Source organism: Rissa tridactyla, chromosome 13 (genome assembly GCF_028500815.1).
Source record: "Rissa tridactyla isolate bRisTri1 chromosome 13, bRisTri1.patW.cur.20221130, whole genome shotgun sequence".
Lineage (NCBI taxonomy): Eukaryota > Metazoa > Chordata > Aves > Charadriiformes > Laridae > Rissa > Rissa tridactyla.
The window spans coordinates 13,035,775-13,315,586 of record NC_071478.1 but is presented as its reverse complement, the minus strand read 5'-3'; the positions used below and the strand labels follow the sequence as shown (position 1 = coordinate 13,315,586).

At 49.6% G+C, this 279,812-nt stretch overlaps 12 protein-coding genes and 2 long non-coding RNA genes across 26 annotated transcripts; 6 read left to right on the top strand and 8 right to left on the bottom strand.

The window, feature by feature from the left end:
* The first annotated feature begins 13,591 nt into the window (after positions 1 to 13,591).
* LHX5 (LIM homeobox 5) lies at positions 13,592 to 22,012 on the top strand. Its single transcript, XM_054219830.1, has 5 exons — positions 13,592 to 13,764; positions 15,517 to 15,740; positions 16,872 to 17,149; positions 18,575 to 18,740; positions 21,645 to 22,012. Exons 1-5 carry the CDS (start codon positions 13,592 to 13,594, stop codon positions 22,010 to 22,012), a joined length of 1,209 nt encoding a protein of 402 aa, XP_054075805.1.
* Positions 22,013 to 26,532: 4,520 nt separating this feature from the next.
* On the bottom strand, positions 26,533 to 29,264 carry SDSL (serine dehydratase like). The gene is made up of 8 exons (XM_054219742.1): positions 29,200 to 29,264; positions 28,614 to 28,800; positions 28,483 to 28,522; positions 28,229 to 28,368; positions 27,849 to 27,937; positions 27,505 to 27,732; positions 27,258 to 27,382; positions 26,533 to 27,139 (listed from the first exon to the last, which is right to left on the bottom strand). Exons 2-8 carry the CDS (start codon positions 28,779 to 28,781, stop codon positions 26,946 to 26,948), a joined length of 984 nt encoding a protein of 327 aa, XP_054075717.1. The 5' UTR covers positions 28,782 to 28,800; positions 29,200 to 29,264; the 3' UTR covers positions 26,533 to 26,945.
* Positions 29,265 to 31,927: 2,663 nt separating this feature from the next.
* PLBD2 (phospholipase B domain containing 2) lies at positions 31,928 to 36,215 on the bottom strand. Its single transcript, XM_054220033.1, has 12 exons — positions 35,985 to 36,215; positions 35,713 to 35,806; positions 35,450 to 35,608; positions 34,890 to 34,990; positions 34,230 to 34,444; positions 34,049 to 34,143; positions 33,811 to 33,971; positions 33,575 to 33,670; positions 33,181 to 33,252; positions 32,912 to 33,064; positions 32,595 to 32,757; positions 31,928 to 32,483 (listed from the first exon to the last, which is right to left on the bottom strand). Exons 1-12 carry the CDS (start codon positions 36,173 to 36,175, stop codon positions 32,316 to 32,318), a joined length of 1,668 nt encoding a protein of 555 aa, XP_054076008.1. The 5' UTR covers positions 36,176 to 36,215; the 3' UTR covers positions 31,928 to 32,315.
* A 2,724-nt stretch (positions 36,216 to 38,939) lies between these two features.
* On the top strand, positions 38,940 to 44,509 carry SLC8B1 (solute carrier family 8 member B1). Its single transcript, XM_054219990.1, has 15 exons — positions 38,940 to 39,111; positions 39,599 to 39,751; positions 39,850 to 39,902; positions 40,008 to 40,066; positions 40,334 to 40,438; positions 40,549 to 40,716; positions 40,803 to 40,910; positions 40,997 to 41,053; positions 41,301 to 41,431; positions 41,628 to 41,769; positions 42,109 to 42,230; positions 42,430 to 42,583; positions 42,673 to 42,753; positions 43,304 to 43,368; positions 43,457 to 44,509. The coding sequence occupies exons 1-15, from the start codon at positions 38,956 to 38,958 to the stop codon at positions 43,652 to 43,654; spliced, it is 1,752 nt and encodes a 583-aa protein (XP_054075965.1). The 5' UTR covers positions 38,940 to 38,955; the 3' UTR covers positions 43,655 to 44,509.
* A 3,320-nt stretch (positions 44,510 to 47,829) lies between these two features.
* TPCN1 (two pore segment channel 1) lies at positions 47,830 to 94,479 on the bottom strand. 6 transcript variants are annotated; one of them, XM_054219636.1, is made up of 28 exons: positions 94,432 to 94,479; positions 93,254 to 94,214; positions 72,970 to 73,094; positions 70,123 to 70,299; positions 68,938 to 69,051; positions 68,555 to 68,685; positions 67,907 to 67,995; positions 67,238 to 67,272; positions 66,581 to 66,639; positions 65,680 to 65,779; positions 64,552 to 64,668; positions 63,477 to 63,601; positions 62,177 to 62,225; positions 61,911 to 61,974; positions 60,803 to 60,847; positions 59,623 to 59,679; positions 59,480 to 59,533; positions 57,937 to 58,009; positions 57,605 to 57,712; positions 56,302 to 56,373; positions 55,367 to 55,456; positions 54,481 to 54,596; positions 53,717 to 53,763; positions 53,088 to 53,156; positions 52,563 to 52,647; positions 50,964 to 51,100; positions 49,611 to 49,691; positions 47,830 to 48,345 (listed from the first exon to the last, which is right to left on the bottom strand). In XM_054219636.1, exons 2-28 carry the CDS (start codon positions 93,363 to 93,365, stop codon positions 48,223 to 48,225), a joined length of 2,454 nt encoding a protein of 817 aa, XP_054075611.1. In that variant the 5' UTR covers positions 93,366 to 94,214; positions 94,432 to 94,479; the 3' UTR covers positions 47,830 to 48,222. The 6 variants fall into 6 exon arrangements, with proteins under 6 accessions (XP_054075611.1, XP_054075612.1, XP_054075614.1 ...); XM_054219637.1 differs by having other exon boundaries at positions 94,371 to 94,443; XM_054219639.1 differs by lacking the exon at positions 94,432 to 94,479 and adding an exon at positions 77,065 to 77,129 and having other exon boundaries at positions 93,254 to 93,294.
* On the top strand, positions 80,077 to 92,687 carry LOC128917075 (uncharacterized). The gene is made up of 3 exons (XR_008469162.1): positions 80,077 to 80,211; positions 84,265 to 84,355; positions 84,460 to 92,687. It is a non-coding gene; the product is annotated as an uncharacterized LOC128917075 (long non-coding RNA).
* Positions 94,480 to 98,744: 4,265 nt separating the features above from the next.
* On the bottom strand, positions 98,745 to 100,930 carry RITA1 (RBPJ interacting and tubulin associated 1). The gene is given in 4 exon segments (XM_054219792.1): positions 98,745 to 99,072; positions 99,536 to 100,431; positions 100,628 to 100,866; positions 100,868 to 100,930. Coding segments are annotated over 3 exon segments (846 nt in total). The 3' UTR covers positions 98,745 to 99,072; positions 99,536 to 99,887.
* DDX54 (DEAD-box helicase 54) lies at positions 100,901 to 106,939 on the top strand. 4 transcript variants are annotated; one of them, XM_054219861.1, is made up of 20 exons: positions 100,901 to 100,970; positions 101,543 to 101,675; positions 101,767 to 101,837; positions 101,917 to 102,102; positions 102,220 to 102,269; positions 102,377 to 102,418; positions 102,670 to 102,765; positions 102,881 to 103,002; positions 103,126 to 103,187; positions 103,282 to 103,413; positions 103,728 to 103,938; positions 104,403 to 104,537; positions 104,873 to 105,094; positions 105,181 to 105,254; positions 105,353 to 105,541; positions 105,681 to 105,835; positions 105,913 to 106,026; positions 106,100 to 106,204; positions 106,431 to 106,534; positions 106,628 to 106,939. In XM_054219861.1, the coding sequence occupies exons 1-20, from the start codon at positions 100,929 to 100,931 to the stop codon at positions 106,849 to 106,851; spliced, it is 2,469 nt and encodes an 822-aa protein (XP_054075836.1). In that variant the 5' UTR covers positions 100,901 to 100,928; the 3' UTR covers positions 106,852 to 106,939. The 4 variants fall into 4 exon arrangements, with proteins under 4 accessions (XP_054075836.1, XP_054075834.1, XP_054075837.1 ...); XM_054219859.1 differs by having other exon boundaries at positions 106,625 to 106,939; XM_054219862.1 differs by having other exon boundaries at positions 105,353 to 105,547; positions 105,690 to 105,835.
* An 80-nt stretch (positions 106,940 to 107,019) lies between these two features.
* On the bottom strand, positions 107,020 to 109,958 carry CFAP73 (cilia and flagella associated protein 73). Its single transcript, XM_054219791.1, has 7 exons — positions 109,903 to 109,958; positions 109,168 to 109,276; positions 108,905 to 109,009; positions 108,625 to 108,819; positions 108,253 to 108,474; positions 107,224 to 107,549; positions 107,020 to 107,074 (listed from the first exon to the last, which is right to left on the bottom strand). The coding sequence occupies exons 1-7, from the start codon at positions 109,956 to 109,958 to the stop codon at positions 107,020 to 107,022; spliced, it is 1,068 nt and encodes a 355-aa protein (XP_054075766.1).
* Positions 109,959 to 110,738: 780 nt separating this feature from the next.
* On the bottom strand, positions 110,739 to 116,222 carry VSIG10 (V-set and immunoglobulin domain containing 10). Its single transcript, XM_054219790.1, is given in 11 exon segments — positions 110,739 to 111,000; positions 111,154 to 111,601; positions 112,957 to 113,067; positions 113,622 to 113,685; positions 113,687 to 113,916; positions 114,522 to 114,604; positions 114,738 to 114,928; positions 114,930 to 115,033; positions 115,214 to 115,322; positions 115,325 to 115,476; positions 116,111 to 116,222. Coding segments are annotated over 11 exon segments (1,686 nt in total). The 5' UTR covers positions 116,220 to 116,222; the 3' UTR covers positions 110,739 to 110,915.
* A 2,080-nt stretch (positions 116,223 to 118,302) lies between these two features.
* PEBP1 (phosphatidylethanolamine binding protein 1) lies at positions 118,303 to 121,081 on the top strand. Its single transcript, XM_054220089.1, has 4 exons — positions 118,303 to 118,485; positions 118,850 to 118,959; positions 119,586 to 119,686; positions 120,188 to 121,081. The coding sequence occupies exons 1-4, from the start codon at positions 118,351 to 118,353 to the stop codon at positions 120,403 to 120,405; spliced, it is 564 nt and encodes a 187-aa protein (XP_054076064.1). The 5' UTR covers positions 118,303 to 118,350; the 3' UTR covers positions 120,406 to 121,081.
* On the bottom strand, positions 120,842 to 122,433 carry LOC128917308 (uncharacterized). Its single transcript, XR_008469248.1, has 2 exons — positions 122,032 to 122,433; positions 120,842 to 121,213 (listed from the first exon to the last, which is right to left on the bottom strand). It is a non-coding gene; the product is annotated as an uncharacterized LOC128917308 (long non-coding RNA).
* Positions 122,434 to 123,688: 1,255 nt separating this feature from the next.
* TAOK3 (TAO kinase 3) lies at positions 123,689 to 218,909 on the bottom strand. 4 transcript variants are annotated; one of them, XM_054220084.1, is made up of 21 exons: positions 218,765 to 218,909; positions 177,467 to 177,565; positions 176,004 to 176,214; positions 171,835 to 171,906; positions 170,722 to 170,823; positions 170,220 to 170,265; positions 169,155 to 169,251; positions 165,471 to 165,584; positions 164,296 to 164,387; positions 162,205 to 162,298; positions 160,677 to 160,758; positions 154,636 to 154,803; positions 151,685 to 151,891; positions 140,081 to 140,215; positions 131,639 to 131,875; positions 130,870 to 130,998; positions 129,713 to 129,916; positions 126,781 to 127,020; positions 125,634 to 125,846; positions 125,006 to 125,188; positions 123,689 to 124,290 (listed from the first exon to the last, which is right to left on the bottom strand). In XM_054220084.1, the coding sequence occupies exons 3-21, from the start codon at positions 176,121 to 176,123 to the stop codon at positions 124,129 to 124,131; spliced, it is 2,697 nt and encodes an 898-aa protein (XP_054076059.1). In that variant the 5' UTR covers positions 176,124 to 176,214; positions 177,467 to 177,565; positions 218,765 to 218,909; the 3' UTR covers positions 123,689 to 124,128. The 4 variants fall into 4 exon arrangements, with proteins under 4 accessions (XP_054076059.1, XP_054076061.1, XP_054076062.1 ...); XM_054220086.1 differs by lacking the exon at positions 218,765 to 218,909 and adding an exon at positions 207,610 to 207,757; XM_054220087.1 differs by lacking the exon at positions 218,765 to 218,909 and adding an exon at positions 192,183 to 192,257.
* Positions 218,910 to 222,324: 3,415 nt separating this feature from the next.
* SUDS3 (SDS3 homolog, SIN3A corepressor complex component) lies at positions 222,325 to 259,076 on the top strand. Of its 2 annotated transcripts, XM_054219355.1 has the most exons (13): positions 222,325 to 222,567; positions 224,402 to 224,471; positions 225,547 to 225,602; positions 225,984 to 226,055; positions 228,337 to 228,356; positions 228,930 to 229,086; positions 232,361 to 232,456; positions 234,421 to 234,482; positions 235,389 to 235,410; positions 235,980 to 236,085; positions 240,189 to 240,273; positions 243,492 to 243,592; positions 259,059 to 259,076. In XM_054219355.1, exons 1-12 carry the CDS (start codon positions 222,402 to 222,404, stop codon positions 243,588 to 243,590), a joined length of 1,011 nt encoding a protein of 336 aa, XP_054075330.1. In that variant the 5' UTR covers positions 222,325 to 222,401; the 3' UTR covers positions 243,591 to 243,592; positions 259,059 to 259,076. The 2 variants fall into 2 exon arrangements, with proteins under 2 accessions (XP_054075330.1, XP_054075329.1); XM_054219354.1 differs by lacking the exon at positions 259,059 to 259,076 and having other exon boundaries at positions 243,492 to 245,006.
* The last annotated feature ends 20,736 nt before the right edge of the window (positions 259,077 to 279,812 follow it).

The following is a 279,812-nucleotide window of genomic DNA, read 5'->3' as shown; positions in this document are numbered from 1 at the left end:
GAGGGAAGCGGGGAGTTTTCTGTAGGACCCAGGTAGCTCTTTTGCCTGTATTTGGATACAGATGTCCCCCCATCGCTCTCACATCCGTGGGGGTTCAGAAGCACAGGGAGCTGGGCCGAGAGCGCCGCAGCCCCGAGGCTGTGTGTAAAGTGACTCCACTTAGAGATGAAATGTCTGAGCATATCTTTTTCTTTCTTCTTTTTTTTTTTTTTCCCTTCTTCTTCCAGCTGCATTGTTAGTTAATTGTAGCTTGACCCCTGGGAAGGTTTTCCACGGCTGGGAAGATGGCCTAGGATACTGAATTCAGAGCCTGGGGTGGGAATGGTTTATTTGGCATTCATAGCATGAATTGTGCCGGCCCGACACACAGAGCCCGCAGGAGCTGAGAGCCCGGCCAGCCAAAAAGGCAAAGGGAAACTGAGGAACGGAGCTGTCAAGAAGTGCCCAAGGTGGCCCCGTGGACATCCAGCTTGGGCCCTTGGCTTCCAACCCACAGCAGATCTGCTGTCCACCACCCCATAGCAACACTGCCATAGCCCCACGGTCTCACCCCCTGGGATCTGTCCCGTGGAATCACACATGGCTTTGCTGTCGGTGGGGAGAGAAGGGGCTGGTTGCCCAGCCAGCTGAGCTATCAAGGACCACCAGGCTGCTCCACACACTCAGCTCTGCAACACCTCCTCAGGAAACCCCAACAGAGGTCCACGCCTCCCTTGGAAGAAAGTTTAGGAGCATTCAAATGACACTCAGCTGAAAATCACCCCTCTTCCAGCTACAGCTGTCTTGGAATGGACTTAAGTTGAAGTTTTCTTGCTAAAGTTGGTTTAGACTGGACAAAGTCCTTGAAAAATCTAACCGTACTCAGGAGCTTTTCTGCATTCACAGGGAAATGGACTGGCTGACCTAAAAGGTCTTTTCCATCTCTAATTTCTGTGGTTGTGTGATTCATCCCTCTTCTTTGAAAGTGTTTCCTACATGAAACGTCTAGTAGAAGGAAAAAAATGATACTAAATAATCTTTTTTCATTTCCTCTCATCATTGTCGGAGATTATGAGAGGTGAGGGATATGTCTGCCGTGACATTAGCCGAGCAGTGGAACAGAAAAGGCAAACCAGGATTCAGCTTAGCAGCCAAGAAAGAAGCTATTCATGCAAGGTGGGATAGGAGGAGGCGTGCTGGAGACATCCTTTCCAGGAACGCAATTGTTCCTTACTTTCTCAGATCTTGAGAAAATACTGAGCTGGAGAAAAACAAACATCTTATAAGAAGAGAGGAGTGGCCATAACCCGACCAAGGAAAGGACCTCGCTCAGAGTGCTGTTCCCAAGAGGGACCAGGACCCATCGTCTGGGGAAGAGCAGCAGAGCGGGGCAAGCACATATAACAGTTCCCTGGGCTGCTCCTGGGGACCGCCAGACCCAGCTGTGGGTTCAACGTTCTTAACATCCTTCAAGGAATTTCTCTCCAGTCCAGTTTCCTCTTAAGCCATTAAGCTGCTGCAGCGAGGAGTTCCACAGACAACTCACAGCAAGAAGTGGAGTTTGTCTTAAATCTCGCTTCTACCACCTCCACCTGAGGTTGTGAAAGGGGTTTTAGTTTCATGTTGTTCTCCTACTAGCTGTGTCATGTAGGAAATGCTACCAAAGGTATCACATAATTTCAGAAAGGGGACAGAAAACTCCTGGGGTGAGCCAAGCCATTCCCCTGGGAATGCAGAAGAGCGTCTCTCCATCTTGCAGCAGCCCTGCGTGGGGAGGGACTGGGAGTTACCCCAAAGGAGGGCACGGGAGAGGTCCCTTGGCTTGGAGCCACCAGGCCACAACTCGGCTCCCCACCCCTGCTCCCTCTCCCTGTCCCTGCGCCGCCCCCCCCAGTCCCGTACACCCACGTGAAAATCGTCCCATCCCTGCAGGCTCCGTGTCCTCCACATCCCTCCACTCTCTGGATCTCTGAAGCCTCAGCGGTGAAGTTGTCTCTTCTCCCATGGCTATCGGGTGACTTTGGCTCATAGCGCTGCTTATGAGGGACAAAAATAATCAAATTATGCCTTTTTCCTGTTGGATAATGCCTTGCAAACCATTCCATTTGCTAATCTTTCCTTTCCGACGTGCTCAGCAGTACGCGCAGGGTGACGTTGCTGGGAAACAGCCCCTTTCCAACTAGTTTCTGCTTTAAAAAGTTGAGCGTGAGGTTGGCCGCACGCTCACGTCGGATAATTCCCAGTCAGGCTGGGGAGCCGGTGTGTTCCAGCGGGGGCTGGTGGCTCGTAGCCACTGGTTTGCCCGTGTCGGGATGGGAGGGCAACGGGAAAAGGAGTTTCTGTCCCCAAAATGAAGGGGAAACGGTGGGGGTGGGGGGGAGCACACCGAAGGGACAAGCCCCTGTGGGAAGCCAAACTCTGCATCTGATCCCGGGTCATTTATCAGTGAGTTTTTGTCAGTGATTTGGGGATCAGAGGTGGTTTGAATGATAATTACGCACCTTCAGCCTTCACCCAGGAGGTGTTTATTTGAAGAATTTCTGCGACCATGATATAGGACTTTCAGCTCTTTTTATTTCATTGATTTAGTGGATTTTAATTCTCTTTTTTTTCTTTCATTTTCTGGGAGCAAGAGAAGTGATACAAACCAAAGCCCTTCTACAGCGTCACTCCTTCCCTGCAAAATGCGTTTATACAGATTTTGTTTTTAAACAAAGACTAAAGGTTTGTTGTACGGTTACAGCCAGGGAATAACCCCAAACCTGCACATTTGCCAGATACCATTTCCAGCCATAGGAAGTGCCAATCCTTTTTCAGGTGACATTCCAGAACACTGAATTTTTTTTTTTCTTTTCTCCTGTGTAATCATCACTTTGACAAAAAAAGGGCAAAAGCGTTTTTCCGGTCCAGGAGAAGTGGGAGAAGGCAGAAGACCCAAGAGGAGCGAGTGGTGGGAAGCTGGATCTACAGAGGCTGAGCCTCAGAAGGCAGAGATGCCCTTTTATGATTAACGAGGAGAGTGATAAAACAAGGGAACAAATTTATGGAGGGAGACGGCAACTTCTCCATCGCTTAGGAGCCGGCTGCCGTGGGCAGGGGAAGCTGCTGCTTAACCACAAGTCGTGGGGCAGGATGCAGAAATTACCGGGCGAGTTCTCTAGGGCTCGCGCTCCGTGGGAGGTCAGGCTACACGATCGTCGGGGTCCCTTCTGGCCCGAAAATCTATGAATCTATTGATGCTCTGAGGCTTAAAAAGCAGCAGCTGCTCCTATGCAGCACCTAGTTCTCATAAGCATTTGGAATAATGGATCCATATTGTGCCAATGCATACTAATGTTAATATACATTTGCGGCACACAATGTGACGGCTTTGGAGACACCCAGGTGTCAGATTGAATCAGTGTCAGTGACACACCGTACCAGGACTTCGCGGCAGGTCCCTGTTGGCTTCTCCAGCGGGAAGCTTTCGCTTCTTTGAAATTATTGTGTTTATCCCTTATGTTTCTGGAGGGGGGCCGGGGGGGAAGAAAAAAAAAAAAAAAAAAAACCAAAAAAGAAAGAAATTGTACGAGGCCCACTGCAGGACTGGTGTCCACAGTTCGCAGCCAGGCAAAGCCTGGTTTCCACAGGGTTAGAGATGTGGATGCGAGGGAAGACAAAGGGAGATGCTGTGTGACGAGTGCCCGAGAGTTCAGAGGTGCAGCCTTCTGCTCTCTCTGTTAATCTCCTCTCATGCACCAGTGCAAAGAAATTAAGAGCCGGGGCCAGGGGCTGCTCTCGGCTCCGTACACGCAGTCCCTGCCGAAGTCCAGAGAAGTTGCACAAAGCGTTTGCGAGCCAAGGACCTGAGCCTGCCTCTGCCGGCTTTAGTCCCCACCCCTGGCTTTCAAGTGCAGAATCAGGTTCAGATTCTGCAAAGAGAAAATGGCCTCTTTACTTACTGCCCTGGGTTGGGATTGTGGGGGGCGGGGGGCACGGGAGGAACGAACAGGCTGACACCTCCAGCCCCCCTTTGCCCCGCACCCGCGCGTGTGAGCGTGCGTGGGTGTGCGAGTGGACAGAAGCACCCTGGGCTGCGTGAGCCGGGTGTGGGGGTGCCAGGGGAGGGTTTGCACCCCTGTGGAGTTTGTGAGGCTGTGGATATATGTGCGTACACGTGCGGCACCTTCACATTTATATATACACATGGAGATACCTCGTCTTTCCATAATAATCAAGGCTGCATGAGCCTCATCTCTGTTCCCTGCCCAAATTCGCTTGTCGAGCTACATGAGCCCACATGGGAAGTTGCCCAAAACATCGTTTGTCTGCAGTAACACAATAAAGCAGCACAGCGCCCAGCAAGTCCTCGCTTGTTCGAACGCTCGTTATTCCCCTAGCTAATCTGACGAGGCAGCCCCAGTGCTGGGGAAAAGGGGGCTTTGTCACCACCCAGGCACTGCAAGGGTTAAGGCTGTCCCTGCGCACAGGGTGCCTCCCCCTGCCTGGGGACTCACCTGCCGAAGGAGGGGTGGATGGAAATCTCCTTGGGAGCACCTCTGCCCCACGCTGGCTAAGGACCCCTTCCAAGGCCGGCCCTTGTCCATCCCCACCTCCAGCTGTGAGCGGTCGCTTCCAATGGAAAAGCTAAACCTATGTTCCCCCTTGCTGGTTTTTGCCCTGCACCAAAAAAAAAAAAAAAAATGGATCAGAAGCGTTTAAAGAAAAATGAAAAGAAGCCAACAGCTTCCCAAGCCCATGGGGACTCTGCTCCCCTTTAAATCCCCCCACCTCACCTCATGGCCCCGCATGGTACCCTGCTGCCAGGTCTTCTCTCCTGGCTCTTGGGCACCTTGGGAAGCTCAAGATACCGATGCGAGACCCCCTTGACCAGAGCGGGTGCAGCTGCTTTCCTGGTCCTTGTCATGGTTAAGAGGCAGGTTGTGTATCCCTGGTGGGGACTTGTCAACAGAAGGAAGTGGAGATGGAGGAGAGGGGAAGGCAGGAGAAAGAAAACAATGTGGCCATGTGCCCAGGTGACAGTGACAGTCCAAGCACACTCACCAGAACTGCACTGATTAGTTAGCTGTTAGGCAGCTGATGAGGTTAGAGAGGTCCCATGTGCAGTCTCCCCCTTCCCTCAGGCGATGGAGGTGTTTTCAGATCCCTGCCCAGTGTGAGGCGCTTCTGCCCCTGGCTTCTCACCCAGGTTGCGAAATGGGGATTGGAGAGTTCTAGGCCAAACACTCAGCTCCGCTCCTGGACCCAAGGCAACGCCAGGAAGGGGTGTCTCCTCTGGCCTACACAGAGAGAAAAACCTCATCTCCTGGTATGAAAAGATGGGGCTGAGGGATCTGTCAGCTCCCACGGAGCCTGGGGGCGTCAGAGAAGGCAGGACCACCGAGATGGGTGTTGCAGGGGGGAACGTGTGCATGTGAGGGCTGATTTTGTGTTAAGTCTGGCTGGTGTGTGCATGTAACATGCTGAAGGGGTGTGTTTCTGAGCCATGGAGGTGTAGGGGAAGAGGGTCTGGGTGTGCGCAGGGAAGCGCGTGTGTGAGCAGAGTATGTGCACATACGTGGACACACGTGAAGGAAGGGGAGGGAATGTGCAGGTTGGATGATGTATGCAGGGAAAGGCGGGGGGGGCTGTGCAGGAGAGGACGAGGCAGACAAAGAGCCGTGCAGGCGGGCAGGGGCAGACCCCGGGCCCTTCACCGGGGTGTCGGGGCTGAGAAAAGCCAGGAGACCCCCTGTCCCATACTCCACACAGGCAGTCCCGGGGAGGAGGTTGGCGGGGAGATGCGATGTGTGTGTGTGTGCAAGGGCAGAACCGTTTGTGCAAGACGGGAGGTGGGACGTGTCCGAGCGTCGCCTCTCCGTGACACTCGGGGGTCGCCGCTTCTTTTTCTCGGCCGCCTGGGTCCCCCCGCGCTGCCAGCTCTCGGGGCGGGCGGGCACCGGCACTTCGGGTCTCGGTTTTTATCGCAGCCGCTGTAAGAATAAAAAAAAAAATCGCTCTGAGATCCCGCCGGTCCCTACCCCGCAGCGGGGACGGTACCTGGAGCTGGCGGTGTCCCGTCGGAATTAAGTAGTTAATGTTTGCCCAGCACTAAGGGGGTGGACTCCGATGAGTGTCTGCTAATTATATCGTCGTGTTTGCAAAATTTCCAGTCTTTCTGGCAAACGCGGCTTTCTGTGGGAAGAGGGAGAGAAGCGGGAAGGGAGAGAGAAAAAGCAGAGAGACGGAGAGATCGGTAATGAATGTGTGTGGAATGAGAGGGGGAAACGAAAAATAGAGCAAGGGGAGAAGAAAAATAAAGGAAATGAAAGGAGGAAAAGAAGGAAAAGAGAGAAAAGAAGGAAAAGAGAGAAAAGGAAAGAAAAGAAGGAAAAAAGAGAAAGGCGGAAAAGAAGGAAAAGAAGAAGAAAGAAATGAAAGAAAAGAAAGAAAAGAAAGAAAAGAAATAGATCTAGAGAGAAAAATAAAAGGAGAAAAAACGGGTGGGAGAGAAAAAGGGAAAAGCAGATAAAAAAAATAACAAGAAAAGGAGAAAAACAGAAGGAAAAAAGGGAGAAAAACGGGAAAGAAAAAAAAAAGGGTGGTAAACAGAGAGGGGAAAGAGTGAGGGAGCGAGAATGAACGAAATAAAGGCGGAGGGGAAGGGCGGGGGGGGGCAGCCGTGCACGGTGCCCCGGTACCCGCCGGGCGAGGCGGGGGAGCGGGCCGGGAGGTTCAGCACCCTGGAGAGCTCCGCGCCGCCGGCGGGGCGCGACACGGCGGGCGGGACACGAGGGACACGGAGGAGGGGACACGGGGGGGGACACGGGGTGGGGGGACACCGCGATGCCAGGGCCGGGCAGGGCTCGGGGGAGTCCGACGGGCCCCGGTGCGGGTCGGGGCCGGCATCCCGGCAGGGTTCCTCCATCCCCGGGTTCAGCCTTGCCCGTGTCGGGCCCGTCCCGTGTCGGGGATCGACGCCCACCCGGGACGTGGGAGGGTCAGAGCAGCGGCCCTGCTCCGCTTCCCGCGACCCCAGTCCCGGCAGACCACCCTCCCCGCCGGAGCTGCCCCCCGCCGCCCTTACTGTCCCCCCTGGCTTCCCGACACGCGTGGCTTTAGGGCGCTCTCAGCCCACCCCCTTGTTCCGCCCCCCCCGCCGCGAGTCGCCCCACGGTGCCCGTTAGGAAGTGGGAGCGCTGTAACCCGGCCCCTCATCCCGCCCGCAGGTGCGGGCTGTGTGCCCCCCCGTCCCTATTTCCCAAGAAAATCCAAGGGAGGGGGAAAGAGCCGGGGGTGGGGGGGAGGACACACAGCCCAGAAGGGACACGTCCAGCTTTGGGGTTCCCATCTGCGGGGGGGTGCCCGGGCGGGGTGGGGGGATTAAAGCCCTGCCAACGCCCCGCTCAGCCCTGAGCCCCGACGGGAGCACCGGGGCGAGCTCCCTTCCCCTCTCTGCCTTTGCAAACAGCACCATAACCCCCACCTTCAGCCCTGCCCCCCCCATCCCCGTGTCCCCCCCGTCCGCCCCCCGCCCCCCCGGGGCTCTTGCCCCGCCAAGGCGGACTCCCCACGCACCGGCTCGCTCCGTCCCGCCGCTGCTATGCGGAGCTCCGCGGTCGCCGCCGGCTTTTCTCATGCAGATTCCCTCTTTCACACCTCCCAAACAAAGGCAAATGGGGGCATCGCCTCGCCGTGTCAACACACACGCTCATTAGCGGGAAGGCGGGGGGGGGAGCGGGTGGGAACGGCCCGAGCAGCCCCACCGGGGGGGGGGGGGTGGGGGGGCGGTCGCATCGACGGGAGGTTGTAACGGGCCGGGGATCACCCGAGGAAATTTTGGAGGGAGTTCTTCGCTGCATGCCCCCCCCTCTCCCACCTCGCCAAGTCAATAAGTTTCCGAAGCTCTGGGTTTGGCTGTCGCCTGTTCGTTTATTTGCCGCACACGCTGCTCGCAAGCCCAAGGCTTTGCCCACCCGCGATTCGGCACGTGGGGACGGGCAGCCACGGGAGGCTCCGGGCCGGCAACCAGCAAAACGGGGGCCCCAGCCCGGGCAGGGAGAACCGGGGGCGGCTCAGCCCCGGGGAACCGTCGGGGCGATGGGAACGGGGCCTCGGGATGGTGCCGGAGTTAGGAGGGGCTGGGCTGGGCGGGGGGGCGCGCAATTAAAGCATCGCCAATTACCGATGGCGTAAAAATTCAAAAAGAAAAAATAAAAATAAAAATAGGAACGGATTAAAACCTCTGTGGGGAGGGTGGGGGGAGCGGGGCTGGGAAATCACGGCCGGGGAAAGGGAGCGGGGAAGATGGGAAAAGCGGCACCTCGGTCGGCGCCGCTTGTTCCCAAAACCGGGAGGGGGGAGCGCCGGGGCTCCGGGCCGCGGTCCGGGGGCCGAGGGGGAGTCGGTGCTCCCGGCAGGGCTGCTCTCCGCTCCCGGGCTCGCAGCGACGGGCCACCGGAGCTCTTGCGGCCACCGATCGGCACCCGCCCCGCTGCTCCTCGCCTGATTTCTTTTTTGTGTTTTCATTTTGGTTTGGGATTTTTTTTCTCTCTTTTTTTTTTTTGTGTTTGTGTGGGGTTTTTTTTATTTGTTTGTTTTTTCCTTTAAAGCGCCTCCACCGAGCCCGGTCCCGCCGCCGTTCCGCCTCTCCCGGGGCTTCATCCTGCCGCCGGCGCCGGCAGCGCCTTTCGTTACGTGCCGTTTCTTCCTCCGAAACCCCGGGCTGGAGCTCGGAGAGAAGGAAACAATGAATTCGTTAAAAATAACAAAAAGGGGATAAACACACAAAAAAATAATAAAAATCCCCCAGTTCTTCGTTTGCATTTGGGTTGGGGGATTTTTGTTTGTTTGTTTTCTTCTTCAACGCCCCCCCGCCGTTTACAGAAACACCCGTGGGGAGGAAAGAGCCGGGTCGGGATGGGGCATTCCCTTTCCCCAGCACCGGAGCGGGAGGGAAAACACCAGGACGCCGGCCCTTCCTCGGAGCCCCCTTTTTGGGGAGGAAAGAGAAGGAGCGGGGGGTCTGGGTGGCACCGTGGGGGCTGCGCGCATTGTTTGCCGGCGGTGTGAACACGCACACTCGCAGACACACTCACACGCACCTCAGCCCCCCCCTCCCCGCCCCGTATAATACGGAAATTTCCATGTCCCAGCTGCCTTCCCCTTTTAACCTTGGTATTAATTTAGGACGGATCTTTTTAAACGGCCCTGTAATGCATTCAGACGCTGCTGGAGGTTTATCTTTTTTTTTTTTCCTTTTTTTTTTTTTTTTTTTGTATGGTGGGTTATATTTACACCCAAAACAAAATAATTACACTTTTGTTGAAGAGAGAAAGCTGGTGATTAGACTGTGGCTCTTTGCAGCAAACCCTTTCTCAGTGGTACACCAGGACAATTTTTCACGGCTGGGTGAAATCAGACGCGGGGGGTAATGAATCCTGTGAGCTATTTAAATTTACAATTTGTAACGCAGTCACTCAGAAACGCCTATGGCCCGGCGAGGAGATGCTTGCTGGGTTTGTTTAATGTTAAAACCCGCACCGTCCCCCTCTTACCAAGGGGAAAGCGCGGGGGGGACGCGGCGAGGAAAAACCTCGCCTGCCCCCAAAAACGCGCTCCCGCCGGCAGCAGCCCCGCGGAGGAACGCGGAGAGGTGCGGAACCGCCGCCTCCCACCGCGCCCGGGCTCGGCATCGCCCGGCCGGGAGAACCGCGGAGCCCGGCCGCGCTCCTCCGCGCTCCTCCGCTCTCCTGCTTCCCGGCGTGACCGCAGCCTACAACTAAAAATAGTTGGAAATATCAACAAAGTCGTCGGCGGAGCATCCTAACAGATAGATAATTAATTACAAAACACAGGGGGAATATGCAAACCGCGTATTACAAATTCTACAGGGCTTAACTGATTGGAAACAGATTATTATCTTGTTTGTCTTTTGTCTGTTTCACTTATCCCTCTGCCGTCTGTTGTGTTGTAAGTTGATACACTTTATTCTTGAAAGGGGATTTTTTTTTGTTGTTATTGTGGTTTTTTTTATATATATATATACACACGCACATATAGTAAATTCCAGCAACACCTTGTATAAGCGACGCTGCTTCTCCGTGCGTTACCCTGTTAAAACACAATAGGTGTATTAGTTACATATAGGCGGATATTATGGAGCCTTGAATTACCATCTGTTACCATAAGGGAATGTGGCTGATGGGGTGGGCTCGGGGGCGGGGGGGGAAGGGGGTAAGTGGGTTTTCTCCCCCCCCCCCCCCCCCCCTTTCCTTCCCCTTGGCTTTCTTTATTCCTTTAATTTCAAACGAAAAAGGGAGCTGAGGCCGGCAGGGGAGAGCGGGAACCCCCCGGCATCTCTTCCCCGCCGCCGGGCCCGCTGGGGACAGCGTGGGGGGGGGTCCCCGGCTGCCGGTATCGGCAGCCGGGGACCCCCCCCCCCACGCTGTCCCCAGCGGGCCCGGCGGCATCGCGGCGGGAGAACGGTCCCGGTATGGGGGGCGCAGGTTGGGGGAGCACCGGGCGCCGTGGGGGGTGTGCATGGCCGTGGGAGAGGAGTGCGTGGGTGCCGCTTGCGGATTATCCATAGGAACCCCGTTATCCATAGGATTATCCAGAGGAGGCCCGTTACTGCCTGGGACCGTGGCACAGGCTGGCCGTCGTCCCACCCGCCCCCCCCCCAGCACAGCCCCACGGGGACACACGGACAGGGGGGTGCGTGTCGCGATGTGCATTACAGATTTCTATCTACGCACACGCGTAGAAAATACGCGCACGTATATATCTCTATACGCGTACCTCCCGAAATACATCGTTATTTACGGATTTACGCCCCGGCGGGGGTCTCCTCGTTACGCGGCGTGGGAGACCCCCGCGGGGCCGGGAGACTGGCCACCGCCGGGACCCTCCAGCCTTGTCCCCTCTGCCGTGATTCCCTCGGACCCTTCCCCGAATTTTCCCGCCCCCCTCTTTTCACCGAGCAGCGGCACCCCGGGGGCCGGCTCCGCACCGCTCCGCGGCTCCGAAATTCCTGGGAAAAGCCCCCGGAGCCCCCGACAAACTTGGGCAGAGCGGCGGCGGGAGCGCGGCCGCGATCGGCCAGCGGTGCGGTCCCTTTTCCTCTTTCTTCCTTCGCCTTTCTTGCCCGTTTCTGCCCTTTTTAATTTATTGCCTTTTTTATTTCTTTCCTTCTCTCTTCCCTTTCTCCTTTCCTTGTCTCTTTGTTTCCTTTTCTTTTCCCTCCTCTTTCTCGCACGCTCTGGCGCTTTTCTTTCAGGCTTTCTTTTTCGTTTTCTTTCTTTTCCGTCCTCGCCGTTGTTTCTTTCTTATTATTTCTTTCCTTCGCTCATTTTTACTCTTCCCTTCTTTTCCTTCCTTTTCCCCCCCCGGCTCCTTTCTTGCCTTCTTTATTTTTATTTATTTTTTCCTTCGTTCATTTATTCCGTCTTTCCTTCCTTCTTTTTCCTTCTCTTATTTTTTATTCGTTTTTCTTTCGGTTTTCCTTCTGTCTCTCCTTTTCTTCGTTTTGTGTTTTTTTTTTTTTATTGTCTCCGTTAATTTATTTTTCCTCACTCTTTTCCTTTTTCTCTCTCTTTTTCTTTTCCCTTCTGTTTCTTTTTTTCTCAGACGCTTTCTCTCTTTCCGTCTCTTGTCTTTCTCGCTTTATTTCCTTTTCTTTCTCTCTCTTCTCCTGTGCTCTCCTCTCTCCGTATTTTCTTATTTCGATTCTCTCTCTTTCCACAAAGCCAAGGGCACACACAAAACCGCCTCCACTTCCCCTCCGATGCCCCTTTGCCGCGGCGGGGTTGGTTTTGGGGTTTTGGTTGGGTTTTTTTTGCTGCTACCGGAGCGTTTCCGAGCCCCGGTGCAGAGCCGGCGGCGGGATGCTCCGCGACTGCCGGGCCGGAGCGGGCTTTGGTCGAGCATTCTACCCCCGAAGAAAAAAAAAAAAAAAGGAAAAATTAAAATAAAATTATAAATGTAGATATTTTGGCTGGAGAAACGGGCGGGGAAAGGGAGGGGAGGGCCGGTCTTCACCTGCCCTGCCGCCTTCCTCTTCCTCCCCGCACGGCCGGACCCCAGGGCCGCCCCCGTCCTCTCCCCGAACCCCGGGGAAGCGGCGGAGCCGCGCCGCACCGACCACGCCGCTCCGGTGGGGGGCTCCGGGCTGGGGCAGCGGCCCCTCGGCCCCAGACAGAATAACGCCCCCACACAATGTGTGTCGCCCCCCCCGCCCCATAACCCCCAAGCGCCGGGTCCAATCCTGCACTCCGTCCCCTCCCGCACGGCAGCCGGCGATTTACAGCTCCGCCGCACCTGGAATTAAAGAGGAAAAAAACAGTGTCCGAGGGGGTAGCGCCCGCTGCCCCCCCCCCTCCTATCCCCCCCCCGGGGGTTGCCAGCGAGTTCTGCGGAACGGGGAAGGGGCGGGCAAGCGACAGGCCCGTGGGACAAAGGCCGGGGAGGGGGGTGGCGGGGGGGCCCACATACCTCCGCGCAGCACGGAACTTTTCATCCCGCCACGCTGCGCGGAGGAGCCGGCCCTCCCCGCGCCCTCCTCCCCCGTCCGCCCCCCCACCCCCCTTCTAAAATCCTCCCCCCCCGCTTTTTCCCGCTTGTTGCTCTTCCAGACAAAAAGCATCTCCCCCCTCCCCCGCCTTGCGCAAAAAAAATAAAAAATATCAACCAACCCCAAAAACAGGTGATGCTCACCCCCGGCCCAACTCGGGACCCCCCTAAAACCCTCCCCGAGCATCCCTTTGGAAAGAAATCAATACAAATAAAAGGAGAATTGGGGGGAAATCAGGGTTTTTTCGCAGCGTGCCCCCCCCGACCCCCCCGACCCCCCAGCCAGGTGCATACTCACTTGGCGGCACAGGTACAAGCCACCCTCAACAATAGAGGCGCGTTGTTTTTTTCCCTCTGTGCCAAGCACAAGGCTGGAGCCAATTTAGATATGCTATAAATTAAGAGGTTGCCATGGTTACCGCCCTCCCATTGGCCGCGGCCGAGGCGACGCGGGCCCCCACGTCACTAAATCTGAATAAGGATGCGCGAATTACTAAGGCGGGGGACAAAGCTGGCGATGGGGACAGCATGAGAGTGGCGGCGCGGCGGCGGCGGAGCACAGCGAGGCACCGGGGCTGCCGGCTGCAGGGGGGGGGTTCATGCACCCCTCCCGCCGCGCCCGCTGCCGCAGAGCCCGCCAGCAGCGCGGCCGCCGCTCCGACGGCTGCCGGGGAGCTCCGGAGGGACCGAGGGGGGATTGGGGTTTTTTTTAATTATTATCATTATTATTGTTATTTCTCGGGGGCGGTTTGGATTTTTTTTTTAATAATTTTTTTTTTTTTTTTTTTTTTTTTTTTTTTTTTTTTTGCCGGAGGAGGGGGAGCATCGGGTTTTTTTCCCCTCCCGCCGCCGAGACTCCGGAGAGAAAAGGGGGAAGAACTTGACAGCCGCTCCGCTCCCTTCCCTTGAATTTTTCGTTATTCCTTCTTCTTTCTTTTTTTTTTTTTATAATAAATTTTAAAATTTATTTTGTTATTATTATTTTTTATTTTTTTTCCCTGCGTTTTTGAGCCGGCGCGGGGCTGACTTCTCGTTTGCGCGTCTCCATCCCCCGGCGGAGGTTATGATGGTGCATTGTGCGGGCTGCGAGAGGCCGATTTTGGACCGGTTCCTGCTCAACGTCTTGGACAGGGCATGGCACATCAAATGCGTCCAGTGCTGCGAGTGCAAGTGCAACCTGACCGAGAAATGCTTCTCCAGGGAAGGAAAACTCTACTGCAAAAATGACTTTTTCAGGTGAGAAACCCCCCGCCCCCAGCACACACACACCCCCCCACACCCAGCCACCCAACGAACGGGGACGAGAGGGTGCGGAGGTTCACACCGCGCCCGCCTCCCGCTCCGGTCTCCCCCGGAGCTTCTGCGGGGGCTCCCCGCTTCCCGCCCCCGTCGCTCTCTGCCCGGGATCCGCACCGAGCCCGCCCCACCGCTCCGGCGGGGAAGCAGCCCCCCCGAATCGGGGGAGCCCCGGGGGTGGGGGGCCGGCGGCTGCTCTACGGCCGCTGTTGCAGCCCGGGGGTGGGGGTGGCGAGGCTGTGCCCCCCCACACACCCGCCGGTCTCCCCGTGACCTTGCATCCACCAGCACCGGGCCCCGCTCCGCCGGTGTCGCCGCCCGCCCCGTCGCGGCAGGCCCGGGTGGGCGTCGCGGCGACAGCCGCTTGTGTCCCCCCCACCTCCGCCCTCCCCCGGGGATTCGGCCTGGCGCTCCTCGACCCTCTCCCGGGACCACAGGCCCTGGTGAAGACGGTGGCCAAAACCTCGCCCCCCACCACCCCACCCCGCGCCGGCGGCCCCCCGAGCTCCTTAAACGCCCCTAATGACTGCGATAAGGTGCCGATGAGGAAATTAGGGGCCGGGATGGGAAAAGGTGGGGGGGGGGAGTCGATGACTTATGACTCCTAATGCCCTCACTACATCAACGTCACGGGGAGGCAGAAGTTGTGCCACGGCCGGAGGGGAAAAAAGGGGGGGACCCTGCGTGGGCACCCCGGGGCCTGGCAGCCCCCCCGGGGCCCGGCAGCGGCAGCCCCCGCTCCCGAGGATGGGGGGTATTTTTTTGTGGGGTGGGGGTTTGTTTGTTTTGTCTCTGGGGTTTTGTCCTTTTCTTTTTCTTCTCACCTTTTTTTTTTTTTAATTTTTCCTTTTTTTAAAAAAAATTTTTGATTTAGGATTTGGTTTTGTTTTGTTTTGTTTTTCTTCGGGAGACCGTTTCCGGCCAGTTCGGATTCCCTGGAAAAAAAATAATTTCAAAAAGGCATCTCCTGAGGTACAAAAAAACCCGCTCTGCCTCCAGCGAAGGGAAGGAAAATCGGAGATTTCCAAACCGCTTCCAACCGGGAAAAATCCCCCTCTTCCCGGGAAAGCGGGACGGTGCCGGCGCCGGGCTGGGGACCCCGGGATGCTTCGGGGAGCGGAGCTCCCTCCTCCGACGCCCGGTTTTGTTCTGGGTGCGCGGTTCCCCCCGCACCCGCCGCTCCCTTTTTTTCCATCTCTCTGGCCGCAATTTGCCCGTTTTCTCCCCCGGATTTTTAGGCCGGCGCCGGATGGATCCGAGCCCCCCCCACCCCTCCCTCCCCCGCCCCCCTCGCCCCATTCCCTGCCCGGGAGGCACCGGTTGAAACGAAATCCCCCCCCGCGGAGCGCGGAGGGGAACCCCCGCCGCCCTCCCCTCCCCTCCGGCCCTTCTGGGGCCAAATCCGGGCGAGGATGCTCATGTGTGTCTGCCCCCCCCGGGTGGGGACCCCCCCCCCATACCTGAGCTGTCCCCGCAGCCCACCCCGCGCCTTGCGAGCGGGGCTGCGCGGGGATGAAGGCTCTCCTCCCCCTCGCCCCGAAGGGTGCGAATCGCTTGTTCCCCCAGCAAAGAGATGCTGGAAGACGGTGGGATTTTGGGGGAGAGGAGGGGGGAATCGCTATAAACGGCTCCCCCCGCCGCAGCCCATCGGTCCCAGCGCTTCCAGCTCTCCCTTTTCTTCCCTTTTTCCAGGAGGTTTGGTACCAAATGCGCCGGCTGCTCCCAAGGCATCTCCCCCAGCGACCTCGTCCGGAAAGCCCGGAATAAAGTCTTTCACCTGAACTGTTTCACCTGCATGGTCTGCAACAAGCAGCTCTCCACGGGCGAGGAACTCTATATCATAGACGAAAACAAATTTGTTTGCAAAGAGGATTATTTGAACTCTCCCACCCTGAAGGAAAGCAGCCTCAACTCAGGTACGAGCGGCTCGGCCCACCGCATCGCCCGGGGGACGCGGCCCCGCAGCCGCCGCCATGCTGCCCGTCCCCTGTCCTCCCCCCCACCGGTCCCCCCCCCCCCAAAGATTTCGCTTTGCGGGGTGAGGGGCTGCACCCCGCAGCCAGCCAGACCCCCACCCCCCCCCCGGTAATCTGCGGGGGGAGGGAGGTGAAAGCCACTGGATGGAAGCTTTTGTGACCCCCCACCACCACCACGCAGGACACGCGTGGGACAAGCGGTGGCCGAGGTGCAGCCCCGCGGCATCGCTCCCACCCCTCCTGCCCCCGGTGGGGAGCCGGGACCCCCCCCAACCCCGGCCCCCCACCTCCTCCCCACGCCCCTGCGTGTGTGCCCCGTCCCCCCCGCGCCGCGGGCCTGATCCTTCGCCTCCTTTCACCCAGAGGCAAAGCTCCCATTTGACTTCCTTGGAAGCTGTCTCTGCGTCAGGACAGCAGGATCAGGCCCACTCCTGCTGTCCCAGCCATGCCGGGCGCCTGTGCTCACCCCCTTCCGTGGGCTCTCTCTCCGTCCAGCACCCGGGGCCGGATCCTGCCACGCCAGTCAGTGGGGCCGCTGCTGTGAGCGAGGCGAGTAGAGCTTGGCCTTGGGCGGGGGGGTGTGGGTGCTGGCATCAGGGTCCCCGGGGGACGGGGGTGGCTGGGGCGGGGCGTGAGCCAGGCTCAAGGCAGTGACTGGAGACACCCCCCAAACACCGACAGGGACTGGTTGCGTTTTTCCCAGCGGCGCATCCCGCTTCCCGGTGTGAAAGTTGTGGAAGGCGGGGGAGAGGGGGAACTCCGGGGGCTGCGGTGGGCCTGGGGGTTTGCCCCCTCCCCAGCTCCCCCCCCACCCCGGCCCAGCACAACATGGTGTGCAAGCAGCATCGGGTGGTGCTTGCCTGGAGCTCTGCGTGATGTTGGGGGGACGATGCTTTAGGGGTAGCGGGGGGGGGGGAGCAGAGGCCATCTGCACCCCCTGCTGCTCTCCAGCACCCCCCAGCCCCTCTTCTGGAAAGCAGCTGGGCCAGGGAGGGCAGAGGAGAGGGGGGTTGATCTCTCCCCTAAGTCATATCCCCCCCCCCCCCTTTCCTCTCTGGGTCTCCTTTACAGTGTCCTCATGTACAGACAGGAGTTTGTCCCCGGATCTCCAGGACCCCATGCAGGACGACACCAAGGAGACGGACAACTCGACCTCCTCGGACAAGGAGACCACCAACAACGAGAACGAGGAGCAGAACTCGGGCACCAAGCGGAGGGGGCCCCGCACCACCATTAAAGCCAAGCAGCTGGAGACCCTCAAAGCTGCCTTCGCCGCCACCCCCAAACCCACCCGCCACATCCGAGAGCAGCTGGCCCAGGAGACCGGCCTCAACATGAGAGTCATACAGGTAGGGTGGCCCCAACCTGCCGCCTCGGCGTGTCCCCCCCCCACACTCCCCTGTGCCCTCCCGACAGCGTGATGTCACCGGGCTGGCCAGTGACGTCATTCCCGCCGCAGACCGAGGTTCCTGTGACATCAGAGCTTCAGGGGGCGGTTTCCTCTGGGAGAGCACAGACAGGGAAAGGCAGGATGGAAAAGGGGTGCTGGTGGGAGCCCGGAGAGCTCAAGGCCGTGACGGTCTCCCCCAGGTGCTGGGAAGGCGTTGGGACACAGAGCTGGGGAAAGGGGGACAGGCAAACGCCACACATCCCCTGCCAGCGTCACCCCAGCCCTGCACCCACCCCACGCTCCCGTGGGCCAGCGGGGGTCCCCCACCCCGCATTTTAATACACTGGCCCCATGGGAAGAGATTAAAAGCAGCCCCGAAACATGGGTTATCCGGGCTCCCCCGCTGCCTCGGCTCCCCCCGGGGCCGAGCGGGATCCCCCGGCGTGCCGGGGAGATGGATGCTCCGGCCTCGTGAAAGCAAGGAGAAGCCATTGCGCTCTGCGGGCAGCCCGGCACTTTCTTACCACACTGCCCCCGTGAAGAAAATCCCTGCGGAAATGTAGGGATTAATGGGCTTTAATAGAGGCATTAATAGGGGAGGACTCTCCGGCTTTGCCAGCAGCGGAGCTGCGAGAATCCCGGCTCCCAGCAGAGGGGAGCAGGAGAAGTCCCCGGAGTGCGATGTGCTCCTTCCCCCGAGCTGCCCCATCCCTGGGGACACGGCGGGGGGCGGGGGGAGGGTGCACGGAAATGGGGCAATAATCCAAACCAGGATTATTTCCACCAGGCGGGGGGAAAGGCGTGCGGGGGCTGAGGCCGTGCTGTTCGGATGCGGCGATGCCCCGTAACAAGGCGGCCGCGTCTTCCCCGTCCCTTTTATCTCCATCCTCACCCGCCGGTTTTTCTTCCGCCTCCCTGCTCGCCGCGGCAGGTGCTCATCTCCCCGCTTTCCGCCTGCTTCTGCCACGATCCGGACTTCCTCCCCCCCTTTTCCTTCCCTTTTTTCCTCTCCCTTTTTTCCCCCGTAGAAGGGAAAAATTCTCCCTCCTGTATTTTCTGGCTGCCCTCCCCCTTGTAGGGACAGACGGGATGAGGATGCGCATGGGGGCATGCAGCGAGGGGGCCAGGATTTTAATAAACCTTATTATTTGGTGTGTGTCCCCCCATCCCCTCATGCCCCTTTTGAGGCAATTGGCAGCAGGATGGGGGATGTCTCATTAAAAATCACCCAGAGATGGGAAACCCATCCCCTCCCAGGCAAGCGCAAGATTCCCATCCCTTTCCCCAGCCACCCCCGGCCATACTTTGTGGGAAAGGGGGGCTGTCCTGACGCAGGGGGGTCCCTGGTGTCCCCCGGCGGGTGGTGACGCCGGCTTGGCCGCAGGTCTGGTTCCAGAACCGTCGGTCCAAGGAGCGGCGGATGAAGCAGCTGAGCGCGCTGGGGGCCCGCCGGCACGCCTTCTTCCGCAGCCCCCGCAGGATGCGGCCCCTCGGCGGCCGCCTCGACGAGTCCGAGATGCTCGGCTCGACGCCCTACACGTACTACGGAGGTGAGGGACCGTCCGCGGGGGGCCCTGCCCCATCCGACTCCCCCCCCCACCTGGCTCCATCCTTCCTTCTGCCCCTTTGTCTTTGTTCCTTCCCTGTCCCGCTTCTCCACGGGTTTTTCCATCCCTTGAGGGGACGGCGAGGGGGATGTGCCCGCGGCCGCCCCATGCACGGCAAGGTGTCTGTGCATGCACACCCATGGCTGCGCACACCCACGGCTGCGCAACGCACGTACCGGCGCAGGGATGCGCATCCCCACGTGTGCTCACCTCCACGTACACGCACACCCCTCCACGCACACCCCTGCATGCACAGGCATACACCTCCACGCATACGCACACCGCTCCACATACACCCAGGCCCTTCCACGCACACACCTCCAGACACCTCCACACGCACCCACCCTGCTCCACGCACACCCAGACCCCTCCACATACACACACAGATCCCTCCATGCACATCCAGACCCCTCCACACGCACACACAGATCCCTCCATGCGCACACACACTCCTCCACGCGCACCCAGACACCCCTCCATGCACACCCATTTCCCCATACACACACACCCCCCCACACACACCCCCCCGCCACGTGCACACGCACCTCCACGCACGCCCCTGCATGCACACGCACACCCCTCCACACACACCCCTCCAGACACCTCCACATACGCACATAACCCTCCATGCACACACACCCTCCCCTCCACGCACACCCAGACCCCTCCACATACACACACAGACCCCTCCGTGCACATCCAGACCCCTCCACACGCACCCCTCCGTGCACACCCCTTTCCCCACACACCCACCCCCCCCATGCACACCCACACACTTCCACGTACACCCCCCTCCACACCCAGACCCCTCCATGCACACCCAGACACCCCACACACACCCCTGCACACCCCTTCATGCACACGCACACCCCTCCACGCACACCCAGACACCTCCCCATACACACACACCCCTCCACACCCAGACACCCCCCCACACACCCCTGCACACCCCTCCATGCACACCCAGACACCTCCACATACACACCCCTGCACACCCCTCCACGCACACCCATACACCCCTCCACACACACCCAGACACCTCCCCATACACACACACCTCCCACGCACACCCAGACACCTCCCCATACACATACACACCCCTCCACACCCAGACACCCCCCCACACCCCTGCACACCCCTCCATGCACACCCAGACACCTCCACATACACACCCCCCCACACCCAGACACCCCCCCACACCCCTGCACACCCCTCCATGCACACCCAGACACCTCCACATATATATACACACCCCTCCACACCCAGACACCCTCCACGCACACCCAGACACCCCTCCACGCACATGCACACCCCTCCACGCACACCCCTCCACGCACACCCAGACACCTCCCCATACACATACACACCCCCCCACACCCAGACACCCCTCCATGCACACCCAGACACCTCCACATACACATACACACCCCTCCACACCCAGACACCCCCACACACACCCCTGCACACCCCTCCACGCACACCCAGACACCTCCACATATATATACACACCCCTCCACACCCAGACACCCCCACACACCCCTGCACACCCCTCCACGCACACCCAGACACCTCCCCATACACACACCTCCCTCCACGCACACCCAGACACCTACGCACACCCAGACGGCCCTCCACGCACACACGTACCCCTCCACGCACCCCCAGACACCCCCACACCCCCCTCCACGCACACCCAGACACCTACACCCACCCACACACCCCTCCATACACACGCACCCCCCTCCACGCACACCCCGACTCCTCCACATACACCTCCCCTCCACGCTCCCCCGACCCCCCCCCCCCCCCCGGCCCCGCACACTTCGCCCCCGCCGGGGCCGTGGCGGGGCGGCGGCGGCCCCTCTTCCCGCGGACAAAGCCCCAGCTGCGGGGCTTTTGTCCCCCTTTCAGGCCGCGTTTGTTCCAATTACCTCCCGGGCCCGCAGCATATGGAAGGTCAGCGCCGCCCGGCTCCCCCACCCCCCCGCGCCGCCCCGACGGGACGGGATGGGCGCAGCGGGGCGGCCCCGGCGCCTCCCCTCTCCCCCCCCCTAAACTGCGTTTTCAAAGCCTCCCCCCTGACGAGGGGCTTTCCAGGCACCCCTTGCTGCCCTGCACTTAGTTTCTAGATCCCTTCCAGGCTGCTAAACATACATATAATTTCCCCATTATATATATTTTTTTCCCATTTTATATATTTTTTTTTTTCTCCCCATTATAGATACATTTTCCCCCATGCCATGTATATGTATTTTTTTCCCCATTCCCTTTGTATATATTTTCCCTTATTCCTTTGATATATATTTTCCCTTTTATATATATATATATATATATCTTTTTCCCCTTTTCCCTTTCCCTTTGTATATATCTTTTCCCCTTTCCCTTTACATGGATTTTTTCCCTATTCCCTTTACGTGTATCTTTTCCCTATTCCCTTTATACACACTTTTCTGCATTCCCTTTATACATCCTTTTCCCCATTCCCTTTACATATATATATATTTAATTTTTTTTCCCCATTAACTAAGTATTAAATTGGGCCACCCTCCCCACCCCAGCCCCAGGCTCCGTACCCTCCTACATCCCCCCCCTCCCTCCAGGCCAGGCAGGGAGGGGGCGACGAGCGCTGCAGCCCTTAGGATGGGCTTATTTCCCTTTCTGGGCTCAAATTTGCATCCGGCGCAAATTTGGAGGCGGCAGAGAATTTTGGAGCGGGTGGCCACACTGGTCCACGTCCTACTTGTGCCCAAGGGGGAGGATGAGGCTGGGTATGGGGAACGGTGGGATTTTTGGAAGATTTTTGGTTCTGGGGGAACCATCTCCATCCTTTTCTCCCTCCTCCCACAGATTACCAAGGTGACTACTACGGACCGGGAGGCAACTATGACTTTTTCCCCCACGGGCCGCCCTCCCAAGCCCAGTCCCCGGCCGACTCCAGCTACCTTCAGAACTCAGGACCCGGCTCCACACCCCTGGGACCCTTGGAGCCCCCTTTAAGCGGACACCACTCCTCAGAAAACCAAAGGTACACGGATATGATCTCGCATCCCGACACCCCCAGCCCCGAGCCGGGGATGACCGGTTCGCTGCACCCCATCCCCGGGGAGGTCTTCAGCGGGGGGCCCAGCCCCCCTTTCTCCATGTCCAGCAATAGCGGCTACAGCGGGGGTCTCTCGCACCCCAACCCGGAGCTCAGCGAGGCGGCGGTGTGGTAGGCCTGGCGCGGGCACGCGTGCGCCTATGGAGGGGGGAAAACACCCCCACGGTCCCCCAGCACACGCGTGTCCCCCTTTCCCCCTCCCCGCCCCATCCCCGCTGCCCCCCGGACCAGGGCATCACCATCGCCGGATAAAAACCCCCTGCTCCGATGCCAAAACGCATCCCTGCATCCCTCCCCATCACTGCAGAACCTCCCCCCCCCTCCCCGCCGCCCGGGACCTTGGGGCCACCCCGCTACCTCCCCCTCCCGGCACCTTTCCCCCCCACCACCCCCCAGCACTGGGGTGGGGGGCATTGGGCAATGAATGGTGCCCAGCCCCGAAGAACCCCCCCCGCCGGCGTCGGGACCACCGCCTCTCGGACCAAAGCTGAACTCGCCTGGACACAGGTCCCACTCCACCACCCCCCCCCCCCCCCCCCCCCGGCGACAGCTGGGGGAGGGCTGGGGCAGGGCTCCCCCCTGCTAATTAGCATCCTTTTTAATTAGCCCCTACCACATCACAGGGGGAATGGGGAATAGCAGGAATAACCCCCCACACCCTTGGTTTTGTTGTTCCCCTTTTATCCCCAAGGAGAAGGTGGGTTCGGAGCCGTTTTTTGGTGATGGGCAGTGTTGGGGGGGGGGGGGGGGGGAACTGGGCCCAGGGCTGCCCCAGTAACCAGCTGAGATTGGGGTCCCACGCGGCGGAAAAGACACCAGAAAGAGGCAGAAACAGGAAAAAAAACTAACAAAAAAACCCCCATAAACAACAAAAAAACCCAATAAACAACAAAACCAACCCAACCACCACAACAGCAGAAATCCAACCCGAGCCTCGACGCCGAGTCCCACCCCAACGTTTCCCGGAGGCTCCGCCAATTTAAGGATGTATTATAGTTTTTGCTTCTAGTTTCTTTATTTTGTATAAAGGAAAAAAAAAAAAAACAAAACAACAAAACAAATAAAGTATGTTTTTGTGTTTACTGATTATTTATTGTACTTTAGTCATCGGAGGCTCTGAATTTTTCTATTTGGAAGGCCGGGGAAGGGGTGGCACTGGGGAGGGAGGGTGAGAGGATAGAAGTTTGGGGGGGTGGGGGTGGGGGGGAAGGAAGGAGAATGGAAAAGGAAAGAAAAAAGTTGTTTTCTGAAAGCGTCGTGGGTTTCCTGTCCCCGCTGCCTCTTGCGGAGGCTGTTAGTGTGAATGGCTCTTGTTGTTCAATGTGAATAAAAAACCTTTTAGTTACCTACTGTTCGGTCACCTGGTCCCTTTCATTTTATTGTTTTGGGGTGGTTTTTTGTTGGTGGGGATTTTTTTTGATTTTTTTTTTTTTTTTTTTTTTTTTTTTTTAAGATAAGACCACGCGAGCTGCCGGCAGGGCTGCCCTGCTCCCCCCCTCAGCCCTGCCTGGGGTGCGGGGGAGCACCCCCCTGGGTGCCCTGGGTGGGATGGGTGCGCCCTGTACAGGGTGATGCTGCTGCATCACCCACCTGGTACCCCAGCACCCCCCCCACCACGCTCCCCCCATCACCCCGGCTCTCTGGGGGGGGACACACATTTCCCAGCTCAGTACCTTCCCCCACAACAGACAGGCCAGTGCACCATTTCTTCCTGCAGGGTGGGGGGGTATTGTGTGGACCCCCCAAAACCCCCCCAAGGGCACGCCAGAGGCGCCCACAGCCCAGCTGGCAGAGCATCCCCGTGGGGGAGCCATGGGAGTGCCGAGGCGGGGGGCAGCAGGGCTTCTGGGGGGGAACACCTTTGGGGGGACATCACAGGGGAGGGTCCGTCAACACCATCAGCATCTTTTGCCCCACCTGCCCCGGCGGGGGCACTGAGGGCAGGCAGGAGGGGGCTTTCCTCCCCCAGTTCCCCCCTCACCCCCCCAATTTCCCTCTCTTGTTTTCAGAGATACAAAAATAAATAAAGTCCAAGGCAGGCTGCAGCTCTGAACTAATATTTAAAATGCAAAATCATGGCAGAGTTCCTCCCCCCCCCACCTTGTCTTGCAGTAAAAAGATATAAACAGAATAAATTACCTTCCCTCGCTGGCTTACGAGAGTCCCTCTCTCCTGACCTGAATTTTAAGTCCTGGCTCGGTTGTAGCACGGAGCACCGATGATTTATGAAAAGCCAACCACTTCTCTGCATATTTTCCCTGTTCAGCCAAGTGGTGGAATTTATCCTTCCTATGCCATTACCGGCATTAATAACGGGGTGGCAAACGAGCCGGGCCGAGCCCCGAGGGATCCCTCAGGTGGGAGCTGAGGCCATCACAAAGACACCAGGCTCCCATCACCCGCCGAGAAAAGCACCTTCTCCCCTTTTCACAGGTGGGGAAACTGAGGCAGAGGCACACCCCTTCCAGGCTGTCGGTGTTATCAGCTAACGGGTGCTTTTCATAAGGGACGGGGCACGTTAAATAACATCCTTTCCAGCTCAGTGTTGAAGATTTTAAAATGGAGCACAAGGTCATTCACTGAGTGAACACTGGCTGCTATTATTATTATTATTATTATTATTATTATTATTATTATTATTATTATTTTAAACCCAAGGCATACATCTGAGGGCCGTTTGCGGGCTGCTGGGACACCCCATCCCTGGGACAGGAGAAACTGCAGGAGGGACTTTGGCTGACGCTGGCTGTCACCTCCCGTGCAGGGGGACAGAGGGGTCTGCGCAGGGGGATGGGGCTCAGCGGGAGCAGCCATCCCAGCAGGGACCCGCCAGCACGGAGCTGGATGCAGGAGCCAAACCTTCCCCCAATTCACCGTCTGGGGGCTTGCCGGTCCCAGCAAACACCCATGTGCCGCTCGGTCCTGGCAGAAGGGACCTGATGGATGCGGGAGGGCACAGGGGCAGGATCCAGGCCGTGGGACACGGAGCTGGTCTTGCTGGGAGCAGCTGGGTTCAGACCCCTGTTATCCTAGCCCTTAACCTCAGCCAGGGCCGGGGTCCCCATTGCGGCCAGGGTCAGGGTACAGCATCACAACCAAGACTGGGGTCCCCATCGCAGCTGGGGATGGCAGCCAGGGTCGGGGTCCCCATTGCAGCCGGGGTCTCCATCACAGCCAGGGTTGGGGTCCCCATTGCAGCTGGGGTCAGGGTACAGCATCACAACCTGTCCCCATGGCAGCCAGGGTTGGGCTCCCCATCACCCCAGCAGTCCCAAGAAGGCACCAGCACCCAGGGTTCACCCCTGCCTCCAGCCGCAGGGTCACCTCCCACCAGCTGAGGCCATGGCCACCCCCAGTGGGGTGTCCCCCAGGTAACCTACACCCCCATGTCCCTGCCAGGGGCACCCAAAGCTCAGTTTCCCCCCCACAGCTGACACCCAAAGCCTGAGCCCTCCCTCGTCAAGGCAAGGAGGGGGCAAAGCTCATTGTCAGGGTGCTTGGGGCGGTCACCCCAAACCCCGCAGTTGTGCCCACATGTACCCCCAGCAACAACCCCCGTGGGACCGTGCTGGGGAAACGCCACCGCGAGCTCTCCCCCCTGGTCCCCGGCAGAGCAACATCAGTCCTGGGAATAAACTTCTTTTCCAAAGCTGTTGGGCAAGCAGCTTTTTTTTTTTTCCCTGACCTTTTTCCTTTTTTTTTTTTTTTTTTTTCCCCCCCAGGAAGGGGAAGGTCTGCAGAAGGTGGAAAGTAATCAGGTTTTGGACCTGGGATAAAAAATGGCTGGAGTAGGTTGGGCTGACTCCTTATAATTAATAGTGTGCCTCGTAATAGGATTCTCCAGCCTTCGGTGCTCCCTGGAAACACCTTTTTCCATACGATATTGCCCACGATGGAGAGGCAGAGTTTTGATTTATGGGGTTTTGGCCTCCAAGAAGCATCTGGGGGGCTGGCCTGGCCGGTGGGATGTACCGGGGGAGAGAGGAGAAGGGCTGAAGGCAGGGGCGGGGGGGATTTGTAGGGTCCTGGGGCAGGCGCCCGGCCAGGGGAAAGGGCTTTGAGGGAGATGCCTGTGATCTTGCGGAGGTGGGGGGGGTGAGTGGGTCCTGGGGCTGAGCCCCCCGTGCACCAAAGGGGAGGAGGTTGAGAAGGTTTTTGGGGCAGGAAAGGGCTTTTCTCCCCGCCCGAGGTCACCAGGTGATGGTGGGGGCATGGGGGAGCCCCAGTGGGAGCAAGACCCCACATCGCCTGGGGATGGAGGGAAGGGAGCCGGGGGGGAGGGGGGGTGTGTGCAAAATGCCATCGGGGGGGGGGGGGATGCGAAAAAAACCCGTGGAGGCGCAAATAGCAAAGGGCTAAAAGCAAACGCAGCACTAGAGAGCGGGAACGGCAGAGAACGGGAAAGCCCGGAGGAAAGGGGGGGAAAGGGAAAAAAGAGCGGGATAGGGGAAAAAAGCGGGGTCATGGGGGCTCTGGGATGGGGTACACACACACTCGCCCCCCCCCACACCGCCCTCAGAGCCCATGGGTGTTAAACACAGCCGGGGAGCTCGGTCAATAAATCACTGTAACAAGCGGGTTCTGCGCGTGTTGTTCTCTCCTGCCTGCAGACAGCGCGGCAGGAACGGGAGAAGATTGTAATAATTAATAATCATTAGAATAATAATGCATAAAGACAGTAGCAAAGTAATTAGTCAGAGAGGGAGCGCTCGCTAATTGAGGCGGGGAGCTACAGCCCAAACAGCCCAGGGAAGAGCAGGGGAGGGTGGACGGAGGGTCGGGGAGGAGGATGCCCGGCACATCCAAAGGGAAGAACGGGATGTGGGTATCCCCGTCCTGCCCTGGGACAGGCACAGGCTCCCTCCCTGCCGGCTCTCGTCCGTCCCCGCGTGCCTCAGTTTCCCCATCCCACCATGGATGCCGAGGCTGCGGGAGGAGACCGGCACGGCGTCCCCCAGGCAGCCGGGCTTTATTTTGGTTATTTTGGAAGGTAAACATGCAGCGGGTGCCGGCCGGGCTCCGTGGCGTCCCCCTCCTCGGGCTGGGTGTCACTCCAGCCCCAGCTGGCTCTTCAGGGCCCGCAGCTGGGCCGCCTGGATGCTGCCGCCCCCGCACACCACCACCACGGCGGAGGCCAGCGGGGTCCGCAGCCGCCCCTCGCGCTGCAGCCGCTGCAGCCGCCCCGTGTAGAGCAGGGCCAGGGCGGCCCCGCACGCCGGCTGCACCAGCATCCGCTCGTCGTCTGCAGGGGGACAAGAGCGGGGGGACACGCTGAGACGCCCACCCACCCCGTCCCTATCGTCCCCCCGACTCCAGCGCATCCCGGCGGTCCCTGTCACCCCCAGCGGGATCCTGCTTACCCAGGAACTGCTCCACGGCTCGCACGGCCTCCGCGTCCTCCACCACCTGGGAGATGACCTGGCACTCCTGGGCGCACTCCAGCGCCCGCGCCGCCACCGTCTTGGCTCCCAGGCACTTGGCCACGCTGGGACGGGAGGGGAGGAGGTGACAGGAGGCGGCCAGGGTGGTCCCGGGACCCTCCGGTGAGCGGGGCTGAGACCTGCCAACTCATCGCACGCACGGCTGCTCCCGCAAAGCCCATCTCACCTGGTGATGTCAGGCAGGGTGACCAGCCGGCCGGCCACCAGCGCCGCGTGGAAGCTGTGAGCCCCCCGGGTCTCGGCGGCGACGATGGGGACGTCCTGCCAGCCCACCTGGTGCAGGCCGGCCACGACGCCCGCCAGCAGCCCCCCGCCGCCCACCGCCAGCAGGATGGCGTCCGGTTTGGTCTCCAGCGAGTCCTTCAGCTCCTGGACCAGGCTGGCATGACCCTGCCTGAGGCGGGGCGAGGGGGGGACACCAAAGGATGCAGCTTGGTGGCACCCAGAGCCAGCCCGGACCCCGAGGATGGGGCAAAGCGGGGGCAGGAGCTGAGGCCTGGCAGCACTCACCACACCAAGGGGTGGTCGAAGGGGTGGATGCTGACCCAGCCCTCGGTCTCCGCCAGCTCCAGGGCTCTCCTGTTGGCTTCATCCCACACCTGGCGGGGGGCGATGGGGGCTCAGCGGGGACACGTCCAGCCCTCATGCCCCGGAGACTGGTCCCTCATCACCGCCGGGGCTGGGGGACACCAGAAACCCACCCAGGGCACTGGGCTGAGGTGGGGGGTCCCCGGGCTGACCCTGCCGCGATGCCGGGGTGCGGGTGATGCAGGAGGGGGACGTTTTGGGATGGGGATTGCCACGCAGAGCCCCGGCATCGCAGGGCAGGCTGAGCTCAGGCTCAGTTTCCCCCCCCAGACCCCAGTTTTAAGGGGCTGCCGTGGGGGTACCTGGCCGGAGACCTCCACCGCCGCCCCCAGCTCCTCCAGCTTCCGTACGGTGGTGGGACCGGTGGTGCTGGGGACCACGACGGTGGCTGGCACCCCCAGCTTCTTGGCCGCATACGCCGCCGCCAGACCCGCGTTCCCCCCTGCGGAAAGCGGGGGTCAGGCAGGGCTCCAGCCCCTCCCCCCAACCCCCCGCACCCCCCCAACATTACTCGTGAGCATTCCGCCCCCCCCGTAGCTCCCACCATCCCAATCACCTGAGGAGCAAACGAAGTGGCGGCAGCCCTTCTTGGCAGCCTGAAAGGCGAGAGGGAAGAAGGGAAGGGGATGGCTGTGTCCCCCCACTGTGCCCCCCCCCCAAGAAGGGCAGCACCCTGCCCACCCTCACCTCCTGGCAGAGGTGGCCGATGCCCCGGATCTTGAAGGAGCCGGTGGGCTGAACGTTTTCCAGCTTCATGTAGACCTTGGTGCCCGCCGCCTTGGAGAGGGGCAGGCTCTCCAGGAGGGGGGAGACGATGTGGAAGGGCTTCTCGCCCCCGCGGGGCTGAGCCGCCATGGCCCTGGCGACGGATGCTCTGCCAGGGAGAGGTGGGGGTGGCACTCGTTGCTTCCCGTGGGGTCCCCCCCACTACCCCACTGCCCACCCTATATGGGGTGCAGGAGCCCTTCTGGAGGGATGGGGGGCTGCGGGGGCAAGGGGACTGAGGGGACAAGGTGCCAGAACTGCTGGCTTGCAGCTCAGGGCAGAGACAAGGTGGCATCACCCTGCTTGTCCCCAGTGTCCCCTCCGGGCCCCGGGATGCAGCAGCACTGAGCCCTGGGGTGCAGCGATAGGCTTTCCCTGCCAGAGCCCCAGGACAAGCCAGGTCACCCCCTCCTCCATCCTCCTGGTCCCCAAGCCCCTGGTGTCCCTAGGTCTTCCCCGCACACGCTGTCCCCTAACGGAGCCGGGGCCACCCCGCGGTGGGTGTTACCTGGTGCCCCGTCCCGCAGGGCCTCGCTGCGTGTCCCCAGCTCCTCACCCGCTGCCGAGTTTGGGGGACGGAGGAGGGAGAGGTGACGTGGGAGGGGCTGTGCCGGTGTCCCCAAATCCCCACTGCGCGGCGGGGCGATGGGGCAGGGGTTAAAGATTGCCCTGGCCCCGGCTGTTTGCTCAGCGCCAGGCAGACAGCCAGCTTCCCTGTGCCCTGGGCGGGATTTTCCGAGCCACCGCGGGGCTGGATCGGTGCCGAAAGCGCCCGGCTGCGGCCCGGGCACGGTGCCGGGTCCCCAAGCGGGGACAGCCACATGGGGCCCCAGCAGCCAAATCCCAGCGGCCTTCGCGTGCCCAGGAGACGGGATGCGGGCACCCAGGAGAGGGGAAAAAGAGGAGAGGCAGCTCCTAAATGGCTTTGGGGGTCCCCAAGGGCTTACCCCCCCGAGCTGGGCACAAGCACCGGTGCTTCCTGGGTCCAGCCAGAACCGCGTCCCAGCGGATTTGAGGACTTTGCCCATTTGACCCAGACACCCAGGGCAGCGAGGGCAGCCTGCCCGTCCCAAATTCCCGGTGGGCAGCCGAGACACCCCTCATCGCCTCCGAACGGAGCCATCCCGATGAGTCCCCCCCCAAACCTGGAGGCGTCTGCGCGGGGGAGGGTCCCCACTCAGCATCCGCAGGGACCCCATGAGCATCCCTGGGAGACGGGGCTGCCCGGAGGGGCCCAGCAGACAGAGCCCCCCCCCTTTCGTCTGGGACCACCCAGGACCGTTTCTTGTCACCCCCGCACTGGTGACACCTCCCCAGGGTAAGGGTCCCCCCAGCACGTGCCCTACCTCTGCAGAGAGGGGCTGGCTCTGTCCCCGGTGGGCGAGGAGGAGGAAGGTGGGACGTGGAGGAAGGTCCGTCCCTGGCTCCTTGTCCCGCAGCCGAGGAGAGGTCTGAAAGCAGAGGCCGCTTTGGCACAAAGTTAGTCCCATCCTCCTCCGCAGCGGCTCCATGGGGGTCCCAAGGGGGGGGGCTGCTGCACACGGGCTGGCACATGCCCAACGCAGCCAAATGGGGTGCACTGGGAACCCCCCCACTCCCCCTGGCTCTGCCCCGCTGCCAGCAGTGAAACAGACCCCAGAACACAGGATTTCACACCCAAACCGTGCTGCAAAGCCCCCGCTGAGAGCGGCGCTGGTGACAGGCACCACGCAGGGCGGGAGCTCCGAGGCAGCCCTGTCCCTGATGGAGCTGGCCTTTGCTGGCAGGGAATTAACTAACCCCTTGTGCTTGTGCCATCCTTAGGCTTCAGAGTGAACAGCACACAGCACGGGGAGGGTCAGCGGGGAGGCGCAGTGCTGCCTGCAGGGAGCAGGCGCCTCTCCACAGAGCCAACCTGCTTTTGGGACATCGGGGACTGGAAATGCCAGGGACGATGAGGATTTCTTGAACAGGGGCATCAAGGCGCGGAGGCAGAGAAGCCCCAGCTTCCCTGGGTGCCCATGGATCGATCCCCTCACCCCGCAGTGGGCAGAGGGGCTGCAAGCGCTTCCCTGGGGATGGGACAGGGATGGGCCCCGGGGACCCTTGGCGGCAGGCGCTGGGGCACAAGGACAGCCCCCCCCGCCTCACAGGGAGGAGGCCGGGGACCCCCTCGGCGAGGGCACCATGTTTCGGCTCAGCCCCGGGGTGCTGGAGGGTCCCTTCCTACCCCACATCCCCCTCGGCTCCGTCCCTGTCCCGGGGAAGGCGATGCCAGGCTGTCACTTGGTCACATCCCCTGGCCAGTGTCCCCGGGTGACACGGCCTCAGCCAAGCGCCGCTGCAGCTGGGGCAGTATTTAACCACTTCTGTTTGTTTTTCCGCTTTTAAGAAAATAAAATAAGCCAGGGAAGCAGCGACACAGCTGCTGCCGCCTTTCCGGCATGCCCCGTCCTTCACATCGATGTCCCTGTCCCTCCTCTCTGCCCCGTCACTCGGTGGCGGTGACCTCCTCCTACCCGGGGAAACTGAGGCACGGAGCCCCCCCCGGCAGCGCTCCCAGCCGTAGGAGCCCACACACCATGGGGACACCAGGGGACATGGGCACAGGCTCCGCCACCCCCCACCTTACCTGCAGCCCCCCCAGCACAGCGGGTTTTGGACACCCCCAGCACCCATCCCAGCTTTTGGGGTGCCAGCACCCCAACAGCCCAGACCTGCTGCAAGCCGGCCCTGTGCAGCCCCCAGGGAGCCGCGGGGCCCCCAGCCCCGGTGGGAACCTGGCGCCTTCAAAGCACTGCCGAGCACCAGCTCATTAATCCCCCAGTAATGACCTCGTTATTCCTAACGAGACGGAGCGGATCAAGGGAGCTGCGGTAAGAGGATTTTGCAAGGGGAGTTTTGGGGTGGGGACACACACACACACACACACAGGTGGCAGAGGAGGGGAAGACAAAAGGGTTGAGGACCGTCACCCCGTCCTGGGGGGCGAGTGGTGGGACCACACCTTGGGCTCCCCCGTTGCAGCAGCTCTGCCCCACAGTGGGTACCCAGCCTGACGCAGCAGCAGGGAAATTTTAGCAGCCTGCACCCCAAAAGAGCCCAGCCTGGCTGGCTGCACCCCCTCCCGCCAGGGATGGGAGGCAGCGGAGAAGCAGGGAGCAGCCCGTGAACGTGGGGGGAGAAGCCCTCTGCGCGAGCCCAACCCTTATACAAGACACCAGAGAATCTCGGCAGAGCGCAAAGCACAGCCACCACCACCGCTGCGCGCAAACCGCTTTATTTGTCACAGCCAAACCAGCTCACTCTCCTTCTCTCTGCCCCGTGGGCGAGCCCCAGCCTCCCAGGACCCCCCCCCTTTTTTCTAGGAAAAGCCCCCCAAAACCAGGCTCCAGCCCCGGGGCCGGAGCCCCCCGGCGGGGAGGGGGCGCAGCCAGCACCGCAGGGATGCGGCAGCGAGAGGCAGAAGCAGAAAGAGCCAGGGGGGCAAGGGACCCCCGCCTCGCACCCAAAGCCAGTCCCCTGCGGACAGGGGAGAGCGCTGCGACCCCCACCGCCACCCAGCTGCCCCCCGAAAAGGGGTCCCCACGCGGGACAGACGCCCACGAGAGGATGGACGGACGGGTTCAGCCCAGCGGCGCCCGCTCAGTCCCAGCGGACCTTGACGGGGGGGAAGGTCCAGAGGTCGGGATGTCCCATGTGCAGCAGGGCACTGCAGGGGGACACGCTCCAGCGGAAGGGGGGCACGTCGTCCCAGGCGGGGCCGCTGGCGGCCACCAGCCCGAAGGTGGGGGCCATGCCCGAGGAGGTGACCTGGTGTCGTGGCGGGGGGGGGGAGAAAAAACCAGGGGTACAAGTCAGTATGGGGAAAGGGCAAGCAGGGACTGCCAGCCCCCCTCCCCGGGACTGCCCTGGCCCCCCCACCTTCATGTCGGTGCCGCCGTGGCAGCGCTGGCGCAGGGCCGGGAAGGGGTAGGTGCCGTTGGGGGGGTTGAGGTCGGAGCGGGCAGAGATGGCGTTCTCCGCGTTCTGGGGGGGGTCGCAGCCCCGGCACCGCGACAGCGGGTCCCGCAGGTAGTTGTTGGACCTGCGAAGCAGCCAAGGGAGAGCGGTGGCGAAGGTGAGGGAAAAAAAATATAATATATATACATTTATAATGATGAAAAAGTCACCCCCGGGGGTTGCAAATCCCTGGGGAAGGGTGGGGAGCACCCAGGTTCAGGGGGGTCCCCGGCACCCACCGCATCAGGCGGACCATGGAGTCCAGGTCGTGGACCAGCGTCTGGTTCCGGCGGAAGATTTGGGCGCGCGGGTTCTTGTCGTAGGTGAACCAGTCGCCGTATTTCTTCACCAGCTCCGGGTTCCCGCTGGCGTTGAAGATCTCCTCGAAGTACCTAGAGGGGGGAGGAGGGGGGTGAACCCAGCGAGTCAGCACCCGCCTGACCCACAGCATCGGCTGTCCCCCTTTACGGGGCATCGGTGGGGTGGGCTGAGGCCGGACGGAGCTCACGGCAGGTTGTAGCTGGCCCAGTAGCCTTGCTGGTAGAGCAGCTCCGTCTGATCGGCCGCCATCACCAGGCCCCTGCGCCGGGAGGAAGAGCATGGGTCAGAGCAGCGGTGAAATCCTGCGGGGACGCAGCGGGGGGACATGCTGGGAAGGGGGGCGGACATGCTGGGGGTCCCCACCGCCGGGTTCCCACCGCAGCCAGGGGTGCTGGGCGCCCATCACCTGCATCCCAGCATCCCCGGGCAGCCCGTACCCACAAGAGGGGCAGCGCAGGCAGCTCCTGCCTCCATCTGCATCCCCATGGGCCAACTCCCAGCCCTTTGGCCGGGGCATACGGGACCCCTAGGGCTTCCCCAAAGCCATGGGGACGGGAGAGGAGAGGCGTCAGGGCACTCACGGGATCTGCTCCAGCACGGTCAGGACACCCTGCGGCGGGCTGGCCCTCCCCGGCGTGAAGGCGTTATAGTCCACCACCATCCACTGGTTGTTGTACCTGGCACGGAGAAGGGGGAAAGCATCCCTCCAGCAGCCGGCCTCTGCCCAGGGGGGAGCTTCCCTCCATCCTATCCCCCCTTCCCGTGACAGCCAGCGGAGGCGGGGGGCATTCCCACACCCCAATCCCACCCCGCTCACGTGCCGCTGTTGAACCGTCGGAAGACGGCGGCCCACTCGGGACCACTGCGGGCCAGGCGGTTGGCCACGATGTTCCTCAGCCACTCCAGGACGCTGCCCCGCGGATCCAGGTACTTCCACCGCGCCGGGTTGTTGTTCCCGATGGTGGTTTCCAGCGCTACCTGCGGGGAGGGGAGTGACGGGGAGGGCAGCGGGGCCGGGGAGGGCGCCCCCAAGACCAGACCCCCCCACCACTCACCAACCCGCTGCTGAGGATGTAGAAGTCATCCCCGGAGAAGATGGTGCCGGGGTAGGAGGAAAACACCTGGATGCTCCCGGGGATCTGAGAATCGCCTGGAGGAGGGGATGCAAAAGCAGGGGAGCATCAGAAAGGGGGGTGTCAGACACAGCCCCCCGCCCCCCCAGCCCAGCCCACGCACTGCCGGCCGAGGTGCGGAAGGGCAGGGTGTACTTCTTGATGATGCGCAGCATGGACTGGTAGGAGGTCCAGGTGTCGTGGGCGACCAGGAGATCCCGATGGCCCGGCAGCAGCTTGAGGAGGGCAGAGCAGGAGCCCGAGCCCAGGACACGCCGTAGGGAGGAGCGGTTCAGGGCAGATTCCAGGTCCTCCAGGTCACCCCCCAACTGCAGCAGGCTGGGGGGGGACACGAAACACGGGGTAACAGGTGGGGGACAGGCTGGCCCAGGAGCCGAGCTGGCTCAGAGCTCTCTGTCCATCTGTCTGGGCTGCGGGGTGTTTCTCCATCCCACCCTGGGGCAGGCGCAAGTGCCCCAGCAGCCTGAGCAGGGAGGGCAGGGTGAGCAGAGCAGTGGGGAAACTGAGGCAGGAGGCTGCAGCAGGCCTGGGGGGGCACCCAGCACCCAGCCCACAGTGCTGGGGAGGAGGAGAACCTGCCCTGTCTCCATCCCGCCCCAGCATCAGAGGCCAAACGCCCAGAGAAGGTGGGTGAAGGGGACCGGGGGCAGAACTGGGCATCCCTGGACGTCCAGGAAATGTCCCCACAGTCCCCCCCGTCCAGCAGCACCCCAAGCCCGCCCTGGGGCGACCACCCCCCCATCACCTCCGAGAAGGAGCTCACAGGAAGCCGAAGGGCGCCAGGGTGAACTTGCCACGGGGGAAGTCCAGGCGCCCGTTGTAGCTGTCCTCCAGCCCCTTCAGCTGCAGCAGCGCCAGGCGCACCTGCGGGGACAGGGGACAGAGCTGGCACTCGGCTCCCGCAGGGAAGAGGGGCGAGGGGTCGTGGCGGGGGCGGGCTCCCCCCCATCCCCCAGGGGACGCAGCACAGCCGGCATGTCCCGGCGCTGCTGCAGAGGCAGGGACCTCCAGTGTCACCGCCAGCGGGGACGTGACTCAGCACTGGTGGCCGGGGGGGAGTGGGGGGGGGGGGGCGGGGAGCCACCCTCTGTGCACCCCAACAGCAGCACGTGAGGCTCCGGCAGGGAGAAGGTCATGAGTCGCCCAGGGGAGGAGGCTCCGCCATGGCCACATCCCCGTCATCCCTCCTGGAGCCCGGCCAAGGACCCTGCGCACCCCTCGCTGCCCTGTTCCCTCCTCTTGATTAAATCCCCAATTAGACCAGGGGGCTGTTGGGGCGGGGGGGGGGGGGGTCCACGCCGGGTGGGGGTACCCCATCCTCACCTGGTGCCAGTACTCGGGGTCTTGCCCCTTCCCCATCTGCTCCTCCATCCAGCCCAGGTTGGCCTCCAGGTAGCTCCGCAGCTTCTCGCAGTACTCGCTCTCGTATTTGAAGGGGCCGCAGTAGCCCACCATGGTGTTCATCCAGTGCATGTACATCAGCTGGGGGACACAGGCCGGCGGCGTCACCGGCGGGGGTCCGCCGGGGGGAGGGACTGTGCCGTGCCCCTCAGGACCCCGATTTGGGAGGGGGTCACTCCGTTTACCTGCTCGGAGACGGCGGCCTCGGCGAGCCCGGCGGCGTAGGCCTGTAGGCTGTCGCTGTACGAGGCGTTGGTGGTCACCTCCAGGAAGGCCCAGCTGGGGGGGACACGGACATGAGGGGGGACATGGACACGGGGGGGGGCCCCCGGACACGGGGAAGGGGGGCGTGGCGCCCCACCCGCGACGGGTCCCCCGAGGCTTCCCCCGCCGCCCCATCCCCGCTGGGCTCCGTGCGAGCCCCGGTCCCCATCCCGACCCCCGCCCCCTTCCCTACCCGACGTCGGGGATGCGGTCGTCGAGGCTGGCCCAGGCGACGGCGGCGGGGTGGCGGCCGGGAAAGACGCGGAGCTGGCCGGAGCCGGGTTCCAGCAGCACGGAAACATTGCGGGGCGGCGGGGGGACGGGGGCTACCCCGGCGGCGGCGGTGACCAGCGACAGGGCCAGCAGCGCCCGCAGCGCCGCCATGGCGGGGACGGCGGCGGCGGGCGTGACCGAGGGGGGCGTGGCCACCTCTACGCCCCGCCCCTAACTCCGCCCACAACCGCGCCATAAGCGCGGTTGTGGGCGGAGTTAGGGGCGGGGCGTAGAGGTGACCACGCCCCCTGCCCCCCAGGCCGCGCCGCCCAGCGCCCGCCTGCCCTTTGGGCATGGGGTGGGGGGGCCCCGCAGCCCACCCCATAAACCCCACATCGTGACCCCCCCATGCACAGACCCACCCCCCCCCAACACGCCCCCATCTCCCAGCCATCCCCCCCAGCCCCTCCGCCCGCAGGAGACACGCGCAGGTTCACGTCCCCACTCTGGGTCGTCGTCCCCCCCCCCCCCCCCCAACCCCGCCGCCCCAAACAGCCGCGGGCCCCCTCGTCGTAGGGCACCCGGTGTGTCCCCCGTGGGGGGACAACCCCCCACACCCCGTGGGGTCCAACCGCAGCCGGTCGTGGCCCGTGGGAAGCGGCTCAGTGAATGCCTGATGGCTCTGTTGGGGGAGGGCGGGGGTGTCTGGGCCCCATGACGGGGGGTTTCAGGGTGGGGGGGTGACACACGAGGTGCTGGTGCCCGACCTCACGGGCCCCGGCGCTGCCACAGCCCCGACCTTGTGCAATCCCAGCCGGCGCCTGTTTACCGCCTGCCCTGCTCCTCCAGCGGGCAAAGTCCCCCCCCGGGAGGCGTAGGGTGTCCCGGCGGCGTGGGGGCAGAGGGCTGGGAGCCCCCAGCCCACTGTGACAAGACCACCGTGGGGCTCAGAGAGTCCCCGCGGCCTGGGCCTATACAGCCCCAAGGCTTGGTGTCACCCCCAGCACCACCGCAGCCGCCTGCCCGAGGCCTGGCGCGCTCGTGCCATGCCACGGCATGGTGCCAGGTAGCATGGAGGAGGGACAGAGCTTCACCCCAAAGCTCCGGAGCCCACACTGGGTGCTGGGGGGGGGCTCGGCCGGGAGCTGCTGGAGTGGGGGTGCTACTGGGGCCCCATCTCCAGTGGGATGGGACCGGTAATGCCCTTTATTGGATCAGCCTCGGAGCCGGAAAAGGTGCCACATGCCTGGGGCTATTCTGGGCAGGGCAGCACCCCGATGGCACCGCTCCTGTGGGCAGGCGGCGTGACCCAGCACGCCCCGCCACCTCCCAGTTGCTGCTGGTTTGATTTTCCAGTGCTACCCAGTGCCCCCACCTCCCGGCTCCCGCGCTCGGCACTGCGTGGGACCCTGCCGGCCACCCGCCCCCAGCCACGCAGCAAGACCTGGCTGCAGAAACCCGGGTGGGAGCACGGCGTACCCACTGCCCGCGTGAGCAGGGACCCGAAACACCAAAATTGGGCCTAAAACCGGGAAAACCAGTTGAGCAGAAGCAGCGCTGTCTACCTGGGCTGACTCCCGGCAGCACTTGGCAGGGCCAAGGCTTGCACCCAGTGGGTGCCACAGGCCTTTGGGTGCCAGACTGGACCCGGGCTGCTGTTAGAGACCCTCTCAGCTGGGTGTTGCCTTTGGGTCTTTATTTTTCTCCCTTTCCCTTCTTTTTTTGCCCTCCGAGGGAAGTACAGCCTGTGACTTCGGTCAGAGACTGGGCAGCGTGGGAAATGGACCCTTTAATCCCACGAGGGTCTTCGGGACACGCTGATAGTCACCTCCTCCCCCCGAAAACCCATCACGGGGGCTTGTGTGGGGCAGGGCCACACGGCCGGGGCTGGGGACAGCAGGGTGTCCTGGAGCAGGGGACGCCGGCCATGCCATAGCTCGGTGTGCAGAGGGACACTGGCAGCAGCAAAGGCCCCTCTGCGTGGTGGCAGGGCCACCAGCACGGGGGGGGGGGGTTGGGGGGGGGTCTGCACAGCTCCGTGCACCACAGCCCAGCTGTTCGACGCCGTGCTCCTCCCCCGGCGACAACATCCTCGGCCATGCCTGTGACGAGCACGCCCGGTCTCAGAGGGTCACCCCAAAGTGGGGGGGGGGGGGAGGATAGGTGGGCACAGCACGCAGCGGGGGTGTCCAGCCCCTGCCGTGCCGCAGCCCGCAGGGACGGGGCACAGAGCGAGGATGGTGCGGGGGGGGGGGGGACGGACACGGGGGAGAGACACCCCCTCCACTCCCCCCCCCCTCCCGCGGCCGACACCTTGCCAGCCACATGTGAAAAAGCGGCGCTGTCCCTTTAAGAGCGGAGGGTGGCGGCCCCTTTAAGACGCGGGGGGGGAATCAGCTGCCCGCGCACAACAGCGGGGCCGCGCCGCCACGGTGGGTCCGCGGGGCGGGTGGGGTCCCCCGGCTCCCCGCAGCACCCCCCACCCCGGCACACCCCCCTCCCCCCCCGGGGGTCCCCCATCCCCACCCGCACCGGGGTCTCCCCGTCCCCTCCCTGCCTCGGGGGGGGGGGTCCCCGCGTGTCCCCGGGTCCTGCGTGGGGTGTCCCCCCCTCCCGCGCTATTCCCCCCGCTCCCTTTGCTCCGCAGGCGCTCGGAAGCGGTCCCGGGGCTGAACCGCCCCCCCCGGCGAGGACGTGGCGTGGCACCGTGTTTGGGTTGTTTTTTTTTTTTTTTTTTTTCAGCGGGTTTTTATCATTATCTCAATTTTTCTTATTTTTCTTTTTTCTTTGTAATTATTTATTTTTAATCCCCCCCTCCTCCGGCCTGCCCGGGGGGCTGCGGGATGGGGGCCCTGGAGCCGCCCCTGCTCTCCCTGCCCGGGGGCCGCCGCCAGCGGTAGGTGCCCACCCCCCCCCCCCACCTCCCTGGGGGGCTCCCCCCCCCCCCAGCTATGGGGCAGGGTGCCGTGGGGGCGGCCGGGGCGTTGAGCCTGGCCGGGGCGCTGAGCCTGGCGGGGGCGCAGGCAGCCGGGACCCCGCTGTCGCTGGACCTGGGGGGCACCATCCCTCCCGGGGGGGATGCTCTGAGCCACGGCCGGGGCCTGGACGTGAGTGCGGGGGTGGGGGGGGGCGGGTGTTGGGGTGGCGGGAGGAATGCGGGTGCTGCCGGGGTGGTGGGGTCCTCGTCCCGTCCCCGCTTCTTCCCCTGTCCCCGCCATCGCAGCCGGGATCTCACCGGGGTTTCCTGCGCTGATGGTTTTCTCCTCTGAAAACCTCGCCGCTTGCCAGGCCGGCGCCTTCCCATGGCCCGGGGTTGGGTGGGGGGGGTGACGCGGGGGCCCTGGGGACAGGGACATAGATGGGGACAAGAGCTCACACCCCCGCTGGCCCTGGCACAGCCCTTGACCCACGCACCCAGATGGGGAAACGGAGGCAGGGATGACTGTGACCTACCGAAAGCAGCCCGGCAGAGGGGCAGGGGGCCCCACGGCTGGCGGGCGGTGGGTGCTCGGGGCGGCGGTGGGTGCTTGGTGCGGGGGGGGGGAGACGGGACTGGGGGTGCCCGGCTGAGCACCCCCCGCTCTGCCCCGCCAGTGCTGGGAGGTGCGGAAACACAACAGCTCCGAGTGGTGCCGCTTCATCCGGAGCAACCCCGACTGCCGGCTGGAGGGCGGCTTCCTCGACTACCTCCAGGGGGTCTTCTGCGTCTTCCCCCCCCGGCTGCTGCCCCTGGCAGTCACCCTCTACGTAAGGACGGGAGCAGGGATGATGCTGCTGGGGGGTGCTCAGCTCTGGGGGCGCAGAGACCCCACCGATCCCTCTCTCTGCCATCCCGCACCCCGCAGGCTCTCTGGCTCCTCTACCTGTTCATCATCCTCGGCGTGACGGCGGAGAAGTTGTGAGTAGCCCCCCCGGAGGAGGGGACGGTCCCCGGGGTGAGTGGGGAGTCCCCGCCGTCCCGGAGCAGCCCCATCACCCCTCTCCGCCTCCTCTGCCCTTCCAGCTTCTGCCCCAATTTATCAGCCATCTCCACCAACCTGAAGCTGTCTCACAACGTGGCAGTATCCTTGGGGGGTCACGGGGGACCTCGGCCGGGGAGGGGGGATGCAGGGACGGGACAGGGGGAGGTGACATGATGGGGGCACTTCTGCAAACCCTCGGCACCGTGCTGGGGTAAAACAATTTGGAGCGTGAGGTGGAGACAGTGGTGGGGTGAGCATCGATGTGCTGGCACCAGGAGAAGTCCTGCGGTGGCTGGAGCGGGCAGGCGCCCCGTGTCCCCGCGGGGAGGAGGCCACTAGGTCTTTTCCTTGACGTCCCCTCTCCATGGTGTCACCTTCCTGGCCTTTGGCAATGGGGCACCAGACGTCTTCAGCGCCGTGGTGGCTTTCTCTGACCCGCGGACGGCGGGGCTGGCCATCGGGGCCATCTTTGGTAAGGAGACCCCCACTGGGGGCTGCTGGCTCAGGGGGCTGTGACGGGTTGGAGGGACGTTGCGGGGCCGTGGGATGTTCCCCCTTGAGAGGGAACCGTTGCGTTGGCAGGTGCCGGCGTGTTCGTGACCACAGTGGTGGCCGGGGGCATCGCCCTGGTCAAGCCCTTCACAGCTGCCTCCAGGCCCTTCCTCAGGGATGTCATCTTCTACATGGTGGCCGTCTTCCTCACCTTCATGATCCTCTACTTCGGTAGGATCACGCTGGGAGAAGCTCTGGGTGAGTGCTATGGGGTACTGGGGGGGGTGGCGGGAGCAGCCTGGGGGTGCCATAACCCCCCCCCCCCATCGCTCCCCCCACCCCAGGTTACCTGGGGCTCTACATCTTCTATGTCTTCACTGTGGTGCTCTGCACCTGGATTCACCGGCGGCAGCGGGGGGAAGGCCTGCCCCCCCCCGGATCCTGGGAGCCAGGTAAGGGCCACCCGGCTGTGCCGATGGGACCCCCGGCCTGCTGGGGTCTCCCCCCACCACCCCCTCCTCTCCTCTCCCCCCCCCAGAGATGCCGACAGACACTGAAGAGCGGGAGTCCTCGGGCACCAACAGCGGGGACTACGGTATGTCCGTCCCCGTGGGCTCGGGGGTGACACCGCTCTGTACCCGGGGGTTGTTGGGGGACTCGGGGACCCCCAGGCTGCTGCTGTGAGTGTGGCCGAGCCCACGGGCTGGCTGTGGCCAGGGGCTACCCTGGGGCAGGGGGATCTCCCCGGGGCTGTGCTGGTGACTGCAGCCCCGTGCTGGAAGGGACGGGGGGACCAGGACTAGGGAGCCCCCACCCTGCTCAGCCGCCACGTCCCCCCGCAGGCGAGGAGTACCGTCCCCTGCTCCCCTCCCAGGAGACCTCCCTGCGCATCCTCACCACTGCCCTCAGCCCCTTGGACTACCGCAAGTGGAGGAGGAAGCCGTGGTACTGGCGCGTCTTCAAGGTCTTCAAGGTGAGGAGTTGGGGGGAGACGAGCCAGGAGGAGCCCCCACACAGGGTCTTCCTCGCCCTGCTGGCCCCTGGGGCTGTGTCACCCCTGGGCTTTGCGATGGGACGAAGGCAGGTGGGTGGGGTACAGGTCTTTGGGCACATCCCAGGGTGTCCCACCTTGGGGGTCCCCCGTCCCCGCTCACGGCTGCTCCCCCCAGGTGCCGGTGGAGCTGGTGCTGCTGCTCACCGTTCCCGTGGTGGACCCTGACAAGGACGACCTGAACTGGAAGAGACCCCTCAACTGCCTGCACGTCCTCACCAGCCCCCTGCTCTGTGTCCTCACGCTGAAGTCGGGCACCTGTAAGAGCCTGGGGCAGCTCCCGACACCCAGGGGATGGGACAGAGACGGCCACCAAAGCCCTGGGGACTGTAGGAGCCCTTTGGAGCTGGCACCCCGTGCTGGGGAGGATGGGCCAGTGAAGAGCCAAGCTGGAGGGCCTGGTTTGCAGCTGGATGGTTCTGTCCTCCCCGCAGGTCCTGGGGGAACTGAGGCACAGAGAGGATCAGCCCCGTGAGGGCTAAGGGTAGAGGTGGCTTTAGGGGACAAGGCTTTAATGCCACAAGCCTGGTCAGATCCTGCCCCAGCCCGTGCAGTGCCTGCGGGGCTGCTCTGATGCGCCCTCTTTCCACCACCTGCAGATGGGCTGTACCAGATCCAGGGTGTCTTCCCAGTCTGGGGACTCATCATGCTGGTTGGCTCTGTCCTGGCCATCATCATCTTCATCACCACAAGCAATGAGCAGCCACCCAAGTACCACTGCGTAAGGTGTCCCCCAGCCCTGAATGTCCACCAGAGACCAGACCAGCCCACTCTGTCCCGGGCTGAGGGTCCTGGGGGCAGAGCAGGAGACAGGACCTCCTTCCCGGTCCCCAGTGTCCCCAGGAGGGACACGGCCGGCTGGAGGGGTGCAGGGTCCTGCGGGATGCACCCAGGGACCAGCTTACCCCTCTGCCCGGCAGGTATTTGCCTTCCTTGGGTTTTTGGCCAGTGCCATGTGGATCAACGCTGCAGCCACGGAGCTGGTGAACATCCTCCGGACCCTGGGCATCATCTTCCAGCTGAGCAACACTGTGCTGGGCTTGACGCTGCTGGCCTGGGGCAACAGCATCGGTGGTGAGGGCTCCCCCGCTGCACCCGCTGCCTGCCCCAGGGGCACCCGTCCTCCTGGCACCCCCCCAAGGTCTCCCCTCCTCCCTCTGCAGACACCTTCTCCGACCTCACCATGGCACGGCAGGGCTATCCCCGCATGGCCTTCTCCGCCTGCTTCGGGGGCATCATCTTCAGTATCCTTTGGGTGCCAGGGGGGTGGTGGTGGTGGTGCATGGGGCAGGGGCTGCCTCAGTTTCCCTGCCTGCAGCCCTGGGAGAGCCCCCGCTCCTGGGGCACCCCTGGGAAGGAGCTGGGCAGGACCCTGGGATGGTGGCAACCTCCCTGGCGCCTGCACAGTGCGAAGGGACTGGTGTGGTGTTTGGGACCTGTGTGGACGGAGCCAGCAGCATCCTCCTGTCCCCGACTGCTGTCCCAGCCCCAGCAGGTGGAGTTTTGGGCTGGAGTCTGGCAGATTTGGGATCTGCCAAAGGGAAGGAGGGAGAGAGGCTGTGCCACCATCCAGGAGGCTTTGGGTGGTCCCCAGACCAGGCTGAAGCTCCTTGAGTGCTCCAGGTTGTGTTCGCCAGAAACAGACGACACTTTGGGCTGGGCAACAGCCCTGGGGCGCAGGCAGGGAGGAGGAGGGGGGGTGGTGTCCCCCTCCTGAGGACGGGAGGGTTGTGGCCGGCTCCGTCGCTCTTCCGAGGTCCCCTGTGCTGCATCTCCATCCTGAACGTGCCCCAGACATCCTGGTCGGCGTGGGACTGGGCTGCCTGCTGCAGATGACCAGCAGCCAGCTGGTGGTGAAGGTAAGGCTGCCCCTGGTCGCAGTGACGCGCGTCAGGCTGGCTGCAGGACCCCGGTGTCACTCCACATCACTCCCCATCTCTCCGGCAGCTGGAGCCCGACAGCCTCCTGGTCTGGATCCTCGCCGGGGCCCTGGGGCTGAGCTTGGTCTTCTCCTTCGTGTCGGTGCCGGCACAGTGCTTCCAGCTGGGCAAGGCCTACGGCGTCTGCCTCATCCTCTACTACCTGGCCTTCCTCTGCGTGGCCCTGCTGACCGAGTTCAGGGTGATCCGTCTCTCCGCCGCCTGACCGGCCCCGCCGCTGGCAGGAGATGCGCATCCATCCCCGGCTCTCCCTCTGCCTCCCCCCCGGATTGGGCCCCCCTGCCAGGGGGACAAGGATACCCCAACCTCAACTGCCACCGCGTGCCGGAGGCATCTCAGGCTTTGCTTTCCGGGACGAGGGTTGGTTGGTTGTGCTTTGGGAAAGGAGCTGTTGGTCGTTAGCTGCATCCTCTCCCTGCTGTTTAACCTGGTTTAACTCAAGGTGGCTCCGAGGAGTAAGGTTAAGACCTTGGCTTCCTCCGGTCCTGGTGGCAGGGGCAGAGGAGATGGTGGCTCCAGCCCAGGGTGAGCCACAGGAGAGGTTTTACCTCTTCGACCGCTTTACTTGCCCCTGCCCGTCTCCATCCTGGCTGCTGTGGGCCAGGGCCGGGCCAGTCGTGCTACGGTGGGATAACTGGGAAGGTCCGAGCACAAGTTTGTCACTGCAAAAGGACGTGACGTGTTCACACCGCGGGTGGGAAACAGCAGCCGGGGTGAAGCGAGGTGGGGTTAAGGTGTGACAGAGCTCCAGGGCAGCGCTTGGTTTTAATGCAAGCAAAGCCGGAGGGGGGGGGAAAAAAAAAAAAGAAGAAAAAAAACCCCAACAACCAAACAAACCAAGGGAGGCTGGTTTCCCCTGCTTTTTTAAGTGATGTTTTTCAACCTGAGTTTCAGATCCTACTTTTCTCCTCCTCCTTGGGCAGACGGAGCTGTAGGAAAGGAGTTGGAGGTTTCCACACGCAGTGTGACCTCTGGCAAGATTAGGTGTTTAGGCACTGTAAAAAAAAAAAAAAAAAAAAAAAGGAAAAAATTCCAATAAAAGAAACAAACACAAACCCAACCTCGACTTGTGTTGTTTGCTGTGAGGCCGTTTTCTCCCGCTCTGCGGAGTGTAGCACAGCCCTTACCCAGCACAGTGACTTTGGAGGGGGAGAGGGGACACCCCCAGACTCTCCGGAGCTGAGCCAGCAGCCGCAGCGGGGCCTGGGGGGGTGACACCCCCGCGGACGTTTCACCCAGCGGCTCGGGGGAAGTGGTTTCCTCCGGGCTCAGCAGCAGTTGATTTCTCAACACCGGTCACATGCGCCTGACTCGGCCATTTAGTCGCAGGGTTGGGAAGCGCAGCGTCACGGCGGTGCGGGCGCAGGGTCAGCACGGGCTGCCAGGGGCATTACTCAGCTCCCCGGGGACGGGGACACCAGCGGGACAGCCCAGGGGACACGGAGCGGGTGGGCTGGAGCTTCTGCTCCCTGGCGGAAGGTCCAGGCTCGAAAGCAAACTGCCGTTACGGACGGACAACCACATTTCTGCTCCGCGGCGAGAGAGGGGCTGTTTTGCAAGAAGCACAACCGCCGCATCGGGGTTCCTGCTCCCTTCTCGGGGTGCCAGCAGCCTCCCGGGCCTGCAGCATTTCTCCTTTTTTTAACCACACACACACACAAAAAAATCCCGCGCCCTTGTGCCTGCAGCTATTGGCTCTGCCCTGAACCTGCTCACCAGTCACCAGCAGCTGCTGGAATTATCCGGGGAGACAAGCCCCCACTTCCTTACCCACAGCGGAGCTAAAGCAATCGAAACCGCAGCCAACGTACCAATAGAGAGGTACAGGGTCAAAAAAACCCAACCCCTCTAACCTTAAGCGTTGCATTGGGGTAGCTTTAAAAAAAAAACAACCCTAAGTTTGAAAGCATTATCTTAAAGTTTAGGAAAAAACCAGGGCAGCAGGGAAGCTGGGCTCTGCAGCGTCCAGGAGCAAGAATTCCGAGCAGCTCGGCAGGGCACGCGTGCGAAATATGCCCACGCAAGCAGTCGCCACCGGAGAGGGAAGGCGGGCACCGCTCCTCTTCAAACACTCTGGCAACACTTCAGCTGCTGCCAAGCCCCGCTTCTGGAATAACACGGGAAGGAGGAAAGGAAGCCGCTGCCTTTACAAAGCCGAGGATGCTTTTTATTAGTGTGCTTGAAAAAAATCTAGAGAACATTTTACAGACGTGTCCATAAAATCATTTTTATAAACAAAACGCCAGCATACAAAATCCCGCAGTGCTTCCTCCCTGGCTCCCTACAAAATGATTGTCTCCGTCGTTAGGCTGTGTGTCAGGCGGGGGAGAGGAGGAAAAATAGAAGGGGATGCCCCGTACTCAAACTCTGTTTCCTTCCAAAGTCGTATTATGGAAGAAGTAAACTTCTGCGACCCTCCTTGGTTTACAAAAATAATGAATACAGTGTGGACGTGGGGGCAGCTCGACACCTCAGCACAGAACCATGGAAGCGGCGCCTGAGCCCCCAACCCCAGTCTCTGCCACACGAGAGCCCTGTTGTCGCGCGTCCAGCAGGTCAGTGCCCTCCTCAACATAGCTTAAAGCTGCAGCTCCTTTCACACAAAGAAAACATCCCCAAAAAAAAGTCACTGACAGCCCTGCAAGGAGAAACAGGCTGTAGGGGAACGTGGAGTTTACACACAGCCACATTTTTTTTCCCCCGGTAACCTTCACAATGCTCGTTCATCCTGCCCACAACATGAAAACAGAATAAACAACATCCCCTCCAGCCCCAGGACTAATCTGGATAAATCTCCCAGGCTGCGACTCCATGCAGAGCAACTGCAAGAGCAACAACTGCACTGCTCATTAATTTGTGGTCGAATTTATGGTTTGGAAAACAGCCCTTTAAGGTCCTTCACGGTTCAGCTCAGAAGTAGTTTCATACCTGCAGTACCCAGAAAGGAAACAAAGAGTTGCCCTGAGGCACCCAGGGAATTTGGCAAGGCTTGAGAGCAGGCGTGCTCTTTCCATCCCATAGCCCAAATACTCCCACCGTGCTACGCAGGGAGAGATTTTCAGAAGCAGCTCTGTCTCGCCTACTTTTGAAAGTCTCATCCACCCAGGAAATGCTCCTGAGCTGCCCAGGTAGGATCAGTCCTCTCCCCCTGTCCTTGTGCCACCTGCTGAAGCTACCAAGGAAAAACCAGGTACGTGGGACAAAGGGAACGGGCACGCAGATCTCCTCCCACTGCCTGATCTACCTGGAGGGAGGAGAAGGCCTCCCCGGCAAGCTCTGCTCTTAATCGGAACCTGAGAAAAGATCAAACAGCAAGAGGTGAGGGGAGGCTCCCAGCTGACAGACACTTCCAGCCCTCCACACCTTCTGTGCTGAACAGGGAAGAAAACAGGGACTCAGAGAGACAGGTTCTCGCCACGGGGCGGGCAACGAAAAACCAGCAATGAGGCAACCTGCCATGATCACAGAATGAACGTGGCAGAGCTGGGAAGGGATCCCCTTTGCCCCTTCCTTCCCATCCTCAGCTACCAGGTCTGGCCACCAGAAAAGCAGACGGGTGAGAAGAACCATAGTCTTCCACGTTCCTTCTGCATCCAAAATTCAGGGGAACAGTAAAGCTCTTCAGCGCATCTTCCTAAGATCCAACTTGGTCAGCATTTGCCAGCCCGAGGAACATTTCTGCAAGGGAGGAGCAACACCACTGCTGCGCTGGGACTCGCTCACCTCTATAAAGAAAGCAATGACCCGGCTGAGGACTAACCAGCAGCACTGTTTGATGCCCCTAAGCTCTCCTTAACCCAGAGCCAGGCAGAAATAAGTCAAGACTTGGAGCTGCAAAACCTTCCATTTCTTCCTCCTAGGCATCTCAGCTAAGGACCAGCCAGAGATTTGCCATTTACAGAGCAGGTGGCCAAGTGGCAGAGGTCAACAGCCACCGTCACCCTGCAGAATGGCCCCCCTCGCTGAACAGAGACAGGAGCTTTGGGGTTTAGAGGGGCGATGCCAGTCCCAGGCAGCGCCATGGGCAGAACTGACCGGCAGGGATGCGGATATCGAATAGCTACAGCAGAGGCAGAGTTCATCTCCCCAAACTCCTGTCCCACCTATGGTCATAACAGGATGAGATGCTGCACCTCAACTCTGTCTCCGTCTGCCACAGAACCGCTCGGGGACGGCTAAATTCAATAATCAGAGCTGCACCTACTACAGGGAGTGCATCTAGGTGTGCCAAAAAGGAGGGGAAAGGCAGACTGCTCTTCCAAAAGTGCTGAAATTCCACACCACCTCCCCTTTCTTTGCATAAGGAAGGTGGAGGAGAAACAAAAACTCACTCCCTGACCTTTTATTCCTAAGTTAATGGTACCCTTTAAGCAGAAGAGATCTTCAAAAAGGGCAAAAGTTTTAATATTAAGCAGGTGGCTTCAGCGCATTTCCTGCCGTTAATGGATTACACATCCCTTTCCCCCAGGTCTGTTAGTGGTAAGACAAACAGCACGCTCGACACTGGCAAGCGGCTCAGAGGGAGAAGGTCTCTGTTCTGTCCGAGATGTTCGCTCTGGGCTGAGCATGGGCATCACGCTCAATCTGTGTGTAGCGGCCTTACACAGAGTCCCCTGGGCCTCTGGTTTTTCAGCAATTCACTGCCTAGGGGAAGAGATTTAGACCCTAAAGCTGAACACTACACTGAACAGATCTATATACATCATCCCAATATATACGCTGTGAAGTAATACTCTAAGTTATTGCATAGAAGGCGGCTTGCGTTAGCTAGGCCTAAATGACAGTCTGGGAGCGCTGTCGGAGGTTCCGGGGCTTCAGAGAGCTGTTGGAAGCAGATGGAGGCTCTTGCAACGGTGTTTGAGATTCCTCTTTTCTGGAGTGCTCCTCATACCATTCCTGCAACAGGAGATGAAACACATGGAGATCAGGCTCTGCCCCAGCGGGACCCCGTAGGGCAGAGCCCTCGGCTGCTCTGCTGTGTCAGGGCACATTTGCTCAGGCACAGAGGGGCTCGTCCCAAAGCCTGGATCCAGCCTAACCTCCTGGAACAACCCGGTTAACCACAGCACAGCTGCGACGGACGCACCGAGACCTTGCCCCCGCCCCAGTCCAAGCAAGAAGTACCAGCTATGGCTCAGGTACAGCTGTCTGAACTTACAAAGCCGGGCAAGGAAACATCTCAGATGTCTCCTCCGACATCCCTCCTGAACATCTAGGACTCTAGGATTGACGTCCCTGTGATGTTTGGGATTTGCAGAGCACCCAGGGTGTTATAACGTGTTACATCCCTGAATCGGAGACCTGGCAGTAGAGGCGGGGAGCTTTTCTGCAGATTTCCACCCAGCTCCGTGGCAAATAACATGTTTATTTCTGTTAGGGGCACTGAAGACTCATCCCCAAGCTAGCTGCCCAAGGGACAAAGGACAGATTCAAATGGTTACAAGATTAATTCTTTCAGTACTAATCATTACATTAGCCCATGACCTTCAACACAGAGGTGAAGGTCTGGCAGGCACTACAGTGACCAAATCCATGGCATAAAGCTCCCGACCACGAAGGACGTTAGCAGGAATGTCCTAAAAAATCTAGAAAAAAGTCAGTTGATTTAAGTGTTTTCCATCTTTGTCACCTTGCTATTCCGAAGGAAAAGCAGGCAGCACTGCTGACGCCAAGCAGCACCCTGCCTGGGAGAGCACTCGATTTCTGCGTCAGCCAGACACGCCCAAGCTCAAACACAATCACATTCCAGTGGCTTAACAAATTAGAGTTCAGCGGCCGAGCCCCAGGAACGCACCACGCATGTGCTCACAGCCTCGGCAAACACGGCCACCTCGGTGAGGGCAGGTAAGCCCAGCCCAGCCCCAGTCCCTACACACCCACAGCGTGCGGTTCCTGCGACTGGGCTGACACACACGCGCACAGCCGGGCGCCTGGACCCACCGAGGAGGCTCTGATGCGCCCTGTGGTTTAAGAAAGTCCCCGAGTGCACGAACACGTCACTCTAGAGCACACTTCATCTACTGGCCTCCCTTCTCACCGAGCACATGGCTGCCTGCGTCTTGGAGGAAGAAAGGCCTCCAGTGTTTAAAGGGATGGTTTGTTATTCTAGGCAGTGTTCTGCTCACCAGGCTTGCTGGTATCTCCAGCTCAGGCCCACATACCTGTATCTCCTCCTCATACATCTTCATACTCAAATCACTCTTGGTCCTTGATCTGCGTCCCAGAAACACTGTTGACATTTGCTAAAGAATTGGGGGAAGGAGGAGGAAAACAATCAGAGAGACATTCATCAGTCACTGAGCAGCTACAGGATCAGTCCCTGGAACTTCAAGCATCCTTCATGCGGACACCCATCATCCACTGACGAGCTGGGACTATCCTGGGCTCCTCCTATTGCCCGTGGAGAGAAGCATTTTAGGATGCAGGTCACCTGAACAAATGTAGGCATCTACTGCAGGCTGAGATGAATCACACTGAGCAGATCCTGACAAGAGGGTCCGAACTGTAGCTCGGACAGATGCACCTGCCAGTGGTGCTTGATTTGCTCAGATGAACACATCAGTGCCTGGAACAAGGTTCAAACCCAAGCTTCCCAACAAGATCTCATCTAAGAACAATTTCAGGTCCCACTCGTCTAGACCACAGCATTTACTTCATGGGCCTGGACTTCTTAAATCGAGTAAGCAGAGACGAACTTTGAATTACTCTCCTGACCACATGAGTTATATGAACAGGACTGAGCAGCAAAAGAAACTCCAGGTCTGGCATTATCATTTTGGACTCCATTGCAAGGCTGGGGACAGCATCCTCCTTTGGTTCATTGTCTTCAAAACTGCTTCTGATCAGTATCATCATCGCTATTCTGAATTTTGTCTGCGTGAACAAGAGCTCAGCCTTTAACTACCAAGCCAACCAAAGCAAATAAAGGTCACCTAAGAGACTGTAGCACCTGCAATTTGTACTGGCGATACAAGAATATAATGGCTATTATTAAAACAACCACTTAAGCTCTTCCCGGATGCATGAGACAACAGTTCTGAGAAAAGAGCAGTCACCCAGGTCAGCTCATTTTTCCAATTGCCTGTCCTGTTTTGGAATGAAAATGTAAGCAGTGCCATAGAGAAAAGAAGCCTGGCGTTTGGAATCGATACCATCGTATTGCTGCGTAATGTTTCAGGACTATCCAAGCCTAAGTGTACGATGGCACAGAGGGAGAGGCAGGAGAATTACAAGACAATGGCTTCCTTAGAGAAAAATACGTTTACTTTTTTCCCAGTCAGTACTGAGCCAGGACAGCTCTAAGCAAAATTTGGAGGCAACAGCCAAGGAGCCTTTGTCAAGGCTGTTCAGAGAGCAGGGGAAATTCAGCTGCTACTTTTCTACAGCAGCAAAACTTTGTGCCAACGCTGCAGAGTCCCTCCAGTAGAGGGGGACAAGGCAGCAAGGGGCATTTGTGGCCCTGCCATGCCTCCCTCCCCTGAAGCCAAGAACTTGCAGTAAGCGTTTCCTCTTACCCCATATTTGTCCATCTGCAAAACGATCTTCTGTAGCTGAGCGATTTCAGTGGCAGCTGAAGTCCGCTTGTACAGCTCAATTATGCCAACCACTTCCTCCTTGGAGATCTCCTTCTCCAGCACGATGCCGTTGTCTTCTGGAGAGGCAAGAAAGAGGGAAAAGAAGTCTCCAAGATGAACATTGCTTCAGCAGACGCTATAACAATCCTGGAAGGCAAAGTTTAACGGCATACGGGACCAAGCCAGATGTCGGGCACAGTCGGTACCTGCTTCTGTGGTTAGAACGTGTACATCCTTGTCTCCCAAGGGAAGACGTTAACTAGTGTGTAGGGCCAGCAAGCATCTCAGCTTTTTGAAAGATCAGGCTCCTCGTATCTTAAAAAAAGCCTTGTAGCTTTTTGCTTGCCTGTAAATTAACTAGCAAAGCAAATAATCACACAGGAATCACACAGCCTAACACAGCTTGGGAGTTCGGTGCTAACAAATGCCTTTCACTGCACCCTTCAAACTGGGTGCAGGAGGGATCATGATGAAAAGTGTTTCTGTAACAACGCCTGCCTCCTACGGGCCTGCGCCAGACAAATTTGGTCTTCTGGCACCTAAAGAAGATGAGGGGCTGATCAAAGCTACTCCTGTGGCTGGGGCCTTCATCACATTTCTGCGGGGAAGATTCTCTGGCATGAATCGTATGAGTGCAGTCGCTGTATCTCCTTCCTGCAGAAAAGTGTAAAGAATTATTAAGATCAGTCTGCACGGAGAATGAATAGAAAAGTCTGGGTGTAGATCACCCGAAGGAATTGCAGGAGAAGGGCCGCAAGAGATTAATGTGTTTATGGCACCTAAATTAGCAGGTCACGAAACTACACGCAGTTTCAGACACTCAGGACGGTGAGTAAAACTGATGACTCACAGGGGTGAGGGGACAGAGAGACTCGTCACCGTCAGTTCCTAAAGGGTACAGAAAGGTATGTCCAAAACCAGCACGTAGTCACCAGTCTAAATACAACTGGGAGACGTGGAAAGAACTGGATAGGCAGCATCCGGCGTCCTCCATGTCACAGCAAAGAATGCTGGCAAACCACTTGGATCCAGCGTTTTGGTGCCTGGATATTAGACAAGCCACTCGGAGACGCGCGCTGGTGAGTATATTAGTGAGGAAGGGAAATTGGTTTCAAAAGAAAACCATCACATTCCCTTCCTGTAAGGTCTTTTGTTGAGCTTTGCTACATCATTGCTGTACTGTTTCCTAGATTTCTTTCACAAAACGCACGTGGACTTTCTATCTTCAAATAATTTGGTTGAAACGGCTCAAGCAGTTGAAGTTTGTACGTGCTTGCACACCCCGCCCCCCACGTATATGTATTAAAAACCACATACATACACACGCACACTTTTGGGGGGAGTGCTGGGGGAGAGATGAGGGGCAGAGCAGAAAGGCCAGTTAGAAATATCACACAAAAGCATAAGAATGAGCTTAGGAAGTCAGGCTAAAAAAAAATAATAATCTGGTCTTTGCTGGCCCATCCCATTCTCTCCTACAGACATAAGACACCAGGGAGAGAAGACAAGGTTGTAGGTCAACCAGTCTTCAGTTCTGACCTTCTGAATCTTGGTTCTTCCGAGTGTAGTTCATGCGGAAGACAAAAGCATCCAGAATAAAAGCCACGATGATTGTCATCACCACCTGGGAGAGGACATGAACAGAAGAAATCAGGAGGCTGCTGCTGGGGGATTCTTCCAGCCCAATTCAACAGGAAGCTGAACATTTGGTCTGTGCTTCCACTTTCTGCTCCCCTGCTCCTCCACAGCAGAGGGGATGCAACATGTCACACATCTACCTGTGAGGAAACCGCTAACAGTCAACCACAATGGGGACAGAACAAAACTCTTGTCCTGCCCTAGTCCTTGCCCCCGGCCCAGATTTGCGTGGCATCAGCTTTGTCAATGCCCATAAACTGAACTTTCTGCAAGTGATGTGGACTCACACCTGGTTTGGGAGGATGTTTATGCAGAAGAGCAAAGTTGTCCTCATTTAGGGATGGAAGCTCCCTCTGGAACACAGTAAAAGCTGTTTCCCCTCCTCATTCCCACTATTTGATGCACAAAGCATGTCCAAGAACCTACCATGGTCACAATATAGAAGATCATGAAGTACAGACGGCTCCAGTGAGTGGTTTGGGATGTCACCCCTTCCTAAAGAGGAGAGCGAAGAAGTCAGTAGCGCACAGAAGAAGGGAGAGTCTACTGCTAACTGCTTGCCAACATAAAGCAGTGTAAACACCATCTATCTCCCATTCATGGCTCCACAGTTAGCCCCAGGGACTGCCTTCGCAATGCTCAATGCCCCAGCTGGTCCTTGCAGCTAATCTGCCTCTCAAGCTAAAAAGGGAGGTTCCTATAGGCAAACACACAGAACATTCAAAGCTTGTGGCTGTAAGAGCCATTGCTGCTATGAGAACATTGGCTTGGACAGCAGGGTGACAAGCCGGAATACACAGTGACTTCATTTGACCAGATTGTGAAACTTGGCCTGAAGGCTGGTCAAGATTCATGAGAAAACATGCCCAGCAGCATGCCAGAGCTCAAATGCCACCACAGATCAGGACCAAAAAGATATCTGGCAACAAGAAATGACAATGTTGGGCCCATTTCCAGTCCCCAGGGGAAGAAAGCAGTGGTGGTGTGGAAGATCTAGCTCAGCTGGCAAAGAGCCTGTGCTGTCTATACACGCAAGGTAGCTGGGGTTTACTTACCATGATGATGTACCAGTCATTGACGACTGTCAGCTCAAACAGCGTGACTGTGTACGAGCGGGAGAAAAAAATACAGACAATTGCTTTATCCATCCTGATGTAATTTACGGTGATTCTTAGACAAAGTATTTGACAGGGAAGATTGAAACGAGACACCAAAGTTTCAGTACAGCCAGCAAATCCAGAGACAGATGCAGACCTTCATCACTGCAATTACTTTAGACAAAGGAGGTCAGACCCACGGAACCAGGAGCGTGGTTTAATCTATATTTCTTGAAAGAATCAGAAAGAGACGTGACCCTTTCCAACAGAGAGCGTGGAGACCTCTGAAACCTCCAGGAGATAAGCATCTCTGCTCACACATTCAGAAAAATCACAGTGAGTAATCAACCCGTTCAAATTATTCTCCATCAGTGTGTTTAAAGAAATGTATTACCTTCACTATTCACTCTTTAGAAGGGTAGTGACTTAAAGCCCTCCTTAAACATCTCTAGAAGTCTGGTCTGACCACCAGTCAGAACAGATCTGCTGGCTTCACACTGGCTTTTAAGAGACATCTGCTTACCTTGCAGAACAGTCATGGCACGATTAGTCAGCTGGAGTTCTCCAGACAGAAAGAGCAGGAGCTGAGTGTTTGAGGTGCATGAGTAGGACTCTATGGGAGAGTCCCAGCCTTACATGAGCATTACAGTCCTGCCATCCAGCTCTGTAGGAACACAGATGCACTAAGGAATAATCTTCACGACAGACAAAACTGCCCTTACCAAAGCTGTTCAAAATGTTGTCGAAGTTGTTGAGATAGTAATAACCTTCTTCCACAACTGTCTTGTTGCCAACTGTATGATTCACCCAGCGGTAGGAATCTGCGACTGTGCTTGTGCTGGTTGGAGAAACCAGGACAAAGAATGAGAAGAGAACCAGAAAAGCAAGGAAAATCTCAAGGGTTATAAATACTAAAACACTTTGAAGGTGGTGAGAGGATGGCAGTTTCTACCTCTTGGCCAACACTTGCCTTTTTCTCGGGAAGAAAGCCTCCCTCCTTCACAGCTCAGCACAAGCCCAGGGAGCACATGGAGTCATTCTAATCATTCAGCAAATATTATACCAGAGAAACTGAGTGTTTAGTGTTAGGCTCCTTGGCTCACACCCTTAAAGCTTGGCATTTCCAATTGGTCTGCCACCATTTAAGATAGAAGGGCACAGGACAGCTTAGCTTCCAAGACCGGGTGAATTTATCTTGGTACAAAGTGAGGCCTAAATATGTAACACGTCTGGCCAAGCAACTCTGGCATCACCAAGATAAAAAACTCATCTTCACTCTAGGGCAGATTTTACAAGGGTTTCCAGCCATGGTACCACAAAGAAGTCTTCCCAGAGCAGCTGAGGCAAGTTACAGAGCTCATTAAAACCAGCCAACCCTACCACAGAAATCTCTCCTTTTCCAAATGCAATGCGAAAGCCATTTCATCCAATCTTACCTAGAGAAGTCAAGCATCTCCTAGATTTTCCCAGCATGTTGCCTGAGCTGCAAAACCCCATTCAGACCCATCCTCTGCCCATTTCTCCACAGGGAGATAGAGCTGCCAGAGCTCACTGCTACTGGCTGTGCACCAAAACCACTGCAGAGGGGGATGGATTTGCAGTACTCACTTGCAGCAGTTCGGGTAGACCACGCCAGCAAAGAACTCCATGCCAACAATGGCAAAGCAATAGTAGAAGATCAGCAGGGTTAAACCCAGGCTGGAGGCAAAAACAGAGAGAGTACTGTGCTACTGAAGAGCTGCTAAGGCAGGGAAACACAAAGTCACAGGCTGGTTGCTGTGGAAGGGATTTCCAAGGGATGGGAAGCAGCACTGAAAACCCCAGACCACCCTTCCTGCCACTGTGGCTCTGCAGTTCTTTGCCCGCTCTCATTCAAGAAGTCTTTGGACAAGGAGCTTGCCACTCACTGAAGAGAGAAACTAAAGAGCAGCCTGGATTCCCTCCCAGCCTGTCTTTTTCTGGTAAACAAACGCCTCTCCACAGTTTCTTTAATAAAGAACACCACACACTGTTTCTGCCCTCCCCATGCCCTTGGACGCAGGGACTGTGCCAAGAACAGGGTTCTCTAGCTAACACGCTGCTCTGCTCAGACCTCCTTCAAGGGAACAGGGCCTGAAGATGCCAACACCAAGCTCCTTCTGTCCCACCGCTTCACAATAACGCTCTCGAGTTGCTGCACTAAGGACAGGCAAACACCTGGGGCTGAGTATATTTGTGCCAATGTTCCTCCCAAATGGGCCTCCCCCGTCACCAAAAGCTGGGATGGGGGACAAAAATTAAACAAACATCAAGTCTTAGTCATCCTCCTAACACAAAAGCAGGAGGAGCCCCAGGGTGCTGGAGTGCTGCTTATTGCATACCACTCCAAGAAATTCAGATTAACACCTCACTGCAGCACACGGAAGAATCAGCAACAATCCATTGACAGATCAGAGCATAAACACCTTTAGCAGGTTTGACAGGTCCCTATCCTGACCCCAGCCCTAGACACTAAACCTTCCCTCCCCTCTCCCCGCCAGCACCCAAGGAAAAGAAGACAGTACCTGGCCATCCGGGGAAACAACTCAAACATAGTGTCCAGGACATTTCTGTAGCGTTTCTTCAATTTAAATAGCCTGAAAGGAGAAGCCAGTTGTTACTTAATGCACTGCACTTCCCTGGTGTCATTGGAAATAGTTAAAGAGAGTATCACAGTCCTCTGTACCTCCCAGGTCAATGAGCAGTAAGGTTTCCTGACACCAAACTCACAGCATCTGCTCTCGCTCAAGTGGTCTCCGCTCACCTAACAGCGTCCCACTGTCCCGTCTGAATGTTTATGACACATTCAACTAAGTGTTTACAGGATTGAGGAATCTCGAGGAAAAGTCTGTGTCTTCTTACACAGCGTGATGCCTAAATAGCTATTTTTTAAAAAAATAAAAATCATAAGAACTTAAACTAGACCTCTGTGCAGGATCAGGATTCATTACTCCTTTCCTCAGTCACAAGCTTCTCTGTTTCCCCCATGACCCAATAAAAACTGATGAAAGAAAACTACATTGTGCCTGCTAATTTAAGATTTGGCAACTCCATCAGCCTTTACAGAGAAACACAGCTGCCAAACCCAGGCTTTGGCAGGGGAGCAACAGAGAAAACATTATTTTTTTCCCCCTTGAGTGTTATAAAGTGTTTTTTAAATCCTCACTGAAGAGCTAAATTACATTAGCTTGTTTTTAACAAAACAACGTTTTGCCTCAAATGCCTATGGCTCTCAAAGTGTTCTGAGAAGGTGAATGTACCTCCGAAACAGGCTCGAAAAGAGAGGGTTAATCAGACCCCTCTTACTGAGCTGCAGAGAGGTTACAGGCCACAGCCTTGCTTAAAGTGTGAGATGCAGTGAGAGCAGGGTTGTACTTCACCCTAGAAAGCAGCATCCTTTGAAAACTGTAATTTCTGGTAATTCAATGGAAATTATTAAACTGGCTCAGACTGTCTCACCCTGACAGAAGAGCTTTTCTCTGAACAGCATCAGACAATTCAGAGGAGGTGTAAGAACCCCACGAAGGCAGACACAGGATAATCTGCCCCCGGTAAATCCCTTGATCTCTATTAGAGATCAGCTTAAGCTCCAAAGCACGGGGTTTCATATCCCATCCCAAGTTTTTGTTATCATTCATTTTGATAACTCTGGCTAATCTCATTACCCCACGCAATTCCTGTTCTCCATGGTCACGTACCCACAGAGCAATCCTTGCCCTCTCCTGGTAAGGAGCTTGGTCCCCAACTGGATTGATGGAAAACAAGCCTGGCTGTTTTCTTCCCCACCTGCTCTCCGTATCCCCCTTCCCACCAGCCTTCCCGTCTCACCTCAGCAGCTGAAGGGGTCGCAAGACCACAATGAAGTAGAACGGCTCCATGTTAAACGCCAGTGCCATGAGCCCCAAAAATGCAAACAGGGTGACTGAGAAGTCAAAGCTGAGAAGAAAAAAATAAAAGAAAATAAGCGCAGTGATTTATCGCTAGTGTTTCAGCAGAGAAGAGGTACTTGGTGCTGCCGCAGCCTAACAAGATGTGCAAGGCCAAGGTCAGAGGAATTATAATAGCCTGCTCTACAGGCTTAAAAAGTCATCTCAGAAGTTGATCTTTCTGACCCAACAATTTCCACCACCTCTCTCTTAAAACCATCAGTGTTTGCTTACAGATTCCAGCCTGAGGACAGGTACTCAACGGGCCCCAGTCCAGTGGTCTTGAGGAGCAGCTCCACGCCATAGACTGTAAAACAAGGTTACAGCCCTGGTCAGAAATCAGCAGCATCACAAGGAGGGCTTACACAAAGGCTTGCCCTCGAAGACATGTGGTGCTTTATGTACAGGACTTCTGAACGTAGGTTTAACAGTCCCCCACCCATCATCCTTATTCCCAGTGAGATGCCAAAGAGACATTTTCCCTCCAAATCAACACATTTTCCTGTATTCATGGTGATTTCTCTCCAGAGCAGTCTGCAAAACACTTAGTTGGCTAACACACTATAAATGTTGAGGCACAAGCTCCTATAGGAAAGGCCAGAAAGCGCTGTAGGGAATTCAGTCCTGCCTGTTTATTTCCTTCTGTCTCAGTGGAACATATCCACATCCCATAGCCTAGCCTGCACCTGCCGGGAGACATCCTTTCAAAGAAGAGCCATCTACTTTCACCCTCTGTCCTGGCAGCACCTTGTGGGCCTGTAGGTTAAACACCACCATGACGATGCCCTGTTTGTCATCCCAACATCTTTCCTTCCAGGTTCCGAGGAGCAGGGGTGGGAGAGACGAGCTGGGTGACAACACCCTTGTGAAGTGTTGCAGAGTCCCCCTGCCTTCAAACTTTCATAAGAAATGTTTTGAAGACTAACGGCCGGGGAAGCACTAGAGCTGCCCAGCAGTCAAATAAGAGGTTAGCAACCTCTTCTTAGATTCTCCAAAGCACCTTCTGCTACAGTTTTACACACTGTTTTGATTCAGTGGAGCTATACTTTGCTTCTCCTCTCGAGCAAGAGGTGCTGGCAGGAGAAGGGAAGGGAATTCACATCACTGAAGAGTTCCATGGCAGTGCAATGAACCAGCAAAGGAAGATGCAATTCTTATACCTGGGCTGAAAAGGCAGACTAAAGTACATGTTTATGGAGGGGATGATGTTCAATTAGAAAACTCAGCTCATCAACTAGTTCATCTAGTCCTTTCAGTCCTCTTCTCAGCACGGCCCTGCACTCCGGTCTCTAACAGGACTGCCTTGCTGTGTGTGGCCGAGAGCCAGCTCACAGCCGCGATCAGATCAGAGCTGATGATGCCTCCTGGAACAGGCAGCGCAGCGCAGAGCAACGTGAGCAACTCCACACAGAGCCATCGCAGGTCTGGAGGAGCTTACCACTTTGCACGCTGTACCTAACAAACAAGGCTATTCTGCTCTCGGGGCTGAAACCAGCTTTAAGAGTAACAGAGCAGCTTTTGCAGAGTGTTGCACCGGAGGTAAGAAGCTCCCCAGCCTGCAGCCATGGAGGGAGCTGTGTAACAGTGCAGCAGTGTTCACACGGGTCTGCGTGGAGGCTGACAATCCCTGCCAGGCACAGCATTCTTCTAGATGGAGTCTGGGCACCTGTGGCTAAGTTTTAACTTCAAAGTGAATAATTTTCTGAGAACAGAGCTTTCTATTCCCCTCCCAACTCCTTATGAAATGACACAGCTCGGTTGGGAAGCATCAGCTTACTCGTGAGGAAGACTATGTAGCTCCACGGGACGTTTCTGGAGAAGAAATTCCCTCCTGCAAGACACAAGAAGAACTTTTTCTAGCCTTCTCTTTTTACAATCCCCCAGCATCATAGCCAAGAAACAAGCTGCGATGTTTCCTACCTTGCAGCATGAAGGTCTCAACAAGAATCCAAATTCCGTTCACAGCCACCACAGTATCTGGAAAACAAAGTAATAACCCATAGCAAACACACTCCTGGACCAGAGGACATCCATTTCCTAGGCTAACAAAAAGAATACAATATAGGACACGCAGGAGGGTGAGTGTTTCCAATTCAACTAACAAATTGAACTCATAACTTGGGAGCATCACAAAACTTCTACCCTGACTTTTCCCAGGCCTTGAACAGATGAAGTACCTTTACGCGCAGAAAGAAACAAAACTAAAACAAAACAATGGTATGAATCATGCTCAATCATTTTTACTCATAATTATCTTATGCTCTGTCATGTTATTACCTGTGTATTTCAGCTTTCTCCTAGTTCTGGAACAAGATCTTGAGAACGACTAGATCCCCAACAGTGCAGGCTAAACTCCTGTTGGCTTGGATCTGTCGCTGCTCCCCAACTTTCAAATGCTGAGAACTGAAGGTGCGGGATTTCTCCTTTTCACCCAGATCTCCTCACTCCACCCCACCCCACTCTCTTTAGTTTAGCATCCTCGTTTACAAAAAAAAAAAATACTCTTCTCCTCCAGTATTCAAAAAAACCACCCCAAATTACTGGGTAGGAATAGATCGTTCAGAACATAGCGAGTAGCTCCACAAGTAAGCACTCTCGCTCCTCTAGAGGAGCACTAAATCGTTCTCGCAGGCAGTACAGTTGCCAAGCAATCCTTCCAGTAACGAGGATGCTTGCACCTTCTCAAGTGCAAGTAGAAGAGGGTGGATGACTGGCAAGGCAGCTCCTTACCCAGCATCCTTCAGCTGCAAGATAAAAAACGCAAAGCTCGTGAAAGCTAACCACCAACCCACCCAAATGCACCAAGCCGACTCCTACAGAATCAGCCCCACAAGCGCACTATGAAGCGGTGAACCAACGAGCCTCTCCAGAAGACCTGACACAGCGAGCGCTGAGAGCCCGCGCTGCAGCAGCAGTCGGTACAGGCATGCGGTTCCCTCTCCCTCTGCCAAAATTCCAGAATATGTACCTGAGCCATGGTTCAGACCAAAGACCAGGCCCCACCACGTTGAGCCCTTGGAGGGGCTGGCGCAGACAGAGCACCCCAGACCCACGCAATCAAGGGAGTCTGGCAGAGACACAGCTCCTTACTTCTACTTACACATGGTGTATTGGAACACGCGGGACTTCACAAGGATGTTGATGCCTGCATGAAGGAAAATATGACAAAATAAATGTTAACGCGATCCTCCATACCTCATGTCCAGCTTCCTCTACCTTCTCCTTAGCGACCATTTTTCATACCAATCCTGAGCACAGAAACTAAGCAGATTAGCAGATCATTAACTTTCATTTCTTGGGACCAAGTTTGAATTTCCTCTAGAATTTTAGCAGCAATGAACTCACTATACTTAACCTCTGAGATGCCTTCCCCCCCGCCACCCCCGCTATATACTAGTTTGGTGGTGTGGACAGAGGTAAATGCAGCTGCTGAAGCACTGCCCGTGTTCGGAACAACACATACGCTGTCAAGAAGGGTTGCGTGCATCAGCAGAGACGTGCAGGATTCCTATGGTAGCTGCCTGTTTGGATCAAGATGGTATTAACTATTACCTACTAGCATACAACACTGAAAAAGAACTGCAGATAAGTTCTTAGATTCTGACTTGCTGCATTCAGTCAGGAAACTTGTGACATGGGAGATAATTCACATTTTCAAGACAGATTACACTGACGGGTATTTCAGACCTCTTTCCCCTTCCCCAGCAGCTGCACTTGACCTGTACGATTGCTGCAACCGCACCTTGGGACTAGGAAGCCTAGCAGCTTTTGTGAAAACACAAATCCCACTCCACGGTTACTGCCGTGAGCTCCCGCCTGGGATATGGGGAAACAAACCTATAAGCTCTGCTAGATTCAGCAATCATAAATCCCCATATAACCCTTGTGCTGAAAAAGGAATACAGACCTCCATGACCTCAGGGTCTGGTTCGCTACAGAGCTTCTGCCAAGAGGTCTCTAATTTTAAGGAAGACAGGGTTGGGGTCAGAGCACAGGGAATATTTACATGACAGAAATCTTCCTTGGAGACTCTGAATACAAGGCTCTGGCCTTGGAGGCTCTGAATACACAGAGAGTTGGTTAGTAGCCCTTCTCTCAGCTGTTTACCAGGGCCATTAGAGAAGGTCCCTTCAGACGACCCTGTCTTTGTAAAGAAATGTTCTTCCTGCTAGTTGAACACTTGCTGTTGTGAAAACACAGCCTGTTACCTTTAAAAATAAGGAATGCTGTCCGTGGAAGGTCATCAAACCAGTGCTCGCGGTTTCGTTTTGCCTGGAAGCAGAAGAGCCACGATCAGAAGTCATCGATGCTACATCCATACAAAAAATGTGCAGTGATGGAGACCCACCTTAACCCCATCACCTGCTTCTTTTAGATTGCCTTTGTTTCTTACCCACCTTCCCTTTCACCGCTGGCCTCCTTTGCTCTCCCTCCCACACACCCTTCCCCTCTTCTCCACCCAATAAATACTCACCTTCCATTTTAAGCCAACAACTTCATAGAAATTGTAAAAATCCTTTAGACTGCAAAACAGAAAAGAAGCATTTGATTAGAGCCTTGGAGTTGATTAGATCCTTAATTGTCCTTGCCAGGCATCATCAGTAGAGAGTCCCTGGAAGTTATTAACTCTTTATTAGGACTGCAACCATAGTTGATATAACTTAACACTGACCTCTTCCCACTCTGACTGGCAATAGCCGGAACAGGGTGCAAAGCCTACCTTCTTTGTGTAATGCTACAGCCCTTAGAGGAAACTCTGACTCTGCTGAACTCCACAATTTTACCACCGAGAGGAAAGACCCGAGGCTCAGATAGCAAACTCCAGGGGACAGAGGTTGTACTAGCCTTCATGAAGAAGTCTTGGACTGCCTTAATTACTCGTACAGTCCTTTTCTAACACTTCTGCACATTTGCTTTTCAAGGCAACAATGAAATTTGAAAAAGGACATGAAAGCAAAGAAACTCATAAAACACGAGTGCCCGTCTAGGTGCTCAGGGTCAGGCCTGTAACAGCTGCGGGTGTCTGAAAGTGGAGGATGCTGAACTTTTCAGATTCTTCCTGGTGTCATTACGTGCCTAAATTTAAAAGCTTCAGCCTTTCTCCCTATGCCATTTTCAACCGTTCTCTGTGGCACTTGAGTTTAAGAAGCAGCATCGGCACCTGTTTCACGAGAGACTCACTGCGAGCCTGTCTGTGGCCAGAACAAAGGAAAAGGAAGAGAAGGTCTCTTGCTCTAATTCCCTCTACTTCCACGCTGGCTGGAGTTAGCTGCACCCACCCACCAGAATGGTAATTCTCTGCCTCATAACACAGAGGATGACAGTCCTGAAAGCACCAGCAGAACCAGATTTTAATTAACAAAACCCTGGGGGGCACAGCCAGCTGCTGGAAAAAAAACCCCAAAACTTGTTAAGCTGCGAGGCTGCACTGTGTGAAGAAATGCTCCTCGCAGGCTCTAATGCTGTTCCTCAATTTCTCGCTCCTCTGTTCTGGGAGGGGAGGTGGGAAACAGGCGCTGCTCGGTGACTGCCAGCAGAGCGCTGTATCCACAAGAGGGCACGCAGGAACTCCATCACCTCCGAAGAAAAACCTCAACTCTCAGGGTACCCACCCCTCCAAGCTCCCTGCTTTCCCAGACAAATCACATAACTCTGTTCCCACATCTCAGACGACGTTCATTGCATAAACCCAGCCATCCTCTCCGAGGTACAGACCAGCTTCAGCGAGTGAAGCAACCTCCCTGCTCTGGGTGTAGCGGTTAAGACCATCCTACCTGACTAAAGGAGTATTGCTTTGATTCAGTGCTTTGAAAGTGAGATATCGCTCTCTGGCACACATCCGAGGCTTGTAAAACCGCAACAGCCCTTCAAAGTGCTTGAAGGAAATTCCAGACGGCCTCTAGAAACAAGGGAATGTTGTCATAAGCAGCGACATCAGGCAGAAGCACATAGAGGCTAGCGCATTTAATTCTCACTCTGGATTTGTTTTAAGCAGGATTTCTACATTATCGTAAGATGCCATTATAACTAAGCCCCAAAAGTACCCTAAGCTATTACTTTAACGAACTGAGCGTACCCCAGAGCACAGAGATCAGAAAGCTCTCCTGGCAATCGGTCCCTCCAGCAACTGCAGAACTGTTCCCTGTTGCCCTCTCATGTGAAAATTGTCCAACCAGACACCCCAAGCGACAGAGTTCAGCCACTCTTCTTGGGAAATTAGTAGACAGCCTAACAGATCCCATTACTGGCACTTTTTTAAGACTATCAGCTCTGTGCCCTAAACATGAACTAATCTGCTAGAAGTGGGTTAGTTATTTTGGGCCTTATTTCTCTTGCTGCTCCACAAGTTAAGAAGTCAACCCTCTCCCCCAAGTGCTCTGTCCCCATAAAAAGTTGTTTGTAGGTGAATTACTTCTGCTTTTGTACCATTTACTTGCGCAGTATCTAGCAACTGTAGTCTGTCTTCGCTTGTGTGACCCACCCCTCCGCTAAGTACTGGTGCTTGAGAAGCAAGTCCTCAAGTGACCCACACCGAATCGGAGAGAAATCCATGATCGCATGCGCTCCAGAACAAATTTCACCCATTTTATCAAGACACTTCCATAATTTCACATGGAGCTGAAATTCAGTCTACTTCGTTTTTTCCTCCAGAATCAGATACAAGTAAGTCACATGAATTAGAAAAACAAAAGAAGCCCTTGCTGAGCATGATTACAGTCAACAGACATAAATCGTCTTTTTCAGAACGTGCTCCTTAAACACTCCAGACCACTGGTGTACTTAAAACATTGCTGCCCTCCCCTCCTGCCCTCCCCAGGCTGTTCTCAGCCTCCCTGCAGAGCCCTGTACCTGTTTGGTGATCAGCAAGCGGTAGGCATGCTGTATGGCCATGCGCTTGTGCAGCAGCAAAGACTTAAACTTCCTCTTCTCGATGTCATTGAAAGTGTCGAACACAACAGCGAGAAGCTGCAGAGAGAAGACAGGAGAGAAAGTCATGTTTTGATCCTCACGCTCTGCAGCTACCTGCGCTAGTGCTTCTCGAACATCCAGTGTAGAGAGGCAACAAGAGGCATTGCCTGCAGGAGGAATTTACTAAGCACTACCCTGACGGAGGCAGGATGGAGTCAGCGATGGCCCATTGGCCATAAGGGATCACCAAACACGCTGCACACACACTGATCCACTTTTTGGAAGAGGTTCAGATGTTTCTGGCCTCCTAACACTCACTAGTAGTTTCAAGCCCACACATGCCAACAGAAAACAGTATCAAAGTGTTTGTTAAAATGCCCCGATCTCTTCCTGGAAAGCAAGTTTTGAGGGCTGCTCTCTGGACTCACCCTTCCACGGGACCTTTGGCAAACACATGTCAAAGCTAACCCTTCATCTAGGACAGCAGCAGTGAAGTCCCAAGCCCACTACAGGCGTCAAATCACTCACCTTGGGTTGCAGAATTCCTCAACTCCTCTAGCAAGCCCTTTTCCACCACTCACATCCTCCCCTGAGCTGGTTTTGTCCCTGCCCTAGATGCTGCAAGAAGCAGAGCCAGCACAGCCGCCACGCTCTCACACTGCAGTTATCAGCACTCTTCAAGTCCTGCCATACTTAGTAATTCCATCCCCTTCAAACTGATTTACAAAGTCTTTCAGGCAAGCCCAGATAATAAAAGGCCATTTTATGATAAATAATTAAGACAGAAAAGGACAATAAATTTCTTGCAACTGAGTATGTCACTCCAAGCATGATATTAATGTGCAAGAAGTTGAAAGATACTCGTATCATTCTGTTTTCTGTGATTTAGTTCAATTCCTTGTGGTTAAACATTAAAAGACTCCTGTAGCAAAGCTGCCATTTCTAGAAGCACTCTGCCAAAGGGCCTGAGATTATCACAGAGCACTCTTGGGAACGGGGAAGACTCTGCTGGGCAACGAGCTCCAAAGTCAGGCAGAGAGAAGTTAAGCGCTTCATGAGGTGACTCACCAAGTTCATGATGAAGTACAGCTCAATGGAGAGATACACTATGAAGAAGACACAGGACCAGGGGTTCCGGGCATAAGATGGCATCATCACATCAGGGAAACTGCACCCGAAAAAGACACGAGTTTAAGTACCAAATAACTCCAGCTACACTTCCCACTGCAAAGGCAAGAGGCACAGGATGCGGGTGTGTCTCTCTAAACTCACATCCAAAGATCTGCACATTTCTGCAAAACATGGCGTTGCTCATGACACAGAAATTTGTGCCTAACAATGAGCAGCACGAATAGGATGAAAAACTTCTACATATGAAAAGCCACTCCTTGCACATCCCAAAACCCAAACGGGCAAAGGGGATTTGTCACGTGGCTAAAGGGTTGTGCTTTGATACATAGCAACGACAGCAATACGGCCTTGGTGTAAGAGCGTTACAACCCACGATGTATTCCATCCTTTGCTAATTTCCTAATCCTCAGAGCTCTCCCTGACAGCAGATCAATACTTACCCACTATTGTTACCCCTGTTTCCTAGCAGATAGGTGAACCGAAGCAGAGGAATAGGCAGTTACTTCACAACCGCAAACTGTCAGCTGACAAAGGAACACAAATAGAAACTTTCCCTTCTTGGACCAAGGCCTAATAAGGCCATTTCCCCCCCTTATTGCCCTCACAGTGATGATGTGGTCTGAGTTGCTTAGAGATAACTCTGTGTCTGAGGTCACAGTGTCCTAAACCAAAATGAAATACCAGTTCTTCCCATCCAGGCTGACCTGGGAAATCTCCCTCTCACGCGGAGGAAAGGGGTCAAATTTGGAGACAGAGCATTTCTGCAAATAAACTCTTGGCTCTGCTAGACTTCTCTGGGGACAAAGGGAAAGACTGAGCTAGAAAAGCACAAACTTACTTTGAAGTGGTCAAAAGCACGAAGAGATTCACAAGGCTGTTCTCTAAGGTATTGAAGTACTGAAAAAAACCCAAACTCCCATGAGAAAATGCAACCAGAATTTCATAGTGACGTTTCATTCAAAAAACCAAACAGCCAGCCCACCCGCAGGCGCTTCTGCAATTCCCTGATGCCTCCCGTAGGGAAAGGGCACTTCACCACTGGTCCTTTTTAAAGGTCCCTGAGAGATGTCACGTGAAGAGTTAAAACAATCAAAAGCTCATCTACACATCTTTGTGGTAGTTACTCCCAGCAAGATACAGACGCGGCAGCAGCAGGAACTAGAGGCTGCTGGACTCTGACAGCTGCGGTCTGAGGTGGCCGAGCTTTCACCTTCTTTCCCTGGGGACAGCAGCAGGTGGCTCGTTTGACTGAATTACGACACCAAGAACGAGGAACAACTCTGTGAATGTTCCCTTTGGGACATCCTGTCTTTGAGGTAGTTCTCTGCACCATCTTCCTTCCCAGCAGGGGGTAAAACAGGGTAACGCTGCCAAGCTCGCTTCTGGCCTCTCAGGCTACCACCCAGGAACAAGCTACGACTGCGCAGTTATGTTTGTTTCTTAACCATGTCAAAACGGCACTCAAGCCTCAGTTGAAAGGATCAGGGATACTCACCGGATCCGAGTGGTTAGGAGAAAACAAGTAAAAACCTAGAGAAGCAGCAGAGAAGGTAGAGGAGGAGAGAGGAAAGGGGGAAAGAACAAACAAAAATAAAGTCTGTTAAACATCAAGCAGCAAAGTGCTGAGTCTCTGGTTCCCAAAGAGAAGGTCACACGAAGAGTAAGCCCTCTCTGACCCCATGAAAAGAAGAATATTTGGAAGGCCTCCTCCATGCAGATTTGCCTGAACATGTCATTGGCATTTCATTGATCCTTTCCGAAAACAAACTTTCTGGGGATGGTTTGGATACAGGACTGGAGCAGGTACACTACAAACACATGCCATTTGTGGGAATGGAAACTAAACCTATAGATTGAGGAACAGTTGATGGAAATAGAACTTGGAAAACACAGACACACACACACACACACACACACCCCCAGTGCACAGACTATCCTCTGGAACAGGTCAAAAGGACCTTTATCTCAAAATCAAATACCCAGCTTCCAGATTTTTTGGATCTTTAATTCTGCCTTCAAGATGACTGCGGATAAAATGTGATAAATGGAAGATCCTGGCAGGACTCGGAACCTGATCAGCTTTATATTAATCCAGGCCGTTTGCGTTGCTTTTGGACAATAGCTGGTTAAGAGTATCGCTTCGCCTTCCATAAATACAACTCACCCAGGATGGCAAAAATCACCATGAAGAAAAGCAGGAGGAGAAGAATGTCAATAAATGGTGGGAGGGACTGGAAGATCTGTCGCAGGTTTCTGAAAAATAAGAAAACATTAACAAACCAAAACTTGCATGTTTTCTCCTCTGGGTTGACAGGGAAAAAACTCCAACACCATACTGTACTCGAGGACTTGCTTCCCACTCCCTCCAAGGATTAAAAGTAGAAAGCTAGGTAAATTAAGACTGTTTCCAAGCTACCTATCTGTCCTTTGCAGTCAGCTCTCAGGTTCTGCAAACAACAGTAATGTCACCCTGTCAACTTTCCTTCTCCAGACTAAAGACTAACTCTGTGATTCATTGTGCAGTTCACAGGCAAACCCAGGAGCCAGAAACAACGCAGCCACGATCACGTGTTGTGCTCTCGGAGGTAGTTTATACAGCTGAGGACAGTACACATAAGCACATCCAAAGCTACTACCTATGAAATTTCCCTACATAGGCGAGACACTTCAGTCACAATTACTATAGATCTCCGAGATCCGAAACGCCCATGAAAAACACTTATCTTCCTGAGATGCCTGCAGGATCAGAGTGCTTTTCCTCCACCCCAGCCCCAGGGATGACAGCAGAGAACCCAGCCAGCTGACTAGTCACCTTCTGACGGCACCACAGTAACGGCAGTCCACCAAGAAGATACAGCGCAGAGCTCGTGTTATCCGGACGTGTGAGGTTTGCCGCACCAACACCACTATGGCCTCTATGAACTGTACAAACAGCACGCAAGTCTGCAAAAAAAGGGGTTTAAATGAGGCACAGTCTCCTTTCAGGAAAGGCAAAGCTCTCACTGACCACCCATTTATTTGGATGCTTTAAGGGTGGGAGGTGTCTCTGAGAGCTTAGAGATCTCACATGAATCATTTGGCAGCTGGGACACATGGCTACGTTATCCCGGCTACAGTACAGGCCAATATTTAATCCGGTTTTTGTTTCCAGAAGACAGTGAAGGAGAAACACCGACAATCAGGCAGATAACTTACCTTCACCATAGTCCTTTTGTGCCTGATAAAGGTTTGGAAGCCCAGCCACCTCATCTTCATTGAGAGTTCAAAGACCACCACAATTAACGCAAACAGCTCCAGGGTTGCATGGACCTGTTACAATACAGCAAAGCTTAAACCAGAGCTTCTAATCACAAACAGCAGCGCACCGGAGGCCACGCTTCTGCCCTTCCTTTTTGAAGAAGCACGTGAGTTTGACAACAGTGTGAGCACAGCTCGGTGACACGCAGGAAAACCCAAGGCCACTCTTAAAGCTAGCACAGCCCTGTTTTTCATGTTTTCTATATTTACTGCTTTGCGCTTTTATTAAAGCCTGAAGAATTTTCCTCTATTCAGTATCAGCCCAGAATTTCCTGGAAATCCACATCCATTTTTGGACTTGAATAACATCAAAAGAAAGTATCAATACATTTGAAACAAAAGGGCAAGACAGCAGCGACTCAAGCAAAAACTTCTTAAAAAAAAGTTTGAGACTGTGCATTTTTTTAGTGAAATGCAGGAAGAAAAGCTGCTGGGCAGACAGAATTTCCACAGAGAAGGGTTTTCTCTTGAAATAGATGTTCTGGACAACCACAGATGGGGTTCTGGAACAGAACACCGCTTTTGGCAGTGCTGAATGACCCCTTTTCCATTGGAAGATGCAAAACGCACCACATAGACAACAACAGTATTTCCTTACAGGCTCAGCTTTAGCCACAGCTCAAAACCCAAATTCAGTTATGCAGCCCTGACTCATTTTGAGCAACACTTTGACCCCAAGGTTGTCACGCCTGCTCGACACCCCTGGCATGGTCTTAGGGTGCCGTTAACAGCTTGAAAAGCAGATGTAGAACCTCCCACCAGCGACAGCAGCTCCTAGCACTGCACGTGACAGTGGTACCTCATGAAATGGCTGTGGACTGACAACAGCACACACCAGTTTGCGTATCGCTTCTCTCAACCTGCATTTTGTGAAGCTTAGACATAAAACGTCACGTCATTCACGCACACGTTAAACAGAAGGGTTTGCTGGCCGGTGTATCTGCTGATAACCAATTTACAGAACAAGCCAAGTGGCTTTTTCCCTACTACTGCTACCTTCTTCCTCTACGTTTAGCCTTCTTTTCCCTCGTACCCACCCCTGCAAAACAGGCCAACTTCTTCATTTTGCCCCAAAGTACTTACAAAGATGCCAAGACGGAGCATAGGAACAGCCGGTGCCTCACAGAGAGACAGCAACAGGAGAAGCAGTGCCGTGCTCAGCTCCATTAGGTAGAAAAGGTGATTGTGTGCAAAGAGGTAGGCAGCAAGTGCTTTGGCATTTTTGGGGTGAGTGAAGAACTTATCGTTATTTTCTCCTTCCTAAGGCAGCAGGAATAAAGAAGAGAATAGCATTAGTGACTCTTGGTACTACAAGAGAGCTTTCCACCTGAAGAAGACTTTTGTAAGGATTAGATACAGTTCCCAACTGACTATCCCCACTTTACAGCCCGACATTAATCTGTTTATGGAGGAATGAACTCTACACACACGGGACATCCCCTTCTGTTCATAAGCATATTTCAGTAATGAAACTCATTAATATCCACAAACTCCTCCTTCAGAAACCCTTGAGCCTTTTCAGAATGAGGAGGAGTGCTGAAAAGAGTTTATAAAGATAGGCAAAGAAACTTTAGTCAACATCCCAACATAAACACAGCGCTTCATTTACTTGCAACCACTTCCACATGTTTACAGACTTTTTTGATTAAACTTCTCCAGGACAGAACACGAAAGCACACAGATAAGCTCCAGGGCACCTGGCTGACAGTTGCTCCTCCTTATCTCGGCCTTGCAAAATGTCTGGGAGAAAACACTGGAGCAAAGAGAGTGTTTTCTGCTTCGGGAATGTGAGAAGACAGGCTCCATGAAAAATTAACAAGTCGCTATGCTGATTTGTCATTCCCTCTTAACTAGAAAGCTTAATTAACATGAAAAGGTCAGATATTCCATCTTAACAGTTTGCCTACAACTGATTTTTAAACAGCCACATCATTACTATTTTTACCTCTAGGAAAAAAACTTAGTTTGGGGAGAATTTTGTGTTTTTTCATGCAGAATCACCCAACAGCTTCTTCTCTTTCTTGAGTCAATGGTTTAGGCAAAGGGGCCTTTGTCACTTACAGGAAACTTGCTGCCTCTTGGAAACTGTCATAAGAGATTATTTTTCCCCAGCTGAGATAGTCAGATACACAAAAGGTTGTGGGTTTTTTTTTTTTAATTAACATCTTTCCAGGTAAGCAATTACTGTAAGGGCAGTAAGCTACCACTATCAAAGCAGAGTAACTGCGACTGCAAATGGATAACAGGGTCAGGAAATAGGATCTCCTTTAAGAAGTGAAGCATCCTCGAGACTAATTCAGAGGAAGGTTTCCAATATTTCTCATTTACTCATCTCACAGGCAAACTCACGTTCTGTTTAAGAACACACACACACACACACACACTGCCGGGTCAGTGAGCCAGATTGCGAACAAGACAAAACCCAGCAGCAAGCTCCATAAAATGCAGCCCCCCCCCTCTCCAAGAGAGCGCTAGCTTAGATCAGCAGGGCATTCTTATTCACGCCTGACAAAACACACTTGCAGAATGAAAAATAGTCTAAATTCTGCCTCTCGGTAGCCAAGTAATTCAAAACGTTGCTGGACAGCAAAGTCCTCTTATTCAGATAAGGCGCTCTTGCCTGCAGCTACTAGTTCAAATAAACAATCTGCATGCGCTTTAAGTTACATCTACTTCATTTCAAGGACACTGGCATCATGACCATTGGTCAAGGCAGCAGCAAGAATAATCTGCATCTGAAGGGCCAAGCCTGCTGCGCCCATTACCATCAAACACTGCAGCAACTCAATGACCCTTTGCAGAGCATCTCCAATAATCATGCGTTTAAACATAAGCCCGGGAGGAGCTGGGGCTACCATTAGATTGTCAGTGCTGCTCTAGCATACGACGAAGCTGAAATATTACCAAGGTCCAAGCACACCCCATTTTAAAACACCAGAGAAGCAATACTTCTCAGTCCTACGATGTAGGAGGAGGGAGGAACAAATGGTTTCAATCACCTTGCAGTGCCTTAAGTGGAAAACCTAACTGGGTCCAGAGCACTTCAAACTGCAAAGCGGAGCCTTCAAAAGGGAACGAAGAGAAGGAGGAAGGAAGGACAGTAAGGGAACCAGCAACAATTTCAGACTCTGGAAGAAGCTCAGTTTTGGTAGCTAATTCATCACACGCAGAGCGTACAGCGATCTTAAAAATATTATAACTTTGTTGATTTAATTATGGTGTTTCCTGTAATTGGAGCATGGGTAGGGTTGGTTTGTTTCTTTTTCTTTTTTAAATAGGATAAATTTTATTCCTGGGCTGACCCTAATCTCAGGACGCTTTCTTCATGTACAACTCAAGACCTCAACCTGCTCTTGTCTCTTACATGACCTGCAGGGCTTGACCGATGCTGAACGAACATCCCAGGGCCACCCATCAAATCTGAGGCCAAGGCAGGATTAGGACGCTTTTGCTTAGCGATACGGTTTAGCGATAGTTTTTGTCAGAGTTGGGTTGGTGGTTGGACTAGATGATCTGAAAGGTCCCTTCCAACCCAGGCAATTCTATGATTCTATTCTAACACGAGATGTGTCCAGGAGAGCATTGACCATTTACCCCAGAGTGACTGAAGACATAAAACAACGATCTGTGACAAGTTACAGAAATCCGCATGGCGAGGTGGCAGAACTGAACGTGTGCTGAATCCCTCTGCTGCAGTCCTTGGCACTGGGAGGGATGGGGGAGGAAGGGTAGCTTGTTCAGGTGCTCCCAAATGACTTGCCAGAGCCCATTTGAAGGCGCTTCCAGCATCTCCCCGCTCTCCAGGCGGATTCCTTCACAAAGCACCAATTTTTTAACCTCAAAACAGCAGCTCTTTGTTTCTTATAATCAAGAACTACCCTAGCTTGAGAAGTTCGTTTCTCACACAGCACAGCAAACAGCGGGGCTCACCTGGAGGTAGATCGCTGCCTCTTGGTAGTTCATTTCCCAGTTGTGTCGGGCAGAGCTTTGCTGCGCACAGCAGTCCCCCGCAGCAGGGCTGGATGCATCATTAATAACGTCATAGCTACCTCCATCTGCATCAGTACAATAAGAGAAAAAATTGATTTACAATTAAGCGAGACGAGATTGATCAGGAGGCATGCAAACAAGCCAGGCACTGGGACCGGTGACAAGCATCAAGAGGTGGCAGAGTACCCAGGAAACTGGCAGCTTGTACACAGACAAATTGACTCTTCCCATGCAGGGGCTTTTAAGAGACTCACTCAAACTCAGCACTCCAACACGGGAACGTTCCCAGAAGATCATCAAAAGAGACAGCATCCTATTTAATACAATAAGCAGGTCTCCTGGCTCAGCAGATCTGTGCTGTCATGTTCGTAGCATACCGCCAGCAGTCAAACTACAAACAGGCAGGTAACAGCTAGAAGTCTCCAAGGATGGCCAACCCACAAAATAAAAGTGGGCTTGCTAAAGGAACGCTGCCTTTTCACATTTAATAGAGGGAGAGACCACGGGAGAATGGAGTACAGGCCTATCACAGGCAAGGGAAAGCAGTCTGAGTAGAGAAGCTGTATAGGAAACTAGTAACAGCAGTACAGCGTTTTTAGTAGAAAGCCTCATTTTTCAGAGCTCTACAGAGTCATTAACCAATGCATCTCTGCAACACTCTTTTTGGTGCCGGTAAGTACCGATACACCTCTGATGCAAACAAACAGCAAGATTAATTTTCTGTTCATATCCCATAGGTTGATTTTGAAACTTCTAAGAGCGTGTCTTTCACATCAGTAAAGCACTATGAAACAACGAACATTTGTACCAAATTTCATAACTAAAAATTTCATTAAAAAAAAAAAAAATTCTATTGCAAAAAGCAACTCCCAAGCGTAGCTACACATACTTAGGGCCCTTCCCATAGGAGAGCTATGCAGGGCACGTACACAAACTCCAGAACACTTGCCATTTTTTGCGTTGTACAGCCTCAGTGCTATTAAGACATATGAAAAACATGCATGAAGACGATTATTGTTCAAAAAGGGGATGTCACTTGGTTTCTTCTTCTGGGACTGGGATTTTTATTTTGCACCTTTGACAAAGAATACTGAGCGGAGACCCCACAGAAGCGAGACCTGCTTAGGGTCATACGTGAGACCTGCGGTGGAGCCGTCCTCACGCTCAGTTCTCCAGAGTTTCAGTCATCACCCAAACTACACGGTTGTTCTTGCTCTCAGTAGAGACTTCCCTCCTCCATTGCCCCACATTCCCAAAGAGGGTACGTGTAAAACTGATCATGCCAGCGCAGAAGTGCTGACTTCCCCCCTTTTCCCCCACAGCAGCTGTGATGTGCTGGCTTGCTCTCTCTGTCTTAGGAGAAGTTATCAGAGAGTGGGGGAAAAAAAATTACAACGAGGTTCTTTTCCTCTCGCGTGATAGCATGCTGAAGATTTGCTGCATCTCTTTGCTATAACAAAATAATCCTAATTGAATTGCTGAGTCAGTCTTTCTAGAACACCGTCCGGAGTGGGGAGTGCCTAAAACTGCACCCATCGAGGGAAAGGGCACCGCGTGCTCCTGACAGAGGCAGAAAGCCCTTCACCAATGCAGAGCCACAGCCGCCTTTTCCACCCTCAAACGAAATTAAGATAACATTTATCTGGGATTTGTGAAGACTTTTCAGATTGCGTACTCAGATTGCTGAGAATCCTGCAGCATTTAAGCCTCTTTCTCTTCCTTGCTTCCCCCACACCCTTAAAATACCACTCAAAATCTGGACGAATGTTTGGATGAGGCCGATTCCTCCCCCACATCCCTTTTACACCTTGAATGAGCACATTTCTTGAAAAAAATTGAATGACAGATATTTTATTTATCCATTGAACTGGAATGGATTTGTTTGCCTTTTAACCGAAAGATGACAGCAACATGCAAAAATCAGCAGCTTTACATTGTAAGCACCAAGAAGTTCTTAAATGTTATTATTTACAAAGCTTTTACTGTGTTTTCAAAGAGACAGACTCCCTCAAACCGCAGCCTGGCAGCAAAAACCTCTTTGCGTTTAATGCTTAACAGAGTTGCAGAAGGAGCACATCTCCCTCAGAACCTGGGCTCACTGCTGAAGGCCTTTACTGTCCAGAAGACAGGTATTTTCCAGCCCTCATTCCCATCCTAACAGATTGTTTGCTGCCAGACGAAAAATAACGCCCCCCCACCAAGCTCCTTCATTATCTGTTGCCTGGGGCCAGGCTGCAGGATGCCTTGCTCAAATCAGCCACGACTGCGAAGGCGCTAACAGGGGCCGGAGTTTCAGGCCCTTCCAGAACTCACCTTCAAAACACAGCAAGCACTCAGAGAAAATCCGAGTGCGATTCGCCTCACACAGTTCGGGGGATATTGAAAAAGCGCAGAATCAACACCTCGGCTGCACCAGCTCTTTTGGCGAAGCGGGACGTATTAAGCAGGTTGCTTACAATATCACCGTGTTATTGGAGCATTACAGTATATATTAAATTTAAGAACATCAAAACAAACCGTTGTCAAATCAGCAAAGGTTTGTAACATTAAACGAAACACCAAAGCGCTGTACCCTACTGGAAGATGCCAAAACTACCTTCGACCCTGAAGTAGCTCTTCCGCAAAGACCAACCTCTCTTCGAAAAGGATCAACACTAGGAAAAGCTACACCTCAGTAAAAACCCCGGACCTCTTCTCTGTATTTCTCAGGTGGCTCTGAGCAACCTGATGGAGTTGCGGATGTCCCTGCTCATTGCCGGGGAGAGTTGGACCAGATGACCTTTAAAGGTCCCTTCCAACTCAAACTATTCTACGATTTCACACAGAGGACTCACAGCTGAAACAGAAGAGATGTCCCAGTGAGACCAGGGTTGCCAATACAAAACAGCACTCAAAGATGCAAATCAGAAACGAAAAAATAACTCTAGAAACCAAGATATTTTCCTCCTGTCTGCACCAGTCATCATCTTTCTAGGCACAGACAACAGAAAATGTACCAGTGAAGCGTGCCGGTGCAGAGCTGCATTTTGTGGATCAGCTCCTTCCCCATCAGGTACCAGAAGGTTGATCTAGCATCCCTGAGGCAACAGCATCATCTGGGTAATAAATAATAATAAAAATAATAATAAATTTGAAAAGCAACCCTCTGACTGTTTGTTTGGCAGCCCTCCAGCTAGCTAATTTCCTCAGCTGCTCCCATGATAACAATGACACAGACTAATGCAACCTCCGCTCCGCTCAGCTCGTGCTGCAGAACATCCCCGACGGCATTTACCATTCGTATGGAGCTCAATGAGATAGGAGGATCTCTCCACAGGATTCCCGTAATCCTCGAAGTAGATGGCAGGCGGCTCTCTCCACCGCATGGCAGCCGCCGCCTCGGGAAGCGGCCACGCTCGTGTTCGGAGTCGGGGAGAGGGAGACAAGTCCGATCTGAAGTTCCTCCCTCCCTCCCCTCCGAAAGCCGATCCTCAACTTCGCAGCTTCCTCAAGGGAAAGCTACGCACAAAACATTTTCCTCTGCTCTCTGCAGAACTAAATGTTTTCTCCCCTCCCCTCTGAGGAAGGTGGCTCACACTTCAGTTAAATCGTTTCCCTATCGCTGTCTTAGCGGCAGGATGTTTCTAAGTGCAAGCTGTCGGAAGGCTTAGCTGCGGGACAAAGAGCTTTTAAGTACGAGCGTGGCGGTAAAGCAAGGCTTCATGTGCCATGCTCTCTTATTTTGGCATGTACAGAATTTGCTCACCAGCGAACATGAACAACTAATGGGAAAAGAGTCAAAGTGCTGACTAGTCACAGCAAGGAGTCTTCCTCCACCCCCCAGCAAAAAAAGAGAAAACAGATATTTGTGAAGTTGGCAGTACGAGGAGCATGACAAAGTAAACGAACTGAGCTGTTCACAGATGGCAAAGCTTCCTTCCACATTTGTGTAACTTATCCCAGACTTTCCCTGGAAAGGGAGAGAGGGAGGGGAGGAAAAAAAAGAAAAGAGAAAAAAAAAAAAAAAAGAAAAAGCAAAACCAGCTGGCTGCTTACACAAGGCATCCGGAACGATACTGCCGGGACTCCAACATTTCCATTCAGTGCAGCAGAGCATGCTCCTGTGTAAATAGTTTCCATATGTCATCATTACAATAAAAAACAAAAACAAAAAAAACCAAAAAAAAAAAAACAAAAAAAAAAAGAGAGAAAGAGAAGGAGCATAAACTTTCCAGAGCCCAAACCGCTCCCTTTGCAAAACAAATTCCCTGCTTAGGGGAAGGAAAAACTCTGCATTGGCTGAGAGAGCAAACAAACTCCTCTCATTTGGAGGAGCTCACGCGACCACGGGGCATCTCGAGGGCAGAGCCGAGAGGAGAATAAGGGATAGAAAACATCCACAGGAACCAGGGTTAAATCACCCTTCCCAGCCAGGCTATTTTATGTCAAACTGAAGTCAGTTTGGACTTTCACTGTTTGATCTTTGGTGTCTGCATTTGTATGAATAAAGAATAGTAATTTTTAAAAAATCCAACAAACTAGTAACCTCCTGCAAATTCAAAGAGTTACAAACAAACTCCACAGGGTAGCTCTTACATTTGCCTCAGAGCTCCCCCAGTCTGGCTCTCACTAGCCTGTTTGCCAGATGTTCTGCTTTCTAGATAGCGTACACTTTTTATGGTGTTACACTGGAACAGACTGAGATGCCTCTAATTATCTCCTCGCCCGACTCCAAAGCCACGTGCTTTTACCGGCCTTACCAGGGCTTTCTCCTAAAAGGTTGAGGAAGGTCTTGATGGAGCTGGTAGTTGCCATCCTATCCAGATGATACTATTTTAGCAAGGATAATTGTGATGACAGAACTCCGCAAACCATGTTGGAGGCAGGGCAAGTGACGTAATTCAGCAAAAATACTCTCAGAGAGCTAAATCTGTTATTCCTCCTGTTTACATATCACATGTGTAGTCAATAATAAGACAGCGATATGTAATTTACTCCTCTAATGAGTTGCATGTGCAATGAATATTTCTCTTGATAAGTGAAAAAAGAAACACCAAGAACATGTGACTTCGGAGACAAGACGCATCTTCATTCACGTTGCCTTACAAGGTTCCGCAAGTGGAAGCACCAATAGAACAGCAAGAGAGAAAAGTAAGCAAGGCATGAGCTCCCGCAGTCAGGAACGGTCAAGTTGCCCAGGGCACACGCTCCGGGCAGCTCCAGTAACCGTCTCGGACAACCGGAGACATGCCAGCTGATAAAACACTCCGCAGTGCACCAGCCACCAGGCCACAGAAGAGGAGGAGGACAGGGAAAGAGAAGGCCAAATTGTCAGTTAACCAGCAGATTCCTTCTTAATTAAATTTAATCTGGTAATAACTTTGTCCGTCTTTTCCTTCTTGCAACCTTGTTTGTAAGAACTGCTGTCTTGCATTTACCCCTACCCTTGTAGTTGTTATTCCTTCTTCGGAAAGAGGCACGAACCTTGTGTTAGGAACACGCTTGCCGGCTCTGTTTTTTCACTGGAGCGGTGTCTTTTTCTATTGGAGCTGGACATGCTTCCAGGAGTGCGGGCAGTCCAAGGCAAATGTGATTTCCTGGAGTCGAGCAAACACTTTACAAGTTTGCTGCCAGCCTCCACGCAGACGTGCAGCCTGACCTTACCAGCACAAGCGTCTCACTGGCAGGCTCCAGCCCCTTCGCGAGCAGGGAAAAGGGCCCGAGGCAGCCTGTGATTCACTCACCTGCAGTCCCTCGTTCACAGCGACTGCTGCACCCTCTCACCAGAGCCATTTCTTTTCAGGCTTTGCATTCTTCCCTGCCACACCACCTCTGTTTCTTACACCGTCCAGCTTGACTGAATTTGTACCTGATTACCCAAACTCAGTCACAGAGCTCAAGCTTTCAGTTTAAAAGCAACTCAACCAGGCATCCAGCAACACTGAACATGAGCCCATGGACGAAGGTAGATCCCAGCAGGATCAAAGATGCTCTTGGGGTTCCTGGACCTCTTGACCTCACGTACAAGACCTGTCCCAGTGCAGGATCCCCAGCTTGGCTAAAGTTGCCAGCTCCTCCGGCAACTCCGCTCCCTGAGACTGCGGTGAGGATGAACGAGGTCGCAGGAGGAGGACCGCGTTTATCTATCAAAAACAACCAGAAGCACTCCTCTCTCCTGGAAAGCCCTCATTGGCTAAACCACATGGAGCACCCACTACAGAAGATGCAAATCCATGAAAAAACATGGAAAGGAAGTAGAAGCCTACCCTTCCCCAACACAAGCTGCACAGGCACCTTCAGTCCCAAAGCCAAGATTTTAGTCAAGCGTGTTGCAGTTGTACCAGCACCAACAATGGCGTTTTCCCTTCCAAGTGCTTATATGCCATGTAGTTTCACCTCCAGAGGATTTATCTTCTCTCCCCGCTCCAGTGCGGTTGATAAGAAACTGTTCCCTTTCTTTGCAAGTGCTGAGGCATGAACATGCGTGCATTTGTATCTTCAAGGCCAGACTCACCTACCCGGGAGACAAAAAGCTGGAAGCCGCCTGGAAAGCACAGCTGGTTTGGCACTTGGCCACACATCTCAGAGGTGAGAGAAACAGACAGCGAAATCACTGCCTTTAGTGCTTGACTGCCAGTTCAGCGCCGTGCCAACAGGAGCATCGCAGGACTGATCTTTGCAGATCCTAAGCCCCATCTTGTTTTCAGGGGATGTTATGGGAAGGAATTTAACAGCCGTGAGGAAGTCTCAACAATTTACTATCAGTTTGTTGCCTAGGAAAAACAGGGCATCTCCAACAGAGTGCAGAGCCAAGCCCTTCTGTTGCAAGAGAAATCATATACTTCTGAATATTTCAAGTCAGCGTAACTGAGTCATGCTCTTCCTTAGAGACAGCACAGCAGAAACATATGCAAAGGCCTCAGGGCTCTTTGTCTTACTGTATTCTCACAGCACTCGCTTGCTGTGAAGCTCAACAAATGAAGTCACTGCAGCTTCCTATTTAACACAGAAAAGTTTTTTAAAAAATATGGATGTTGCCACTTCCTGTTAGCAGTACGAGGCGAGTGAAGTCTGCCGTCCTCGCCTTTTTTCGAGAACCCAGTGAGTTCCTACAGCATCAACACGAGCTCTCTTCATGCTATCATCCACCACGCTACAGGGAGCTGAATCCACATGAAGGAGGAGCAGATGTCCCTCAGCATGGTAAGCCACTTTTTATATATTATTGCCTCTTATCAATTGTGCTGCCTATTTTCTTATATTGAAGACAACTTTAGCCCTGCATTGTTTAATTAGAGGACCACTGTATCCTTGCTAACATCTGCACTGCACACATGTAAAAACCCTGATGCACAAGCTAAGCACAACGACAGAAGAGCTAGAGCATGGTAGGAGATTGTTTTGTCTCAGCAGAAGCCGTGGCTCCAGCTAGCTTTTACCCTGAGTGGGTCAGAGCCAGTATTTAGTTAACCATTTGCTCCGCGGCTCGCTAACCGTCCAAAAATGGGGGACAAGATATCATGATTCACTTGGACATTTACTTCCTGCACCACCCTGCTGGGAACAAAAAGAGACATTTGTAAGGAAGAAGAAGAAAAAAAAATAAATAGTAAAAGGCTTCTAAGAAAATAAGGATGAGAATAATCTACCAACGAAGACTGACTGGTTGGAGACCCTCACCTGCACAGTTTACTGCCTCATCTCTTCAGGGCATCTGCTGTCCTTTGATCTCAACCTTCAGTCACTCCGTGACTTGGGTTTTTTTCTTTTGCAATGTTACATGCGATGTTTTGACCAGAAAATGTTTGATTGCTGGACAATTTTCACTCCTGGGTATGTAGCAGCAAGAGGCGGAGGGACAGATCCCTCCCCTTTGTGATGCTGGGATCCACAGTTAGGTTAGCAAGAGGCTTCAGTGGCTGAAGACGAACCGATGGATGCCTTGTCACCCTCAGAGAGGCCACTTCGCCCTGACCCCTTAAAGCCTCCCATGGCTCACCAATACACCAGACCACACAGCTCAAAAGCCACTGCAGCGGTCAGTAGAGAAACGGAGGAGGATCACTCCTCAATTCAGAGCTGCATCCCGCAAGAATAACCTTACCCACCCCACCAGCTCTTGCTCCTCGGCTGCCTCGCCTTCCAGCAGCTCATGCAAACACCGCATGCCTAAGCCCTCTTCCACAAAGCTGCATTCTGACAGACGTGTGGCTAAATCCTCCTGCATGAGAAAGTCCATGAAATAACATGAGGAGAGCCGGAACCAGGTGCTCCCGCAATCTGAGACCGCATAACACCCGAGTACCTGCTTCTTCACATAGCTGCAGAGTCAAAACCAAAGCATAAAACTCACATAAAAGGAAAGGTTGTGCTAGGAAAATATAAGAAAGAATCTCGCTGGTGTGTTAAGCCAAATTGCTGCCAGTTTCATATCCTTTATTTATGATCTTAACAAATGAACCTCCATACCACAAAAAGCAGAAGTCAAAGCCACAACAGAAGGATCATCTACAACCTCGCATTACCCATCCTCTTAGCAACTAATAAACTCTATAATCTTGTTGGTCTGATCACACCACAGCAACAAAGGCTTTACAGACACAGAGATAAAATAATTCTGTAAGTGGAATTAAACAGCCGAGCCATTGAGGGGCTATATTAAACAACTCATTTTGAATGGAAAAAACAATTGGAAATAAAGTTTTTGCTGAACCCAACCAAAAAAAAAAAAAAAAGGGACAAGCTCTGCCTAGGGCTATAGCTCATAAGAGAGGCCAGACATGAAATACACACACATTTATAATTCATAAATTTTGAGGAAGTAACAGAAAGGGAAAGAGACAATATCAGAATCCCTCAGATATAGCATTTCTTTAACACATCCTGTTACATGAGGGCATTTCCTCTTTTTGTTCCAAAATGGGAAACCAGTGCCTCATGGTTTGAACATGTTAAAGATCTGCTTTAGAGTCTGTAGCAACACAATGTCAGCATTTTAAGAGCACGTTCCTCATTTCAATTCTCCAAAGCAGAGCCTTTGGATTTTCCTGCTGCAGTTTGGAAAGATGTTTGATTAAGCTGCAATCTGGCCTTTTTAACGAAAGCAGCGTGCTGCCAGGTCCGACTGCCAGTTCCAGCCACCAGCAGCTCTCCGGGGAAGTTGCAAAGTTAGCGGTAGGAAGCAGAGGGGAAGCGCTTCCCTTATGTGAGAAACCAGTATTAGTTTGGGCAACAAAACCTCCCGGATGGCTACCCAGCGCTGGAGCAGGACTAGAGTGGAGTAGGCAGCAATAAGGTATATGCCATACTGACCTTTCTGCCCTAAAAAGAGAAGGGTAGCGAGAAAATGAGATAAGTTAAATAACAACAGCGTGGCAAAACTCTAATGTCTTGCCAGGACAGGCTGAGTCCAAGGGAAGTTATTTATAACGGTACAGTAGCGAGAGGTCTGTTAATTGTGTTTTGTGGTGTTAGAACAAGACTCCGCCGTGCCGGTTCTTTTGAAATACAACACTGCCACATCTCCTCTGCCTCGTCTTTGTGTCTCAGCCAGGAAAGAGAAGCTTCAGAGGAAGATGCGTGTAAAGGAATGAGGAAAACCTCAGCCTCTAGTGCTGCGTAACTGCTCTCCATTAAGAAAAAAACCGACTTCTGCACATTTGGTGGAAACCACTGGTGGCAGGAACCAAAGAGGTTACATGTAACGGCTGGAGAGGAAGGAAGGAGTTAAACCATTAGTCTGACATCTGCAAACCAGCTGCCAGAGGGCCTTCCCTCAACTGGGCCTTACTTCCAGTCCTACAGTCCTCATGCAGAACCACATCTTCAGAAAATGAACAATTTTGACTTCAAAAGCCTTCCAGCACTGCAGAACCCTCTCCAACTCTTACAAAGTGATTCCAAACATTAACCACACCGCCTTATTCCTCCTCTAAATTTCCCCAGCTTCAACCAACAGACACAATTCCACTGTTCCTCGGTTACTGCAGCCCCCTCCCAGGGGCGCTGAATTTACCTTCAAGTCTCCTGGACCTTGGATGAGCTGGAGCAGGGGACGCACGTCGAGCACGCAGCCCTCCCCACCCTTGCAGACGCGCGACCCTGCGGTTGGCCATAGCAATACGCACACGGCTTGCCTGCATCCATCTTAGTAAATAGTTCTAATCATTAAGCTCCCCTCCTCACTCTTACTATGCGGCATCTCCTATCTCCTATTGCGTCTTTCTTTTTTTCCCCGCACTTCCAGATCAGAAAGAAATGTTGCAGTTGGCACAGGGACAAAAATCTAACCCCTGTGACAGTCTCTGCTAATAACGTACCTATTCACTAACCAGTCCCAATAACCAGTTGGATTTTGAGACCTGTCCATCAGCCAGTTCACAGAGCCATTAGCGACACGGTGTTGATTTGTATTGTTCATTTCCTCAATCAAAATGCCGCGAGGGTGCCAAAACAAATATCTTCTCAAAACACTGTCAGTCTATCTTGTAACCTCACAAAGGAAGTCAATGCATGACTTCAGGTTCATATGACATTCACTTTTTCATAAATCCACACTGATTGACACGAAAAAGTGTCCTTTAAATCGAGATTTTAGAAGAGCTACCGCTGGTTTCCCATTATTTCGCCTGGAAACCTTGTTTGGCTGGCTGGCCTGCCACCTCCCACCTGGTGCAAAATATCTTTCGGGGCTGGAGAGAAAGTCACTATTACAGCAATATTCAGACTACTACAGCTGTAGCCTTAAGGAAGAAGAAAGAGTCCTCTGCTGATCTTTAAATGCCTAGCTTTAGAATCAACTGTTTAATCTCTACTTTATTTACTGTGGGAATGAAAGACTAGATCATATGATGACCAGGGCACCTGGCTTTTCAACAAATACAGAATACATACAGTGTTTCTTGGGCTTCTCAGTAGCGTTACTGACCAGTGTTCAACCTTGAATTCCTAATAGGCTGGTATCACTTAACATATCTTCTTACTTCTCAAGTCCTTTAGAACACCTTTAACTCTGCTGGCTGCATGTCTCTTTGTGATTTTCCTTCACTCCCAGCTTCTGTTTCTTCATTTGCTATGTAGCAGTGCAGCTGCGTTCGCGTTAGCCAGCACAGGCATGGCTGTAGTGTGACTTTTTGCTGCCTCTCCACCAGCTTTAAAGCTTCCAGTAGCATTCTCGGTTTGTACGCATTTGTGCTCTCTCAAAGTATATGAATAATTTTAATGTTTTGGAGTTTTTTCCCCCCTTGCAACCACTAGAGACAAGGTCCTGCCACCAGCCTTGTATTCGAAAGGAAGGGGCTTTGCCTCGGTCACTTCCCCATTGCCTCTGATGCCAAGATTCTCTTTGGTAAGTTGCTTGTGAGCATTTACTTAATACAGCAGGACCAAAACAGTCATTGCTTGCACCTGCCAGCAGTTCAGAAAAAGCAGAACATTTCATACTACTTGCAGGTAGCGAGGCAAAGCCACAGAGCAACCCAGTCTCAGCAAGCATTCCTCTCTTCAGTCGCATTTCCAGTACCGCTGCTCTGCTCAGCACCCCGGAGAAACGATGTTCCTCTCTGCGCCATGAAAAACAAGCAACTGGGCAACAAACAGCAACATTCTATTTCTGCAGTGACTCACCACTACCAACTAACTAAATAACCACCTGGACGTTACTGGTTGGTGGTGTAGGAACATTGCATTTCCAAGACGGCTTACACCACGGCTCTTGTGCCTCTCACCAGGCATGGATCCCCTCCAGCCAGGGTGACAGTGCCACGGGAAAAAGGGGACAGACCGTGGAAATATTGTACTAGTGAAAACCTCTGCCCTTAGATTCTTCTTTTGGAGCCCCACGCCCCCAGCCAGCAGCTGGAAAAGCCCAAGCTGTAGAGGATGGCATCCCTTCCTTCCTCCTCCCGCCTGATTATACTGTAAATGACATCGCCAGCTCACCAGTACAATTTGACCCTGGGGAGCTTTCAGTGCTCCCGCTTGCAGGATTGATCACTTAGTCTTAATTCTACAGGCATTTCTTCATTTAGTTAACGAAGAGGAGGAACATATTTGTGCGTTCTAGTGAAATCCTTTACCAGGCTACATTACTTTTGTACAATAAACTTGCCCAAACCCGTTGAGGATAGTGAAAGTGTTCTCAGAAAAACAGTTACAGTTGGAATAAAATACAGATGATCAGATATTCCCAGATGACAATATACCCACACAGACGTGTGCTAGGCAGTCATATAGGAAACACAAGAGAGTAGCTCAGGTGTCCAGCCTCACATAATCAGAGGGTTTAACATGGCTGCACAGAGAGATATATCCTAAATTCTACGATTCTATGAAATTTTATTCCCCCACGTAAGCAGGAAAAGAAAAGCCTTGTGTTCCAAACAGACACCGCCAGATTGTGATTATAAAACCAGCACTGGATACAAGCTTCAAACCCCCACGCTATGATTCAAATCACAGCAGTCTCCTCCTGTCATCCTCAGGATCTGCCATCAGCCACGCAGTGCTGCGGTGGATCAACACAAACGCACCTTTTCTGCCTCCCTCTCTCCCAGACGGAAGGACGGGCAGTACAGGTGCACCAGCCTCCCGCTAAACCGTGCGCTGGAAGCAGACGGATGAAATCCTAAAGCTGCTCCTACGGCTCTCCATAAAGAAAGCAGCCATGTGAAAATCAGGCATCTTCGCAACATGCAAAAAGCAATTACGCTAAAGACACGGGGAGAGCCCTGCAAGGTCCAGATCAAAAGCCAGAGACATTGGAGGCAAGAGAAAGACCCATCAAATTCACCGCACTTTTCCCAGCTTAAGGATCAGAAATGGAGCGTTCTGGCTCATAAATTCTACTTCCAGCAAATTCAAGCTTAAATCCCCTGAAGGCAATAAGGAAAAGGCAATCAACAACAACTCTAACCACTTCACAGATGCTCCTGTTTAGTTTATACAGCACTTCTTACAGCATTCAAATGGGTAAAATGGGATTTCAACGCAGGGGGGCTGACGGCAGCAGGCAGGATTCCTCGGTGAAGATACCAAGGGCAAAGGAAGTTCTGAGAAGCATCATATTGGTTATGATGAGTGAACTCAGCGTGCTCAGCCTTTGCTCATTTTAATCTGCCAGTAAGCAAGCTTGGCTAAACTGAACATCCTGCATCTACAGTGCCTTAAAAATCCACAGGAATCACAAAAATGAGGGGGAAAACGAACAAACTGATGCGTTCCCTGGGAAGCCATGAAAAAACTAATCGCTATTTGTTTCCAACTGTTGTTCCGCTTCCTGAGCCAAATGTTCCCAAGTCAGCTGCGGTGGCTGAGGAGTGACCGGTTAGAGCTGGAAAGTTGTTGATTTAAAATTGCAGCTTGAACACTTTCAAACTCCTTAATATCTTTTATCATTCCAGGACCACCTGTTTGCAAAGTGGAGCCCTCCAATGCCACGGCACGTGCCCTTACCCCTGCATCTTCCAACTAAAGCAATCAGCCTGGAGAGAAAACACTTAGCCTAGCCCCCTTCTTCTGCTCCCACACCAAAAGAGATGCAGGCTGTGTACTAGAGAAGAGACACGCGAAAGGGTCGGGCTCCCTCCCTCAAAGCATCAAGGTCATTACTCCTGTCTTCCCAAAAGGAGTGAGAAGAAGCTTCCAGACTCCTTGCCCTGCTCTGCAGCATCCTTCCTAATTTACATTGAGCATGCATGAAAAGATGATACCCATCGCTAGTGCTCCGGGAGATGACAAAGGAGAAAGAACCATTTGACTCCAGGATAATGGAACACTAACCCAAGTCTTCTTTACCTTGTATACGCTTTTACTTGCTCAGATTGGAACAGCATGGGGCATTCAAGACGAAATCACTACGATTTTTTTTTTTTTTTTTTTTTTTACTGCGTGAAAGAGTCAACAGTGCAGAGATTCTGTTTGACAAAGCATCCTACTGTGAAACACACAGTGTGTGCATTGTGCAAACCGATCTCCTGCAGGGCTAAGAAAACAAGGCAGGCTTAAAAAAAACCATGCAAGATAACTGCAGCCCGCAGTACCTCCTGGTACTTTACTCCGCTCATCGTTTTTCTTCTATAGGTACCACATTTACAAAGTCACGTTGAGAATGTCTCGATAGAAATGCTTTTGTGAGTTCTGGACAACACAGTGCTGTTTCTCTTGAATCAAAGGTACCAGCTCTACCCTCTCAGTATGGCAAGTATTTAAGCACAGCCGAGGCGCTCGGTCCTGCCTTAAGACCCAAATTCTCAGGATAAATGAGATTCCAGAGGATGATGCATTTGAAATTTAAGAGCAGAAACACATTTTCCACTATTTCTAACATCATATCAAAAGCTACCCAATATCTCCTAAAAAGCAGCATTTACCTCCTTCCTCTGAGTTTATGGAGCTCATCACCCAGGGAAACGAATTGTACTGAAGGAAAAAAACAATAATCTCCTTACGTTTTGGGTCTTCATTTCCCTTTCCAAGATTTTCACCCCTCGCTCATTTTGGAGGCAGTTTTGCTTCGCTTTGCTTGCTTAAAACATTCATTACAAGTCATCTAGGCCAGGAAAGGATTAGAGAAGCACTGGCAGAAGTTGCAAAGTGCAAGGCTGTTACATTGGAGAAACGAGAATTTCAGCGGCATAAACAACAATCCAGCACTGAGCTACCACTTGTGGTTCAGAAAAAATTCCTCTTATATGAATTTTAAGCAGGTGCATACTAAGAAAAACAAATCATGCACAGCAATGCAAAACAGCACCTCTTCATAACAAAATAATGAAGCCTACCTGTCCATTTCCACAAAAGGTGTAATCTGTGCTTTACAGACGAGACGTGTTAACCACAGTGACATTAACGAACTTACGCCAGGTAGGAGGAGGAGCAGCTTCAACAGGAGAACTACGTTGCTCCCGAAAACGAGATCCCAGTCCTGTGCTCTGGCCATGCTTCACCTCTAAACGCGGCAGCGGAAGCACTGCTACTGGAACTAATTAAAGGAAAATCGGTAGAACTAGAAGCCACAACGCGAGAAAATATCCCGCATAGCATCCAAGAAAGCCACCAGATAATCCAAAAGGCTGCTTAAGAGCCTGGCTGTCAGAGATGTCGGGATCTGCCAGGCCCATTGCAAGCGTTTGCGTGTTCCCTCGTCCCCTACTTCTTCACACCAAATAGCTACAGCATTTCATAACTAGAGCCCAGGTCCAAATGAACCATCTCTGAAATCCTTGCTTTCACACAAGGATCAAAACCTACAGATCCTGAGGGATTTATTAAATCTACTGGCTGGCTGACATTTAAAACTCCTGTTTTCCTCCAAAGGTAGCAAAGCCAGAATGCTTTCACAGCAATGAAAGTGGTTCCTCAAGCAGCACAGCTACTAAGAGTTTGTGTGGCTGCAGCATTTCCCCAAAGGTCAGGAATTTATTCTCTGTTCTCTCCCTCAGCCCATCCGAAAATGCACACTTGTTTTACACCTGGAAATCTCTCTAATCCATGGGCGGCATGACAGGAAGCAGCAGTAGGAAGAAGGCAAAAGAGATGTTTGGAGAGCAGGGACGCATTGACCACATGAGCTGAAGCTGTGGGATACGCGGACAGATTTACTTTCTCTCACTGCTGATACAAACATGTTCTGGAACCAGATCCAACAGAGAAGAGAACTGTATCCCTTCAGGTTGCATTGGTCACCGAACACATCAAAATCCAGGTGGCTCATATGTCTCAAAAGAACAACATTAACTGCCCCCAATCCTGGGCCACCCCTGAAAACATATGTCTACCTGTGGGTTAGTAAATGATTTAAAAAAAAGAAAAAAGTTGACTTTGTTCTATACAACATGCATTAACGCTGTAATTAGACTCTGTGTTGAGAATCACGAGTTTCCATCAGCAAATTACAAAAAGAACAGCTTTGCTGAAGCCTCTTCATACGTTTTATCAAGGAACCGGGCGGACGCGCAGAGGCAAGGCACGGCGAGAGGCCCCACCACACACTGTTCTACAGGCACAACCAACAGCCGCAGAGGCAGTCACTGCTTTCCTTGGCCAAAGTCATATTCCTCACCAGTTACACCTTGGGCAGCCCCTCCAACTTCACCAACACTGAAATGTCGTTTTCTTCACACGCTTTGGGTCACCTGCGCCTTCATAGCAGTCCCCAGGCACGGGGACACACGCGTCAACAATTCTCCTTCCACCCAGCACGCCAGGCTGGCTCTAGTTCTCCCGACAATTTACTCTTCAGGCAGCAGAAACCGAGATTGCAAAGGCTCAGCTGAAAGCTCAACATTCAAAGTTATAACTTCTCATTTTCCAACAATCCTTCTAGAAAACATCGCACTTCGCTGTTGCAGTTGCTCCCCCCCACCTCTCCACGTACACAATAATTCATTTTTACCTCAATAGCAGATGCAGTTGCTTTCTTGTAAAAACCCAGAGTTTAAAGATGACTTCTTCCACTTGCCATAATCCTTTGTGTGGGAAAAACAGCCACACAATACCATATTGTTCCCCGTACAACACTTTGAGCTGTACTTTCTGCTCTGAACACACTGAAACTCCACTTGAGGCTACAGCAATTTCCATGCAGGAGGCAAAGGAGAATCTTGTATCTGATCTAATACAGGATAAATCAATGCGTACTCATTTATTGCTTATAGTTCCCATCAGCTCAAGGAGAGACACTGTCCTAGAGTTTCAAGGCTATCCACACTGCCTTTGTATACGGAAAACATACCTCACACTTGGAGATATTTTGAGAACCCCATTCGAATGCTTCCCAGGAGTTTGGGTGAGGGATGGGAAATCACTAAACCCCAGCTGGTTCTCAGTGTTTTCAGTACGTGATTATGGGAAAGGTCAGGCACGGATTGCATCCCCACGCTCACCTTCTACAGAATTTCAGTTAATATTAGTCATGCACCTCAGATAGGTGCTGGGAAGCTTAATTAGAGTGTGTACGGCACTCAGAGATTCTCAGATAAGATGTACGAAGGAAGGGCAGCATCATATTAATTAGCATGGATTCAAGTGATGAAAGCGCTTCTCTCTGTCTCCTTCAGCTGTCGGAGCTTGAAAGAAAAATTACCCAGCACCACAATCCTTCATGTTGTAGTTGGAAAACCATCGGCACCACAGGGACCACATTTTGCTGGATGCGGCCTGAATTCCCCATCAACTTTGCAGGATTCTGACCTTTCACTGTGGCTGTAAACGGGAGCTCCCTGTAAGACACATATCCCAGCACGAGCCAAGGAAGGCAGAGTTTTAATATTCCTCCCCATGCAAGTATTTCCTCCCATTAAGTGCTTAAGAGCTGTATGATTAGGGAGATTAATTTTTGCAGCTGGACATTTTCTTTAAGAATGTAATTTTCCACACAGTTTTCTCATTTAGCTTTCTTTTATTCTAACTCCACGGCATTCACTTACCCAGAAGAGGACTCTTCTGCAAGGTTCGGGAAGGAATACGCCCTTGCACTTTTGTCCTTTCTCTTTACATCTGCAACAGGCTTGCTTTCAGAAAACCCTGTTATTACTTATTTCAACCCAGTAACTCGTCTGCATTTCCAGACAATCAACACCAAGAGTCCAAAACTACAAATTAATTTATCCAAGGACCTGACTGTAACAAAGCTACATCATGGATCAAGTGTTTTGTTTGGTTTTTTTTGTTTGTTTGTTTGTTTTTTTTAAAAAAACACAAGAAGTTCCTTGAAAAACATGAGAGTTGATCCACTGGAATCACACAGATACACAGCCCTTAGCGAGACGGTTGTGACAGGCTGGAATATGGATTAAAATTTAGAGAGGCTCATTGACATAGCAACACAGAACTAGAGTGCAACTTAATTATCATCAACCTCTGACGCATGATTTAGCGTAAGGGCGGCTACACCCACGGTGTCTTTCCCTCGGTGTCACCTGGGAAGAGGATGATGGGTCCTTCACTGCAAACAGTCCCAGCTGGTATCTGGGGACACGTTTAAACAAAAGCTTTGTGTTTAACCTGCCACCGAATCCCTAAGAGCCCACAGTCAGGCACAGTAACACGTGAGCTACTCCTCCCAATTCTGGCTGAATATTCTATTACAAGAGTTTAGGCATAAGGAAGACAAAACCAGAAGGAAACAGCCTCCTGACCTTCCCTGTCCCCATGCCCTCCTCCTCACGACCCTGGCAGGCTCTCCCCCTCTCCTGAAGAGGGCTTCTCACATACTCTTTTTCCCTGAAAAATACAAGCCTCTGAATAAAAACGTGGGTTTTTTATACAGTTCTTTTAATGTCATTTCAATCCTCAGCAGAGAAGTGGAGGCAGAGCGGAGGGGAAACATTTGAATTCCTCACAGCCTCCACGAGACACAACTTTTCTGCATTTCACACTAGATTTTCTTCGCAGGCAAAGAGGAAAGCTGGACTACATGTTCTGTTTTTTAAACAGGCTTACTTTTGCAAGTGATGGCGTTAGTCTGCTCACTCCCTAATTTAAGCTTCCCGCTTCTCAGAGATAAACGTGCCTTTCAAGTTGTTTATGCCAGCCTTCCTCTTCTAATCTTTCATCCCACTCTCGCAGTATTCACTGACTTCAGAAGGCTCCGTGTCATTCAGTATCACTTGCATGGAATAAGCTTTATATTTTTCCAGCAAATTCAACTTTAGCAGTGATTAAAACATATAGCAAAATAACAGCTCTTCAATTCCAAGAGACACTTCATGCAAAGAATTCCAGGAAATGAATTCTCAAAAACCACACAGCGATCTTTTAAGAAGCACAAAATTGGTCCCTAAACATTTTCGCTGTATTTCAAGGGAAGCAGATTGTGGAATATTTTTATTTATTAATAACGTTCATTCTCATGCTTGCGCTTTAACACAGTTGTGTTGGCTTTAACCAAATGATAAACCCCATACAACTTCTTCTTTAAAGGGATAGGAGACGGGTAGGAGAAAAAGATGAGAGAAGAGTGATTAAAATTAGTCACAAGAAAGCCTATAAATACACCACTGGACAGAGGAAGCATTCTCTCTTCCATTTAACTTAAAAATAGCTAAACTGTAAAAGGCAAACAGACGCAATAGAGCAGTTATGACAGAGAAGCAAGGCAGCAGAGCTTAGGAAAAGTCAACTGGGCAATTTTTGACAGGGATGTGTGTTGCAGGGGTGGGAGGGGAGGAGGAGGAAGGAAGAGGAATCTTGATTGTCAGAAACTAGCTACTGGCTCAGGAAGAAAATCAAGGGAACCCATATGATTGCAAGAGAGAAATCAAATCACAGGGTCACAGAGGCAGTATGGAATAGAGGTATAATGTAGGAAAAAGGGATGCCAGGCCAAGAAGCAATTTTTTTGTTATAAATGTTAACCTTGTGGCAGGAAGGGCTTGAATAGGATCACGAGACCTGTGCGTACACCTGCAATGTCAATTGGAAGTCAAAGGGATGTCTTGAACAAAACTGCTCGCATACATTCAGTGAGGTATAACGTAAAACAGAAACTCACTGAACATGCTCAAACACACCTGCTGTTCCCGTCTCACCTAGTGCAGGGCGATGGCTTTAACAAAGATATAGCAAGGAGAAAACACTGCTTTTAAGAGATGGTGGGTTTTGTTTCCCCCTCATAGGCTGGCTCTGTCCCACTGAACACCTGGTGCTAACAGGAGTATGAACATACTGCCTAAAAGTACTCCAGGTTCCTTGATGAGAATACAATAAAGACGTTAAAGGGATTTATCAACATGTATCGCTTTCCTTATTGCAAAAATCAGCATGTAAACTAGAAATAGGCAAAACAAGGGTTGCAAAGGACTGATACTTTAAGGCGCTAGGAAAATACTACATGACATAATTGCAGCTGCTGCACCTGACAGCTCAGGCCAGTGGTACGGCACGGTTGGTCAGTGCCAAGAAAAGGAGACGCTTTGGGCCAGTGTGCAGGAAAGGAGAGTTGAGCTTAAGGACAGTGAGGTCACAGGTTATTACTTGGAAACCACAAAAAAATGCATGTTAGAAACAGCATCGCTAGGAGCCATCCAGCGTCCTCTGCCCTCTCAGTGTAACACGGGTGCTGCGAGTAAACAAGCAACACAATAAGCAACTTCCTGATCTGATTTTCTCAGGCAGCCACCGGGACACTGGATGACAGCTCTGAAAGTTTCAAGTCCTGGCAAGCGCAAGAAAGAGCAGCGACCGCAAAGAGAAAAACAAGCAAGGCCACCACAGCAGACAGGAAACAACGAGAAAGTAATCTTACTTTCGTTAGGCAGCTCCTCCTGATCCAGGTCATCTAAAGGGGCTGAGGCACTGCTTCCACCATCGTCCAGGGTGAGGATGAGGGGAACGTCATCATCCATGCTCACAGCCATCCTGTCTCTTCAGAGGCTCCTACTCCAAGAACTTTAAATAACGCTTTTCTCAGTTCCACTTGTAAAACGCTTATGTCAAAAACTCCCCCTAGAAAGTCTTCCATCAGGGGTGTCTTCTAGACATGAGAATATAAAGGTATGTGTACCCATCTCTAGACACCACAGTTCAAAAAAGGATCTAGTTTTTTGCTTTTGAAAAGCAGCGCGGGATGCTAGACTCAATGGCAGTAATTATGCAAAAGCTAAATTCAAATAGTCAGGTCTGGGCTGCCCATTCCCGTCAGCGCACGGCTCGCAGTACAGCATGGAAGCAAAAGTGCGTGCTCCTTGACAAACTCCTGACCACTCCGCACAACAAGCAGCAGGCGTGACGCATCCGGAGCCAGCATGATGCTAAGTGTCACCGTCACAGATGGCTCTTTCCCCTGCCATGCCGAAATGCCTCGATTGCAGGTGGGGAGGGGATAAGAGGGAGGAAAGGAAGCCAGTTTGAGTCTGCACACATGAAGTTCCCGTTGGCTTTTTTGACTGGCTGATGTCACTGTCACAAAGTCATGGGATTTCTTTAAGATGTGGAGGAAAAGACAAACCACGCAGGCCCGGGACAACGTTACAGGGACGCTCCGCAACCGATGCCGCCACGCAGCTCTTACTCTCCCGGTCTCCTTCCTCGCAGGCCGTGGCGGGGGGAAAGGAGAAGTCACGGCGGAGGCCGCATCTCCCACAGCAACAGGCCGACCCCCCCGCTGGCTGCGCCGGGGCTCGCCGAGGGCTGCACCGAGGGCCGGGACGGGAGCCTTCGCCGCCGGGCGGCAGGCAGAGCGGCCGGGACGGGGCTCCTCCCGCGGCCTAGGAGAGAGGGACACCGAGACGGGGCTGTCACCGCGTTGCGGAGGCCGCGGCCCCTCCCCGGGCTCCCGCCGCAAACCGGCCCCGCCGCCCCCAACTCCCTCCCTGGGGCTTCTGCGGAACCCTCGGTTCGCCCGCCCCCCGCCAGTCCCTCACCCCTGTGGCCCCCAGGGACCCGCCCCCCCGGGCTCCCGGACACGGCCCGGCCCCGCCGAACCGGCGCCCGCCGCCGCTGCCGCTGCGACACCCCTCCTCAGCGCCCGGCGCGCGCGGCCCGGTCCCGTCCCGCCCTCGCCACCTCTCATTGGCCGCGGCGGCGCCGGCCTCTCCCGGAGAGGCCGAGCCGCCCGCCCGCCCGCCAATCCGCGCTCCCTCCTCGCTCCGCCCCGCCCACCGCCGGCCCGGATTATTCCCGCCTCCTCCCTCCCGTCCCACCATTGGGTAGCGGCGCTGCCTCTCCAGGAAAGCGGGGACGCTGATTGGCCCGAGGTGGCAGTGGGCTAACAACATCACACCTCCCCCACGGGAAGCAAGGGGCGGGCTCTCGGGGAGAGGAGCGCGGGCTGCCATTGGCTGTGCTGAGGCCCCGCCCTTGGGGTCAGAGGTGAGCGGAGCGGTCACCTAGCAACGGCGGGACGCGGGTGGAGGGCGGCCGCGCCGAGGCCTGGCCCGAGGGGAGACCCCGGCCCGGGACAGCCCCGGCCTCCCCAAGGTGAAGATGTGTCTGTTCCCAGGCCCCACCATGCTCCAGTCAAGCGTCAGCAGCTGCAGGGAAGAGTTGGGCCCTGAAAAAGGGCAGCCCAGCCCAGCCGGTGCCATGAAGGGCCAGAGGCCTCATCGGTGAAACACAGCGCTCCCCAGACCCCAGCATTACATCCCTCTCTGATGAGGTGAGGATTCGCAAGCTGGAAGCGAGCGGCCCAGTGCGTAATGAATAAATCTGTTCCAGGCTGAGCATTTCTCTCGCAGGCAACCCAGTGTGCCAGGTCCCCAGGACAGTCCCTCCAAGCCCAATCCAGCCACCAGGCTCTGCCCACTGGCTCCAATTTATTTTGCCACCAGCAGGACTCCTGGCAGTGTTACAAATAGGTAGGTAAGGCCTCCGTCCAGCTGGAGCATCCCCCTTGCTACCGGAGCAGAGGTGTCCAGCCTCACATTACCAACATCTTTGCAAAAGAGCCTTTCTTCTGCCCACTTGATGCCCCCGTGTTCCCTCTCCTTCTCAGTGGTATTTCTTTCTTTGAGTCATCCTTCAGGGCTGGATTTACTGGAACAATATGATGAGAGATCTCAAAAACAGCTCGCAAGAGCTGGCCAAAACACTTAAAAGACCTGCATCCTGCAGACCAAGCAGGACGCGGTGAAACAGCAGAAATGGGAACTCCCAAATAAGCGTGCCGAGCTACAGCAGGACACTCTGCACCTAAGGACACAACTCAATACACTTGTGTTGGAGCACTGAAAATCAGCGCTGGCTCTCAGAAAGGTACTGCAGGAGGAGATTAAACCTGCTGTAGTGCTGTCAGGTCTGGCTGCTGCCTGCTTTAGGTAATTACCTGGCTCCTGCCAGGAAGCATATGCTGTTTTTCGGAGTGTACCTGCTCCATCACAATGCTCCACTGATTTCAGTGGAAAGCAGCCCTGTGGCAACACAACTACAACCACCAAGCGAGTAGCTTACTCACAGGACTGCCTTTTCTCCCCATCCATTGACTCAGCTCTGAAACCTCCTCTGCAAAGCGCTGGGCCAGTTTGGAGAGGCTGCACACTAGCCAAAACGCAGAGCAATGAGGCAGATCGGGCGAGGCATGTGTTGAGAAGCAAGAAAGCTGGTGTGGGCTAAGCAGAGCAAACATAATACTGCCAGCACATAAAAAACATCTTTTATAGTTGTTTGTAGCACCTAGGGCTGGGCATAGCTGATTTTGGAAGGTAAGCAGTTCCCAGATTGGCTGATACTTTGCTGAGAGACACAAGACAAGGATCAGGGCTCAGGCAAAAATAAAGAGAGCGTGATTTATCGCAGTGCAGAGCAGATAGAAAAATAAGAAATAAGAGCAGCAGCAGGCAGGAGTCCCAGCTGTGATTCAGGCCTCTTTATCAACAACTCTCAGGCATTAATGACGCTGGACAGGGTGAATCTGGAGCTAGGAAACAACCGAACATTTTCCCCATCTCATCTTATTCAGACCTGGTGTTTGCTCCACACAAGCACCAGCCTCCCACAGACAGGGCAGCCCACAGCAGTAACGGAGCATCCTTTGTTCTCCTGCTGGACTGCACAGCTCTCGTAGAACAAGAGAACAAGGCAGTAGTAAAGTGTCAAATGTGAATGAGAACCACAGTACAAAATCCAAGCAACCCATTTATACCCATTTTTATTGGAACCAATATTGTCCTTGTGGTGTAAATAGCGAGGAAGTGCCAGTTCTGACCTCCTGGCGGCATAGAAGCCCTCGGTGACAACCTGGGACAGTGTGGGGCAGGCAAGTGTGTGGCTGATGTGAAGGGGTCTAGTTTCCCCCATTGATTCCTTGAAGCCTGAACACAGCAGTGGGGTAAACTGGCTACCCTTGGCCATACAAGCCACTGTCAACTTGTTTTTCAGATAAAATCTCTCTTCGTTTTAAGAGGCTTCATCTTTCAAGCACTCCAGCTCTCAAAAACTGCACTTTGTGTCCTGCTTCTGCGTTCAGCAGTTCTCTGCTGCTTCAATTTTGGGCCAGTTACCCCAGTTTGCTGATGACTCACCCCACTGGATCTGACTCATCCACCTGCTGCTGGGGAACAGGGCTCTAGCTTTTCTGTCAATCCTTAACCCTCTTGTCTCCATCTAGTGTCCAAATCACTCTTCAGTTTCTCTCCCAGCCCACTGAGAGACCTTAACAGCTTGCATGTCACTGTGCCAACACCCAAATTAAGCTGAACAGGCTCAGATTCACATCAGACCCCAACACCTCCTCTGAGGAGGCCCTAATTGCTTTCATGTCCCTACAGTTTTTACTCAGAAGTAAAAAGGAGAAGAGCTGCTGGACTGCCGCAATGCAAAGCGCAGGGAGGAGCCTGAAAGCTTGGTGCTAATCAGGAAAAAAATGCTGCGAGTGCCACAAAAACTACTGGTCCTCAGCCTTCTACAGGCAGACACGGCCTGTCCCGCGCTCCCAACAGCTCACAGCGTATTACCCAGGTCACAGCACCACTGATGTAACCCACTCCTCAGCAAAGCTCTCGGCTCAGCCCCAGCCAAACCACAGAGATGTGGCCTTTTCTTCAGTGCTGTGACAAAGCAGGCTGAGACCTGCATGTACCTTAGTCAGAGCCCCCAGAGGACAGAGGCTGGCTGCAATGCAGGGAAGCTTTTGCGGGGGGGTGGGGAGCGGTTCAAAGGAGCATGAAGGTATTCAGACCTGGCACCTCTTGAAAAGTCCCATTCGGTTGTGGACCCTTTGGGAAGGCTCAGCTCAGCAGCCAGGAGCAATTCTGCCCACATTTGGGATAGGTAAAAGGATCCCTCCATAGGGGATGGGCAGGGAAAACCTGCTGAAGGCCCTCAAGCTTGCAGTAACTGGTGTGTGCTGTCTTGCCAGGCTGAGGGAGCGGCACTTCACGCTGTCTGCACCAAGGAAAAGGCTCAGTTCCAAAGGAGAAACACACTGTCCTTACCTACTGTTCCTGGACTGAGGAGGAGCGCTGAACGCAGCAGGAGAATGAGCGGGACGTGAGGGAGATGGCCATGACCTGTGCTGCCACCTGCATCCAGAAAAGCTGCTTGTTCCAGACACTCCTCACGTCAAAGGCGAATAAAGAGGGCCTTTGGCAAGGCCAAAAAATAAGTACAAAATCCATCCTCTGTCCTCCATTCTTTCCTCCCAGCATGGCTGCTTGCTCACCTGGGCTCAAGTCCCCCAAATTACAAACATTAACTGATAGCACTTGTATTAAAGCCTGAGTCTGCCAGGGCTGGCCGTCACAGAGAGAGGCCATCGGAGCAGTGGCATAACAACATACCACCATTTTTGATCGAGTTCTGTTACCTTTCAAAAGCAAGAATAACCTTTCTTGCCAATGGGACTGGACCGGGAGCGTCCCTCCTGGCTGGCCTTCCCAGCTTCCGTGTCATTCACGTGCCGGAGCAGGTCAATGCATAATCCTGCTGCTGCTCAAGGTGGCAATAAAATCATTTCTGGGGGCAGAATGATGCCCTTAACCTCACTCAGTTTGTCCTTGGGTGAATTTGAGAGAATGTTTCCCTTTGTGTGGGAGGGAGTGACCAAACTCCCAGTGACCCCCCCTGCGTTCCCTGACCTCAGCGGCTCATCACTGCAGCCTTCCTTCCCAGGGGAGCAGTGACACTGGCTGCAAAACCCGAGTCACCCGGCTTACGTCCTTTATCTGCCTCCCTACTTGTATTCCTAAAGACCAAGTCGCTCTTTCCCACCTCAGGAATGGAAATCGAGGAGCAGCTGCTTTGCTCGGACAGTCTTTGTGGCACAGCAGCATCCTGCGGACCAAACACGAGGCCCCAGCAGATTTGCCTTGGATCATTTATTTGGTGACAAGAATGGAGTTGCTGTGAGAGCACCTCACAACCCTCAGTACAAACCACAGGATTCTGTGTCCACTCAGCGTGTCCTCATCACCAGAAGCTGCTGGACGCAGCAGGACGCAGGGCGATGCCATTCCTCACCTCTCTGCTCGTCCTCTCCCTTCTCCTTCCTTGCCAAAGGAGACCATTAAAGCGTTGATAAACGGAGCAAGGCCACCAGAGAGCCACCAAGATGGTCAGGGTTGAGGGAATGGGGCTCGTTCAGCCTGGAGAAGGGAAGGTTTCGGGGGTCTCAGAGCAGCCTCCCGGTACCTGTGAAGAGGAGGTGACGGTGAGGACCGAACCAAGCTTTGTGCAGAGCAGAATGAGAGAACAGACACAAATTGAAACAAGAAAGGCTCTGACTGGACAGAAAAGGAAACTTTTCAGCCCAAGGACAGTCAAGCAGCAGGAAGGGGTGTCACAGAGTTTGTGCAACCAACTGGAAAAAGCCCTGAGCAGCCCATAGCTCACCTGCCTCCACCAGGAGGTTGGGCTAGAGACCTCCTGCAGACCCATCGAGCCCAAGCGATCCTGTGATTGTACACGGCAGGCAGGACAACGCAGGATTCCTCCCTCCCCAGAAGTGGTCAGCAGAGGTTCCCTCAAACCTTAACTACCATGGCCAGCCACACCTGGGACCTCCACCCTGGTGGCAGCCTCTGGTCCCTGGTCTGGGAGCTCCACCTGAGCTCAGGCCCTGCCCGTGCCCCCCCAGGCTACGCTGTAGGTGTACCTGTGCCTGGTCCTTCTCCTGGACGGGCCCCGGACCAACGCTGTAGGCAGCCCTGCCTCCTCCTGTTCCGACTTTCTGGCTGGACTTCCCAGATAGAAGGACCCTGATTCGTCACCACACCTCATCTCATGACCACCAGACAGTCAATGGAAGCTGCTGTTACCACCAAGGCTGTCCCGCTACAGTGCTGTGGTCACCCTTGGTTCCCGGCTTGTTCCCGCTTGTGGGACGTCCCCATCCTTCGTTTGCAGCCATGGGAGGTCCCAGGGTCCTCTCAGACTCACTCTCCAGGAGGTCAGGTCCCACCTCGGGTAGGCTGAGGCTGTATTTGCGTCCAGAGGGACATCTCATTTCATTTCCAGGGAGGCCTGGGCTTGCAGCCCCCCACTGCTGTGGAGCTTCTGGACAGAGGAGGTCCAGACACGCTTTTTGACCGACCCCTCATCAGAGGGCCTCGAGGGGTCACAGGGGCTGTCGGAGGGCTCTGGTGTTCACATCTTTCTGTCCTGGTGGTCTCCGAAGCCAGGCGGAGCCCGCCAGAGGGGGTGTTCAGCCGGCTCAGAGACTGGGAACGTCCTCTGCTGGGAGCACCCCGGCCTTCAGGGCAAGAACCGCACTCGGGACGCTGCCAGGGGCAGGGCTGTCCCTTACGGCCCCCCTCAAAGGCTGCTGATGCGGGAGACACGGGGGCTGGTGGCCGGAGGGCTCTCAGGGGTGTCTCCCTGGGGCGAGGGGACAGGCCGGGCTGGGTTCGGGGGGCGGGCGGGGGGCTCCAGAGCAGCGCATGGAGCTTGGCCACATCCTCCTTCCTCATCCAAGGAGCTGCCCAGGCCGGGCCCCGCGGCTTGGCACCGAAAAGGGACTCGTCGCAGAAGGACGGCGTGTGGCTTCCCAACCTTGGCGGGGGGAGAAAGCGAGGAGAAAGGCGGGGGTTTGTCACACCGGGACCCCCCGCTGCCTGGCGGGGGGACAAACCCAGCCGGCGCCGCGGAGCGGGGCTCAGCTTCACCCCCCACCCTCCCGGGGCCAGCCCAGCCCGGGCGGGGAGCACGGCGGGCCGCCCTCCCCGAGCTCGCAGGGGACGCCGCTCACCTGCACTTGCTCCTCGGCCGGCGGCCGCTGTCACCGGGGACCGGCCCCGCCGCCCAGGGAGGCGCGAAGCCGGGCGGCGCCGGGCGGGCCCCGGCGGGGCTGCCGAAGAGCGACTCGTCCACGAAGGAGGCCCGCGCCCGGCGGGGACCCGGACCCCGACCCCGTCCCCTCCGGGGCGGGCGGGCAGCGGAGCCGCCGCCCGGGACCGGGCCCGCCGTCTGCATGGCCGCGGGGCGGGGCCAGAGGGAGGCCACGCCCCTTCCGGGCCCGCCCACGGCCGCGTGCTTCCGCCGCTACCAACATGGCGCCGGTGCGAGCCCGCCGCCAGCCCCGGGGAGCGCCGGTAGGGACGGGGTTCGGGTGGGGTGGAGTGTGTGTCACCGGTGTCCCCTGCGCCGCCGTGCCCGCCCCCGTGTGCCCGGTCCCCGTGTGCCCGTGTCCCATCCGCCCGGTAGCGATGTCTCCGGTCCACGTGTGCCGGTGCCCCTGTGCCCGGTACCGGCATCCTCGGCACCGGTGCCGCCGGTAGCCATGTCCCCGGGACCGGTGTCCCCAGCCCCCGTGTGCCGGCCTCCCCAGTACTGGTGTCACCAGTCGCTGTGTGCCGGTGTCCCCAAAACTGGTGTCCCCAGGCCCCGCGTGCCGGTGTCCCCGGTACCGGTGTCCCCAGCTCCCGTGTCCCCAGCGCCGGTGTCCCCAGTACTGCTGTCCCCAGTGCCAGCGTCCCCAGTACCACTGTCCCCAGTGCCAGCATCCCCAATACTGGTGTCCCCGGTACTGCTGTCCCCAGTTCCAGTGTCCCCGGTACCGCTGTCCCCAGTGCCGGTGTCCCCACCCGGGCCAGCAGTGCAGAGCAGCAGTGTCCTAGCACCGCTGGCACACCTGTCATCTCACTGGGTCCCCCGCTGTCCCCAGGTCCCCGCGCCACCGCTGCCCGCCTTCCCTGCCGCCGAGGAGGACGATGGCGCCGAGGCCGAGCCAGACACGCGGGCCATGGTGCGGGCCCAGAACCAGAAGAAGAAGAAATCCGGGGGCTTCCAGTCCATGGGTGCGTGCGGGGGGGTGGGACGGATGGGACGGGATGGGACAGGGACCATCCCCTCCTGCCTGCACCCCCTCACCTGTCCCCGTCCCCGCAGGCCTCAGCTACCCCGTCTTCAAGGGCATCATGAAGAAGGGCTACAAGGTGCCCACCCCCATCCAGAGGAAGGTGGGTGCCGGGGGGTGGCGGGACCCTTGCCCTTGTCCTGGAGTGGCGGGACAGTGACGGTGACGGCGGTGTCTCGCAGAGCATCCCCGCCATCCTGCGCGGCCGGGACGTGGTGGCCATGGCACGGACGGGCAGTGGGAAGACGGCGTGCTTCCTCATCCCCATGTTCGAGCGGCTGAAGGCGCCCAGCCAGGCCGGGGCACGCGCCCTCGTCCTCTCGCCCACCCGTGAGCTGGCCCTGCAGACCCTGAAGTTCACCAAGGAGGTACAGGGGACAACGGGGGACAGCGGGGACAACCGGGGCGAGTAGGGACAACAGGGTGAGGGGTTTGAGGGGTTTGGTTTTACCCCCCCGCCAACATGTTTCTTTCTCTCCCTGCAGCTGGGCAAGTTCACGGGCTTGAAGACAGCCCTGATCCTGGGAGGTGACAAGTAAGCTGTCCCCATGTCCCCCACCGGTCCCCGCTTCCCTAAAGCCCCAAAGCCCGGTGAGGGGCTGAGCTGCCCCGTGCCACCCCAGCTTCTCCCTCCTCCCGCAGGATGGAGGACCAGTTCGCCGCCCTGCACGAGAACCCTGACATGTGAGTGGGGGCACGGGGAGGGGACCCGGTGGGGAAGCGGCCCCCAAGAGCCACCCACTGCTTGGGGACATCACTGGGGTTTGCACACCCGGTGGACACGTCCTGGTGTTCCCTTGGAGCACCTTCCCATGCTCCCCACAGGGGACAAGGGGGTCTCTATCGGGTCGTCTTTGATTTGGGACCTGCACGCAGGAGGGTGTGGGGACACCTTCCCCCCCGGTGGGGTCCTGTCACCAGCTCTGTCCCCACAGAATCATCGCCACCCCCGGGCGCCTGGTGCACGTGGCGGTGGAGATGAAACTGAAGCTGCACACCGTGGAGTACGTGGTGTTCGACGAGGCCGACAGGTCAGCGGGGCGCAGGGGGGTCCCCGGGGGCGGCAGTGTCCCCACAAGTGGCGTGAGCGAGGTGCACGGAGGGACCGAACAGGCGCTGCCATGTCCCCTGTCCCCTCCCCTGCAGGCTCTTCGAGATGGGCTTCGCTGAGCAGCTCCAGGAGATCATCGCCCGCCTCCCCGACTGCCACCAGACTGTCCTCTTCTCCGCCACGCTGCCCAAGCTGCTCGTCGAGTTTGCCCGGGCCGGTGAGGAGCCGTGGGGCAGATGGCGGCTGAGGGCGGGGCTGGACCTGGGGGGACCCTGGGGACGGGGACACAGTAGCACATCCCACACGTGACCCACGTCCCGCGTGTCACCACGTCCCACAGGTCTCACCGAGCCCATGCTGATCCGCCTGGATGTGGAGTCCAAGCTCAGCGAGCAGCTCAAGGTGAGAGGCGCTGGGGTCCCCTGAGGAGGGGACAAGGGGGGCCGATGTCAGGCGTGGGGACGCGGGGGGGGCTGAGCTCTGTCCTCCCTTGCAGCTGGCTTTCTTCCATGTGCGCGGGGACGACAAACCGGCCGTGCTGCTCCACCTGCTCCGCAGCGTGGTGAAGCCCCAGGACCAGACGGTCGTCTTCGTGGCCACCAAGCACCACACGGAGTATCTCAAGGAGGCAAGTGACATTTGGGGGTGCCCAGCACATACTCCTGTCAAAGGGCAGGCTGCCGGGGGTGCCCGAGGCCCCTTTCCAGACCCACGTGGGGTCTGTGTCTGTGGGAACCTCCCTGCTGGAATCTCCACCTCTGGTCGAGGAAGAAATTCCCGAGCATATGATTGTGGAGGTGCTGCATCCTGGGAGAGTGCGGGAAGCGCAGTGGGATTTGGGGGTCCGGGTGGGCACCCTGGGAACTCAGGGCCGCGGGGGGCCCTGTCCCTTGGCTGAGGGCGCCTGCCCAGGTGGGATCGGATCTTTCTCACCCTCTCCAGCTGCTGACGGCCCAGGGCATCCGCTGCACACACATCTACAGCTCGCTGGACCAGACCGCCCGCAAGATCAACATCGCCAAGTTCGCCCAGGGCAAATGCCCGGTGCTGCTGGTCACCGATGTGGCTGCCCGCGGGCTCGACATCCCCATGCTGGACAATGTCATCAACTACAGCTTCCCCGCCAAGGCCAAGCTGTTCCTGCATCGCGTCGGTGGGTGCCGGCGCCTCGCGCAGGGCTCCTTGCACCTGGGGGTCCCCCAGGGTGACAGGGAGGGTGCGAGTGGGCTGTCCCTTCTCCCCTGTTTTTCCCATCCCTGTGGCCTGCTGGGCTGGCACCGGTGCCCCTGACTTGGTGGTGATACCTTTGGGGCAGGAGGTCGCCGTGTTGTGACACGAGGAGACAGGCTGGGGACAAAGCCGGGGCAGGAGTGTCCCTGATCTCCCAGCTGGACTGTGGGGGGCTCTTGGGGGCAGGGCTGGTGCCGTCCCTTTAGGATGGCACGGGGTGGGCTTCCCTTTGCCTCCTTGCCCAGTGACCCGCAGCCCCTTGCCAGCCATGCCCACCTGGTGACTGTCACGTGTGTGGGCTCCCAGGGGCGCCAGTGGGTCCCTTCCCGGGTGGGGACAGGCTGGGCTGGCGCTGGGTCTGGTTTCTCACTCTCCTCTCCTTGCCAGGTCGTGTGGCCCGAGCTGGCCGGAGCGGCACTGCCTACTCGCTGGTGGCTCCTGATGAGATGCCCTACGTCTTTGACCTCCACCTCTTCCTGGGCCGCCCGCTCGTCCTCGCTGGTGCCCAGGAGATGCCCGCTGGTAAGGCAGACCTGGTTGCAGGATTGGGGTGGCTGCGCCTCCCCCCAAACTGGGATGCTGGCCACGTGGCCACTGGGGTTTTATCCTTGGCCAGTGCTGGAGTTCGCAGTCTCGTGGTTGGCATTTGCGCAGAGGGGTGATATGCTCTTGTTACTGGGGGGCAACTGGGGAAAATGGGGTGCTGGGGACTCCGATGCACCCCGTGCTGATTGAACACCACTGAGCTCCTCGTGGCTGGTAGCCCTGCTCTGGGAAATCCTGGATTGCTGCCGTGCCCGCTGCAACAATCCCAGGGTGGGTGCCAGCGAGGTGACACTGTGTCCCCCGGGCTGCAGATGCCGGCGGGGTGCTGGGCCGCGTCCCCCAGAGCCTGGTGGACGACGAGGAGTGCCTGCTGCTGACGGACCACGAGGGCTCGCTGGAGCTGCGCAGCCTGCGCCGCGTCGCCGACAACGCCCACAAGCAGTACCTGCGGTCCCGGCCCGGCCCCTCGCCCGAGTCCATCAAGAGGGCGAAGGACCTGGACGTGTCCCAGCTGGGCATCCACCCGCTCTTCAGTGAGTGCCTCGGGGACACCGAGGGAGGGGACGTCCCCTCAACCAAGGAGCTAATCCGTGCCCCTCTCCATGCCCGCCTTCCCCAGGCGCTCGCTTTGAAGACACCGAGCTGGAGAGGCTGAAGATGGTGGACAGCATTAAAACCTACAAGTCCAAGGCAGTGAGTTGAGACCCATCCTGGGGCAGGAGCTGCCTGGGGTGGGGTGGAAAGGTCCATGTGGCCGGCCCTGCAGCTCACCGGGGCTCACACTCTCGCAGACCATCTTTGAGATCAACGCCACGTCCCGGACTCTGGCCAGCACCGTGATGCGGTCGAAGCGGCGCCACGACCATGCCCTCATCGAGAAGTACCAGCGCGGGCAGCAGGAGAAGCGGGCAGCGGCTCTCAAAGGGCAGGGGCTGTGCCCGCCCTGCCCTGGGCCCGAGGAGGGAGAAGAGGAGGAAAACCTCCAGGTAATGGGGCAGGAACGGGGGCGGAGGGGGGGGGTTGCCGTGGGAGTTTCTGCAGGGTGGCCCCCGGGCTGTGCCAGGGTTCAGGGCCAGGGCAGTGACTGGTGGGGGAACATGACTCCTCCACTCCCCCCACTCTTTCCAGGACGTGTTCTCCACTGTGGTGGGCCAGAAGCGAAAACGGGACGGAGGGGGAGAAGACGGCGCCAGGAAAAAGCCGCAGCAGCCGGCGCAGCAGGACAAGGACTTCTACATCCCGTACCGGCCCAAGGACTTTGAGAGCGAGAGGGGGTGAGTCTGGGAGGGCTCCCGCTGCCGTCCTGCCCCAACCTGCGTGGGGGGCTGCTCTCACCGCCCACCCTTCGCAGGCTGAGCATCGGCGGCGAGGGCAGCCCCTTTGAGCAGCAAGCGGCCGGAGCCGTCCTGGATCTCATGGGCGACGAAAACCACAACCTCAACAAGAGCAAGCAACTGCTGAAGTGGTGAGTGGGGTCTCGCCATGGGCTGGGGGGGAAATCAGGGCCGAGGGTCCCACCACCCTCCCCTCTCTCACAGGGACCGCAAGAAGAAGCGGTTCGTGGGGCAGACAGGCCAAGAGGACAAGAAGAAGGTGCGGACAGAGAGCGGGCGCTACATCAGCAGCTCCTACAAGAACAACCTGTATCCTGCCTGCCTGCGCCGTGGCGAGGGCTGGGGGCGGGCCTGGACCCGCCAGCAGCCGTGTGCCATCATGCCCTGCTCCTGGGGATCCATCCCCTGCCGGGGCAGGGGCCTGGGCAGGAATCCTGGATGGAGTCTGTGATGGGTTGAGTGATGGGGAGTTGAGCTTTGGGGGGGTCGAGCGATGGGGTGCCACCACATGTTCCCTTAACCCACCCCGACCCAGCTATGAAAAATGGAAGCAGAAATACAAGGTTGACGAGCGGGATGAGGATGAGGGACATGTACAAGGCAGGGAGCAGTTCAGAGGGAAGCGCAGGCGCGGGCAAGGTGAGTACATGCGGCAAGCGATGGAGCCTCCCCATTGTCCCCCCCCACCTTGCTTTGCCCTCCGAGCTAAGCTCGGCTCTGTCCCCCCAGCAGGGCCTGGGCAGCCCCCGGCCCAGGGCAAGGTGCGCTCGGAGCTGAAGAACAAGCAGCAGATCCTGAAGCAGCGCAAGAAGGCGGCCAAGCAGCGCTTCCTGCAGAGCGGGGGGCTGAAGCGCCTGAAGGCCCGGAACCGGCAGCGGGTGCAGGAGCTGCGGCAGATGGCCTTCGGCCGGCGGGTGGGGGCCACCAAGAAGGGCAAGCTGCGGAAGAGGGTGTAGGGGAGGGGGCCGTGCCCCAGCGGCCTCCCCCGCCTCTGGGCTGGCTGCCAGGGAAGGAGACTAAATTAAATACTCGGCTGGTTTTGCATCCTGACTCCTCGTTGTCCTTGCCCTGAGCGTTGTGCCTGGGCTAATTCCTTCCACCTCGGGCCACCCCCAGGTGCAGTCCTAAAACAAGGGGTGCTGCAGGTCCACAGCTGGGTTGTGTTTTGGCAGGAGGCAACTTTGAGATACCGACAGCCTGAAGGCGAGCGGCAGCTCCCCCTTCCCCCACGGCCTCGCTCTCTGGGGTGCCCGGGGGCTATTCCTGGCCCAGGGGCACCCTGGCACCCCCCTGGCGCAGTGGGTGGGTGCTGGGGGCTGCAGGCAAGCCCTGGGGACACAGCCCCGGCTCCCTGGGGCGCAGCTCGGCACAGATGGCAGCCAGGTCCCGCATGCAGAGCAGCACCTGCGGAGATGGGAGCCTGATGCCACAGCCGTCCTGGGATGTGAATGTCCTCATGTGTCCCCCCAGCCCCACGACAGAGGGCTGCACTGACCGTGTCCAGCTGGGCCTCAGTGTCCTCCAGGGCCACATCTGCGGGGACATTGAGCCGGGCGGTGGCAAGCTGGAAGAGGTTGAGCACGGCCAGCTTGATCTGCCCCAGCAGCAGGGTCTTCTGGGTGACCGCGCTCTGGATGTGGGCCCAGCAGGACTCCTGGGGGACAGTGACAGCCCTAGGTCCCCCCCCAGCCACTGCCCTGTGTCCCCTGCATGCCCCCAGCTGGGATGGGGGACCCAGGAATCATAGAATCATAAAACGGTTCAGGTTGGAAGGGACCTTAAAGATCATCTCATTCCAACCCCCCTGCCCTGGGCAGGGACACCTCCCACCAGCCCAGGTTGCTCCAAGCCCCGTCCAACCTGGCCTTGAACCCCTCCAGGGATGGGGAAGCCACAGCTTCTCTGGGCAACCTGGGCCAGGGGCTCACCACCCTCAGAGTGAAAAATTTCTTCCCAATATCTCATCTAAATCTTCCCTCTTGCAGTTTAAAATGGTTCCCCCTTGTCCTAACGTTCTACTTCCTGATCCAGAGTCCCTCCCCAGCTTTCCTGGAGCCCCTTTAGGGACTGGAAGGGGCTCCAAGGTCTCCCCGGAGCCTTCTCTTCTCCAGGCGGAACCCCCCCAGCTCTCTCAGCCTGTCCCCACAGCAGAGGGGCTCCAGCCCTCCCAGCATCTTTGCATCTGTGTGTCCCCCCAGTTGCTGATGACGGTTTCTGGGCACGTGGGGACCCCCAGCTCAGCCCAGGGGGTGCCACCCGGCTTCCCACCACCCCCACGTTGGGCATCTCCCCCCTGCAGCAGGCTTGGGGTCCATACTGCTGCCCCTCTCCCTTGGGCACCCCACGTCCCTCCTTACCTCCTGCAGCACGTCATGGTGGGCAGCCTCCAGGCGTGCGCGGAGCTGGGTCAGCTCGTCCTCGGTGCGCAGGAGCTGGCTGCCGGCCTCCGCCTGGTACCGCTGGAGCAGTGCCCGGCCGTGGGCCAGCCGCTCCTGCCCGGCTTCTGCCTGCTGCGCCAGGGTTGCCCGCGTCTCCACCAGCGCCCCAAAATGGGCCAGCATGGCTGGGACGTCCTGGAACTGGGCAGCGGGAGCGGGCTGAGAGGCTGCAGGAGTTGGGCGGAGGGCAGATGCCATGGACAGGGCTGAACCCCCTGCGAGGGGTCTGGGGATGTGCAGTGTGTCACCACAGGATGGGTGTCACCGCAGGATGGGGACCCCCACGCTCACCTGCCCCATCCTGGCCAGCACGCCCTGCAGGTAGTCCTCGAAGCCACGGAGGCTCCGCAGGTGCCGGGACAGGCGCTCCCTGAGCTGTAGCAGCCCCTCCAGCTCCCGGCGCAGGCGGGTGGTCTCGGCACCCTGCCCTGCTGCCCGCGCCTCGCCTGCCCGCCGCAGCGCCCGCTCCTGCCTCGCTGCCGAAGCCTGTGGCGTGGGGACAGGGTCGGCGTGGGGACAGGGTCAGCGCGGGCCCCGATGGCCAGCCCGACCCCAGCCCCCTCCCCGGCACCTTGAGGAAGGCATCGAATTTGAGGACGACATGCCGGAGCTCCTCTTCCCGCTGGCCCAGCTGCTGCCGGCGCTGCGCCAGGCGCTCCATCCTCTGCCGAAACTCCTGCGGGACCGCTGGGTGCTGAGAGCATCGTCCCACGCTGGAGCACCCGAGGCAGGGACGGACACCAGCTGGGGACATGCCCGCTGGCCGCTCATCTCCCCCAGCACGCTGCAGCCCCCAGGGAGGGGGCAGATGGAGGGGCCGGGGGCCACCCTTACCTGCCGCTGGCTCTGCAGTGCCCGCTCCACCTCCGCCATCTCCCGCCTCTTCTGCAGCAGGCGTGTGGAAGGCAGCAGCGTGGCAGCGTCACACGTCGGCACCGTCCCGCTGTGGATCACATGGAGGTCATCAAGCCCCGGTGGGGAGAACACAGGCAGGGGCACCCCTCACTGTGGCATGGCCGGGACCCCCCCCAGGGACCACCAGTGCCGGCTGGGGCTCAGCACAAGGGGCCTGGCCCGCTCTCCCCTCGCTTGGGGAGCCCCAGCCCCACCGCAGCACCCAGGGGTGGACAAGTCACGGCACAACCTCATCTTTCTGATTAGACTCCAGAGAATCCCCCTACCTCCCCTGCTCTGCTCCCCGGGGGGGGGGACCTGTGTGGAAGCCACCCAGGAGCGCGTTGGGCAGCACGTGGTCGCCCGAGTGTCCTGGCATCTCTGGATGGGGTGCAGGTGGAGACAGAGCCCTGATCAGGGTGCCCTCTCCTCCCTGGGTGCCCCAGCTGGGGACACACCACAGCCCGCTGCCTGGGGACCCAGCACCCGCCCAGTGACACCCCCCCAGTGACACCACCACCCCCCCTGCAGTGGCACCCTGGGGACCCCGTGGTGGGCGATGACCGGGGACGCAGGATGTGCTGGCCCCGCTGCCGAGCCCTTGCTCGCCCCCAGCCAGCAGCACCCGCGGCGGGAGCCGGGGGGAGGACGGGGAGGGGGGGTCTCACTCACTGCAGCCGCAGCTTGTCGCGGAAAGCTGTGCGCAAATACTCCTCCAGGTTGAAGGCCATGTCGCCTGGTGGCTCCTCCTCGCCGAGGGGCCAGCACAGAGGAGCAGGACGCAGGACGGCAGAGATGGCGGCGGCACAACACCAGAGTGTTGCCATGGGCAGCAGGAGGCTCCCGCAGCTCCCTGGGATTTCCTGAGCATCGCGGCGAGGCGGGGGGAGCTGGGCACAGGGACTGCACCAAAGCTCCTCGGGGACAGCCTGCAGGTCAGTCCCACTGGCAGCCCTCTAACCGCACTCCAGTCCCCCCGCCAGCGCTCGGACCCCGCTCCAGCCCCTCAGAAACGGCCATTCAGAGACCACCGCACACAACTGGTCCCCAACTGCTGTCCCACCACGTGCTCTGGTCCCCCGGTACCTCCTCAGCTCTCCTCCATCTCACACCATTCTTACCCACACCCCAGGGAGGGCTCAGACCCCACCACTTCACCCCCGATGCTCCCCTCTGCCTGCCCCAGGAGTGCCTCCCCCCCACTCCATGTGCCCTCGGGTCCCCTTCATCTCTCCCATGTGCCACCAGGTCCCCTCCACTCCCCCCATCTGGGTGCTCACCCCCCCCATTACCCTCCACACACCTGGATCCCTTGTGCACTCACTTCTCCATCACCTTCCACGCACTCTTTTCACTCCCCACTCGACGCAGTTCGCTCCCCCCCGGCACACCCAGCGCCCTCCGCCCCCCTCCAACCTCTGTCCCACCCCCATCCCACCCTGCTCTGTCACGCCATCACAGCAACGTTTCAGACAGACTTGGAGAAAAAAATATTTATAGCGAAAAAAAAAATTAAGCCTCCCGAGAGCCAGCACCATCCATGACCTGCCCATCCGCTGGTTGTTTGTTCCATTATCCCGGGACCACTGTGGCCCTGTGGCAACTTTCTCCATCACACTCCCCACGACCCCAGCACCGCTGATGGTGACCAGTACAGGGACAGAATCCTGTACTGGTATTTGAGTCCATCACAGGTGACAAGATGAACGGGCTACTGGGACCCACTTCCTGAGCTTTGCCTGCACTGGGTGCCACCTTGTTAAGAAAGGACACCTGAGACAAAGAGGAAGACGAAAAGAGAGAAGAAATGGAGAAACAAGGCTGGGGAAGGATGGAGGGAGAGCTGGGGAAGGGGCAAGTGGAGGAAAAAGTGGGGATGGTCCGACTGCACCATCCCGCTGAGGGACACTAATGGTCTGCGCTCACCCACACGGCAACGAGGACATGTTTGAGGCTGGGCGTCCAGCCGGGGCTCCGTGTGCTTCTGCACCAAGGGATGGAATCTGTATGCCTCGCGTCTCTTCTCCCCTTGTTACCTGCGGAGAGACCCCGCTGTGCTGTTTGCCATCGTCACCTACGCAGGGCACAGAGAAGCAGCATCTCAGAGCCAACAAGCCAAACAGGAATCCCTCCCTCCCCGGCAGCTGCTCCTGGAAGACCCACAGATGAGCTCCTGCCCCAAAACTCAGCCAGTGGCAGGCACCGGGGCTCACCCCAGTAAGGCAGTTGAGGTAAGCAGCCTGGATGCTATTCCCATTCACCAGCGCCATTGCCTTGCGCTTGGTGGAGCTGCTCGTGGTCTCCTCTTCCCCCTTCCCCTCATCCTCCTCTTCTGAGTCCACCAGCACTAAGACACCCCCCCGAGTCCCGATTCCTGTGAAGAGCGGAGCAAACGGAGGTGGGCTGCAAGGCTGACAGCCTGCCCTGCCCCCTCCCTCCAGCCTGCGCCTCCCCTGTCCTTGACAACCCTCTACACCGAAACGACCCCTTTCGATGGACTCTCCCAACCCTGCACTAACCGTGTCCAAAGAACAGTTGGTTTCCAACCCTGCTGGCAGCACCACCACCAACAGCATCCTGCACTGCTTCCCATTAGTCTTCCAAAGCCCTCCATTTCACACATATTAATGTCCTAAACTGCATGAGCCCCTCCCAAGTGGGGTTATTCTCCCCTCCCATGCAGATGGGGAAATGGAGGCCCTCAGGAAAGAGTCTTTCCATGCCGCAGCGCCACAGCTGTGGGAACAGAACCGAGAGGGGCAAGGGAAGGGAGAGGGGTCAGGAAGCGTGGCAAGCAGGAAACGGAGAGGAAATCTTGGTGTGCCTGAACTCCAAGGCGGCACTCGTTCACGTGCACCTATCAGACATCCCTCCTGAGGGGGGAAGGACGTGGGCAAACACCCACCCAGGGCAGCAGACTGCCATTTCTATTTACTCTCGAAGTTGCCGGGCTCACCTGCACTGAGGACCAGCTCTCCTGCACGGCCTCCTCCCACACAAATGGGTGCCAGCACCGTCCCTGCACATCCCAAAGTGATGCCACTCCTGCTCTGATGCCAAGTGCTCCCCTCTCTCCCCACCCTCCTGCTCCCCACCATCCCCTTCCCGCGGGAGGCACAGCTCCCGCCCAAGGACAGCTTTGCGCTGGTGTCAGCTCCTGCCTCCGAGGTGGATCCCTGCCCTACAGCGAGATCACCTCTGCCAGGAGACGGACTAGTGAGGCCACACGGGACTGGGCTGAGGAAAATCAACACCCACCTGAACACAGCACCTGAATGGGAGAGAAGGGAAGGGAAAAGACAGCATTAGAAACTGGCCCCAGAGCGGTCCCCGGGGCAGCGTGCTGCTGGTTTTACTGCACAACCCCTGCCAATTCTGCCTGCGGGAGGAGGGTCTCTGGCAGCCACGTGTAGAGGCATGGATGTGGAGGTGACCTGCCCACATATGCAACGAGAGCGTCAGAGATCACAAGGAAAGGGGAGACGGACCACCACAGTACAGCTCCCTGGAGAAGGCAAGAGGAAGGTGCCTGAAGCACTCAGCTGGCGAAGGGCCTCGTGTTTCCAACCCATCTGCCTCCAGGGCTGACAGAGCTTTGACCGGGAGCAGGATGAGACCCAAGGGCTGGGGTGATCACCAGTGGCTGATTCCAGCACACCAGAAGGGAACAAGCAGGTTAGGCATAAAGGCGCAAGCCCCTCCCTGGCTTGCGCAGAGGGGAGCTCCTACCTCTCAGGCACAGGAGGGGATTGCAGTACAAGATGACCCCAGTGACGGTGAGAATAGCCAGCAGGGACAGGACCACCCCTGCACCCACGACCCCAACAATGTTCACCGGCTCTATGGAGAGAAGCGGAGGCATGGGAGGCCAGCTTGTCACCAGATCACGGATGGATGAGGAAATCTCAATGCAAGCAACACAGCAGGTCTCGGTGCTGTCTCAGCTCCCATTTCCCATCATTGCAACAGTCCCACCAGCACTAGGGCGAGAGTTTCAGGCACTCGTGCTTCATTGGCATAGAAAACACCACAGCAAGGCCATTATTTCTGTGCCCACAAGCATTTAGTGAAAGTAAATCAACCCTTGCCCATTGCACCCTGACCAGCTTGAGCCTTGGAGGTGCTCCTCTGCGCCCACAACCTACGGGAGGGACGAAGGGTGCTCCTCACTCAGGCCCACTATGCCAAGGTGAGGGGAATCAGGTCTTTTCACCCCGGGATGAAGGGAGCCAGTCCTCCATCTACACTTGCTGCGGAGCATGGAAAGCACCAATGGGCAAAGAGGGCTCTTAGTGGCAAATGGAATCCCTTGAATTCTCGTCAATAGCCCCCATAACTGTATCCCCAAGTCCTCCTCACTCCCTGCCGCAGCAACCCCAAGTAGCCCCACTCACGCTTCACCATCAGGCAGATGAACTACTCCCTCAGCCCCACAGGGTTCTGTGCCTTGCAGACGTTAACAGCCGCCGTCGGTGCCCTGGGAGCAGTTCTGGACAGTGAGCCAGGACACATTGCCCTCCTGGGCGATGAGGTACCTCCCTCTGGGTTGGATCTCCACCTTCGGCTGGGTGATGTCCTGCAGCCAGGTGATCCTCGCTGCCAGGGTGCTCTCAGTCACACAGCGCGTCAAGGTCACATTGTCACCCACAAAGCAGGTCTCTGGGGGCTCTGATTCCAGTGAATGTATTTCTGAACAGCCCAAGGGAAAAAAAAAAAAAGAAAAAGTCAAGGAGAGAATGAGGAGTTTAGCATAAAAAGCAATCAGCCATCTGACTGATTAATAATCACTAACAGAAGGAAGTCAGACAGGAGTCTGGGACTTGTACGCTGTGGGTTTGGCATTTGTCTCACTCACAAGACTTCAGCAGCCTTCCAAAGAGTGTTCTGAGCAGCTTTCACACTGCTCAGTCCCTGTTTTGATACCTGTCTTTATATCCCCAGGGAAGAACGGTCGGAGCGCAGCCAGTGGGAAGATGGCAGAGAGGAGAAATGCAGCCCAGGGATCTTCCTTGAGATCAGCAGAGCTCTTGTGTAGCCCTGACAACCCTCAAAGGATAAATACAGCTCAGGTTTTCAAAAGCCACTTCAGTCAGACCCCTTAGATGCTTCAAGGGGGCCTGGGGGCATGCACAACCCTTCTCCTGTAAACCCAGCCCTAACAAACCTCATCTCAAGCGGAGCAAGGCCCTAAAACCACCTCTCGCTTTCACACAGGTGTGAGTGCTTGCAGAGGTGAAAAGCTTGGTGTGGGGAAATTTGTCGGCCGATGAAGATGTACCCAAAACAGAACTCACCTGCAACTATGCCATGATGGATCCCAGCTGCAGCACTTCTGTGCTTTGTGCAGTCACCTCTGCACGAGCCAAGCCCTGCCATACTGCCTCATTAGCATCTACCCCTGCTGTAAGCACCCGTAAGCCTGGCTTGAAGAGAATGACCTGGGTAACTGTCTGCCTCACCATTAGCAGGCTCATTAATAGTTAATAAGGTAGGCAAGTCAACCCACTCACCTCCACAGTGCTCCTCCCCACTTGACAACATGGCTCCCGACACACTCGAACACTTTGCGGTGGGAGAGGTAGGAGCTGTTCAGCATTTCCACATGGATGTCTGAGGAGCTCGTGGAGCTGATGACCCAGCTTGAGTCCTCCGGATCATGTCCCCCTTCTCCCCTGTGCAGGGTGGGGTGGGGGTACCCCCCCAGGCCAGCTGCAAAACAGCTGCAGCATCAGCCCCGATGAGGAGGTCTCAGCCCAGCACTTTGGGGTTGAGTGCGGTGGATCTACCAGCAAGAACAGCACATGGTCACAAACATTTCCAAGTCACAGAGCTCAGCATCTCAGGGCTGGAACCCCTGCAAGTGCTTGGTTTTGCCATCACTCCCCTTGAAAGGCTTCCTGGTTTCCCTATCTTGGTCCCTGACCTGCGTCCCACAGCCCCAGGGAAACGCAACTCGGAGTGACAGTCAACAGGGACCAAGCAGGAGGCTCACGGTCCGTCTCGTTCAGCACTTCCTTCCAAGTGTAGTTGTCTTCGTCCTGCACACGCAGCTCTGTGATGCGCAAAGAGCTGTTGTCTGCCAGGGAGAAACAGATGTTTCTGGGGGGAAGGCGACCCTCGAGGAGAAGAGTGGGGGGAAAGAGAGTGGGTCCCCTTGAAACCAGACCACCTCGGTTGCTTCTTTGGAGACATTTCGGCATGAGAGGAGGATGCTTCCTCCAACCTTCCCAAAGACCACTTCCTCTGCTCCTGCAAAGCAGAAAGAACAGTGTTAGGGAAATAGGGAACTGGTAAAGCCCTATTCTGTCAGCAAAGACCTGGACATCTGATACAGAATCACAGGACTGTGTAGGTTGGAAGCGACCTTTAAGATCGTCAAGTCCAACCATCAACCTAACGCTGCCCAAACCACCAATAAACCATGTCCCCCAGCACCACATCTACCCCATCTCCAGGGATGGGGATTCTATCGCTTTCCTGGGCAGCCTATTCCAATGCTTGACAACCCTTCTGGTGAAGAAATTTTTCCTAATATCCATGTGAAACCTCCCCTGGCGCATCTTGAGGCTGTTTCCTCTTGTTCTACTGCCTGTTACTTGGGAGAAGAGACCGACCCCCACCTCACTACAACCTCCTTTCAGGCAGTTTTAGAGAGTGGTAAGTTGTAGAGAGCGATCACCCTTATAACCCAATATAAGTTTGATATTTATCAACCCTCTGGGGTACTTGTTAGGGGAACTCTTTTTGGAGATCCCCTTCTACCAGCCCCCTCAGCGCCTGCCCCACAGGGGAGCTCCCCTCAGGAGCACGGTGGACTGAGGGACCGGCTCTAACAGTCGCCCACGCACAGTCGCCGCTCCTGTCCCCTCAGCCCCCCGCTAACCTGCCGCCTCCCGGCGCAGCACCAGCCTCCAGACGCAAAGGGCGAGGAAGAACCGGGCTGGCAGCGTCGCGCCGGGGAGCCGATAGCCCCGTGCCGCCGCCGCCACCATAGCCTCCCGCGTCGGGGAGGCGGCGCTGCCTGTCCTCCGCCCCGGCGAGCGGGCAGGGGAGGGCGGGCTGTCCCGGACCGTCCCGCCTGCTTTCCCCTACCCGCTCGCCGGGGCCCGAGAAGGGGATCGTGTATCAGCCCCCGACCCGCCATGTTGGGCACCCGCCATCTTGGGCGCCCCCCGACCCCGCCCGCCATCTTGGGCGGGCAGCCCCCTCAGAGCGGCCCGCAGGGGGTTTCTCTGCCCCGGGAGCCAGGCACCGGGCTCGGGTACAGTCCAAGGATCGGGAAGGTTTAATACAAGGAGGATGGTGTTTCCTGAGGGCAAAACTCAGTGAAGGTAGTAAGCTTCTCCCCCCTTCACCCAGAGGTTCTTGCATAATTCTGGATCCGTCTATGTCTACAGAGGAATCTGGACAGGCTGGATCCATGGGCCAGTGGTGTGAGGTTCAACAAGGCCAAGTGCCAGGTCCTGCACTGGGGTCACAACAACGCTGCCCAGCAGCACAGGCTTGGGGAGGAGTGGCTGGAGAGCTGCCTGGTGGAAAAGGACCCAGGGGTGTTGATCGACTGATGGCTAAATATGAGCCCAGGTGGCCAAGAAGGCCAGCAGCATCCTGGCCTGTATCAGGAACAGTGTGGCCAGCAGGGCTGGGGCAGTGATCGTCCCCCTGTACTCTCCACTGGTGAGGCCCCACCTCGAGGGCTGCGTCCAGGTTTGGGCCCCTCACCACAAGAAAGACGTTGAGGGGCTGGAGCGTGTCCAGAGAAGGGCAGCAGAGCTGGTGCGGGGTCTGGAGCACAAGTCCTGTGAGGAGCGGCTGAGGGAGCTGGGGGGGTTCAGCCTGGAGAAAAGGAGGCTGAGGGGAGACCTTCTCGCTCTCTATAGCCCCCTGAAAGGAGGGGGTAGCCGGGGGGGTTCATTTCCCAAGGAACAGGCACTGGGACAAGAGGAAATGGCTTGAAGTTGTGCCAGGGGAGGTTTAGGATGGATATTAGGAAAAATTTCTTCACCGAAACGGTTGTAAAGCACTGGAACAGGCTGCCCAAGGAAGTGGTAGAATCTCCATCCCTGGAGGTACTTAAAAGCTGGGCAGACGTGGTGCTGAGGGACATGGTTTAGTGGTGGTTTGGGCAGTGTTAGGTTGATGGTTGGACTTGGCAATCTTGAGGTCCCTTCCAGCTTAGATGATTCTATGATTCTAATTCAACCACTTAAGAGACAACCCAAAAAGCAGTGGGAGCGGGAAGAACAGTGATAAATGACTGTGAACCATACCACATTCTTGGGTATGGGGGGGGGGGGAAGTAAAAAAAAAATAGCAGGCAGCAGCTTAAGCCAAAGCTGGAGAGGAAGGAAGAAGAGAACAGACCGAAGAGGGGCTGGGAGGAGGACGGAGTTGGAGAGGGTAAAGGCTGAGCCTCTCCACAGCTGGAGGGGTCCCAATGAAACAGACAGCAAGGAAAGAGAAAGATACAAATGTTTTCAGTTTCTTTAAAGCTCCCCCTGGCATCCCTGGGGTGGATGTCACAAAGCACAGCCAGTGTGCTGTTAAATTTCGGCAGCGGCTGCCCTAGGAGAAATTGCCCCGATGACAGGGTTTTGTGCTGACCGATGCCAGGTGGACCCGATGGTCCTGCATCGTCCACATTCGCAGACAGCAGCTTCCAGGCTGGTTTGTTGTATGGAATAATACACAGATTACTTCTCTGCGTAACCCCACAAGGGCTGTAAAGCGCGTAGGTACCCTCGGGCTCCTCCGGGACACCTTACAGCCAGGGGAAGGCATAACGCAGCCAGCTCTCCAGCAGCCATGGGCTAAGGCGTGCTGAGATCCATGGGGCTGCCCCCGCTGGGCCCTGCCACATAAATTATAAACTAATGAATGCCTGGGCCAAGGCCGTAAGCAAGGTCGGTGCTGCTGTAGATAATCGCTCTGACAGTGCTCGCCGCGGCTGCCCGCCTGGGGGCGCCACAACAGCCGGAGAGGGGGAAGGCCGGCGGCGCGCCGCCGCCAATGGGAACGGAGCGTGGGGGCGCCGCCGCCAATGGGAGCGCGGGGGCGGTCCGCGGCGGGCGGTGATTGGGCGGCGCGGGCGCAGTGCGCGGAGCCGCAGCAGCAGGCGCAGCCATGCCGGTGGACCTGGGGCTGTGGAGCGGGCCGCTGAGCCTCACCGAGGTGGAGCAGAAGCCGGCGCACCCGCTGCGGGTCAAGTATGGCTCCGTGGAGATAGACGAGCTGGGCAAGGTGCTCACGCCGACCCAGGTGAGCGGGGCCCGGCCCAGCGCTCGGGGGTGTGGCAAAATGGCGGGAGAAGGCCGGGCCTCTTGCGCCTTCGCTCTGGCAGCCCCCATCGGAGCCTCGCCGGGTGCGAGAGGAGGAGAGCGGTGCCCTGCTTTTGGTCTCGGCTCTTGTACCGGGGCGGCGCGGTCAGGCCTGGCTCCGTACTGCAGGGAGATCCCGGCGGCACTAGTAGGCTGAGTGCGGAGCTGGCTCGGATGGCCTTGAACTCCGCGGGTGTTGCTGCCAGCGCTGGTCGCAGTTGGCCTACATGTGCCTGGCTGGTGCAGGCTGCGTGGTGCAGGCAGCAGGGCTAGCTGTTTGTGCTATAACGCTGTCATCCTTCTAGGTCCAGCATCGCCCCACCAGCATTGAGTGGGATGGCTGCGATCCCCAGAAGCTTTACACCCTGGTTCTCACAGACCCAGATGCTCCCAGTAGGAAGGACCCAAAGTTCAGGTAATGGGGGTGGGCAACTCTGTGTCTTGCTGGGCGAAAATGGAGCATCGCTCATGGTCTGAGCAGAGGCTTAGAAGGAGGTCGGGCATGTGATCTGCTTAAGGTGCAGCCGTGAGGCTGTGGCATGGGATAGAAACAGTGTCCTTGCCTCTCTCCTTGAGACAGGGACAGCATGGGGAGGAGCAGCTACTTTTGCCAGGGTTGTGTGGAGGTCTGGCGTAGCTTGGAGAAACACAGCATCTGGTGCTCGCTCTAATGTGGCACATGTATGAGTCAAAATTAGGTCTGTCTGTGCTAGCAGGGGAGTCTTAAACCTGGGACCAGCTCACCTTTCTCGAATCAGGTTCAGAAGTGTGTGGAATACCCACTCTGAGGGCACAGGCTCTGGGTTTCCTGGAGCCGCAAGGTGGGATGACAGAGCTGATATTGACAGGCCCTGCATCCCAGAGGAAGCAGTACCTGCTTTTGGACTGCTGCTCTCTGGGTTCGGCAGACCAGGAGCAGCAGCTGTTAGCTTCAGTTACCCTCCACTGAGAGCCTCATGGAAAAGCAGCACCTTAGAGTAATGAAGGACCTTTGCCAGGGCTGTGGTGCAGTCTGATTTTTTTTTTGCCTTCTCCTTTCAGGGAATGGCATCACTTCCTGGTGACCAACATGAAGGGCAACGATGTGGGGAGCGGGACTGTGCTGTCAGATTACGTCGGCTCCGGCCCTCCCAAAGGAACAGGTCAGTGCCCGGCTGCAGCAGGTCCCGTGCTCCAAGTGCTGTGAGGATCAAGTGCGGTGCACAGGGGAGGATGGCGAGGCCTGCAGAAGGTTGGGGTGCCGTGTGGCCGGGCAAATGGTATGCTGCCCTGCAGCGACAGCCCGTGCAGGACTCCCTGCAGTCGCTTGTAGCCACGGCCAGCACAGACACGTGTTGCCGCTGTCCCCTTGCTGCCTGGGGACAGGTCTGCGCTGGTCTGCCTGCAGTGTTGCCTGGTGGGGGCAAGTGCTAGCCTAGGCAGGACAGGAGCTGTTCAAGCATATCTAGTGCGTCTTCTGTAAGCTCCTTTAGCTCCATCATACTTAGCCTTCTGATCCTGGAGAAGGCAGCTGTCTATTTCCCTGTGTTCCCCTTTTCTTTCTCCGCATTCCCCCTTCCTTTCCCCTGGGGTCACTTCAGAGCAAACCTCGAACCCGGGCACTGGAGGTGACTGGCACTGGTGACACTGTCTCCTCCCCGCAGGGCTGCACCGCTACGTCTGGCTGGTGTATGAGCAGCCGAAGCGCCTGACCTGCAACGAGCCCGTCCTCTCCAATCGCTCTGGTGACAAACGAGGGAAGTTCAAGGTGGCTTCTTTCCGCAGCAAGTACGAGCTGGGGGTGCCAGTGGCTGGCACTTGCTACCAGGCGGAGTGGGACGACTACGTGCCGAAGCTCTACGAGCAGCTGTCGGGGAAGTAGGGCCAGGGCAGCTGACGCAGCACTGTGCAGCACCCCCCGCACCCCTGGAGATCCGGCCGGTCCGAGCACGTCGCTGTCCTTTTGTTTGATTAGTGAGTTGAACGCAGCTGCTCCCGCACTGCCCGCTGGAACTGTAACCCTGTCACTGTCCCTGTGGTCCAGACCCGTGCTGTGCTTCAGCTAATTCCCGTAGGTACAGGTGATCGCTAGCTAGACCAGCTTCCGACAAGGTGTCCCTATAAGGGCCACCCCCTCCGGGCTGACCTGCTTAAGGGAAACCAAAGCCTCTGTGAATTCGTGTCCCTCGAGAGCGTCTCTGCTGTACTGAAACGTTGTTCTGTGGCAGTGGTGTGGGTACAGAACCACTTCGGGGTTGGTGCTGGCTGGGGAGTGCCCCCTTTCCAGGAGGGGATGGCAGTCTAAGGGAAATCCCCCCTTCTTTTTTAATTTTGTTTTTACCCTCAAGTGTTGGGCCAGTGCCTCCACCAAGTGAACCACTGAAGTCGTGAAGGTGTATCTGGTAGGAGGAGGCAGGGAAGCCGGTGTATAGCACTGCCTTCTGCTCTCTGTTGCCACTCGAAGCCGAGAGACCACTTTGTTTTGTTCAAGTTCTGTTGTGACCTGATGTAAACGTGCCCTTTTGCTCACAGTGCAATTAAAGACTTACCAAGGTGGATGGTGCGGTTGCTTTCTTGGGGGAAGAGGTGAGGGTTTACGGGAGCAGCTCGGTGTCAGCAGGTTCCTCTGACGGGAGCTCCTCCCTCCTGGCAGCGCTGCCTGAGACACTTCTTGCCGTTGTACCCAGAGCCTAGGAACGAAGCTCAAAGCAGTCATGTCTTTCTATCCTAAATCTACTTTATATATTATCTGCATATCTTTCTATATTAAGTCTTGTCTGGAGGTGCAGCTTGCTCTGCAGAACAGCAGCTCTGCAGAACAGCAGCTCCGCTGGGTGTAGCCCCAAGCTGGCTGAGACTGAGCCACAAGGATTGATCCCTTACCCTGGTGCTTGGCGCGATGAACCCCAGCCCCTCCATGGGGCAGCCCTCTCCTGCTTTCAAGTCCCTTCCCAAAATCCCCTCGGCAGCAGGCACCCACTCTACCCCACATCTATGTCCCTGCTGCAGGCAGCTGGTGGATCAAAGCTTAAAAGTGCTGGAATTGCTTGTTGGGGCCCTGTTACAGCGACCTCCTGCTTGCAGCGAGCAGGCGCACAGAGCAGGCGACAAGTGGGGAGGACACGGCAATTAGGCCAACGACTAAGCACAGTTACAGTCCAGGGCAGATGGAGCGCTGGCAGGCTGCCTGTAGAGATTCCGGGAGGACATTTCTGGTTCCAGGGTGTCTCTGAGCCGCTATTCGCCCATCGTCATCAGGGCAATTTATGCCCTGAGAACCTCCCATCACTGTTACCAACCTTGACCTTCCTGCAGCTGACGGGGCAGCCTGTGCCCGCGCCACTCTTAAGGCGCCCCACCACCATCTCTGCCTGGGATCTCCTCACCCCTCCTGCTCCCTGGAGGCCTCCTGCCCTCCCTGCTGCTCTCAGGAGCCCACCCCACAGCAGCCCAGCCTGGACAGCACATCTCTGCTGCTGGGAGAAGCACCACCACCGGCTTTACTGACCTGAAGCTGCTTCCCGGCCAAGCTGCAGGTCCCAGTTGTTTTCCTGGTCCTCCAACAGCTTGCAGCGAGGCCTGGTGGTGTCTCCTGGGCACTTAGGGCAGAAAATAAACCTTTGGTCCAATCTGACATCTTTAAAAGGTGAAAAAAGATGAAGGCAATGTAATTTAATTCATGGACTAGAAGCCTTGCCCCTGTTTTAAACAGCTTCCTTTCTCCATGGTCTGCACCCAAGTGGGCTGAGAAACAGGCACCAAAAACCTCAACGTGCTGCGGCGAGGCCCTGGAAACGTCCAAGTGACTCCATAACCAAGAAAGGTGGCTGGTTTCTGCCCCAAGGGAGTTTCTCAACCCAGCCATTAAAACACTGAAACAGGATTGAGGGTTTTTCAGGAAAAAGTCCTGACCAAGATCCCCCAGAATAAAGGCGTGGGGGGGGGGTGGGGACCTGCCTGAACTGCTCTGCTTCCCTGGGAGCATCCAGCCCGGGCTGTCCCAAGGCTGGAAGCAGGACAGAAAAGGAGCCACAACCCATTAACCTAATAAAAACCTCCACTGTCAAGAAAACCAGGTTTGGAGCAAAGCCCCTGAGGTCCCGGCAGGGACATCTCACCCCTTCCTGCGCCCGCGCGAGGGGGGAGCGGAACTGTCACCTCCCTGTCCCCACCTCCGGACTCTTCCCGCAATGAGACAGCGAGGCGTTGTGATGAACACTTTTATTTACAAATATAATTAAAAGCTCTGACAGTTAATTCATGCTCTTCCTTGGAACCTGAAAAATGTTTTTGTTGGGGTTTTTTTTTGTTTGGTTTTTTTTTTTTTTTAAAGTGCATGCAAAAGAAGTAAAGCCTTTTTTTTTTATCTTTTTATTGTAAGAAAATACACAGTTTGAAAGTGTGAATAATGCAATATTTATGACCAAGATCATGGGGTCGGGGGTGGACTTGGGGGAGGAACGAAAGAAAACAGAACAAAAAAAAAAAAAAGAAAAAAGGAAAAAAAAAAAAAAGAAGAACAAGGGCTGGGGATGGTCTGACAGTGTTGAACTCCAAGTTCTGCACTGGAGGGGGGGGTGGCTGGGAGCAGCAGGGAAAGGGCCGGGGGGGGGGGGGGTGGAAAGAAGTAAAAAAATTTTTGATCAGAGAAACAGTTAAAATACAATATGAAAATAAGTAAAAGCTCTCCTTAAATTCCTTCTATACACAAAATACACGATTTGACAAAGCCCAATTTGTGCTACTGGGATCCCGTGGGCTCATTTAAGTGTATTCACATTCTCTGCGACAGCAGAAAATGATTATGATACAATCAAGAATACGCCGAGGGCCGAGGTGGCGGCGTGTCCCCCCCCCGCCCCCGGCCTGGCATGGTTCTTCTAAAAATCACCACGTCTTCGCCCCGCCCCTCCCCACCCCCAAAAAAAGTAATAATATGTCACCACTGATATGTACAGCACGATTAAGGTTTTTTTTTTTTTCCTGTAAAATGTATCAAATTTTTCAATCTTTAATAAAATTTTTTTTTTATTATTATTATTTAATTATTCCTGATGAATAAATACCAAAAAAATAAAAATAAAATAAAATTATGCAGCAGCTAGTTAAGGTAAGGCTGCGGATTTAGTCTCTCTCCCCCTGGGTTTGTATATATCATTTGATTATTATTATTATTTTTTTTTTTTGCTTGTACTTTCATTGATTGGTGGTAAAAATGAGTGATTGCTCAAAAGCAACATACATCCACTTTTTTTTTTGTTGTGTTTTTTTTTTTTTTTTTTTTTTTCTCCATTAAAATTGTCTCCAAAAGTTTTCACTGAAACATTTTTAATCATCGCACAGAGACATCGATACTGTGACGTATGGAACAGACCGCCAGGAGCTGTCCTGCGCCCGGCCCGGACACGGGGAAAGGGGGCCCCTGATGGAGTAAGAATATACAGGCACTAAGTCCGACACGATGTCAGTAAGAGAGACAGAAAGAGAGAGAGCACGCCCGTTAACATGGGGAATGTTGGTTTTGCAAAGTTTTCTCATTATTTTGTTTGCTTTTTGTCTTTTTGTTTTGTTTTTTTTTTTTTTTAAATGGCAAAGAAATTTAATCTCATCTATAGTCCTCCTTGGGATATTCTAATGTGACCAAATTCCCAAAGCCCATTCGCAAGCTCTCCACGTCAAACGTTTCGATCTCTCGCTCCTGCCTTTCCAACAGAAACTTTATCCTCTCGCTGCGTTCCTTCTGCAGGGCGGCGAGCTCCTCTTCGATCTGTAAGAACCAGAGTCAGCACAGCACGACCGCCCCGGCTGTGGCAGCTCCCCGCGCCCCAGGAGAGATCGGCATGGAATGGTTTGCGTTGGAAGGGACCTTGAAGATCATCCGGTGCCACCCCCCTGCCCTGGGCAGGGACACCTCCCACCAGCCCAGGTTGCTCCAAGCCCCGTCCAGCCTGGCCTTGAACCCCTCCAGGGATGGGGCAGCCACAGCTTCTCTGGGCAACCTGGGCCAGGGGCTCACCACTCTCAGAGTGAAAAATTTCTTCCCAATATCTCATCTAAATCTTCCCTCTTGCAGTTTAAAATGGTTCCCCCTTGTCCTAACGTTCTACTTCCTGATCCAGAGTCCCTCCCCAGCTTTCCTGGAGCCCCTTGAGGGCCTGGAAGGGGCTGGAAGGTCTCCCCGGAGCCTTCTCTTCTCCAGGCTGAACCCCCCCAGCTCTCTCAGCCTGTCCCCACAGCAGAGGGGCTCCAGCCCTCCCAGCAGCTCCGGGGCCTCCTCTGGCCCCGCTCCAACAGCTCCGAGTCCTTCTGCTGTTGGTGCCCCAGCGCTGGAGGCAGCCCTGCAGGGGGGTCTCCCCCGAGCAGAGCAGAGGGGCAGAATCCCCCCCCGCTCCCTGCTGCCCACGCTGCTGGGGATGCAGCCCAGGCTGCGGGGGGGTTCTGCGTGACCAGGTACCCCCCCCGGCAGCCCACCCAAAACGTACCTTTTGTTCAAGATGCGCCCTGCGCAGCGACACCCGTTGCTCCAGCTTCTGGAGTTCTCTTTCATGCTGTGCTTCTGTCTGCATCTTAATTTTGCTCTGGTAGGCGTTGAGCAGCTCCATCTCCTGCTGGAGTTGCAGTCTCAGGGCTTGGCATTCCGCTTCTTGGGCCTCATCCAGCCGTAGCTGTAAGATCACGGGGGAAACAACACTCAAACCTCCGCTAGTAAGTTCTCTGCTCCGACGCCAGCGACACGCCGCTCTTCCTTCTCACAGCCGGGGAGCCTCTGGTGTTGGTGGCAGGGTGAGACAGCAGGAAGGGCTTCACGGACAGCTGCTTCCCCACTCACATGGAAGCAGGGGCCTCAGTGAAGATCCGACTCTACAACCCCAGCAGGCGAGGGGCAGCCGGGAGAGGATGCGTGTTCTGCGGGATGCTTATCACAAAGAGGGAAAGTGCCCCTTGATGCATTATTTAGAACAGCTGTTACAAACACAACCGCGTCGCTCACCATCCGGTGGGTAGGACAGGGAGGACCTGGCACTCTGCAAGGATGGGTGGCCCCACTGTCCCCCTCCTCGGTGAGGGACCTCCCACCCAGGGACAGGAGGCGCCGCGCGCTGCACCTACCGCTTGCGAGGCCATCATCTCATTGATGCTCTGCTCATACTGCTCCGCCAGGATGGCGAGCTTCCTCGTCTGCTCGTCCTTCAGACTCTTCAGAATTGTCTTGTGCTCACTCTTTGGAGTTACTTCCAGCTGGTGATTCTTCAGTGCTTTGTACTGCTTAGTTTGCACTTTGCACGTGTCCTGGAACTGCTTTTTGATCTGCATTTCCATAGCCTGCCAAGGAAGGAACGACGTGAAGAGGACAAGGAGCTTTGGGAATGGAGAGGTTACAGTACGTCCAAACGGCGGGTTGGGGAGAGACAACCACAGCTCCCCTGTGCTCGCACCGTCTCCTGCCCCCGCGCTCCACACACACGGCCAAATCACAAGCAGCATCGCCTCAGGCCCTGCTTCGGCACCCACCGTGGGCCTGGGCCAGCAACAGGATGCACTAAGCCCTCCTCAGCATTTCCACCTCCTACCCCTGCCTCCTGCAGCTCGCCCAGCCCGTCACCCTGCCACCCGCCTCCCAAAAAACTGTTTGCTTTTTCAAGGCCTCCCACTTTGCTGCCTCCCCCACCTCAACCACGTGCTACACAGAGACTGCAGATCTGAGAACTAGCAAGGGTGAGACAAAGCGCATAAATGCAACGCGCCTTTTTGGACATTTAAAGGAGGAACAGAAATCTCCTGCAGCAAGCGGCTCAGAGGTTTCTTTATCAGCCTGCGGCCGAACCAGGACAGAGCACAGAGCTCAGCACACCCGTGTTCTCTCTCTGACTTTGAAAGCAAGGAAGCATCACCCAAGCCCTTTCCATATCCAGGTTTATAGGCTGACACCAGCAAGGGCCTGAAGAATGCACAGCTCATCAGAAGCAAATTCTCTAATACTTCATTAAGGACTTGCCTATTTTTACCCAGCCGCCTCAATTAGCACAGCACTTAAAAAAAAAAAAATCCTCAGTGAGCTCTTTGCTCTAATAGCCTGCGACTTTCTTATACCAGAGCAGCCCAGCGCAAAGGAGCAGGATCCAAGGAAGAGCACGCAGTGCGGGTGGAGAACGGTGGCTCTGCAGCACGGACGCTGCATGGAGGAGGCAGCAAACATACAGACCAGCCTGCCCGGCAGCACAGAGGTTGGAAGAGGAGGAAGGAAAGCTTCCAGCACCTTCAGGTTCTTTGGTTGCTGCCGGAGCTCCATGAAATGCTTCCTGTGCAGCTCCCGCTCTCGCCGCTTGTTGTATTCCAGCTGGTTCTCGAGCTCAGTCTGGTGCTGCAGCCGGATCAGGTCCATTCGCAGCTTCTGCAGCGTGTGCAGCTGCCTGTACTCCAGCTCGCGCGTCGACTCGTCGTGCCGGATCAGCATGGCGTGCTCCATTTCCTTCTGGGTCCGCTTCTTGTTCAACTCCTGCGCAAGAGGAGAGCAGAGCACAAGACGACAGCTGAGGAGCGATTCTCTCTGCCCCGTGATGCTGTAGTGAGTTTGTGAGGCCGGGTGTCCTAGTCACGGCAGCAAGGACTTCCAGGTGCCACAGGGAAAGACAAACCCAGCAGCACGATGGGAACATGCGAACAGAGCGGCCATTTAGCATCCATCCATCCCTCCCTCCCTCCCTCGCTGTAACCTGCTCCTCTGGCAGCTCCTGGATCACCGGGGAGTCTCCAGCAGGTGGCACTGGGACCACACGCGAGCCCTCTGCGACTGCTGAGAATCACTCCAGTTCTTAATAAATAAATCCTGGCGTGCTCAGAGCCGGGGGAGGTCTGGGCTGGGGTGACTGACAGAATCAGGGGCTCTTATTCGTCTGTTTCTAATTACCCTGAGCCCCTGCTAGACCCAGACAGATGAGGCTTCTCCTGCGTCACTAAGACTGGAATGGCCAAAGCAGAGCTGTACAGTGCCAACACGCCGCACCAGGTAAGAAAGAGAACTTAGTTTACCACTGTGTACAGGTGGGTTTCAGCCCCAGATGCACCACGCTTTCTAAAAAAAGGATACAGCCCAAGCCTCACACAGTTTTGCGACGTGCACATAAGAGTTCCTGCAGTCTAGGAAAACCCTCACCGAGTTACAAGCCAAGGCAGAGGAAGACACCGGATTCTCTCCCCGATTACTGCTAATGTTTCTGTCTCAAGGTATCAGCAACAACCTGTGGAGCACAGAGCTGGATCCAGCTCAGCCAAGCAGCGATTACAGCTGTACCCCTCGCTGATATTGGGTGCCCTTCACAGATGGTCTGCCGGTACGCCTCCGTTTCAGCTCTCGGGTTTACAAACTCACGGCTGTGCTTCACGCTAGACTAAGAGAGGCACAGCGGGGGCGGCCTCGCTCTGCGCACGCTGCCCAGCGCAGGCTCACTCTAATGAGTTTCTGCAGCAGAAGCAAAAAAAAAAACCCAACTAATTATTCCAAGTTGTTGCTTGCACCTTGTAATTCATCAGCACCTGTGAACTTCAGCCCCCTTGGCTGTTGCCACCCGGAGAGGTCTAAGCCAGGAGGATGGGGAAGGAGTCAGGGCCAGGTCTTGTCCCCGCATCCTTGGCCATGAGGACATTGCACATGTTTACACTTAAGCAAAACTTGTGCCACGACAGCCAAGATGAAAAATTAGATCTACCGGTGTGCTGAAATCCTCTCCCGCTTGCGCAAAGGCAGGCAGCACAGCGAGCAGGCGGTGTGACAGCCCGTGCAGTGAGCTGCGGCACTTGTGCCTTCATCTTTGGGACAGGACGGGACGGGCAGCCTCTCTCAGCCCCATTCCAGTTCCCACAGCGTGAACAAACAGAGGCACTCCACTCCTCTCAAACACCTTCCCACTCGCACATAAAGAACCTCTGTGGTTACTTAAAATACCAAGAAAAAAACCATTTTGAAAGAGCTATTTACTGCAGGTGCCTAATTGGTGAGTTTGTACTCCTTAGCAGGGACATTACTTTCAAGAAATAAACACTTAAATCATTCTGAAAATTAGGTCTCTTAAGAGCTTAAATGCAGGAGCTGAGAGGAGTGTTTCCTGGTTAAAATCCCACGCTGGAAAACTGAGTTCTGTTCTTACCCCTGCCTCAGAGCTTAGAGGCTGTGATAAGGGTGCCCAAATATGATTTTTCAGTGTCACTCATTTTCAGGGTGTCCAAGTTGAGATGTCTGATGTGACCTGCAAAGCAGCTGAGCAGCCCCAGGCACATCTGAAGCCAAGAGCGGCAAAGCTGCCAGCAGGTAAAATACAGGGCAATGTTAAGTATGCCACAAAATTTGACGGTAGCAGATTAAGTACATCATTATTAGAAATTTTTGAGAACTCCCTCACTCTCAGCCTTTATTGAAATACCTTCCCATCTGATAGCCTTTATCCAAAACTAACATTAATGAAGAATTCAGATACTAGAGCAATGACCACAGAAAAATCTACAAGTAATAATTCTTTCTCCGAAGTGGTATCTGACCACAGGCAGCCTGTAAGGCAAGGGTTAATAACTGATGAGGAAGAGGAAGATGTTGAATAGCTTCTCATTAACAGAGTCTCTCCCATTCTGTGCACTAATTTGAACACAGCCCAATGGAAAAGCAACACCTGATTATTTGCAGACCACCAGAATGCAGACACGGAAGAGGACTGAATTTTTGCTATTTCTTACATTTGTAGCATTTCATTCCATAACCTTAATATTGTTCTTTTAAGGTTAATTACATGTATTTCAACCGTGTAAGTTTTCGGTAGCCAACAAGTAGAGCTCCTCACGTGATGCTTTTCAGCTTTTCCCACAGGTGGCCCTGGCACCCAACACGGCACAGGCTGCCCTGTGCTGTGGAAGGAGCCCAACAGGAGCCCCCAAAATCTCAGATGAAGCATCTGACCCGGAATGGGTGGCCCACATAATGTTTCTGTCTGCAAGACAATGATGACACCCCTCTTCAGTTAACAAAAGCATCCACATCTGTGTGGAAAACTATTTCCCAAAATACGTTTCTTACGTTTTTCTCAGTTCTGTTTAGCAACTGGAAATGTGAAGATCTAATGTCAGTCGGTCTAACCGTTCTACAGACATGAAGCTAAAACAATTAAAGAAATGCTTGGGAAAGGAAGAGAAGAGTGCCATACTTCCCGAATGTTCTGCTGCTCCATCTCATGCCTCTTAATCATCGTTTTTCTCTTGAAGAAACGGCAGTTTTTGTCATAGTAGAGTCTCTGCTGGCTGAGAAGATGGGCCTCCTCTTCAGCCTGCGTGTGCTGCAGGTTCTCCTTATGTTTGGATATTCTTTCTTGCTTCTCTTTCTTCGGCGTGCTGTGGTCCTCGTTCATTTCCTGCAGGCATACAGGGTCAAAACAAGGCTTCCCTTAGCATCACAGTGCCACAGGACTCGGAGGACCTTCAATTACTGGCTACTCCTCTGCCATCCGGTTCACGAAAGGACACCAAAATCCCGACTACACCACCGGGTACCAGCAGAGCCAGACCCGGCACCTGGCCGTGCCCAGCCCTGCTGCCTCTAGAGTTGTATTATGACCCACCAAGAGGAGGAGGAAGCAAGTGGCCATTAAACACAAACATCTCGGGGGCTGAATGGTGCAGCCACGAGGGGACAGAAACACCCCACAGGGGAGGCTCTGCCTGGCCAGGAAAGAGAATGGCGCGAACCCCTCCGTTCCCTTCCCAGCTCTGCAACTGGGGCTTAAGTTTTATTTCAACAGGACTCTTGCTCGATTCTCTATCGAACTGGATACCTAACACGGCTCCTTGCTATTAATTTTCTCACCCCTACACTCTTAGCAGCAAACGATTTTGCAATGCGGTGGAGATGCTCTACTTCAGTCACGCCATTTGGGATAGATAAGCTAAATACTAAGTTACTATTTTTTCTAATTCATATAAGCAATCACAGGGCTTTTAGTGGAGTGACATCCAAATGGCAGCTCTAATTGCTTAAGCTTTAACAAAAAAACCCCAAAGAACAAACAGATACGGAAAACCGGGAAGGAGAATTCTCTATGAAGCCCCATTTTCCCCTCATCACCCTTGGTTTCAAAGATTCTGCTCTAACGCAAACTATGAAGGCACCTCTGGCACCCTTGGAGATTATTCTAGAAATGCTGCCAGATGCTCCCAGTTCCTGAAAGTTTACTTGCCAAGAATCTAAATGTGCCTCCAAGCGTGACAGTATCCCTTAAACCCCTGGGCTGGCCCAGGTTTATCAAAACGAAAGTCTAGTTCATGTTCATTCCACACCCCTTCAGCCCTGAAAATGATGGTTTCTTGCCTCTTTAATCTTTTCCTTGCAAAGCTTGTATTGTTTCTTCTGACTTTCTAAAAAGGTCGCCAGGTCTTTCTTTTGCTGAGCCAAAATCTGTTGCTGGAATTTCTTTTCATCTGCTGCAGCCGCCTTTGCCTGCAAGGCACAGAGAGGAGGGAAAAAAAAAAAAAAAAAGAAGAAAAACCCAAAGGGTGAGGGAGCAGGTACTGAATCCAGCACAAATCAGCCTTCTGTTGCGCCTTTTTTTGGTCTGTCATTGTCCCATCACTGTGCTAGACAAAGCCATGAGTACTCACATCACATGAAAGCTGCTTGCTCAAAAACCCCATGAGGCCCACATACATTGAAGACCTTCCTCATGCTTCTTACCTCTCCACCAAAACCACCCCCGAGGGTAAAATCCCACCAGTTCACCATAGGGATTAACACGTTGATTTTTAAACGGACAGCGTAACAGCAGCAAGCTTTGTCACTGCCCCAGCCGCCAGGCAGAAGCCCCCTCTATGGGCTCCACAGAGCCTGTCCTTCTCTTTCAGCTGTCTGTCGGTAGCGACAGTACTGGTTGATGCCAGTGGAGGGCCCATCGTCCAGAAGGTTGACTTGTAGCTGGGAAGCTCTTTCACAAAACTGGCCAGGGCAGCTCAAGGCAGTAACCATACAGTGCACAGAAGAACATGGGTTTTAAGCAGCACTTCCACAGCCTTCTCCTAGAGATCCGGTACACACCTCTCACTCCGATCTTCTCCACAGCTAGGGAGCCCATGACTCTACTCACCTCTTTCTCCATCACAGCCACTTGCTTCTTGGCCAGCTTCTCCAGCTCAATGGACGAGTTGTTGGCATGTGTCTCCACCTCCTTCTGCAGCTTGAGGCGGTGCTCGTCCATCTCGGCCTTCAACTTGTTTTCCAGGGCGATCAGCTGCTTCTGGTGCTGGCGCCGCATCCGCTTATATCCTGACATCTGTTCCCGCAACTCGTTCTCCTGCTCATGCTCATGGATCTGTCTTGTAACCTGATGTCAGGGAAAGGGGAAGAAGTGCTACATGGACACCTTCACAGACAACCCGTCTCCATATTAGCTGCTTACTTGTAAACCAGACCCTGTTTTGCCGTACTCTTAGAAAGCAACTTTCAGGGAATGCCATTGCAGGTTTCAGAGTGCTATTACTTAATACCACAAACCAGGCCATAAGATTTCTCTCTCCTGATTTCCCCCCCGTCGTTAATGAGAATTTTATGTGCGTTTTCAGTGACACAGCAGAAAAATGTCACGTTACGAATAAACAAAACAGCAGGTTACTTCTGGAAACAAAGACGGCTGCTGGACAACCTTCTTCAGAAACAGGACTCAAATGGACTTACAAGATGGCATCCATTTGAAGAAAGCCCCCAACCCACCCATCCTTTCCTTCCTCCCCAAGTCACCACAGTTGCAATTCAGTCCCTCAATACCTATTTTCTGCAACGAGTAGCCTCCTTCAAAATTTCTTCTTAAAATTCAAGAGGATGGCAGACTGAGCTCACTCCCTAACGGAACTGAAAGTTTTCTAACAAGGGAACACTGTTCTGGAACTGTGTGCTCTTAACAAGATTCATCAGATGGTCTAAGCAGATTTTAAACCCTGCTCAGCTGAAACAAACTCACAAGTTCCACATTCATTTCCATGCCTAAGTGCAATCGTGCGAAAGGAGGAAAAAACTCCGGTAAGGCGTGCCAAAAATTTTCAGAAGGAAATGCAAATGGTAATGCTTCCATTTAGAAATAAAAAAAAAAAGCATCCAAGACTGATATCTTTATTTTTTATACAGACCCAGGCACTTCATGTATGAAGTTCTGCTGATACTTCATGATAGATCTGGGAGCCGAAAGCTGGAGCCCTTAGTACATGTGTGGAGCTTCAGGCCCTGATACTGTACAAGGAGACCTCTCCCTTTCACACTTAACAAGGATGAAGAGAAGAGCTCAAGGATGAAGAGAAGAGCTCAGCCCTTTGAAGGTGACCATTGGAGCTTTCTGAACCAACAGTCCTTGCTGCAGTCTGCAAGCACCCACCCTTCCTGAGTAATTTCTCCATAGCGGTCAAGAGAAAGAACTGGCACCTACTACAGTACTGCTGCCATTTGAAGGCTATTTTTCAGAGATCTTCAAAGTAAGTCCAGGTGTAGGATGGGATGCACCTACAGACCCGAGAAGGCTCAAGTTCAACAGAAGAGCAGCTGCTTTACCAAGTAGAAAACCAAGCCGACTTGCTGACAGCCCTGTGCTTCAAGACTAGTAGCTGACAGGAAGCAGTGATCAAGTCAGAACTCCAAAATCAACAAGTGTAACACCACAGCTGACGTGTCACCCAAGACAGACAGCGTGCTGCCACCTGTCTCAGCTCAAATGACTACTGACACTTGGGAGGGGTGTGAAGAGGAGGTTAGGAAGAGCCTTCCAAAGCCTTCACCTTGAAATAGATTAACAACAATTCATGGTAAATAGTTACCAACCAAGCAAATTATAGCCAGAGCCCTGAAATAGAAACAAGACATGAAAGGATGAAGCTACTGGACAGCCTCTGTTTTCCCCTCATCCCTTCCAAAGACAACCCCAGAGAGGAATCAAAACATTTAATTGCAAAGACAACAAAGAACTAGTCTGACCGCAGTGCTGTGTCAGACTCCACTAGCAGGAAGCGATGATGGTGGGTTCACCACATTAGGGAACTCAAACATCAAGTACGAGGCAAGCGATGATGCATAAAAATCACACCCTCCTTGTACAAGGAATTTTGGGATGTTATTTTGAAGTTGACTAGTTTAAGTATATACTTACACCTCAGCAACTGGTGTAACATAGCAGCCTTCAAAGGCTTGCGACGAGGTAAGGAAACAGATCCCAGCCAGATAGAAGGAATATGTGAGATTGTAGAAGCGACCACAGAAACACAAACACAGTATTAGCCCTGTGTATTGCTATAGTTCAAAAAGCTGCTTTGTTTTGGTTTTGTTAAGTATAACAACAACAGCTATACTTTCCAGCAGTTGGTAAGCATTTGAGGGAACTTGCACATTTCAGTCAAGTTCAGCAAGAATAAGATCTCTGACAGAAGCTTCCAGGTAATGAAAGTTTCTCTGAGAAGTCACCCAAGTTAATAAAAGACAGACGTCAGGTAACACAGGCAACCCCCCAACTTTTCACGTACGCCATTTACTACATTAAAACGACATACGACTTGGTCAGGGACACGCAGAGGCAGGGAGACATGGTAAGCGCCACCCAGCAGTACAAGATCTTCCTGGATGCGCTATTTTTGATTGAGGCCCGGCCTTTTTGTGAACGGTGGGACATTCCGCACGGCACACTCCGTTCCAAGAAGTTGGCAGAACAAAGCAAAAAGCAAGAGCATAAGGAAAAAATGGATCTAAGAATCCACTAGCAACTTTGCCAGTCTCCCCTTTGGTCTAATCTCCAACGAGATTTAGAACGTGCACTTGTTTTATTTACAGCAAAAATCATTACATTTTTATCCTTACTTTTTGCTGCTCTTGTGCACCCCATTTCCAGCGTCACTCACCTTGTCTCCATCAGGACAAGAACTCCATCTTTGAAAGATATCACATTTGGTCTGGGATATTTATCCCCAACAACAGGATGAAATCACTAATTGTAACGCTAGCTAATTAAAGTCTTCCAGTCGCAGCAGAAGATGAGACATTAAAAAAAGTCAGAGGAAAACAAAAGCAGCATTTCATTCCTCAAGACAAGAGAAGAAGGGTAGACTTGCTGGACATTTTGTGGGTTTAATGTCTGCATGCTCATACTAAAGACCTAATTTATCACCATACTCTCTAATCCAGACCAACTCTCTTCAGAACACCGCCTTCGTAGACAAGGTCTCCAAATGGTGATCTTGGAGAACGGATGAAATTGGAAGAAACTGGCATTAGTTACTGAACACAACCAGTTCTGGACCGGAGAAATACTTCAGACTAAGCACATTAACACATGAATGAACGAAGCATGATGGTTTTAAAAATGAAGCCCCTCATGAATGAACAGCCTGAGTGACCATTTTAAAAAGAGAATTTGAGGAAGTTCCAGTAATCACTTTCCTGGTGTCCTTAGACAAAGGCACTTGGAACTTTACAAAGTATTTCACAGACATAATCCCATAGATTATGAAGGGAAAAAAGATGACAACTGAATTGGTCATTGCAAAATTTGTTCTCCAGGTAACCAAAGAACGTCAGGATCCTTTAAAGCAGACCTCCTGCAGCTTCCTAAAGCTCCATCTGCAGCACGCAATAATCAATCAGTTCATCAGCAGAAACAAAAACCTGTATAAAACAGAGCAGCTTTTATTAAGGTATGACATTTTCTCAGTTTCTTATCTCTCTGTATCTTTGGCAGACACAGAACTGAGAAGAGATGCTTTTTCCAACCTACTCCCACAGGCACTTCACTTGCCATAAAAATCCAAACTTTCTCTCTTTCACCCCTCCAATTTTTTTGCTTTACATAAGGGAAGCTGGGCTCACAACTTCTCCGAACCTGCAGCTCTTTAGAGTTCCCTTTCTACATTGTTTAACCAAGACAGTGAACACTGTTTTAAGGGACGGTTATTCTCACCTCTCGATAACCAAATGAAACACTGAGCTACCCTTTGCTGGACGAGGCAGAGTACTGAGCAAGACACTGCCAGCAGCCTCTCGCGGAGAAGAACTTTGAGATGAGAAAGAACAAGTTCAGTATTTTTAGAGCAAAGAACTACAAAGGCAGCAGCCAGATGAGTCCATTAGGAGAAACTCAACCATCTGGAATAAAATGTCATTGCTTCAGCAGAAGAGGGTGCAAGAGAACAGCCGTCGTGTAAACGTACCTGGTTTCGGAGTCAGGCTGCCCCGCTGTCATTTTAATGGCCACATCAAGAGAAGCCTGCTCACCCGTACCTAGGCATTTGGCTTTGCAGACCCAGGATGAGATCACGTAACTCTTTTGCTGGCATTTGGATTTCAAAGGGAATGCCAACGCCTTCAATTGAGTCCACTGTCTGATCTTTCTACGAAATTTTGAAAACTGTAAAAGCAGCTATCGAGGAAATGCCTGAGGTGGTGGGGAGCTAAGGGGTCAGGCATGAAAGACATCCAGAAATGCAGATCGATGCATTTCTGCACATACTTAAAACACACCTTTCACCTGAAAATGTTGATGGGGGGTGTGTGTGTCTTACCAACATGCAGAGCCTCCACCCTTCCGAGCTTCAAGGCTTAGATTTCTAGATGTAACTTTTAATTTACACATCACTGATAGTCTACAAAATAATACGGAGATGTAGCAGGTACCTGATCTTCATTTCAGATAGTACCTTTCACTGCAACAGCAGAAATATGCAGGGTATTTTCCACCCCTGTTCCAACTGAGTGATGGTTACTATTACCACAAGAGTGTCATGCAAAAAAAAAAAAAAAAGAAAAAGAAAAAAAGAGGTGGAGGGAGGGAGGGCTGGGTTACGCAATGACCAAAGAGAAAAGCAGCTCAGGAAAGAGTGACTAATTGCTGCTTGAATTATGACCAAAGATAAGCTCCTTGAGCTTTCTTGACCACATTTGCTCATTTTTTTCATTAGGTTTCTTTTTTTTTTTTTTTTTCTTAAGCTGAGTACTATATCAAAGCATCGCTGAAAGACTAGGAAGTTATATTCCCAACCTGTTTCTTTGTGGGTAGCTCATTTCACGACTTTATCTGGAAGCCTGTCCAGTTTCCTTCTTATTCATGGGATGCTTTTGCAGAGCAACAGGGCAGGGGAATCACACTTCAAACCACTGGGACACCTGGAGCATAGGGCTGTCTAATGCACTTCTCCTGTCTGTAACCCCTACACTCGCTGACTTGTGCTTGGTTTTGGAGAAAGATCCAACTTCCAGGTTGAAAGCATCCTTTTACAAACGCCAGTCTTTGCTCCACCCGCAATATCCTTATCTAAGGGTGAATAACCAGGACTTGAGGGCTCAAGACCCTGGTCTCCACCAGCAGGAACAGCTGTGAAGGAACACAGTCCCCGGCCCCCCGACTCAGTGCTGCTCCTCTCTAACGCTGCCCTCCTCTTGTGTTGGGGGGTGGTGTTCAGCAAATCCCACAAGGAGAAGTTTTTACACCCAAATATCATCCCATATTATTGAATTTAGGGTCAGAACTCCATTTTTCTGATGCTCTGCAATACAGGCCACCTGATGCTTTCGACTGCATAACCCTTCTGTGCCCAGCTGCTGAGGAACCAGCTGATGGCCAGCAGCAGCAAGGTAAGGAACCATCAAAGCATGTTGGTTTGCTGAGCTTTTAACACTGTGGGATCTCCAGCACTCACTCACACAGGATTCATGCTTTTAAGAAAGAGGAAATTAACACGGAGAGATTTAAGAAAATCTGAATTTCTGGTTTCACACTATCAATTTCAGACACGTTTAGGTCATTGTCCCCGTTATCAGCTATATGGCTGACCTTGCCCTCCGTGCAGGTGTTTAAACAGGCGACAAGGGGGCAGGCATAAGAGAAGTTTTCCCTTGGCCAGGGGAGCAGCAGCATTCAGTGCCGCTACCCACTGACATCATCCAGCCACCGTGCGGTGATCGAATGCACAGTGATAAAAAAAAAAGCGTGCTGACAGCCACGCCAACACTTCAAACCCAGGCACGTACGCGGGCATCCTTCATGGGCTGTGCCATAGGTTTTAACTTCACATTTTTTCTCCTAGATTGCCGTTTTGGAACACTAACAGGTGGAAATGAAAGATTATTAAAGGGAAAGCCCATCGCAAGGTTAACTGAAGTAAAATATTTCTGTTGTAAACACAGGGAAACTTCTCCCCCATCACATATCCTCTCAACCTAAGGACACAGTAACACCTCCTGAAGTACCAAGGTGGTGCTTTGGGAACTTCCCTCTGTACTGGCAAGGGGATTTGTGTGCATATGATGGGGACAACAAAGCTTTTCCATGACACATACTACCATGTGCTTTTCCAAAGGCCTGCTGGCTAGGGAGCTAACTGGTGGGACTTCCTTCTCCCCGAAAGGACGCTGTGCCGTGCATGTACCACTCACCTTAAGCTCACGCTAAGCATGCACACTAAACCCTCCCAGCATGAGCCCAGACACACTCTGTATCAGAGCATGTTCCATAGAAAACCAAAGGAAAAAGAAAAGTTCTCCAAAAAGCCTACCATCTTCCTCACCCAGTATTAATTTTATCTTTGTCATCATTTTGTCACTGAAGTAGAAAGATTTAGCAAATCTAAGTGACTCAGGAACTAAGGCAGACACAGTCCCAGCCCCACAGGAGGCTGCCGTGGGATTTAGGAGTGACCCTGGGACGTTAGCTGTTTCCCCAGAGCTTAGAGGTCTGGGAAGACCTCACAGTCCATACCAACATCTTTCATCAGCTCCTAAGGTGGCCTTGCCATGCAATACCTTCAAGCCACCCAAGCAGCCCAGGGAGGATACACTGAAGGAGGACAGGAGTTATGGACTCTGCTGCTGAAGGCAGGACAGAAGGTGTAGCAGCTTTCCACAGGGAGAAAGAGGAATATATTGAACACGTGTATCTATCTATCAATCAAATAGCATATATATTTTGAGTATGATACTTGAACCATTCAGCATTTCTTCCCTCCAGCCACCCTAACTGGATCCTGCTTTTATTTGCTGAGTGCAGGCAATAGTGTTGGCACTACACTGGGTGCATGCACACACACATACACAAGGAAAAAAAACATAAAAAAATCACAAGGCAGAGGGTCTCCAGGAGCCCAGAGATCCCGACTGTGTCAGGTGTGCTGCACGAAGTCCTCTAATGAACACATTTCTAGGTCACTCTCTAAATTAGGGGGGAGGAGGGAGGGAAAGGGGAGCAGGGGACACGGGCCTGGGGAGCACTCAGGGTACCCAGGTACCCAGAAGGACACCTGCAAAAGATGGAACTCGGATGCTCCCCTCAAATCTCAGCCCATGAAGCATCCAGATAGAAGTCTGAATGCCACAGCATCCTTTTAGATTTTAACAGCAGCAGCGGCAACCACCACACAGAAAAATTGTGGCTACTGTCACTGCTGCTGCTTTTTCCCTCCACTCACAACCTTTAGCTGTGGTCACACAGACACACACTCCGTCTTGTGCACGTAGAAACGGGAAGCGATTCGGAGAATGAAGAAATGGTGGTACAGCAGGAAAAACCCCCACCGTTCAGGCAGGGTGAAGCGAGAAGGGGAGGGCTTGCTGGTGTAATTTCGGGGTTGGTCTAGGATGATGTCATAGCACTGAGCAAGTGCCGTGGCCGAACACTGGGCACTTCCTAACGCTCCCCCGTCCATCTGACCTCTAATACCAATCGGGCTGAAATATTGAAGCTGACATTTATTTTAGCTTTAAAAAGCCGGTTTTTTTCCCCCACTCCTTTCCCTCCAAACCGTTGCTATCGCCCGCAGCCCGTGCGGATGCGAGGTGGGGGAGGCAGCACGACAACTAACTCTTCCGGCACACACCCCTTTCCCTACTACAAAGGCATCCTCAGCAATCACATTTGCAATAGTACAAATCTTGATGGATTCGTCCCATCCCCCTCCTCTTTGTAAGCCCACAGCCCGCCGTAAACCCTCTCCCCTTATCGCAACCCAGCAATCCTGCCGAGGGATCAAGCCGAAAAATGCAGTCACGGTACAGTTGCTTGAAATAAATGAATGAATGAAAAAAAAAAAAAAACCAAACCAAAAAACCACCAACCACCAGGCAAGCGGCTCAGCCGGGAAGCAGCAGCCTTATTGTTTCAAACCCCATCTGCATCCCCATAGCATTTAAGCATATTTCACACATGCACATACACACGCTTTATATGCACATGCAAATAAATATATTAACAAAAGAGAGAGGTAGGAAAAGGGAGGGAATGGGCGGAGGGGGGGGAAATTTGAGATTATATTAAACTTCCATCCAGGAAAGTGGCTGGAAACAACATATACTGGAAACATACAGAGAAATGAAATATATTCTGCACATTTTACATCTCACACACAGAGCTAAAACACCTTTCAGTGCAATATCCAGTTGCTATGCCAACACAAAAATATTAATGGGGGGGGGGGGGGGGGGGGGGGGGGAAGAACCCCCCCGTCAGATAAATGTTCGTGCCCCCGTTGCGGAGGGCGAGGGAGCGGGGAGGTGGGGTGGGGTGGCTGCTTACCAAAGATGCTGATTTGATTGTGGCAAAGCGCTCTCGGTTCCGGTAGTGGAGGGCCTGATTCTGCACTGACTGGGTAGGCCGCACCTCAGGCCTGCGATCCCTGTGGCCCACCTCATCCCTTATAAATACATGATCCTGCAGAAATGGATAAAAACAAGGAGAAAGTCCGGCTGCGCTCTCCCCGCGGCGGCTGCCTGTCTCTCAGCCCGCTGTCTGCACAAGCGCCGCCGTAGGAGAGGCATAGTTCAGCTGGCTGCTAGCCCCGGCAGCTCCCACCGTACAAAATGAATAAGCAACACATTGCAGGCTGGGGTTCGGCGCGTCAGCTGATCGGGATTGTCTTCGGAAGGAGCCCTGGCTGGGTGGTGGTTTATTTTTTTTTATTTTTTTTTTTATTTTTTTTTTTTTTTTAAACCTCCAGTATTATATCTGTGCAAAAAAAAAAAAAAAGGAAAAAAAAAGGCAGACTCAAGAGCGACGCGGAGCGATCGGACTCCTCGGAAAGGTCGGGTTCAAGCACTGCAACCGAGCAATCCCGTTAGAAACGTGATTTCCATCGCTAGCAAAGAAGGTGCCGTTCCCTTTTAACACCAGAGCAACATTTTGCCTCATCCCCTTTGCCGAGCAGTTGGTCCCCGGGCGGGTTTCTTTGTCTCCCGTTTGCTATCTGCCGTGGAGGACCAGCATCCTGGCTAAACCCATGGCAGGCTGGAGAGGACCAGGAAAGCCTCCCTCACCGCTCAGGGATCCTGCTTTCCAGTCATGATCCTGCACAGTTCTAGCACTTTCTCTCCACAGCCCACAAAGGATTATTTATTTTTTTTTTTTCTCCCCCCTTTTAAAGCAACAGCTCACAGGTTTTAGCACGGATGGTTCCCGGTACAACCTCCCTCTTGCTCACTGTGCATCCGCGGAACGGTGCGGGCAACTTTTCCAAGAGAGCAAAGCTCTCGCCAGGCGTATAGAGGAGGGACCCTCATCAGAAAGGCCAGCGAAAAACGCCACCGCAATTTTGCTAATTGAAACGGTGACTGCACCCTTCAGGACGGAGCAGCCTTCGGGCACCTCCAGGCAGCCGGCCCAGCGGTGGTGGGCTCCTCGGGGCAGCAGTGATGGTAGCCAGCGCTGGCACTTCTGCCACGCTGCCATCTACCACAGTTTTGCGGCTCCCGTCCTCAAGTCCTAGTTCCTAAAAAAAAAAAAAAACCTCAAAGGAAAACTGAGATTCATTCTAAATTAAATCAAGTTTCCAACTGCCAGGGGTGCAAAATAAAGGCTGCAAGCACCTACGCCAAAAGGCAAATAGAAGATGCCAACCCTTGCAGAGAACGGCTGCCACCATGCACCAGGTGTTTGCAGGGGAGCAGAAGTGGCTTCACCACCCTGCCATGCCAGAGCAGACACCAGTAAGGTCAGAAAACCCTATGGTGAGAAACCAGCCGATAGGAGCGTCCTCTCCACCATGACACTGCTGTCATTCTGACACTCCTTCCCTACTCTGCAGACACTGGTTTCCCCCTCTGCTGCCCTCAGTTTCTAGCTGCTCCTAGTCTGGACCCATGCATATTCGTGGATCCGTATAATCAGAGTGGTTTGGGTTGGAAGTGACCTTGAAGACCATCTCATGCCACCCCCCTGCCCTGGGCAGGGACACCTCCCACCAGCCCAGGTTGCTCCAAGCCCCGTCCAACCTGGCCTTGAACCCCTCCAGGGATGGGGCAGCCACAGCTTCTCTGGGCAACCTGGGCCAGGGGCTCTCCACCCTCAGAGTGAAAAATTTCTTCCCAATATCTCATCTAAATCTTCCCTCTTTCAGTTGAAAACTGTTACACCTCGTTCAATGTGATTCTGCAAATGACTTCAAGCAAAAGCCCAACAGGTACAGAAATGCTGATATAGAGCTGAACAACATGTTGATTTAAAGTGCTTTAAACCCTGTACCTTTTCTCATAGTCTTCATTTTGAGCATTTACGCTCCACGCTCACCTTTCACTTGCCTTCACATGGAGAGAGCTCAACCACCAAGACCATCACAGAACCAAGCCTGCACCGGCCCCTTCACACCCACCCGAGGGAGACTGAACAAGCTAAAACAGTTAAAAAAGGACAGTTCTCTATAGAAGTGTAATAAAAAGCTGCAGTTTCATTTTATATTGGTCATCCCTAGACCAGACTTTTTGTTGCACTGCCTCAACAGGGGAAGATGGGAGTGCTCCAGAAGAGCAATTACTGGCAGTTGGGCTGATCTTAGATTTCCAACTGGACCAGGTGATCCAAAAGGTCCTTCCAACCTAGGCAATTCTGTGACTCTATGACAGGTAGGGCTCTCACATTAGCACACTCTCCTGAGAAAGGTGTCTTAGGCTCCATAATTGCCATACCCGCCCCCCCCCCCCCTCCCCCCCCCCAAAAAAAAAATCATGATTAAACATTTAAAGTTTAACATTATCACTCAATTTAATTGGACTTGTGGCTTCAGTGGAAGACTATCAATCCCAAGTTTTCTATTGTTTTGCAGCACTCTCGCCTATCACGTAGGTTTAAGAAGGACTCTGTGGAATACAATCAGGGATACCCCAGAGAACAAAGTGGAGGGGCTGGCTACTAACGTCACCTTTTAGTCTGGTATTTTTACCGGTATGTGCTGGAACCTTCCAGCACAACAGCCCCCATAGCCAGGGAAGGGGCAGTGCCAGAAGCAATGCTGAGCTTGGCCTCTCGCTCTCCAACAAGCAGCTCTGCAGAGATAAACCTGGCTCTTGGGGGCTTCTGCAAACCCAGCCCCAGGTGAAGGCACCGGTTCAAAGCAAGGTGAAGCAAGGGGAAGGCAGTCAGCACCTGCAAAAGGGAACTCCTTCATTACAGGCTGAAACCGCAGCACCTCCCATAAAAAATAAAGCGGAGTAAGCTTCCCATGGTAAAGATCTGCACAAGGTTTACCCACCTGAACAGAAAACAAACTACACAGGAGCTACTACTCCTCTACTGTAGCTATGAAATTAAGGTGAAGGAAGGCCAAATATTAATTACCCTTGGCCACCCAGCAGCACACGTCAACGTACAAGGTTCCTAAGGTCTGCTAGCAATACCCCACTCCCTGGACATCTTCCCTCTCTCCATTACATCAGTATGCCAGGGTGAATGCGAAATATTAAAACCAGAGAAGCAGCAAATCACGGGGGCGGTGGTGGGGTGGGGAAAGACTTAAAATGGGCATTCAGATTTTTCAGAATGCTCCAAAACACCACCTAAAATGACAAGTTAAAATTATAATTACTTCTTATATGGGAGAATTAATCTGTGGGTTACTTTCTGTTACCTAAGAGGTGGATTCTTAGAGGGCAGAATGTCATCCTGGTCTTGTTTTATGGGACTTCTAGTTACTTCAGCGCACATAAGAAGCTTGCAGCAGTGTCTAATTGCCCTTCAGGAATGTGAATTAACTGCATTCTCCCTTTCAAATTGAGACGGGCAAGGAATGGGAAAATTCCTTTGCAACTGAGCAAGCAAAAGGACCAGTTTCAAGTGGGCAGAAGACTCAGTGGTTTTCCTTGGCACCCCTTAATCTGGGATCTGAGGCTTCTGCATCAGGCAGGCAACCACTATTAACTCTCAATTAAGCCCATGCGACCTTAATAGGCAAAACATTGTTCAGAAAAGCTGGCACACCAGCAGAAGTAAAAATCACTTGACATGAAGAGTTACCAAATCTAGCAAGTTACACTAGCACAGAGACCGGCAGTAAACAGAGACCTGTAAGACAAATAAAGAGTAGCCGTATCTCCATCTCCACCAGCCTTCCTCAGACAACGTGACTGATGGCTACTACAGATATCTACCTACAAACCCAGGAAATAGATTTCTGCTCTTTTTATTTTACTTTCTTCTCCCAAAAGCTTGCCATGAGGCACTGCAACCATATCTCCTTCCAGATGTTGGCACAAATCAGGAAATTGTTTCAAACTTTTAGCTCCAGATTTGTGGGAAACAAAGACACAAACCTGGCACCTCAGCTCAGGTTACTCAGTAAGTAAAATCTGACCGAAAGCACCCCCAGAAACTCACCAAGTTTGGATCAGGGTATCTCTCAGCCCGAAACCTGCAGTTCAAACATTAGTTTGGTTTTAAAGTAAAGTATCTTCCACGTAGATTTCACTTTCCATCCGGTTTCTGTGTTTATTGCAATATTTGCCTTATGAATAAAAACTTTAGGCATGCTCAGATCACAACTCCCATTAAACCATTAAAATCCTTCCATTTAGGATCAATGATCTAGAATCTTAAACTTCCTACTAAAGAAATCGTGTGTTCTTCCAACTGTATTATCTCCTACAGTAGTTTTCAGGCTAGTCACAAGAAATGGGGGTATTTGGCTGGGTGCCGGCTTTGAAATTGCTGGTCACACTTGCCAGGACAAAAAAAACTCTCAAACATTTCTGCAGTATTATCTGATGAGAGAGCTGGTAGAGCTTCCAGTTACTGAAGTGATGCTAAAGAGCAAATCTCTCAGAAACAATAAAAAAAAAAACAAACCCCAAAGGCAGAACTCCTACTTATTAATCCTACTATGGATTAATAAGTAACCTAAAAAAAAAAAATTGTTCTTGCAGAAGTTAATCTCTGGATAAACAGAGATACAGAGAAGCAGTCAGAACACTTGTTCAGACACACATTGATTCCAGCAGGATATCTGGTTGGCTACATCTAATGGTGTATTGTCTGAGCACCTTACAGTGCTCATGGGTTTCTGCTTCAGCTGCTGTGTCTTGGCCAAGGTCACCCAACCTGAATTTTGCTCTCTAGAATCCCATGGCGGTTCTACCGCACAGTCTTTTTATCCTCCTCGCTGAAATAAAGAGGGTTTTACCACCCCCTGCCACCAACACCAGCACAACATTTCAGGAATATCTGCTGAACACCTTGGCCATGCATTTTTAAGAGCAACACTAACAGCATGTTGCTAACAGTACTTTCATTTGAGTACTCAGGGAGCTGGCGGGAGAGCTCACCAAGCCTCTCTCCATCATTTATCAACAATCCTGGTCAACAGGGGAGGTGACAGATGACTGGAGGGTGGCTAGTGTGACGCCCATCTACAAGAAGGGTCGGAAGGAGGATCCAGGGAACTACAGGCCTGTCAGCCTGACCTCGGTACCAGGAAAGATCATGGAAACGATCATCTTGAGGGAGCTCTCACAGCAAGTGCAGGGCAGCCAAGAGATCAGGGCCAGCCAGCATGGGTTTAGGAAGGGGAGGTCCCGCTTAACCAACCTGATCTCTTTCTATGACCATGTGACCCGCCTTCTGGATGCGGGGAAGGCTGTGGACATTGTCTATCTGGACATTGGTAAGGCCTTTGACACCGTCCCCCACAGCATTCTCCTGGAGAAGCTGGCGAATCCTGGCATAGACAAGTGTACTCTTTGCTGGGTTAAAAACTGGCTGGATGGCCGTGCCCAGAGAGTTGGGATTAATGGGGTGAAATCCTCTTGGCGGCCGGTCACCAGTGGTGTCCCTCAGGGCTCAGTTTTGGGGCCAGTTTTGTTTAATATCTTTATCAATGATCTGGATGAGGGGATTGAGTGCACCCTCAGTCAGTTTGCAGATGACACCAAACTAGGTGGGAGAATTGATCTGCTGGAGGGTAGGAAGGCTCTACAGAGGGACCTGGACAGGCTGGATCGATGGGCCAAGGCCAACTGCATGAGGTTTAACAAGGCCAAGTGCCGGGTCCTGCATTTCGGTCACAACAACCCCAAGCAGCGCTACAGGCTCGGGGAAGAGTGGCTGGAAAGCTGCCCAGCAGAAAAGGACCTGGGGGTGCTGGTGGACGGCCAGCTTAACGTGAGCCAGCAGTGTGCCCAGGTGGCCAAGAAGGCCAACAGCATCCTGACTTATATCAGGAATAGCGTGGCCAGCAGGAGCAGGGGAGCGATGGTGCCTCTGTACTCGGCACTGGTGAGGCCTCACCTCGAGTGCTGTGTTGAGTTCTGGGCCCCTCTGTACAAGAGGGACATTGAGGTGCTGGAGCGTGTCCAGAGGAGAGCTACCAGGCTGGTGAGGGGTCTGGAGACCAGGGCATCTGAGGAGAGGCTGAGGGAGCTGGGCATGTTTAGCTTGGAGAAGAGGAGGCTCAGGGGAGACCTCATTGTCCTCTACAACTCCCTGAAAGGAGGGTGCAGAGAGGTGGGTGGTGGCCTCTTCTCCCAGGTGAATGATGACAGGACCAGAGGAAATGGTCTGAGGTTGCGGCAGGGGAGGTTTAGATTAGACACTATGAAGAATTACTTTACTGCAAGAGTGGTCAGGCACTGGAACAGCCTGCCCAGGGAGGTGGTTGAGTCACCATCCCTAGAGGTGTTTGAGAAACGTCTAGATGTGGCACTTCAGGGCATGCTCTAGTGGCAGAGATTGTAGGTTGGTTGGTTGGACTCGATGATCTCAAAGGTCCTTTCCAACCATGAAGATTCTGTGATTTTGTGATTTTATGTTCAGGATATTCCAACTTGACTCCTTCCCGATAACACTTAACAATTAACACGGATCAGATAATTTTTTGTTGTTGTTTTTAGAGAAAGACTTAGCTTGTTCCAGGAAGCGCTAGGGAAAAAATCACCCACACAAACACCCTGCTGCAACACAGCATCCTAGGTGAATAAAATACCTGCTCAGAAGACTATTGGAACAAGCAAACAGAAACAACTCAGTAGGTAGATAGGAGCTGATTTTTTTTCCTACAGAATTTTTTCAAATCAAGCACTTTTTCCTACAGGAAAAAAAAAAAATCAATGAGAACTTTGCCTCAGATTTTAATCACATCAAAACTGGGCAGACAGATCTATAAATTGCATTTGATGTTTACGTTTTTTCAGTATACAACGTTGTCATATGTCTGAAACAAGCCTTGCACTGACAAAGCAAACACAAGTGCAAAGAATTAACAAAATACAGAGAAAGGAGTCCCATCCTCTTCAGCAGCTGATTCAGAAACAAACACACACCCCAACTGCAAACTGGACCAGCCTAAAGCCGGAACATCCAAACTTTGCCCTCAAAAGGCACATTCACTTGCACAACGCCTCTTTGGTTATGCACGCCAAATAAAAACCTTCACAAACACTGTTTGCACAAGGGGATTCACTAACAGGAAAGGACTGTCTGTCTCCTAGACAAATAGGAAAGGCAATTTCGGAGCCATAGTAAGGACTTTAATGGAACCACAGCAAACACCTTCCTTCTCAGAATTTAAAAAGCAAGGAAAACAACGGTGTGCCATCGTTCATTTTAATACATCACATTAAATGCCTCGATAATCTACAGAGAGGTTTTAAGTAGGAAGAGTGTTTCAAGGAAAGGCTTCAACCTTTTCCAGAGGGCTTGACCCGCTGGAATCCGGTCAAGCTTCAACCTGCTTGACCCGATTCCAGAAAGTACGCGAGGGCTCATCACTGCCGGCACATGCAAGCCAAAGCTCAATAACTCATTACTTAAATATCCTTTACATCTCATAAAAGCAACAACTTTTCCAACTACGAATCATAAATCTTGATATGTAGGAAAATAGCCTCAGCTTTGCCTCAGCTGTAACTCATGCAGAGCCACGCCAGGGCACTCTCCATCCCCCGAATCCAGCGGGAATGCTGCATATTAATCATGGCAGCGACAGGCAACGTGTACAGGTTAATTTAATGCATTTGGAAAGTCACCCAAGTTGCAAGTTATTACAGAAGTATGTTTTAATTACAGACATTGGGCAAGAATTTGTGATGATCAGCTATGAACATCCTCTTTTCACCCTTTTGTTAAAAACTAGATTTGAATCGGAAGATCTCCCTGACATTTTTATTGCCCAACTTTCATCTTCATAAGTACAGATGATTTGAAGGTTGAAGTAACAGCAACAACTCTGTACTGCAGTTGAACAAAACAATACTACACTGGCTTTTTGTTTAGATTAATAGAGAACAACCTTTTTTACTATGATGACGTTTTATGGAAATAAAATAGCACCTTGTAGGAGCATTCTACATCCTACCACTTGGCATATTCATTTAGGACAACAAAATCATATTTCTGGGAAGCCACCCGTACACACCCTGCCATAGACCAGCAGTTGAACAAAGCAGAGGACAAACTACCTATGACCCATCAACTGATGCCTATATTCTTAGGGAGCCAAGATCTTCATCCTCATTTTAAGATGAATTAGCAGATATTTATCTGCTTTTAAAAACTGGGTTACATGGTTTTGAAGCCCAGTGTATTTGGAGTTCAACTCCCAACCCCATTTTGTCTTCTTTTTTTTGCGCTCTCAGATACAATTGGGTTTGCATTAGAGCTGTCATTTACTTTTCAGTTCTCAACCTGTGCAGCTGAAAACTGAATTAGCTCCCAATAGGGGGTGGACATGAGAATGTGTATCCATAGGTAAGATGATCCTTGGATGGAGAAGCGCAGTTATGTTAACTGTCTTCAAAAGGGAGATGTTAGAAAACCAGGCACTGATCATATTGCGACTTTCACAGGGGAGGGCCCCAACCTGAAACCTGCAAAGGGGCCGGGACACTTCCTAGCAGGACAGCTCATCCAAGCTGGACACACGGATTTCCTGTAAAGAATTTATTGGCCATTAAGGCATCTTCCTGCAGAAGCAGTCTTTGATTCTAGGGATGGACTGAGATCCCAGGAAAGGACGATGCAGGCTTCCTGCAGGAGTAGTAGACACTACTGCAATATTTGTCCTCCCAGGAGTTTAGGACAGCACTACAAATTAAGTTATATAAAAAGCTACATATTCAATTAGGGATTATTACTATTTTTTCTTCCTGTCCAGTGTTTGATTTTTTTTTTTTTCCAATCTACAAGTGCTACTCTGCTGACAGGTAGGAGTCACTTCTGTTCCAAGCACAAGTTTAGAAACATGGAGCTCTAGTGCTGCCCCAAAGCTTTCGTACTGTGGAAGGAGTGAGGCTGCACCTGCTTTTCAGGGAGGATTTATTACAAATACTAAGCCAAGCATCTTGGCTATCATGAACTAGTAACGGCCAGTGAAAGTTAACTGGATCACTGACTCTACGACCACAAGCACTGAAGGCTGGGAACTCTATTTCGCACACGACCACAGACCTTTTCATCCTATGTTTGACCGTTATACAGGACACTCTGGGGCTGTAGCCCAAAGAAATCAAAAAGGCCTCTGACACTTAGAGCTCTGAGCCTTCGAAAATACCAACAGTCTAGGCAATTTTGCCATCTTGGTCACTTCACACAGTCTGGTACATCCGGAGGTTGTTAATTAACACATTTGCGGAATACCATAATTTTACACAACACTTTGATTTGACCTGTGTCAAAACAATCTCATATGTGACCCTGTGCCCACATACTGGAGACAGCTGGCTAATTATGTTCATCATAATTTTCTTTTTAGCCTTTAAAGGCTGATTAAATGCAAAACAAAAGCTTAATTTAATGTTGAGCGCAGGTTCTTTCCATTTTGTTTGTGATTGTGCTCCAGAGTGTTACCAAACTCAGCACTCCCTACTTCTCACCTGCTAGAACAAAAACAGCTTCACTACAGTTTATAGAAACACGGTTAAAGCCAGTACCCAGACAAATTGAAATTTCTTCAGAATAAGCAACTTTACCTTGAATATAGAGCGGGACGTATGCGTATATGAAGCCCCTGAAATGCCTTGTTCCAATTTTAGTCTTTTCACAAGTGTAAATATACACGTGAAGCAGTTTTCCATTTAAAATTGCATTTCCCCAAAGTAAAATTGAATTTAAAAAAAAAGATGTACTAAATTAAAGCAATATATTTGCAGACTGGAACAGTCCAAATTCACCTTAGGCGTACATACAGCAGAAGGGAACATTTGCCAATTGAGAAGACACCCACTCCGCTGCAGGAGCGGTAATCCCAGCCTATTGTTAACTACTTTGTAGAGACCATCAGGGAAGATATGGGGTTTGTAAAAAACCTGGTTTAAGTGATCTACAGGTGATTTCTTTTACAATACTTCAGTTACAAGTGACCCCGATTTTCCAAACCAAACACCCAAGGGCTCACATGTGGTGTCATGCTTACACATTCCACTCTACTGAATGTCTTAAAGAAAACAGCTGCTACACAAAAGTCTAAGGGGACTGAATTCATAGCCTCAGAAATCTCCCTGTTCTTGTACTTTAGAAGTGCCACACAATCACTGTAAACCAAAATATTACTCTTAAACGAAGCAGAAACTGGACTCCTTTCCCAAACGCAGTTTATGTTTGATGGGAGTGGCTCACATTTTGTTTTGATCAACTGCAATGGCACTGATCAGTCAGTAACATTATAAGGTATGACTTCTATATGACTTCTATTTTAATGCACACGTAAATATGACTACTTAACCATGTGAAATCAAAATTAATACACATTTCTGAAGCCTACAGAAAATAAGAAAAAGCTCCAACTATAACCACCCAAAACAAAATCAGTTGCGCCGCTTTTCGTTTAGGACGGTTCCTCTGGTTGGCATTTTGTACCTAACACTTTTTTCAGAAAGGTGAAAATAAAGTCTTCCCTAAAGGTGCTACTGCAGATGTATTTGACAAAGACGTAAACTTTTGCAATTTATCTACCAGTATCTTTAAATATGCAAGACAACCTCTTTGTCGAAGACAAAATTTCTTGAGAGCTCCCTTTCATAAGTGCTTCAACATTCAATTACACAAACGCTGCATTTCAGGGGGAAAACTGCTTACAAATATTTCGTTAGGTAGAACCAGGCTTTGCTGGAACCCTACAAAATAGAAATTCATACTTTTCATGCTGCTGTAATGTTTTAGCTCCTCTGGCAAAAAGCATACGTACACTTTGAAGCGCTTTGCAAATGCAATCGCACAAACAACCTACATTTTACTGCCCACTAGCAAATGACACTGCTAAGGCCAAGCCAAAACTATTTTAGTAAACCGATCTTAGATTAGATGCTGACTTACAACTAGACAATTTTAGCTTGATATCTAGCACTAAGAAAAGAAGAGGCAACCGATCACAGCATGCAGCAAAAGAGCAGAAAAGCATCAAGTGGAACTTAACTCAAAACATACCTCGTGGGAAGGGTCCAGAGTTCTGCACACTTCCACTTCTCATGAGGGAAATCCAAGTGCAAGCAGATTTTAATCACACACTGTGACTGGTAAATGGTTAGCTGAGCCGCTAGGACCACTTGTCACCACACTACATAACACAGTACGATCATTCACGAGGAAACAAGGACCGATGGCACAAGCAGAGATGAAGAAGTGCACATGCAGGGCTGGGTAAGCAGGCATGCAGTATAAGTTTGCGTGACCCCTGCCTAGACACTGACAGCGCTACCTTTCATTAGCGGCCTCTTTTTATTTTCAGAGGTTATCTTAATGCAGTTTAGCTTTTAAAGAAAAACAACAAAACACAGAACTCGATTCTGGCAAGCCCGGCACCAGCTCCTGCTCTCAGCAGATGGCTCAGCACAAGACCACGGCACACTGATGGTTGGGCCCTACGCGGGTGAGCCAATGTGAGCAATAGCAGGGACTGCGGGAAGCTACGGAGAGCACCAGAGAACATACCTTCTTATGAACAACGGAGGAAGTGGAATTAATTGTGCTCTCGTCACTATGCATCATGACCAGTTCAGGGCTGCTCTCATCCAGGACCTCCTGCATGCTGCTCACACTGCTGCTCTGACTGCCCGTGCTCACAGACATGCTCGGGATGGAATGGTTGCTGCCCAGACTGTCCATCTTCCTACTCAGGTTTGATCCATGCTCACTGTCCTATAAAACAAGGGGCATCCGTTACAAATACTGCCCAGCGTGTGCCTGCAGCGCCCAAAGTTTGACTTAAAGGCGACTCTGCAAAGTTTAGGGTTCTTTGCTCGTTATTTTGGCAACTACATTTCTGGAAGCTGCTTATGAAATACTCCATACAGGGCAGTTCGCTTTTGCCTCTTCTGCAATCTTGCTACACCAGGCTTCAGGCCATTTTTTTCCACCTACCAGTAAGTCTGGGCACGGCTCTTGGCTTGAATAAGAGACATCCAGGGATACTGGATGGCTGGTGGAAGGAGTCTCATAGTTAATAGGAGCAATCTAAGTTTGTATTAAAACAACGTTCCAACATATTTTGCGCATCAGAAAAGATGTAAGGCAATGAATCCATTTTTTATTTGATAACTATCATATAGTGCTTAACAGGAGTAGAGGTTTTAACCTCCATGTCCCAAGCAGTCAGCAATTACATTTTGCCAAGCTAAAAACCCCTTTAACCTTGTGTTTTCAGCCAAGAAATTTTTCATTCACCTTTTAGCAGCTGACTCAGAAGAGCCTGCATTATTACAGTGATTAAAACTGGTGTAATCTACTTAGGCATACGTAAATAGTTATTCCTCGCACAGGACATATTTTTGATTCTAAAAATACCAGAAGTTAGCAGCCTTTTTTCTTGTTGCATACTCATACCAGCTCAGTAATCCCAGAGTATGCGCTTAATCTGGACTGACTTAGAGAATCTATGGAGTCCTTTGTAATTAACTAGTGGCACCGATGAGGCTTGCAAGGAGTTCCCAGGGAGAACCGAGAACCCCGAACACCCTTCAGCTCCTGGTCCGAAATAGCCTCGATTCACCAAAATGAATGGACAAACTGCATCCAGTTTGTCCTGGCCTCCAAAGCGATTGTGGGGAGAATTACATTACAAATCAATTAACAGGGTACTCATTTTGTTGGAAACCGACAGAAAGATAAAATTGACAGACTTGGCAGATTTGTATTTGATTGTGGGATTATTTTTTAAGCAATCAGCAGATCATTCGGAGCCTGTGTAAGAGCACTTAAAATCCAAAAGAATACTATTGCACAGAGAATATATGCACATGAGAATGAAAACGTTTCCAAGATGCTTATATAAAGTTGCAGAAGATATAATATAACAAAGCATCCGAGATGAGGGTATGGCTGTGTAATTAATGAGTGTATATGCACAAAGGACAGAGATGAGGTTGCATATGCAACCTTAACATTGACTTGCCGACTTGAATACTTTCCAAACGACCTTAACTTTCTCGCAAGAGCTCTGAGGAAAGCATTAGTAGTCTTTTGAGTGTTAAAGATTTGTAACGCTCCTTTTCTGCCTTAGAAAGTCTAAGGTAGAAAACCGAAATGTCTTGTGGCATTCACAGTTGAGCAGCTTCTGTTAACCCATGAAGTAGTAACCGAAGCAAGTGCTACGTTTTTCCTTTCGCTGCCAAGTTAGTGATACGAGCAATACAACCTCCTTTGGTGGCAAAACGCAGTGCAGAGCATGCTGTGCACATGCAGAGCGTGAGCTTCATTAGAGGGTTAATTCCTAGAGGTACAATCTCTTTTCTTCCCCCTTTTTTGAGAGGTGGGGACAGGGGGAACAGAAGATACGTCCTGGAGTCGACTACTACCACATGTGTCCCGCTTAGCTGTTGAGCTGGGATCTGCTGAACAGTCAAGCGGGAAACGCATTCCCTTGTGCTTTTCTATCCTGTCACTCTCCTAGCGGCTTTTCATACACAGGTGGACAACCTGGAAGGTTTCAGGGCAAAAATCTGACAAATTCCCCTCTCCCCGCCCCAACAACTAAGCTCGAGGTTTAGAATTTGGCTCGCTGGAAGGTTAGAACTTCACAGCTTTAAACCAGAGCTCTAGTTTAGCCTTAAAGGAACATTTGACATAGACAAACCTCAAAACCGTCCCTGAATATATGCTGAGCTTGGGCATCTCCCTGCGTATTATCTTGCTATACTGCAACTAAAAGGAACACAAACATTAATTTGCCTGTCAATTTTTCTTTGTTGAGAACCAGTCATGGATTTATTTATCCAACGTGCCTCCACCAAATTATATTAATTTCCATCTAATCTCATCAACTGAAAAATGACCGGTTTCCTTCTCTAAGCCACAGTTAGCATCAATTATCTATACACTGATTAAGTGGGTTCTTTATTATAAGATTTAAACTGAAGCTAAATTTTATGTCTTGAATTTTTTTTCTTTAATATTAAAGAATTTTAAAAAAAATAAGTCCTTACTAATTTGGTGGTTTGCTTTTCAGCTACTGATAGGCCCATTTACGATAAAGTGATGGTAACAGAAAAAATATTAGCATTAGTCAAGTGGTCTTGACTGTACTTCTGGGACTGAAAGGCTTGGACTGTCAAGAGACCCTCCTTCACACAGGCTGTGAGCCACTTTCTTCTCACAGAGAATCTCCCACCAAAAGAGTTTCTTACCTAAAGCTTTCAGAAGAAAAGCCACCGTTTGAAAAAACCTGAAAGTTTTAAAGTTGCCAATAAATGCACATCTAACACCAAGTAAAGGCTACTGTCACTCATTATCCTACCCGTATCTCTGCTGATCCAGACGATATTCCAACCACACGGACTGCATCCTCACCTAGGCTGCGCTTCTTCTGCCCCCTTCAGCAAGGGGAACATCTCACTTGCCCTAAAATTATTTGTAACGGTGTAAATGGGGTAACAAAATAAGAGTACCTCCTCCTCTTCTTGAGACTCGGTCAGTGGGCCATTCCGCGTCTCTTGGAAAAGGATTTTCTTCATTTTCCGGTACTGAAGGTTATCCAGCTCACGCACTGCATCTTTTGTCCTTTGTATGAGGTCTATTAGTACCCTTGGTGGTCGGTCTCGGCGAACAAAATCATGCTAAATTAAAGGAAATAAAACACATAGTTTCAGACGTGGCACTAGTATGTTCGATGTAAACATAGGGACACGGTGACTTCTTTTAAGAGGCACCCGAAATGACAGTACATATCAGTAATTAGTCTGTTCATATTCAATAATTAGTAATACCCATGATGAAAGACTCCAGACACTCAGCACTGAATACACTGACTGTGCTCATCACTACGTCAAATAACCAAACTCATCATACTACGCACTAAGAGTTTTAAAGCGTAGGCTGCAAAATGTTTTGTCCCGAAGTCAGAAGATCTGCTCAAGCACAGAACTCTATTAAACCTATAAGTAGAGAGGCAAAAATCACTTTGCGACTTGAAACTCCTGTGCACGTGTAGGCCCACACACGGGCACATCAGTAGCAGGAGAAGCTGAGTAGTGGATGGAGAGGTGCAAGACCTGGCTGACCCTTCGCAAGTTCTCTTTAGCCTTGACTCCCCAATTCGCTTTTCTATCTGAAATTTGGACCAGGCTGGGGTTTTCTGAGCTCTCCAGGCAGCACAGCTAATTCGTTCCTTCCCGAGCTCGTTCGCTTGCCGGGTGCACGGTATAAGACAGTGCCACTTCAAACCTTCCAAAGGCATAGGACTTTAAAATGAACAAAATGCATAAAGGACAAAGAAGAATCAAATCCTGATTATGCAAGATTACCTGCTTAAGCTACATGTAAAAGTTTATCCTGCATCTATCTATTTCAATTCACGCATAAAACCACTAAGACTGCAAGGTTTATTTATACTTAAAGAATTTGTAGCCAGGGTTAGAGTAAAATCAGGTTCTTATCACCTCTCGCTAAGGATGTACTAGAAAAGCACAGGTTTTAAGTGCAGACTGAAAAATAAGTTCTTCAATGGAATTTAAGTACATGATTAAAGGCTCTTCTCTGATTTATCAGATACGTTCTCCTGAACTGTACAACTTGCAGTAGAGTATGAAATCCTCACAGCTTTCCCATTTAATCTTCAACTAAAGGAGGTAGTCTGAGTATACACTTGCTGAAATTCTACATGGAATCACTACAGCTAGGTATGTTGCTTAACATGGGAGACGGCCTGAAGGCACAAACATCTTCTGCATGTTTCTAGTAAGATTAACAATGAAAAAAGAGAAAGGGGAAAAGACTTGTACTCTGCCCTGCATTGCACTTGCCTTTTGTTAGAGACACTCAACAGCTGGACCCCACCTGCAAAGAAACTCTCCAGAGGCACATGTCTGCCCACTTGGCCTCCCAGCTCCTTCCACACCTGGTGAACTCGGGGTCCCACGGGACAGGGAAGAGCATCTCTACCCTAGATGTGTTGCCATCACTCAAGTTCAAGAGCTGCTACATCCAACTGTAGCTGGATTAACCGATACATAAAAGCCAGTGCTCAAAAAAGGCAAGTCTTACATACAAAAAAAGTTGAAAGGACGAGCTGATCTGCTTTTAATGATTTGTAAACAAACATGGGCCGTATCATGCCACAGGCTTATTTCTTGTTGTTAACTGAATTCAAACTGTTGTGCATTTGAGTATTGCTAATGGGGACAGCTAATCATTTCACTATCAATTTTTTGCTAGTAGTGATGGTGTTCGTTTTTGAATTATAGCTAAAAGTTCCAAACACCATTTCACAGAGAAGCAAAATGAATCATTTCTGCTCCTCAGCGCAGATAACCACCGTTTATTTCTGTGTAAACAGCAACCATCTGCAGCTTACCTATGATTAGAAAAAGGGTAACCATTTTTATCTCATTGCGGATAATTTTTATAAAGCAGTAATGCATTTGCAACAATGATTCTGAACTTAAATCCATCCTATATGTCCAGTGTCTACGTGTTTATGCGTATTCTTTAGCAGCGCAAATACTCATTTCACTGGACAGACTACATGCTTCACATTCAAGCGCTACCCAAATATCAGGACGCGACCACACGGAAGCTGCAGGGCAGAAGCACAGAAGTGAAAGCCAACGTGAATACAATTCTGACTGCTCACTCACATTACCTAATTGTCTAAATGGCACATAAAAGATGTAGGCACCCCTCTGCTAGGTACTGTGCAACTCTAAGAAACAATAGCTGAAAGGACTTAATTTGCCTGCTGGCTCCAAATTGCAAATAAAAACCACCACAAACAACAGAACCTAAACGACTCAAAGGGAGGAAGAGGTCAGTTCTAAAGGCATGTACCGAGTTGGTGGTGTCTAATAGAACTCAAGTCTCCTGGGAGTGTCATGCAAGCTGAGAAAAATAGGGAAGAAGTGTTTAAAAGAAGTTTTACAATTGCTTTTACTAGTAAAAGAAAAAAATATTGATGAGAGGGTTTGAGGGGTTTTTTTTATTTATTTTTTATTTCAGCTGCATTGTAATATCACTACAGTCATTTGACTATTTTCATCTGGGATAGAGAATGCAAACTGTATTAATTCTCAAGCACCTTATTTAAAAATTCAGTTCTCTTTAAGAAAACGTGGCCACAAAAAATATTTGTTCTATCCCTATTCACTGTACACAAGCGAAAAACCCGAAAAACCACAGAAAGATCTTCAATCTTATAATCTAACAAGCTTTAGGGAGAGGTACTGCAGGAGGGAACATCTAGGCCACTGTTCTGAAAGTCTAAAACCAAATAAAAAGACTGACTATACATGACTTAAGCATAGGAGCTCAGCTCCAATTGTTTGTACAGACTCCAGCCGCAGGTACTCATGAAATCATATCCTTCAGTGAACTTACACGATTCCTAGAGAGCAGAAAGGCTGCCAATCCACATGAATGAATCATTCCAAAACCCACAACATAAACCTATTAGCTGGTCAAAGGATTGTCAGGGTGCTGCAAGCAGAACCAGAGAACAAAACGCCGGTTATGTGCCACAGCGCAAATGTATCGCAGGAAAAAAAAATAAAAATATACGAGGCACTGAAGAGAGAGTACAAACAACTTCCTTCATCCGCCTTTACCTGGCGAGTGAAGGCATGAGGGTTAAATATTCTACGTGGTCCAGGCTTAAAGCAAGGACAGAGCGAGTGCAACGCTGTTCCTTAAAGTGCGCAAGGTTTCTGTTTCTCTCCTCAAGAGCCAACAGGCTCAGAAACATCCATGAGAATGCATTTCACTGAGCTGAAAGAGCAACAAGCGAAGCTATCAACCAAAGGCTGAATGGTAGCCTTCGAACAAAAATATCAGCATGAAAAGGCTGTCAGGTAGCCACAGAGCAGCAATCTAACCTGCTGTGGAAATCAAGCGGCTAGCAATTCCCCTGCTCAAATATTTAAGGCAAAACTGAGTCCCGTTTACCTGGTGTGGAACAGCAGCATGCCATGCAGTTCTCACCAGCAGCTATGTACAGCAACCAGAGGGATAGAAGGGCCACTCATCAATTTTAAATAAAGGAAATGCTTAAAAAAAACCACCACACAAACCCTGATGGAAAAGGGGCTGGACAGGATTTCATACATCTCTACCTTCTAACGGAAGCTGCTACTGAACTTCCCAAACACGAAGCCCTTGGAGTTATAAGCAGTTCCTATACTTCTGTAAACGGGAACCCAGTGACTTCACCTGGAACTGATTTATGATTCACTGACAAAACTTTGGCAAACTCCGGACACATCACGGCCAGCACAGGTCCCCCTCCTACATGCTCTTGGCAATTATGAACCCGTACAAGGCACTTTCCCGAACGATACCATTATTTCCAAAACAAGTTCTAATTAATTGGGTATAGAAACTATTAAAGGGATATAAACAACTTTTGGGTTTGGTGGTTTGATTAGGGGAAGAAATTAACCTAGGCCTATCCTGTTCGTGCTACTTTTAACGGCTAATTATGATACATAAATATAGCAAAGAAGGAAATACATTACAAGATGTTAATGAATCAAAAGGAGGTGCTCAAAACCCATCCAGGACAAAGAAATTATTGGAAAATGGAGATCAGAAACACAGACAGAAATACAACACTGCACAACTTGAGACAGAAGCTGAAAAAAAAAAAAAGAGTCATGTCTGGAAATACGCAATTAAGAAAACAGATGCAAAGTATGTTTGATAAGTACTTATATGAGGAGGGATCTACAGTTGGCACCAAATTTGTCAGCACTCATGCACCAGACAGCAGTCAAAAGAACACAGCACCACCACCACAGCAGAGCACAGCCAGCCTTTCCCAGCTCCCACCTAACCACGCCTGCAGCAACAAACACTTCACAAGATGTATGGTAGCGCCAGAAATGCCCATCCAGCCACAGGAACTTCAGACAAAAAAAAAACCCAACCCAAAAAAGTGGATCAGAAAGGCCCAAGTGAATGATTTACAATACAGCAAAACTAAGAGCTGAACTGAGATCAGACAGAACGATCATGAAGAGATGCATATTCAAAAGGTATCAACGGATAAAGAATTAATCGTGTTCACATTAGCATTACTAAGCAAAAAAGGTCAAGATAACCTTCCTGAACTTCATCTGCATCTGCCAAAAAAAATAAAGACAAGACAGGATGGTTCAGAGCACCCCACACAGAACAACCCTGCTCTGACCAGGAGATAAACGTAGGTCACCCAGTCTCTTTCCATCTCTAATACCCGTGTTCCTTTAAATAATCAGCCACTATCTGTAAATCTTTATTAACAGCTCAATCCTCTGGTCATGTGGAGTATAATTCTCAGAGCGCTACCAGCTCCGCAGAAGATTTGCTATTGCCTGCGCATCTTAGGAAGACTGGTTAAGTCTAGATTTTGAGTAGCAATTAAAATGGATTTTTAGATTTTCTGTCACTTCCACAGAGAAAGCGTGTAGCAAATTACAAGCCTTAAATCTTACTGGAATTGCATATAAGCTTAGGAGCAAGTATTGCCTGTTACACAGCAGAAAAATAGCATTTTTCCTTACTGAAGGTAAGCAGAAAAAAGAAAAAAAAAAGAATATCAGCTAGTTAATGGTTACATTACTTTACACAAAGCTGCATAACTGCTCCAAAAAGGTCTTTGCTTCACACAAGCTGCACCAAGTTATAGTTTCACCATTCCCTCTGCCCCCATTTAGAGGGCAAACAGGGCTGCCTCCGGTTTCCTCCCTCATTTCTGTCTGCTTTTTGAGGGACCACACACTACAGCACAGTCACAGCTCGGGGCATCCCACTGACAGCACAGGACAGCAGAGAGGCTGCTGGAAATTCCTTCTTCACCAAAGCAGGAGGAAACACGCTTCAAAGTCCTGCCTACGCAGAAAACTATTGGTTGGAATTCACTTCTACAGCACGGATTCAACTAACCCAGCTCTGGACCTGTTTGTCCTTGGTCATACTTTCAGTTAAAGTACATACAGTACTGTGTTGGAAAAAAAATATTTAAAAAAAATATATCAAGATTAAATTCTTCTATATCCTTCCTGCTGACAGGTCCTTTCTTCAGCTAAAAAACCTGTTATTCACAATACTATCCCATGAGGCTTGCAAGTTCTCCAGCACAAATGTAAGCTCTGCAGAGCGCTGGGGTGTGAGAGGAGCAGGTGCTGGGCTGCTCCCGCAAATAACCCCTCACTCAGCAGTGTCACTGCTTTACCACACAACCTACCTCTACTTTACTGCAGGAGTCCAACTCTTGAGCGTCACATTGTAAAGAGAATTGTGACTGACATAACTGGCAAAGTCAGGAAACAAAGTTAAACAGGGTATAATACTCTTTAGAAGACCCCAAAACTCTATTGATTTAACTCTCTCAGACGAGAGCTAAAATAACTTTTTTACTTTTTTTTTTTTTAGAAGGGCAGATATGTGTTCACTATCTTTAGAATTATTTTGGTAGACAAACAGGTTTTTGGCAAATTTCTGGAAAAGATTTGAAAATTACCCGTAACAGATCTGTTGATGATGGCCTTTCCTGAGGTATTTTCTGTAAGCAGTAATCAACAAATCCCCTAAAGGAGTCTGACCTGTAAATAAAAAAAAAAATTCTAGATGAAAGAGAAGCTTAAGATCTGGAATGCATGCAGACTCATTAGCACAAAGCAAAAGGAAAACCTCGGCTAATTTGTTCTTTAGTTCTAGGGCAGAGAAATTAACTGGAGTTTTCCAAATTCTGAGTAAGTTGATCCCATCAGTTCTTTCAACAGTTAAAGACTTAAAACAAACACAGACACAATTACCCCCAACCACAAACTGAAAACCCAAGCAAGAACTATGTGTACCAGTCACTATTTTCAATTTTACTTCAACTACTTAAAGAGAGATGACAATGAAACTATTGGTAAGTCCCGAAACGCACTCTTTTAAGCCAGCTGATAAAACGGCTCTCTAGAAGCTTCCCACCGTTTGTAACATTGACTCAGCAAAGCACCTTGATACAACGCTTAGTTCAAGAAAGCTTAGGTTATACATGAGCTTGTATCACAACTGGAAAGAAGAAAACTGATTTTCTCGGTGCCATCGATCTTGAAAGCAGCACACAAGGCACCTTGCTTACTCCCTGAGTTCTCAAAGCCACCGAGAGCAAACAGGTGACTATAAACAAAATTGCTTGCTATCAAGAATACTGATTCTTACACCGTAGTAACAAGTTGTCTCTACTCTGCATTGCAAATTCTGCCCCGAACATGGGTACCAGCGTGCAGCTGTGAGACCAAGTTCTTTCAGTCTTGAAAAATGGACAAAACAGAGATGATGAAATAAGGAAACTGCCATGTTTTTGATAAAATGATCAGCAATGAAACAATTATGCTACTTAAATGCCTAGCAGTGTAACTGGGGGGTTTCCACACCTCCCCAGGAACTATTGTTTCAAGCTATCTGTGGCGGCTGCCAAGCATCACTCGGTAGTTACGTGCCACTCTTGAGGATGGAAAACTGGGAACGGGGTAACCCCTTTGCTCCCACAGAATAACAAAGTGTTCTTGTAGCAAAGCTCAGATTCCGGAACAAGCCTGTAGCACGGGGAGTATTTACTAGTCACAGAGCTCTGATGAATTTTGAAGTCCCTCACTGAAAAATAAATCTAATTACCTCTATATTCCGTGTACCTCCCCCCTCCCTTTCTCCGCATTTCAGCCGCACTACAGTGCTAACAATTCTGCTGTCAGGAATCTTTTGCAGCTGGAAACTTTGCTGATGCTGAGCAACGGCTGGCTTAATGCATCCAAGAATATTTTAATTCCTACAGCATCTACAGCCCCGTAATTAACACCTCCACACATTTAGATTGTAGCACAGCCAAAGCGACAGAAGGTCAAAATTGAGCCTGCCTACACAGGAGCGTTATTGGAGGATGCAGTCAAATCACTACGTTGCAACAAGCACTTTTCTTGTCAGACTTTAACCATGTAGAGAGTGTCGCAGAGCATAAAAAAAAAATATAAAAAAAAGCCTGGTAATAGCTCTCTTACCATTCATTTGACTGTAACGTAGGGGAATCATTCTGGGCTATGTGATATAAGGCACTCATTGCATTCATGTTGAAAAGTGGAGGCTTCCTTTCAGCTAGAAAGAGAAGAGAAAGGTGTGATAAGGCAGTCTGGAAAGAAAAGGAGAAAGATATGGAAGTATGAGCAGGGTGTCACTGGTAAATCAATAGCTCATTACTGTCCTCAACACATTTATGCTAATTATTTTAATATTCTAGGTTAGACCAGGACAACCACTCAAAGAAAGCTGTTAATTCACCTGAAGAGGGGATGACAAAATCCAAAGAGAACAGGATGCAAATTATAAGGTAAATTTTCCAGTAAATTTTACCTTATCGGCAACATTTCACACCTGACCTGCTATGGTAAAATCAGCAGAAGCTGACTAAAACAGAGCTTAGACACACGGCATGTCAGGGCTAGGAAATTCGTGTATTAATCCCTACAGATCTTTGATGCGCTGCTCTAGCATCTGCATTAAGGGAAAAGAGTGGCTGCCTGTTGCATTTGCCATTGGCCGTCACCTGCAAGTAGGACAGTTTACCAAATTCACTTGCCAGATGTGTCAGTAACTCCTCCTCATTAAAAGTCTTCCTAGTCCTTGCACTGAGAGGACACCTACCTACCAGCCCCTGACCTTCCAGGAGTGCAGCAGATCTCACACAGAAATTGAGAAAGGCCAGTTTTCACCACCATCTACGGCTGGTCATGCCAATCAGCCCACAATGCCAGGATTTTTAAGTTCATGTCAGGTCAGAGCAATCACTTGTCCTTCCCATGCAGCATGCATGCAAACCACCGCATTTTCTTTCCTCTAAACACTACTTACTTTCAGCTACACAAGAAATTTAGACTTCAGCATTCAAAGAAAGCCAAGAGATTTCCTCCCACTGCTACCTGACCCCATGTTCAGATATGGAATCATGCAAAGGCAAAGCTCAAAATTTTTTTTTTTTTTTAAAGCTTATTACTTCTTAAAAGGGTAATATTAAGAAAAAGCAAACCCATCAACTATGTAAAATGGCTTTGGGGCTCTGGGCTGAAAAGCTCTATAGAAATTCTATTATCAAGAGTCGGTGCGTACATAGGGTAGCACAGTCCCTATTCTGCCATTGTGATTTACTTCTTGAGAGGCCATAATTACTCTAAACTCCACACAAAGAAAATACCAGTGGCTACGTGGAAGAACAGAAGTCTAGAACTTGTGATTTTTACATTCCTTATATCAAAATACAGATTGCGTCAGCAAGGTATTAGTGCTGGCACATGAAATGCAACATTGGAAGTTACTAGTTATTTACACCTTATCATCTCTGTATCAGGGTCAACAGTTCTTCCCATTCTGTAAGTCCCCCTCTTTGTTATCTCATATATATTTCTGCTGATTAAACATTGATAAATAACATTTTCGGTGAACTTGCCCTCCCAATAAGTTCTTGATGTCCTGCTGTCAATTATAATCCATATCAAAAGTATCTTTGAAAATAATCTACTCAGCACATGCAATGTCAAACTTCACGTGCACACATCTGCTCTGTATACCTGCTATCACATCTACATCTGCTTCAGGTTGTGTGGTTGCGTATCATTTGCCCTTTGCAGTGCAAACCCTTTTCTTCTCATGTAAAGAACCTGTCCACGTTGATTCGTGTCACAAACTTTCAGCTGAGATTGAAGATTTTTTTGTTTCAGAGAGTGGGGAAGTAAGAAGAATTGAAAATTAAACGTAGGAACCTTCTGACACAATTCTTAGGACACCAGTTCCCTTGACATAATAGCTGGAACAATTTTCTCAAAACCCAGCTTGAAAAATACAGACTAGAAACCATGGTTTAGAATCCTCTAGTTACTAAGGGAATAACTGAGCACACCAGGTTAACATTAAAGCACAGCAGCACTAGTGGCTCATTCTTGATTTGCCAGTGAGTAAAAGATTTAACTCAACTGTCAGTGCTTTCCAAGTTGGGCTTTTTAAAGAAAAAAAAAAACCTGAAATCTTCCATTTTTTCAGGTCTTCCTCATAAATGTTGCAGACAGTTAATGATTCATCTCAGCTGCCAGGTATTTACTCACCTAACTCAATACACGTGATCCCAAGAGACCAGACATCCACCTTTCCATCATACTGTCCCTCGTCCATAGCAAGGATCACCTCTGGTGCCATCCTACCAACAACAGTGCAAAACGTGCGAGTTAGGGGATACAAATCGTGACTCTCGGCACACAGCTTAAAACGAGATGGCTTCGTTATCTTCAGCAGCACAGCAGACCAGAACACAAAGAGCCAGCATGGAGCTGAGGAAAGCCATGCTGAAATGAAACGATGCTTGCCTGCACTAGGCAACTCTTCCAAGAGGCAGTTTAAGAAAGGAAAGTAAATTAAGAGGCCAACCTGATCATCTCGCTGTTAGCGCAACATGCTGGCACATGGGAGACCCACACCCATCTCAAAGGCATGGTACCTGCAGGCAGACAGCAAGGCCTGGGAGAGTCCTAAAGGCATCACTTGCACTCTCACCAGAGATGGTGGGTTTTTCCATTGGCACACCAGGAGAATTTTCCAGCAGATATATGCAGCCTGTGAGTGTAGCTATGAAAGGAACAGGGAAATCTGGAACAGCAAGGAAATATGGTGGTCCAGCATAAAGGGATGAGTGGAGGGGGGAGGAAAGATGCAGCGGGCCCAGCCTGCAAAAATTCAGCCTCTTAACTTTTGTCTTCAAAGATGAAGCAGGCTTCCTGCCAAACGGACTTGTTCAGAGGTTGGCAATAGATGACCTCCCATCAATGCCTGGGGCGTCTGCCACAAAATAAGTGGAGCATAAAGCTATGCTGGTCCACTATGTTAGGAATGCCAAGCAACTTAAGCGACCCTTAAGCAAGTTTCTTCAAAACAGAATTTAAGTAGCTGCGTGACTTCCAGTCTGCATGGCCACATTAGCAGGATTCCCTTGCTCCATGTGGTTGTCTTAGTTCCCGTACCTATGGCAAGCGATAATGATTTTTAAGGAATGGCATTACAACAGTCAAAACATTAACTGGTGTCATCATTTCAAAGTGCTGCACAGCCTACTCTCTGCTCACGGGCAATAAAAACGCATTTCCTGAAGAGCTGGACACAGGGATTTTAAGAAAACTGCTTGGTTAATAGAGATTTTTATGCCAGATATTATTTTCAGATTGTGAAACGCTGGAAATGGAAGAAAGAAGTCTTATTAAAGGACTGAAGTATTGCAGGTTTTACTCACCAGTAAGGCGTTCCCACAAAAGAATTGGCAGGGGAGACTATAGATGCAGACCCGAAGTCAGCTAATTTCACTTGACCTGGTTCTGTTAGAAGAATATTTCCAGCTTTAATATCCCTTTAAAAGAACAAAAGAAAAGCACACTTCTGGTTACAGTAGAGTAACTTGCAAAAATTTACAAACACACAGAAGTCCACTAACTTCTTCTCAATTAAGCATTCATAAAAACCTGAGAATATTTAGAATCTTCTATTATGGAAAGCTAGAGAAATCAGATAAGTAGCATTTTTGGGAATAGAAACCTGTCTGCACCCAGAAAGGGCAGGGGGTGAGGGAAGATGAGATGAGATGAGATGAGCTGCAAGGCTGAGACCCCAAACTGAGATCCAGGAGAGATGTATCCTAATACCCAGCTGTGACACCTTAAACGACAGCAGACATTATTTTCATCTTTCAAATGCCCTAGGTTCCCTTATCTTGTCCTTTCTACAACTCTCTGATACTCCATATATTTAGGAGATTAACGATAATGAAGCTACTGCAATACAAAAGGCACAAGACACATTCAACACCTTTGGCACCATAAATTTCTGAAGTCCAGCAGTAAGTGGGTTAATTTCAAATTAACTGCCCATGAAATGCTGGGAAAGGTTACCTCAATTTGCATACCTTCCAAGACACTTGGCAATGACCCTGTTCAAAGTTAGGGAAGAACTCACCTAAGCACCGTTTACTTTTATATCTAGGATTCTGCAGACTTGTCTGTTATACCTGAAATATTTTTTTTTCTTCCACCCATCTGATAGAAAAGAAGGAGGATTGCTTTAAGAAATTCAGGTCTGCTTACACATTGCCAGCTGAAAAATCACAATATAGCAAAAGTTCCTTAAAACCCTGATACAGCCTTTCAATAACAAAGGCATATCGCCCACTGGGTATGCCACAGGTACCTTTACATGGGCAAAGCTATTTGCTTTTGCAAAAGCAGAGCCTCAACGTAAATGGGGCAGAGCCTCAACGTAAATGTAAGGGGCCCCTGTCAGCCCGGCTGTATACACCATACAGTCTGGAACGTCTCTTTGCCATCTCTTAAAAAAAAAAATAAATCATTTCTTTTACCTCAAGAAAATATCAGCTTTCCTTATCTGGTGATCAACTGTAAGTCCTTGAACACCAAAGCCACTTATCAGTAGTAGCAGACCTCCAACACAAACAAGCTAGTGTGTATTGCCAAACACACTCATCCTCTGACTCTGAAAACCGAGCTAATGAGAGAAATGGGAAGGGAAATAAAGCTATCCTGTATTTAGTGCAGAGGAAGAGCGTACACTGAATTATCGCACAACAGTTGAAGCATAATGATTTGTGCTTCAAATACAAACCCAATATCACTGTAGACCTAGACAATAGGCAAGCTGAAAGATCCTTTAAATTTAGTGCGACACAAATGCTGGTGAGATGCCTTTGTCTCCCCAGGGCAGCACACAGGGGAGACAAAGCTGGGGTAAAGAGAGCCACAGAGACAGAAACTTGCTTCCAGTATTTCAGCAACAGAGCTGGAGTCAGAACCTCTATTCCCCCATTCCCAGGACAGCATCACTTCAAAACTAGTTTTATGGATTTTTTTTTTTTTTTTTTTTTTTTTTTTACACACATGTGCTACTCAAACATGTCCTGATGCGTCTTCATGTTTTGGGGCTGTACATCTGTCACTTCTGCTGGAGGAGAAGCGCTAAAGCTGTCTCATACAAAAGAGCCAACTCAGGCTGTCCCCTTTGCTATCGTCTCCACTGCAACCATCACCGTACAACAATCAACAGAGGACTCGGCGGCCACGTTAGATACCAGCAAATGTATTTGCTAACTTAGGTTTGTCTTGTGCCTGCACTTAAACAGAAAATAATCTCATCCTTTGCCATCCCACAGCGTGTGACGTTAGAACTAAGTGGTAGCAGAGATGCTCGGGGAGCTCAGGAGGCGAGATTAGAGACTTGCTTTGTCTTTCATCTCCACAAGGTGTCCCTCCATTCTAGGTCACGCTCGTTTTGCCTTCCTTGCTGTGGGACAGGGAAGCCACAGCTGACCCAGCTGCCAGCTCTGGTCCCTTCTCATTCCACCTTTGCTTTACTTTCCCCGGTGCTACTGGAACTTGCCCCAACAGAGGCGAGCACGGGGGTTTCGCTCCCCTGTAGTTGTGTCCGTCAGCACAGCACTCCTCATTGCTGAACAACAAAGTTCAGAAACGGCACTCTGTCACCTCTCCTTTTCGAGATACAACATCTACCAGTAAACTAGAAATCTCTTGATGGTCCTCTTTTCCGAGAGAGACTTGCCTTCCCATCTCAGAAGTTACAAGGCAGAACACCTCTTGTAAGAAAACCCCGACAGCTAGATAGCGAAGACCTGCGTGGTACTTCTAGCATAAACTTGCAACAGCAGAGCAACTTTTTCTAGATTTAAAGAGGAAATAACAGCTTTCTTCTTGATATGCAATAAGCACGCTAATACCAAGCTCACACAGAGTAGCTCATATTCAGTATGGGAAATTGCTTAATTTACAACAAAATAATTGCACCATGTTAGAAAGTCCTAACAAGTACCAAGAAAAACTAATTCTCAATAATATCCATACGGTGAGTCACTTACTATAAATAAGAATTCAACGCACTTTGAAAGCACACAAAACATTTCAGAACAGGTGTTTTTATGCTCAAGTAAGGGCATATATGCAAAGGGCTATTCAAAAGCCATCTTATTTTAATTTCATAAATTGGCATTTATGTTTAAAGTAATGTTCTACTTAAATACGATTTAATAACCACGTGTAGATATGCCCCAAATAGTTATTCTAACAAGTGACAAATAATTCCTGCCTCTGTAAAAATCCCTCACCGTCTCAGCCTCAGATATACCAATTTTCTGTGCAAAGCTTGCTGGTAGACTATAAAGAGGCTTTTAGCCCCATAAATTAGCCTCAAGTTGCCTCATTCTCGTGACTCCCCTCTCATTCCACCATTTCACAAGTCCCCGACATACCAGCAGTACCCAAAATTAGACGACAAAAAACCATAAAATAAGAACACGCAACGTTGTTGGCAAATGAGTCCAAAAAAATCCAAACTCCTGAAAAATACCGCATTATGAAAGACAGATCTAGGAGCTGCATCCACAAACAGCTTGTTACAAGAGTCTTCCTCTGCCTGCATGCTCTGATTTATCCTAAGGTAGTTTTACCCTTGGCTTAATGCTTTCATCCACTGATTTCTGAAAGCGTAAAGTTTTACTTACTCATATGTAAAAAATTTTCACACTGTCTAGTCTTAAAAATACTCTTGCTCTATCACTCCACTTTATTTGGCAAATATAGGGCAATATTTTCCTGTCAGTGTTTACTGCCAACATTCAGGTGTATTTTTTGTTACCGGGGTCTGCAGAGAAAAATTGCTAACAGGGAAGAAAATTCACCACAGGATATAGCCACATGAAGTTATTTCAACCAAAAAAAAAATGCACTCCTTAACAGCCAACAGCTTTTATTTATATACATCTACCATTTGGAGTACTGATATGTCCATTAGAGAAAATTTTGGTAGAATAACCTTTACCAGAGTTGCTTAAACACAGCAAAGCTATTTTCAGACTCCAGAGAGCGGAAGATGGAAGGCCAGCCCCAAGCTCTAGCCTTACCTATGAATCTTACAGTGAGAGTGCAGGTAGGCCAGCCCCTGCAAGGCACCGTGGGTGATGGCAGCAATCTCCACTTCCTGAAGTGGTTTCTTGTGAACTATGGGGAAAAAAAAAAAGTTAAGAAAAAAAAACGCAAGAAGATAAGTGGGAGCTTTTCCTGAGAAAGCATTTTTAGAGAGAAGCTATGAGGTGGACATCATCTTTGTCGTACTAGTTTCTGACGGCCTGATGGCCATTAGCAGCTCTATGTCTACGCACAGCCTGTGCGTGTGTTTCACATCATTGGAAACCACATTTTTCTTCCCATTTCTGCTAGGGCCAACGAGCTACTGTTAACACCAGGAGATGGCTGAGTGCAGCTCACCAAATGTATTTGAAATACTTGTTTGGTCCTTAGCAAGGAAAACTTGCCACTTCTTTTTTTTTTTTCCTCAATAGATAAAAACCAGGAAAACGAGGAATACCAGCTACAAAACGATGCCCCAAAGCACCTTCCATATATCCCTAAATATAACCAGCATATGCCTTTGGCTGACCATATCTTAGACACAAAAGATATGGCCCACAAAAAGTACTAGTTTTTGCAAATTTCAGCTTAGATTCCCAATGCCTCTGCAGGTGCTGCTGTTCTAGTTTTGAGGTCATATCAGTCCTTGTTCTTATAAAGCCATCTGTAACTATTCCTACGAACTGGAAGTCAAGGACGGAGGTGATCTCTGCAGGTTTTTGTTATGGATAGTCAGAAAACAGGCAGTCTGCTTCAGTCATTAAGCAAGCGCAAATTACAGGAACATAGCTATATACATTCATCCCTTCGTTTTACAACATATAAGTGTACATGCCAACTATATGTAGCACTGGCCCCCTGGGAAAGCCTCAGCTTACCCTTGGTATCACAAGCACAGGCATTTTAGCTACAGAATGGAGTAGTACAGACAGACCGCCTCTACCATCAGCAAAATACCAGTCGGCATTTCTTACCTCTACCATCAGCAAAATACAGTCTCCCACTATACTCAGAAGGGGCACCAGCAAAAAGAAAACCAAAGACTATATAAAACTTACCCTCTAGCAAATCAGAGGCTGATCCTAAACAGTACTCCATAACCAACTGCAAGGAAAAAACATGGTTTTAAATGAAAGGGTAGACACTCCCCCACAGTTACTACTGGAATGGCTGAGAAACAGTAGAAGCAAGAAATGCAATAAGCCACAAACAAAATAAAAGGCTCTGAGAATTCCAGCAGTGTCAAGACATCTTTCATTGCTGTAAAGAAGATTTAGGCACTGAGAACTTTGTAGGGAGATATTGTAGAGGATGTTCCATAATAGTTGTTTAATCTGCAGAAACACAGAGGCCTGCCTCAGAGAAGCAGGGATTTGTTCCAATGTCCTAAATAACTATTTTCTTTGAATTACCAGGAAGCTTCTTCAGATGAAAGGGACTACAGGCAGCATGGGATGAATACTGCTGCACGTAAAGACACTGCATGTACTGAATATCTGACTGCTGTACTGTACAATTTCTGCTCAATGAAGCCCTCCAAACGCCACGCCGCTCACTCACCCATGCCGTATGCTCTTTCAGGTAACAGCCCTTATACTCTATGGTGTTGGGGTGCTTCAGCTGTTGTAGAAACTTGACTTCTTTGATGATATCCTGCCATTTCTAATAAGAAAAAGAGAAAAGGTATAAATACATTTCTCTGCTTAATCCCCTACCTACTCTCATACACCACCCACTGTAGTACAGGCTGAAAAGCAGCCATAAAACTATTTCACAACGTGAAGACGATAAGAGTCATAGTTGCAAAAGCACTACTACACAACTGAAGTTGCCTGGATCTCTATTGCATTAAGACCCCCTCAGGAAATATTTAAATAGCTTGAAGTTTGCAATACTTTTTTTTTTTTTCCTTATTTTATCTGCAATATAGTTTACTGAAAGCATTGTTTTGCTTATTGAACTGTCCAGTGGTCTCAAAAACTTAGTAACAAACCCACCTGCCCCAAAAGAGACACCACCACCTACAGTATGTGCTACAGACGGCAGCGGTTTGCTTTCTGTACCACTGCACGAGGCAACCGGCATTTGGAAAACCTCAGCACACGTGTGAGAGCAACAGGTAAGCAAGGAAAAAGGAGTTTAAACCATCCCCGTTTGCTCCTAACAAACACATTCTTTACTGCATTATCAGCCCATCAATCCAAACGAACAGAGTCAACCCAAGGGCAAAGCATCGCAACACAGAGACAGAAGAGAAGCAACGAACAAGCAACAGTTGAAGTGAGACTGATATTCCAAGTAGAAGGTCTAGGTAATTTTAGGTTATAGATCCTGAAAAGCGTTTCAAGTCAGCTACACATTTCAGTTGTCGCCTCAAAGAGCTGTGGTTATGGTTCCAGTTGCCAGCTTGATATTAATGCACTTATTACTGAAATAACCACCCTCCAAGCATTCTGAATTCCTACTCCCTTAAACTGAATTATTTGTCAAAATTTGCATAAACTCATTTTCCCTCCACAAACCTCCACGCTTCCTATGGAAGTGAGCAACAACTACAGCATTAAAAAGCTGGTCCGCTAGCGTCAAATGAAATAACGCAGCTAATTTCACTGTGCAGATTTACATTATGGTCGCAACAGCTTCTGCATGCAGAATTGGCTTTATTCATCTTACCTCATTCGTTTGCTTTCCACTATAGGACATTTTCTTGACTGCCACCACCTCATTAGTGTGGGAATTTGTAGCCTGGAGTAGGGAGAAAGAAATAGATTGTAAAAAAAGTTTCATTTTTCTTCCTCCCCATGGAGTGAGCTGTGCCTTTGGCAAGTGCAGGCTTTTTTCTCCTATATGACATCCTGGCAAGCTCCTACACTTCAGGGACATCATCCTCATGATAAGACTTACTAGACAAATATTACAACACTTTTTCCTGACTTCGTCTATCTATCCATATCCACTGTTCCTCCCTTGGCCCTTTTTACGCTTGCTGTGCCTCTATTGATGTGCAGAGCAAGGTCCAATATTGTATCTCCTGAGAACATGCAAAATGCAGTTTTATTGGAGTTGCAGTAAAAATAGTTTTACATAAACCTTTGGAAAAGTGTTTTCCAAAGAAACAAATAAACAGATGTATCAAAATCTCTATAATTTAATCCACAAAGCCCATACGACATTCATAGTCTCAAACAGATATTTCAATTTCCAGTTTCAAGAAGATGCTTCATTCTGGAATTTATCTCAATTAAAAAAAAGGAACCTTCCTTTCACTGCACGAGAGCTCAGCTGTACAATGAATATTCTCCACTCAGCAAAATTTACTTTTCTCCAGCCTGTGTGACAGAGGGACGGTGACCAGAGGCTGAAAACTCAGTTTTGGAAAGAGCTCTAACTTGTCTGGGTTGGCACTGGCCTCATTTCTGCATGTTAAGGACAGAAAACTTGAAAGCTTTAGTCTTAAAAGAGTTGTTGAAATCCCAGTACCTCCAACCGTTTACCATTTTTGGGACAAAAAAATAAATTAGTGACAGTTAAAAGCTTTGAATACAATAGAAGCTAAATGTGGTAAATCCTTCTTTCAGCTGCTTAAGAGGATGAGCACTGTACTTTCAAGTAACGTCTTAGCGAAACACATTCCATGATGCATACAGCGACTTCAAAGAAAAATCACATTGGGTGAACCAATAGAGCACAGGAATTAAAGGGAGTTGACAGACTTAAACTCTTCACAGCACACACTCCTCCTCCAATGTGTTCGAGAAAGCCAAAAACAATTAACTTTTGGATAAGGCAAACCCCTTCCTAACCACTCATCGTTCTGATTCAGCACAGAAAAGATCAAGAGTATTTTACTCAAATAGATGAATTAATGCTGGTGTTGTAAAGAAATTTCCAAGTGTTTCTGGCTGTTAGATTAATTCCAAGTATCTTCACATGAACACGGTATCTCTCATTTCAGCCGTCGGTTTTTGCCGCAGAGCGCACTGCCATCTTCTCACAGCTGTGGGTGAAGTTCTTGCTGCACCAAGCACTTGGGATCCTCCTGCCTGAAACAACTTAAAGGGCTGTACAAGCACACTTGAGAGAAATACCCACTCGCTGAAGTGGGTTTAGCCATACTTGTAGATCTTTAAGTGAAAACTTAGCAGAAAACAAGGACGTTCTGCTTGCAAAGCCTCCTTTCCACTGCCCTTATCTGCTTTATCACTTTGCTGTGTTTCTTAAGTACATTGGTTTTGATGAAAACTATTCTTCTGAAGTCAAGTATGAAATCAATTCAGTTGATTTCAAGTCAAGTTAGCATCAACTTTAAAACCTTGTGAGAATTGATGTGTTTTTTCTTAGCCTTCTGAAATACAAAGTAGTTCTTTCATGCAAGAAAAGAATTTTCGAATTATCTTGCCAAGCCTTAGCAATAGCATACTGGAAAACAAAACAGCTTGCAAAAATTGAGCTTAGATTGAAGTTAATACTAGAATAATCGTATTAATCCACAATAACAACAGTGACAAGATACAGATTGATGTATTTGCTGTTTGTAGTACTGTCAGTACCAATTTAAACAAACAGATCAATGAGATGCAGCAACAGCAGAACAATCCGTGTATGTGAGGTCTCTTCCCTGTTCTTTTTGATGATTTTGAAAGCCTTGTTCCTTCAAAGTTTTTTTTGACCTATTCTCCTTTTTTGATACCAAATACATCAGGATCCCTAGAAATCTTGCTACGATGATCCAGGATCTTATTCTCGGCCCCTGCCTTACTCCAAGATGCATAAGAATTAAGGGGTAAGACAGGCTAATAACAAAGCTTTTTAAAAGGGAAAAAAAACCAACACAGATGCACAGCATTCCCTGCACAGTAGGGAAAAGCGCTCGGATGACCCACACAAAGTAGCACAGAGTTAGAGGTCTTCCTCACGTGAATGGATGGATCCTGGGATGCTGTGAACTGAAAACTGCAAACAGGCAAGGTCCTGTTTGTGATTTACATATACAGCAGGGCAAGGAAAGACTCCAAAGAACTGGATCCAAAGTGCTTAATGCAACAGGAAGGAAAGCTTATGTTTCCAACAAGGGCAAGGAAGTGAGGAAGCATCACGGAAAAATGGTGATACATCTAATTACTAGGTTACTACAGTGATGTTAGCACAGGTATGGCTGCAATCACCACCACGCTTGGAGGATGCAGCTGCTGGTAGGATATTGCAAGAAGCTGCAGTTTGGCTAAACTCTCCAATGGCTTTAAAGCCCAGAGCAGTTAGATAAAGCATCCAGGGAGAGGAGGAAGAGAAGCGTCGGGGAATGGCAAGTCTTTTACCCAACGTTAGTGACATCTCAGTTGTAACCCTGCTTGGTAGACTAGACCTCAAACTCCTCACGCTCTTCCCCTTGAAGTATGAAGCATTGCTGAACACCAGAGCTGAACAATAAAGGGAGCACCTCCACTACTTCATCTTTACCCTAAGGCATGCCCTGCATCCTTTCCCTTTGGGTTCAAAATACACTGGGTAGGACCTCCCTACTCCCACCAAAAATAATGCTTGCTCTTATGGAGTGGATCAACATCTACTGTAAGTTTTACAGCCTCATCTTCTTACACATGTAGTACATTTAACATTATACTTTCACCAACCCGTCACTTACCCCAACATCTGGAAGTGTCTGTCTCACTGTTGACCATCCCCCATGGTAGAACCCCCCCATATCATTACGACCATATTATACATTGAGGAATTATATGGTTATTCCTCAAAACATACATGCGCTGCTTACCTGACACATGACGTCAGAGTCCTCTCCTGTTCTAACAACAGTTCCACCAACACCTCCATCACTTTACACAGCTATAACGAGTGAACGGGAGGGCTCACAAATAATCCATGCCAGCCCGGTTCTGGAGTTACAGGCGTAAGGGTACTTATCTAAATACTTTCATGGCTGATATTCAGAAATCTCTAGTGAACCTGATGTTCTGGAGTAGCAGGCCATGCTATCAAGCAGCTTTAATCTGACTGATGTTTGTGTAGTGAATTCTATTTTAGTTTCCCCAATAGCGATTGGATTATAATTATTTCCAAATGTAGCATTGTAGATTTGGCTTTGTTTGATATTAATTGTAAAAGCACTATTTTTCTTGCTTTCCAGATTAAATTCTCTTGACTGTATCGATTAATGCATCCTTCCCCCTTGAATTCCCATCTCTCTTGGGATTTTCTCTTTGCTTTTGCCATGTAAGCATTTGCTATTGAAGGTAAAATGTTAAAAGATGAACATGGGGACAAGGAGGGCGGCAAAATGAAATATTTCAAAGATATCTCTAAGTTCTAGATTATCAGAGCAGCAGAGAAATCATTCAAAAGCCTGAATGCAATTTGAGGCGACTCCCATGGTATTTTTACCCAAGCAGCCACAATACCAATTCATTAACAAAATAGCTTTTAACTCCAAATGCACTTGGAATCATTAATTCACTAGATCTATTAATTTGCAACGATTTACAAACATGAGCACCAAGGAGAGTATCTTGAAATTCCAGTTTGGCAAATTAATTTCCAACTGTTTGAATTAAACTTTCAGCATCAGACAGAAGATACCATATACTTAACCTCAACGGTCGGATGCGCTATTAAGACTATTGTGAACTGCTACTATAAATACCTCTGTAACAGTAAAGAGCTCAGGAGTGCTCCGGAAACACTTATTTTTGAGATGTGTTATGAGAAAGCTGACACACACAAAGCACTAAGGGCTCAAAGAGCACTCACTTTTACAAATGGTGAAAGTCTCTAAGATGTCACTTAAAATGGCCCCGTTTTCCAGAAAGGAGGTCAAGAACTATACTTACAAAGTAAACTGCTCCAAAACTTCCATGTCCAATTTCATGTAAACCCACAAATATTTCTTCAGGATCATCTTTGTAGAACAGGTCAGCTATTTCTGGGTCCTTTGGCACCCCTTTGCGCATGTTGAGCAGTATTATGAACTAGTTCGCGCTTTCAATTCCCAATCAATTTCTTCCTTCATCGACAAAGTAGTTTGTAGACAGCGTTCAGCACCTGGTGAGAAAGTTCATCTTTAATCTGTTTCTTTTACGCATGTTTCTGTTCTCACTTCTCAGACAGTAAAATAAGAGGAAACACTTTCAGGAGCAATAGACTTCACTATCGTTTCCTTCAGATAATTTTTTTAAATTATTAGTCCAATTTAGATATAGAGATTAAAATGCATTCAGAGTACAACAGCTCTTTATCTCATACAGGAAGCAAATGCTGCAGTTACAGTAAAGTCCACTTGAAGACAAGAGTCCTGGTTGCTATGCAAAACATCCTGTGATAGAAGTTTGTTATTCTTCACGCTGGGCTCCTACTGTGTCAGTTTTTAGACTATCACCCTTGTTCCTCCTACTTTTCTCTGCTGTTTGTTTGCTTTGTTTTCTCTGCTCCCACGTGCCAGCTGGTGCTAGTAGAAAAGTTAGCTTCTATTCCACAGAAACACTTCACAATCATATGATTTTCATTTATTTATTTATTTATGCAGCACTATAAGACAGCTACTGCTGCTGGATTGTGATGGCTCCCAGGTCACAGAACTGCTTTTGAAAAATCCTAGACTCCATCATGTAAGGCAGATCTTTACCTCCTTAACATCGTTCTTTAGCATAAGCATGTAATTAGACAGCAGAGAACTGAGCTGCACTGAAATGAAGAGTTTAAATATTGATCCCCAAAGTTTTATGAAAAAAAAATAATAAAAGAAGCATCAGAAAATGTCACATTTCCTATTAAAACATTCTGAAAAGTCTGCATTGGTTCATTAGACACTGGTGTGCAAAGCAATGACAGATGCCTTTACCCCACCTGCTTTTGACTTCTTAAACCCAGCACATTATCTGCAGGTGAGTCAACTGGAGTAGTTTCTAACAACAGTCTGGAGCACGTCTCAAAACTACTTCCAGATACATAGTTCAGCACCTCATTTATTGAGGCCACATCTTCTCTGTGCGTAAAAGAAAAAGACTTCTGAAAACATACGCTAAAATGTTCAGCCTACCTCATGAGATAAACCAGTGTAACATTTAATGAGAGACCAGCTGTAATTTAGCAATCGGATAAAATTAAAACTGAAAGACACATAAAAGGCTTTAGAATGTTTCAGACTGCAAGTGCCATCCAGATGGAACGATGAAAGCAGAGCATAACTTTGGTCTGGGGCTGAGACAGTCTCCTTGGCCGAGGATGATAAGCAACGGAGCAACAAGCCCAAACTGCGGTTCGTTAGAGGTGCACCAAGTCCTGTGCTGGAGCCCACCTGGGTAACTGTGGCACAAAGCATGCTCTGCGGCTCAGACTCCTTTCAGCAGCATCGTCCTGTGCTCTCGGCCCCCCAGACTCTAGGCGCTCTCTTATTCTGCAAAGGAAAACAAATATCAGTATTTAGAAAAAAGTATTTTAAGTTTTATGCCTTATTCTAATATACAAAACCACTACATCTAAGAAAGACTGCCGCCTATCAAGGCACCATTTGAAAGCGCAGTGAAAAGGAGCACTGGCTATGAACGTTCATGGTGGCTCTTTAGGTGAAGATGTGCACTTCCTGGGTTGTTCTGTAGCCCTTGGGCTTGTTACGTAGCGCTACAAGAGAGGAAACCAGGAAAAGAGGTTAAATGCCAAGTTCTTTGACTTTTATAAAAAACTCTTAGGAGGCACAAGAAAGTTTGCTCTCAGACTACACTGTTCAGATTGCCTATAGAAAGGACAAAGCTCACAATGCTGAGTCTATCCTTTAGCTCACCATGTTCCACCTGATGCCATACAAGACTTCAAAGACAGTCCTAGGCGTTAATAAGGCAAACGTTGTTGGATTCCACCAGGGAGAGAATAGGCAATGAAAGGATGAAGAAGGAGGGCAACCAGTTAGTCCCATCAGCTGAAATCAAGTCCGCATTGCTCACAGTTAAGGATGCGACTCCCTGCAGTCACCCATCGCTGGGGGTGCAGCAACACCCCCAAACAGCCACAGCCCTCCTCCCAGTGGAGTCAAGCACGCTGAGGGTTTGGCATCAGCTTGCCCTCATAGAAAAGGTTATCGTGTAGCCACAGGAAAAATGCTTCACAAGTAAAGCATACTGCAGTAGTTATATTGCCAAAATCTGAATTAATATACATCTGATTTAATGATAAACAGGCTAACTCATCTTCTCATTTATTAGCAAAAAAAAATAAATGAGCAAAAGTCTTCCTGCTGGTAGCTAACATTACCAATAAATGATATTTTTGTCTACTGTTCTCAACACAGGGCAATATTATTGACATGTTAAAAAGCTATTTGAACAGCTACAGAAAAAGGATCTGTAATGTTTAGTTTAAAAAAAAATAAAAATAATTTATTAGTATAAACTAATGACAAAAGCCAGATGAATGAAATGATTATTCATTCTCAGATGATTGGCCTCACCCAAAAGTGCTATATTTACTATGTGCCTGCAGACAGGGGCAAAGAATGCAGTATTTCAGGTCTGGCATTCTTCAGCCCAGTGAAAAGTCCATTTGGCTTTGGAACGATAAACTGATGAAGAAAATTTATCCATCTCTAGTCAAACGAACTTCTCTGGCATAAACAGTCTGTGCAGCTCTAATATTCAAGGATAAATTGGTATTTAAAATGGGAAAGTAAATATCAATACTTAAAGTTAAGCCCTAAGTAAGAATGTCTTCTCCAACTAGGACAGATATGTATAGTGAGGCTGTAAAATAAGTAATTCTTTTCAGCAGGACTATTATTTTCCAGTAATGATTGTAAGAAAACTTAGGATGGAAAGGGTATGAAGAGTAACTTGATTCTTGCTGATCTGAACACGACCCCAGGTGCTCCATACCATCCCCGAGCGCTTGCAGTGCCTCTCGGGACAAGCACCAGGAATCCTTCACGTGGTCACTTTTCAGCACGAGATACACAATTCAGGCACGGGACAACGTAAGACAGAAAAGACACAAGTCACACCACTTGGAGGTAAGCTGGCCGGTCACGAGTTATTAATATTACAACTCTCTTCTAGACACGTTTGAAGACTGAAATAAAAACAGTTTAAACAATGGCAAAGCATTATGGGCGTCAAGCATCATAAGTAAAAAAACCCTCAAGTTCATGGTATGGTCAGTTTGAGCAAGTGCTTTCAGTTACTAAAGTACCGAATTAACCCATCAAGAAACAAGGTCTACTAGAAGCCTGATTTCTTTCAAAAAGCGCACCTAAAGCAGCATTTGAGACTCTGTGCGTTCTGAAGACCACAGATGAAAACAGCATTAATCATACCGGTGGTGACTTAACGGAAATGAACAAGTGACTCAAGGTTTTCAGAGTGCGTGAGTTCAGCATTTTGTTCAGATAAGGCCATTTGGAGATGCCTCAAAACTGCCGACCTAGAAGTGAAGACTCTCAATCAAGAGTTACTAGTGAGAATTCCTGCCTCGGAGGACAAACTGTTTGTGCCCCGTTTCTGAAACTCTGTAAGGTACTAGAAAGATGGGGTGAATTCTTGGGAGTAAATTCAGCATCAGAAATGATACTAAGAAAAATACTTGAAAGATTCTCTAAGAAAAAATCTCTAATGAAAATTACAGATCATATTACGAAAACCAGAAAGAAAATACGTTTTTTAAAGGCCTATGACTATTCCAACTACAATTGGGAAAACAGTGTTACACTGGACACATCTATATGGCAATCCCTCCGTTTCCCAGTAATATCACAGGCAGAGGAAAACAAAATCACTAGTTACTTTAACATTCCATTCTTTATGGAAAATGCGCCAGGCAACGTGTGTCCTGCCCAGCACAGGTGTGCCCAAAGTGAGAGGGAAATGCTGAAGAACTGTGTTGAAAGCTACAAGTGCAAGATGATCAAGTTCTTAAACCAACAAAGCAATTCTGCTTGGAGCAATGTGCTGTAGTCCTCCTCCTCCTCCTTCTCCTCTCCCACCCTTCAAACACAGGAGCTCAGGGATGCAATCCAGCCAAAGCAAATCCCTCTGGATGGAGCAGGGAGTTATTGCTGTAGTTCTGGCCCATTGCCACCTTAGCACAGGGTTTCAAGGATTCTCTACTCCTCGCTTACACTAAACGGCACAATGACCTGGTGCTTTTCGTGGCTGGAGCAAGACAACTGCAGGTCTCATGGTGGAGTTCACCAAGTGATGGTAGAGAGTACGGGAAGAGTCAGGCCAGGAATGAGGAACGATAAACTAGTGATACATCCCACAGGCTACTCAGACTGAGCCCTGGGTAATGCCCGCTATAGCAAGCAAGTGTTTTTTTTCCCCAACAGTTTAAAGAAAAGCAACATTTCCTCAATCATAACCAACCCTCACATTAAAAAATCATGCATTGCTGCTTTTGCTACATGTGTTGGCACAAAAAATTCTCTTCCTACCCATCATGACCTCTAGGTGCTATATTAACAACAACAGAAAAGACCTTGACCTGAATATAAAGGAAGCAACAAAACATAACTGGAAGTGCCTTTAAGAAGAACTAAACTACCCACATTTCCAAACATTCCATGGATCTAAAGCTACATCCATTTCTAAGACGACTTAAACTTGTGCACTTAAATTCTGTAACCGCCAATGAGATGCCTTCACAGAGCACGGTACCAGGAGAGTTCAGATATTTACTTTTTGCTTTGTCAGGGTCACTAAACAACCGGTAACCTGCCCGGCACCCTCAGCTCACAGCACAGTCAGTACACACGGAATGGTTCCCACACCCTACAACTATCTCATTTTCAACACTCCAATAAAGCGCCAGAGCGTGGCTTGTAAAACACGGCTTGAATCGCATCTCACAACACTACAGGCCCCTTTCAAATGTGTACAAAAATATATAAAATTAATTTTAGTTCCTAATGACACCACGGTCCTTCCCAAACCAGGGACAAAGTTTTCCACTTCAAGCAGAAAAACAAACTACAGGAAACAGGGTGGAACAGCAGCAGATTCCACTCATAGGAGGAGCGACGTGACACGGCTCACGCATTCATTTTTAGATGAATATTTTTGGGGCAATAATTTTACACCACAATTCTTTTTCCAAAAAGGACAAACACAGAGTCCCTTGTCTTCATTTCAGTTGCTACAAAAATCTCCCAAAATCTGGAAGACAACACTAAGAGGGAAATTATCAGCTAAATTCAACCAATAAAAACTGTTCTGAATAAGAAGCCTTTTGAGCTCAAAGTAGGCACGTGCTCAAGTTCTCACACAAACTTATAATGCTTTGTTTGTTTGATTTTGTTTTTTGTTTATTTTTAAGAAGTATAAGCTTTTTTTCTTCCTTTTAACTGCTACATAAGGCTAGCTAGCAAGGCCATACACAAACCCTTTTGTGGCTCATTGACTCACATGCAGACCACAATCCAGGGTGAACCGTCCATCGCTGCGCAGAAGCAGGTGCTTTGGCGTTTTAAGGAATGCTCTTCGCCTCCATATTGTGAGCTTTTCAGTGTCAGTTCTTTGATTGTTAAGAATTACTTTTCCAGCTAACATTATGTAACTGAAAGCAACATACGTGTTTTTTTCCTAGTATATTAGCGCTTAGTTGATTTTAATGCTTAAAACAGCCAGATACACCTATCTGGTATATAAATTCAAGCTACTTACAAGTTTGCTGACGCCGTATACAAAAAGCAACTGTACTACAGCCTTTGTTTGCTTAAATTAATCACCGATCCCAAGGTACTCAGAAAAGATTTCACTTTGGTCTAGAAGCAGCAAGTCCTCTCATGTCCTTTCTGCAAATTTCTAAGCAGCAAAATGATCCAATTTGTGCATAAGACAAATGGAAAGTACCTGGTGACCTTCAGCAGCAGAGAAAAATATTTTTGAGCCTTTGAAAACACTCTGCAGGTATCAGAATAGCATCCCCTGAGGGTACGTGGCAGGGGGACCAGATTAAGGCATCAGGACAGTCTGGGAGGAAAGCTGGATAGGGTAACCAGAAAATAAGCACAAAATGTGCCTAGTCACAGCTAGCAGCTGAGACTCACACACTAGTTCCTCAAACACTGCCTTTTTCACTCTGCTTTTCAAAGAAATAACTTCCCAGAACATTCAAGTCAATGACACACACCATTTTTATCAACGTTTGCACAACATTTGGATGCAATCACAGCTCGTCACTACCTACAACTTCTAAAAAGAACTGCAAGAATTTTTCTTTGCCAAGTATTCGGCGCAGGAATCCACTTCGAACATCATCCTGGAGCATACCCGCTCTGGTTCGGTATTCTCCAGTGCTCGCACGTGCATCGGGTCATTCGGAGTTAACAAGATTACTCATGCTAATAAAAAACCCTGAATCAGAACTTGACTAAGGTGATCACTGCGCACAGTGCCCCTGGGATATGAAATTAAACTAATAACTTGCAGGTCTTATTGTGGATACAAACCTTCATTGAAGCAATTTTTTCCTGATTAGGAGCAATAATTTTCAAGGGAAACATTGTTCCATTTGCAACTCCTCTATAACTAGTATTTATGTATCAAGAATAAGACAGTAACCTAAAAAAAACCCCCAAAAATACAAAAATAAAACCATAAAACCAGTGGGCTTAAAGTCAAGAAACAAGCAATTAGCGTTGCTCATAGGGAACAGTTCAACAAGTATGAAGTCAAGCAACATGCCGGCCTTCCACAGGAAGCTGTTCCCGTCACCTTCCCTGGAAGACCTCCCAGCAAAGACACACCAGCTGCTGCAGGAAGTTTAGGGATCTAAGACACACCAGAATGGAAATGCAGCAAAAAACTTCCACAGATTGTCTTTCTTCTTGCTCTTCTAAAGGACCTTATGGCTGATGTGTGAAGTTTCAGTACTTGCAGAATGAGGATTAGGCACTGAAGTGAGGAACTAGTGGCACCTATGGCACTGATCCATCTTGACCTGCAGCCAGATAGTAACTATAATCCTAAAAAAAAATAATAGTATCATAGAATCGCCTAGGTTGGAAGGGACCTTTCAGATCATCTAGTCCAACCATCAACCTAACACTGACAAAAAATGCCACTAAACCATATCTCTAAGCACTACGTCTACCTGTCTTTTAAATGGTGACTCAACCACTTCCCTCGGCAGACTGTTCCAATGCTTGATAACCCTTTCAGTGTAAAATTTTTTCCTAATATCCAGTCTAAACCTCCCCTGTTGCAACTTGAGGCCATTTCCTCTTGTCCTATTACCTGTTACTTGGGAGAAGAGACCAACCCCCACCTCTCTACAACCTCCTTTATATTCTTGTATATGAACATACCAAGGAAAAGCATAATATACAAGGTAAATATAAACCGATCCTCTAATACCCCATTTTCCGACCCCAATTTGACACCCCAAATTCCGACACCGTGTTATGCCCAGCAAGTTTAGCCACCCTTTCTGGACACGAGCAGCGTCACAGGTCAGTAGAAACCAGAGGTAACAGCTATTCTGAAGGCAACACCCTCTTCTAAAGCCCCATCTTCTCTCTCTGCACCTGATCCAAAGCTCACAACTTAAACATTTCCATGAAGGCCAGCACTATTGCTCCTACTGCAATTTGCCTCGTGAAACTCTCTACAGGGAATTTTAAAACCTGTGAAATAACAATGCTGAGTTTTAGGTTTTGCTTTTCACATTTTCATCCAATGGCTGAAATAGGCAAACATCTAACATACTTCTGATACACTCATTTAGGTCGATACACAGTCCTTAATCTCACACCTAGTTTTGAGCACTGCGCAGCCCTCCTGAAGTAATAAATCCAGTTTAAGAAGGGTATCTGTAATTTTTCTCTGTAGTAACCGCCCCTTCATACCCAAAAACTTCTATGAAAGGAGGTAAAGAAATCTGACATCTGTGGTCAGCAAATTACTTTAAAAGACATACGCTTTTGACTATCCTGCTCCAGATGTTTTAGTGTTTTGAAGATTTTGCAGCTGTCAATTAAAAAAAAAAAATAAATCACACAGTGTTTTAATGACAAAGTTGCAAGGAAACCATGAATGAGTTAAAAACACAGGTGATAAGCCCAATTGGGAGAGTCATCAAAAGTAGCAAGCAGGAGCTTGTACCTCCCAAACCTTGTCTGCAAGTGGCATTTTAAGAATTAATTGCAATACAAGGTTTGATAGCATTTCTTGTCTCTTACAGGCAAGAGGAAAGCCCTTTACCTTCTCCCTGCTTTGCTAAATAGGTATAATGGTAATAACCCGAGACCCTGGGTAAAATATTTGAAAAAAAGATGACTTTAAAATGAATTTAAAAACCCCTCCAAAACCAAAATGAAAAGCCTAGGCTTTTATTTAACAAGCCAAACAGCATCGTTCTTCACAATAGGTATGTAATGAAGAAGCAAAACTTCACAGCAAGAGACATTGGGTGATGCTTCCCAATAATTTTCCAGTTAAATTTAAAGTGATTCAATGAAAATATGTATGCCTTCATTTTGTTTAAGGGCAACTGACACTCTTACATTTCTTTCACCAGAACCTGTATTTTATCATAAAATCTAGACTGCCTTATTAGTGTTTTGCAGGTTTATTTTACAAGATTAAAAACTCTGAGTCATGAAATAAGCCTGTTTAAATAAAAACAAAAGGAAAGAAAAAAGCTTTTGCTCTTAACAACAACATTTCATAGTATTTCATCATGGCACCCTTGAAATAATTCAGGGATACGTCTGGAAGGGAGGAGAGATACATGAATCACTTAAAATCCTCATGTACATAAGCCCAAATAGCATCACATGGAGAAATATAAATTTCATCAGATCTTCTCATCAAGACACCTCTAAAACACCACATATGGGGCATGAAATTGAGGAAATTGCCTCCCCGTTTTCATCAGATTTTTTCTGGAGCATTTTTATCAGGCTCTTCATCACGTTGCTTAAAAGACAGTGAACTCTAGACAATTATAAATTCATGAGTATTACGCTGTGTGCTAGTCAGAGGCAAAAATAAGTCATCAAATTTGTTTATGACAGTCTGAAGACCAGCAACACTCAGAGTTTCCTACCTGTTAATGTAATGGCTTCCAAAGAGCTGTATCCATTTTGCGGTTAAAGCTATTTTGAGATATTTTTAAAGAGTTCATATTTTGACCCTCACATAATCAAACAAGAAAGACGGCAGCCAGATAAATCTACTCCCCCAGCTCTCCGGAGTGTCCCGGATGATGCTGTAGCGAGAGCTGAGCTACTCCAACTCACCTGCGTTACAGTTCTAACCTGCTGCGACCGACGCAATCACAGCGGCCACCAGATCAGTTAAACAGTAAACACGTAACGAGGCTGCGAGTGTATCTCCAGCTGCATTTCAAGCTCCGTTTTTCAGAGATATGGGAAGTGACTAATATATATTAAAATAACCCTGAACACTAAAAAATTCTGTAAGTTTTAAAATTAGTTCTCATATTGTTAGCTTAGATAGCATGACTTTGATTTGCTCCTTAGAGTAAGTCAGCAACTGTGAAGATTTGACTGAGGGTAAGATATAATTACGCTACTGAACAGTTACTTTGTGCTGCCCAAGGAAAAGGTGCGTTTTAGTGGAGGGACATGAAAAGCCTGTGATACCATTTTGGGCAAAAAGTGATTTCATTATGTAAGCGCAAAACAACGAATAAGATCCTTTAACGTAACAGTGTGGTACCGTAGCTATGTGGCTTCTGCCGTAACACTAGCTGACTTTGAAAAAGTAGGTTTCTATTTAAAAAAGACTGTTTGTTCTGCTTTTGCAAGAAAATAACTCAGATACTGATTTTCTGGAAGCTATACCAGAGTAAAACTGGCCAAGAAGAGTCATGCAGTAGCTCCTTAGCAAAAAGTAAGAAAACAGATGCAGACAGCACTCCTGGAGTTGTAAAGGCGACATTCTTTGATCACAGAGGTCAGAGTACTCCTCACAACAAACCAAACTTGGATTTTATTTTTTTTCCCTTCTGTTTGAAGAGAAGGAAAGTTCTTCATGATTCTAAGAAAATCCATGGATCATTATGAGCTTGCTATTAATAAAAAACCCAAACCTCTTCATTTCTAAAGAGAGTGAGTTGCACAGTGCAGCATATGTTGCTCATCCTCTCCAGTCATGAGGTTTAGAGAGAAAGGCTCCTGAATCCCAAGGCTGTTCTGGTGCTGGTTTAAGCAGCAGCAGAGAAAGCCCCAGCACTCCAATCTATTTCCCCCAAGATGTATAGTTTTTGCTGTGTTACACTTCCCCCTGGCACCCAGCCCCTTTCTCTGCCCCATCAATCTCTCCCTACCACACACTTCTCCTTTTATAGATCTCCTTCCTTCCTGCCGCCGCTGTGGCAGCCAGCGATAACACTTTAGGAAATCTTCTTTTTGACTACTTCAGTCTATCGTTTTAGCTCGGTCCACCCTCCGCGACTCTGTGTCACACATCCAGCTCTCTTCCTGACCTATTTTACAGGCACGACTGCAACCATTACCATATGTAACAGGAATTTTTTTCCACGCCCATATCATTAAAAATGGCTACATCACTCATTCAGGTGTTCAAAGTCTGCTTCAGGAGTGGAATTAAACATGAAAAAGGTTCTTTTGAAAAATCCACAAAAAAATTCATTTTCATTTGGGAATACTATTATTAAAAGATGACAAACTTAATCTAGCATGTACCAGCCAAGACAGAATCAGTCATTAATATTACACAACTTACCCACTGGCTTTTTAAGTTTATTCTTTTCTAGCATATGCATTTTTTATTGCTAGTAATAAATGACACCCACGGAAGTAAAATATGGATGTTTAATGTCCAAAACATCACTATTAGAATCTAATAATTGTGTACAAAAAGAAAGTGCTTATCATCTATGAAAAGAGCACCGGATGGCTGAAAATCTGGAAAGAAAAGAAGATAGTGTGATGCTTTTATCCAACACCCAGAAAGAACTGAAGGTTTGCTGTATCAGCCATCATACTTGCTTAGGACATGGCCCTCCTGTGGATACCTCTTCTTCAGGATCATTTTAACATCCTTATGATAATTACAGCAATTATTTACATGCAGCAGCCATCACAGAATCACGAAACTATCAAATGTATTTTTATTTGCCATAATGCAGTAAGCCATCCATGAACACCACTATGCACCATGAGAGCATGCCGCCTTGCACAACATAAATAAAATGGTCCAGCAGCCTGTTTTACACCTGTAGGCATTTAATTTCCCAGGCAATGTCAGCAAAGCCAGCAGTTCCTTGGTGCACGAGGCAGGGATAAAGCTCTCCAGGACAGGAGGACGCAGCAGGGAGAATCACAGAGCAAGGGGTTGTTTTGTCACGTGGAAGCCTGTAAGGGTCTCCAGGTACTTTTGTCCCTCAGAGGTTTTAAGGCCAGTACTGTCCACACTTTACAAAACATACAAGCTGATAAAACGAGAAATAAAACCTGTTCAGTGTCATCTAAGGAATACAGCAACTACAAATAAAATCACGGTTTCCAGATTAGGAAGAGCTGGTGCGGCAATCTCACTGAATAATCATCTGCTGCATTATTTTGGGGGGTTTTTGGCTGATTTCCCTATCTCAACACATTGCCATAGGAAGCTGGTTTTCTGGCCAACCAAAGATTCATAAAATAAATCACCCAAGATGTCTTAAAGATCTGAATGAAGGCAAATAAGTGTATCAGATTTATAAATACATGCAACCTTTGCAAGGTATATTCATTCCTGCAGTACCTCAACGCCATGAGCAGAGCAATTTCCTCATCACCAAGCACCTTCGATGTCAGACAAATGCTGCTAAAGGAACCCTTTCACCCCACGAGCACTTTCTCAGCCGCTCTCTACCAGGGTTGGCACAGGCCAATGCTGCACTAAGCTCCTGGGAAAGGACTGACCACAAAATAAAAAGCCTTGTTGCTTGTTGAAGTCCTCTCCTATCTCACAGGGTTACAAACTAATCACTAAGAGATACCAGTCATAACACTTCGTCATAAAATCTGAAAAATAAAGTATTTCAACGGGCATTTACTCCTCTTCCTCCCACACGCCTGTGTCCTCCTGCACTGGTGGGCATGGGACCTGAACCACGGCACCACCAGCACAAACCACCTCTCTTTCTTACTGACGGACGGTCCATTTTTAATTTGGTAAATTCATTCCATGATGGTTCCAGGTCTCCATGGATTTTTTTTTTTTTCATAGCTTTTTCTATTTTAGGAACAGATATACAGACACCAGTTTCCTCCATCTTCTCACAAGTTCACTTAAGGAAAAGCACAAATACAGCTCTTATCACACAGCTCGGTTTTGGTGATTATGTTTTATAGAGGGCTGGGCCACAGATACTATTAATACACTTGGAGGAATATTTATTTTATTAACGTCACAAGTTCCTATTTGCATCTCTCCTGGAATCTCCATCAGCTCTTTTCTGAATGTACACAGGAAAAGATATGTTCCATATTAAAACACACATGCGTAAATTTATTTGTTAAAATTAAAAAAACACCATCACTATATTTCGGTCATATACTGTCATAGGTGCAGGAGGCTAACTTTATTTCCTTCAACTCTTTTTCAGGACTTTAAGACACTAGAGAAGCTGTTTCTATTACCATTTCATTGGACCTGCTGGGAAGTAGTTCTGAGGAGAAGGATCTGGGGGTCCTGGTAGACAGTAAATTATCCATGAGCCAACAATGTGCCCTTGTTGCCAAAAAGGCCAATGGAATCCTGGGCTGCACAGGAAAGAGTGTGGCCAGTAAGTCCAGGGAGGTCATTCTCCCCCTCTACTCTGCACTGGTGAGGCCACAACTGGAATACTGCATCCAGTTTTGGGCTCCCCAGTTCAAGAGGGACAGGGAACTACTGGAGCGGGTCCAGCGTAGGACAACTAAGATGACTGAGGGACTGGACCACCTCCCTTATGAGGAAAGGCTGAGAGAGCTGGGACTCTTTAGCCTGGAGAAGAGAAGGCTGAGGGGAGACCTTATTATGGCATATAAGTATCTAAAGGGTGGGTTGAAGGAGGATGGCGCCAGACTCTTTTCATTGGTTCCCAGTGACGGGACGAGGGGCAATGGGCACAAGTTAGAACGTAGGAAGTTCCGATGAAATACGAGAAAAAGCTTCTTTACAGTGAGGGTGACAGAGCACTGGAACAGGCTGCCCAGGGAGGTTGTGGAGTCCCCTTCTCTGGAGATTTTCAAGACCCGCCTGGATGCAGCCCTGAGGGATGTGGTTTAGGCAACCCTGCTCTAGCAAGGGAGTTGGACTAGATGATCTCTAGAGGTCCCTTCCAACTCTGAAGTTTCTGTGATTCTGTGATTATGCAATGAGTGTGCTAACGTGCGTATTAATCCAGATCTGAGGCATCTCACATCACTAAAGCAGGTTTCTCACCACTGCCCCTGTTCCCCAAACTGCTTCCGACCTGCTGCAACGCCCGGCAGCACATTACTCCAGTCTTTTGCAGGAAGATTTTGGTACTCCCCCAGGAGCTTTCCTGTATTCACACTCTGCAAACTGAAGTTTGGGATTCTGGAGTTCAGCTCCGCAGCAACTGAAGCAGTTTTGACTAATTCAGATAAAATTTGGTTTGTAACCTAACCGCGCTTGTCTGTGCTGCTTTGGATAACTCCATCTTCATTTAGCTAAGGCACGAAAAACATCCAGGACTTCTGGAGACAAAATTTCTATCTGCATTGCATGAACTGCTTTCAGCAGCAGCCTCCCTCTCCACCCTGCTAGCGCCGCCGCTTGTACCCACACTCCCTCCATCAAGAAGCTGACCCAGACAAGTAACAACCCAGCAAAAATGGTTCGTTTTCTGGCCAGATTTGTTCCCCGGCCTTACTCCACATCTCTCCATCCAAACAGGAATAAGCAGCCAGGGGCAGGAACTGGGCTGTCAAAACCCTCAAATGAGGCTACTGGAACATCTCCATTGGAGTTTCAGTCACAAGACTTTTCAACAAAAGTGGTAATTTCCAGGCCACCCATTTTTCAAAGTATAATGAATTCAATGCCTCATCCTGAAGCCTACACACGCTATTTTCTCTCCACGAGGTCCCTGGGTGGTTACTGAAGACTCTGGCAGCTCACCAGTGGAGTGCTGCAGTCACCCTTCAGGAGACAACTGTAATTTCCTACAATTAATATACTGTTACCACCTTTTGCTAATTCATTGTACTTGACAAGTAAGCTAGGACAATAATTGTGTTGCTAATATGCTCGTGTATAAGACATGAGGAGACAGTAATTGTCTCAAAGACAACACTGAAGTCAGAAATTCTGTATTCTCCTACTCGCAGAGCAGGCTATTGAGATGGAAAGAAAACCCACAGTGAATAACGGCACCAGTTTTCAGCCAGGGGTATAATCAGGAATGACCAATGGGTCCTTTACCAGGTAGGAGAACAGAATGGAGAAGTGGTCATCACTCACATTAAGGAGAGGTGGGAGAAAAAAGAAAAAAAACAAAAAAAGAAAATCCTCAATATATTGTCAAGCATATCAACTATAAGTTCCAGAGGAAAACTGAAGAAAAGATAAATAAATGACCGATATGAAACAACTATTTTGCTTTATCAGACAAAAAATTCTGAGTTAAGACTGAAGTTACATCTCACCATACCATGCCATCATTCCCATTGCATGAGAACATGCAGCACTCAAAGACTTTCAGCAGCGGGATAATGGAGAGGTTCAGGTCTGCGATTTCAGCCTTAAGTCTTATTTTCTTGGGATTTATCAGGTCAGAACAGACCCTTAATGTTGCTTTAATGCAGATTTTTAGCATCTTCAACTGAAGTAAAGTTTTAAATTAGAACTGGAGGGAAACAAAGTCTGCTTCACTGGCACTGGAATCAGATGTTTAAGACTAACTCAGCTCACGAAGAGCCAGCACTCTGCAGGTCTGCTCAGAGCCTTTTCCAGAGGAAGACAGTCTTGGTTCCAAGGGAAGGGAGATGAGCAGAGGCAGGCAGAGGAGAAGAGAAACAGCCACCTGGGTCAGGAGATGCAAACTCGCAAGTACCTATCCCCTCGGCATACTTTTTTTAAAATTAGCATTGCAGTCACAAAGAATCAATATACAGTTTTAAGTGACATTAATTCTCATTTTAAATAATCTATGCTTAAATTTCATTTTTCCACTTGAAATTCAAAATGCAAGTTTCAGTACTGCATCCTCATGTACTGGCATATCCTCAGATGAGTTTTAAAGTACTAAGATTTAATATTTCAGAATGTTAAACCCTGAGAGAAAAAATGATCAGTAAACAAAACCTACTTAGCGTCCTCAAGAAAACAAGATAGAAATAAGGGTAAAATAAGGGATGGGACTAATCTTCTCACAGGCAAAGAAAGTAGATTCGGTCTCCCAGGACCTAGTGGGTCCTTTTCGGAAAAGCGGAATGTGGATCACCATGGTAACAGAGTATTTTATGAGATACTTTAGTAGTGCAATATGCTGTGCTATGAACATAAGAGGTAAGGCGAGCAGCAGTTCTCTACCAACCAAATAGAAAAGCTTTTAGCAAAAACATGGAGCACATTTCTGTTTGCTGTGATTTCCAGTAATGAAAAACTGACGTTGCAAAAAGACACCATGGGTATCAGTAACAGAAATTATTATCAAAGCTTAAATTAAATTTTCTGGTCGCTGGGCTACCTGACGAAAAGACTTACACAGTCAATGAAAGAAAGCTATTATGGGGGAAGATTCAAATTTATTAACTGCTGGCCCAAGTGTGCAAGGTACCAAAACCACACCAGATTACTACATATGTGCACAAAAATAAGAGGTGGCGGAATTTGTGAGGGTGGCTGCAGGGACAAAGGGGCACTCGATAAAGGTGTCTTCTGTGGGTGACAGTGGCAGACATTGACACTGGCATTTGAGGGCAGGAGGGAAGAGACAGGAGAACTTCAGATCAGGCACATCATTAAACCAAGATAACATAACAAAAAGGATATCAAAGAAAATGAAAGAAAACCACGGCCTAAAGAATAATTTAGAAATACCTGTATTTCTGTATGAGCTGCAGCCAAGGAACCGGCAGCTGATGTTGGAATGTGTGTGTTCAATGGCTAAGAAACAACAACATCCAGGCTGATTGGCAAACACTGCACAGGAAGACAAGACCATTTAGCGACTGCTGTACGATAGGATTGACTTTTATTTTTGCTCTCACAATTTACTATTTTGAATCATCACCAAGACAGCCATTTAGTTGTTTGCTATTTTTGAGAAGTCATCTAGAGTAATGACATAGATGCACATATATTACATTTAACAACACCCAGTAGGTTTTGGTCACTTATCTTGGAGATGACATTCATTCATGGCAGAGGTGATGAAATCATATGTTAAAAACAAACACAGCCAGGTCTACCTTGAGTGGCTCAGACCTGAGAGAAGTCAGAAGCAGAATGGTGGCTGATTTGTTAAAAAAGCAGGGTAGCATCCAACAGTAGTAGTAATATTTTCAGCTACTCGCACACACTGCTGAATTTTAAATTAATTGTAACCACACAGGGAAAAGACCTGGGGGTTGCTGTAGACAGCTCTCTGAAAACATCTGCTCAGGGTGCAGAGGCAAACAAAAAGGCAAATGGAGTGCTGGGATGCATAAATACAATGACAGAAAGCCATGGCAAAAGTAGTAATGTCACAACAGAAATTAAGGATCAAAGATATCGTATTATCCAAATGCAATATCCCACATCAGCCACATGAAAGAGGGAGCAGAAATAAAGCAGAAAAAAAATAATAAAAGCATTAGATATAGGGGAAGGCATCAATGTGGAGGTAAACTGAAAATAAAGCCAGTTTACACAGGGCATAAATAGAAGGGGCAATGATGCATTAAACAAAATGGGAAAGAGCACACGACAAGGCTGCCCTTTTTTCTCCCCTCTGAGAAGAGGTAGAGCAAGGAACATACCTAAAAGGTAACAAGTTTCAGCTTAAAAATACAACAGCTAGTTCAGATAGATGGATATAAAGATATTCTGTGTTTCTATATAGAAAAAAAAACTTTCTCAATTAATGAATTCACTGATTTGTAATACGGAATGCAAGGCTCGGAACTAAAAGCTCAGGTAACTGCAGTGGAAAATGGAGAACACTTCCACTTCTGTCAGAAGACAAGGCAGGGACTGCCGAGACCAACATCGAAGCAAAACCCCAGAAGCACCTCCTTTATAGGTAGGTTATTTATTTTTGCCCACTCAATGGGCGTTTGTTCCCATCTCTGGGAAGATGTCAGTTCAGCACCCTTCACAATATGGTACAAGTTCATCACACAGAGTCCCTTTGCTGCTAGCAACCACACACGACTCCCATTTTTCTGCAGATCTACTCCAGGAGTTCTCATTTCTTCGTAGAATCATAGAATCTTCATGGTTGGAAAGGACCTTTGAGATCATTGAGTCCAACCAACCAACCTACAATCTCTGCCACTAGAGCATGCCCTGAAGTGCCACATCTAGACGTTTCTTAAACACCTCTAGGGATGGTGACTCAACCCCCTCCCTGGGCAGGCTGTTCCAGTGCCTGACCACTCTTGCAGTAAAGTAATTCTTCCTCATGTCTAATCTAAACCTCCCCTGCCACAACCTCAGACCATTTCCTCTGGTCCTGTCATCATTCACCTGGGAGAAGAGGCCACCACCCACCTCTCTGCACCCTCCTTTCAGGGAGTTGTAGAGGGCAATGAGGTCTCCCCTCAGCCTCCTCTTCTCCAAGCTAAACATGCCCAGCTCCCTCAGCCTCTCCTCAGATGCCCTGGTCTCCAGACCCCTCACCAGCCTGGTAGCTCTCCTCTGGACACCCTCCAGCACCTCAATGTCCCTCTTGTACAGAGGGGCCCAGAACTCAACACAGCACTCGAGGTGAGGCCTCACCAGTGCCAAGTACAGAGGCACCATCTCTCCCCTGCTTCTGCTGGCCACGCTATTCCTGATACAAGCCAGGATGCTGTTGGCCTTCTTGGCCACCTGGGCACACTGCTGGCTCATGTTAAGCTGGCCGTCCACCAGCACCCCCAGGTCCTTTTCTGCTGGGCAGCTTTCCAGCCACTCTTCCCCGAGCCTGTAGCGTTGCTTGGGGTTGTTGTGACCGAAATGCAGGACCCGGCACTTGGCCTTGTTAAACCTCATGCAGTTGGCCTTGGCCCATGGATCCAGCCTGTCCAGGTCCCTCTGTAGAGCCTTCCTACCCTCCAGCAGATCAACTCTCCCACCTAGTTTGGTGTCATCTGCAAACTGACTGAGGGTGCACTCAATCCCCTCATCCAGATCATTGATAAAGATATTAAGCAAAACTGGCCCCAAAACTGAGCCCTGAGGGACACCACTGGTGACCGGCCACCAAGAGGATTTCACCCCATTAATCCCAACTCTCTGGGCACGGCCATCCAGCCAGTTTTTAACCCAGCGAAGAGTACACTTGTCTATGCCATGATTCGCCAGCTTCTCCAGGAGAATGCTGTGGGGGACGGTGTCAAAGGCCTTACCAATGTCCAGATAGACAATGTCCACAGCCTTCCCCGCATCCAGAAGGCGGGTCACATGGTCATAGAAAGAGATCAGGTTGGTTCATCCAGAGTTTGACAATAAATCCCTGTCAGACTCCCACTGCGATCCAGCACATTTACTCCTTATATCATCTTCTCCAGTCATTCTTTCCTTCCCTTGAAAAAGCATGCCTGCTTCTACCAGCTGACTTCAAACTTCTTGCTGACCTGGCTAGTAATGAAAACTGTTTTAAGCCACATTTATTGTTCCTGGCAAGAAATTGTCCTTGCCAAATATTATATTTCTATTTGATATGTTACTTCAGCGTATTCCAGCAACGTGGAGAATGAATAATAGCTGAAGATAGGAAACAGATCAAGAGTCTTTCTTTTCTGTGGCAAATTTCTGGGGCAACAGATTTTACATACTCAAGGAATGGAAAAGTCACTTTTTCCTCCTGTAGTTTTGTTTTCGTCCAACAGATGAATTCCAGTTATACTCTCTAAAGCTCCTTGGAGCTGTCAAACTTATTCCAAGGATGTTCTGGGAATAAGAGTTATTATTTGAAGCTTAGTTACTATGGATAATACACTAATCAAAATATCAAGCAAAAGCATAACATACAAGCCAGCATTCCACAGATCCCGTCACCTACAAGGCTGCAGCTTAGTGCTGGCCCTTATTGACTGCTCCCCACTGGCAAACAGTTACATGTGACTGTCACCAAAGTTAATGCAATAGAAATCTTGCCGTTTAGCATCCCAGTGACCCATGATTTTCTAATCTCAGCAGCTCTACCCCTCTTCTGGATTAAAAAACAGCCACCTGAATAGCTACGGCCCAGGGATTTGGAGAGACAGATGTTTAGGCACCACTTGACCACTTAAAGCTTTGTTTATTTGGACAGGTATTGAGATAAAATAGCTACAAGTTGAAATTACTGCGTGAGCAAGGCCCGAGTGACACGATTGCTTATTTATGTCTTCTGCTGTAGCAAGGCTGTCTTCACAGAGAAAATAAAAAAAATAAAAAAAATAATAAAACAAAGATATCAAGACCACCAGATATGGTTGGGTATCCTTAATTTTAACTCTACGCTACAGAGCTTGATTTTTGACAGAAACTCCCCATTTTCTATAAGAAACCCTCCACTACATTTTTCCCGCGAACCTCGCCTTGGCAGCAACAGTAAACAAAGCAGTCTTCAAGGACTGTAGAAGAATTTCAGTACCATAAAATAATCTTAAGTCTCATGCAATTAAGCCATTAAACTTTTTGAACAGAAACCAAAACGGTCTTTTTGCTGAATAAAACATCTAAAGTTCATTCACTGATACGATCTTGACGCCCTACTTGTTACCTTTTCAACCAGGCAAAAAAAAAAAAAAAAGAGCCTGAATGGAGATTAAATAATACATGAGGTATTTTTATCTAAAGACAACCAAGCTAAACTGCTACAGTAAAGCTTTCATCACTAGTAATGTCTTCACCAAGAATATTTTCCCCCCGCAGGCAATGGTGTTGGACTTAAATCAGAAAAAGTCAGTCATTTATGTCAGTCTATTCCAGTTCTGCTTTCTATTAAGACAAAGTCCTGTTCCCTTCAAGAGTGCTGGGTAAAAAAGGCTGTTTTCCCACATTTCATTCCCGCCTCTGTTCACCATACCAGACCTTCACCTGTTTGGGTATGGATTCTCATTTTAATTTCTTCTAAGAAATGTATCTATGTGAGATACAGGGGTCTAAAACAACGACAAAAATACACGCTTCACAACATTAGGACAGATTCTTCAGAAATAATCCAATCTTTTTTTTTCCCCCAGGTAAATTTATACAAACATTTATGGAACCGTTCCTATCGTGTGATTACAGTTTCTTTTCCATTTAGTATTTTACCATTAATAATTTAGACTTTGGGGGAAGTACATGTTGAGGAGGGAGAGCAGTGAAACAAAGTTTGAGGGTTTTCAATATGTTTGTTAAGCAAGTTTTCAATACATGAAAACAATCTTCTACTGATAAAGAGTAACATACAAACTCACTACAGTAGCAGAAGCACTGAACATGCCCACAGGACAAAGGTTTTCTGCTGCTTGATAGTGTTCTGCATTGCACCGAAGGTATTTGTGCAGGAAAACGCCAGTGTTCATGAGAAAAATACTCATTTTAGGATCCATAACAGGTTTCTGCACAAGAAAAACACATTAATTTTCCTAGAGAAAAGGTCCTCACACTTGAACCTTAAAAGAATATAACTGTTATTTCGGTTTGCACATGGGAGAAATGTTAAGTGTTTTGCATGACTTTGAACATTTTCAGGACCATTTTATAAGACTGGGCCATACTCACACCACAGAAACTTCTCTTTTGTGAGGGGTACATTCTTTTAATAAAGCCACTTTATTTTTTTTAATACTAGAATTGCCTTTAAATATTTTTAAAAAAGTCCACACGAAGGATTCTACACATACGCTTGTCAATTCAACACACCAAACAACAGTAATTCTCTAAAAACCACAAACAGGCTATTTTTGAGAGAGAGAATAGACACAAACTTACTCAACTCAAATGCTGGTACGTCCTTTGCCTTCCCATTCCCTGAAGCAAAACTCCTGCCTTCCTCCCTACGCTCCTTAGAAAAGCTTCCCTTTTCATGACATGTTCTGTTCAAGAGTCTTAAACATTAATTAAGCCTAACAGTCTTCAGAGATGTTAGCACAGCTATAAAAAGGTTTCTGAATCGAGTGGCTACTGAAGGAACTGGCATCTGATCAATTTTTCAAGAGTTATGCTCCCTGCTTTATGAATAAATTAAGGAATTATCAGTTTTTGAAAGTCTCCAGCACTATTTTAGCTCTTGGTGCCTCATGTACATATTAACAGCCTTATTTTATGGATTCAGCATCTAAGGCATGATGAACCAAAGGGGACACTAGTAGCAAAACTACAAAAGAATCCAATCCTGTACCTTAGCCAGAAGATTATACTTATATTTTTTTACTTGTTTATATATTTAGCAAGAAACTAAAAACTAACTGAAAGACTTAAAAGATAATTCTGTATTTTCCATGCACTACAGTGGCTAAGTGACGGCTGTTTTTTATCAGGGACAGCTTCCTAATCGTGGCTTAGCTTGGAAGTCCCATTATTTTGCTCTGGTTAATTTTAAGCACAGCTTTCTGAGATGCTCTATGAAGGAAGTAAGTTTGCCTGCAGACTGGGACATATTACCCACTAATTAAAAGTATGAAAAATTCTAGCATTAACTAATAAATTAATGATCGTTCAATATTTTACTGTATGGTCATGTCAGCCAAAATCCTAAAGGGGCTCAGGGACTTCAGAAAGTCAACTGTACCTGGCTCACTACTGTACAGGAGCATCCAGTCACTCCTCCCATTAGAAGAAGATACTCTAGGCAGAAGGACTCCTTTCCAGGTCTTCCTAACTAATCTCTATGTAGTATAAATGTATAACTAAATCTAATACAACAAGAACAAAGACCTTATAAGGATTACCAGAGCTACTGTGAATTTTACACTTATATCAAAATTTTAAAACAGTTGCTCCAAGGACAGAAACCCTTAAGGGGAAGCTGCACTGAACTCTTCTGGTCAGCCCTTTTGTATCAAATAACCATACAGTTTTGTGATTTTCTTTTCATGATGTTGATAATACTGGAAAAAAAATCAACATTTTTGGAAGTGTAACTACAGGACAAAAACACCAACTGTTTGTATACAAACAACATACATCACAGCTGAACATTTCTAACCCCAACAAATGTCAGTATCCTGTGACTTGAGGGAAAAAAATCCCACTGAAATAAATAACCACAGCAGTTATCTTGCAAACACGAACACAGAAGCTTCAAACCATTTGAAATTATGCCACATGAACACACTGTTGAAAAAAAAAAAAAAGAAACCACTACCTTTTCCCTTGGCCAGGAACAAACTTTGACAGCGAATATGAGAGATGAGGGAGAGTTTACAGAGCAAACCTATACTGTGCTTAAACTCTCCATTAAACATACATGAAGCCAAACAGAGGAACTGCCTTCTCCTGAGCTTGCCCTGCTAAGGAAGTGCAATGCAGCAGCGAGGTTCAGCTCCAGGCTTCCCCTTTTCCACAGCACAGCAGGACGAAGCTCCCCTCCCTGCTCCACTTACCACAGCAGTCGGGGCCAGGAACCACCGCCGAGTGTGTCTAGCCTTGCAGAATTGGCTTCTTGTTACAAATGCAACACAGAAGTTTTCCACTGAGAACTATTGCTTGCTCACTCTAACTACAGGAAAAGCCCATTTCTGCAATCTAGAGGGGGCACCAGTCAGTAGGATTGGTAGTAGGAAAAGCACTTAAAGGACTTGCCCTTTTCCCATGAAAACCTCAAGTAACAATGTAATTTCATCCTTCCTTCGATATTTCACTGCATGCCCAAGAAGATAAGGTGCACACTGCTCATTTAGTGCTTCTAAACAAAAGGGCTGCCCTCCTGACAACATTGCACCTAATACCAACGACTGAGAAAGCCCAGCCATTACCCTTCTGTTCTTCTATTATCTATAAACACAAGGATGGGCAACCTTCCTAGCCCGACAAGCCCCACATTAAAATATCTTCATAAGACACAGCAGGAAGACAAATACCACACCTCCTGGACAACGAAGGAAGCAAATTCAAGGAATATTCCCCAAGCATGAGATGGCCATGTGTTTCCAGGTCTTACAGCCCCTACTACACAAAGGAACTGGGTGATAGCCCACCACAGAACCCTGCACCCAAACAGCCCAGCTGACTGCTTCCCAAACCTTTACATTTTACCCTCAACAACCCTCAGCTAACCAAGGAACAGGGCAAGCCATATAGCTCTCTTGGATTTGAAAGCGTGTCTGGATGTGACAGCACTCCAGTGGCACCCTGGGGCTCCCCTGGAGCTCCTTGTGTGCCTCCAGGCAAGACCCCCCCTGCCGGCATAGGAATCCAGACCTCCACACTGGAAGGAACAGGCACATCAGCTGCTGAAGCAGGAGGCTGGTTTTCTTTGGGCAATGCCGGAACAAGAACTGATTCTTAGATTCTGCAAGCCAGAGCTCTGTATCTTGCACATTCAGCTTGCAGGAGAGCCCCTCCCTTAGATATCCTTTCAAACCGTCCCCATCCTCTCCTCCTCCACCCTCATGTCTCTCTCTGCCTCTTCAGATGGTGTCCCAGGGCAGGCATCCCCATCATCTCCAGCCCAAGCAGCTCCTTGTCTCTTTGATTCCCAGTTTGCAGAGAAATTACAATTACAGGTGGGCAGAGCCGGGCACAGTTCCACAACATCCTTAACTCCATCATCCTTCTGTCACTGTACACCCTAACATGACCACGCTGAACGTGAAACTACACCATAACCTGTTCTTCAGCCCTTCAGCTGTGAGCCTGCTGGCAACTGCAGACTCACTTCTCCTGTACCTCAGATTTGCAGCTACCCAGAAACCCCCCCGGCAGCACAGCCCCATTGCCAGTGACGGGATCTACAGCTGACAAGGGACTTGTGCTTGAATTGCTTGTGAGTGGCATATGGCTCAAGAGTCACTTTAAGCCCCAGGGTTAAAGACTTTTTAAAAAAAAAAAAAAGAAGTGGAAGGTCTATTAAGTACTAAAACTAGAGCCATTCCCTGGTGACAGCAGGGTGAAAATGAAATTTCAAAGTGGAAACATTTTTCACAGTAGTGCTAAAGCACCCTTTACAAAGATTTCACCTAAGTGTCCTCATTAAAAAGGGAGAAACAGTAGCAGTGTGTAATCATTAAGGCCACCCAATATATTTTTGAGTCCCCAACACTCAATTATATTTATTGAGACTCCAGAAACTACCATAAACAGTTTGAGAGCATGTAGCATCTGCTACTTCTAAGATGAGTCACGGTAGGAAATTCCCCTATATTTTCTAGGAACCAGTTGGGCAGCCAATGGTTGAAGCAGTGATCTGTGTACGCACCCACACAAATGAGAAGAAATAACTGCTACCAATAAATCCATGTTATATTTGACATACTGACTGCAGATTTCAAATAAGAGATTACAATTCGAAAAATTATTTTGGGAAAACATTCCCCAGTTTAATTTGAATGCGACATAAATTTTGCCAAGATACAGTAAGGGCAGAAGAGACTGGGAGAAACTAATTTAAATAAACTGAATGAATTTGAGGACATTTTGAAGGAGAAAAATAAACACACAACAGAACTTCAACACCCCATAGCACTTGCCTGCATTTTCAAGTGCTACATCACCAATTGTATAATCTCTTATCACATATGTCCCTTCCCAAACTTTAAATAATCTCAGCTCCCTGCCCCCAGCTCCTGTCTTATCTAAAACTATGAAGGATCAAGCTCCCTCTCACCTTCCGATTTCTCTCCGCTCCAAAACATTACACCAGAAATGCCCCCTTTTCAACAGGAATCCCCGTAACTCCTTCCCCCCGTCCTCAGCTGTCCCCTGTCACAGAGATGCTTGGCATTTACTCTGCTGACAGCGAGACCCCTCACACTGCAGAGCCGGCTCACTCTGTTCCTCCTTTCAGACACCCCACAAACACCTCTCCGAGGATATTTCTACAGCAGCAGCGGCCTCCAGATTGGCCTCAGGAGTAAACCCTGATCTGTCCTGAACTCTTAGTTCCCGAACACTCTGTCACTACCTTCTCTAAGAGGGGGATTGCAATGTGCAAAATCTAAATGCACCTGGGTTCCAGGTTTGAGGTCAGTCAGTCGGAACAATACGGATTTTAAAAATCAGGTCAAATTACTACATGACCTTCTAATGAGGGAATGCAGCTTCACCAACAAGGTAGAATTAATTTTTACTTTAGTAGGTACTGAGGAGACAAATCTATTGCTGGGCATAAATTCAAGATCCAAGCCAAACTTTTATGAAGTTATTTTATATGGTTTTAACTAATTTTAACATTTTTACTCCATGATCAACACAGCTGCAAGGATACAGGATTTCTACAAGGATTCATACAGTCTTGGAGCATTGGCGGTGTACTTCAAGCTATGATACATTTTTGGTTTTGACTTCTAATCTGACAACAGGAGCTCAAACATTTGTGTGCAAGTAGCAAACTAATAACACTTCCAGATAAGCCCTCAGGCTCCTAGAATTACTGAATAGTAGTAGTCTCACCTTCAGAGAGGACAAGATGGCCTTCTTGAATTACCGGGACTCTTGATAAAAATCCAGTAGGACAAAAGAGAAATTCCACCTCACTTTTGAATACCTGAAAGTTACATCCTCATCTATCAATGGAGTGAACTTAGAACAAATCCGCCGCAAACCAGCAACACCCTGTCCCATCAGGTTGAACTACTCGGAAGGACACAAGACCACTAACACAGAATAAAATTCACTATTTTTCACCTTGAAAGTGACCGCAAAGAGTTACAAGCCCTAGCATTTGAGTACAAGAACACATTTTACAGAAAGTGTCCTATCTTAAAAGGGAGCTAATGACTTGCCCATAGTTGTATGAGTCTGGGAAGTAATTCTCAGTAAGACCAAACTGCCCTTTATGGACTGTTATTGGGATAGCAAATTGTTTTTTGTACAAAGAACACCACCACCCACACACAATTTGTCAACTAGATCTCTGGGAGTCTGAAGAAAAGCTTAAAGGTAGCTGTTTCAGGAAACGTGCTCAGCAAAATGGCCATCACGCACTTGTTGTGCTTCACTTGTAAAGCGTCACCTGTATGATAAGAGTTTGTATTAGTCCAAGAAGTGTCTATAAGGTAAGCACAATTATGCACGTTATATAAAGTGTGCTTGTAACACTCTGCCTTATTTCCCTCTCTACAAAGAATAAAAGTGTGGCTGCTAAGTAGCTTGATTGTTTGATAGAGGGAAGTCCACCACTGCAGCTCCCCTCACTTACAAGAACAACATGAGCTGATTTTCCAGAACCCAGAAGGTTTCAGGTTTGGCAGTAAGGGACTGCTGGGCATGCCATGTCAGTCATCACCAGAAGTTCCACCTGGAGAACATCTGCAGGATTCGTGCAGTGACCTGGTTGCCCCAGTTTAATTTTCAGCTGACAGTGCTCACGAAGCACAGCATCCCCGAGGTGCCCATAGCGGACGCAGAAAGAGCTCAGCATTACACTGTTTCCAGTATGGCATTGCGCACTCATAACTCTAGGCTAAATTACACAAACAGGGATTAGGAACCTTATATTGCAGCTCCACATTCACCTCGTCTGGATGAAGGGAAGATCCAAAGATTTCACCTGTGCTGGTATTGGATCAATAAGTAGATTTAAACTGGCCTTTTCCACAAAGTATGATTCAGCTTCCCTACAATACACACGCAGAACATGTACAGCTTCGAAACACTCTTAGAAAAACCCCTGAAGTACCTCTGCATAAATTCTTCAATTTAAAGACCACCAACTCTCAGCATTGCATCATTCATATCGCTGGTCAATAGCTGAATATGAACACTGGCATTTTAAAACAGTGTTTTAAAAAATACTTCATGTACATTATTGCTCTATGAGTGTTACCCGGGAAGACAGAACCATTTCCATGGCACATTAAGAATAACACAGCAGACAATCATCCCACAGCTTGTCATGTGTCTATTTATTAACCAACCACTATCCTGTAAATATGACCAGTGACCTTTTTACGTCTGCAGAATGTAAAATAGATTCCAAACCCAAACCCATCAGTATCAAGATGAAAAATTAATACACGAGCTGAGCAGAGAAAGCCCCACCACTACGCAAGAGCAGAACCACTAGAGTATTTTGTCACCAAAGATGGGCCAATACCCCAGAAGCACTAAGGGAAGTACAAGCAGCAAGGCCATTTCACACCTGAATGATTAAGACATTTAACCACTTATTTCATTTCTATCATCACATTAATTTTACAGCCCTTGCAATCATACATTCAACACAAAAACTAAAGGAAAAAGAATCCAAGTGTGCACCCTAAAGAATACGAGCTCTGAGAGCATCCCGGTCCTCCCATCCTATCACCCACCACCAGAAGAGACTGGACTTACTGAGAAAGTGAGATAAAATAACAGTCAAAACAAACAAAATGCCCTGTAAATCTCAAAGGGTAACCCAAGACAAATGCTAAACAAACCTGGTAGATTTTAAAGGCTACACAGAAGCCAGTGTCCTTCAAAAGGCTGTACTATCTTCCAAACCCAGGACAAACAGAGCACAAGCACCTTAAGGACAAGGAACAAGATGACCAGCACAACAAGAGAAGTGCGTCAAATTTATCTGAAGAACATTTTTGACAGACAATCAAAATACATCGTAATTAAAATTAATTACAGGCCAGCAAATGTTCTAGTGCTTAGAAGCTATTCAAACATATTCCACAGCAAAATTTCATTGTTTTCTGGTGTGCATTTGTCCTTGGAAGTTTTGGGGGTTTGGGATCTGGGTTTAAGTCAGTCCCAACACAGGCAGCAGAGCTTTTTGACTACCTGCTGCAAGTTACACACTTCAGTAGATAAATTTGGCAGCCTTCCATACAGGTTCAAGTTTTCCATTTGAACCACCAGAATTTTATTGATTCAATTCGGTAAATGCATCATTTGGCATGTAATTTAGGAGGGAGAATAAAATTTTAAAGCTGCTTCTGAAAACAGTGGAATATGCCCAGATTACTATAAAAAGATTCTGGAAAAGCTACAAGGAATTTAGCTACTGTTACATATACTTCTGCCTCTATTGGCCTGGAAATGCCTCTTAGCCCTGCGCTTCCTTCCAGAGTTGGTTTATGCAATCAGTAATTGAAAGCATTCAACACCAGGTCTTTCTTATTTAATATCAGACACTGTAGATTTCAATACAGCTTCTTAGGCAGAAAATGTTAAAGAGCCACCACAAAGATATTTGCAAAGGTAGGCAGAGCCTAACATTGGTGAATAAACTGGTCTTTGAGGAAAGAAAAAGACAGCAAGAGCAGCAGATCCTTCAAGATCAAGATGAAAAGAGATGTTTCGGTAACAGAGGGTAAAAAAAAAAACCAATACCTAGGATATACCTGCTCTGCTGACAGAGGAAACCTTGCTCTAGATTAGAAGTCTTCAGACTTTCACAGCCCAACTGAGGCAGCATGAGAGAGTTTAAAGCTGCATAAAAATCATTTCAGAACACATTGTTTGAGAATAAATGAGGACAGAAACTATATGCACTGGTATCCCAATATGACAGCATTTCACTGGTATGTCAGCACCACACTGTTTATTAAAGGTTACCATGAGCCATATCTATCTCTGCTCTTTCACTCCCAAAATCATGGCAGGGTACCTTTTCCCTGCGCACAGAAAGCTTTTCATCTCCTCTGATCATGGCCGGTTTTAAAAGCTGTTGTGACAGGTCAGCAGATACGGACAGTACTTAAGCTCCCAATGCTGTTTATTAGCTTTTCTGAAATGAGCTGATGGTTCCACAGCTATTGCTCACAAGGGGCAGCCGACAGTCTAGCCAAAGACCAGGAGACGACTCAGGATCTCCAGGCTCTCTTGTCGCCAGAGGCTGAAGGATACTCCCTGGCGCAGAAAAAGAACCCGTGCACTACTGCTGCTTGTGTTTTCCTTACCATGGCAGGCTGAGGACTTCCATCCATGAAAAACTTCCTTAGTTTTCTTTAAGAAAGCCTGGGATAAACACTATTAATGCTGCATCAAATGCACACGGCTATGCACTTGACTTGGGCGTCGCTGGGTTTTGGTAGGCTGTAATGGCATCTCATATGCAGAGAAGAGGCAGGGAGCCAGGGAAACATTGCTATGTGCGTTTAGAAAACTTGTTATTTTTAACAATGCACTTTAAGATCAGCAACCCTGAAGCAAAATGGTTAGAACATTTTCTTCATTGGTGTTCTGATAGCACACCAAGAGCATTCACAGAGGACGAATTTTAGGCCAATGCAGCAAACCAGGCTGATCCCAGGAAGGAAAGCTCACCCACTGTGGCAAAAATGAACACAGGAAAGGTAAATTTATTCATCCATTATGCTGAAAAGCTTAAAATGGGAACATTCTATACGTGTCTCTCTGGGCCAGGATGAACAACTGGAAAAAAAGAAGTGAATCACTACTACAAGAAGTGACTGGAAAACACACTGCTGGAAACTGATGGTATCTTTCACCTCTCCCTCCTACCCATGAAAAAGTCCTTATGACCACATTGTTGCGTGTTTTTGCAAGGAAGGAGCAAAATCAGATCCACTATTTTTACTTTTTTTCCTTTAATTAACCTTTTGTGTTTCTCCACCTACAGAGGCTGATCTATCAGGTCTCACCTTTCCTTGTAATCCCTACTACACTTATGTTCTTTGCTATGGATGCACAATTCCAAAAATCAACAGCAGATAGAGATACTTGTGAAATGCATCACACTCAGTCCTGCAGCTTTGGAGGTTTAAAACGACTTAAAGGTTTAATGAATAAAATTAGGGTGAAGAAGCCAGCTATGAAAAAAAGAAAATCTTCAAAATTATAATTGACAGCTTCATTTACCAAACATTCTGATAAAAAGAAAAAAAAAAGGAGAAAAACCTTCACATTCACAATGAGATAGTCAGAAGCTAAAAATAACCGGCCAGCTGCAATTCCCACCTTATGCGGGTAGGCAGAAGTGCTTTCTTCTCCCCCTCCCCAAGCACACGCACGCTCACTTCCTTCTTCATTGCAACATCAGAAGCTGAACTTGATGCTCGCAAGCCACAAAGTCCTGCCCAGAATTTAAAGTCACGCCCCAGTAATTACCTAAAATAAGCTCTTGGTACATGTGGTTCAAAAAAAAATATAAAAATCAATTTACTCAACTTCAATTTTGCTTTTAATTCCAAAACATTTTGACTGGTCGTAAAATAGAAAAGCAACTTTCATTTCTGAGGTTTGCTCCCTCCACCCAGATGTCTCGATTTTTTTTTTTTTTAAGTCTCACTGTAGAACATCAGCATGTTCATTTATCTTGCTGCTACGTCCATACAGGAATCAACCCCCCCAAACATGCAACCTTTTTAAGTTTATTTGATTTTTTTTTTTTCACATAAAACATCAGAAGGGAGGATAGCGATAGTGGGCGAGGGGGAAAAAACAAAGGAAACCTAGGATAACGTAAAACTCAACTGCGCAGATGTCCCTCTCAAAAGGTGGTCCTAGACATCAGAGTAATATACAAAAGCAGCAAAGACCCTCCAAAATCTTTGCAAGCTTCCAGTAAAAAGGGAACGTGTTCTTCTCTGACCAGCCCTCTCACAAAGAGGCAGCACGCACAAATTCATGAACAGAAAATCCCCTCTACAATGCATACAGTTTTTCCCCTGAGAAGGCAGAATAAATCACATGACAGTTATTAACAAAATTTTGTGCTCTAGTGGCGCCCTGACACTAAAAAGACCAATTAAAAACCCACTTAGCCCAGGAGATGGCTCCAGGCTCATATTACCCCACCTCCAGAGGGAACCCTACCTGGTGGGCACAGCCCAGGCAGGGTATGCCACATACCCAAGCAGTCATCAAAACCTTCCCTAGTGCGTATAAACGCAGCTCCCTGGCCAGCAGTCAGTCACCAAAGAGCAAAAGCCCTTTTTTAAATACTCTTGTTTTTTAAAAACCAAAACAAACCAACCACCCCAACTCCTCCTAGTTGCTTGCCCCACACAGGACAGACCCCTGGTGACAGGAAGGACGGCCACGCGTTTCATTAAGGCAGTCTGAGCTTTGCAACCGTTTTCTTAAGTCAATCCCCAGTTGGGGGAGGCAGATTCCACCCCACACCCCCCTTCTACTAATAGTAGTAGCAAACACTTGCGGTTCTGCCACATTAGCAGTCAGCACTAGGAAGTTCCTTCTGCAAGGCACCCAAGATGAGAGCGGTAACTCTTCACATCCACAATCTTACCATCTCCTACACAGCTTTTGAGCCGCAGGAACACAATAGCACAGGATACAGAGGGAGCTTCATCCAGGCACTTCGCGAGAGTTCTTAATTTATGAATGATGACACAAATTAAGCTGTCCTTTTTGTTTAAGGCAACTGGGAAGACAGAGATCATAAATACGAAAGTTCTTTGACTTCCTCTCTATACACCCTTGAGACTCTTACCCACAACCTCGCTGGCAGCAGCTGCACATGCTCTTTGGATGGGGAGGCCCTGCCACCAGAGACAAACGTTCTTTAACCGAGATGTTTTATTCTTTAGACATTCACCACAAATTCCCTGGATGGCTTTGGGAGCCAGGTGGGCTTCACAGCACTCAAAAAGATTTCTGCTGTGATGGACTGCTTGCCTAAACTAAAGATCTTCCTAAAGAAAAAAAGCAAACAAACAGAAGCTTTCCTTGTTTGTATTAATGAAACAGTCTACTTGAAAGAAATTAATATGCATTGGTGCTTTCTTTTCTAATTTCAGGTTCTTGGTTATATACTGCAAGCAATTCTCACACTTCAAGAACAAAGAGGACTTAATATTTAAGAAATAACTTTTCACCTTCACATGATTCCCACCATATGGTGCCATGACCTGCCATTGTAAAAAGCCACTGTGTACCTGAAGTATAAAATAAAACTGTGTTTGGCAATACCTGTTTGCTTACATGTCATCATCTTATAGACAATGTTCTCGGTGCCTATGAGACAAATATTCTGCTTGGGGTTTTCTCCCCCTTCTTAAGGCAGGAATATTTTTCTATGTAGGCTATAAAACACTGAACAACTAACATGCAGCAAAATATGTTAGCCTTTCAAAAAAGCCTTTCCTTGTTTATATTACATATCTCAACACAACCCCCTTTTTTTTTTTTTAAAAAAAAAGGCAGGTACAAGTAACATAAATCACCAAATATGGGTTTCCTAAAGATGTACTTCAGAAAACAAGGTAAAGTACAGTGAAAGGAGGGCGTGTTAATTCCGATTCAAGTCTTCCCCTGCAGTTTGTACAAGAAAGAGAAAGCGAAACTCGCTAATTTACTCATTGACTTAAACTCAACAGTGGTATGGTGTCTTTTTTTGTTTGGTGTATTTTTTTTTTTTTTGAAAGATAACTCACAATATAGTTTAGCAGTACAGCCCCTACTTCCCTAGGGGGAAGTTTGTAACTTCCAGCCCCATGCTCAAGCCCCATCTGTCTGCTCCTACCCCCGGACCACCGGCTTTGCCACACATGGTTATTTTGCAGTTGGATTGGTTTCCTCATCTGTATCACACTCTGGTAGCACAGAGGTTTGTGCCAACACAACTCAGTGGGAGAAAGGAGATACTAGGGTAAGAGCTGGTTTTAATTCAACAGTAACATCAGCTTAAAATTCATGTTCATTTACAGACTCATGACTTAAAATTCACAATTCTATCTCCCAGCCCCCTGGTCCCTACCTCCTCAAGCCCTGTGTTTCCATAGGAATCCGAGTTTGTATTTTTCTTACAGTCAATACATTTCAAGTCTGTCAAGGCACAGAAAACATCTTACATATATAATTATGAAGAGATGAAACTCCAAAGACAAATAAAAACATCTTGATTTAGACCTCAGCTGTCAAGGCTGTATCTTCAAGTACGTAAGTGTGACACTGCTGAATATTAAGACAGTTATTAAAATTTAATAAGATACCATTGCTAATGGCTGAACGAGACTACTTGGTATTGGAAAAACCCCTGATATCAAGTCTTTCCTAAAATGGGTTTTCTCCTTTTCTTGTATAGTTGCTTATTGTAACACTGTGCAGAAAGGATAAAATTCTGACAGCTATTTTATAAACATGCTATCAAATGAATTTTTAAAAACTACAACATATGAGCATTCACGCAAAAGTTCCACAAGTTGTCAAAAGGCAACCTGTGCTTGAAAAATCGCCAAATCTTAAGAGGTTTTTAATATCTGGTTTACACATTTTTAATACTAAGTGCTACAATTTCTGTGGCCTAATATTTTTTTTAATGTTTTGTTCAATTTACGAAGTGAAAACATGGCAGATTAAAAGTTAGGCAGATACAGAGGAAAAATTCAGCTGAATATATAGAATTTCTTTTGGCAAGAAGGTGCTAAGGGCTCCTTAGTGGCAGAATAAGTAATCATCGTGACGTTAAACTGCCAAAATTCACTTAGGCTACGGCATGACCTGCATACAAAACCAGCCGTGAAATAGAACTGAAGCGCTCAAGGCGGACTCAAACATTAATGCATATGCTTTAATTCTTCTCCAGACCAGTGCGGTGCTCCAGTACTGCAGTAGTCTGTATCTACCCAGCGTAATTGAAGGTGAAGCCAGGCACAGCTACTATCATAGCTTCAGCTATTAAGACTCCCTAATGAATGGGCTAACAATAACCCAGGCTTAACCAGTTCTCTCATTGCGAGGGCCTTACCCATAATAAGCCCCTTGAACATTCCTATAGTGTTTTCCAAAGATCTCACAGCACGAGGCTACTAACTGTGCTCTCACAGCCTTGTGAGGCTGGTATTAGTCAACCTTCCCCCCCCCCCCCCCATTTAAATACAGATAAAAAAAAAACTGAGGCAGAAAGCTAGCAAACGACTTCCCTGTGGATACGCAGCTGACTAGTGGCATACAGAATCCAGATCTTCCAGATTCCAGCCCTGTCATCAGCCAAAAGGCCATCATTATGAAGAAAGAAATTAGTCTGGTCTTATAAATAGCATTTGAATACAAGCCTTCCTAAAAATATTTGCAAGGAGTTGACCTTAAACACCAGCAGAGCTGCATGGGTAGCCTGGAGCTCCAGCCACCAGCCTGTATTTCAGCAGAGCGGGGCTCTTGTCCCTCTGCTTCTCGGGATGTCCCCAGAGCCTGGATCCAACACAAACTCTGTAACAGATCAGACCCCAGTCTTGTTTGACCACCTCTGGCTGGTTTGGGCTCAGCATATCAAGAAACAACAAGACTGCTCAAAAACTTGTTGTTCTAAAATACCCAGGTAACCAGGAAAAAGAAATTAAACAACAAGCCTTCGTCAGCAACTTTCTGCTACTTTATTCCAAAGCACTAAATTAGCACCATCAGACTGGCCGAAATCTCATTGGAACATACATCTGAAATCCTGAAATGTAGAAAAGGTGCCCAACACACCTGGAATTTGGAGCACTTGGACAAGTTCATATTCAATCAGCCTTCAGGATTTGAACGGCTCCTATTGTATATCACACATATACTTGCAATTTCTGCAGCTCTCAAATGCATAAGTTAAGTACATTTTGATTTATGGTGCTACAAAGAACAAGGTCATTTTGTGTATGACAGCTTCCAACACCTGCAGCAGGTCTAATTCCTAGACTACATTTCCTGCAGCAAAATACTAAGCCCAATATTGATTTCGTACCAAAAATCCTCTAATGTTTGCTTCTGCAAGAGTGTAACTTCATTTGAAGTTATGTACTTTCTGGTAGAGCAACCCTAAAATACAAAGTTGAAAATTGCAAAAGCAGAGTTAAAGTAAACAAAGTAAAAACAACACTTTATTTAGTAAAAGAGTCTTTCCAGTAGTTACTCATTGATTCTAGTTTTAGATATCTTCATTACTACCTCCTGCCCACCTGGGCCACTAAGCATTGAACACAACCTTTACAGCCATAACAGGAGCTTCTCCTTCATGGGAAAAGCTGAAAATGGAAAGCTTATCTTCCATGGGGATCCTCCACAGAGAAAAGACACCATGCAGAAACGTACACAAGCAATTTTGAGAAACAACTGCCCAAGTTGAACAAGTTGGAGAGGTTTTTTTTAATTATTATTTCTATTCCTCACTTTAGGAGCAAAATGTGGTTACAGGCAGGAGAGCCATAAAATCCTCCTATTTTTGGCTGTCTGCTTCCCAAATGAACGTTAAGACTCCTGACTATGAAAACATAAGCCTCTAACTTCAGCTAAAGGTTCATGTCTCAACACAAAAGCAGCAAGAGAGTCAAAATCCACTGCGTTCTCCCCAGGATGACAAAACTCATCGCATTAGTATGCATTAAAGCACCGCCCGACTGTGGCGGAGCGGATGAGACCTGACTCTTAACAGAGACTGTTTCCATCCCAGCTCACATTTAGGTCTCAATTATCTTATCTGCTCTGCCACTCGCATAATTTCCAGGTAAGAAATGTTCCCCCCCCCCCCCCCCCCCCTTTGAAAGAAGCTTAGAGTTAAAACTGAAACCACAACCAGTGTTAAGATTAAAAATATTATAAATTAAAATTCGTTTGAGAGCAATAATTTTTAAAAAATATTCTGTATACAGGTTAAAACTGGGAACTAGAGTTAATTGACATTTAAGTACATTCTGCAAGTGGAAAGGAAGTATTTTCTTGACCAGTTTATTCACATGGTTTGGGTCAGTGATCAGTTCATCTGAAGTTGAGAAACTGCTTAAGAGTTGGGAGGGGGGCAAAAAAGCCTGTTTTCCTTTTCCAATCTATGACTAAGAATGAGGCAAGCAAAGGGAGGATCTAAGATCCTGAAGGCGATGTTGGTAACAAGAGGTCATTAGTTAATTCCCTCAACGACAGATTCTACTTCCTTTTATTAAATAACATCAGTTTCTAGTGATGTCCAATCTTTTTTTTTCTCTTGTTAAGGATACAGCACACTTAAACTTTACCTGAACTTTATCTGAAAATAAGCAGAAATAAACGCGCAAGAAACCCTAACCTGAAAGGCAGATTGTCATAAACCACGTAAGTAGTAAGATTCATCTGATTTTTATGCACAAATTTTACAGATTTGGGAGAGCATATATATTCTTTCTTAAAGATATTATGTATCTTTGGCCTAACAAATGCAGTAGCAAATTTGGCATAAAGTCTGTTTTAACCACTGCTTTAATGTTTACAAATAAATTACAGTCCAGTTTTTCATTAGAAAAAAAGACAAACACAAACACCCTTCTAAGTTTGAAATGAAGGTTCCTGCTTATTGCTTAAATCGTTTTTGAAAAAGCTTAATCGATCCACTCTTATGACCAACTATTTATTATCTATATTACTACAGCAGCTGTGAGCTTCGTGGCACTGCAGTAAGACCTACAAAGCCACAGCAGAAGGGATGCCTGCTCTGAAGAGATTATAATCATCTAAAAGATGAATAGTTAAGAAACACAGGAAAGCACAAGGAAACAGGCAAGTGGAATTCATGTGCTCTGCACTTTAGTACACTTTCCCTTGTGCATTGGAAGGATCAAGGTGTACGTTTTAGCCCTCCACACATCACACCAAAAAAACCCCCTCCAAAAGTCATGTAGAGACAAAAAAAAATCCCAAAACAACAAAAACAAAATAGAAGGAAGAGGTTTTGGCTACAAAGACTGGAAGAAAACCATATATTTACACATTCTTAATATCTCTACTTCCCATATAAAGACAGAAAGGATTTCAGTTTTTAAACTGTCATCCCATTCAGCGAGACTGAGCCCTAAGAAAATAAACATCCCTCTGGATGGCTAAAAGGCTGAGTGAACTGTCAAGGCAGAGTTGCTGAGGCAACACCTTCAAAGCTGTTTCAGACAGTCTTAAAAAAAAAAACAAAACAAAACAAAAAACAACCCTATCTCCTTTAGTGAAACATCCCGTGAGTTCATACTTTCATTCCAGTGCAACAGACACAACTTTTGGAAGAATGCTGGAGAATTTAAAGGAATTCTTTGAAAATTTACCACTACGCCACAGTAGTGCATCCAATGCAAACCAGCAGCCAGAGCTGTTTACAAAGCTTTCTGCTTCGCGTTAGACTAAAAATCCAAACTCTTTTTGCTGTGTAATAAATCAGTGCTCTGCGTTTAACGATTTTCAGTGGTACCATATGCTACGTACTCCCATATGTTCCATTACAAGGAAGAAAAACATCATCTCAACATGAATCATCAGTGACTATATTCTGGTAAATCTGGCTTAAACACTCACAACGTTCAAGGGCAACCCTAAATAAATCTGCTCAGCTTTATGCCAGATTCTGTGCAACAGAATCACAGATCACTTATTTAAAATAAGGAAAGTGTTTTAATGTAGGAAGTGAGCACACGATTTGCGTGTCTCCAGAAGCAGACTCACTATGCACAAGATTTGGCATACGTCCATCAATTCCAATCTAATAAAGACATCCTGCTCACGAAATGATGATAGTATCTGGTAGTCATAACACCTTTCATCCTAAACTGCTTGATGTATGTGAAAATATGTATACTACATACACGATTCATTCCTCTCAGTGCTGAAAAGCAGTTACTTTGGAATATGGCATCTGCCACATTCCGCATCACAGTAATTCTGGAGAGTAAAAAACCAAAATAAAACCAAACCCATGTATGCATTTTAGGCTACAGGGAAATTCAGCAGGCAGCGTACAGTTTCCTACACAGGAGCTTATCCAGGACTTTGTCACTTTATTTACATTAACCCCATTTTCTTGGATTTAAGTACGAAGAGCTTTCCCTCTCTTCTGAAAGACAGTGCAGCCCGCAGCATAAAAGCTGCTTGTACCAAAGCAAAGTCATGAAGGTTGAACACACAGCACACCAAGGTCAGCATCTGCCCTTCTTTTGAGGAATTACTTGGTCTCTCAGGTATCCCAATATTTAATAGAGCGCCAGCAGAAAGGGGTGTAAACGCCGGGGAATTCACTAGTCCAAAACTCTAAAGGCAACCTGATGAAGGTTAGTTCACCCCAATGAGCTATGTTCTCCAGCTTTGCCCAGTTAACCCCACGATCCAACCCTGCCTAATTATACCAATATTCAGATAGACAGACTGAAATTAATTCGCCAAACAAACTGTGAGAATGTCCTTATTTGAAAGTCTTTTGTAGCTAAGAAGGAAGGCATGCAACTGCGCGTTCCCACATAACTATTGGTTTCATTAAATTCGAAATAAACCAGAGTCCATTTTGACCTAATATTCAGGGTGGGGAAAAAATAGTAATTACATCAACATCAAGCTATTACCTGTTCAAGGGCATAAGTGCTTACTTCATTAACAACTCAGACAAACTTGTTTTGTAAGCTCCCTATATTAAATTTGAAATTTCCCTGCCCCTACAAATTAAACTAACAATTTCTTACACAAAGGGAAAGTCCAGTAAGACAACACAAACACAAGGATGAGTATATAAACAAGAAAACTTCCAAACCACTCAAACCAAATGCGTTCTTTGCCATCCTCAATAAGAACAATCTTCCCCAAACCACCTAGACCACCTAATTTCAAAAATTTCTTTGATTTCAGTTAAACAATGTATTTTGAAAAATAAAATACTAGCAGTATTGCAGGTTTCTTCAATCTGAGAGCAAAACCTACTGATCTTCACAAATCTACATTTTCATATGTTCAATGGGAAGTAGAAATTAAATACTTGTGATATGGTTCAACAGAATAAAGGGAACACATCACATTACCAGCATTGCTCTTTAACGCGGTGAAGTGGGACTTTATAAAGATTGAACAGAAGCTGCCAAAGTATCATAAATAACTCAGAGGACACTCGGATTTCCAACATCCTTCAGTAGCTCAGCAGATGGATGACCACACCCAATTAATTTACTTAATTTCTATTTCAGTTTTCCTCCTCATTAATTAGGAACTGAGGTTCACATAGATTACAGTTCCTGGCACGCAGTATCAATGACTATTTTAAGTGGTGCACACTGTACAATCGCGCTTCACATGCTGTAATACAGCCAGCAGATCAAAATGAAAAGTCAGAACGTGTGCTATATATGTAAAAATAGGAGGAGAGTTTTCCTTCTTTTTACCCAAAATATTTTTACCCTAAGGAACCCCAGATTTATCAGACGAATACTTTCTAAAATATGTTTTACTCAATACATTAAAACAAACCTACCACGGTGATTTCAGGGAGCGATAACAACACAGTGGCAGAAAAACTCACTGAGCTACCCTTGAAAGAACTAATGAACAAGCAGGAGCAATGCAATTGCATAATGTTTATTACACAGCACTAAGCCAAAGGCAATCAAATCCTTCTGGTTTAATCAATGGCCTTCAAATAAGGAAGTAGTTTGAAAATAATAAGTATGAAATAAAACACACTTTTGGGTTTACTACTTTGATTTTCCCCCCCCCGTTGAGTAAAAGCACATCTATTAAAAAAGCTGAGCATTTGCTGAAAAACAAGTTTATAAAAATCTACTTCTTGAATATCTTTGATACCAAAGCCATGCTTTTATTCACACTCAGTATGCTGTAAATGCTGTGACTGAACCATAGAGAGGTTCTGTTAAATAATCTGAACTCTATCTTAAAACAAAAGATTTGTTCTACTTTAAAACATTAACCTGAGACACAAAGACTTTTTTCCCAGTAAAACCAGCAAATAAGTAAAATAAAATTGAAAGTGTTTCATGAAGACCTCCTCCCCTGCCATTTCTCATAACCTGAACGTTGCAGCATTTGACGAGGCTGCAGCACAACCTGAAACAAAAACCTGTAAACAGAGAAAACAACTGGTCTGTGTTCCTGGTGTAACCCCACCCTTTGCGCAGCAACTTCCCTGACACTGCTACCCCTCTGCTCCCCAGCCACAGGGCTTCCTGAACAGCCCATCTCAGCCCAGCAAACTCCAGGCCAGCTACAGACAAACAGGGGTTTCTCTTACAGGCACGACAGCTACAAGTCAGAAGTCAGCTATTAGTCAAAAAGGACAGAGCCTAGTTCTGTTAAGAGACCACCCCCATCTTGCAATACATGATGAAAAATAAATTTAACAGCAAAAGCCTCTTGATACCAGATCCATATTTAGAATACATGTAAGTAGAAATATCTCATCTTTAAAAGTTATGACTTGCAAGGATTCTTTTTAACCAACAATGAACGTAACAAAGCAAAAGGGAAGTACATAAAAATCACTGTAAGTACTACACATACAGAAGTTTGCAATCTAAAAACTTGTAGGTTGGGAGGGGAAGATGGAAACAACCTAGCTCAAGTTTTCCTCAAATCAGATGCCAGAGGAAGTTATAGGATGAGTAACAGGGTAAATAAGAAATCTTGATTTGACAAAACCTGAAAAAAAATACACATTAATGCAGATAGGAACAGTTTGCAGCCTCACTGTAAGCGCATAAAGGAACCAAGTTGTCAGATATTTGTATGAATTTCAGTGTTACAAGAGAGTTGGTGAACAGGTGTTTACATTTAAAACACTCTCTGAGTTCTCAGGGAGTAATGTAACAATATAGAATTAGCCAGCTACCAGAAGTAACACAGTTCCAAAGACACAAAGAGAGGAACAGGCATGGTGCATTGTTTCTCTCCACGAACGATACATTATCAGTGTAGAAATACCACCACATGTACTCCAATAAATCTAGCACAAGACACATTAAACTAATGACCACTAGCAAAATAAACTACATCACTCTAAGCATTGTAGCATTCTAAACATTTGTTGAAAAATACGTAAGCAGACCTTGGAGAACAGATTGGAGCCCACATATCCTCACCCAAACACAAGCACCATAAACTGCGGTCAACGGTATCATAGCATTGTTGTGCTCTTACCCAGTTAACTTTTAATCGCGTTGGGCACTGCGGAACAGCTTCCACAGGAGAGGTGAGGCGCATCCCCCATTGATCCATAACCCTGAACTGCTTTCACCCTCTTATTTAGATCACTATCCCTTAAAGTGGGCAACACGATTTGAAATCCTCTTGGGCAGAAAGTGGAAGCAAGCACAGCTCTCCCACAGCCTGGGTAGGTCCTCCTGCAAGGAGGCTTCTGCACAACAGGGAGGCCATACCAGCACCACCTGTTTAGCTGTTTTTAAACAAACGTGGCAGCTGCCACTAGACTCTGTGCTGAGCCCAAGTACTCCACACACCTATGAGACCAGCATTTGACTGCGGGAGCACAAACCAGAGAACACCCCGGTTGTGGACAGCAAATCCGGCACTGAGCTGCTCAATTCTGCCCAGACTGAGTAAATGACCAAGGAAAACCTGGATGCTACCAGGGCTACTGAATTTTAGAGGTATCATAGTTATAGAATTAGGGAATTAATTCCTCTTATGTCCCTGGGAAGAAAAAAAAAAAAACACAAAAAGGCAGAGACATATATATAAAAAACAAAATTCTAAGGGCTTAGTACTTGCCTAGTGTCCTCCTTCTTTCTCCTTCCCACGCAAATATGAGTACTGCTAGATGACATTCAGCACCTATAGTAAATCATTTCTTGATATCATTAAGAGAACAGATACGTCTGCAAAGACCTACATAATTACTTCCAACTCAGTTTAAAAAAAAGCTGACAGCAACCAAGCTCCCCTTGTCACTTGAATTTCAGTAGGCCAATATTAAAGCCGTTCAAATTGCTCACAGATAGATCCGAGGGGTAATCTTTACGGACAAACACCGTCTAGCTGAGCTGTAAGTGCCCCTGGCTTGTAGGTGAAGGAAACACAGGCTCTTTCCCTCCTCTCCTCACGCCCACTCTCCAGCGAGACATGTCCCGCCTGTCCCCCCCCCCCGCACAGGTTACTGTCACTCGCCGGAGCTGCTGCCCTGCACCTCTAACTTCCCACAGAGCTCCTGTGCCAGCAAACTCGGGACGGCTCAGCACACAGAAGTGTGTCAGAAGCCCTACAAAAACCAGCATTAAAGGCTGGGAAACTGCCACCCCTCCACGCCCCATCCCCTGTCGCCCCCCAAACCTCTACCTCCCCTCAGCCCCTGTCCCCCACCCAGCCCCTGCTACCCCGTCCCGGCACTCCCAGCCCCAGAACCGCCGCAGGACGAGCGCAGCCAGCCGCAGGGCTGGCACTCCCCCCGACCCCCCTACTCGAAGCCCGGAGGCCCCCGAGCAGCCCCGGGGCAGCGCCCGGCCGGGCTCCGCCACTACCGCACTCCCGGGGAGCTTCGCCATGAGGCGGCCCCGGGACGCCCAGCACCCCCCGACCCAGCAACCAGCGAGAAAGTGGGGTTTTTTTATCCCCAAAACCTCTGACTGACCCCGGCGGGACCCGCCTGTCAGAGGCGACGCCGCCGCGCGCGCCCCCTCAGCCGGTGCCGCCGCCCCACAGCCGCGGCTCCCGCTCCCGTTCCCACCCCTCACCTGGTGCCGGCCGGCGGCAGCAGACCACGTCCACGGCGCCCGGGAGGGAGACGGGAGGAGGGAAGGAGGGTGTCCGCCGGCCCGTCCCCGTCCCCGCCGCTTCCTGCCACGGCCCCGCCGCCGCCCGAGGCGCGGCCCCCCCCCTCCGCCAGGCGCGGCCAATCGCTCGGCGATCGGCTCCACAGCCTGCCTGCCGCGGGCGAGAGGGAAGGGAGCATGTATCGGCGCTCAGCTACCCATCCCAGCGGCTCAGGCAGCAGAGCGGTGCCGCCTACATCGATGTCCTCCCCATGCATCGGTGCTCGATTCAGCCGCCTGCGCGGGTCCCACCGGCAGTAGAGGGTCCACGGCGCCCCGGGCCGGTGGCCACGTTAATGGCCAGGGCCGTTACCTCAGCACCAAGGGCTCCTTAGGGGCTGGGGTGGGTGGTGTCAGGGCCTATAGGGGGCTCAGGTGTGTGAGGGGTGGTGTCGGGGCCGATAGCGGGCTCAGGTGTGTGAGGGGTGGTGTCGCGGCCTATAGCGGGCTCAGGTGTGTGGTTGGGGGGGGGGGGGGGGGGGAGCGGTGATGGAGCCCTGTCACAGGACTCTGAGTCTTTAAGTACCTGCTGTCAGTCTTGGGGAGCTTTAGCAATGGCTGCGTGTCCTATGGCAGGTCCCATCAGGCAGAGAGTCCTTGTAACCAAAAAAAGAGAAGGTCTGGTTGTGCCTGACAGTAGCGTGCTTGAAGAAGGATGGGCCTCAAAGGAGAAGCAGTAGCTTTAGCAGTGGTTAAGAGGTCTGGATTAGGAAGAGCTCAGAGCAGAGGGACAGGGTAAGGTGATATAATGTTGTTCTTGCTACACTTTGAATCTAAAAAGAAATGCTCCTTGCTATATAGGTGTAGAGCCCCACAGCGGCTTATCCTTTGATAGTTTTTGAGTGCTTTTCTGCTAAACAAAACTGAAGGAGCAGAGCTTTATCTTTTGTCTGATGCAACCTCATTCTACTAGCTTGTTTCTGACAACTGTTTCCCTCCTGGGCTTTCTTCTAGGACCATCATCATACATCCCTTTGAAACTAAAGGTACAGAAACTTGAAAGCCGTGTGTTTTAGGCTCAGGGTGTTGGTATGCATTCTGCTCTTCAAAGGCTAAGGTGCTATATTACAGGTTTTCTCATTGCAGTCATCTAATTCATACAGTGAATGAGTTGCCATGATCTCTGTTTATAAGATGAGCTTCATAACCTTTTTGTCTCTATTTCTTACAAATAGAAAGAAAAACATAGTGAGCGTGACTTCTCTGTCAGCTACTCCATGAATAGCTGATGCTCACAAAGCAAGAGGCAGAAATCTTTCTTCAAACTGAGTGAATGTATATAAAACAATAAATGAGTTGTGATGAGAAAAACAGCTTTGATGAAAACTTGAGCCAAGAACAATAGCTTGGCAGAGAAGTTTAAACTTTCCCTGATATCTCTTTGGGGCGTAGACAGTTAAGTTTTTGCATTTGTAAGGGAAACATGGCATTCCTTAAAGCTGAACCTCCTCCCTTGGGTTCCCACTGAATGCCTGAGAGATGACAGTAGAGGGTGTCTCCAGAAGGCTAATATTAAACATGAGGAATTAGTACGGAGCGAGCAAGCACCAAGTGAGATTCCAGTTTTGACCACAGACTGAGCTAAAAAATTTTGCATCAGCAGCTGTGTGTAGTTCCTTACTCACTGGCTGCATGCAACTCCTTCTGTTCAAAGGGTTCTTGTGTGCCCTCATATTAGTAAATGCACCTGCCCTTTGTGTGATGTGTGAAAGACAGGCTGCGCTTGAAGGATAAATTGGCTTCAGACAAACAGAAAGTGCTGAGGCAGTGTAACACAGGATAAATTAACCTTAAAAGGGCAGACATGGTTCAGACACATTGCTAACTGGTTTGCTCTCCACAGCAGTAGGAGCTAAGCTTGCAGGGGAGCTGATGGACTAAATATGTGGGCAAGTGGAGGAGACACAGGCAGGAAATGAGGAAGAAAAGGGGGGAAATAGTGTTTATAAAGCTTTAAGGGGGCTCTGGTTAGTTCTGAGAAAGGGCTTTAGCTAGCCCCACCTCTATTTTTAACTCTGCTACTGTATGACTTTGGGAAAGTTATTTGAACAATTCAAGCCGGGTGCGAGTCTGCAGGCAGAAGACAAACCCATCAGTACTGGGTGCAGTGTGGGCACCCACCCATCAGCTCACCACACCCTTTCCTGCTCGCCCTGTGGCCGCGGGCAGCCCTGCCAGCCGCTGCAGCCCCGAGTGAGGGGAAAGGTAAAAGGATTGTGTTCCAAAATGCTGATAACCCCCTGCACCTGGCACGACTTGGCAACAGAGAGGTGGTGGAGAGCAGTTCTGGCACTGTGTCTCCTGTGTGCCAAGGCAAATGCCCTCAAATGGGACATTGAGCTCTGGGAGCTGCTCTCGATAGTGTTTGGCTTGTAGCTCTGTCTCAGCCTCATCTCTCGTAAAAGGTAATATTTACTTATGTAAAAAGGTCTTGGGCATACTTTGCGTGGGTGTTCTGAGTTAAAAACTGTAAGTCAGGGCAAACAGATCTTCAGGGTGAACTACGGGGAAGCAAAGTGCGTGTGCTGTGTTATTACAATTCTTTTCAGAACAAAAAGTGTGACCCACTGCTCCTTGCTGCTGCTGAGCGCCTGGTTCAGCCAGTTTGAAAAAGCGCTGCCAAGTTTTTGAGCTCAGTCCTCCTTTAGATAAAACCTATCCTATTCCTTTCCCTGGGTTAGGTGTTTGTGGTATCTCAGTGAGTCAGTAAGTTGTGCATTTGGGGAATGCATCTCACAACTGTTAGGGTAAGCATTTAGCATGGCTCTGCTGGAGGCAATTAGACTAATTAGTTCTTCCCAGGTGACTTAGAGTTGCAGAAAATGGCTGAGCTATTTAGCCTGAAATATCAATGGGAGGCATTTTCATAGGGGGTAGGATCTTGTATTTAATGGTTCCTGCATGTGAATTTTGCTGCAGGATCTGTATCTTGGTCCTTAATTTTATCGCAGTGCCTAGTCAGGAGGGTCCCCTGTACCTGGCAGATGGGAGACATTTGTTATGGCTTTGGGCTCTTCTAGGAAAGCTGCTGTTTGCTGGCATGAAGCAACTGCTTCACCTGGGTGACTGCGAGATCCCAGTACCTTGGTGGTGCTTTGAGAGCATGGAGGAACAAGGAAGTAATTTCTGTATTTAAAAAATAAAATAAATCATTGGAAAGAGTAGTGTAAGTGTTACAAGAGGTCTGTTCCCACCATTGTGAGGTCCTGCTCCTTGCTGGGTGAGCAGTGACACTACCGTGTGTCCTGCCATGCAGGTGTCTCGTGGCAGATGGGATCACCTTGGTGTCAAAAAGCGAGGACACAGGTCTGGGGGGGTCCAGACGAAGCCCCTTTTCCCCTACACCCCTCGAAGAGTAAAGCCTGAGGAGTAAACCCTGCCGGAGAAGCCCGCAGCTGCCGAGGCCGGGACTCGAACCGGTGGCTCTCTGATAAGGACCCCCTTTGGCTGCCCGCCGCGTTCGCCGGGCGGAGGCGCTCCGGAAGCGGAAGTGTCGGCGTGGGTCCCGTCGCCGTTGCCGGGCGGAGGCGCGGGCCCGCGGCGGCTGCGTCCCGTCGCTATGAGCGCGGCCGGGCTGGTGTCTGCCACCCCGCCGGCCCCCACTCCGCCCGGGGCCACCGCCACCACCATGCCCCCTGGCCCCGAGTACTACGAGGAGGAGGAGCTGGAGAGCGCCGAGGAGGAGGACGGCGAGCGGAGCGCTCGGGCCCGCGACTCCGATGAGGGTCGGTAACGGGGTGGGCTGGGCCGCAGCAGGGTGGAGAGGGGTCGAGGGGAGTTGAGTGCTATGGGAGGGTGGGGAGTGGGGCAGGGGGGAGAAGCGAGGGTGCCTGGGGCTTACGGGGGGTGACGGCGGGCTCTCACCGCGGGGGCGGGTTGAAGAAGGGGAATTCTCCGGAATGGAGCGCTGAGGAGGTGGAGGAGAGTGTCTGGGGAAGGAAGGCCTGGGTTGGGTCTGGTGAAGTGGTCTGGAGCAGCAAGAAAACACGAAGAAAAGTGCCTGTTAAAATGCTGGGGTTCCCTATGGAAGAGTAGAAAAGTGAAGCTGATGGAGAGGTGGGATTGAAGTGGTTTCCCAGGGGAAGAAGAGGCAGTGAGAGAGGGAGAGAGCACTGAGGGGGTGGGTTTGGGTGCATGGGGCAAAAGGGTAAAAGTAGGGGAGAAATCTGGTGTATGAAGCTTGGTTATATTTCTGTGTATGAAGTTTGGTTATATTTCTGTGGTGTGAAGGGGCAGGGGGGAAGGAGGCAGTTAAAGTAGAAGAAAAAGTGGACAGAAGTTAGGATGTGCAAGAGGATGTCCGAGGAAAGCGGGGTTTTGTAGAAGGACCAGGAAAGCAGTGGAGAAGAGGAAATGGAAGTAGAACCCAGAGTATTCTGGGGTGTAGGGTCCATAAAAATAACAAATAAGGGAGATGAAGAATGACCCTTCTACAGTATCTGTTGCTCTGGTAGCCAGAGTGCCCCATCCTGTCTGGTACATTGATGAATGAGGTGCTGGAGCTCAATCTGTAGATCCTCACAAAGGATGGCAGCATACTGGTCATGGGGGGCTCTCCGTGGCTGCACATGAGTATGGAAGTCCTTTATGGTGACCTAGACATCTCTTGTTTTATATTTGGTCTGTTGAATTTTATCTTAATACATGTGAGCTTAAAGCATTTGTTCATAGATAAAGAAAAATCTGAAGATTTAAGGGACTGGTGCCCCCTGTCCACCTGTAGGGAGTACAGCTGTAGTTTAGGCTTTACAGCTGTACCCTGCCTACTACAGCTCTGGCCTGGAGGCACAGACCTCTCCTTGGGGAGGAAATGTAATTAATTCTTAGCTACCCATGTCTTACAAATAAAAGCCTGAAAAGGCATCGGAGAAAACTAGCAGTCCCATATGGGTTTAATTTGTTTATAGTTTGTATTATCTATTCATAAAATTGGGGCTATCTTTATGGTACTGCTGGTCTTTGTTACGTATAGGTGTTGAAGTTCTTCTGTGTGACGTGCAGGGAGAAGTCAAGTTCAGATCACAGCAAATAACTTTGTTATCTTTAGCAAGACCTTTGTGGTCAACCCTGACAGCATCTAGTCATAGTATTTTCATTTTGGAGCATTTCAGGTCAAGATGCAGAACAAGTTACAGTTGTTTCAGCTTTTGTCTTCCATACTGTATATTATGTCATGGGTGAAACTATAGGAAGAAGTCTGTGAAATGGTTTTTAGACTGTTTCTGTCTCACCTTTGTGAGTGTTAATGTAGAGCCTGTTGTCTTAAACTGGGAAGAAATCACCAGAGTAGCTGAAGTTGTTTAGGCTTTGATGTAAGCTTCACTGTAAAACTACCAGAGGATTTACGTAGATTTACTTGCAGTTGCAGGAAAGAGATGAGGTGGTTCATTAAACAACTGAACTCATCCCTCCAGAGGCCTATCTGGTTGTGTATTTGAGGCTAGATTGCCTGAGATCTGGGGGTTTTGTTTATTTGTTTCTTTGTTTTTAAATAGTTTACTACTTTGGTGTTTTTAAATACTTGTTTAGTTTTAACAAATTTTTCTTTACCTCATTTAGACACTGAGGATGCCAGTGAAACTGACCTGGCAAAACATGAGGAAGAGGACTTTGTAGAAATGAAAGAACAGTAAGTAACTCATTCTAATCAAAAGTAAGGTAGTGTTCTGTTTATTTGGGGTTTGGGTTGTTGATTTGTTTTTTGGGGTGTTTTTTGGTTGTTTTTTTTTTTTTTTTTGCATTAAACTTTGCAATGTTTTGGGCCAAGATTGGAGTTTTTAAGTGCCTATCCCAATGTATTAGCAAAAGAGTCCATATACTTGTATTGTTTCTCTCCTCAGTTGCTTTCTGTGTTCTGTATTCACGAAACTAAGTGCTGCTACTGTTTTGGACAAAGAGATAGGTACCAGTTTCTGGGAGCAGCTGAGTTTTGCTGTAAATGAATCCTGCTGCAGACAGATCCTTTAAATAAAATAAAGGATCTACTTTAAGCCAAGCAAGATGCCTATTAAAATCCCTTAAACAACAGAATGCTAGTCCTGTCCAAGAAGACAGGCTTTTTGGAGTCTTGAAATAGTTTCCCTTGATGTTTAGGTGTATTTGCAGTATTTTGTGCTCTTGCTTACTGGCAGAGACGTGTTTTAATACAGGAAGACTTCGCTCGTGTTAAACCACAGATATGTGAGAAGGGAAATGCAAGTGCATGATCTTTAAGGTCCCTTCCAACTCTAACCATTCTATGATTTGAAGTTTGCAACAGCATCAGGAGTGGACTTTGGGTTTTTTTTTTTTATAATGCCAAGATCTATGTCAGGAAATACCTTCTGTTTTATAAGTATGGAACTAATACACAAAGATTAAGACTTGACAAAGTGGCAGAACGATGCTGTTGTAAAGTTTCTGGCGTCTGTAGATCTAAATGTTATTTCAAATTTCAACATTAACAAAAAAACCACCAAAGTCCTATTTTAGCCTGAACTGCTTACAAAAGAATTGGTTTGGGTGCATTGTAAAACCAATGGGGTGGCAGGGTTTTTAAACAGACTTGCATTTGAATAATATTCTTTTAGTTACTGTTTGTTTCCTGAAGTTCTTCTGAAAAGCTTTTAATCCTGTATAAACACATTGTAACCTAAACAGATGGTGAAATAAACAATGTAAGTTTGTTTTTTCAAAGTGAAGTTTTGAGTTCTCTGTCTTTGCAGGATGTATCAGGACAAACTGGCATCTCTGAAGAGGCAGTTACAGCAATTGCAGGAAGGTAAGCTTTGAAGGGGGTAGCTTTTTTCTTCAAAACAATTTTCAGCACTTTTCAAACATGGATGAGGGTCTTGAAAGATGTAAACAGCATCCTTCACTGAATGCTGGCTCTCAGTCATGCTGCTGAGTGAAAACTGTCTGCTTTCCATCCCTCTAAACACTTTTAGTTAAGCCTTTGTGTACTAAAGCATTCCTTAAAAGGAGTAGTTGGCTTTCTGAAAAAAATGAGGAACATGCTTATCAAAATAAGCAAACTAGAACTATAGTTTTTTGATTTCAGATATTAGTATTTGTGTTTCAAGTGGTATATGGCTCCTTGAGAAAATGTAATACTTGAAATAAATTGTGGATCCCCACTGGAATTTTATTTTTTCCAACTTAGGTACTCTTCAGGAATACCAGAAAAGAATGAAAAAGTTGGACCAGCAGTACAAAGAAAGGATACGAAATGCAGGTAAACTGAATTTCTAAGACACTACGTATAACTTTAACGTCCTTTTAGGCACGTGAAGAAAAATAATGGTAATTCTGTCCTTTAAAGAAAAGGAACTTCTGGAACAAAGGGTTCTTCTGCTTCCAAGGGTATAGTGTAGGCTTTTTTGAACGTGCACGAAGCATGATGGGATCTATCTTGATTCCCCTCCTCTTTAATCAGCATTGTTTGCTGACTGTTTATTAAACAGTTTTAGTCTTCATTGGTGTGGAACAGCGCAAGTGGAAAAAATGGTTTAATTTTTATCTGCCACCGTGCCTAACCTACAGTCCCCCACTTTGGCTTGTTCTTTGTGCAACTTGTCTGAAACCTTCAGGTGCGTTGTTTCTTTCAGTTTGCAGAAATGGAAAGTTAGGACTACACACTTTCCCAAAGATCTGGTTTATGCCCTGGAAAAAAGAGTACAGAGGGTTTGCTGCTGAAGCTGTTCTTCTGTACAGCTGTGACACGGAATGGGCTGCTGGTACTTTGTGTTCTGGCACTCTGTTTCAGGAGCAAAGGCCCAAGTTAATTTTTAAAATGCCCAGCTCTCGGCCCATCCAGGGAGCCTTTATTGTGTTACTGCAGAGAAATGGCTTGGAAATCAGATCCGTTTGCTTGCCCTCCGTCTTTCTTGTTTGTTCTCTTTCCAGTAGGTTCTTATTTTGGATACTGAAGCATAGAAGCTATTATGGGGAAATAGGAGATGTAACTGTTCTTCCTTTAGAAAAGTTGGATGAGTCCTGTAATGCCTGGACTGTTACTCTGGGAAATATGACAGGCAGTGGCTAAAATACTCCAACCTTTGAATAGTATAAATTGTGTCTTTCTAAAAGTGCTTGGAAGCGTAAAGGATTTGTTTGAGGAATTTAAGTAAATTGAACTACTTCTTGTTAAGAGGAATCTGTCGTCTGAGGTGAATTTCACGTACGTTAGAGCTGCATTCTAGTAATATAGGGTTGCTTTGATAAAATTAAGCCTAACTGCTAACTCGTATTTCTGGCTGGCACAGACCAGTGTTGCAGCAACGTATTTCTTCCACAAGAGGGCAGATGGTGATAACTTTCAACTTTATGATTAAAAAATCCAACTGCCTAGTAATACAGGAAGAATGGTCTTCCCATGTTGAGGCTTTGGGTTTGTATTTTTGATAATTCAGAAATACTAAAGCAATAGTTGAGGTTTAGCTTGTATTTGATTACCTCTGTAACACTGCTTCCATGCTCAATTAATTGGTAGAGCTCTTTGCAAGCAAAAGGTTTGATTGATTTATTTTTTTTTAATTGGGCCATTATCATCTTTGGTTTCTATTTTGTTGTTTTTTAAAATTATTTAAAAAAAAAAGGGCACAGTACTACAGTGTTGCTACTACAGTATTCTCCAAAATATAGTTGAAGCCTGTGATCTTTACAAAAGCTTTTACTATTTCGGATATTGCCAAAGCTTAATATGCTGGTGGAATATGGTGACTTGAGGACTGATCGGTTGCATTAGTTTGCTGTTATGCCACTACCCTGAGTAAAAGCTTTGGTTTGGGCATTGTGTCCTCCAGGAAACACAAGAAGGATCCCATCCTGCTTCATTTCAAGTTGTTAGGAGTTGGAAAACATCAGTAGCAGAACTATTTCACACCCAGAAATCCATAGGTCTGACTTGAACTAACCATTGCCATGTGTTAGAACTTAACCGTCAGTGAAACATAACAATTTCCTTGCTTGTTCTCTCGGGCATAAACAGCCTGAAATCAGACACATGTGAGTTAAGTAGATGAATCTTCTAACAGCTGCAGAATTATTTCTGTACCATTCATTGCTGAAATCCATGAAGTTGGCTTTAGCTGTGAATTTTTGCCGGCCATACATTCAGCTACATGTTTCGAGCTCCTATCTGGGAAGTTACTATCTGATACTAATTGGTTGTAATTAAAATGGAAGAAAGATGGACTACGTGCTTAGTACTGCTGGGAACACTAGCTGAATCGAATAGTATGAGATACTGCTGTGTGAGCTTTGCAAATCTGCTTGGCAATCTATAGAAAACTTCAATTAACTGCATTTTTGTGGATTTTTTCATAGCTTTTCATCATTTTTTCATTTTCACTGAAAACAGCACAAAACTGCAAAGTGAGAGAAGAGGTTGGATGAGTACATAGACTGTTCAGTTCACTGCCTCTCCTGGCTGCAATATTCAATGATTTCAAATGTTAGGAAAGTACTTGTGTGCATCTTTGAAGATAATAAATTAAGTCTTTCTTGTCTTTCAGAACTGTTCCTCCAGCTGGAAGTAAGTACTCTTAATTTATCAAAATATATATTAATGAGATGGAAGAGGTATAAACCTCCTGTTTGATCAACGAGTACTTGTGCTTGTTCTTCCAGAAGGCTTGAAGAAATTTTCTTTCTCTAGCTAGCGTTATTACACTTGAGATGTAGCACAGCCTACTGCTGGTATTACTTCAGGTAACTTCTGGACTTTGCCATTAAAATAGAATTAAAAGAAATATTTACTGTGCTTCTGCTGTATGCTGGCTGTGCATTTGGCTTGTTTCAAAAGCTTGTTTAAGGTAAATGATAGTGCTATTCATAAATCTGAAGAGCTCTTTGCTAGAGGCTTCGTATGTTATGCAATGTTAAAATGTTTTTTAAAAATAATTAATTCTTTTGCCAAATAGTACTGCTTACTTAGTCATTTTTAGATGGTTTTCTGTTGATTATGAATATTGATAATCTTTAGAAGTGGCTTCAGTTTTCAACTGAAAAGGTAATCAATACAGCAGTTGAAAGAAGCTGTTGTGATATCATTAACGTGAGCCATTGGTTCCTTAGTTAACCTTTTTGTTCTTTTGGTTTGCATTAGACAGATCAGGTGGAAAAAAATTATGTCAAGGAAAAGAAGGCAGCAGCGAAGGAGTTTGAAGATAAGAAAATTGAGCTTAAGGAAAATTTGATTGCGGAATTGGAAGAGAAAAAGAAGATGATTGAGAATGAAAAGCTGACAATGGAATTAACAGGAGGTAAAAACAAGATAGGCATCTATCATTTGTCTTATCTGCTCTGCTACTGCTTAGAAAAAAGATATAAAGGTAGCAATGCTGGTGTGTACAGACAGCTAGTGTGAAGGCTTTTAAAGCTTTCCAAATGCCAACAGTTGTAGAACACAAATTGATGGTCTTTTAATGGAGAAGGATGTTCATAATAGAATTCAGTGACCTGAGTTACTAACAGGTGAATCAAAATAGTGCCAGTGAAGCAGCGGAATGGATAGGCTTTCTTATATGCAGGGAAAGGGGCTGCTTTAGTTCCTGTGATCTGGCAATAAAACTATTGAGAGATGGCTCGATATTGATCTAACGAGCAGTGCCGGGTTGTAAACTCTGTCCTTTTTTTTTTTAATCCAGTAATAGGTGTTCAAGAAGTTGAAGAAAGGCAAACAGTAAAGGTTGAAATGTGCTTCTTAAAGCCAGAAAAACAGATTTGTGAGCTACGTTTGTATCCAGACTCTGGAAAATGGATGTTAAATGGGTGGATTTCTTTCCTGAGACCAGTTGGTACCCTTGGTGCCTTGGCAATGCTCTTTGCAGTAATTGACACAGCCGAGCCAAGTAGAGAGGGGTAATTAGCCTCCTTCACAAATTGTGTTGCTGTGATACTGAACCAGAAGTCTGATTTGATTCTGTTTTTTAAGAGCAACTCCCTCGCTTCGTGGACAGTGTTGGTTGTGTTGCTGATGCCTGTCTGTGAGTTAGACCTTTCATATCTTTCTTGCATAGTATCTATAGAAGTATGTAAACTAACAATTTAATTAGCATTCAGGAGCAAGAATTTAAACCTGTTTGGACATATTGAAGAGTGTTCTTGGCTTGTATAAATTGTTAGGGCTAACGTGGTCTGGAAAACACCTTGAGCTGTGCTGTTTCCCCAGTCTTTTTTTTTTTTTTTAATTATGAAGTCTAGTTCAATCTTACAAACTGTGCCTTAGCCTTAACTTTCCTATTGTTGTCTTATGCCTGTGTCTGTTGGCTACTAAGTTGGGATATGGTACTAATCTTGCAATCAGGTTTTCATTCTTGGATCAGGATCCAACTAGATCTTACCTGCGGAAATCTGCATACCAGTGTTTTAGGAGTCTGAAGGAATACAATTTCTCTAGCAGCGGGATGTCTGTTAGCATCAGGATTTGGATTTTCAGAGGCTGAGGAGGGGTGAAAAGAAGTATTTAGTAATCTGATTTGGGGTCTAGATTAATCCTCTTCAGGGAAATGTGCCCCCACATTGTTGTGTGTCCTGAAGAAATGACCTATTTCATCAAATACAAATCTAGGAAAAGGCATGTAAGTAACTGTGGAGAAGAGATCCATTCTGTGGGTGTCAGCCCTCCCTTATCTCCTGCCTTCCAGACTGGCAGAAACGCAGTGTGATTTCTTTAAAGTAAAGGATTTTGTTGTGAACACCTGCTGGAGGCTAAGAAATAAGAATGCTGGAACATGTTGACTTGATGGTTTATAAAACCTATGGAAGTTCAGCATACACAGGGGTGCAAGCTAACCTGATGAATCTGCTCATCTGTGAGTGGTGGGAGAGTTGCAGTTTCATGAGGTTGCAATAGTTGCCTCCTGTTCTGAAGCATTGTCTAATCTGGTTCTTAATTATTAAGCCTTATGCAAGACTACGTTTGAGGTTATATCTGTTCGTGCTTTAGCAGCTCTTCAAAACTTCCTTTATAAGGTTTCATGACTCTCTTGAGAATGTCAGAGTTCTTCAGATGTTTAACAGTCAACGTTAGACTCTCAAACACTCTTTTCTTCTGAAACCTTTGTGCTGACTTGTCACAATTTTAAGATACAGGATGCTAAGATAGAGAAGAAAATCGATCTCTCTGCCTTATTCACATTTTAAGCAATATAGATAACAGCTCTGTGACAACTCATTTGAAGCTAATTTTTAAAAAGGAGAAAAAGCCTTCTTGACTTGGCTGCCTATTGCCTTGAGTAAGTGCTTCAAAACCCGTCCTCTGAGACTCTTGTAAATCAGTCTTAGCAAATGAGAAGAATTGCTTGTACTCAACATAGTAAGTTACGTTTTTAGTGTCTGCAGGGCTACTAATGTTCAGTGGTTTTCAAAATTCAGCTTTGAATCCTAGAGATAAGGTTTCCTTTGGCATGCACTCGGTGAGTGGCACTTTAATTTTTTTTTTTTAAGCTTTTATCATAACATTTATTCCCTTGATGTGCAGCATGGTCATCCTTGTTCACCCTTGAGATAAGGAGAAAGGTAATTTGGTGTGGTCTGAACATGTGTAGCTGCTCAAGGTTTTGGTGTCTAGAGGGAGCCAAAGAGGCTTTGCAGACTTAAGTGCTACCTGGGATGTGATTCAGGTGCACTTAAAGATGAGTAAATAATTCTCAGCACATGGAAAGTGAGGTGAGATGATGCGTTTAGCATTTAAGATGTATTCTTTTGCCTGTCAGTTCAAGATATCTTCATAAATGGAGTGATTTGTAAGAGTTTAAGTAGTTCAGTTAAGACTACCTGTAGACATTTGGACAAACTGTAATTTCGGATAATTACTTGGTGATGAGACTTGTATTTCAATTTTAAACAGTTTTTTCTTTTTCCCCAGTGCATATGCTACAATTTATTTCCTGTCAGCTGTGGCTCTGTGTGTTATTAATTAGGTTCATTTCATTAATCATAATTTGAAACATTTTGAGATAATCTGAATTTAAATAGTATTTGTGTTTAAAATTGCTCCAGCGGACTTGTATCAATCTTGAATGGAGTAATTATCTGTATTCCTTTGACAAAGCTATTTTTCTGGCTTAAAGAAAAGAAACAGAGAGCAATTGATTTGTAGCTGATGTTTTTCACGCTATTAAATATCTGTGTTTTGTTACCAAAGAACTCCATGAACTTTGCCTTTTGAATGACCTGTTCAAAAGCAGGTAGCATTAGCACTAAAGAAGCTTGCCCTGAATCCTTGCAGCATTATCGTGCTTGTTATCGGTATGTGAAGGAGCTGTAAAATTGCCCCCAAACCAACTGTGCCGCTTCCAGCCCACAAAAGTTGTAACCATGGCATCACAGTGCTGTTTCTGAATAGTGACCTAGTATGAAAGAGAACTTGAATTCACTGTCAGCAGTTCCAGCTTGGATGCTGGAAGCTATCACAAAAAAAAATCCAATTTTCTGTATGAAAGAGGAAAGATTATTTTCCCTGTGTAGAAAGCTGATGCTTCTTACTCCTTTCCCTCTGGTCTTATCAGCTCTTCAACTTCATTTATTCTACAGATTCGATGGAAGTGAAGCCTATTATGACAAGGAAACTGAGGCGGCGACCAAACGATCCAGTTCCTATCCCAGACAAGAGGAGGAAACCTGCCCCTGATATCCTTTTACAGAGTCATTGGAGGGCTATTGTATTTGAAGCCAGTATGCCACCTGCAGCTATGGGTTTTTTTTATATAGGAAGGAAAACGAAATGAGGTGCTAGGATCAGATTTGAATCTAGGAAATATTGAAGCACAATTTGTTGTGTAATGTGTGATAAACTAACGTAACACAACCAGTCTCTGGAGATCCCTCAGTATCCTAACTTTAACTTTACAGTGTTGTGAGATAACTTTTTTTTTGTCAGTGAGAATAGTTTGAATTCTTCAGGCAATCTTTTCCACAAAGGAAAAACTTTAAAAGAACACTGTATATAAATGCTGAGGTAATTGATTCCATAGATAGTAAATGGCTTTTTACATGAGCCAAAGCTTTTCTCATTTCAAGATATGACAAAACATTTGCCAGAAAGATCGTATTTGTCATATCAAACTAGTTTTTCCATTTCTGATAAAGGCTTCAGATCTCTAATCCAGAGAGATGCATAGCAAGAGAGAGGAGTGCTAGGTTTGTTCTTTGAATAAAAAAAAAAAAAGATGAAAATCCATCCTGGTTTTATATATCACAGGAGAGAAAAACGTGTATATAATCCTTCTCTTCTGCCTTGTTGCATGTTTCTTGTAATTAAAATGTTCCTTGGCTTCTGGAAATACATTTTTGGCTCCTCTGATGATAGGCACTTTCTCTATTTGTATATTAAATTCACCTGGAGAGGAAGGCAGTGATACTTGCTTCGCAGAGCCTCATTAGATTCCAAGCTCGTATGGCCTAAATCAGATTAAAAAATTTACCTTATGACTTCTGAGTGACTCACACTTTTCTGAAGGCAATATCAAACCTTGACCTTCTAGAGTTCGTGTGGGATGGTCACGAGCATCTCCAGTTTTAATTAACCTCTTTGTGGTTGGAGATCCTGTTTGCTCTTTCAGGAAAAAAAAAAAAATCTATTTATTAGTGCCCTTATCTCATCCAAAATAAATGAGTTTCATAGTGAACATGACCTAGTAATTGAGCGTGATACGGCAGCCACGGTATGAAACTTTATCCACCTTTTCTCGCTTGGGGGAGGATTAAAGTCCATCAGAACCAAAATCCTTAAAATGTAGCCTAGCAATTGTTAACTTGAGCTTAATACTTCTGATTTGACGGCTGTTTTGAAGAAGCCCTATAGATTAAAGCTGGAGAGAGGGTGGGTCCACTGCTTTGTCTGGGTATCGTTTTCCTTCTGTGTACTTAGAGCTTTTCTGTGTGGAAGTGACAGAGGAGCAGTAGGAAAGGGACATAGGAAGATGCGATTGTGAAACTCCACAAAATGGCAGCGGAGCTGTAGTAAGGTTTTAATACGCTAATTTCTGTGTTCTGAGATTTTTGGGTTTGTATTCAGGTGAATGGTAGGCTCTTATTCATCCTCATCCACACAAGGATGTGTTTTGTGCCTCTGGCTTTATTTTCTGGTTCTTTTTTGGAGGTGTTTTGTTTGTGGGTTTTCCCCTCTTCTCCCTATCTCTCTATTCCTGCTTACTGAGTTGCAAAATGATTCATTTCTTTTCCGAGGTTTGGGTGGGATTCAGCTTCATTGTACAAAATCTGAAGCGAGTTTGTTGTGTTTCAGCTCCCAGATTGTACTCTACAGAAATGCAAGATGAAAACTGCTGGAAACGCTAATGCTTGATGCCTCCATGAAGTAAATGTCAGTGCACTAGAGGTTTTTCATTGATGGTTATGTCTGAATAAGTTAAAATGATTTTGCACTCTATTTGCTGCTAAATATGAGGCTCTGTGGAGATGGGCTTGTATTAAGGCAGATGACCAAAAAAAAAAAGCTCAAGTGTGACACTCATTAAAATCTTACACAACTTTACAGAAACGTTTTGGCTTACATTTAGTCAAGTGGAATGTCATTGACCTGTAACTTTTAGCTTTGCTTGTCGAGAGCTTATGGGAACCTTAATTCTGGATACCTCAGCTAAATTATTTGTTGACCGATGAGCAAATAATGGAGGACCTGAGAACACTGAATAAGGTAGGGATTATTGCTTGATTTGTATTTCTTTGTTTTAAAGAGAAAGCTAATGCTTTCCCTGAAGAGAACAGAGCTCTCTGTTTTATGTTCCTTTTTGAGATGTGGGACTACTTCATCCCAGTAGGCTTTCTGAAGTAACACAATAAAAGATTTAGCAAGATGGTATCTCCTCCCTTTTATTTTAATAGGTTTAATTAACCTAATTAAAATGACTGTCATCTAAAAATGTAACCTTTTGTCTGAACCAAGTGATGAGCTATCTTAAGGAGTTTCTTTCTTCCCCCGCACGGCTGAGCAGATGTTAACGCGTCTTTCTGCCTCTGGTTTAGGCCTTAGCGTGGGGGGGTGTTTTTAGGTGGGGTTTTTTCCCCCTCCCCACTGTTGCAATGCTTTAACAAACTGCATGGGGTACAGTGTGTATGTTTATAGTTTTTTCTAGGTTTTATTAACCTATTGCTTTCCTGCTAAATGCTTTAAGGCTTATCTAATTTGTTATAATAGAGGCTGCTCATTAAGGCTTTTGCGGATGGTAGTGGAGCGTGCTTTTTGTGCCAGCTGTCGAGGTGTCTCTAATGATTTATCTCCTGTATTTTGTGTACCCGGAGAAATGTTGGATCGTGTTCAAGGAATATAATGTGTTGGATGGGTTTGGTTTTGACTTGTTTTAGTGGATTACCTGAATGCTCTGAAGGAGTTCAGTTTGCAGACCTTTTGTATCACGATACTGATTATCTACACCTTTGGCTGTTCATGGCATGCTGTTCTGGTTACGTGTTATGCTACTTGACGGTACATTTTAAGAAAGGATCATTTAGAGTATGAAAGTAAGACTATCTGAAATAATTACTGCGAACTTCGATGGCTCATGCCAGATCTCTAACACTTCTTTGCTTTCTTTCCATGTAGCTTAAATCACCCAAGAGACCAGGTGAGTTAACAGTTGCATTAGAACTTGCTCACAGTCATGCTGTTTTGAACAGAGAATTATCTTGTAGGCTTTTTGACTGTATAATTGCTGACTGTGTAATTTGACTGTATAATTGTTTTGACGGTGTAATTGCTGTTCTTTGTGTAGCTACTGTGGCGAATGGGTGCTGTGCGTGGAGTCTCTTCAGCTGTTCTGAAGTTTGTCAGGGGTGGGAAGGGAGGCTCATGGATGGCTGAAACATTTGGGCATGGGACAATCTAATTGTGTAAAGAGGTGTTACCGTTATATTCAGATGCGTCTGGGCAGCTTGCCTGCTTGTCAAGTAGATGGAAGGATTGAGAACTTAAGGTTTTATGCTTTTGGTTCTCTAGATGTATCTGTACACTTTATTTCAAGGCAGATTGGGACTAAAGTATTTTTCTGATGGAAATTTGAGATTGTAGCTTTCTGTGCGTATTATTTCAGTTTAAGATGACATTATTGATCGCAATTCTGCAGTCAGTTATGCTATTGCGTGGTGAACGCAAGCTAGTCTTTAAACATAAACACAATCTCTCTCCTGTTCTCAGCCTCTCCGTCCTCTCCCGAGCACCTCCCAGCAACACCAGCAGAGTCTCCAGCACAGCGGTTTGAAGCCCGAATAGAAGATGGAAAACTCTATTATGATAAGAGATGGTAAGTCCTAGTAAATTTCTGTTTCAAGCAATGTGAGCCTTGTGTAGTGAAGAGACAAAGACTGTGGAGAGAAACTGCTTTGATGAAAGAATTTGGGGACAAAACATCTTTGGGCAGAGGTTAGCCCCTTCGAGGGCTAATCATTGTGACACTGGTAAATCAGAAGTGATAATGGAGTGCTTAGACCTCGTAGACTTCCCAGAGTAACTACTGGCTTGAATAGAAGGAGACTTAAATGTTTTCCATGGAGTCAGTGGTGCACACTGTGACACTTGGGCAACATTTTTGTCAAACCTGACATTAAAAGAGCCACCAGCAGACGCAGCGTGATGTAGCTGTGAAACTGGTCGGCTGAGTTACAGGTACTCTGCGATTGCCGGGACAGAGGTGTCAGCAGTACTCACGGTCCTGGTGTTCGGTTTTGTAGAACACTAGCTCATCGTTCCACAAGGTGGCGGAAGAAATGTTGTGCAGCAGATGAACAGAATGAAAAATGTTTCTAATAACAAATCCAAATAACCTTTAAAGATCAAACCCACATGGGAGAAGCAACTTCAGAATTGCTGATTTGATTTAGCTCTGTTAAATTTTATGAGCATATAGCTGTGCAAGCCTCACAAAACGCAAGGAAAATATTACATTCTGCAGAGAAATGTTAGTAGGTTTTGAACTTAATCTGTGAGACATGCAAAACTGGTTAATCAAGGGCGGCAATCTAGTACTCCTTGAGCAGAAAGCGATTTGCAAGTTGTATGCTTATTTGTAACCTACTTTGGTGTTCTGGTGGCTCAAAGTAACAAGCGACGAGGTTATAATTCTATCATGGAAAATGATAGCTTGTTTTCTACGCAACAGTTGTCTTGTGCAGTTGGTCAGTTTTTCTTTCTGCTAGTCTTCTGACAGTGAGGTTTCATCGAGGGTTCAGTGTATACAACTCCGATAAAAGCTGCTGCCTGGAGCTTCAACTTCTGTGAAGCGTAAAGAAGACATGAACCGAACAGGCTACATGTTATTTCAGAAATTCATGACATTCTTTTTTTTTTTTTTTTCATAATTTTTTTTTCATGTAAAGTGACTATCCTCTAGGATATATGTGGATGAGTAAACTGTTCTTCAGAATTCTTAAGCATGAGAAAAGGAAAGATGGATTCTGGAGTAATCTGTCAGTAAAGCTCCCACGAAATTTAAAATGGGGAGAGCTTCACTGAGCCCAGATGAATTTCTCAAAAGCACATACTGAAAGGTATCTAGTTGGGACATAAAACACAGATGTTTTGATCTTGCTGAATTCAATTGTCATGGGGGTCTCACTGTCGGGAATTCCAGCTGTTGCCTTTCCTGTCCTCCTTGTTCTTATGCTGTTTTAAGAGAAGTATTTTACATTTTTTTTTTTTGGCTGTAATAATTCTGCTTAGATTTTTTTTTGATTGATAGTAATAATACTTGTGCAAAGTAGCTGGTATTTTAAAATGATGAAATAACTTTTGATAGTGGGAGGGTAATTTTTTTTTCTAAGGTGTATTAAGGCTGGAGCTGCTGGTGTGCACCAGAAATAATAAAACTGACAGCTCAGGAGTGACTACTTTCTCTGGTTCCTGACAGCAGCCGTGAAGGACCATTATCTCAAAATAGTGAATGTTTAGGGCTAGTAATGGACTCCCTAAGGTCTTCCAGAGACATTTCACAAACATCTCTCCAAAGTGGAGACTTTGTGTAGGAAGTTTCAGATGGATGTGGAATTAGTCTTCAGTGTTTTATCCTCAATTTGCTCCATGCCCCCCTGTCAGATCCTAAAATCCAATTCACTGTAAAACAGCCATCTTTCTGCTTTTACCTTTGTCTGCATACAATAATGCAGAGCGATTTCTTTCAGTCTTCTGATGGAGGTGCAGTTGAAAATCTTGACCTTTCAGCAAAATATTTTGTAGTAGAAAGTGGAATTATTTTTGTTTGCCTCACTTGTCAGTATTGTGTATTTTACCTCCTGCAAAAACAGGAGTTGTTTGGCACTTTTCTTCTCTTGAAAGCCACCTTGAAATTCCATTGCGTTTTTCACCTGAAGTATTTTCCTCAGTTCTACCCCTCTGTTCCCCTGTGGGTATATAAACGCGGCAAAAGGCTGAGATGTGAGCAGGGAACTGAGATGTACCTGGCTACTGTGCCTTCAGCGGAGCTGTCTCTCGGTGTCCGTGGAGCATGAGACAGTTGAGACAACTCTGCAAGGGAAAAGTGATGAACTAACTTATTACCTTGCCTTTTCTCTGCACGGTTAACATAGATTTAACGATGGACAGTAACTTGTGGTGTGAAATCCAGTGCTGGAGCCAGCTTTGTCTGTGTCATTAGCTTTGGAATTCACTGTTGATCAAAAATGGGAAGAAATAGCTTTGAGTGGAAAAATGACTTCATTATCTGGGCAGGCACGGGTATCACGTGAGAGCCGTCGTTTGCAGTGGTATCCTCTGCACTCAGAGGCTTGTGCACTGCTTGTATCAAGATCATCAGTTCTCCTTGCTTAGGCAGTCATGGCATGGCATGGTAGGATACTGCCGGACTGTGGTTTTTATTCCTTATCTTAGCGAGGTCTGGTTTGTAGTAGTTTATACTCTTCCTTTATATCAATTAATGGTCATCTGGGCTCAGCAAACTGAGATTTTTGGCTCATCACGGCCGCTATTACACTGCGCTGAAACCCCCTGACATCCTTTCTGTTAAAATGAAGGAGAAAGAATAATGGTTGGGCACAAGTGTCTAAAGGCTGTGGAATTTGAGGGGGTTTTTATTCCCTCGCCCAGCCCCTTGGTAATTAATATGTTCGGAATGAAACCTGTCACTGTCGTTCTTGTCGCTGGCAAGCAGCGTGAAAATGCTAAGTACGTGAGCCCGTAGGAAGAGATTATGGAATAAACTATTGGAAGGCTTCCATATTTACAGTATGGTGGTTGTAGAAATAACTGTAAAGATTATGCAAATCCACGCGTTTTGACAAGTGGCTGTCAGCCAATCAGACTGCAGGGAGTTGCATACTGAGTAGTTAGTGGGGGAATTTGTGCGGTGATCCTGCAGCTTGGATTGCCCTGTTAAATGTGAAGCGCATCATGATTAGGGTAAAGGTGGAAACAGAGGTATGCTTTTAGAACTGTAAGGCATTTAGATGTTCTCTTGATTAAGACTATTTACTTACAAATAATCTGTTTCAGTATAATTATTTCTGCCTATGGAACTCTCTGAGGCAGAATAAACAAACTGGGGAGTTTTGTCTAGCACACTTTGCAGCACTTACCAGAAACATGGTCTGCAAAGAAGGTGAAACCATGAAGTCAAGCAATTCAGAATTACGGATTTTTTTACTTTGTTTTATACAAAATGCACTAAGAAAAATATATAGCATGACTAAAATATGACCTAAAAGGGGAAAAAATGGATATGCTTAGACACAGCCTCCTTATGGCAGCTATATCCAGCTTCTTAAGAGAGTCAGTTACTCATCACCTTCCATTTTGGGTATTTTCACAAAATAAGACAGTATTAGAAATTTGAGGTCTCTGTTTAAACAATACATAGACTGCACTGACTGAGAACAGTTCACTTTTTTTTGTGGTGGTGGTGCGCTAGTAATTTTGTGTTGGGAAATGTGAATAACTTTTGAGTAGCTGGGATTTTTCTCAGTCCCATTTTATCAGGCATAACATGGAGTTGCCTTCTAAAATCCATCCTGTGTCTGAAATGGGAAAGGTTAGTTTGATTAATTCTGGAAACGTGGGCTTATTGTGAGTTGGCGTTTTCCTCTTTTGTGGCTTCATGCTCTGACCCTCCCTCTTTCAGATGTGAAACCTGTTTTCAGTAATCTGTGTACAGAATTGAATGTGAATTGATTTTCATGTATTCTGAAGTGTCATTTAAATGCAAAGTGCGTGTGTAGAATCAGACCACCACTGTGTTGAAGATGGGGAAAGTGGTGTGGAAAGACACAAACTTGGTATTTACTCAAATCCAAATTATTGTAGAATCCGAGCTTTATCAGTCTTACTGCTGTTTCTTTTCTCAGTCTCTGGATAGCTAATGGTTTCATGTGTTTCCTTTTTATTTTTCTTTTTTTTCAGGTACCACAAGAGCCAGGCGATTTACCTGGAGTCTAAAGAGAACACTAAGATCAGCTGTGTGATCAGTTCTGTGGGCGCCAACGAGGTAGTAGCTGCAGTGTTTTTCCTGGGAGTGGGGAAAGCTGAGAGTCACTGTAGGCAGGTAGACGGCTGTCTAGTAAAGAATAAGAGAAAATCAATATTATTTTCAGAAAAGATGTAGTTGTCTGGTGTCTAAAGAAGCTGAATCCAAGATAAAACTGAGTTGAGAGTTCTCTTCTTGAGATGGGCAGAGACTCGCTGCGTTTCTAAAGAACGAACCTACATTTTGCAGGTAGTACTTTGGCAGGCGGGGAAAATGGGGAGAGCTGACGTTGCGTCTCGCCAGCACTGCATTCATAAGTTCCATTCCCATTATTTCAAGAACATAACATACAGTTGTTATTAATGCAAAATTAAAAAAATGAAATAATAATTCCACTGACTGGGGAGATGGGGCAGGTGAGCCGCTTGTCTGAGACAGTTTCCTTGTGGCTAATGAGCAAGGCTTAGAGAAGCAGGTGAAGAGACGCGTGTGCCTAAGATTGATGTGAATCTTGCTGCAAAACAGCTTAGTGCTTGAACGGCCCCCATCAGTGGGGCAAAAGGAGCGGTTTATTTTTTCCTTGCAGGTTTCAGACACTTCAAGGAAAGAAATTATAGACACGGATGCATTTCTCTTCCATCAGCCAGTGAAGCAACTTTAACTTGTTTTGGCAGTTAAGGGAAAATATTTTATTGTCAACAAAATGAGTTGCATATGGGATATGCTTTGTATCACAACTGTTCTCTTTGCAGTAACAGTTGTTACGCTCAACGGTTGGTTATTTAGATAAAGTAGTAGTAGCACGCTAATGGTTGCATTAAAAATATACTACTGCTAATTTGATTAGAGTTATTACTGTTAACTTACACCATTAAAACTCAATCTCTTGGGAGCATCTTAACCTGAAACCTGAAGGAAATGCAATCCATTAATTCTTATTACATGAATTCCACTTTAAAGTGAGACAATAGGTTTTGTTTTGGCTTTGTGTGGGTTTTTTTGAGGGAGGCCGGGGAAGGAGGCACGGCAGTTGTGATGGTTCATTGCAACAATCTAAAGCCAAGGGAGATAAATACTTAACAGAATACTGAAACGATAAGATGCTCTCTCAGGAGTACAACATGCACATCTTGGATTTCATCACACATTTAAAAGTTTGGTTGGCAAACTATGATCTTACTGGTTCCTGCTTGAATTTAGAAGCTAGAAGGCAGACTGAGGTTTGAGGTCTCTAGTTGTAGACTGGAATCAAAAGTTGATAGCTTTTCTAAAGGAAGTCATGTTATTCAAAGGAATTCTACCGAAAATACGTGTACCGAAAATGTAAGTAGTTAACAGCGTACCCCCGGCATCTTTCTTCATATGAAGGTCTAAATCAGTTTTCTTAAACTGGATTTGAATTCTGTAATTGGCTATGGGCCTCTAATACGGAGTCTGAGCTGTGATGATCCCCTTTAAAAAACAAACCAAAAATATCTCCCCAGCCTCAAATTCTTTAAAACTTGACGTGTTTAGATCTAAACAGAATACATTTCTATTACTTCTGATGTCATTTTCTTGGAAATTGTGAATCAAATGCTGCATTGGTGGAAATCATTGGCCAAGCGTGTGGAACCAATTCAGTCATTTGCCTTTTGACAACAGTAAACTTTTCGGTGTGTGCAGGAAGGGGTTTTCTCGTGGGTTGTTTGGTTTTTATTCCCATGAGTTTATTCAGCAATCTCAATTTGTTGGAAGTTGATAAAAGGAGGAAGCTTATTTTTCTTTTACAATCTAGGAATAAAAGAAATTCAGAGGTGGATTTGGTTGTTTATATTTACCATCTCCTTCAGTTCTTTAGAACTAATAGATGTTATCCTCTGGTTGCAAAATACATTGCAAGTTTGAAACATCAGTTTTAGGTTCAGTATATGTCTTGATGTGTTTATTTTTCTGAACTGTGTGGCACATTTTAGCGTTAATAAGTAATTTCACTGGTGTGGTCACTTAAAGCTGGGTTTTAAATTTTCTCTGACTAGAACTTAACAAAGCGGTTAACTTTAGGAAAACTAATACACCGTTCCATCATACTGTGGTAGAATGTAAAGCCGTACGTGTTTTGTCTGTTGTTCTGGATGGTTGCTCAGAGCTTGTAGACTTAAGAATTCTTCTGCTTAGTGAAACATACCAAATTCTTGGAAATGTTGCAGTAGAGAGATGATTATCGGCAAAGGTGGATTCTGATTTCTCTAGGGAAATAACTGATCAAATGCAGGCAAATATTAAATTTCTTCTATATTGAGGGCTTCTGCTAGTAAAGTCAATTTATAATTAAAATAATAAAGTTAACTCTTATCTACTGTGCCAGGCCTGAGCTAATATGATACCTAAAATAAAAAAAAAAAGTTTTGGATAAATCGCATGCCAACACTAACTTTTTAGTCCTTTGTGTTAGGCAATATTGGCCTTGTGTCCTAAAATACTCTAGTACTAAGAGCGGGATAACTCTTATTTTCCATGCATTTATTTAAATATGTGTAAATGCATTAGAATATAAATTGTGGAGGAGTTTTGCTCAGACTTGATTTTTAAAGTACAGGTATTTGGGTCTAAACTACTTGAAAGTGATTTTTATTTTTTAAAAATCCTGAGTGGCTGCCTCCACGGCAGCAATTTGTCCTTTGAAACATATTGAATATCGGCAAGTTATGTGAATTCTTCCATGCAGGTGTTTTTTAAAAAACGCCCTTTTATCTTCAGATACAATTTATTTAATACATTTTGAGAAATGCTTCACTGAACAAAATCAGAATAAGCTTTTCATCTGACTAATCGTTACTTGTCTGGGCAAATCCCAGGATAGATAATTTTATGATCTGTGGATCTAGAGAGACTTATTCTTGATTAGGTAAAGCTTAGTGCCAGAGTTCTGTTGCGAGCTGTGGCAGACGGAAACTTGCTTTCCTGATGGTGCTTGGAAAGGGTAATTTTTCTTGATGAGTGTTTCGAGCAGCAAGTTCAGGTGGCAAAGTTAGAAACCTTATTTCATTTTTCTATTCAGGTTGCAAATGCCTAGTGTGGGGAGGGAGAAGGGATTAAGGTAAATTGTCTGTGCACCCTGAATAACAGAACAGATGTTCAGATTTGGCAGTAAGAATCCCTGGACTTACTTGTCTGCATATTGCTTACTGTAGGTTTTCCCTTTTGCTCCCCAATATGTCTCACTGCCCTTTTTTTTTAATTATTATTTCTTAATGCAGATCTGGGTGCGGAAAACCAGTGACAGCACAAAGATGAGGATCTATCTGGGACAGCTGCAGCGAGGTGTTTTTGTCATTCGTCGACGATCAGCTGCGTGACTGTATGCTCTTCCTTGGTCTTTTTTTTCTTTTTTTTTTTTTTTTAATGGATAGACAAACCTCTAACGGGGAATGGCAGTCTGTTCACTCAGCAGCAGAGAACACTGTCGTGACCTCTTATGAGACAGTCTGTGGCTGGCCACACGATCCCCAGTAGTCCTTAAATCTTTAGTGGTACCCAAGCACTGCCCTGGACTATTTCTGGATTTTTGCATCGAGCTTCTGTATGCTTCCTTTATATTTTGGGTGACTATTTAAGAAGACTTTGCATCATATTTTTTTTCATCATTGTTTCATGGTGCATAGATGGGAGTCGTATGTTGAAAACAACATAACCTTTCTGTTTTGAATCAGACCAATGGAAGAAGCTTTGCTTGTAAAGGCCTGAGGTTATTTGTTCTTTTTGGTTTCGTTCTCCTGCAAGGCTCGGGATGTTGGGCAAAAGGAGATTAATCTTGCCAGCTTTCAGCTGCAGACGAGAGATGCGTCTGTAATACCTGGTATATGACATCAGCTTTATTGGATGAACTGTTGAAAGACTTGGGCGCTGAGGCTTTTTTTTGGAAAGTGTGAACAGCTTAGAAACTGCTGAAAATCCAGTTGATTTTAATGTAGTTAAGCAGTCATGCGTGGTTAATCAGAAGCTTCCGTTTCTCTTCACATTAAAAGACCCTTCAATGAACAAGCAAAGAGTATGTCTATTTGCTGAAGTCCATTTCCTGAAATAGGCAGATGAGTATAAACCAAAGCATTAATTAACTGGACTTTGCAGATAGCAAGACTACGTGAATGATACGTATGAGTAAAACCACTCATACGTGTAGAGAGATGAAAGCTAAATTTCACTTTCTTCACTGATGCTTAGAGTAACAGGTCATGCTGGAATCCTGCTGACAGAAGGTACTGGCTCTGTTGTATCTTCCAGAGAAGCCTGGTACAGAGTGGAAAGCGGCATTGGCATGCACTTAGTGTATAGCTGAAACCTTCATTCCCTAAAATGCCATGCAAAGGTTTCCCTTTGAAGGGTATTTTAATTACTGGAGATAACGCTGGGTTTCTACACTTGTCCTCCAATAGTACAAGTGAAAATGCTCAAGTGATGATATTAATGTTCTCACTTCCAACATGTTTAAAGATCTGACTCTGGCATTCCTTTGTTATTCCCAGTCTTTTGCTGATGGCTGAAACCACCAGTACCATGTGTGACTGCACTGGCATGAACTACACAGTTCTGTTCACAACCTTCTGTGCAAAAGAACTTTGTGCTCCTTTTGATTATTGGACAAAAAGTTGTGATTTCTGCCTTTATCAATATCTGTCACTTTGAGGCATCTTTTGTTTTTGCTTTTGAACTACCTTCCTGTTGAGCATCAGTCAAGCCTTTCTTTCATATCTGGATAAATGGAGTATTTTAAATGACTGTTTCCATTTCTTTTACTTACTGCAGTTGGGTGGCAGTCACATCCCAGGAACTGATGTACGGACGTGGATCTGGAGTGGAGTGTTATGGCTGAGTTTGTGATGTGTTGCCTTTGTGGCTGGGACAACTTACCTGTTTTTACTGTGTTTAGTGTCTCAACTGGAGAGATCTGGAGCTCTGGCGAGGAAAGGAGAGGGTTGCTGTTTCCCGCCCCTTGGAAAAGTGCCGTCGTCGCTGCAGCGTTAGCCAGGTGGAAAGCAGCAGGCTGTGTTTTGTCAAGTTAACAGCATACTTAATATAACTTAGCATTCTCTGCCCATGTGACAGGTTTTTAATAAGGTGATGATGTACCAAACAGGATTTGTCACTGAGCCTTAAAACAAACATCATAGTTCATTTTTATAATCAAAGGTGCTAAGTAAATAGCAGGATTCATTTCCTGCTTATATCACTTTACCAATATACACGTTTGTGGAAGTAGCTGGGAACTTTGGTTCAATTTTGGGGAGATACCTTGCCAACCTGCTAACAGCAGGTGATCTCTCTGCTGCTGTTATCTGTTTGGGGGAAATTTTAAAGGTATTGGTAGAAGTGTGGAAGTGCAGCAGCTCTCTTGGAGCCGGGCATGGTATAGGTGCACATTGTGTGAGCTTAATTACATAGCTTTAACACTGCATCTTAATCTGAATCAACAACATCTGCTTACCATCCCTGTTCCTTGGCACAGGAGGGAAAGAATAGCTGCTCTTGCAGCCAAAAGCCTGTCTTTCCATCAGCTGTGGCCTGATATTGCAAGGCTGGGGGGGGAGTGTGATGGGATGGGACAGAACACACATTTCTAGCTCTCACTCTCATTGGAATTTGAATAGTCTTCTGGAATTAAATACCTGTGGGAATCTTGCGCCATCTCCCTCTTCCCCCCGCCCGCCCTGTGGACACCCAACTGTGCTGAGAAAGTTACTGTTGTCATCAGGAGTCACCTTGTGCCGTACCAGGTGATCGAGGAGTGTAGCTTTGGACTGGAAGTTATAGTGGGAGAAAAGAATCTAAGAAAGAATGCGGACGGTGAGCAGCCAGGGCGGGAAGGAAGAAATGCAAGTGTACTGTGGGATGGACTGGGGAGATGGGTATGTAAACTGGTTCTGACTAGAGGCAGCGCTTCAGTGGGGAACTTGTCGAAACTTGATCCCAAACTCTTACTCCACTCTTTCACGCCAGTCTTGGATCTCCAGGAAGGATGTATGAGGTTTGTACAACTCCCTTCTCTGAGGTCCTTGCCCGTTGCCAGTGTCCCCAGTGCACCTGGATCAACCTTCGAACTATAATTTCTGCTTGTGACAGTCCTGCGTGTGGGCTTGGGGCCCTCTTTGCTCCAATTTAACTGCTACGCTGAAGGTATTTTGCTTTAAGACGACTTCATCTGTACTTCCTTCTTTTAATAAAATGAAAATCTTTCTTGCCTTAGTTGATCACCATAAAAAGTAGATCTGTCTCCTCTAACAAAGCACGTGAATATTGAATCCTGTTTTTTCAAGCAGGCTGTTCTGTAATGGCCTGTGCCGTTTACAAGGCTGGACATGAGAAAAATGCAGTGCCTTATTGTGCGCTCAGGAAAGCAGTGCATTTTTTTTAATCCTAGAAGGATGCTCGAAATGTGTTGTTGCGAGGATGAGGCATGTGGGGATCAAGAGCATAGACATCAGCTGTAGAAATGAAGATTTCCTGCCACTGGTTGGAAAAACAGAGACAAGTTACTCAAGGAGATGGACAAGGTCTTGCTTAAATTCTAAGAGAAAATTGGCTTCTCTGTCTGCTGTTTGCCTGTCTAACATCGGTCTTTTGAAGGATTCGAACCTTCAGTGAACAGAAATGGCTTTGCTACAGTTATGAAAAGATTTAATCCTCATTATGGACAGCACTTAAAGTAAATTTAAGAAATGGTTTTAACTCCTGGTTATAGTAACTCTAAAGAAAAGTGGACCTTCTGCCAAAAATAGGCTTCTACTGAGGGTTAAATTATAGTTGGTTCTTGACTCGCATTAAGCAGGTTTTCGTTGCCCTGAGAAATGGACTGTGATGTTGATCAAGTACAAAATAAAGATGATTTCCCCCCTCAGCCATTAGATGTTCAAAGGGACAGGGAGCCGGGCCAGCGCACCAACCTCCAGTGGCTTTTTGACATCAGACTCGCTGAAAGGTTTCAAAAGAGGCTTTTTCCTAGGATTAATCTAATAAAATAAATTGTCTTTTTTAGCTCATGTGCTTTGGCTGGAATTTTGTAGAGGGACGAAGTGATGTCATGCCAGGTGTCTTTTGATCGTTTGCAATTTTTTTTGTGCGTTTCTGGGGAACTTAGGAAAATAAAGCCTAAAAGAGCAAGAAATTACTGTGACCCTTGTGAATAACTGAGGTTCTCCCTCTTTCAGAAAAAGAAATTTAAAACACCTCTTGGGTTCTTGTTCCACAGAAGAGAATAGCAAATGCTAAATAATCAAGCAACTCTGAATGGGTGTCTGAGGTTTGCTGTTACCAGTTTTAGTTCGTCCCATTCTAAAACTTAAAAATGTAATATATTTTAAAGTACTCGGAAAACAGAAGAGTGAATACTTCCATTTTTCTATGATTTATTTGAAAACTCATTGAAACTTCACATTTCATTCAGTTAAAAAAATTCCACTGTTTTAATGTTATGCTGTGTTTGGGAAACGCCTCTGACATTTAACATCAGCTCAAATTTGGGATGCCAGAGTATCTTGTCACACATTAGGTACCAGTCTCTGCACAGTGGAATCAATGCTGGTATTTAGATTCCTCCTTTTTATGCACGAATGCTTTTCTCTACAATATTCTTGATTTCAGTTTAGTTAATAAGTGCACGTAAAAGGGTGTTTTTGCCTCAGATCCGATGTTAAGAAGTAGGTGGAGGGGGGAGAGTGGCGAGGAGAAACCTTGTACCCTGGGACCAAAATTTCAGTAACATTTAGGTGACAAAAGGCATAAATGCAAAATGTTTTCAATGATGTCTATATATCAGCAGGACGGGGGTTAAAGAACCGAGACACGGAGCAGCAAACTAAAGCCTTTGGTTCTAAAATAGCAATGCTTTGAGCAAAGCCAGGTGGTTTTAGGGCTTTGGAACCGAGAGATCTAACCCGCTGGAAACAGCTACTGATTGATTTAATCAGTCTTAAACTTGAAACCCATCCGTCGCCTCGTCTGCCTAAGGTGGCTTTGTCATTTTGCATTTAGTTCTGATTTGCATCCACATGTTCTGCCCCAAATCTTGAGGTGGGGGGGGAAATCAGGCTAGAAAGTGATGAAACATATTTTCTTCATTTCGCTTTATTAATGTTCCTTATTTTAATTGAGTTTAGGATTCTTTTGACAGTGGCTGCCTGCAGAGCTCTGCTGTTTTAATGGCTCTCCCAATTAATGAAAGCGAGTGGTCTTTAATGAAAACAAATGCAAATCCAGCTTAAAATCGGTGTTTTAAATCAAGGTTTCTGCTTGATGGTTTAAGTCCTGTTTGGAATCGGTGACCGAAGGGTGTCAGAGTGAGCAGGTGGATTGCACGGACTGACGTGGGCTCGGAGAGCGGTTGGCTCAGGACACAGGGATGTAGCTCCATGGCTGCTTGCCTTGTCAAATTAAACGGTAGGTGGAGTTTTTTGGTTTTGTTTTTGTTTTTTTTTTTTTCAGGGAAGTAGTGGATGACTGACAAATAATTGATTTCTATAGAAACCAATGGTTGAAGGTAGCTGCTGATCGGGTCAGAATACCGAAGAATTGCTCATTACGGGGAAGAAATACTCTCTTGCCCACGAACTAAACTTTAGTAACAGTGCGTAATAGTCACATGAATATTTTTTCCCAATGTGATTAGGAAGCGATATTCCAAACCTCGTATGTCAGGAGGCATCGTGTAATGGGGAAAACTCTGAACACTAATGATATTAAATCATGTAATACAGTTGCGCGAAATTAGTATAAACACAGGAGGCAAATATTCTGATAAGGATTTCTCTGGTATTAAGAAAATCTCATCCATTGAAATTGGGAATTACTAAACCCCTTGGTTTAAGACTGTCCTGAAGATAATAAGATGTGGCGGAAGAGTTTCATGTGTAACTTGGGACAGAGAGATGTGTGCTCTGTAATTTCAGCACTCGAGTATTGATGAGGTCTCGTTTTGTACCAGGTATGAAGTTTTGCAGTTGAGGGAAGGGAAATACCGAGGCGAAGGTGGCAGGATGGTTACCAGCCCTGGCTCAGGCTACTGGTCTTGTTTTCCCCTAAGAGGATTCAAAGCTACCGGTTTGTTTCCTCTTTCATTGAAATGACTGTTTTGAGGAGAGCTTTGAGAGTTTGGGTGAAATGTAGGAATAAAGTGTCCGTCCCCTGGTCTCTGCCTGAAGATGGACAAACGTTGTCCCAAGGAAGGGATGGTTGGCCGGCAATCCAGTGAGTGCTCACTGAGGATTCCATCCCTCTGAGGAGATGCAGGTGCTCGCTCGTCCTTCCCAGGCGCTGTGCAGGTGAGTGTTTAGCAGGTGTTTTGGAAGGCGAAGCTGCAGTATTGGTGCTCCCTTCCTCAGACCACTGCTGTGGTGTCTCTGGGCACGGGAGGGTGCCCCTTGTGAGAAGACTGAATGCTTCTTGGATCCTGGAGGGAATGACTGGGATTAGTCTAGTGGGGAGTTTCTGGAGCATTTAGCAAGGTTTGGCCCCTCTCTGTTCTTTCTCAAAGAAGTCTAAGGGTTTAATTTGCTCTGAAGTACTCTGAAGTACGGAGAGCCGTAGGGAGCTGGAAAGATGCAGCAGTACGTGTTCTGGACTGGCCTGTCGCGGCATCTTCTGTGCGTGGCTGCCCTCTGCTACCCAAGTGCTAAAGACCCCGGGGAACACATCAATAGATTTGCCTTTTCGTGGATGTGAACAGCCTTAAATAGCGGCTGTAGTCTTCACAAGGCATGCCTGTTCCTGGTTTACCATTTGATGTAACTAAAGGTATTATTAATCTGCAAAGCCTGGGAGTGGAGGGGTTTTTCCCTTCCCATCGGAGAGCCTGACAGCTACTTCATCTCGATTATGCCTCAGCTCTTTGTTGTATCTGTCACAGCCCTGGGCTGAATGGCGGAGCACTACGGTGCTTCTGGTGGGTGCTTTTCCTACCTGTGTAATGGGGATCTAATTAATGGATACAGCCACTCAACCGAGCAGAGGCACAGGCCCAGAAGAGGCAGCGGTCTTGCTTGTTCTTTCAGCCAACCAACTGCATCTCGTTCCAACACACTGTTCCAGTGTTGCTGTTGCATGTTTACTTAATCCTGAGGCATTGCTGCATTTCTTTGATTTATTGTAGTGAGCATTCTCTCTGCTTCTGAATCTTTTTATTGCTAAACACCTTGTTGAGTCAGTGCGGTGTCTCAGATGAAGGCCAGCATTGGAAGAACATGGCCCTGGCAGGTTCTCGGTGTACTTGGTTTATCGGTGGGGGTCGCAGGATGTGATGGCTCTGCTGACCAAGGTCGTCTTCTGGTCCTGGGACCCTGCCTGTCGCTTGTGTCTTGCTGCAGCGTTCACTCCAGTGAGCTGTGTGTGCTTCCCAGGGGCTACCAAGAGAATCACAGAAATCATAGAATGGTTTGGGTTGGAAGGGACCTTAAAGATCACCCAGTGCCACCCCCTGCCCTGGGCAGGGACACCTCCCACCAGTCCAGGTTGCTCCAAGCCCCGTCCAACCTGGCCTTGAACCCCTCCAGGGATGGGGCAGCCACAGCTTCTCTGGGCAACCTGGGCCAGGGGCTCCCACCCTCACAGGAAAGAATTTCTTCCTCACATCTCATCTCAATCTGACCTTTCTCAGTGTAAAACCATTCCCCCTCATCCCATGGCTCCCCTCCCTGATCCAGAGTCCCTCCCCAGCTTTCCTGGAGCCCCTTTAGGGCCTGGAAGGGGCTGGAAGGTCTCCCCAGAGCCTTCTCTTCTCCAGGCTGAACCCCCCCAGCTCTCTCAGCCTGTCCTACCAGCAGAGGGGCTCCAGCCGTCCCACCATCTCCGGGGCCTCCTCTGGCCCCTCTCCAACAGGTCCAGTTGTAGTTATTGTGCAACCTCAAAATGCAGTTACTGCGTATCTGAAAGTGCTTGTTTAGGTCTGGCCCCGCTTCCCCCAGGTTCCTCTTTAGTGAGCAGGTTTCTCTCGAATGCCTCCCAATGCACTGCTCTAGTGGGACTGAAGGGTGCTGAGAAGGATGGTGAGGGCGAGTTGTGCCTGCCTGCTTGTCCACGGGATGCTCAACCCTGACATTGTCATCCAAGCACGAGGAAAGCCTCACTCTTCTTGCAAGAACAATGCAGTTGTCACCTTGTGCGTCTTCAGGAGGAGCTGCCTTCTCTAGCTCCTGACAGAGCTCCCTCGATTGGGTTCTTGAGGTGCCATGTAGTGCTTGAGCTAAATGCTGGAACCTTTTGGGGAGGGTGTTACAAAGGAAGCTGGAAATGGCAAGGCATGGTGTCAGTGCTGCTGCTGTGCCATTAACTGGTTTAATGAGCCTCTTAAATGTGTTTTGGGGAAGACCTCCATCTCCTGCATGACCTTATTGTCCCTGTTTACTGTCTCGTTAAGTGGCTGGACTGATGGAGCAGTGGTGGTGCTGGAAGCGGAGCAGCTCGCTGTGATTCCCAGCACCATGGGCTTTGCCTTCCCAAGGGGAAGCAGAAGCTGCAGCTCGGCCATGTGGTGCCTGGACACCACGGTGGATGTTCTGGGGCTCCCTGGGCCCCAGGACAGGGTGGAGGCAAGGGACCACAAAGCTGTTTGCATTAGTGAAAAGGGTTTCCATTCCCAATCAATGGAGTTGATCAGTTCCGAGGTCCTGCATTCTTCCCACAGGTGTCTCGCTCTGCACCTCCTTCAGGTGGACGCGTGTTTCATCTCCTCACCCCACGTACTTTGCTCACCGTGCTGCCATCCGCTCTCATTTCCAATTTCACACTGACACGCTCTTGACGTATTTATAAACGAACCCTCTTATGTCAACCCACTAAAAAGCAACCAAATGTGTTCCGGAGAAATATTTCTCTCTTCTGTCTCCTGTTGCTGTGGCAATCTTGACTGCTGCTGAGCAGAACGGGTGGGAGAAGCCAGCGTCAGTGCAAGAGCATCCTGCTTTCCCGCATGGTCAGCGCTGTGAAGGGCATCCCATGCCTGCTGCTGCCTGTCTTGGCAGTGATTTTACCCCTATAGTGGTTTTGATATGCGAATCTCAAAGGTTTCTACAGGGAGAAGTAAATGAGAATGTACTTGATTGCTCAGCTGGGGAAGCTGAGGCACAGGAGTGCAATGATCTGCCAAAGACCGAGAGCTGTGTCCTCATTCAGCCAGAAATGCCCTTCTCCTTACTTTACTTAGCTTACACTCTGGATTTTAGGGCAGCTTAATCTTCCTTAAGGTTTTGCTCTAGGGTTTCAGCTATGTCAGAACTTTGTCTGTGCCTCTTGGCACGTAATCTCTTCTTCAGCGTTACCCTCTTGTCTCCTCTCCATCCAGCTGGACAGGCCAAGGCTCAGCCCAGAGCAGGTGACCAGATGATTTCTGGATAACGAGGTACTGCTAACCAGCTACATTTGGTAGTTGACTGCGAGAAGCTGGCGGCAAATCTCAAGTAAAAATGTGTTAGCATAAACCATTGGAAGAGAGCATGTTTTCCTTTGCAGTAGGTGGAGAACACGGGGACGGTTTGTTAATCAGATCTGTCAGTGATCAGCTGACAGATGGCAACTCACTGGGGATAATTAATCATTTGCTTGTGCAGGATGTTGAGTGTGGAATGACGGGGTCTGTAAAGATGCCAGCAGGAGGGTTCTGTGTGAGACAGCTCAGAGAGGACCCGGGCCCCCCGGAAGGGAAGGTCTCTCCCTGCGAGGTGGAACTTACTAGCTAAATACAACAAAGTCCATCTTGCTGAGCACCACAGGCTCTCTGCCCACCACCTTTGGCTTTCCAGGGCATCGCGGAGCTAAAGGCTTGCAAAAGGCAGGAAGAAAAGCTGGGTGATGCCTGTGGGCTTTGATCTGCTGTGAAGGCTTTCTGCCCCCAGCCTGGGGAGAGGGGGAATGAGTTTGAAAGAAATGCAGGCGCTTGTGGGTCTGGTCTGTTGGGAGCGTTGAAGGAGTAAGTCCCTCTACTGGGGTTGTTCAGCCTGGAGCAGAGAAGGCTCCGAGGAGACCTTATAGTGGCCTTCTGGTACCTGAAGGGGTATAAGAAAAGCTACAAGAAAGCTGGGGAGGGGCTGTGTGCAAGGGCATGTAGCGACAGGACGAGGGGCAATGGTTTAAACTAGAGCAGGGCAGGTTTAGATGAGACATTAAGAAGCTCTTCACAACAAGGATGGCAAGACACTGGCCCAGGTTGCCCAGAGAGGTGGTGGAGGCCCCATCCCTGGAGACCTTCAAGGCCAGGCTTGTTGAGGCTCTGAGTAACCTGATCTAGTGGAAGATGTCCCTGCTGACTGCAGGGCGGTTGGACTAGATGGCCTTTAAAGGTCCCTTCCAACCCAACACGTTCTGTGATTCTATGATGCTGAATTTTCTCCTTAGGAAAGACCGAGCTGCTGTGAGTGAGCAGCAGCAGAGTGATGTGGCTCCGATGGCTGGTGTCAGCGAGGAGCCGAGCGTCCTCTCGGGGTCTGCTCTTCTGAGAGGAGGAGACGTGGCCAAGGTGGCATTCGCAGGCAGCGCTCGCCCTCCCAGCGCGCCTTGGGCTCTGGGTGCGAGGGCAGAGGTACAGCAACCTCTGTGTCTCTTTCTTGTAATGCTTTTCTCTCCATATATTCTCAAAATCCTCCTTTCCAAAGGCGGCTGCCTCAGCAGGGAGGGTGAGGCACAGGCAGAGGTGGCGCTGAGGGGATGAGGGTGATGGATGAGTGGAACCTCCTCCCTCCCTCTAGACTCCGAGGACTCCATGTACAATTTGAAGTGGGGGGAGAAAAGGTACCAAGGATTTGTCAGGCTTGTTCCTGGCAGATAAGTTGGTTTTATTGAGTGGCTTGACATGCAATTCCATGCAGCGCATATAGATGTTTGTCTGACGTTTACTTAGAGGGAGATATTTTTTTTTCTAGCCATCCTAAAAGTGAAACTTTGTGTAATGGTGCATTTGCTCAGGGAAAATGAGTGTGGAGATGCTGTCAAAATGCCAGGCTTGTCTGGAGCAGGGGTCCTGCAGAAGACAAGTGGCATTAGCGTGTTTGAGGAGGTTTCATTTAGAAGTAATGAAGTCCTCAGGCTTTTGGGGGCTCCGTTAATTGAACTGAAGAGGTACGAAGCCCAGAAGGGAGATGCTGTTCACACCTGGAAAGGCAGAGACGCTCGCAGAGGGAGAGAGTCAGAATAGGTTATTCCTACTGTAAAATGACATCAGAAGGAGGTGAAGGATTTTTCTGAAACTACATTATTTTGCCTGCATCATTTCAGGGAAGTTGATTTTACATGGTAGGACTAGGTGGTTGGCTTCTAGGTGAGAATGGGGCTTGGGGCTGAGTTTTAATTTGAAAGGCGTTCAAGGAAAGAAGCGCAACCGTCCTCTGCCCTGTGAATCATCATGCCGGTTCACAAGACCACAGAACTGAATACTGAAAAAAATGTCAGGACACTTCTCGCAGCTTACGGATTTGTAAAGCTGGAAGTCAGCACGCTGCTTCTCCTCGCTGAGAAAATGCGGAACCTGAAACTGTGGTTCCTTTACTCCATATGTATATTATTTTTTCCTCGCAGGGAGAGGGCATCTGAATGGAGATGTGTTTTCTCCATGAGACGCTGGGCGTGGAGGTCCTCTTGGTAACTTTGTTTTGGTATTAAAATAGTTTTCCAGATAATGCTGTTTCTCTTCTGAAGGCTTCCAAGCTTTTACAACGCTGGAGTAACTATTCCATTTATGAGGAAGTGGAGGCAGGGGACTGCGGTTGCTGCAGCACTGCCGGCAGAAGCTTGCTGCTTGCCCCAACTTTCCAACAAGCAAATAAAACTACATCTGTTAATTGCCTTTCCTTTGCAAAATCCACTTATTTCATAAACACTAACGCCGAGTTGTGTAACAACGGGCTAGGAGGGTGAGCCAATGTTGCTCGCGTTGGCCTTGTCAATACCGATTGCTTGCTGGAGACCTGTCGTGGTGTCAGGGTCAGTATAAACAGTGTTTAGAGTTTGCTTTTTCCAGGGGAGCTTTCTGTTCTTGTAGGGATTTAATATTATTTTTTTTGGCCTTGGACCCCTCCTCTTCTGCCACAAACTTAACAAGATCCGTTGAAAGCTTCCCCGGAGCATGACAAACTCACCACCGTGGGTTTGAATTGGCTTTAAATAAAAGGTGTTGTGCTTCTGAAGTGCCCTGCCCAAGGGCTCTAGAGCACTCCACACACAATCCAAACAGCCAGCAGACAAAGCCATTAAATGTGAAGTGCCCACGCATGATTACCCGGCAGAAAGCTGCGGCAGAGTGTTTGCCCATGAGTCCCACTGGAATAGGCTTTGTCTGAAAAACCACCCTCAGCAGGTGATAACTCTTGGAAAAAGTCAAGGTGGGTCTTGATTCATCGAGGTGGGTGGTTGAGTCCTTCCTTTCAGCGTAGAGCAAAAGAGAGGTAGGAACAAGCAGAAGTGAGACTGGGGAGGGGGGAGGAAGATGTTTTAAATGGGCTGCTGTGTTTTTGCCCTCTGCGAAGGCGCTGTCTCCCTGCGTGGTGGATCCAAGCCACTTGAATTTCCAGCTTGCGTGACTAGTGGCCTCAGTGTCTCGTATCCTGAAAGCAGAAATATAACCCTGAGGAGTCAGATCTCATTTCTTCAGTTACATTTGCAGAGTGAAACCCCGTAAGTGTAACTCCTGTACTGCCTCTGAGCTCCCCCAGCCTCCATCTCCTGGCAGCTCGTCAATTCTGAACACGTAGCTTCGTTTTACCTCTTACAACAGCACCAGCTGGAACAGCTTCGTCCAGGGTGGGGAGTCTCGGGCGCATGCTTTAGCGAGCGAGGAGAGGGCTTGAAGATGAATGTGCAGTTCCCTCCTGTGGTTTACAAGGCTATATCTATATTTTTAGGGTTTGGGTTTTTTTTTTCCTTTCCCCATCTTACTGAGGTAGGAAGGGAAGATTATGGCACTTGATGATTTAATCAACGTAATCTCCAGATAAAACATGCTTATGTTATACTACTGGGAGATATTAATTTATGCTGGCTTGCTTCTCCTAAGGTAAATTAAATCATTAGTTTTAAGACTGGATTAGGTGTGCGTGTCCCCTGCCTCTTAAAAAGGCAGTTTGGTAGTTCTTAAAATCTTCTTGGCTTGGCATTTCTTGGGAGTCATCAAATCCCTTCAGCGCAGGTGTCATGAAAAGTGGAGCCGAGACGCAAATGCTTAAAGGTGCCACCACCAGCTCCGTGGTAGCTAAATGCCTCCGTACCATCGTGGGACCTGCTAATGCCTCCTGCCTCTTTCTTTACCCCATAGCAGTAATTTTACCAGCTCATAAATTCAGCGAGAAGATTTTACGCCAGGTCTGGGGCACCAGCAATCGCTCCTTTGATTGAACCTGTATCTTGAGCATCTGCATCCATGGAAAGCTGAGCTGTTTGGTGTGCGTTGAAGGAGACCTGGCCAGGGCAGGCGGCTGGTGTCCACACCCTTCTACTGGAGAAGAGCACAAGGACATCCAGGATGAAGCGTTGACTGGTGCTTGAAAATACGCCTGAGCAGAGCTGTAGCCCAGGTGTTGGGTGATCTTGGAAGTGCTGTCAGCACCTCTGAACTGGCTGAAAATTCCCCAAAACCTATAGGTGACGCTCTGTGAGTGCACAACAAAAATTAAAAGCCAAAGATCTTTTTGTTGAGGAGGGTGGGAGATGTTACAACTCTTTCATACAGGCAGGGAACCTGAGGCACGGTCTGGGGAGGGCAGTAGCAGGGTGTGGGAGTAAAACTGGAGTGCCTGATGCCGGTGGCCCCTCCTGGAGTCACTGGATTTAGAGCAGATGTGCTGAGCTGAGCCAGCGCAGCTGCTCTCCTGTGGTTCCTCGCAGGAACACCCGATGCGGAGACGCTGGCTCCAAGCGTGGAGGTGCCCTGTCTGCTTGGATGGCCAGCAGCTCCGGTGAGGAAACCAGGCCCTGCTGCTGAGACAGACGGGAATGGCTGCTTGTGACCCAGGGGGAGGAGAAATGACAGAGACCCTCACAGCAATTTCAGGGCTATTAAGGATGTGATAATGAGGCGTTGAGTGCATCATTTTTCATCACTTCACTCCCCCACTTCCAGTTCAGCCCATGCATTAATGTTCTCCATCCCAGGAGGACAGAAAACACTCTGCTGGTGCTGTAACTCCATTTATTGTGCATCTGGGCATCAGCAGGGCTGGTGCACGAGGGAGAAGATGCCTTCCCAAAAAGCTGGCTCAGTTCTCCATCAACGGAGAGCAGACGCTCAAGATACAGGTTTGATCAAAAGGGCAATTGTTGGTCCCCCAGGTCTGGGGCAAAACCTTCTTGCAGGATTAATGAGCTGGTAAAATAACACTATCTGGTAAAGGAGGAGGCACATGGTGGAACTTGCTGCTGTGGGATGCTCTCCAGCCATCTTTGGGCATCAGGCTATGTGCTTGTGGGGAATCTTGTGTGAGATGGTCTCAACGCACCTGGGGAAGGGCCACCATCCATATGCTGTTTCCTGTACTTTTCTGGTGTTATTTTCCTTCATACAGTCAGTCGTTTGGTCTGATTCTGCACAACCCATCTCTTGGATGGTGAAATCTTCCACGGCTTTGTTTTGCCTCTCGGGATCCCCAGGCCATCTGCTGCGCCACGGTTCCTGGCCAGTGGTGGACATGCTGGTGGCTATTCCAGAGGAGCAGCTTTGCTGGCTCTCACTCGCCCAGGCGTGCGCTGGCAGAAGCGGGCACACAGGCAAGGGTTTTCCTAAAGGACAGAGCTGTTTTGCTCCCAGGATGGGTAGATTTCTGATCTCTCTTGTGAGCGGGTTGATGTCTCTATGGAGGTCAGAACAGGGATTGAATCCATGAGGTTATAAATCACATGGAGGGCGAGAAAGCAGCGTGCGGAGGTGGCTGGGGGCAGGTCTCTCTCTTGTGTAGCTCTTCCCATTAGGCTGCTGGTCAGCTGTGCCTGTGCAAAGAGCCAGTCCTTCTTGCTTTCATTTCTCCTCTTTGAATATACGGAGGCATTTTTCTGCTTGAGTATTTAGAGGTGAGTGTCTCTTTCCCTGTGTAGCACACTTGCAGCTGATTTATCGTGTGATGCTCCAGCACTGGGATCAAATGTTAATGCAGGCGTGCTGATACAGTCTGCTTTGACCTGGGCAGCTCCTGGAGGTCTGCAGGCTTTTGGGGAACAAAATCAGCCATGTGATATGGCCCTTTGCCACCTGCAGATGCGTCTGTTGGTGCATTCAGACTCTTCTCCATCCCCAGCTCCCCACCAGCACCCTCCAGAGGCTTCCTTGGGGCTGAGCTCTTGACCTTCAACTTGCTGCGCTGGAGGACCCTCTGTTCCTGTGTGATTGTGTGTGTGTCCAGCTTCTCACGGGCTCAGTTTCAGGGGCTGCGCATTCCCTCAGGGCCGGGGATGCCTCACACAAGGCAGAGACATCGCCTCCCCGCTGCCGTGCTGCAGGTTGGATGGGCAGGTGGCGGTGTTATCAGCAGAGGAGACGAAAAGATCCCCAACTGGTATCTGTCACTTCTGATGGCAGACATCAAGGATCTGTCACTGGCAGAGCAAAAGGGGAAAAATATTATTTTTGGTTTGATCCGGCTGTTTTCTCTCTCCAAGTACCGCAGGCTACAGGGGCTGACTAGACATGAAGTGCTGCCAAACGCTCACTCTGATTTACCTTTGCCTTTGTGCAGGTTTTTCACAAGGAGGAAAAGTGCTTGTTTAATTATAAAGGAAGCGTTTGTAGTCTCTCACGCGCTGGCAGAGACCTGGGGGCAAAGCTGATCTGCAAAATGTATTTTGACTTGGTTTAATGTCTCTTTCAGGCTGCCGATACCTCTCCTGCATCTCCCTGCCAGTCAGCCGAGGCTTGTCCCGCAGCCGTGGAGGACCAGGCAGGTCGGTGCTTGGGAACAGGGACCTCGGTGTCACAGAGAAGAACCACGAGATCCCCACGCTCCAGTCACAGCATCAAAGAATGGTTTGGGTTAGAAGGGATCTTAAAGATCACCCAGTGCCACCCCCTGCCCTGGGCAGGGACACCTCCCACCAGCCCAGGTTGCTCCAAGCCCCGTCCAACCTGGCCTTGAACCCCTCCAGGGATGGGGCAGCCACAGCTTCTCTGGGCAACCTGGGCCAGGGGCTCACCACCCTCACAGCAAAGAATTGCTTCCTCACATCTCATCTCAATCTCCCCTCTTGCAGTTTAAAACCATTCCCCCTCATCCCATGGCTCCCCTCCCTGATCCAGAGTCCCTCCCCAGCTTTCCTGGAGCCCCTTTAGGGCCTGGAAGGGGCTGGAAGGTCTCCCCAGAGCCTTCTCTTCTCCAGGCTGAACCCCCCCAGCTCTCTCAGCCTGTCCCCACAGCAGAGGGGCTCCGGCCCTCCCAGCATCTCCGGGGCCGCCTCTGGCCCCACTCCAACAGCTCCGTGTCCTTCTGATGTTGGGGGCTCCAGTCCTGGGTCTGCAGCCTGGAGGAGAGAGCCATACAGGTGGGTTTAAAAGGCAGAGCAGGAGAGGGAATCCCTCCCTTGCCGGAGGGCAGGCATGCTGCAAGCAGAACTGGGACATGTCGGATCCCACAGATGCTGAGCCATTCCCCCTTTCTCCCCTTTCTCCATCCATGCCCCTTCCCGATGATGAGAGCGATCAAATCGAACACAGTGGCATTGTTTATTGAGGTGTGTGTTTAAAGTTGAATGGACAGGAATCGCACTTCAAAACCTGTAAAAGAACGAGCTTTTTAGCTCTCTGCCTTTTTCTAAAATAGCAACCGCATCACCGCGCGCCACGGGGATGTCAGGGCGAATCTGTTGCACTGACAACAAGATTGTTCTGTCTAGACGGGGAAGCACGGCTGAACTCAGTGAGTCTGCAGAATAATTTAAAGCCAAAATACTTTACAGGCATTAAATGTAAAATAAAAACTGGCCTGACACAGATGATTCTTGATGGATAGTTTGGGGGGGGTGGGAGAGCGGCTGGCTTTGAGACAGCTTGATGGTGGTGATTGACGGATGTCACTCAGTGTGACCCGGTGGCTGCCGACCTGTCACCTTTCCCAAACGAGTTCTGCCACACGAGTGGGTCCATCGAGGTGCCTGGGTGGCCCCGTGGAGCTCGGTCCAGGGCTCCTCTGCAATACCCGGATCTCTCTTCAATGTTGCTGCTCCCAGCAGCCTGCCCAGCCCCTCGGTGCCTTGTCCCTGCTGTGGCCACCCCATCGCCTGGCCGCCGCAGCGGGGGGCAGGAGCAGGAGGGGTTGCGTGATGGGGATGTGAGCCTTACATTTCACCATCTGCCCAGAGGGGCTGGCAGCCAGGGCTCTCTGAGCCGGAGAGATGCGGTGGTGCGATTGCAGCCCAGCTGGCATAAGGAATTTACTTCCTTCCGGCAGAAGAAGAAAGATGAAATATTAAAAGCGTGGCTCAAAGGCTGGAAAGTTTCTTTCTTTTTCCCTCTCTGAGGAGGGCTTCTGCTCAGCAGTGCTTTGGTGTGGCTCGGAGAGACAGCAGAGTGGGAGGGATGGCAGCCATCCGGAGGGAGCAGGGAGTGGGGCTGAAAGGAGGGAGGAAGGAGCAGCATGTCTCGGGGGGGCTGATTTCGGGGTGAACGCTGACGCTTCAACTCCACCAGAGCCTTTAGGACTTGTGCTTTAGTCTTGTTTGGCTCCTGTTCAATGGCAGGAAAGAAAAGATTTTTTTTTTCTTGTCTCTCTCTTTCTAGAAAAGGTCAGTGCTCTCTGAAGTCACCTTCATGTTGACCACTGTCCTTGGCGTAGGGGGATGTGAGAGAGGAGGAGCAGAGGGCTCAGCCAAGGCATCAGTCACCTCCCTCCAGAGAAGTTCTCCTGGCTCCCAATTTGCCATTTCTGGGATCCAGGTGAGTCCGAGTGTCCCCAAGAGTCCCTGATGACTTTCTGAAGTGGTGGTGGTACGGGGTTTCTCCTAGGGCCAAGCTACTCCATTTGCCTCTGCTGATGGACTTAGGGGGAAGCTGTCAAGGGAGAGCCTTGCTGTTGGGCAGCAGGGTGCTCTGACATAGACGCGTCCTGTATCCTAAACTCAATAAACTCTGGGGCCTCCTATTTCTTCCCCACGCAGTCACCAGCCGCCTTTGCGTGCCTTGGGGCAGCAATTCAGCTGCGGGGTGGGCGGCAGGAGCCAGCATCCCAAAGGGGCGCAGTCGCAGGGGAGAGATGGCCGTGAGATACGCAGACCTCGGTTCTCCCTCCCTGCTGGGTTTGCCAAATCGGGAGCTGGAAGGAGCTGGTCCAGCGTGTTTAAAGCTTTTCCTTCTGTTTCTTCCTTTGACGTCTCTCTCCTGCTCTCGCTCTGGGTCAGACTCGGGGGAAATGTGGGAAAGAGGAAGATGCGAGTTCAGCACAGCGGGGACTGGACCCGGAGTGCTCTTAACCTTACTGGCTGTGAGTGCTATTTATTTGCTGATTAAGGATGTACCCAAACGAAGCACACTGGGGAGGGAGTTGCTTGCTCAGGGTCAAGAAATGGGTGAGCGGTGAAATGGAGGTTGACCTTGGCTCCAGCCACTGCCTTCCCTCTTGATCCTCGGCTCCTGTGCCACCTCTGGCAGGACAGGCTGGGGACAGGCAGCAGAAGGGGGCCCTGATGTCCCCCCCTTGATGTCCCAGTCTCTCGCAGCCTTGCCTTCTGCCTTCCCCCGCCTGCATCCCAGCTGCTGCCTTGTGAAGGACCCTGTGATTAATTATACTGCTCTGCGGCCTCTGAAAATTTATTTAGGGTTTGATGTTTGTTGCTGCCGCTGCTTCTTACGCAATGGCAAACCTGCCGTGGTCGCATCCCGAGCAGGTGGCAGCTCATAGGTCAATAAAGTGGATCGCACCATTAGAGCTGTCGAGCCGAGCTGCCGGGAGCCAGGCAGGTAGAGGGGAAAGATGCGGAGAAGTCAAGACAGATCCGCTTTCGCAGAAACACATCTGGCTACGCTGGTTTGTGGGAATTCACTCACTTCCCTGATAGCATGCACTGCTTTAATAGATCAATTTTTTTTCGCTGTAGTTTGTCTAGCTTAAGCTTTCTTCTCCCTGCATCCCATGCTCTCCTAAAAATTAGTCTAGTAGGACCTTTTCATCTCTGGGAGCTTTGGAAGTTTATTCTCCTTAAAGGTTTTCATTGCCTTTTCCTTGGGGTGTACAGAAAAGAAGGGGCTGGTGGGGTTGTCAGCTGAAGGAAACAGAGAGCTTCGAACCACAAAAATGTTTCCTCCACCCAAAAAACTGCTGCCAAAAGCAGGCAGAAACCAGCCCGACTTGAAATAGCTAGCTACCACCCGAGCAGATTTAGGGATCGCCTCTGAGCATCTTTCTTCGATGCTGCTGCGGGAGGATTGGGGGTGGCATGGTTTGAGCAGATAAATCATGGTGGTACCTGCTTTTCCGAAGAGGAGAATGAGGCAGGTGTGCCTCCGCTCCCGCCTGGAAGTGAGCAGGCTCGTTTGTACCTGCTGCTAATTCATAGGCGGTGGGAATCTGTTCCCGATTGCCTGGTGGGGACCTGCCTGCTTTGTACGCTCTTCCCGCTGGGAAGTGAAGCGGGAGCTGTGTTTCTGCGTGGCAGAAAGGGCTGAGCTGGGTTTGCCTCATGTGGTGTCGTGGGCTGGGACCGTGCTCTATCCGTACTGGTAAAAAAGGGCTGGAATATGCTCTGGGATGCTGCTGGGCTGTGTCAGCGGGATGCTGAGCCTACGCAGGCAATGGCATCGCCTTGTGATGCTGAAGCTGCTACATCCACCGAGCGATGTACCGCCGATGTGCGAGGGTGTCTGCTGCCTCCGAGTGCCTCCAGCAGTCTGCATCCTCGCTGGAAAGGCAGTTTGGATATCCTGGCTCCTCCTCTTTCCTCCCTGTTAGTGCCATACCATTAGTTTTCAATGTTTCTGCGGAGATGGCTTGTGTAAGTGGAAGCCCGTTGTATTTATTCTATAAAGCTTTGTAGGTATCATGCACTGGATGTCACCTCCCGGTGCACGGTGAGCAATTCAGCTGAAGGAATCATCCCCGATGCCGTTATCTTTAGTGCCAGTCCTGCCTGATAAATCTGCCCCCTCCAGGATGGCCGAGCCCGGCAAATAAGCCCGTACACGTGTATGCGGGTGCTGCTGCTTAGGAGAGAGCAGAGCTTGTTCTTGGGAGCTACTTGCCTGGTTCTCAACAACAGGCAGACAAAACACACCCAAGGGCTGCTTAAAAATGCTTAAAACCCAGGGAATTAACAGAGCTCTCGTGCAACCAGCCTTAGGGGTCCCTGGGCTTTCTCAGCGCTCTGGGGACTGCGGTTTGAGTTCTCCTCCCCAGTTGAAGAGGTAGAAATTTGCCAGAATTTTGTGAGCTGGGAGTCCTGTTGTCCTTTCCCTGACCCAAGGCTGGGCCATTCGGCTGCACGTCAAGTGCTCCAAAACTCAGCATTGAAATGGTGGCTTTTGGTGGTCTAAACCTTACTGAGCACAAGGTTCGTTATTGAGCTGTGTCCCCGTGAGTGAGATCATCTCATATTCGGTGCGCTTTAGGCTAGAGCAGGGGTGCGTGTTCCCGGCAGGTGGTGTCCCCATCCTGTCACCCACAGGGCAGTGGCCCATGGCACCCGAGTAGGACTCGGCTGGGCCAGCAGCTTTGGTGCAGGGACCCTTGTCTGTGGCAGCATCTTCCCCGGAGCTCAGAGGGCTGTGGGAGCCAGGAGCTCTGGTCTCACCCCGGCCGGCTGTGGCTGACAAACAGCATTTCTCCTTCCTCCTGCCGAATCGCTAGTACCGCTTTTCCCCTCCATTTCAGGCGTGAGGGCCCCAAGGGGCCACCCCTGCGGTCTGTGAGCTCCTGGAGGTGCGGATCACAGCCGGCTTCTCATGGAGCCATGACAGCTCCCTGGGCAGAATCCGTCTCCCCCATCCCTGGCTCCGCTGCTTGCCCGAGCCGGTTTCTATCCGGCATGTCTGGTGGCATCGCCGAGCTGTCCAAAATCACCCGGGCGCTGCAGATACAGCCTTGTCTGTGGCTTCCTTCCGGGGAAGAGAGCCCGCTTTTGGCTTAGCACTTCTGACGAGAAACAAGTCAGGCGCCAACGACTGCAACTGCTGTGCTGGCTCCTGCTGAAGGACAGAAACGGTTGGAGAAAGGCTCCCCTTCGCCACCGTCTCCAGGCAGAAGGGGCTTGTGGAGCCCGGCAGGAGGAGGGGGGTCCCCGAGTTCCTGGCTATGGGGTCTGCTGTCACCCTGGTGCTGCTGGTCTCTGCCCCGTTGGTGCCCCGTGCCCTCCTTGGGGCAGCGGTGGGGATGCTGAGGAGCAGAGCGTGGGCATCGCCCGCTGCTGCCGGCAGGAGAAGGGCTCCGAGCAGGCAGCGGTGAGCACAGAAAGCTGCCTGCTGGCTCCCTTCTGAGCCATGGGACTTCGGTAGAGAAAGTGACTTTTATAGAAAAAAAAAAAAAAGGAGGCTTCCTTTTGGGTCAAGTGCTCTGGAAACGAATGATTTTGAGATGAAAGCCTTTTTACTCGGGTAATACAGATTCACATTGCCTAGAGGGAAGTCTGCCTTGTGCTGGGGTATTTTTCCCTCTGGGGGCATTGCGATTGCTTTTGAAGATGAATTTTCAACATACAAAGGAAAAGAAGAAAGCTGAGAGAAAGAAAGGGCCTTAAACAATATCAGGGGTTCTTGTGGTCTGTTTTAATTTGTCAGCATGTCTCTCTCGCTTGTAACACCCCTGTTGTGTTCCTCCTCTTCCCTGGGTGACTTGCACCTTCCCTCCGGCACCTTCATCAATCCCAGTCTCTGGAGTTATTTCCACCCCCCCCACCCCCCCTCCCGTTTGTTGTTCCCCTTTCTAGACCAACCTTTTTGCACCCAGGGCTGCGTGCTGCGTTGGGTGGGCATCACCTTGTGAGGTGGGCTGGGAGCGAGGGCTGAGCCCCCTCGCTGCCCCGAATCTGGGTTCTTTACCCGGCGTGCAAGCCAATAACACGCCCAGCAGAGGCATGTCCAAGTTTATTCCATTAATGCGCAGAAATGGGGTGTTCATTCCAAGGGAACACACCTTAGTTTCAAAAATTTCCCTTTTTATACCCTGATTATTACATATTCTAACGATTAATACATTGTTATTCTCTCTAATGATTGGGCAAGGTATCTTTGATTCCTAAGTAAATTAGCGCGCAGACTCTGTCATCTTCATCCATTGTTCTTTTTTAAGTAGGTGGTCTCGTTTGGGTAGGTGGTCAATGAGTCGGTGGTTGTGATCTCCCCCTGCCAAAAAACTTTTTACCTACTTCTCTAATCTTGGCGGTTCCACGTGGTTTTCTTGGTTTGCTGACCCAGGCCTACAGTTCGTCATTCTCTTGACAGAAATATCCTGCTTATTAAAAAAACTACATTGTCTAGTAGTTAGTCGCTTCATTCAACCTTAGATTAATCATGTCTAGTTACTGTTTCTCTATAACTAATGAAATATGGTTGGGGCTGCATAGATGGCTTTTAGCAGCAGCAGCAAGTTCCCTTGGTTGCTTTGGTTAAATTTCATTTTTCTAATTAATATCAACTTTACTGCAACACCCTGAGGGGTGGGGAGAGACCAGCCCTTGGCCTTGAGCACCGGCAGCACCGCGCGTGCTGGGAATAAGCCTCCAAATACACAACCTTGCTCTGGTTGGCCCCCAGGTGTCCAAGAGCCAGCGGGTCACCACCCTCATCGCGGCTGGTGGGGAGGGATGCGCATCCTCCCCCGTCAGATGGGGTGGGACGTGGCAGTCTGTGGTACCCCTTGGTGCTGTGCTCAGGTGCTCCCCAACCTGGATGTAACCAGCCCAGGTGTCACTTGTTGTACCCAAGGCAGAGGCAGGAGAACAGCGAGGTGAAGCCCTCTCTGAAAGAGGTGTGGAATGGACCCTTTTCCTATCAGTTTATCATCTGAGGGATCTCTTGTGGAAAACATGTTATGCCCCATGGACAGAAAGTCCCCAAAGCCTGTTCTGGCTTTGGCAAGACTATGGGAAGCATCAGAGCGTCTCGCTTGTCTGCTTTTTGCTCGTTTCTCCTCCCTTGCCCTGGAGGGATGCACACCGGGCTCGTCTCTGCTGCTGCTTAGTGTGAAATGCTGTAAAACCCAAGCATTGATTTCTCAATCAAAGGTGTGTTTGCTCCTTGGTCTGGGGCTTTAATGCCTGCAAATCCATCTTTCGCTCCCCGACGGTTTGCTTTAAGATTTTTAAATCAACTGTTGTGCTTCAGAGCGTTGGGAAGGGAACAGATGCAGCCAAGCCAATCTTGCTTGTGCCGGGTCACCGGGGGGTTTTGAACCAGGCAGAGCCCATGGGGGCTCTCAAGTCTCGTGCGAGACCTTCCCCTGTGCCCAGCTGTGTGGTATGGGATGACACTGGTCTACCGGGCTTTGGGAAGCTGTGGGTCTGAACCTGGCTCAGCAGGTCGGTGGTTCCCAGGCGTTGTGGGCTGAAGTTGTGATATGTCCTGGCAACAGATGCCAGAAAAACCTGAAGACTTTTTTTTTTCCCCCCCCCCCAACACCACGTTCCCATCTGTGCCTCCCATACTTTCATAGCCACCCCAGTGTTTGCTCCCTGTTTTCAAAGCATCGTTCTCTGCTGTTCCTCAAGTGCTGTACAGCTGGTGCAAGCCTTGTAGCTGAAATGCAGCTGCTTCTGTGGAGGAACACAGCAGCTTGGGGTAGAAAAGGACGCTGCTGCCCATCATTGCTCTCCTGCAGAGGTTGCTGGTGGTGACCTGAGCTGGGAGACTTGCCTGTAGCTCCTGCCCTGGCCTCTGCCTGCTTCACCATCTCGGGTCGAATGCTGCCACTGTTTATCCTCAGCCTTTCCCGTGCTAAAGGAGGGTGGGTGATGTGGAAAGCCCTTTCCGGAGACCGGAGCAGGGGTGGCTTTGCAGCCCTGGGAGGTGCAGGCGAAGGTGAGAGTGGAGCGAAGGGGAGGGCTGCTGAAATGCAGGTGACTCCCGGTGCTAATTGTGTGCAGCAGATTTATCTGGAAGGAGCTGTAGGAAGCGTATCAAGGATGTCTCAGCTATTCAAGTGAGAAATCAAATTAAACTTTGCATCAAATAGTAGAGCTGCTCTGTGCTAGGAGTTATGTCGAATTCATTAAAGGTTTCTCTACACACCAGCCCCCCAGGAGTTAGTGGAGAGAAAAACCAGTGCTCTGTGGCAGGGGGCTGTGTCTGCCAGTTCACCTGGATGTGTTAATGATGTGGGCAGGGGAAGGGGGGATTATTGCTTTAACCTTCAAGGCACCCGCCTGTGGAGCGGGGAGGAGGACGGTGGCTCCACAGCTTTGCTAGTTGTGTGCGCCACTGAGGGCAAGCTGGGAGGGGTGGCCATCGGCCTGCACCGAGGGATGCTAGGTGAGGACGGGGGGCAAAAGCACCAGCAAGCTGGAGATGTGGGAAGCACTCTCATCCCAGTTGCCCGTCTCCTGATCTCCCATGGACAGGCTGGGCGATGGAGTCCCTTGGGAACCCTAGGGTGCCTGGGAGGCAGATGGGACCAAGCTGAAGGAGCTCCAAATACCAGTATCACACAGAAGTTACGCGTTCAGACTCGCTTCTCGTCGGGCATGAGTCCACGCTTGCTCCAGGCAAGGAAAAGATCCGGAAAACACGTTGCTCCCTGGGAGGGGACAGATTGCTGGGAGGCTGGATGGAGCCCAGGCTTGGCACGAGGGAGCCTCAGCCGGGAGGGAGCTGCCGGCGCGGTGGCAGGGGAGTCGTCTGCCGGGAATCTGTGGTGCCGCGGGAGCTTGGCTGCAAAATGCTTTCCCCGTACGGCACAGCGGAGCTGCTGAGAGCTCCCAGGTGGCCAAAGCCCGTCCATTCCCACTTCTCACCAGAGCGGTGGGGCACGCCAAAGGGCTGGCAGCCACCAGGAGGACAGGAACACTGAGCTTCATCCCCTGCAAATGCTGAATGCCAGAGTCGTCCCTGGCTCACGCGTTAAGGCCTAGGCTTGACTACTTCTATATGATTTAAACTTTTTTTTTTTCCATCCCTGATGCATTGCCTTAGAAGCATTCAAGCGCTAGCTTGATATTTAAAAGCCATTTGCAATGCTGCTGCTCTGCCGGCAGGAGAAATTAGTCTGACCCCGGGATGTACGGATCCTGCTGTTGGGGCAACCTGATAACGGGCAAGGGTGAGTCTCCTCGGGTGCCTCTGCCTCCTGCTTGCTCTGGCTTAGGGCTCTCCAGCCAAGTAAATGTCTTTCCTCCCTCTTTTTCTGTTGACTTGTAAGAATCTTTGCAAATTTCGGATCCTGAACCTCAATTAGGCAATGCTTATTAATTTCCGAGATGTAATTTATTTACAGAGTGTTCCCATTCATGGCAGCAAGTGCTGTTAATTGCCGTAGTTTTGCTTTTTCCAGCCTAGGATTTGAGAGACTTGAGAAGCCCGTGAACGGGGCTGCCAGGCAGGCAGGGCTGGCTCGGGGCGGGGGGACCTGCCACCCGGGGGTACGGGGAGCTCATCGAGGAGCTCACTCTGACCCAGCCACATTTTTTTTTTTTTTTTTTTCTTCTTCAAAGCAGTCCTCGTCCTAGGCCACGGGAACAAGCCAAGGAGCAGGAAAGCCCGTCCCCTCTTCGTGGCTGCATTAACTCAACCATCCTGCGATGCTCTCTGGCTTGGTTCGTTTGCCCCCAGCACGATATGGATATCCTCATCCTGCCCCGGTGCTGCCGCAAGGCTGAACGAGCTGCCTCTCTGTGTGGATCTGCAGAAAATCAATGGGGCCAAGAGAAAATGAAGCACTATGTGCTTGTCCTTCAAGCTGCCAGCACAGGGGATGGGATCTTTGCGGCGTGATGGCTCGAGGCTATTTTTTTCTCTCTCCTTTCTCGGGCACGGGCTGTTGCTCAGAGCTGCAGCGATGTTGCACTGAAGCTTTGCTGACATGCGAAGCCCTGTGACTAATTCCTCCGAAGCAGGCTCTGCCGTTTACCTGGGAGACACCGGCTCCTCCGGGATGAGGTGGGCTGTGGGGCAGAGCCACCCCCCAGCCCCATGCTCGGAGAGTGTCCAGGCAGAGACGGGGGAGGCTTCGACAGCTATTTTATCTCCGTTTATGACGACCTGTGGCTGCTGGGGCTGGCTTGTGGCAAGGGAAGGGGAGCAGCCCCCTGTGTTTTGGGGATGGAGCAGCTCTCCCTTCTCCTCTCCGTGGACCAGTGGGCTGCCTCTTGCCGTCTGAGACGAGCAACATCTTTAGGAGAATCTCCCAGGTGGCTCTTTGGGGAAAGAAGCTGGAGATTGATCAAAGCACCTCATCCAGAGTCGAACCACTGGCTTTGCCTTGTCGTGCTTCCCAAGGACCACTTGAAAAGGGCGAAATAAGGCCGCTCCCCTGGCACAGGGCTGGGGGCGAGAGAGGCTTTGTAGGACCCGTGGTGAGATCCTGGTCTCGGTTCGGCTCCAGAGGCACTGCTGTAACCCTGACATTTCATGCAGACTCAGACAGATTATTGCAAAATAGCCCTGTGTTATCTTCTGGCAGGCCCCGTCTCCCTGACCACATACCCGGCTCAGCCTGCTAATGAAGCAATTGTTCTACACAATGGATTTAGCCATCAGCCATCGTCTCCAGTTGAGCTTGATCTATAATGCCTGTTTCTAGGCTCGGGAAGTGTTCCGCGCTCCCAGGAGCGGGTAGTGTGTGAAGTCTGGATTTATTAGCCATCTGGCATGCTGCTGGGCTGTTCGTTACCGAGGATCTTGCAGGAAGAGCCTCTGATGCTACAGTGAACTCCGTGCTGGAGGAAGAGTCAGGATAATTTCTGGGAGCTCGGCGGGGGCCGGGGGGGAGTCTTGGCTTCTCAAGCGCATAAAACCAGTGAGTTTGGACCACTGCCTGCCTGCTGTGGTGTTCCTCCTGAACATCCTGGTCCAGGTATCCATGGAGAAGCATGACCTGCTTCTTCCTAGGCTGAGAGTGCTGGGATGCTGCTGGAGGGGCTTTGGTTTTGTTTTTTAAGCCTGACCTCTTCCTCGTGCATTCGGTGATGCCTCGTGATGTGGTGAGAGCAGGGGCAGCAGGGGATGTGCCTTCTCTCCCGGTGCTGACCTGCGGAGCAGGAGTCTGGCCCCGGAGCGTCGCCTGCCCTTTGCAGGGCTCGTGCTCAGATGCTGAGCTGGGCAGCTGCAGAAAATGAAATGCAAATGCAATGGAAAGCTGAGGGGCAGAGGGCCTGCGGACAACTTCACCGTTGACTCCGCTGTCTGGAGGAGGATTGTATTCTGCCTGCTGCTTGTGTTCTTCTTCCCGGGTCAGCCTGGGCAATGCACCGGCAAGATAAAGGAAGGCAATTTTCTCGGCTGGTGCTGAGATCTTATTATGCATTTCCATGAAGCGAAAGGGGAGGAGGGAGCAGCCCAAGCCTTCGGGAGCTGCAGAGCCGTACAGCACGATAGCCCCGGCAGCCCTCGAGGAAGCAGGGCTGGCCCTCCGCAGGCGGGGTGGGCTGAGGAAGGGTCACCCAGCCCCTGGGAAGCGGGGTTAATGCCCCGGAGCCAGGGGTCCTGGCTTCCTACCGCCCCATGGACCGCACAGGTGGCTGTGGATGCAGATAAGCTGGCGGGGAGATCAGGTTGGACATTAGGGTCCAGTGGATGGGTGGAGAGCAGGGTGTTTGCCTCTTCCTCCCTTTCCGCCCTGGTTTGAGTTCTTCCCTGTGCGCTCAAGCAATGCAGAGCGCGCTCTCCTGTGAAGCGGTGCCAGGGGGTGGCGGTGAAGGTGGCTGGTCCGATGGGCCAAGGGGTGACAGTGGGAAGTGTCTGTGCTCCCAAGTGCCAAGATTGTTTGCAGAGAGCCTTGGAGATGGTTGGATGAGGTCATTATCGTTTCTGGGATAGGGACCTACCCTGCACTCCCTCCCCGCCCTCGCCTCTCCACCATCCCCGTTCCGCAGAGCCTCCCCTGGTCCCACAGCCTTCAGCCGAGTTGTGTCCTGACCACAGACCCTGTCACGTCTCCCAGGCCTGGGAGCTGCTTTTGGGACGTAGGGCCTTCCAAAATCTCACCCAGGAGTTGGTTTCCCGGCTGGGTCTGAGGGATGTGCCACAAGTTCAAGTGAGGGCAGGTTTCCCCAGCAAAAGGCTGATCACGGACCACGGTTTTGCTGCTTCTTAACGCAGGGGTAGGGAGCCCAGATTTAAATATGGGTAGCTAATGAAAAGCTTCTCTGAAGACCATTGTACTTTGCAGGGATAAGTGGCTGCGCTGTTAGGGTAGCTTTTAAAACCTCTAACCGCTGTGTTCTTCAGCAGCTCAAGCCACGCGCATAATAAACCCCTGAAATGGAGTTGGACTCTTGCGATAACAAGAAAGTGTGAGGTTGGAATAAACTGAGATGAGAGGGGTGAGGGGGCTGGTCCCTGGCAGTGCTGAGCCGTCCCCCACGTCACGATGGGATGCCTTCCCGGGGGAACCGGGCTGGCGGGAGGTCTGGGCTGAGCTAATGAGCGAGGGCCGGGCGTGTGATTAGTGTTTTACAGCTGCCTCCCCACGGCCTTATTACGGGGTTAGTCACTGTGAATGTCAGTCTGATCGGAAATGATTACGACTGCCCAGAAATCATCGGCGCTTGCCAGGCCGAGAGCACAAGGCCGTCACTTCTGCTTTCCTCTGTTGGACGTACGGGCGCGTGGGGAAGTGGATTTCATGTGTCGGGATGATCCCAGTAGAGCTCACTGGGGTGTGCAGGCCGGGGGTTTTAAGGCTGAGCCCGTACTGTGCTGGCTGATGGCCCTGCTTCATGGCGTGGAAATGAGCAGTCGCTGGTGCATGGATGTGCGTGGGAAGCCACGGAGGCGAGGGTTGCCCGGGTCAGGGCAGAGGAGCTGGGAGATGTCACTGGGCTAGCAGGGGAAAGAGAGAGCAAAGGATGCTATGGCTGCTAGCCCGCGCCAGCCTGCGACGGGAACCCAGCTGCAGCAGGGAGAGCAGGAGAGCCAGTGGGACCCTCCTCTTGCTGGAGGGACGGGGACTGTGTTGAGGGTCTCTCCGTGGCTTCCTAAGCCCAAGGGGAGCAGCTTGTTTCTGTAGGTGTCACCACTGCAGGGAAGGAGCTGTACAGCACAGGCAGTGCCCAGCTTGGGTGGGATGCTGTGGAGAGCCAGGAGGGTGCCCGGAGGCTTTGGCTCTCGCTGTGCGAGTGTTTCAGGAGGTGGCAGGGTCCCCACCAACACCCTACTTTGACCCAGGCAGTAGCAGGAGGCTGTGAGTGCCAGAGCTACGTCCCTGCCCTCGGGTGCAGCGCCGTGTCCTGACCAACCGGTGACTCCTGCTCCTTGTTTAACAGGAGGGGGAAGTGAGGAAGACCCTCCTCTCCCTGCACGGCCACACGGGGATGGTCCCGCTCTCCACCTGGGCTCTGCCCGCTGGGGCTGCGGGTGGATGACCTGCCTGGCGGGATGCTGCTCCATCCCGTCCTGTCCTGCCAGGGCTGTGAGCTGGGACTCAAGCATGTGTGTCCAGCAGTACCCACGGTTGCCCAGTCCCTGCCTTCTCCTTGTCCCCTGTCACAAAGAGCTGCGGATGAACGAAGCCAGGGAGTGTGTTGGGAAGCCGGGAAACCCGCTGGGCTTTCGGGGAACAGCGCTATCTGGAAACTGCCTCACACACCGGAGAAGCCTGGGTTGGTGGCAGAAGCATACTTTAGATAAAGTGCTTTTGCTGGCCTGTTAGATATATAATTCATGTCCTTATGCGTGTTGGGGGTGTGTAGAGCCAGATCTGAATGGTTTATTCATCAGTGGTGCTCGGTTCCCAGTGCCCTTGTCCCTTCCCTCCCCATGGCATGTCTCCGCAGCGAGACGGAAGCAAGGTGGAGGGGGGAACGGTAGCTTTGCCGGCTCAGTGCCCATCTCCCTCCGCTCAGAGGGATGCGAGGCTGGAGACGTGTTCGCTCCCCCACCAGACCCCGGGGGCCATCCCTGGCCTCCAGCCCGGCCCTCGGCATCGCAGGGACGGCCAAGGCAGACCCTTCCCCAGGCGCCTCCCTGGCAGCAGCCGAAGCACAGCCCCAACATCCCCTCTCTCCTCCGCGCTAATCCCATTCAAACCCTGTCCTCCACTTCTCCCCGGCGGGGCTGCAGGCGCGAGAGACTGGCTGCTTCGTTTAGGGCTGAATAGATTAGCTCTCACCCTCGGGAGCAGCTCGCTCAGCTTGCGCTGGAGATAAGCGGGGCCGTGTCCTCCTGGCTGTCGGACTCCTCCTCGGCAGCTGGCGGGGCTGTGATTAGCCTCAATTTATGCAGGCTGTTAAACAAACACCTGCAAGGTTCAGGGACAGAGAAGCCAAGTCATTTTTGCGAGCAAATAGTCGTGTTGCGTTAAACTGAGAGCGCCGTCCTTTTTTTTTTTTCACGGTGCCTCTTAGAGCTCCGAGACATCTCTAGTCCCTGTGAAATTTGTAGGGGTACGAGCCAGAGAGATTGCTGCGGCGGTGACTCTAATATCCTGCGATATTCTTGCAGCGCTGGGCTGATTGCTGTGGGCACGAGTGCGGCTGTGACTTCTGGGGCTGCTGCTATCGCTGACGATTTCTAAACTTGTTCCGCTCTTATTGCTTTCTCTGCTGTTTGCAATTCTCTGCAGCTCCCCCCTAATCTCCTGCAACAGAGCCGCCGTTATTGCCAGCGGTATGATGGGTAGCGTCGCAGGGGCACCGCGATGTCGAGATCTATCCGAGTGTTAATAAAAGGGCTTAACGCGGGGGAAAGGAAATCCTGCTCCTCCAGAGACCTCACCGAAGAATCTCGTCTAATTAACCTCGGAGGTGATTACTTACAGCAGTGTCGTGTGCCAGCAAAGAGCCCAAAAATAGTTTCCATCCAAATACAGCTTGAAGGCAGGCGGCTTTTCTCCTTGGAAAACCCAAGCAGACCTGCCGCTGAGAAGGGCTAGGGCAGAAAAAGGCTGAAGGAGCTTCACCCATAAATCGCTGGTTCGTTTTTGCATACGAATGCATGTGTTTCTCTCCCGGTGGGATCCCCGAGCCCTGGAGCAGGCTGAAGGGCTTGGTCGGTGACTGGCGGCAGACCTGACCCACGCCGGGGTGTAGAGTTGTGCATGGGAGATGGATGGATTTCTTCCTCCCTGGGCATTTCCTTCCAGTCCAAAGGGAATTCTTTCCGTGAAAGTCTTTGCTTCTTCACGGTAAGTGAAGAAATCCCATCCTCCCAGTTAAAGGAGATGCCAGCGTTACTGTTGTCTACGGCTGTAACGCATCCCCTTCCTTGTGTCCACGTGAAGGTGAGATCTGCAGCGACCAAGCAACCTGCTGGTCTCTCCTCCATCCTCCACTCTTGCCTCCGCCATGCCCCAGGGTGTTCTTTCTACCCTAAGATTTTGCAATTAATTTGCCAAGGCCTTTTCATAGAGAAGAGAAGAAAGTAACTCGCTCCCTCATTTACTACGAATACAAGCAACTGGCAGCAGCACTCAAGCCTTCGGCAAATAACCCGGCAGAGCGGAGGCCGGTGCCCGTCCTCACTGCTGGCCACCTCCTCTGGGAAAACAGGACCACTTCTCAGGGCAGCTGGGAAGAGCTTGGGGCAGCCAAGGGCAGGAGACAGAGTCCCATGGGGTGAATTTGGGGTTTGGAGAGTTGCTTTCCACTTGAATTGCCTAAATTGAGTACTTCCTCCTCACTTTTTTTTTTTTTTTTTTTATTATTTTTCCTAAGGCACTGAGCTTTCCCTTGGCCTTGAGGGAAGCGTGGTGGTGTTGGATCTGTTTCTCTCCCAAAGTCTCATAGCATTTCTGCCTATAATTTGGGGTCTTTTATGGTACTAAAAATAGCTGCAGTGTTCGTAGCGCTGCAGTAAGCTCTTCATTACCCTTGTCGTGCTTGTGTTCAGGTTGCTTCGTGGACACGCACGTTTCTAAAATTCCTGCTCCTTCTCAGTAGTATTTCTGGTGGTGTTCCTGGGCACAATCCCTTCTCCCCTGTTCTCTCTCCCTCCTGGGAATAGTGCACAAACCTACAGCGCCTTGCCTTTCCCTTCCTTGGGCTCTATTCCCGCTCCAGCTGTCATCAGAGTATCCAGCACCTCGGTTCTCCTGCTGCTTTTCTCTCCAGTTAATTCCCCCTTCCTTGCTGCGGGCTTCGCTAAGCTGGTTGGAGGCGTTACACTTCTTGTACCCTGTGGTAGATCCTGGCACGGAGTCCCTTGGGACCACTAAACAATCCGAGTCCTTTATTAACCATTATCTACAGAGGAGCTGGATCAGTGAGCAGTTTTCTGACTCCAGGTACATGGCCCTGGTCGGCAAAGCCTCTTCAAAAGGTCCCTTTCTTGCACCCACCGCTTCTGTGACGGATCCAAACACCCCAGCTCCTCCGGACACCTGGTCTCTGCCCTCCGTGGGGTTTGTGCGAGGAGCTCATGGCAGGACGAAGCGGGGAGGTCTCCTCTTGCAGGTGATTCATGTTGTAGCCTAGGCCTGGCAGGTCTCCTCCCAGCGGGGGGGGGGGGGGACGGGACGGGAAATGACAACGGGTCAGGGCTTTCCGCTGTGACTTCTTTTTTTAAAGGCTCTTATGCTGTTCTCCTAATGATGCTTCCTCACGTTTCACAAGAAGTCCAAAGGACGTGCCATAGCCCCACAGGACCGAGGGGAGAGGTGACGGTTGCACGCTGGTGCTCAGTTCTGCCACTTCTGCAAAGGTGCCCTGTGCTGGTGTGGGATCCGCTCCCGGCTGTGGCGCGAGGGCACGGGGCAGCCTGGGTATCGCCGGTGTGGATGCACCTCGTGCTGCTCCACCTTCTTTCCATGCGGTGCTCTCAAAGCCAGAGCGTGGCTGTCACAAGCGCGATGGCAGGAGTGTGGCCACAGTCTGAATGAGATGGAAGGGGACCTAAAGCTTTCCCCAATTCTTGCCATACCAAGAACTCAATTCGCTGCCCCTCTGCAGCACTGGGATTTTCTGATCCTGGCAGCCCTTTGCCCATCTGAGCGGTGCTTTGCAGCCCCTGTACGGTCACCCCAAGCCTCAGCAGTCGTTTCAGCAGAGCACCAGCTTCTTTGCGTACACGGGGCCAGCAAAAGGGACGTGTGCTCTGACCCAGCGCTCTGCTGGGGTCCTGACTCCCGGCCAGGGCTGGGGATGCAGACGGGGAGCCTGGCTCCGCTCTGAGCACTCTCCCACCCGGAGCAGATCCCCGCAGCAGTGGTGGCGATGCTCAGCACTGCAGCAGCTCGGATGGAAGTGGGGTTTGGGTGAGTTGTGGGGCAGGAGAGGACCTCTTAGCCACCAGTTAGTAACGGTGAGGCTGCTGGAGCCAGTATCTGCTGTGCGTGTGCATCTCCCACCTCACCTTCGCTGCGACGGGGAATAAAATCGCTGGTGCTTATCAGCACAGGAAGAAAAGATCTGGCTGTACATCCCGTCTGAACCAAGCCGGGGATCGGTGGGTGGATGTACCCAAAGAGGGCAGTGCCGTGCCATGTTCTTCCCCAGCCCTGCCAGAAAGTGCCTTCCCCAGCCCCGACTGCGGTCCGGGAGAAGGGCTCTCTCCTCTGCAGAGAGCAGTGGAAACAGCGAACCTCAAGGATTTCTTGAAGGAAAATCATCTTGGCTCATGATAAGGCATATTTTTTTTTCCCCCTCCCCTGAGTTGTAGCAATTACTTTAAAAAAGAAACCTTTACCAATAGCTGTCACTGAAATGCCTGTTTCTGCCTCCTGACAGCCTGCGCTTCTCACCAGCCTGGGCAAAAGTATTCATCTGCCCAGCGCGAAATCACATGTGCTTTTCCTCCTGCTTACAGTTTTCTCTCCTTGCTGCCTTGACTCCTCATCCATAAGGAAGGCTGCAGGCTCGTCCCTCTGCCGGAGGGTCCACTGGGCCCCGCTGGGGCTGCACTGGTCCCCACGGCTGTCCCCTGCCACTTCCCCTTTGCACCCACCCTGGGGTGGTTTCTGCAGGGAAACGCTTCTGCTTTAAACCTTGCTCGTCTAGGGAGAAACAGCTATTTATCGGTCTGTATGCTGCTGTGAGAAGAGGGGTCAGACCCTGTCCCTCTTTGGGGAGGGTGACGTAGACTTCCTGGGGTGCTGGGAGCTGCATGTTAACAAAGGATGACAGCCCTCCTGTGCTGGGAGAGGGGGGGATTTGCTGTCTGTCCGCGCTGCCTTCCCCCATGGATCCCCTCCAGGCAGGGGAAGTGGCCTGTCACCACAGCAAAAAGGCAGTTTCCTGGAGATGCGCGGCCCCGCACACCCTCGCTGCCCCACAGATGCCCTGCTGGGGGGAAGATGCTGGCACAACCCACAGGCAGGGTTGGCGTGGCCATCTCCGGTTTGTGCCCGTGGGGTGTGGGGTGGACTAAGCCGGGAGGGATGGAGAAGGTCCAGGGGCACCCCCTCTGCCTCGGGATCCATCAGTGGTTTGCTCTGGAGAGCCGGATCCGTCCCCGTGCCCGCTGACGGCTTGGAAAGCCTGTTGTGCAGAGCGCTGTCGGGGAAGGGAGCAGGCGTTCCCAGGCTGCTGCTCTGCTCGCCGGGAGGAAAGACTTCAAACAGCAATTAGTGAATGCTGCCATTTCCAGAGAAACAGCTCTTGGCGTGGCGGACAATGGGCCGCAGGAGGCAAACAGGTTAAAAGCTCTAATTCTGGTAAGATATATTTAGGTGGGCTTTTTTCCTTTCAAAGGAAGGTAGGTTAAAAAGGCTCTGACTCCTTTAAATAGACTTTTCTTTCCTTAACCAGCTAGGAGCTCCATTAGGAACACAGGCTGTTCCTTTCCACCCAGCCAGGACGACTGTCCTGGTGCTCACGACGTGCTGAACGCAGCAGAGCTTCGTTCCTGGGGTATGTGAAAACCTGCCCTCACATCAGTAGCAGAGGGGCTGAAATAATAGGGTCTGTCTTCCCTTGACAGCTATCGAAAGGAAGAAATTGTCTGCTGCTGCTTGCCGGCTATATTATTTATTCTATTAGCTGAAGCACAGCAGCGTAAAAGATAATTTAGTCTGGGTTAATGCAGCACAATGCAAAACTCATTACCAAGCCAGAACCGTGTTCTCCTGCCACCCTGTGCCTGCTGCCACCCCTCGATGCCTGGATGTCCCCTCGTAGGGCAGGGGCTGGGGCATCGGGGCAGCCGTGGCCCCGCGGAGGGGAGCTGATTCCGATAATCCGCGGCTGACAGCAGCGATGGGCTACGTGGGAGTGAACGTGGAGCTCATTTCCCAGCACCTACTGCCAAGGTTGCCTCCACCGTCGCCTCCTGCTGCCTTCGGTGGCTTTCCGCCCCGACGCGAGCGAGCGCTGCCATCCCGGAGCCGATGTTCTCGCTGAACGTGGGAAGGCGGGAGCATCTGTGCCCCACCGCTTCCCTATCAGCGTGCTGCTGGGAAGGCAAAAAGCCATCTGCCTGCAGCGGCTGGGCTCCCTGGTCGGTGGTATTTGCTAACCCGAGAAGAGAAATCACTACTGTGGGAAGGCAGGCAGAGGGATGTGCGATGAGAAATACAACCTGGTCCTCTGAATTCACAGAGATACGGGTCTGCCGTATGTTGCTTTCCTATTGACCGTGAGACCAGGCCTACAGCTCTTCATGTGACACCAAATCTCCTGACGTGCCCTTCTTGCTGCTGGAAGAGGCTCAACGTGGGGTGACGGTCCTGTGCTGCTCCTGCCTGGATGCCTCCTCTTCCTCGTAAGGTCAGTGTTACCACTGGAGTCTTGCTGTCAGGAGGAGCCTCTAGTGCCAGTTTCACGCTGATCGTACTAAGCACTTTGACTCCTGAGGACACTTGCATGGTACAGATGGTTCGAGAAGGTTTTTACGGAGCACAGTCATTTGTCATGAGGTAGCATGTGCAGACTAACTCCATACAATTAGCTGGGTCACTGGCACTTGCCCTGGGACCTCTCCAGGGAAGCCCGGACCTGCTGGGGTCCAAGACGTACCTGCAGCTCAATGGCCTACTCAACTTGCCGTGGTGAGAGCCTGACCCGGCCCACCACGGAGTAGCCCTGGCCCTTCGCTATGCCTGTTTCCATGATTTCATTTAAATTCTGCTACCTTTCATTGTCAAAACCCGTGTAGGCGAGCTAATGATCTGCGTGCAGATCAGTGGGTGTACTCCCTTTACCTTGTCCCATCCCGGTGATATTAGGTCCAAGAGTATCACGATCTGGATGTTTATAAGGGAAACAGTTTTCTTCCTTAATCCTCTGAGCTTTTTCCATTCCTTCATTGTGTTGGTTAGTAGGTTGTTTAAGCTATATGTCAGCTCTTGTTCTTGCTTACTATAGATGATGCTGGCTTGTCAGCACTTTTGCCTCCTTCCTTCTCCCATCAGCTTCTGAGAGCTTGGGTGGAGCTGCTACACGTGACTTCTGCAGCAGCACTTTGATTGCTTCTCAGAACGCTCCCCCGTCAATGCAGACTGGCCAATACAGCAGTTCCGTGAGGATGTTGTTCTTGACAAGCATTATTTGCCCTGGATAAGTCAGGTAGCGTATCTTCAGCTGCAGGTAATCGGCACCTTCCACCTCATCTGAAGGTTTCCAGG

Bases quoted from the DNA above. Each gene is read 5' to 3' on its own strand.
- SLC8B1 (XM_054219990.1), top strand. From the start codon at position 38,956: ATGGGGCAGGGTGCCGTGGGGGCGGCCGGGGCGTTGAGCCTGGCCGGG. The intron at 39,752-39,849 runs GTAAGGACGGGA...CGCACCCCGCAG, and splicing joins CCCTGGCAGTCACCCTCTAC to GCTCTCTGGCTCCTCTACCT. The intron at 41,432-41,627 runs GTGAGGAGTTGG...TGCTCCCCCCAG, and splicing joins GCGTCTTCAAGGTCTTCAAG to GTGCCGGTGGAGCTGGTGCT.
- PEBP1 (XM_054220089.1), top strand. From the start codon at position 118,351: ATGCCGGTGGACCTGGGGCTGTGGAGCGGGCCGCTGAGCCTCACCGAG. The intron at 118,486-118,849 runs GTGAGCGGGGCC...TCATCCTTCTAG, and splicing joins AGGTGCTCACGCCGACCCAG to GTCCAGCATCGCCCCACCAG. The intron at 119,687-120,187 runs GTCAGTGCCCGG...TCCTCCCCGCAG, and splicing joins CGGCCCTCCCAAAGGAACAG to GGCTGCACCGCTACGTCTGG.
- SUDS3 (XM_054219355.1), top strand. From the start codon at position 222,402: ATGAGCGCGGCCGGGCTGGTGTCTGCCACCCCGCCGGCCCCCACTCCG. The intron at 224,472-225,546 runs GTAAGTAACTCA...CTGTCTTTGCAG, and splicing joins TTTGTAGAAATGAAAGAACA to GATGTATCAGGACAAACTGG. The intron at 226,056-228,336 runs GTAAACTGAATT...CTTGTCTTTCAG, and splicing joins AGAAAGGATACGAAATGCAG to AACTGTTCCTCCAGCTGGAA.
- SDSL (XM_054219742.1), bottom strand. From the start codon at position 28,781: ATGGCGGCTCAGCCCCGCGGGGGCGAGAAGCCCTTCCACATCGTCTCC. The intron at 28,369-28,482 runs GTGATTGGGATG...CGCTTTCCGCAG, and splicing joins CCACTTCGTTTGCTCCTCAG to GGGGGAACGCGGGTCTGGCG. The intron at 27,140-27,257 runs GTAAGCAGGATC...GTCCCCCTGCAG, and splicing joins AGCCGTGGAGCAGTTCCTGG to ACGACGAGCGGATGCTGGTG.
- DDX54 (XM_054219859.1), top strand. From the start codon at position 100,929: ATGGCGCCGGTGCGAGCCCGCCGCCAGCCCCGGGGAGCGCCG. The intron at 101,838-101,916 runs GTGGGTGCCGGG...GGTGTCTCGCAG, and splicing joins CCACCCCCATCCAGAGGAAG to AGCATCCCCGCCATCCTGCG. The intron at 102,270-102,376 runs GTAAGCTGTCCC...CTCCTCCCGCAG, and splicing joins CTGATCCTGGGAGGTGACAA to GATGGAGGACCAGTTCGCCG.
- CFAP73 (XM_054219791.1), bottom strand. From the start codon at position 109,958: ATGGCCTTCAACCTGGAGGAGTATTTGCGCACAGCTTTCCGCGACAAG. The intron at 108,475-108,624 runs GTGAGCGTGGGG...CCCGCTGCCCAG, and splicing joins TGCTGGCCAGGATGGGGCAG to TTCCAGGACGTCCCAGCCAT. The intron at 107,550-108,252 runs GTAAGGAGGGAC...ACTGTCCCCCAG, and splicing joins ACCATGACGTGCTGCAGGAG to GAGTCCTGCTGGGCCCACAT.
- TPCN1 (XM_054219636.1), bottom strand. From the start codon at position 93,365: ATGGCTGTGAGCATGGATGATGACGTTCCCCTCATCCTCACCCTGGAC. The intron at 56,374-57,604 runs GTGAGACGGGAA...TTCTCCTTTCAG, and splicing joins CGACCCCTTCAGCTGCTGAG to GCTATTTAAATTGAAGAAAC. The intron at 49,692-50,963 runs GTAAGAGGAAAC...CCAATTCTTTAG, and splicing joins TGCAGATGGACAAATATGGG to CAAATGTCAACAGTGTTTCT.
- LHX5 (XM_054219830.1), top strand. From the start codon at position 13,592: ATGATGGTGCATTGTGCGGGCTGCGAGAGGCCGATTTTGGACCGGTTC. The intron at 17,150-18,574 runs GTAGGGTGGCCC...GCTTGGCCGCAG, and splicing joins TCAACATGAGAGTCATACAG to GTCTGGTTCCAGAACCGTCG. The intron at 18,741-21,644 runs GTGAGGGACCGT...CTCCTCCCACAG, and splicing joins GCCCTACACGTACTACGGAG to ATTACCAAGGTGACTACTAC.
- PLBD2 (XM_054220033.1), bottom strand. From the start codon at position 36,175: ATGGCGGCGCTGCGGGCGCTGCTGGCCCTGTCGCTGGTCACCGCCGCC. The intron at 34,991-35,449 runs GTGAGGATGGGG...CTGTCCCCGCAG, and splicing joins ACCCCGAGTACTGGCACCAG to GTGCGCCTGGCGCTGCTGCA. The intron at 32,484-32,594 runs GTGGGGGGGCCA...CCACGACACCAG, and splicing joins ACGGCGGCACCGACATGAAG to GTCACCTCCTCGGGCATGGC.
- TAOK3 (XM_054220084.1), bottom strand. From the start codon at position 176,123: ATGCGCAAAGGGGTGCCAAAGGACCCAGAAATAGCTGACCTGTTCTAC. The intron at 160,759-162,204 runs GTAAGAGAGCTA...TTTTATTTACAG, and splicing joins ACGTTACAGTCAAATGAATG to GTCAGACTCCTTTAGGGGAT. The intron at 125,189-125,633 runs GTAGGTGCAGCG...GTGATCTTACAG, and splicing joins AGATGATGGCCTCGCAAGCG to CTACGGCTGGATGAGGCCCA.